The sequence below is a fragment of the Mytilus edulis genome, chromosome 4 (genome assembly GCF_963676685.1).
Source record: "Mytilus edulis chromosome 4, xbMytEdul2.2, whole genome shotgun sequence".
NCBI classification, from domain to species: Eukaryota; Metazoa; Mollusca; class Bivalvia; order Mytilida; family Mytilidae; genus Mytilus; species Mytilus edulis.
The window spans coordinates 52,077,191-52,365,548 of record NC_092347.1 but is presented as its reverse complement, the minus strand read 5'-3'; the positions used below and the strand labels follow the sequence as shown (position 1 = coordinate 52,365,548).

Below are 288,358 nucleotides of genomic sequence, written 5' to 3'. Positions count from 1 at the left end.
TTGCACTGTCCCTACAGAAAGGACCTATACTTTTTAAACTGCCATTCCAATTTTTGTTTTGTTTTAAATATGATAACTTTAGAAGACTTAAAGGCAGGGGTCATAAAAATATCAAAATAATCCCACCCTCAATGTTTATTATCTAGAACTCTGTTTTCTATTTTGCTTTCATATTATTTTTTGGTATTTTCTTTTTTATATATATATTTTTTTTTTTTTTTACAGAGCTCTAGATAATAAAAATTTCAGATGTTAAAGTTTGGAGGTATAAACAAGTCATTCTAAATCAGAATATTGCACAATTTTAATGTTAGTAGATTTTCTCATTGTTGAAGCCCATACAGCAACCTATTTTACATTAACATCATTTGGTCTCTGTAGGATAGTTGTCTCACATCTCTTGATATCACAACAAATCAATTTGTAGGTTCTATAAAGTGGTCCAATCCTATGGTGAAGGGAGGGGTAATTTTGACTGCCAACCGAGGAGGATATTTTTGGACAGAAATTTAGCCTATTAATGCAACAAGCCACTTCCTACTGACACCTCAAAAGAGTTGTGACAAGGGTTCTTTAACGTGCAGAGTGGCACTGTCTGTCCATACAAATAGGACCTATACTTTCCCGCTACCTCTATGTGTAGACAACATCACTGTTGTGACATTCTTATTTCTAAGCCTTAATTTATGTCCGTTACAACCCCCTTAGGGAGGAAATAGTAGCAGATATTACTACACCCTCAAATGGATTGTAGAAGTCCAGTTTACAATAATGGTACTTTCAGCACCATAACCCGCTTTGGTTGTCTTGTCCAGCTATTAATGGTCTAAAATGCTGTACAATGAATTATGATTTAAAAATTGAAGATAAAAGATTAAGTTTTGAATATCTACTTTTTTTCTTTGAAGATGGCAAATCAAATTATTAATTCATTAAAAATTCAGAATAACTCAAATCTTTACACCACACAAACGCGCCAACAAAGAATGTGCAATGAAAAGAATTGAGTTATTGTTTGAAACATCAAAAATGTTAAAGTTTCACGCATTGTTTTTTATTTGAACAGCAATTTTCAGATCTCAGGACAAGTTTTCTTTGGAAGACATTATAAATTTCTGTTTTGCAAAAGATTAAAAGTTTTGGATACTTTCTTTTTTTCTTTGAAGATAACAAATCTAATTATTAATTCATTAAAAATTCAGACTAACCCACACAAACTTTCCGCAGTAACATATTTATTTTTTGTCCATTCTTTTTTCTTTCTTTTTTTCTTTTTTTTTAAATATACCCCAGTGCCAACAAAGAATGTGCAATGACAAGAAATGAGTTATTGTTTGAAAATCAAAAATGTTAAATGTTCACATTGTTTTTATTTGAACAGCAATTTTCAGATCTCAGGACAAGTTTTCTTTGGAACACATTATAAATTTTTGTTTTTCAAATGATTTCAACCGACATAAACAAGACTGGAAAGGTCGAAATTACCAAAATGCTAATTTCACTATTATTGGTTCTTTTGTCGTGCCCAGCTCTTAATGATGGAAAACCCTGTATCACAGTAACATTCCTTTAAGTGAACTGGAGAAGTCTTGATTACAATAATCATATTGCTTTTTACTTTTCAACACTATTGATTCTTGTGTCATACCAGCTTTAGATGGTGGATGGAGTATATGGAGGTGTTAAGAATTGCACAAGAGGCGTTCCTGCTACCTCTCTATATGTAGATGTCACTGTTGTTGTGACGTTCTTATTTCTAAGCCTTAATTTATGTCCGTTACAACGCCCTTAGGGAGAAAAACTACACCCTCAAATGGACTGTAGAAGTCCAGTTTACAATAATGGTACTTTCAGCACCATTGCACGGTTTGGTTGTCTTGCCCAGCTCTTAATGGTCCAAAATGCTGTACAATGGATTATGTTTTAAAAATTGTAGATAAAAGATTAAGTTTTGAATATCTTCTTTTTTTCTCTGAAGATGGCAAATCAAATTATTAATTCACGAGCTCTAGATAATAAAAATATCAGGTGTTAAAGTTTGGAGGTATAAACAAGTCAATTCTCAATCAAAATATTGCAAAATTGTAATGTTAGTGGATTTTCTCATTGTTGAAGCCCATACAGTTATGACACCTCAAAAGATTTGTGGCAAGGGTTCTTTAACATGCAGAGTTGCACTGTCCCTACAGAAAGGACCTATACTTTTTAAACTGCCATTCCAATTTTTGTTTTGTTTTAAATATGATAACTTTAGAAGACTTAAAGGCAGGGGTCATAAAAATATCAAAATAATCCCACCCTCAATGTTTATTATCTAGAACTCTGTTTTCTATTTTGCTTTCATATTATTTTTTGGTATTTTCTTTTTTATATATTTTTTTTTTTTTTTTTTTTACAGAGCTCTAGATAATAAAAATTTCAGATGTTAAAGTTTGGAGGTATAAACAAGTCATTCTAAATCAGAATATTGCACAATTTTAATGTTAGTAGATTTTCTCATTGTTGAAGCCCATACAGCAACCTATTTTACATTAACATCATTTGGTCTCTGTAGGATAGTTGTCTCACATCTCTTGATATCACAACAAATCAATTTGTAGGTTCTATAAAGTGGTCCAATCCTATGGTGAAGGGAGGGGTAATTTTGACTGCCAACCGAGGAGGATATTTTTGGACAGAAATTTAGCCTATTAATGCAACAAGCCACTTCCTACTGACACCTCAAAAGAGTTGTGACAAGGGTTCTTTAACGTGCAGAGTGGCACTGTCTGTCCATACAAATAGGACCTATACTTTCCCGCTACCTCTATGTGTAGACAACATCACTGTTGTGACATTCTTATTTCTAAGCCTTAATTTATGTCCGTTACAACGCCCTTAGGGAGGAAATAGTAGCAGATATTACTACACCCTCAAATGGATTGTAGAAGTCCAGTTTACAATAATGGTACTTTCAGCACCATAACCCGCTTTGGTTGTCTTGTCCAGCTATTAATGGTCTAAAATGCTGTACAATGAATTATGATTTAAAAATTGAAGATAAAAGATTAAGTTTTGAATATCTACTTTTTTTCTTTGAAGATGGCAAATCAAATTATTAATTCATTAAAAATTCAGAATAACTCAAATCTTTACACCACACAAACGCGCCAACAAAGAATGTGCAATGAAAAGAATTGAGTTATTGTTTGAAACATCAAAAATGTTAAAGTTTCACGCATTGTTTTTTATTTGAACAGCAATTTTCAGATCTCAGGACAAGTTTTCTTTGGAAGACATTATAAATTTCTGTTTTGCAAAAGATTAAAAGTTTTGGATACTTTCTTTTTTTCTTTGAAGATAACAAATCTAATTATTAATTCATTAAAAATTCAGACTAACCCAATTGTTTACACCACACAAACTTTCCGCAGTAACATATTTATTTTTTGTCCATTCTTTTTTCTTTCTTTTTTTCTTTTTTTTTAAATATACCCCAGTGCCAACAAAGAATGTGCAATGACAAGAAATGAGTTATTGTTTGAAAATCAAAAATGTTAAATGTTCACATTGTTTTTATTTGAACAGCAATTTTCAGATCTCAGGACAAGTTTTCTTTGGAACACATTATAAATTTTTGTTTTTCAAATGATTTCAACAGACATAAACAAGACTGGAAAGGTCGAAATTACCAAAATGCTAATTTCACTATTATTGGTTCTTTTGTCGTGCCCAGCTCTTAATGATGGAAAACCCTGTATCACAGTAACATTCCTTTAAGTGAACTGGAGAAGTCTTGATTACAATAATCATATTGCTTTTTACTTTTCAACACTATTGATTCTTGTGTCATACCAGCTTTAGATGGTGGATGGAGTATATGGAGGTGTTAAGAATTGCACAAGAGGCGTTCCTGCTACCTCTCTATATGTAGATGTCACTGTTGTTGTGACGTTCTTATTTCTAAGCCTTAATTTATGTCCGTTACAACGCCCTTAGGGAGAAAAACTACACCCTCAAATGGACTGTAGAAGTCCAGTTTACAATAATGGTACTTTCAGCACCATTGCACGGTTTGGTTGTCTTGCCCAGCTCTTAATGGTCCAAAATGCTGTACAATGGATTATGTTTTAAAAATTGTAGATAAAAGATTAAGTTTTGAATATCTTCTTTTTTTCTCTGAAGATGGCAAATCAAATTATTAATTCACGAGCTCTAGATAATAAAAATATCAGGTGTTAAAGTTTGGAGGTATAAACAAGTCAATTCTCAATCAAAATATTGCAAAATTGTAATGTTAGTGGATTTTCTCATTGTTGAAGCCCATACAGTTATGACACCTCAAAAGATTTGTGGCAAGGGTTCTTTAACATGCAGAGTTGCACTGTCCCTACAGAAAGGACCTATACTTTTTAAACTGCCATTCCAATTTTTGTTTTGTTTTAAATATGATAACTTTAGAAGACTTAAAGGCAGGGGTCATAAAAATATCAAAATAATCCCACCCTCAATGTTTATTATCTAGAACTCTGTTTTCTATTTTGCTTTCATATTATTTTTTGGTATTTTCTTTTTTATATATTTTTTTTTTTTTTTTTTACAGAGCTCTAGATAATAAAAATTTCAGATGTTAAAGTTTGGAGGTATAAACAAGTCATTCTAAATCAGAATATTGCACAATTTTAATGTTAGTAGATTTTCTCATTGTTGAAGCCCATACAGCAACCTATTTTACATTAACATCATTTGGTCTCTGTAGGATAGTTGTCTCACATCTCTTGATATCACAACAAATCAATTTGTAGGTTCTATAAAGTGGTCCAATCCTATGGTGAAGGGAGGGGTAATTTTGACTGCCAACCGAGGAGGATATTTTTGGACAGAAATTTAGCCTATTAATGCAACAAGCCACTTCCTACTGACACCTCAAAAGAGTTGTGACAAGGGTTCTTTAACGTGCAGAGTGGCACTGTCTGTCCATACAAATAGGACCTATACTTTCCCGCTACCTCTATGTGTAGACAACATCACTGTTGTGACATTCTTATTTCTAAGCCTTAATTTATGTCCGTTACAACGCCCTTAGGGAGGAAATAGTAGCAGATATTACTACACCCTCAAATGGATTGTAGAAGTCCAGTTTACAATAATGGTACTTTCAGCACCATAACCCGCTTTGGTTGTCTTGTCCAGCTATTAATGGTCTAAAATGCTGTACAATGAATTATGATTTAAAAATTGAAGATAAAAGATTAAGTTTTGAATATCTACTTTTTTTCTTTGAAGATGGCAAATCAAATTATTAATTCATTAAAAATTCAGAATAACTCAAATCTTTACACCACACAAACGCGCCAACAAAGAATGTGCAATGAAAAGAATTGAGTTATTGTTTGAAACATCAAAAATGTTAAAGTTTCACGCATTGTTTTTTATTTGAACAGCAATTTTCAGATCTCAGGACAAGTTTTCTTTGGAAGACATTATAAATTTCTGTTTTGCAAAAGATTAAAAGTTTTGGATACTTTCTTTTTTTCTTTGAAGATAACAAATCTAATTATTAATTCATTAAAAATTCAGACTAACCCACACAAACTTTCCGCAGTAACATATTTATTTTTTGTCCATTCTTTTTTCTTTCTTTTTTAAATATACCCCAGTGCCAACAAAGAATGTGCAATGACAAGAAATGAGTTATTGTTTGAAAATCAAAAATGTTAAATGTTCACATTGTTTTTATTTGAACAGCAATTTTCAGATCTCAGGACAAGTTTTCTTTGGAACACATTATAAATTTTTGTTTTTCAAATGATTTCAACCGACATAAACAAGACTGGAAAGGTCGAAATTACCAAAATGCTAATTTCACTATTATTGGTTCTTTTGTCTTGCCCAGCTCTTAATGATGGAAAACCCTGTATCACAGTAACATTCCTTTAAGTGAACTGGAGAAGTCTTGATTACAATAATCATATTGCTTTTTACTTTTCAACACTATTGATTCTTGTGTCATACCAGCTTTAGATGGTGGATGGAGTATATGGAGGTGTTAAGAATTGCACAAGAGGCGTTCCTGCTACCTCTCTATATGTAGATGTCACTGTTGTTGTGACGTTCTTATTTCTAAGCCTTAATTTATGTCCGTTACAACGCCCTTAGGGAGAAAAACTACACCCTCAAATGGACTGTAGAAGTCCAGTTTACAATAATGGTACTTTCAGAACCATTGCACGGTTTGGTTGTCTTGCCCAGCTCTTAATGGTCCAAAATGCTGTACAATGGATTATGTTTTAAAAATTGTAGATAAAAGATTAAGTTTTGAATATCTTCTTTTTTTCTCTGAAGATGGCAAATCAAATTATTAATTCACGAGCTCTAGATAATAAAAATATCAGGTGTTAAAGTTTGGAGGTATAAACAAGTCATTCTCAATCAAAATATTGCAAAATTGTAATGTTAGTGGATTTTCTCATTGTTGAAGCCCATACAGTTATGACACCTCAAAAGATTTGTGGCAAGGGTTCTTTAACATGCAGAGTTGCACTGTCCCTACAGAAAGGACCTATACTTTTTAAACTGCCATTCCAATTTTTGTTTTGTTTTAAATATGATAACTTTAGAAGACTTAAAGGCAGGGGTCATAAAAATATCAAAATAATCCCACCCTCAATGTTTATTATCTAGAACTCTGTTTTCTATTTTGCTTTCATATTATTTTTTGGTATTTTCTTTTTTATATATATATTTTTTTTTTTTTTACAGAGCTCTAGATAATAAAAATTTCAGATGTTAAAGTTTGGAGGTATAAACAAGTCATTCTAAATCAGAATATTGCACAATTTTAATGTTAGTAGATTTTCTCATTGTTGAAGCCCATACAGCAACCTATTTTACATTAACATCATTTGGTCTCTGTAGGATAGTTGTCTCACATCTCTTGATATCACAACAAATCAATTTGTAGGTTCTATAAAGTGGTCCAATCCTATGGTGAAGGGAGGGGTAATTTTGACTGCCAACCGAGGAGGATATTTTTGGACAGAAATTTAGCCTATTAATGCAACAAGCCACTTCCTACTGACACCTCAAAAGAGTTGTGACAAGGGTTCTTTAACGTGCAGAGTGGCACTGTCTGTCCATACAAATAGGACCTATACTTTCCCGCTACCTCTATGTGTAGACAACATCACTGTTGTGACATTCTTATTTCTAAGCCTTAATTTATGTCCGTTACAACCCCCTTAGGGAGGAAATAGTAGCAGATATTACTACACCCTCAAATGGATTGTAGAAGTCCAGTTTACAATAATGGTACTTTCAGCACCATAACCCGCTTTGGTTGTCTTGTCCAGCTATTAATGGTCTAAAATGCTGTACAATGAATTATGATTTAAAAATTGAAGATAAAAGATTAAGTTTTGAATATCTACTTTTTTTCTTTGAAGATGGCAAATCAAATTATTAATTCATTAAAAATTCAGAATAACTCAAATCTTTACACCACACAAACGCGCCAACAAAGAATGTGCAATGAAAAGAATTGAGTTATTGTTTGAAACATCAAAAATGTTAAAGTTTCACGCATTGTTTTTTATTTGAACAGCAATTTTCAGATCTCAGGACAAGTTTTCTTTGGAAGACATTATAAATTTCTGTTTTGCAAAAGATTAAAAGTTTTGGATACTTTCTTTTTTTCTTTGAAGATAACAAATCTAATTATTAATTCATTAAAAATTCAGACTAACCCACACAAACTTTCCGCAGTAACATATTTATTTTTTGTCCATTCTTTTTTCTTTCTTTTTTTCTTTTTTTTTAAATATACCCCAGTGCCAACAAAGAATGTGCAATGACAAGAAATGAGTTATTGTTTGAAAATCAAAAATGTTAAATGTTCACATTGTTTTTATTTGAACAGCAATTTTCAGATCTCAGGACAAGTTTTCTTTGGAACACATTATAAATTTTTGTTTTTCAAATGATTTCAACCGACATAAACAAGACTGGAAAGGTCGAAATTACCAAAATGCTAATTTCACTATTATTGGTTCTTTTGTCGTGCCCAGCTCTTAATGATGGAAAACCCTGTATCACAGTAACATTCCTTTAAGTGAACTGGAGAAGTCTTGATTACAATAATCATATTGCTTTTTACTTTTCAACACTATTGATTCTTGTGTCATACCAGCTTTAGATGGTGGATGGAGTATATGGAGGTGTTAAGAATTGCACAAGAGGCGTTCCTGCTACCTCTCTATATGTAGATGTCACTGTTGTTGTGACGTTCTTATTTCTAAGCCTTAATTTATGTCCGTTACAACGCCCTTAGGGAGAAAAACTACACCCTCAAATGGACTGTAGAAGTCCAGTTTACAATAATGGTACTTTCAGCACCATTGCACGGTTTGGTTGTCTTGCCCAGCTCTTAATGGTCCAAAATGCTGTACAATGGATTATGTTTTAAAAATTGTAGATAAAAGATTAAGTTTTGAATATCTTCTTTTTTTCTCTGAAGATGGCAAATCAAATTATTAATTCACGAGCTCTAGATAATAAAAATATCAGGTGTTAAAGTTTGGAGGTATAAACAAGTCAATTCTCAATCAAAATATTGCAAAATTGTAATGTTAGTGGATTTTCTCATTGTTGAAGCCCATACAGTTATGACACCTCAAAAGATTTGTGGCAAGGGTTCTTTAACATGCAGAGTTGCACTGTCCCTACAGAAAGGACCTATACTTTTTAAACTGCCATTCCAATTTTTGTTTTGTTTTAAATATGATAACTTTAGAAGACTTAAAGGCAGGGGTCATAAAAATATCAAAATAATCCCACCCTCAATGTTTATTATCTAGAACTCTGTTTTCTATTTTGCTTTCATATTATTTTTTGGTATTTTCTTTTTTATATATTTTTTTTTTTTTTTTTTTTACAGAGCTCTAGATAATAAAAATTTCAGATGTTAAAGTTTGGAGGTATAAACAAGTCATTCTAAATCAGAATATTGCACAATTTTAATGTTAGTAGATTTTCTCATTGTTGAAGCCCATACAGCAACCTATTTTACATTAACATCATTTGGTCTCTGTAGGATAGTTGTCTCACATCTCTTGATATCACAACAAATCAATTTGTAGGTTCTATAAAGTGGTCCAATCCTATGGTGAAGGGAGGGGTAATTTTGACTGCCAACCGAGGAGGATATTTTTGGACAGAAATTTAGCCTATTAATGCAACAAGCCACTTCCTACTGACACCTCAAAAGAGTTGTGACAAGGGTTCTTTAACGTGCAGAGTGGCACTGTCTGTCCATACAAATAGGACCTATACTTTCCCGCTACCTCTATGTGTAGACAACATCACTGTTGTGACATTCTTATTTCTAAGCCTTAATTTATGTCCGTTACAACGCCCTTAGGGAGGAAATAGTAGCAGATATTACTACACCCTCAAATGGATTGTAGAAGTCCAGTTTACAATAATGGTACTTTCAGCACCATAACCCGCTTTGGTTGTCTTGTCCAGCTATTAATGGTCTAAAATGCTGTACAATGAATTATGATTTAAAAATTGAAGATAAAAGATTAAGTTTTGAATATCTACTTTTTTTCTTTGAAGATGGCAAATCAAATTATTAATTCATTAAAAATTCAGAATAACTCAAATCTTTACACCACACAAACGCGCCAACAAAGAATGTGCAATGAAAAGAATTGAGTTATTGTTTGAAACATCAAAAATGTTAAAGTTTCACGCATTGTTTTTTATTTGAACAGCAATTTTCAGATCTCAGGACAAGTTTTCTTTGGAAGACATTATAAATTTCTGTTTTGCAAAAGATTAAAAGTTTTGGATACTTTCTTTTTTTCTTTGAAGATAACAAATCTAATTATTAATTCATTAAAAATTCAGACTAACCCAATTGTTTACACCACACAAACTTTCCGCAGTAACATATTTATTTTTTGTCCATTCTTTTTTCTTTCTTTTTTTCTTTTTTTTTAAATATACCCCAGTGCCAACAAAGAATGTGCAATGACAAGAAATGAGTTATTGTTTGAAAATCAAAAATGTTAAATGTTCACATTGTTTTTATTTGAACAGCAATTTTCAGATCTCAGGACAAGTTTTCTTTGGAACACATTATAAATTTTTGTTTTTCAAATGATTTCAACAGACATAAACAAGACTGGAAAGGTCGAAATTACCAAAATGCTAATTTCACTATTATTGGTTCTTTTGTCGTGCCCAGCTCTTAATGATGGAAAACCCTGTATCACAGTAACATTCCTTTAAGTGAACTGGAGAAGTCTTGATTACAATAATCATATTGCTTTTTACTTTTCAACACTATTGATTCTTGTGTCATACCAGCTTTAGATGGTGGATGGAGTATATGGAGGTGTTAAGAATTGCACAAGAGGCGTTCCTGCTACCTCTCTATATGTAGATGTCACTGTTGTTGTGACGTTCTTATTTCTAAGCCTTAATTTATGTCCGTTACAACGCCCTTAGGGAGAAAAACTACACCCTCAAATGGACTGTAGAAGTCCAGTTTACAATAATGGTACTTTCAGCACCATTGCACGGTTTGGTTGTCTTGCCCAGCTCTTAATGGTCCAAAATGCTGTACAATGGATTATGTTTTAAAAATTGTAGATAAAAGATTAAGTTTTGAATATCTTCTTTTTTTCTCTGAAGATGGCAAATCAAATTATTAATTCACGAGCTCTAGATAATAAAAATATCAGGTGTTAAAGTTTGGAGGTATAAACAAGTCAATTCTCAATCAAAATATTGCAAAATTGTAATGTTAGTGGATTTTCTCATTGTTGAAGCCCATACAGTTATGACACCTCAAAAGATTTGTGGCAAGGGTTCTTTAACATGCAGAGTTGCACTGTCCCTACAGAAAGGACCTATACTTTTTAAACTGCCATTCCAATTTTTGTTTTGTTTTAAATATGATAACTTTAGAAGACTTAAAGGCAGGGGTCATAAAAATATCAAAATAATCCCACCCTCAATGTTTATTATCTAGAACTCTGTTTTCTATTTTGCTTTCATATTATTTTTTGGTATTTTCTTTTTTATATATTTTTTTTTTTTTTTTTACAGAGCTCTAGATAATAAAAATTTCAGATGTTAAAGTTTGGAGGTATAAACAAGTCATTCTAAATCAGAATATTGCACAATTTTAATGTTAGTAGATTTTCTCATTGTTGAAGCCCATACAGCAACCTATTTTACATTAACATCATTTGGTCTCTGTAGGATAGTTGTCTCACATCTCTTGATATCACAACAAATCAATTTGTAGGTTCTATAAAGTGGTCCAATCCTATGGTGAAGGGAGGGGTAATTTTGACTGCCAACCGAGGAGGATATTTTTGGACAGAAATTTAGCCTATTAATGCAACAAGCCACTTCCTACTGACACCTCAAAAGAGTTGTGACAAGGGTTCTTTAACGTGCAGAGTGGCACTGTCTGTCCATACAAATAGGACCTATACTTTCCCGCTACCTCTATGTGTAGACAACATCACTGTTGTGACATTCTTATTTCTAAGCCTTAATTTATGTCCGTTACAACGCCCTTAGGGAGGAAATAGTAGCAGATATTACTACACCCTCAAATGGATTGTAGAAGTCCAGTTTACAATAATGGTACTTTCAGCACCATAACCCGCTTTGGTTGTCTTGTCCAGCTATTAATGGTCTAAAATGCTGTACAATGAATTATGATTTAAAAATTGAAGATAAAAGATTAAGTTTTGAATATCTACTTTTTTTCTTTGAAGATGGCAAATCAAATTATTAATTCATTAAAAATTCAGAATAACTCAAATCTTTACACCACACAAACGCGCCAACAAAGAATGTGCAATGAAAAGAATTGAGTTATTGTTTGAAACATCAAAAATGTTAAAGTTTCACGCATTGTTTTTTATTTGAACAGCAATTTTCAGATCTCAGGACAAGTTTTCTTTGGAAGACATTATAAATTTCTGTTTTGCAAAAGATTAAAAGTTTTGGATACTTTCTTTTTTTCTTTGAAGATAACAAATCTAATTATTAATTCATTAAAAATTCAGACTAACCCACACAAACTTTCCGCAGTAACATATTTATTTTTTGTCCATTCTTTTTTCTTTCTTTTTTAAATATACCCCAGTGCCAACAAAGAATGTGCAATGACAAGAAATGAGTTATTGTTTGAAAATCAAAAATGTTAAATGTTCACATTGTTTTTATTTGAACAGCAATTTTCAGATCTCAGGACAAGTTTTCTTTGGAACACATTATAAATTTTTGTTTTTCAAATGATTTCAACCGACATAAACAAGACTGGAAAGGTCGAAATTACCAAAATGCTAATTTCACTATTATTGGTTCTTTTGTCTTGCCCAGCTCTTAATGATGGAAAAACCCTGTATCACAGTAACATTCCTTTAAGTGAACTGGAGAAGTCTTGATTACAATAATCATATTGCTTTTTACTTTTCAACACTATTGATTCTTATGTCATACCAGCTTTAGATGGTGGATGGAGTATATGGAGGTGTTAAGAATTGCACAAGAGGCGTTCCTGCTACCTCTCTATATGTAGATGTCACTGTTGTTGTGACGTTCTTATTTCTAAGCCTTAATTTATGTCCGTTACAACGCCCTTAGGGAGAAAAACTACACCCTCAAATGGACTGTAGAAGTCCAGTTTACAATAATGGTACTTTCAGCACCATTGCACGGTTTGGTTGTCTTGCCCAGCTCTTAAAGGTCCAAAATGCTGTACAATGGATTATGTTTTAAAAATTGTAGATAAAAGATTAAGTTTTGAATATCTTCTTTTTTTCTCTGAAGATGGCAAATCAAATTATTAATTCACGAGCTCTAGATAATAAAAATATCAGGTGTTAAAGTTTGGAGGTATAAACAAGTCATTCTCAATCAAAATATTGCAAAATTGTAATGTTAGTGGATTTTCTCATTGTTGAAGCCCATACAGTTATGACACCTCAAAAGATTTGTGGCAAGGGTTCTTTAACATGCAGAGTTGCACTGTCCCTACAGAAAGGACCTATACTTTTTAAACTGCCATTCCAATTTTTGTTTTGTTTTAAATATGATAACTTTAGAAGACTTAAAGGCAGGGGTCATAAAAATATCAAAATAATCCCACCCTCAATGTTTATTATCTAGAACTCTGTTTTCTATTTTGCTTTCATATTATTTTTTGGTATTTTCTTTTTTATATATTTTTTTTTTTTTACAGAGCTCTAGATAATAAAAATTTCAGATGTTAAAGTTTGGAGGTATAAACAAGTCATTCTAAATCAGAATATTGCACAATTTTAATGTTAGTAGATTTTCTCATTGTTGAAGCCCATACAGCAACCTATTTTACATTAACATCATTTGGTCTCTGTAGGATAGTTGTCTCACATCTCTTGATATCACAACAAATCAATTTGTAGGTTCTATAAAGTGGTCCAATCCTATGGTGAAGGGAGGGGTAATTTTGACTGCCAACCGAGGAGGATATTTTTGGACAGAAATTTAGCCTATTAATGCAACAAGCCACTTCCTACTGACACCTCAAAAGAGTTGTGACAAGGGTTCTTTAACGTGCAGAGTGGCACTGTCTGTCCATACAAATAGGACCTATACTTTCCCGCTACCTCTATGTGTAGACAACATCACTGTTGTGACATTCTTATTTCTAAGCCTTAATTTATGTCCGTTACAACGCCCTTAGGGAGGAAATAGTAGCAGATATTACTACACCCTCAAATGGATTGTAGAAGTCCAGTTTACAATAATGGTACTTTCAGCACCATAACCCGCTTTGGTTGTCTTGTCCAGCTATTAATGGTCTAAAATGCTGTACAATGAATTATGATTTAAAAATTGAAGATAAAAGATTAAGTTTTGAATATCTACTTTTTTTCTTTGAAGATGGCAAATCAAATTATTAATTCATTAAAAATTCAGAATAACTCAAATCTTTACACCACACAAACGCGCCAACAAAGAATGTGCAATGAAAAGAATTGAGTTATTGTTTGAAACATCAAAAATGTTAAAGTTTCACGCATTGTTTTTTATTTGAACAGCAATTTTCAGATCTCAGGACAAGTTTTCTTTGGAAGACATTATAAATTTCTGTTTTGCAAAAGATTAAAAGTTTTGGATACTTTCTTTTTTTCTTTGAAGATAACAAATCTAATTATTAATTCATTAAAAATTCAGACTAACCCAATTGTTTACACCACACAAACTTTCCGCAGTAACATATTTATTTTTTGTCCATTCTTTTTTCTTTCTTTTTTTCTTTTTTTTTAAATATACCCCAGTGCCAACAAAGAATGTGCAATGACAAGAAATGAGTTATTGTTTGAAAATCAAAAATGTTAAATGTTCACATTGTTTTTATTTGAACAGCAATTTTCAGATCTCAGGACAAGTTTTCTTTGGAACACATTATAAATTTTTGTTTTTCAAATGATTTCAACAGACATAAACAAGACTGGAAAGGTCGAAATTACCAAAATGCTAATTTCACTATTATTGGTTCTTTTGTCGTGCCCAGCTCTTAATGATGGAAAACCCTGTATCACAGTAACATTCCTTTAAGTGAACTGGAGAAGTCTTGATTACAATAATCATATTGCTTTTTACTTTTCAACACTATTGATTCTTGTGTCATACCAGCTTTAGATGGTGGATGGAGTATATGGAGGTGTTAAGAATTGCACAAGAGGCCTTCCGCTGCTACCTCTCTATATGTAGATGTCACTGTTGTTGTGACGTTCTTATTTCTAAGCCTTAATTTATGTCCGTTACAACGCCCTTAGGGAGAAAAACTACACCCTCAAATGGACTGTAGAAGTCCAGTTTACAATAATGGTACTTTCAGCACCATTGCACGGTTTGGTTGTCTTGCCCAGCTCTTAATGGTCCAAAATGCTGTACAATGGATTATGTTTTAAAAATTGTAGATAAAAGATTAAGTTTTGAATATCTTCTTTTTTTCTCTGAAGATGGCAAATCAAATTATTAATTCACGAGCTCTAGATAATAAAAATATCAGGTGTTAAAGTTTGGAGGTATAAACAAGTCATTCTCAATCAAAATATTGCAAAATTGTAATGTTAGTGGATTTTCTCATTGTTGAAGCCCATACAGTTATGACACCTCAAAAGATTTGTGGCAAGGGTTCTTTAACATGCAGAGTTGCACTGTCCCTACAGAAAGGACCTATACTTTTTAAACTGCCATTCCAATTTTTGTTTTGTTTTAAATATGATAACTTTAGAAGACTTAAAGGCAGGGGTCATAAAAATATCAAAATAATCCCACCCTCAATGTTTATTATCTAGAACTCTGTTTTCTATTTTGCTTTCATATTATTTTTTGGTATTTTCTTTTTTATATATTTTTTTTTTTTTTTTTTAGAGCTCTAGATAATAAAAATTTCAGATGTTAAAGTTTGGAGGTATAAACAAGTCATTCTAAATCAGAATATTGCACAATTTTAATGTTAGTAGATTTTCTCATTGTTGAAGCCCATACAGCAACCTATTTTACATTAACATCATTTGGTCTCTGTAGGATAGTTGTCTCACATCTCTTGATATCACAACAAATCAATTTGTAGGTTCTATAAAGTGGTCCAATCCTATGGTGAAGGGAGGGGTAATTTTGACTGCCAACCGAGGAGGATATTTTTGGACAGAAATTTAGCCTATTAATGCAACAAGCCACTTCCTACTGACACCTCAAAAGAGTTGTGACAAGGGTTCTTTAACGTGCAGAGTGGCACTGTCTGTCCATACAAATAGGACCTATACTTTCCCGCTACCTCTATGTGTAGACAACATCACTGTTGTGACATTCTTATTTCTAAGCCTTAATTTATGTCCGTTACAACGCCCTTAGGGAGGAAATAGTAGCAGATATTACTACACCCTCAAATGGATTGTAGAAGTCCAGTTTACAATAATGGTACTTTCAGCACCATAACCCGCTTTGGTTGTCTTGTCCAGCTATTAATGGTCTAAAATGCTGTACAATGAATTATGATTTAAAAATTGAAGATAAAAGATTAAGTTTTGAATATCTACTTTTTTTCTTTGAAGATGGCAAATCAAATTATTAATTCATTAAAAATTCAGAATAACTCAAATCTTTACACCACACAAACGCGCCAACAAAGAATGTGCAATGAAAAGAATTGAGTTATTGTTTGAAACATCAAAAATGTTAAAGTTTCACGCATTGTTTTTTATTTGAACAGCAATTTTCAGATCTCAGGACAAGTTTTCTTTGGAAGACATTATAAATTTCTGTTTTGCAAAAGATTAAAAGTTTTGGATACTTTCTTTTTTTCTTTGAAGATAACAAATCTAATTATTAATTCATTAAAAATTCAGACTAACCCAATTGTTTACACCACACAAACTTTCCGCAGTAACATATTTATTTTTTGTCCATTCTTTTTTCTTTCTTTTTTTCTTTTTTTTTAAATATACCCCAGTGCCAACAAAGAATGTGCAATGACAAGAAATGAGTTATTGTTTGAAAATCAAAAATGTTAAATGTTCACATTGTTTTTATTTGAACAGCAATTTTCAGATCTCAGGACAAGTTTTCTTTGGAACACATTATAAATTTTTGATTTTCAAATGATTTCAACCGACATAAACAAGACTGGAAAGGTCGAAATTACCAAAATGCTAATTTCACTATTATTGGTTCTTTTGTCGTGCCCAGCTCTTAATGATGGAAAACCCTGTATCACAGTAACATTCCTTTAAGTGAACTGGAGAAGTCTTGATTACAATAATCATATTGCTTTTTACTTTTCAACACTATTGATTCTTGTGTCATACCAGCTTTAGATGGTGGATGGAGTATATGGAGGTGTTAAGAATTGCACAAGAGGCGTTCCTGCTACCTCTCTATATGTAGATGTCACTGTTGTTGTGACGTTCTTATTTCTAAGCCTTAATTTATGTCCGTTACAACGCCCTTAGGGAGAAAAACTACACCCTCAAATGGACTGTAGAAGTCCAGTTTACAATAATGGTACTTTCAGCACCATTGCACGGTTTGGTTGTCTTGCCCAGCTCTTAATGGTCCAAAATGCTGTACAATGGATTATGTTTTAAAAATTGTAGATAAAAGATTAAGTTTTGAATATCTTCTTTTTTTCTCTGAAGATGGCAAATCAAATTATTAATTCACGAGCTCTAGATAATAAAAATATCAGGTGTTAAAGTTTGGAGGTATAAACAAGTCAATTCTCAATCAAAATATTGCAAAATTGTAATGTTAGTGGATTTTCTCATTGTTGAAGCCCATACAGTTATGACACCTCAAAAGATTTGTGGCAAGGGTTCTTTAACATGCAGAGTTGCACTGTCCCTACAGAAAGGACCTATACTTTTTAAACTGCCATTCCAATTTTTGTTTTGTTTTAAATATGATAACTTTAGAAGACTTAAAGGCAGGGGTCATAAAAATATCAAAATAATCCCACCCTCAATGTTTATTATCTAGAACTCTGTTTTCTATTTTGCTTTCATATTATTTTTTGGTATTTTCTTTTTTATATATTTTTTTTTTTTTTTTACAGAGCTCTAGATAATAAAAATTTCAGATGTTAAAGTTTGGAGGTATAAACAAGTCATTCTAAATCAGAATATTGCACAATTTTAATGTTAGTAGATTTTCTCATTGTTGAAGCCCATACAACAACCTATTTTACATTAACATCATTTGGTCTCTGTAGGATAGTTGTCTCACATCTCTTGATATCACAACAAATCAATTTGTAGGTTCTATAAAGTGGTCCAATCCTATGGTGAAGGGAGGGGTAATTTTGACTGCCAACCGAGGAGGATATTTTTGGACAGAAATTTAGCCTATTAATGCAACAAGCCACTTCCTACTGACACCTCAAAAGAGTTGTGACAAGGGTTCTTTAACGTGCAGAGTGGCACTGTCTGTCCATACAAATAGGACCTATACTTTCCCGCTACCTCTATGTGTAGACAACATCACTGTTGTGACATTCTTATTTCTAAGCCTTAATTTATGTCCGTTACAACGCCCTTAGGGAGGAAATAGTAGCAGATATTACTACACCCTCAAATGGATTGTAGAAGTCCAGTTTACAATAATGGTACTTTCAGCACCATAACCCGCTTTGGTTGTCTTGTCCAGCTATTAATGGTCTAAAATGCTGTACAATGAATTATGATTTAAAAATTGAAGATAAAAGATTAAGTTTTGAATATCTACTTTTTTTCTTTGAAGATGGCAAATCAAATTATTAATTCATTAAAAATTCAGAATAACTCAAATCTTTACACCACACAAACGCGCCAACAAAGAATGTGCAATGAAAAGAATTGAGTTATTGTTTGAAACATCAAAAATGTTAAAGTTTCACGCATTGTTTTTTATTTGAACAGCAATTTTCAGATCTCAGGACAAGTTTTCTTTGGAAGACATTATAAATTTCTGTTTTGCAAAAGATTAAAAGTTTTGGATACTTTCTTTTTTTCTTTGAAGATAACAAATCTAATTATTAATTCATTAAAAATTCAGACTAACCCAATTGTTTACACCACACAAACTTTCCGCAGTAACATATTTATTTTTTGTCCATTCTTTTTTCTTTCTTTTTTTCTTTTTTTTTAAATATACCCCAGTGCCAACAAAGAATGTGCAATGACAAGAAATGAGTTATTGTTTGAAAATCAAAAATGTTAAATGTTCACATTGTTTTTATTTGAACAGCAATTTTCAGATCTCAGGACAAGTTTTCTTTGGAACACATTATAAATTTTTGTTTTTCAAATGATTTCAACCGACATAAACAAGACTGGAAAGGTCGAAATTACCAAAATGCTAATTTCACTATTATTGGTTCTTTTGTCGTGCCCAGCTCTTAATGATGGAAAACCCTGTATCACAGTAACATTCCTTTAAGTGAACTGGAGAAGTCTTGATTACAATAATCATATTGCTTTTTACTTTTCAACACTATTGATTCTTGTGTCATACCAGCTTTAGATGGTGGATGGAGTATATGGAGGTGTTAAGAATTGCACAAGAGGCGTTCCTGCTACCTCTCTATATGTAGATGTCACTGTTGTTGTGACGTTCTTATTTCTAAGCCTTAATTTATGTCCGTTACAACGCCCTTAGGGAGAAAAACTACACCCTCAAATGGACTGTAGAAGTCCAGTTTACAATAATGGTACTTTCAGCACCATTGCACGGTTTGGTTGTCTTGCCCAGCTCTTAATGGTCCAAAATGCTGTACAATGGATTATGTTTTAAAAATTGTAGATAAAAGATTAAGTTTTGAATATCTTCTTTTTTTCTCTGAAGATGGCAAATCAAATTATTAATTCACGAGCTCTAGATAATAAAAATATCAGGTGTTAAAGTTTGGAGGTATAAACAAGTCAATTCTCAATCAAAATATTGCAAAATTGTAATGTTAGTGGATTTTCTCATTGTTGAAGCCCATACAGTTATGACACCTCAAAAGATTTGTGGCAAGGGTTCTTTAACATGCAGAGTTGCACTGTCCCTACAGAAAGGACCTATACTTTTTAAACTGCCATTCCAATTTTTGTTTTGTTTTAAATATGATAACTTTAGAAGACTTAAAGGCAGGGGTCATAAAAATATCAAAATAATCCCACCCTCAATGTTTATTATCTAGAACTCTGTTTTCTATTTTGCTTTCATATTATTTTTTGGTATTTTCTTTTTTATATATTTTTTTTTTTTTTTTACAGAGCTCTAGATAATAAAAATTTCAGATGTTAAAGTTTGGAGGTATAAACAAGTCATTCTAAATCAGAATATTGCACAATTTTAATGTTAGTAGATTTTCTCATTGTTGAAGCCCATACAACAACCTATTTTACATTAACATCATTTGGTCTCTGTAGGATAGTTGTCTCACATCTCTTGATATCACAACAAATCAATTTGTAGGTTCTATAAAGTGGTCCAATCCTATGGTGAAGGGAGGGGTAATTTTGACTGCCAACCGAGGAGGATATTTTTGGACAGAAATTTAGCCTATTAATGCAACAAGCCACTTCCTACTGACACCTCAAAAGAGTTGTGACAAGGGTTCTTTAACGTGCAGAGTGGCACTGTCTGTCCATACAAATAGGACCTATACTTTCCCGCTACCTCTATGTGTAGACAACATCACTGTTGTGACATTCTTATTTCTAAGCCTTAATTTATGTCCGTTACAACGCCCTTAGGGAGGAAATAGTAGCAGATATTACTACACCCTCAAATGGATTGTAGAAGTCCAGTTTACAATAATGGTACTTTCAGCACCATAACCCGCTTTGGTTGTCTTGTCCAGCTATTAATGGTCTAAAATGCTGTACAATGAATTATGATTTAAAAATTGAAGATAAAAGATTAAGTTTTGAATATCTACTTTTTTTCTTTGAAGATGGCAAATCAAATTATTAATTCATTAAAAATTCAGAATAACTCAAATCTTTACACCACACAAACGCGCCAACAAAGAATGTGCAATGAAAAGAATTGAGTTATTGTTTGAAACATCAAAAATGTTAAAGTTTCACGCATTGTTTTTTATTTGAACAGCAATTTTCAGATCTCAGGACAAGTTTTCTTTGGAAGACATTATAAATTTCTGTTTTGCAAAAGATTAAAAGTTTTGGATACTTTCTTTTTTTCTTTGAAGATAACAAATCTAATTATTAATTCATTAAAAATTCAGACTAACCCAATTGTTTACACCACACAAACTTTCCGCAGTAACATATTTATTTTTTGTCCATTCTTTTTTCTTTCTTTTTTTCTTTTTTTTTAAATATACCCCAGTGCCAACAAAGAATGTGCAATGACAAGAAATGAGTTATTGTTTGAAAATCAAAAATGTTAAATGTTCACATTGTTTTTATTTGAACAGCAATTTTCAGATCTCAGGACAAGTTTTCTTTGGAACACATTATAAATTTTTGTTTTTCAAATGATTTCAACCGACATAAACAAGACTGGAAAGGTCGAAATTACCAAAATGCTAATTTCACTATTATTGGTTCTTTTGTCGTGCCCAGCTCTTAATGATGGAAAACCCTGTATCACAGTAACATTCCTTTAAGTGAACTGGAGAAGTCTTGATTACAATAATCATATTGCTTTTTACTTTTCAACACTATTGATTCTTGTGTCATACCAGCTTTAGATGGTGGATGGAGTATATAGAGGTGTTAAGAATTGCACAAGAGGCGTTCCTGCTACCTCTCTATATGTAGGTTCTATAAAGTGGTCCAATCCTATGGTGAAGGGAGGGGTAATTTTGACTGCCAACCGAGGAGGATATTTTTGGACAGAAATTTAGCCTATTAATGCAACAAGCCACTTCCTACTGACACCTCAAAAGAGTTGTGACAAGGGTTCTTTAACGTGCAGAGTGGCACTGTCTGTCCATACAAATAGGACCTATACTTTCCCGCTACCTCTATGTGTAGACAACATCACTGTTGTGACATTCTTATTTCTAAGCCTTAATTTATGTCCGTTACAACGCCCTTAGGGAGGAAATAGTAGCAGATATTACTACACCCTCAAATGGATTGTAGAAGTCCAGTTTACAATAATGGTACTTTCAGCACCATAACCCGCTTTGGTTGTCTTGTCCAGCTATTAATGGTCTAAAATGCTGTACAATGAATTATGATTTAAAAATTGAAGATAAAAGATTAAGTTTTGAATATCTACTTTTTTTCTTTGAAGATGGCAAATCAAATTATTAATTCATTAAAAATTCAGAATAACTCAAATCTTTACACCACACAAACGTGCCAACAAAGAATGTGCAATGAAAAGAATTGAGTTATTGTTTGAAACATCAAAAATGTTAAAGTTTCACGCATTGTTTTTTATTTGAACAGCAATTTTCAGATCTCAGGACAAGTTTTCTTTGGAAGACATTATAAATTTCTGTTTTGCAAAAGATTAAAAGTTTTGGATACTTTCTTTTTTTCTTTGAAGATAACAAATCTAATTATTAATTCATTAAAAATTCAGACTAACCCAATTGTTTACACCACACAAACTTTCCGCAGTAACATATTTATTTTTTGTCCATTCTTTTTTCTTTCTTTTTTTCTTTTTTTTTAAATATACCCCAGTGCCAACAAAGAATGTGCAATGACAAGAAATGAGTTATTGTTTGAAAATCAAAAATGTTAAATGTTCACATTGTTTTTATTTGAACAGCAATTTTCAGATCTCAGGACAAGTTTTCTTTGGAACACATTATAAATTTTTGTTTTTCAAATGATTTCAACCGACATAAACAAGACTGGAAAGGTCGAAATTACCAAAATGCTAATTTCACTATTATTGGTTCTTTTGTCGTGCCCAGCTCTTAATGATGGAAAACCCTGTATCACAGTAACATTCCTTTAAGTGAACTGGAGAAGTCTTGATTACAATAATCATATTGCTTTTTACTTTTCAACACTATTGATTCTTGTGTCATACCAGCTTTAGATGGTGGATGGAGTATATGGAGGTGTTAAGAATTGCACAAGAGGCCTTCCGCTGCTACCTCTCTATATGTAGATGTCACTGTTGTTGTGACGTTCTTATTTCTAAGCCTTAATTTATGTCCGTTACAACGCCCTTAGGGAGAAAAACTACACCCTCAAATGGACTGTAGAAGTCCAGTTTACAATAATGGTACTTTCAGCACCATTGCACGGTTTGGTTGTCTTGCCCAGCTCTTAATGGTCCAAAATGCTGTACAATGGATTATGTTTTAAAAATTGTAGATAAAAGATTAAGTTTTGAATATCTTCTTTTTTTCTCTGAAGATGGCAAATCAAATTATTAATTCACGAGCTCTAGATAATAAAAATATCAGGTGTTAAAGTTTGGAGGTATAAACAAGTCATTCTCAATCAAAATATTGCAAAATTGTAATGTTAGTGGATTTTCTCATTGTTGAAGCCCATACAGTAACTTATGACACCTCAAAAGATTTGTGGCAAGGGTTCTTTAACATGCAGAGTTGCACTGTCCCTACAGAAAGGACCTATACTTTTTAAACTGCCATTCCAATTTTTGTTTTGTTTTAAATATGATAACTTTAGAAGACTTAAAGGCAGGGGTCATAAAAATATCAAAATAATCCCACCCTCAATGTTTATTATCTAGAACTCTGTTTTCTATTTTGCTTTCATATTATTTTTTGGTATTTTCTTTTTTATATATTTTTTTTTTTTACAGAGCTCTAGATAATAAAAATTTCAGATGTTAAAGTTTGGAGGTATAAACAAGTCATTCTAAATCAGAATATTGCACAATTTTAATGTTAGTAGATTTTCTCATTGTTGAAGCCCATACAGCAACCTATTTTACATTAACATCATTTGGTCTCTGTAGGATAGTTGTCTCACATCTCTTGATATCACAACAAATCAATTTGTAGGTTCTATAAAGTGGTCCAATCCTATGGTGAAGGGAGGGGTAATTTTGACTGCCAACCGAGGAGGATATTTTTGGACAGAAATTTAGCCTATTAATGCAACAAGCCACTTCCTACTGACACCTCAAAAGAGTTGTGACAAGGGTTCTTTAACGTGCAGAGTGGCACTGTCTGTCCATACAAATAGGACCTATACTTTCCCGCTACCTCTATGTGTAGACAACATCACTGTTGTGACATTCTTATTTCTAAGCCTTAATTTATGTCCGTTACAACGCCCTTAGGGAGGAAATAGTAGCAGATATTACTACACCCTCAAATGGATTGTAGAAGTCCAGTTTACAATAATGGTACTTTCAGCCCCATAACCCGCTTTGGTTGTCTTGTCCAGCTATTAATGGTCTAAAATGCTGTACAATGATTTATGATTTAAAAATTGAAGATAAAAGATTAAGTTTTGAATATCTACTTTTTTTCTTTGAAGATGGCAAATCAAATTATTAATTCATTAAAAATTCAGAATAACTCAAATCTTTACACCACACAAACGCGCCAACAAAGAATGTGCAATGAAAAGAATTGAGTTATTGTTTGAAACATCAAAAATGTTAAAGTTTCACGCATTGTTTTTTATTTGAACAGCAATTTTCAGATCTCAGGACAAGTTTTCTTTGGAAGACATTATAAATTTCTGTTTTGCAAAAGATTAAAAGTTTTGGATACTTTCTTTTTTTCTTTGAAGATAACAAATCTAATTATTAATTCATTAAAAATTCAGACTAACCCAATTGTTTACACCACACAAACTTTCCGCAGTAACATATTTATTTTTTGTCCATTCTTTTTTCTTTCTTTTTTTCTTTTTTTTTAAATATACCCCAGTGCCAACAAAGAATGTGCAATGACAAGAAATGAGTTATTGTTTGAAAATCAAAAATGTTAAATGTTCACATTGTTTTTATTTGAACAGCAATTTTCAGATCTCAGAAATGATTTCAACCGACATAAACAAGACTGGAAAGGTCGAAATTACCAAAATGCTAATTTCACTATTATTGGTTCTTTTGTCGTGCCCAGCTCTTAATGATGGAAAACCCTGTATCACAGTAACATTCCTTTAAGTGAACTGGAGAAGTCTTGATTACAATAATCATATTGCTTTTTACTTTTCAACACTATTGATTCTTGTGTCATACCAGCTTTAGATGGTGGATGGAGTATATGGAGGTGTTAAGAATTGCACAAGAGGCCTTCCGCTGCTACCTCTCTATATGTAGATGTCACTGTTGTTGTGACGTTCTTATTTCTAAGCCTTAATTTATGTCCGTTACAACGCCCTTAGGGAGAAAAACTACACCCTCAAATGGACTGTAGAAGTCCAGTTTACAATAATGGTACTTTCAGCACCATTGCACGGTTTGGTTGTCTTGCCCAGCTCTTAATGGTCCAAAATGCTGTACAATGGATTATGTTTTAAAAATTGTAGATAAAAGATTAAGTTTTGAATATCTTCTTTTTTTCTCTGAAGATGGCAAATCAAATTATTAATTCACGAGCTCTAGATAATAAAAATATCAGGTGTTAAAGTTTGGAGGTATAAACAAGTCATTCTCAATCAAAATATTGCAAAATTGTAATGTTAGTGGATTTTCTCATTGTTGAAGCCCATACAGTAACTTATGACACCTCAAAAGATTTGTGGCAAGGGTTCTTTAACATGCAGAGTTGCACTGTCCCTACAGAAAGGACCTATACTTTTTAAACTGCCATTCCAATTTTTGTTTTGTTTTAAATATGATAACTTTAGAAGACTTAAAGGCAGGGGTCATAAAAATATCAAAATAATCCCACCCTCAATGTTTATTATCTAGAACTCTGTTTTCTATTTTGCTTTCATATTATTTTTTGGTATTTTCTTTTTTATATATTTTTTTTTTTTTACAGAGCTCTAGATAATAAAAATTTCAGATGTTAAAGTTTGGAGGTATAAACAAGTCATTCTAAATCAGAATATTGCACAATTTTAATGTTAGTAGATTTTCTCATTGTTGAAGCCCATACAGCAACCTATTTTACATTAACATCATTTGGTCTCTGTAGGATAGTTGTCTCACATCTCTTGATATCACAACAAATCAATTTGTAGGTTCTATAAAGTGGTCCAATCCTATGGTGAAGGGAGGGGTAATTTTGACTGCCAACCGAGGAGGATATTTTTGGACAGAAATTTAGCCTATTAATGCAACAAGCCACTTCCTACTGACACCTCAAAAGAGTTGTGACAAGGGTTCTTTAACGTGCAGAGTGGCACTGTCTGTCCATACAAATAGGACCTATACTTTCCCGCTACCTCTATGTGTAGACAACATCACTGTTGTGACATTCTTATTTCTAAGCCTTAATTTATGTCCGTTACAACGCCCTTAGGGAGGAAATAGTAGCAGATATTACTACACCCTCAAATGGATTGTAGAAGTCCAGTTTACAATAATGGTACTTTCAGCACCATAACCCGCTTTGGTTGTCTTGTCCAGCTATTAATGGTCTAAAATGCTGTACAATGAATTATGATTTAAAAATTGAAGATAAAAGATTAAGTTTTGAATATCTACTTTTTTTCTTTGAAGATGGCAAATCAAATTATTAATTCATTTAAATTCAGAATAACTCAAATCTTTACACCACACAAACGCGCCAACAAAGAATGTGCAATGAAAAGAATTGAGTTATTGTTTGAAACATCAAAAATGTTAAAGTTTCACGCATTGTTTTTTATTTGAACAGCAATTTTCAGATCTCAGGACAAGTTTTCTTTGGAAGACATTATAAATTTCTGTTTTGCAAAAGATTAAAAGTTTTGGATACTTTCTTTTTTTCTTTGAAGATAACAAATCAAATTATTAATTCATTAAAAATTCAGACTAACCCAATTGTTTACACCACACAAACTTTCCGCAGTAACATATTTATTTTTTGTCCATTCTTTTTTCTTTCTTTTTTTCTTTTTTTTTAAATATACCCCAGTGCCAACAAAGAATGTGCAATGACAAGAAATGAGTTATTGTTTGAAAATCAAAAATGTTAAATGTTCACATTGTTTTTATTTGAACAGCAATTTTCAGATCTCAGGACAAGTTTTCTTTGGAACACATTATAAATTTTTGTTTTTCAAATGATTTCAACCGACATAAACAAGACTGGAAAGGTCGAAATTACCAAAATGCTAATTTCACTATTATTGGTTCTTTTGTCGTGCCCAGCTCTTAATGATGGAAAACCCTGTATCACAGTAACATTCCTTTAAGTGAACTGGAGAAGTCTTGATTACAATAATCATATTGCTTTTTACTTTTCAACACTATTGATTCTTGTGTCATACCAGCTTTAGATGGTGGATGGAGTATATGGAGGTGTTAAGAATTGCACAAGAGGCGTTCCTGCTACCTCTCTATATGTAGATGTCACTGTTGTTGTGACGTTCTTATTTCTAAACCTTAATTTATGTCCGTTACAACGCCCTTAGGGAGAAAAACTACACCCTCAAATGGACTGTAGAAGTCCAGTTTACAATAATGGTACTTTCAGCACCATTGCACGGTTTGGTTGTCTTGCCCAGCTCTTAATGGTCCAAAATGCTGTACAATGGATTATGTTTTAAAAATTGTAGATAAAAGATTAAGTTTTGAATATCTTCTTTTTTTCTCTGAAGATGGCAAATCAAATTATTAATTCACGAGCTCTAGATAATAAAAATATCAGGTGTTAAAGTTTGGAGGTATAAACAAGTCATTCTCAATCAAAATATTGCAAAATTGTAATGTTAGTGGATTTTCTCATTGTTGAAGCCCATACAGTAACTTATGACACCTCAAAAGATTTGTGGAAAGGGTTCTTTAACATGCAGAGTTGCACTGTCCCTACAGAAAGGACCTATACTTTTTAAACTGCCATTCCAATTTTTGTTTTGTTTTATATATGATAACTTTAGAAGACTTAAAGGCAGGGGTCATAAAAATATCAAAATAATCCCACCCTCAATGTTTATTATCTAGAACTCTGTTTTCTAAGCCTTAATTAATGTCCGTTACAACGCCCTTAGGGAGGAAATAGTAGCAGATATTACTACACCCTCAAATGGATTGTAGAAGTCCAGTTTACAATAATGGTACTTTCAGCACCATAACACGCTTTGGTTGTCTTGTCCAGCTCTTAACAGTCCAAAATGCTGTACAATGGATTATGATTTAAAAATTGAAGATAAAAGATTAAGTTTTGAATATATCTACTTTTTTTCTTTGAAGATGGCAAATCAAATTATTAATTCATTAAAAATTCAGAATAACTCAAATCTTTACACCACACAAACGCGCCAACAAATAATGTGCAATGAAAAGAATTGAGTTATTGTTTGAAACATCAAAAATGTTTAAAGTTTCACGCATTGTTTTTTATTTGAACAGCAATTTTCAGATCTCAGGAGTTTTCTTTGGAACACACTCAGGACAAGTTATCTTTGGAAGACATTATAAATTTCTGTTTTGCAAATAATTAAAGATTAATAGTTTTGGATACTTTCTTTTCTTCTTTGAAGATAACAAATCTAATTATTAAAAATCTAGTTACTAATTCATTAAAAATTTAGACTAACTCAATTGTCAGATGTCAGATTTGCTCTAAATGCTTTGGTTTTTGAGTTATAAGCCAAAAACTGCATTTTACCACTATGTTCTATTTTTAGCCATGGTGGCCATCTTGGTTGGTTGGCCGGGTGAAGCCACACATTTCTTAAACTATATACCCCAAAGATGATTGTGGCCAAGTTTTAGAGGAGAAGATTTTTGTAAAAGATTACCAAGATTTACGAAAAATGGTTAAAAATTGACTATAAAGGGCAATAACTCCTAAAGGGGTCAACTGACCATTTCGGTCATTCTGACTTATTTGTAAATCTTACTTTGCTGAACATTATTGAAGTTTACAGTTGATCTTTATCTTTAATAATATTCAAGATAACCAAAAACAGTAAAATTTCCTAAAAATTGCTAATTCAGGGGCAGCAACCCAACAACAAGTTGTCCGATTCATCTGAAAATTTCAGGGCAGATAAGTCTTGACCTGATAATCAATTTTACCCCACGTCAGATTTGCTTTAAATGCTTTGGTTTTTTAATTGTAAGCCAAAATCTGCATTTTACCCCTATGTTCTATTGTTAGCCATGGTGACCATCTTGGTTGGTTGGCCGGGTCACCGGACACATATTTTAAACTCAATACCCCAATAATGATTGTGGCCAAGTTTGGTTTAATTTGGCCCAGTAGTTTCAGAGGAGAAGATTTTGGTAAAAATTAAACGACGACAATGACGGATGATATATGTTTTCATATTATTTTTTCATATTTTTTTACAATTATGTTTTCATATTAAATCCCAATTGAATTGTTTTGTATTTGTCATTTTTTAAGCCTTAAAAAGCTGACTATACCATATGGCTTTTTCTCAATGTTGAAGGTCATACAGAAAATTATAGTTGTTAATTGTTATATCATTTTTGTCGTTTCTATGTATGTTCCATTACCATTTATTTTTGTTGTACTTCAATGCTTCTGTTGTTCTGTTGTTTTCCTCTTATAGTTAATGACTGTTTCCCTCCATTTCGGTTGTTACCAAGATTTGTTTATTTTTCTCTCAATCGATTTACGACTTTTGAACAGCGGTATACTAACTGTTGCCTTTATTCATTTTGGTTTCTTTTGGAGAGTTGTCTTATTGACAATCATACCACATTGTTTTGTAATTATTCTGTTTACAACTTTTATCATTAAGAACCAACCCTTGGTTCAGTCATATCCTTTAAAAACAGAAAACATTTTATTGGGGAAACAAATACAGCACATTCAAAGAGTGGAATAATCAACATGGAGATACAAAATCCATATATACAAGTGTACCTGGATTATTGCTACATAATAATAGAAGGTTCACAATCAGAAAAAAAAGTCTCCTTTGTTGTAATTTTTTATAGTTCCCAACTGACCTCACCAACAACCCCCAGGCTAAGGTCAAGATATTGGCCAGTCTTCCTATATCGGATGCTCCTTACAACTAGCTATATATGAATTACAGAAGGAATCAATAATGTCATCCAACTTTGAATTATCTTTATATAAATGAAAACCAATAATAAAAAAAAATAAAAAAGTAATTTTGAATTTTGAAATAAAAAATGCCTAAATTGGGGATTGTGAAGTAAAAGTACAATGCAAGATCCTTGGTTTTCCCTAAGAAGCACCTAAATCAAGTCTACTTCATATGTAAAGATGGACAATAGGATGGATATCTAACACCAGCAACATACTTGTACCAATGGCAATCATACCACATCTGATGTTTATATGTAAATGTGATTTGAATATGATATGTTAGGTCATTGCTCCATTATTAAAGACCCTGCATCAATCTCTGACATGTGGATTTGATGAAGAGTTTGTCTTATTGGCAATCATATCAGATCTCCATATTTGTATTGTTGAAGACAGTATGTTAACTTAGTTACTATGTGTCTTGGCCAAATTTGGTAAGTTGCTGTCTCATTGACGTTAATTACCCCACACATATCATTTAAAACATATGCTGAGTCATTTTTGGAACAGTTACTAGATAGGATGAAGATTCATCTAGTCTTTTTCAAAGCCAACTTGTCTTTGCTCTTTCTCTTTAGGTTTCTTTGGGTAGTAAACGAATAGCAATACCAATTTTGAAGTCTGTAACTTTGACTAAGCAGGGGCGGGGAATAAAGGATTATTGAGACTGCTACAGGGGGATGACCAAGACTAGAAGAGGAGCATACTGTGAACCAACTCATTTTTTGGACAATTTATTAAGAAGACTAGTAAGCCGAATATAAATCATGAGTATTTCAAAATAGAATTGCGAAATAATCCGAAAAATTAGATAATCACGATATTTATCCAAAAATGCTAAAAATGGCTAAAAGGTCCTTAAGTGTGTTCGTTTGAATTGTTTTACATTTGTGATTTCTGGGCCTATCAAAGCTGATTATGCACTTTGGTTTTTGCTCATCATTGAGGGCCGTACAGTTACATATAGCTGTTAATTTCTGTGTCATTGAGTTTCTTGTGGAGAGTTGTCTCATTGGCAATCATACCACATCTTCTTTTTTTTTAATATAAAAGCAGAAAAAGTCTCGTGAAATATGATAGAAATGGCAATATGTGAAAAAAATATCAGCTGAGAAATATGATAGAAATGTCTGTATGGTCGTAAGTTTTGTGGTTTGAATTGTTTTACATGTGATTTCTGTGCCTAAATAGCTATGCAGTTTGGGCTTTGTTCATCATTGAGGGCCATACAGTTACCTATAGTAATTAATTTCTGTGTTATTTAGTCACTTGTGGAGAGTTGTCTCATTGGCAATCATACCATATCTTTTATATATATATATATATATATATATATATGGCAAAAAAAATTTCTAAGTGACATATGATAGAAATGGAGATACACAAAAAAATATCAGTTTTTTCGTTTGAATTGTTTTGCATATGTGATTTTGTGGCCTTTTATGGATGACAATGCGGTTTGGGGTTTGCTCATCGTTGACGGTCGTACAGTTACCTTAAGCTGTTAATTTTTTGAGTCATTAAGTCTCTTTAGAAGAGTAAAGTCTTATTGGCAATCATACCTCATCGTCTTTCTTATATTTACATGAAAAAAAATCTTAAGTGAAATATAATAGAATTGGCGATACACGAAAAAAAAATATCAGCTGCGAAATATGATAGAAATGACAACACAATTCAAAGGTCCACAAAATAAGTTGGTTAACAGTAGTTGGTTCCTATAGAAATGTCAACTGCATGTGTTACAAAAATAAGAAATTAAATTGGTGATAAATTGATTTTAAAAGGAAGATGGCCATTTATCTGTTCCCCATCAAATTAAAATTGGAATATAAAAATAATGGTCAATCGAAATGAAAAGAACAAATGTAAACAAAATTCTAAACGTGAATAGATCTGAATAGAGAACATTTTTCCAATTTTACATTTCATCACGGCCCAAAGAGATTCCTTATTATAAGTTAATATAAAGGACTTGGTTATTGTGGTTTTTTTTATAATTTGTCCTTGGCCATTAGTAATAGAAAATGACTTTAGGGATTATGTTATAGAGACAGGAACTAAACAACACAAAAAACCGGGACCCAAGAGGTCAATATAGTCTCCAACAAAAACAAGTTTCTATACTTTAGGTTAAGTACTTAATTGTATGTTTTTGTGGGTTTCTTTACAACACAAAATTGTTTTAATAGAGTGAATTTTTTTTACTCAATTTTAATGAAAGGAATTCCGAAACACGCATAAATGTTAAAACCAAAGGTTTCTTATTAAATGTTCAATTGATATTCTAAAGTTTAAAAGGTACACTTTGGTTCTTGTTTGACGACTTTAAGAAAGACCACTCTAATGGTTAATTTGAACACTGGAATATTTTATTAAAAACTGAAAGTTTAAACCGGAATATTTTTTCATTATTATTTTTATCCAAAAGTACTGGGGTATTTGTGCTCCACAAACTTCAAAGCAACAATAAACTCATCACAACAATGTGATTACAACATTAACACATAACTTACTTCATTCAATGGACAGCAACTCTTTCCCCATTCATTCTTTTATCTCCCCTGTTCACCAGCCCGTGGATGTAACCTTCTCCATCTTTTATCTCCTCAAATACACCAGGCCCTGGATTTCCCCATTCCTTTGATCTCCCCACTTCACAAGAGTCACTGAGTTTCCCCTCCCCTTTCTTTAAGCCATAAAATCCCAGGCCAAGGTATTTCCCTTATTCCTCCCTACCTGCCCAAAATCCCAGTCCCAGGTCAATTTTAAATAGATGTTGCTATATTGGGCTAGGGGTTAATTGAATAGAACAATGAAAGAAAACATCAGCAAGCCAGCATAAGCTTTACATGTTAATTTATATATGCAATGCTAATTATCCTATGCAGGTATGCAGGTTTATGCAGTGTTAGATACATTGTTATACTCGACTTGCCAGTGTTAACTTTGGATATACTTTATATTTTTGTAAAAAAAAAGAAATTTGAAGCCAGCAAGTTATGTAATAATGCAATATCATTCACATCAAGTTGGTGAAAGCCCAAATCTTTTGCTGAATTAAAAATTTTAAACTTATTTAATTGCAAGAATTTTAATTATTTTTTTAGATATTTAGTAAATTTTGTAGACTCTTTTCTTTTAATATAGGTATTTACTGTAGTCATTTTTGTAGACTTTTTTCTTTACAGACATTTAGTAAATTTTGTAGACTTTTTTCTTTAGAGATATTTAGTAAATTTTGTGGATTTCTTTCATTACAGATATTTAGTAATTTTGTCAACTTTTTTCTTTTAAAAGATATTTTTATATTTAGTAAATTTTGTGACTTTTTTCTTTATAGATATTAAGTAAATTTTGTCGACTTATTTTAATCTATAAACACTTAACATATTGTATAGATGCCTATCTTTGTTGAAGACTATGTTGACCTGAAGAGAGAACATTTTTCCAATTTTACATTTCATCACCCCAAAGAGATTCCTTATTTAAAAGAGGGAAGAAAGATACCAAAGGGACAGTCAAACTCATATATCTAAAATAAACTGACAACGCCATGGTGAAAATGAAAAAGACAAAGAGACAAACAATAGTACACATGACACAACATAGAAAACTAAAGAATAAACATGAGCCCTGCCAAAAACTAGGGGTGATCTCAAGTGCTCCAGAAGGATCCCATTCTGAATTGTAGGTATTAGGTATTTATCTGAAGTTAAAATCATGTAAGACTAAATTTATGGCACGTTCTGTCTTATGAAAGTTATTTACTAATGACAGTCAGTCTCAACCCAATACATGCTATTCTGCACACATACTTAATGAATAAAAAGCAACCATATCCCTCCATCTGGTTAGTACCCCAAACCCTTACTAGAATGTCATACACCAATCTCTTTCTCTCCCTTGTGCCATCTATCACGCCACTTGAATACCTAACAACCTATTTAGGAAGTATCATGTTAGTAAACCCCCAGGTTAGTGTTGATACTTCATAGAATGAAAAGATTTTTAAATGAAGTACTAGATATGGAGGGACATAAGTACAATTTTTTAAAGAAATTTTTATTTTATAAACTTAAATGAATTGATGCAAAACAATTTTCAGTGTAGCTAACTGATTAGTGGAATAACCTTCATTAAGATTGCAAGAGACCAAAACTTTGTGCAGCCAAAATCAAAGTTTTTCATGATCATTAAAAAGTCAAAAGAGATATAATATTTCAAAATTAATAAACTGGAAATTTAAAGGAATAAAAATAATAATTTAAATTTTTAAAGGCATTACTGCAGACCTAAATACTAATTCAGAATGAGAACTAGATGTGTCAAAGCGACACCAATGGCCCCGTCCCAAAAAGTAGAAAAATCTGCAATTTCAATATAAACACATGTGGACACAAACGTGATGGTAGCCTCACATATCAAAAATCAGCTCAAAAATGGAGGGGAAAAGAGAAAATCTGTATAACTAATTTTCAATAATTTATCAAAGTCCATAGACCGTAATTTCACATATAAAAAATCAGCTCAAAATCTGGAGGGGAAAAGAGAGAAAATCTGTATAACTGATTTTCAATAATTTATCAAAATCCATAGACCGTAATTTCAGCGAAACTTATCGGAACGGAGCAAAACTTAAGCTTGACCTATAACTCATCATGGTTAACTAACATACCAAATATCATCAGCCCAATATCTGAAGGTGTTTAGAAAAAAAGTGATTTTCAACAATTTCTCAAAAGTCCAAAGCCTGTAATTTCGGCAAAAACTAGTGGAGCAGAACGAAACTTAAACTTGATCTGTAACTCATCATGGTTAACTGATCACATACCAAAAATCAGTCTAATATCTGAAGGCATTGCAGAACGACGGAATTACGAACAAGGGTAAAACTATATGACTAAAAAGTCTGTTTAACTGTAATCTCAAAGAGCAGAACAAAAACCTAAGTTTGACCTATAACTCATCATGGTTAACTCACATACCAAAAATCAGCCCAATATCTAAAGGTGTTCAGAAAAAAGTCTGTATAACTGATTTTCAACAATTTCTCAAAGCCCGTAATTTTGGCAAAAATTAATAGAGCGGAACAAAACTTAAACTTGATCTGTAACTCATCATGGTTAACTCACATACCAAAAATCAGTCTAATATCTGAAGGCATTGCAGAACGACGGAATTACGAACAAGGGTAAAACTATATGGCACCGACAACTTCGTTGCAGGGCCATAAAAAAGGTTATAACTAATTAAATAATGAAATAATGTTGAAGAGTGAGATTTTTTTTTAAATCTGAAAAAAGGAAAAAAATGGCATAGAAGAACCATTAAAAAATTTAAAAGAGAACTAAAATAAAAAATGTTGACATTGCTATGGGAACCATGCCCCTTTTAAGACAGACTTCATACAGGCACTTATCAAGGATAAAAAGAATCCAGCATTATCCCTTAATTTCACATTCCACAATGTAGGCAATCTCTTTAAATAGATAACTCAAAAGGTGACCACACCTAACAAACAATCACACCTAACAAACTGAACCAGAAGAAGGATACAACACTGATATGGCGCTGTGCTTCAATACTTGCCATCACCTAGAAACCGTCAGCAAGGACCAGCTGAGAGCTATAATTTGACAAAAGAGACTTCAATTTTTACCATTGTGAACTTTTCTTGTGTAGCATCAATCCAATTATACCTGTTAATGAATTTCATGTCTCCTTGCTAATTATTCCACTCAATGCATCTCATGCATGCATGTAGATATTTCCTTTAAAAAAACAGTTGCTGCTTAAAAAGAAACTTCTGCAACAAGGATTGTTAATGATCGTGTTGATTGAAAGTCATTCTTTACATGTTTTATTGTTAACAAAAATTCTAGATGTGAAAAAAAATAATCATATACAGTCAAACCTGCCTTAAGGTCACCACCCTTATTTAAGAGGTCAACTATCTCTAACGGTCTCTTGGATACCATATCAAGAATTTTCTCTAACGTGACGGTACCCAAATTGCACCTATTTTGACAGTTTTTTCACCTACGTTTTTTTATGATCAAGAAAAAAATGTCCATACTGTGTTTATTTTGTAGCCCTACCCTTCTTTATTGTATAGGTACACCAATTTAATTTTGAATCCATATTGAGTCATACAAAAGTGGGTTTAAATCAACCTCCAAACTATCCATGATTCTGTAATGAGGAGTACCCAAATTGCATCCATGCTTAAATTCACATCGTCAAAAGCCTAATAACCTTCAATTAATACCACTGAAAAGCAATTCACCAACTTATTTAGCCAAAAGTATCAACACCTTTAAATGTCTTCAAATTTACAGAGCAAGAATCCACCATTTAATATTTGTCTGCTAACATGAACAATAAATCTTCCAACTGTAACACTTAACCACGTTTCAATCCCAGCCACGTTTTGTTTTTTTTGGACTGGGAATATTTCAGAACCTCTTTTGACACTTCCCATCAGTGACATGCTTAAAACAGGCTCGACTGTTCATGATCCTTAATACTTAGATCTTTATATTCAAATTTAATATAGGGGGCCTCGGTGGCCAAGTGGTCTAATTAGTTACTACTGTAATCACTAGCCAGTCAACACTGAGGTTGTGAGTTCGAACCCGCTCGTGTGGGTGCATTCGACTCCAATCCAATATTTCATATTTTTTTCAAAATTTTTACCTTAATTTCAATGGCTGCTTAAAAGGAATCTACGGAACAATTAGGGTTTAAAAAGATAAAAGTTTAAAGTCAATTCTTTCCATGATTCATAAACTAAAATTCAGGGTGAAGTTTAACTGCAATAAATCATCTGCAGACTTCATTACTGAGAACATGTGTATTAATAAAATAAAGGAAATGGATCTTTGGCTCTATATAACAGTTTAAAAAATAAATGTCTTATATTTATAACAAATCAATTTCTTTCAACTCAAATTTAGAGAAACTCAAAACCTCTACATCCCTTATGAAAAGAGAAACATTGCTGCATGTTACCTTGCGGTAAGGTTGCAGCAATCTTTTTAGTTCGCCAGAAGACCTGAAAGTTGTTCACCCGTGTTTGCCGATAGCAGCAAACTGTCCACAAACATATGTTAAAAGTTGCCGCAAGGTTGTCACATTTTAACTCTTAACATTCTTAAATTTAAAGGAACTTTGTAAACAAACTTTAAAGCAGTCCTTATGTTTGCTGGAACTTCTACAAACTTTATAGCATACTGAGCATGCTCCAAGTACTAACTTCCCTCCTGTTCCTTTGATAACAGGAGGGAAGTTAGTTTAATGTTCGTGTTTTCATATTAAAAATAAATGGAAGTTATATATGAAATATGTCTGAGTTATATATGATTCAATTAGTTCTTGAAACAGGCCATGCATCATTGATCATCTCTTTGGAAGTTAATTTAGGCAGTTTTTGCATGTAAGTTTGCTATTATTAGTACAAAAATAACCATAGTCACTTGATTTGCCGGTAGTTCACTGCAAACTATATAAAGCTTTGGAAGTTTGTCAGAAGTTCACCCCAAAAATTGCCAGAAGTTCGCCACAAACTATATAAGGCTATCAAAGTTTGCCAGAGATTCACCACAAATAGTCGCCAGAAGTTCACCACAAACTATATAAGGCTATAAAACTTTGCAGCAAGTCTGCTGCAACCTTCATTTGCATGGTAAAAAGTCGAAGTGTTGTTGCGGCAAATTATTTGCAGCAACCTTACCGCAGTGTTTGCGGCAGAACAGTTCGCAAAAAGGTCGATTTTTCAATAAGGGATAACATAAGTTTTCAGCAGTATCATTTTTTTCTAACAGTTCTCCACAATTTTTTTTCATTTTCCTGAACCACCAAAAGATGTGTAATATAAAGGCTGTTTTTCATTTAGAGTTACGACAACTGAAATGCATTATTGAGCTTATAAGAAAATCAATTCCCTTCCCCCCCCCCTTTTGTCCCCTTTCTTCTCTCTCTCTGCTTTTGTTACATTTTTAGCCTGGGAACTAAACCATAACAGATTTTCATTAAATACATGAAATATATTCACTGAAAATTCTTTCTTAAAAGTTCGATCATTCTGTAAGCAGTAGTGAACACCACATCTTTTACATAAACTTGGGCCATTTATTTGACTTTGCCGACCAAAATTCTTTAAAAATCCACCATTTTTCGGTGTTTCAAGCATAGATATTTCTACCTATCTGGCAAGTTTTTACATCTTTCTGTATAAAGTTTTCACCTAGTACGTTTCCAAAAGTTTTCACCTAGTACGTTTCCAAAAGTCTTCATGCATTACATTTACACTAAAACTATGTTCTATTTTTCTAACTTTATGTCTGTACAACATTTTTTCCGCTTAAACTAAACATTTTTTTTGCACTTTAATTCAGCATGTCGTACGACTTTTTGAGAGATACCATGTGACTTACGAAAGAGTTATTATTCCTTTAATCAAATTTTCTGGAAATTGGCCTCAACGAAATGTACAATTGATTGAAATTATACAGCCTTTTATCAGGTAGAAAAGGTAAAAAGATATTATCCGGAAACCATCTGTCTTCTGAAGATGCTGGCATCAATAAAACATGATACCAATATACGACCAAATATTTTAAATTTTTTGCAGATGTATAAAAATAAAACTAGTTACATGTAAATGTTGACTAAAAAAATCTATACATCAGTGAAATAAGTTTAACAAGAATGTGTCAATAGTACACGAATGCCTCACTCGCACTATCATTTTCTATGGTCAGTGGACCGTGAAATTGGGGTCAAAACTTTAATTTGGAATTAAAATTAGAAAGATCATATCAAAGGGAACATGTGTACTAAGTTTCAAGTTGATGTAACTTTAACTTCATCAAAAACTACCTTGACCAAAAACTTTAACCTGCACTTCGCACTATCATTTTCTATGTTCAGTGGACCATGAAATTGGGGTGAAAACTATAATTTGGCATTAAAATTAGAAAGATCATATCATGGGGAACAAGTGTATTAAGTTTCAAGTTGATTGGACTTCAACTTCTTCAAAAACTACCTTGACCAAAAACTTTAACCTGTACGGACGGACGAACGGAGGCACAGACCAGAAAACATAATGCCCCTCTACTATCGTAGGTGGGGCATAAACATTGTAGGGGATACTGGTTTTTTTTTTATTATGAAATGAAAAAGCTTCAGCTGTTTGACAATATTCCAAGAAAAAATAAAGTAAGTGGTGCCTAAATAATAAAAGATTAAGAGGAACGTGTCTGAGGACACTCAAGCTTCGCAATAAAAATTTACCAAGTAAAAAAGGGACATAACTCTAGAACAATAAATGATTCACTGCCCGAAATTGATCTCTGTGCATTGTGGTTCTGTTCATTGTGTATGAGTTTTATAAAATTTAAGGCAACTTAAGCAAGAGCGGGGAGTGGAAAATGGGACAGAAGAATACAGAAAGACAAACCTCAAAAGTGACACTTAATGCCCCAATTAGCTATATTGGGTGCATAAATATTAACTATATATAGTAAACAAAATTTTGCATCCTACTGTAGGATGCTGCAGGCAAAACCAAAATAGTAGGCACTTTTTTCATAAATGCATTTTTTAAATTGCACTGAAATTGAGGACAAGACTTTACATGTATGATTAATATTAAATTGACATTAATGACCGAGGTGTCCAAATAGTCAACTACTGTATACTGTCAATACTCACAGAGGTTGTGAGTTTGAATCCAACTTGTGGCAGATACACTACAAAAATATTGGATCAACAGGATAGTAATTTTTTCAACTTAGTGTTGTAGATGAATCACTCTAGGCACTTTAGCTGGCATTTAATCAATAAATTGACATTTAAGGAATAGACTTTTTTGTTTTTAACTTTATCCCCCGATTAAAATGAGGTTGAGAGACAATGAGAGAATTAATTACAAAAGATGCTTACCATTATCTTTTCTAGTGTTGCCTGCCACAATGTTTTGGCTAGTGTTGCCTGCCAGCGTGTTATCTAGTGTTGCCTTCCTTAATAGTTTGTAAATTGCTGGACTGGAAGCCTGAAAATAAATTATCAAAACAGTCAAAAGATATTGACACAAATAGTGAAATTATTCTAATATTAGTATACAATTGGAGACAATTCTTTACAAATTCCAATACTCTGTACATAACAGGTTGAGACCAAACCCCATGTATATGGTGGAAATACTTGTATAGATTGATTTCCATACACTATTTGTAAGTTAAAATGTGGAAAGGCAGTCAATTTAGATGGCCTCCCAAATGAAATACTGAAGAGTGGTGCTAGTATTTTGGCTCCATTATTTCAAAAACTTTTTAATCTTGTATTTTCTTCAGTAATATATCCAAAAAAAATGGTCATCAGCATATATTTGTCCAATTTTTAAAGCTGAGGATCCATCTAAACCTGAAAACTACAGTGGTATTACAATAAATATGTGTATAGGAAAACTATTCAACTCAATACTAAACAAAAGGCTTGAAAAATATTTAGAAACAAATAATATCATAAATCCATGTCAGATTTTTCAAGTGAAAGTAGGACATCCGATCACATGTTTGTATTAAAATCTATTGGACAAGTACACCAGTATGAAAGGTGGGAAACTTTATGCTTGCTTTGTTGATTTCGAAAAAGCGTTTGACAAAGTCATTCATTCTGGTTTAAAATATAAGTTATTAAAACATAAGGCTAGGATTTTTTAATTAAATGTTGGTTTACGGATCCGCCAACCCGATTTTCCCGATTTGCAGAATAAAAAATAAAATTGACTTTTCATGCTTTTTTTTATTCCCGCCGACCCTAACAAAAACACAAGCATTAGCCTTTCAAAAAGGGCTAGTCGACTCATTGCTGATGAAAATGGAAAGTGCTTTCGCTTTGTAGATTAATTCATAAATTACTAGAATAGCCACGTGCATCAATCAACAAATTTTACCACACATGTGAGGTCACACGTTATGAAGTAGTATATATCGTTTAACGTTGTTGTTTACGAAACTCCAGAAGATTCGACTATTTATAGATAAAAGTTACCTGTGTACCAATATCATGAATATGCATGATTAAGGGAGCTACCATTTGATTTTTATGGGGGGGGGCTAGGATGAAATTTGAAAAAAATAGGCAGGACAGGAGTTTTGAGTAAAAAAAAAGGCAGGATGAGACGCTTGCAAAAAAAAAAAGTCAGGACGACAATTTAGGTAAAAAAAAAGGCAGGATAAACTAAAAAAAAAAGGCAGGACCGAACAGAGTGAAAAATAAATAGGCAGGACAGAGATTACAGCTAAAAAAAAAATGCAGGACAAAATTTTTCATCCTAGCCCCCCCATAAAAATAAAATGGTAGCTCCCTAATGACCAGGCAAAATCTAATTGCTAAAATAGAGAGCACAAATCCAATACTCTACGGGATTGAAGGACATTTACTAGGTTTGGATTGTCCTAACCAATCAATAAACTTTGATTTAATCAAGTCTCGTAATATCTTCCAATCAGGAAGCAAGAAAAATTCACACACTAACTGTCCATCGTTTAATTCTTAATATCGACTCCTAGGAGTCGATAATTATCTCTAAAAAATAAATAAAAATCCTTTTTTTTATGAAATGAAATGCATTAGGCCAAAATAAAAAGATTGTATGTTTGCCCAAACGCGACCGACCTAAAACAAACCCGCCGACTCAAATTCTTTTTTTTGACGTTTTTTAGAAGAATTTTTTTTTGGCGGATTTTTTTCGTGTCCAATCCGTCATTGTATAAAACTTAATGTTTGTCGTCTTTGCGTTTGAAAGTAACTGTGAATAAGATTAAAAGAAAGCGCATAAGAGACACAGTTAATCGATCTTCGATGTTCTGTTTTTATCTTCTGATTTTACGAACATAAAGAAGTGAAACATGTGAAGTGGCACAGTTTTTTTACGCTGTAGTTGTCTGTACTACCAAAACCTTACCTATATGCTCAATGTTAATTTCATCATGTAATCGAATATCTGATAAGAATATTCAGGTAGATTTGTTCATAACCATGTGCAATCGAATATTTTCAATGTTACTCTGACAGGAAATGGATCTGGAAGTTGCGAATTTACAATCTTGCAAGAAGATTTTGTTTTTACTGAATAAAATAAATTATTTCTTGATAAATTGTTGTCTTTAATTATAATCTTCCTTTATCATGTGAATTAGATGCCCTTTTATTCAAATAGTTCAAATTTACAAGTCTCAGTTGACAAGATCAGTTCGTTGCTGTTCGGGAGAATTTGATAAAACTATAATTGCTCACAGAATCAGAAATATAATCTTAACTGAATACAACTCTTTCTGAATAATTTAGTGCAATATAAATATAAATCCCCTTTGACAAGAGAAATCTGTCTTTTGTCAGAAATTTTTTTCACATGTGCAAAAGTAAACACATGTTATGGTTGAATTTTTATATAAATTTGTGAGGAAGCCTCTAGAACCATGACCTAAAAATAAATAGTCTTCAGAAAACGTTAACTTTATGCAATTATATTTTATCAGAGACATATACACATTACTTTTCAACCCTGTAGTAAAAATATTTAGTACATTCAGCCTTTATTTTCAGTGATATTGTTTGCCTTAAGGTCCCACTAAAGTCAAAATATAGGACACTTCATAAACATATAAACTTTGCCTGTATTTTTCAACCTATAATGAATAAAGTCCTAAACTATGGGAACATATGTTCATTTAAACATACTTAACATATACATTGAAAATTGTAAATAAACTTGAAATTTTTACGTTGTGGTCAAACCAGTTTTGGGGGTAAACACTAAATTTTCCAAAAAATCTGGAGGCTTGCGAGATGACTTAATTTGTTTAAAATTGGTATGAATGAATACTGTAACATATAATGCAGTACAAGCTAATGTTGATTTTTAAAAAAATGTATTGATATACGAGTTTCAGTTAAATTCAAGTATCTAAGTGAACGCATATCAAAGGTACAATACAGAAATTGGACAAAAATGTCATTGAAACATATTTATTTGACAAATAAACACTAGCTTGTACTGCATTACATGTAACAGTATTCGTCTATACCAATTTTAAACAAATTATGTCATCTCATAGGCCTCCAGATTTTTTGGAAAATTTAGTGTTCACCCCCAAAACCGGTTTGACCACAACATAAAAATTTCAAGTTTATTTACTATTTTTACAGTGTGTATATGTAGAGTATGTTTAAATGAACATATGTTCACATAGTTTAGGACTTTATTCAATATAGGTTGAAAAATACAGGCAAAGTTTAGATATGTTTGTAGTGTCCTATATTTTGACTTTAGTGGAACCTTAAATTAGTGGAGAATACAGGCTTTTTCCCCTGGAGAAATTCCCAATTTGAAAAAAAATGGTTTAAAATTATTCCCAAAAAGACAACTTTTTGCCATGTCTAATTAATAAACATCTACTGTTGCCTGTTCCAGGGTTTCCCCTGGGTCAATTATTTTTTTCGCCACCTCTTTCGCCAAAACAATATATTTTTCGCCACTTTATTATTTTTTTCGCCAAGTAACATAAAGATATTTTTCCTGTTGTGCCCTTTTGTACTAAGAAGTAATTTTTACAACAAAACAAAAGCTTTTATCACATGAAATTGATCCCTCATTTCATGTGTAGTCATTACATTGAAGGGTTACTCTCATTCGAGATGTTGTTCACAGCCTTTTGGATAGATTTTTTCATAACGACAGTTTTCTTTTCTTGACCATCGTAAATGAAAAAGTTGAGATGTACAACTATGCTTGAAACACGTGCATGTGTCACTCAAACGACTTTATTAAAGTCAAAGGATAAAAGAATTAAAGTTTTAAATCGGAGATTTTTCTTGCTTTTGAACAATTTTCGTCACAACAACAGCTTTCTTTTCAAAACTATCTTTAAAGGGAGAGATGTCAAAAGTTTGCTTCAAACACGTGCTTCGCAAAGATGTAAATAAATTCTGTATGTGACATTTATAGCGGAAGCCATTTGACCATATCATTTTGTGAAACAATTCAATCAACACCTTTATTAATTAGTCCTTTGTTGTCGATAGCTATAAAATGCAATCAGCTGATTATTGATTTTCTGTCTAAATCTTAATGAGGTCAAGATGAATTCCGAGTATTGTCTGATCAGGTAAAGTCCGAGAAACTCGAAAAAAAGTAAATAAACAAGATGGAGGAAAATAAATCGGTTTATATATTTCTTTCGCCAAATTCTTTCGCAAATGACGAATTTTTATCGCCACAATTATTATTTTTTCGCAAATTGCGAAAATGGCGACCGCCAGCGGAAACCCTGCTGTTCTATGGTTGGGTTGTTCAACTTGTTGCCTCTTCGACACATTCCCCATTTCCATTCTCAATTTCATTATTGTCCCAACAATTCAATTTGGATGTTGCCACAGTAAATGTTCCTTTTTATCTTATAAACTCACTGTAAATATGTAGTTGTCACTGAATCTTCGTAATAAGTCTTTTAGCTAGGAGCAATATAACTATGGCGTCTTTCTCGTACATCATGAAATACAATCAATGAAAGCGCGCGAAACAGGAAATCCCGTTGCGAGATTTGACAAAAAAAAGTATTGATTGTCATGCCTTGTTTCAAGAAATGATAATAAAAAAGAATCAATTTTGCTCAAACCTATTTTTTCAAAAAAATGTTTAATCATTTTCTTTCTTTTTTCATCTTTAAAAGAGATAATTTAGATTTGACCTTGAACTGTACACCGCTCACCTGCAGGGGCGTGTTTTTTTGTTCATCGGGAGAGAGCCAGAAGAGGTCCATTACTGGTTTTTTTTAAACTCGGACATCTTCCGGTCCTCTTTTTCATTTTCTTTGTAAAAAAAGTGGTTTAGACAGCAGAGCACATAAAACATGTAAAAAACATGGCGTCGTTGAGTTTAAGAGAAATGCAGATATTATACAGTGTAAGCTTTGCGATAATTAAGCGCTTTTATGGCACGACAGCCTTTGATGGACACTCCCGCAGGAATGATAAGCTTGCTGAAGTAAATATTTGCTTGCAATAGTGTTTTAATTACGAGACACGAGTTAAAGCGGTATATAAAAAATATAACCACGCTTTTATTGTCTTTTTTTTTTTACTTTTCCGACGGATATTTACCCAGACAAAAATCTACGGTGCACTCGACTCCGGTGACTTAGCACGTTTTTATCTATTCTAAATGTTGTTTAGTATTTTTCGTGAACTTCGCGCCATGGACAAGCAACTGGGTACTGTATGTCTAAAACTTTTTAACGAAAATTTCTGTAGTAAAGTCTGGATTTTTTTGTAAAATTTTTGACTCATTGCATCAAAATCCCGGCATTTTTTTAAAAATGCAATATAAAACACACATTTTGACTGTGGACGACGTTTTCTTTTGGTATATACAATTATTAAAATGCGACGTTTGTTCTATTCGGACTTGAGTACTAGTATACCGTATTTTTACAGTTTTGATATTAGTATATTTAAAAAATTTCGTAATACAAATACATACAGATTGGACTCGTAATAAACCTTAAATTTGATTGATATATTGTGGCCATAATTATATTTGTCTTCCCACAACTAGTATCAACTTATTCTTTTGAGACTACCCTTAGAGATTTGTTTGTCATTTTTTGTTTCGCGTGAAGCTAGAAAGTTTCCCCTTCAGAATTCATACAGAAAATTGTGTATTGCCTCAAGACGGTTGGACATGGGGTTCCTGATTCAAATGTCAATATCCCTTCTCAATTTTCAATTCAGTCCTTTTCCCTCAATCTCACTCCTATAGACTTAAATCGGTGAAAACAGTGGCGGATCCAGAAATTTTCATAAGTGGGGGCCCACTGACTGACCAAACCCTAAAAATTGGAGACCTTTCATGGAGATGTACTGTTAAAAATTGTAATGCAAGAATTAAAACGGACGATGAACAGCCATCTTACAGTAAGCGTACAACAAATGGACCAGAATCCTTCCATGATCACTACAATGCACAGTTTTACATGACTCATCCTGCCATTTTTATATTATTGAAGAACATTATTGAACAACAGTCAGTAAATTATATTAAGATTCGGTACATTGATGAACAGGCTCCCCAATCAAGAATTGAGAAGGAGAAACTCGGTCCTTTCTTTGAGATGTGGGCTAAGTACCAATCAGGACAGATAACAAGAGCAAAATTTGTTCACTCATTGGGCTTCAAATATCAATCTACACTGACCTGAAATTGTGATGACAGTACTTGATTTTATTTCATAAGAATGTTTACTTTTAGCTGTACATAAACTTTTAAACATATATCAACAATGTGCTATGACATGAATGTGCTATGAAATGATTTTTAAACTTTTAACAATAAAGAATGACTTTAACTCTGCCAGGTCAAACCTGCCGGTCCCAAGCCCGGATAAAAGAGGAGGGAAGTCATAGATATATATAAAAAAAAAAAGCGCAAATGTCCTATGTAAAAAGCGCAAATGTCCTATGTTTTGAAGCGCAAACGTCCCGTGCCGAGATATTAAGTCATTCTCCTCATTAGTAAGTTCTTTATATTTACCATGTTTAGACAAAAATGCTACCAGTTTTGCAATATCGGTCTCGGTCATATTAGGTTTATGACATTTAACATTACCCTCTACTACGGAACCCGATGCATTTCCTTCAGCCCTAGTCAAAACAGAGTACAATATATAAAACGGGACACAATACAAAACGCAAACAGACACATATGAAAGACAACACAAATAATGAAAATGATGATGATGATGATGATGAAAATGTCAACTTACCGTCAAATGATCTAATGTGCATGTGAAATCTGACAGTGCAAGGACCAGGTGTTCATGCAACAATGCACACAAAAATTCAAACTGAAAAATATAAGTAATAAGATAAACTATGGCATCTTAAATATATATAATTATAAGTAATACTAAACAATATAAAGAATATCTAATACTTATAATCAAATATTTCTAATAAATAATGTTAATTGTTATAATTGCTATTCTTAAATCATTTAAATTTCAGCTCTAATCTAATAAAATGCTGTCATGGTTCAATACACTATTGTTTACTTCATTGATATCAATACCAGTCGAATCCACCGCGGAATGTATAATGAATTGACATGTGGGATGATTGTAAACACACAACGAAAATGTGTACTATGGAGCTAATCAACTGGAACGTTATCGACAGTCATACCAACACAATATTATGAATATATAAATGAATGAAACAATTTCCCTTTGTTATCGGTGTAAAATTAAACATCCACCAAACTAATTTAATTCGTAGGTTTGCGCAAAATATGAATATTTTCTAAACATTCATTACCAACAGGGGCGGATGCAGGAATTTTCGAAAGGGGGGGGGGTGCTAACCCAGGGCACCCAGGGCAAAGGGGGGGGGGGGGTGCAAAACATATGTCCCGATACAAATGCATTGATCGGCAAAAATAAAGGGGGGCGTATACTAGACAGTGACTTTAGTACCACTTTTATTAACTGTAAATCTACATTTGTTTCAACATATACAAATCTTTCAACAAATTCGGAAACAATTACATCCATTCAAAATATAAATATAAAACCACAAACTACAATGAGACAAGAACTGACGGACTAATGAATTCGACAAAGCACTTTAAAATTACGCCAGGAATTAATATCGCCAATAAAACAATTTCTAGCTGTAATTCAGTAATTTTGAACTATACTATTAAACTATGTAAAAGGTACGGAAAAGCCGTATTGCAGATTATGATAAAACTATCATAATATTTCCATATCACTTTTAATGAATGAAACTCTATCGAGAAACTAAATAATATTTTTCAAATAACAAAATTAACTAACCTGTAAATATTGCTTAAGCATTTAAGCGTCAGCATTGAAAGGCGGCTATTCAGTTAATGAAATACTAAATTTCTATATATAAATAAAGCGTACATATATTTTCCCGCGCTCGTGCAATAATATTTTATTCTATTTAAATCGTTCAGGTGTGTAGTGACGTGTATATGAAATTGTGCAGTGACGTATATTAGAAATGTCGTCAGTCTCAGTCAATCGTCATAATGAGTATGATGAAACAGAAAATGGAATAAATGAATGAAAGAATGAAATAAATAAACTGATGAATAACCAATTAACCATTTATGCACATAAATACGACGGTGACATAAGGAATGAGTGTAACATTTTTTCTGTCTATGAAGATATATATGTTATTTCGAATAGACAGACAAAATATTACAGTCATTTCTTATAATCTAATTCTAAATTCCATTTTTAACCGTATAGAACACCATGAAAAAACGTTAATGATGTCACGGTCACATGACTAAGTTATGTCTATGGGCTAATAACCAAATAACGTCAGCCAATCAGAAGACGCGTAAGCCGTTACATCCAAAATTAAACTATATATTGATATTGTACATGTTGTCATGATAATATAACAATACCACAACGTCGCATTGCGCATCAGTGTATAGTGTACCATTTGGTTCAAAAGTGTGGGTTTTTTTTGTATTCAAATACCAAAACTTAGTGGAAAAACATGAAAATGCTCATTTATCAAACAGAGGTATATTTCACCCCTACAAAACTTTATAAATGACAATTCGATTGGTCATAACGTGTATAATGAAGACGATAAATGTGATCTCTTTAAGGGACGACATCAAAAAATCAATGAAGGATAAAAAAACTTAATTCAAATAGTTTGGGGGTGGGGGTCAAAATTGCTACAAGTTTTGTTTAATTGACATGAATTTTATATATATATCCTTATAGGTCAATCATTTTTTCCCAAATTAAGTTAAGAGGAGGGTAGGGGGTCAGTGAAAAAAAACACTATATGAATTTTAAAAGTTTTAAATCCTTCGTTGAACTTTTGATGTCGTCCCTTACATTATATGATATTTGTCTTATTTCAAATTAAAAAAGGAAAACTGTCCTCTTCCATATTTCCCCAACAGACATATGTCAGACATCTATGATACATTTCCTATATAATTGAATTAAATTGTTTATGTTATTCAAATACTCAATGCTTTAATTCATTCAATATCTTTTAATAAATCACTTGAAGAAAGTACCTTTCCTTATAACTGTTTTATTGCAAATGTTCACGGTGTGTTAGCTTGGAAGTGCATCTATTTTACTTGAAACATAAGCATTTTACTTCTCTAACGTCGAAGAATTGCACTCCGTCTGTTTGTTCATTCATCAGTCCGGCAAATCAGTTTTCCACACTTTTTTGCTTGTGCTTGAAGATAGAGATTTGAAAATTAGTACTGAATAGTTATAATTTTTATCATGACAAGTTACAGATAAAATTTGAATTTTCTGTCGGTCAGTTTTTTGGAGAGATATTGTCCTTGGACTTATATAGTTAACACCATGACAGTTATGGATAAAGTTAGAATTTTTATCAGAGATCCTGACAGGAGATATCATTACTTTATCAGAGACCTATATAGGAGATATCATTACTTTATCAGAGATCTAGACAGGGGATATCATTACTTTATCAAAGATCTAGATAGGAGATATCATTACTTTATCAGTGATCTAGACAGGAAATACCATTACTTTATCAGAGATCTAGACAAGATATATCATTACTTTATCAGAGATCTACACAGGAGATATCATTACTTTATCAGAGATCTAGACAGAAGATATCATTATTTTATCAGAGATTAAACAGTGCAATAAAATGAAAGTTTGGATTATTGAAACAATGCATGCTTGGTAATTTACAATCTAGGTATCCTAAAATACGCAAATCTTGTATTCTGTCTACATAGAAGAGAATGAAATTGAATTTTTCATTCTTCTAGAAATTACTGTCAATGGTTATCTATATGAAATGTGTATATTAAGCTATAATACTACGAAACTACAACAAGTCTTTACTATTTTGTGTTAAAATAAGCTTAAACAATCATATTGCCCAGTACTGCCCAGCATTACCCATTTCAGGGAGTATTGTCCATCCCGGGAATTCCCGGGCGGCTAATACTTTGCCAACCCTGAGACAGGAGATATCATTACTTTATTAGAGATCTAGACGGAATATATCATTACTTTATTTGAGATCTAGACAAGTGATATCATTACTATATCAAAGATATATACAGATGATACCATTACTTTCTCAGAGATCTAGACAGGAGATATCATTACTTTATCAGGGATCTAGACAGGAAATACCTTACATCAGGGCCGTAACTACATTGAGGCAAATGAGGCAAATGCCTCATGTTTTAAATTTAAAAAAAAATAATAAAACAAAAGATTGTCTTCATATGATTGTCTTCATATCAAATTGTTTTCACTGAAAGTGTCTTGCAAGAAGCAAGTTCACTTCACTCTCTGATGTCGCCCCTGCATATGTTTCGTAATCCATGTTTCTATTTTACTATTGCTTCTCAGAGTTGGTGGTATATTGTTTGTACTTCTGTGTCCCGGGTTTGTCTTTTGTTCATTTATTGTCCTACATAATGACTAGTCTTTTGTAAACGTGTCACACTGTGTAATGTTGCCTGTCCATCGATGTCCAGGCATTATGCGAGAATATTTTAAGAATATACGATGCTACTGGACACAGAAAAAAGTGGTCGTTTCTGCATGCACTGTAAATCTAAGTGTTAACAAATAGAACACTGCTTGAACGCTTTTTTGTAACACTTTTTGAACGTGTAATGAATGGTGTTCCAAATGTTTACACTAGTGTTAATCAATTGAATGTGTGGTGTTCAGTTTTTAATGCCTTTGTGTTTCATTTTTGAACACTTGATGTTAGAGACCTTAACATTAGTGTTCAACGATTTAACGTGTCCGAATGTTCAAAATCTTAATACGTCGACGCGTTCAACAGCCATGTAACACTTTTTGAACGCACTGAACATGTTCAAAACCAGAAATGTTAAGATCCAGAACACCAGATGTTAACATTCAGAACAGTTGACATAGGTGTTCAAAGTGATGGTGTTCAAATGTAGAACATGTTCTATTTTCAAGCGTACATAATGTTCCATAAATACTAAACTTAATTAAACTGTTATAAAAACTATATTGAATCAGGCAAAATATAACAATAAAACATATTTTAACAAGTAATTCTTTATATAATCAAATGAGCATATATGTAAGACATGTAAAAAAAAGTACACAAGAATAACTTATGATATCACAAGTAACAGTCAGTGAAAGCACATACATAATGTTTTTAAATTGACTTCACATCACAAATAAGTATTTACCCCTACATGAAAAGATAGTTGCTACATCATGTGTATCCTAACCGAAAAAGCATGTAAAAATGATAAGTAGATAGTTTATGATATAGATATTTGTCACAATGAAAGTTTAAAAGTTTGCAAATTCCAAGAGTTCTTGTACGATCACATACAATGAACGCTCCACTTTTCAGTGCATCTTCACTTAAAGCTATCAACTAAGTGGCATTTTATGTGTTGTTATCAACTTCCAAATGTCAAAGTCATCCACAACAAGTAATGTCTATGAGCCTATATATCCTGCAAAATAAAATTTAGAATTAATAGAAGAGATATTTTTTTTATAAAACATCAAATTATGCAATGATTGTTATGCTTTAATTTCGATATATACTACGTCTAGAGTACAAATTGATATTCTATGGCACTGAAATGCAAGTTTTGACATTATAAATTACAAAAGTCGATTTCTTGACCTAAGGTATACAGATATAGAAATGATACACCCACATAAGCTATTAATAAACATATATTGTCATACCTTTTTTTATATCTTTTTTTTTCCAACACTTTATAGCATGCAAAAATGACCTTCGTGGGATTATTGGCTACCGGTTCCTAATTCAAACATTTCAATCTAACGATTCCTGCAAATAAAAAAAAAACGAGTGCATTTTCTAAGTCAACTGAAATGGTGTTCCAAATGTTTACACTAGTGTTCATCAATTGAATGTGTGGTGTTCAGTTTTTAATGCCTTTGTGTTTCATTTTTGAACACTTGATGTTAGAGTTCTTAACACTTAGTGTTCAGCGATCTTCAGCTAATATACGTGGATAACTTGGCAACAATCATCATTTATTCTGTATAACAGACAGACGATCACAGACTGGTTATTCATCAGTTTAGGAAATCATTTGTTATGAACGTTTAATCTAAATCCTGTTCTTTAATTCGTCTTTTATTTTGTTGAATATTTGGATATAACAGTTATGAATATTTGACAAATATATATCTGACATGAGAAAATAACAAGGAAGCCATCGAACTACCTATTGAGATTATCCTAATTTGTTACTCACTTCTTTCATGTTCATGTGGGATAGAAGTCCCTTCTCCAGTTCTCTTCCTTATGTGTATCCATTTTTCGTTAAACCGCCTAAATCACCAGCCGATATCTGTTTCCGGTATTTGGTACCCTGGTATATTTTTTTTTAACGCGAGGTGTTCAAAATTTCGAGCGATTTGAACACTGATTGAACATGTAATGTTAATAAACTGAACGGATCATGAAATAAGATAAACATCGACATATTTTTATTACGATATCATCATAACAGGCCTAATTGATATGCATTATTTTGTCACTTGTAAGTAAAACTAGTAATAATAATAAAACAAGTTCATAAACTATACATATATCCTGTATATGCCAGCTTGGAAGTTTAATATTTCCCAATTACTAAAATATTAGTAAAAAATTCACAGATCATCATCCTGCGTATACATTCATATGTTTTAAAGAATTTCTTTTTGAATTTGCCAATTAGAAGGATAGAAAATCGGACAAACGACTGTCTTCTTTTTTTACATCAGAATTTGAACACTGGTGTTCACTGTGTCTGAACACACATGTTAGTAGTTTTAACACAAACGTTAAATCTTTGAACACGTCTCTAAGCATTAACATATGACGTTAAAATATTGAACATTCGGTGTACAAATTTTGAACGCGTCCGGACGCGTCAGGCGTCAGGTATATTTACAGTGTGGAGAATTGAACTTAATATCAAAGAATACAAAACTGCCTTTCTTGTATATAAAACCATACCCAATTTTTCTTATATAAAAAAGAAGATGTGGTATGATTGCCAATGAGACAACTATCCACAAAAGACCAAAATGACTCAGACATTAACAACTATAGGTCACCGTACGGTCTTCAACAATGACCAAAGCCCATATCGCATAGTGAGCTATAAAAGGCCCCGATTAGACAATGTAAAACAATTCAAACGAGAAAACTAACAGCCTTATTTATGTAAAAAAAAATGAACGAAAAACAAATATGTAACACATACACAAACGACAACCACTGAATTACAGGCTCCTGACTTGGGACAGGCACATACATAAATAATGTGGCGGGGTTAAACATGTTAGCGGGATCCCAACCCTCCCCCTAACCTGGGGCAGTGGTATAACAGTACAACATAAGAACGAACTATAAAAATCAGTTGAAAAAGGCTTAACTCATCAGATGGACAAAAATACAAGTGGACGTGGCCCGGTACTTATACATCCCGACACAAAAAGACACAATGAACAGATCTGAGAGTACTCGCAGTTATCTGACAGCTAGTTCAAAGCCACTAACAACTAATAAAAAAATCATGCAACTAAGACTAAACTATCAATCCGTACACATCCAACATCCAATGGATTTAGTATGGATTGCAAAATTAGGTATTTTCTGTAGGTGAGATATGCACAGAAATGATAGATATGTATTATAAATATAGAAAATTGAATATCTTAATCAACAAAATTTTTTTTTTAAAAAGTAACTGTATCATAATTTTGAAACCCAAGCGTCTGTGGATAAAACTAGATAGCTGACATGGTTTAAATTAAAGTAAGACCACCAATTTCCCGGTATCAAATCATTTCAATTTTGCTAATCGCACACAATGTCAAGGTATAGAAAAAAATACAAATGGTCAATGGTCAAAGTTTTTATTCTTGTTCTTCATCTTGATAGTTGCTGGAGGGTCTTCAATAATGAAAGAATCATAAAAACCGTAAAACAAGGTCATGCATGATATGGTCCCTATAGTGTCGACTAGAGAAGTTCTAGTATTTAACGTATATTACTACACCAATGACTGTCACTATATTTAAATATAGTCATAAAAAGCCAGCACAATACAAGACAAGAACAGACAGACAGATCCGGTATTAATGATTATGAGAATTACGATTTTTGCTTTATCCTACATATCAGTCTTTTAATGTTTTGAATTTCCCTAAAACTTTAAAGTATTAAATAACAATGAATCTATGTTTTTGCTTTAAGAGCAGAATATTGTCGAAAAAATGATTTGCGTTTCTATGTAAGAAAGAGTCCGGAAAACGATCAGAATGCACGATTTTTCGGTTTTTTTTCTCAGAGCTTCTGGGGGCCTTAAGCGGCCCCCAGACCCCTCGCCAAAATTTTTTCGCCTCGCTACGCTCGGCGAGTATATTTTGCCTCAGTATTACAAGGGGCTAGTTACGGCCCTGTTTATAGCTCTTCATCTTTTATATAAGCTTTGGATTTCAAATATTTTGGCCACGAGTATCACTGAAGAGACATGTATTGTCGAAATGCGCAAAAGGTGCAGTAAAATTGGTACCGTTAATGTCATTGTTGTCCATTTGTTTTTGATGTGTTTTGTCATTTGTTTTTATCATGTGATTAGGGACTTTCCGATTGAATTTTCCTCGGAGTATTTTTGTGATTTTACTTTTTACATAATTTGAAATCTGTTTACATATAAGTGGCATATTATAAGTCCTTAGTGCACTAAGGAGTACTTATCAGTGTTTAGATGCACCCTAATCAAAAAGTCCAAAAAAGATAGTTAATCATTGGTGATTTCTCAGTAAAATAAAAAAAAAAGGTTATTACACAGATGAAATAATAGTATCACTACTACGTGACAATAAAACAACGAGTTTTGCCAAGAAGTTGACCTTGCATCACAAGAATTGACAATGCAAAGGAGACGTTACAGTTCCTTAAATTGTCTACTTGTTTTTATTTAATGGTCCATTACCAATGTCATAAAAAACAAAAGCAGTTAACTAAAATATTGAAAAGGTTCAATTCGTTAATCATTATATTGTTAGGTCACTTGCATAATATTTTCTTTTTTTTCTGCTTTAGTTATTTTTATAAATTGTGAATGAATTTTAAGAATGTTCCCTTATGTTTCGCATGTTGGAATTTCTCAAAATATACATAATTTCAATCTAATTAAAGTTTAATCATTGAATTGCTCCCGATCTGATATGTCGCGCACCAAAGATCAGACAGAGATGTCAAATCTTGTGACCATTTGTCTCCCAATATCTTTGGTATTTTTAGATCCTTCGAAAGTTTTCGTTTGTATAAGCAAGGTTTGTAAAGTAAGACTTAGTATACAAAAGGAGAAGCCAGCAAAAACTCGCATCGATTATAGAATTAATTAAATTGATGGTAACTGAAAGTGTTTTATCACATCGACGTATCTATGAACAAAATGAAATTTAAAAAAAATACAACACTGCAGGGAAAATTCAAAACGGAGGGTTTCAAATCAAAGGGCAAAATCAAAAGTTCAAACGAATGGATAACACCTGATTTTAAAATTAGGCAATTGAAATAAATACAATTTTTATAATTTTTGTATGAGAAGAAGATGCTAAATATTCATTAAAATGAATGTTCATTGTTTTATTATGCACAAATGCGAGACCCGTATTTGGGGATTTCCCAAACCAGGTTATTTCTAGGGGAATAATTTGATATTTGTTTGCTTTAAGATTTTTATATTTTTTGTCAAACAAAGTTGGGGAAGGGATATAGTGTTTCATCTGTCCATCACAAATTTAAAGTCCATCTATATAGTTTAAACATATTTATTTATAGTGGATAGGGGAACAAGTTATTTTAACTTATATTAATCTCTTTCCACTTTGCGGATACAAGTGCTGCCTTGTAGCGGCATTAGTCTTCTCTTTTTTCAAAGGGTATCTTTTACCAGACCGTCTTTTGCGTGCAAGAGATATGGCTCTCTCTCTAATCATGGGTAAGCCGTTTATCGTCCCATTCCGACGGACTACCATCGTTTCTGAATACCACACTCGCAAATGGTGTCAAGGGAGAGCCGAAAGTTCAGTCCTTGAAATGTTCTCACCTGAACGGGGATCGAACCAGGAACCTTTGTGTAAGCAGTCCGGTGCACTGACTACTACATCACGGCTCTCCATCTATCTGTGGAAGTATAAGGCATAGTTCATGAAATTTTGTTCATTGATGAGTCTTGAAAAAAACAAAGTCCTGAAACTCGTGGAGAATAATATTAGTAGATGCGTCTGTAATAGTCAGAATCAAGGGTCCAAAGAATATGCCATCTTGACATCAAATTCATTGATGAGTATTGAGGTGAAAGCCTGCGTTTTAGTCCATATCTAAGATGAGGAATACAGATATTTTGTCGGTAAATGGAACTTACTTTGGTAGTCACGAGTTTCAAAATCAATTTCCGAAAATTAATTATGAGATATTCCATATCATCAACTGCACTTTTAAGTTATATTTTATAGCATTATCATAATTTATTGGATTGAGCCAGTTCTTGCAAGAGGATACAATTCAGCTCAACATACAGATTGTTTAAATAATATTTTGCACTTTTTTATAACAAAAACCTCCATATTTCCGGCCCAAAAATTTGGTGCGTGCACCAATTAACTCTCTTGTATCAACTGTTTCTGGTTCATATCAACTGCTTCCGGTTATTTTCGCATGCCTTCCTGTAATATTATCGCATGGCATTTCGACGTCATTTATACAAAATTCTCAGAAATGATCCTGAATATGTTTAATTGTCATTTGTTCCATGTTTGCATTGTGTTCTGATTCTTTGTAAATATTTTTTAGGGTAAATTTATTTCTGTTTGATGTGATGCTGTTCTAATCTTATTTTGTCTTTTGTTTATACTGTCTCTTTTCTGTGGTAATCTGTTATGTAATAGGGAAATGTGTGTTAACACCTGAGCAAACATCCAACCTCATATCTTCTTGCAAATTCTTTGACCTGATAATTAAACCATCCTGATCTAACTTTCGGCCCTATATTTTAATTTTGCTAATAAATGTGTCAGTGAACAAAATCCTCAAAGTCACACATAATGAGTTCATATTAATTTCATAGTAATTTAAATAATTTAATTACCCCTGATTTCTTTCAGAACACACTGTTTGAACTCATGATATGTAAAATTAAGGATTTAGTGCTCACATTATTATCAACCTAATTTTTCCTGCTATCACCTATCTTGTAAATAAACTCCTGGGAAATACTGTGTAGCAATGCCATTGGTATCCATGTTTGAATTAAACATAAATCATAATTTAATTGCAACTTTTATTTTATATATATACATCACAATTATAATTTGGCCCTTGGGGAAACTACTCAGCTAAAAAATTTAATTTTTTGCTCCATGCCTAAACCAAGAGCCTAGCTATGTGCATACTGAAAAGTAGCAAAGTATAGACCCCTGGCTTGACATCACACCAATCCAATTGGAACGATGGTTCAAAATAAATGCATGAGGCTATCAGGAAGCCTATGAGGCTATCATTCCTAGAGGCTATCATGCCTATGAGGCTATGAGGAAGCCTATAATGAGACAATGAGGAAGCCTGTAAGGAGGCTATGAGGAAGCCTAGTAGTGTTGATGTTGAATTGGTGTTGGAATGAATTTGTATGAAATTTGACAGTTTATCCCCAGAAATTCTTGGGGGATGAGTGAAATTTTTGAAACAACCAGTGATAAAATTTCATAAATGAAATCAATAAACATAATGCTGAGATTGCTTCCCCTGTCATGGCAATATTGAAGGTGAAAGGAGGGGTCGGTGGGAGGCAAGTTTTTAGCTAAAACACTATTAGCACTATTAGCCAAGATTATTCTATAACTGCTTAATCTGCATTCAGATAAATGAATACTCAAGGCAGCATACACAGGTTTTTAATACACAACTTCTTAATGGGATACTCCTAAGTGGGAGGAGTTAAAACTGCACCCAGATTAATGTATCAAGAAACAAAGGACAAAGGAAGCCAAATGCCACAAGTGGTCACTAATTAACAAGACATGTATATTTGTATTGGAACTGATGAAATTAGACCTCCTGCTAAGAACATGTGATAAACTTCATATCTAACTGATTGACATATGATAATAAATCTGTTTCATCTCAACAGCAAAGAAAATACACATCCTGGGAAAATCCTAAAATAATAACTACTGAGTAATGAAAATCAAATTATGTATAAACATAACTTATATAACATATAAGTACCTATTTATACAAAATTCTCAGAAATGATCCTGAATATGTTTAATTGTCATTTGTTCCATGTTTGCATTGTGTTCTGATTCTTTGTAAATATTTTTTAGGGTAAATTTATTTCTGTTTGATGTGATGCTGTTCTAATCTTATTTTGTCTTTTGTTTATACTGTCTCTTTTCTGTGGTAATCTGTTATGTAATAGGGAAATGTGTGTTAACACCTGAGCAAACATCCAACCTCATATCTTCTTGCAAATTCTTTGACCTGATAATTAAACCATCCTGATCTAACTTTCGGCCCTATATTTTAATTTTGCTAATAAATGTGTCAGTGAACAAAATCCTCAAAGTCACACATAATGAGTTCATATTAATTTCATAGTAATTTAAATAATTTAATTACCCCTGATTTCTTTCAGAACACACTGTTTGAACTCATGATATGTAAAATTAAGGATTTAGTGCTCACATTATTATCAACCTAATTTTTCCTGCTATCACCTATCTTGTAAATAAACTCCTGGGAAATACTGTGTAGCAATGCCATTGGTATCCATGTTTGAATTAAACATAAATCATAATTTAATTGCAACTTTTATTTTATATATATACATCACAATTATAATTTGGCCCTTGGGGAAACTACTCAGCTAAAAAATTTAATTTTTTGCTCCATGCCTAAACCAAGAGCCTAGCTATGTGCATACTGAAAAGTAGCAAAGTATAGACCCCTGGCTTGACATCACACCAATCCAATTGGAACGATGGTTCAAAATAAATGCATGAGGCTATCAGGAAGCCTATGAGGCTATCATTCCTAGAGGCTATCATGCCTATGAGGCTATGAGGAAGCCTATAATGAGACAATGAGGAAGCCTGTAAGGAGGCTATGAGGAAGCCTAGTAGTGTTGATGTTGAATTGGTGTTGGAATGAATTTGTATGAAATTTGACAGTTTATCCCCAGAAATTCTTGGGGGATGAGTGAAATTTTTGAAACAACCAGTGATAAAATTTCATAAATGGCCATAACACAGATGGTAACAGCTGAGTGTCCCCAAGGATTTGTGAGGTTAGGGAGGGGGTACCTTCAATAAAGCCATGAAATAAAAAAAAAAAAATAAAATAATAATAAAAATAATAAATGTTATCACATAATAATACACAATATCAAAATCAATTGTCAAACAAAAACAATATCATCTAGAATCTCTGTAAAAAACATGCGTATGGAATATTTGAAAATGAGCATGCCCTTAAATTCTACCTAACCTACTTTGAGCTGTTTTAATAGATGCTGGCGTTACCCTAATGTATCTGATGTAACTATCTGAAGTCCAGCGCCCTAATGTTTTTATCAAGTGATCTTCTATTTTTGCCTTACCAGCACTTGTAGCTGCCCCAATTCTAAAACTATGACCATTATAATGACTTGAGTTGAAACCACATATATCCAGTACTTTTTTGATACAAGTGATGAAATATTGTCTCTCCAAAGGTTTCTTATCAATGGTTATGAAAAGTGGATCAGTTTGCTTAGTAGGAGAAAATTCTTTCCTTATTTGTATATATTCTAACAAAATTGTGTAAGGGCAGATAAGCTGACCTAATTATGTAGCTGTATATTTATGCCTTTTCTAAAAGGATCTGTTTTTGATTGTTTTAATTTCAAAACTACTAAGTCTGAGTGAAATACAACATCTTCAATACATAAATTAATATGTGGATCAAACTGTGAGGCCTTTGACACTGTAAACTCGCCACATCTCAAAAATCCATAAAATGCGACAATGCATGCAGTTCTTAAAATACACATCAATGGCACTTTTTTTTTTAGTAAAAAAAAACATATTTAAGTTGGATAGAAAAAATAAAACAAATACTAGTATATAGAATCAGGAAAATACAATTTAAAAATGCCAAAAAAATTAATAGGCAGTGGCTATTTTGCCGGCAGTATTTCAAAAAAGCGTAATTCAAGCCGGCAAAATAGCATTTTCGTATATAACTACCTATTTGACTGACACAGGAATATAATGAATTTGTAACCTGTGCTGGAAAATAGAAAATATGTCATTTTTTTGGCATAAGGTAAGCGGGAGCCAAGTTAAGGTAGCACTACAGTCAGAATGTTCTGACTCCAACCAACAGTCTTTAAATATTAATTTCTACAAAACTACTTAATGGATATTTTAAATTTTTAGCCCATTTTATAAAGCTGAAAAATTACTCCTTCTTAATTTGTAGATAAATATAGCTTTGGTATGATCAATCTCAAAATATAGCTCATTAATTGTCAAAAAAAGTCATTTTTTAGTAGCAATCACCAAAAGAACTATGTCAATTTGACATGCTTTGATACTATGTTTGGCCTTGAATTTTTACTAGATAACATTTTTGCTTTAGAGATTCCGTCAGTAATTCCAATGGGGACTAACTGTGCACCACTTATTGCGGACCTGTTTTGTATTGCTATGAGTTACAAGTTATGACTAAAATCAACCAAGACCTATCGAAGCAACAGCTGATACAAACATTTAATAATACTTTTAGATATTTGAATGATATATTGGCTCTCAATAATTACGACTTCAGTATGTATACTAAAGAAATTTATCCTGTTGAACTTACATTAAATAAAGCTTATACTAACAATGACCACTGCCTTTTCCTCGATCTTGATATATGTATCATTAACGGAAAGCTTAATACAAAAATTTATGATAAAAGAGATGATTTTTCATTTCCTATCGTTAAATATCCATTTTTAGATGGCCCTTGCGACCATTTTACGGTGTTTATATCTCAACTTGTACGATTCACTCGTATAGGTCCGAGACCACAATTATTTCGTAGTGCATTTCTTTTAGAACATAAATGAAAATAAAAAAAATCCCACCTGCGCTTTCTCAAAGAAACTTTTACAGTGTGTTGTACTACTTTTGGGACAAATTATTACAAAAATTATAGAAAACTTCATCGGCTCTAACTCAAAATATGGACAATTTTATGTTTAGGGCGTCTTGAAATATTTTGACAGCTTCCGAAGTGCTAATTTTCAACCTTTTTCACCTGGACCAAATCACTACTTTCCTTTAAAATTCTGGACCCAAATTTTTTTACAGTGTAATTTCAGCCCCCTACTTGCAATTTGAGGCATTAAACATGGAGAAATAAATTTGGAAGGGGTATAAAAATTAATGGCAAGTAACCCACTGTCATCACTAGGGACTATATTCGTGAACAATGAAAATCAAGTGACGACAATTGTGGTCTCGGACCAATATGTAACAACGTTTTAGATTTTAACGAGAGAAATTTATGTATTGCTGAACAAATATTACACCAGGGTTTTCGATATCACAAACTAGTCAAAACATTTACTAACTTTTATCATTTGTACAAGGAAATCATTCGTAAATATAGCTCAACATGCAGACTTCTTATACGTTCAGGTATTTCACATCCAATCTTTTATGATAATATTCTTTACAAAACACAAAAATGTCAGTATTCACCTCAGGAGCTAACAAAACCTTTAAATAGACTTTTTAAGAAGGAATATAGTTACGATACTGTTGTCAGGTCATTGAAGATATTGCATATTTTGGTTTAAATATTGTTTCACTTATAGTGTCTTTGCATCGGAACTAAACACATTTATTTAAAAACCAGTTGTTGGCAAGACACGGGTTATGTTCTTCTCATATATTTTATGATGGTATAATACTGAACCTCTATCGGGAGTGACTGTGCCTGATATTCCTATGATGAAGACCAATCAGTTAAATTGAGGTCTGGAGCTCGCATGTCAGTAACTGCTAGTAGTCGGTTGTTATTTATGTATTATTGTCATTTTGTTTATTTTCTTTTGTTACCTCTTCTGACATCAGATTTCTCTTGAACTGAATTTTACTCTGTGATTTTTATAGCGTTTACTTTTCTTCATTTGCTAGAGGTATAGGGGGAGGATTAAGATCTCAAAAAACATGTTTAACCCCGCCACATTTTTGCGCCTGTCAGGAGCCTCTGGCCTTTGTTAGTCTTGTATGATTTTTAATTTTAGTTTCCTGTGTATAATTTGGAGTTTAGTATGACGTCCATTATCACTGAACTAGTTTTTGTTTAGGGAGCAGCTGAAGGACGCCTCTGGGTTTGGGAGTTTTTCGCTGCAATGAAGACCCATTGGTGACCTTCTGCTGTTGTCTGTTCTATAGTCAGGTTGTTGTCTCTTTGACACATTCCCCATACCCATTCTCAATTTTATTTTAACTATTGCGAACTCAATGAAAGTTTACAACAGATTCACCTGATAGTTACCTGTCCATTTAAACTTTTGGCAGTTCATTTGTCCCATCGAACAAATACAATAGCTATTGTTTTATGCGTAGTTTATTCACTGGGATTTTTGAAGGAGTCAGTCCGGTTAGGGCCGATTTTGGCCTCAAATTTCAGGTTCATCTGGTGAAAGATTTTGGACACTTTTTAAACACTTAAGGTGGTACCTAACACTACAGGGAGATAACTCTGTAACATCAGCTAAACGTTTTAATTACGTTGCGTTGTGAAGGCAATATAAAGCTTCTCAATGATCAAAATTAGTGTTTGTCAAACTGCTATATAACCAGTGTAGTTTTTCTGATAAAACGATTGGTTCAAATTTTTTGAAATTTTTATATTTTTGTCAAAGGGTCAAAGTAAATACTTTGTAAAAAATTTTATGAAAATTAAACGAGCCAAATTAATTTTAGTGAAAGTGTTGGGTACCACCTTAAGTGTCTACTTCAATCGATTCAATTAGCTTATGTGTAAAAATTTGAACTATTTTAGTCATTAAAAACGCTCAATTCAATATGAAAAATCTATCAAATATGCCAACATATGTCACTTTCCAGATGGTTTTTGTCAGAAATGAAAGTGGCCGCATCCTGGTTCATTCTAAAACTTTATATATGTTATGTAGTATCATCAAATATTAAGAATGACCACAAATGCGGCAACGGAAACCGTCTAAAATTTAGCTCAAATGTTAAAATTGTGATGATTTCAGTAATTCAGCAGGTTAATGATGCTAGTATTCGATATATGTGCATTGTGTTGTCAAAAACAGCCCATGTTCATATAGAAGAAGTGTTCTACTTTCCAATAAATAGCAAAACGTTTACATTTTAACAATTTATATATATTTATGCTATATTTTGGGACCAAAAAGGGATCTTACTGGACCTACTCCTTTCTTGAAAGAGAAATCTATCACTCATTAATTAATCTAATTGAGTAAAAATGTATCTGCTAAATAGGTTGAAATAACATGTTTAACATAAAAAAAAATGCATATGTTTATTCAATATGAATAATATGGTTTTTTTTTCAATCTGTCCAAAATAAACACTAATTTAATCATAAAAAGTTAATTTAAAAAAAATTTGTTTGGTTATAGAACACTTTTAAGAAGGCCTTAATAAACTGAGTGCTGATGAAAACGCAACAATTTTGTTTTTAAAAAAAAATCTAATAATTTGTATTTTATTTATATTGACGTTACGCTCGGTGTTGGTGACGTTTTCTAATTTCATGTACCTCTGACCAATTATCGGCTTAAAATAAGAAAAATACCGAGAAGATCAAATGGTTTTTTGTGTTTAAATCTTCGGAGCACTTAAAACATTATTTTACGGTGGCTTATTAGTTTTTATTCACTTTTGTCAATAAGCTTTTCAAAAACAAACAAGACAAATCATATGTTTTTGCGTGTAGACGGGTAACATACTAATATTGTTTTTGAGGGTTCCTCCAAATTTCGGATACCCATAAGTAAATAAAATATAAAAATTGTATACCATTTGGAAGAGGAACGTTAGGGCTTTGTGATGTCATATTTGTATGACGTAATCAACACCATTTTCGAATCGAGTAGACCTTGGAAGAATCCATTTCAGCTTGTAGACACTAAAGGAAAAATATAAGCCCTTTGCGGCATAACAGATGAGAATCCATCGATAGCGAGATTGTTTGTCCTTAAAGTCTTTATATCAATTATCATATATCAAAGTAAAACATAAAATATAAAATTGAGAATTGAAACGGGGAATATGTCAAAGAGACAACAGCCCGACCAAATTAAAGAGCAGACATCAGCCGAAGGCCACCAATTCAGCGAAAATATCCAACACCCGGAGGCGCGCCCTTCATAACCATCCAATTCCCCAAAAAATCAAACTTGACAATCAAATATTGTTATCGTAGAATTTTGACAGACTTTAAAATCTTACAATCATTGAAAATACGCAAAAGTCAATTTGTTAAAGGTTGATATAAAAAGATTATACTCCCTACAGCCATATTTAAAGTTAAAAACAAAAAGAACAAGTATAAAAAAAATATCTAAAAATTGTAAGGGTTTCTCCTCTTCAGTGCGATTTTCATAATAAAAAAAATCTTGTTTTTTCCACCGATAAACATTATTTTAAACAAATTGTGCATGAATGCATACGCGTGGACTTGCATGTAGCGTAAATCCCACATTTCTGTTTTCACAAAACCCCATACGTATTCCTTATATATATTTCCATTTGTCTAGAGGTCCCCTGGCATACACCCGTATCTCCTTTTATTAACAGAAAACCAAGTGTTAACTTAAGTTGTTAAATATAATGGACGTCAATATTACAAAACGTCAATCATATAACATGATTTTGACGTTACGACGTTACCAAAAGTGACACCAACATCGAGCGTAACGTTTGTGTAGTTGGTTCTCTTCCACCCAATAATGAAATACCCGAGCTGTTGAATTACGTACTAACAAATAATGAATTTGAATTTAATAACATAATATTCAAACAGAGATGTGGGATTCCTATGGGAAACCCAATGAGTCCTAGTTTAGCTGATATCAGAATGTTTGAAATAATTTCAAAAATACTGGATCTATTCCCGTTTAAAAACAATATCACTCATTTATCAATTTATCGGGACGACGGCTTTGTCGTATTTGATTCCAGTGAATATAATCTTATGACTTTTTTCGACATCGCTAATACTATACACCCATTAATTAAATTTACACATGAGATATTTTCAGAAAGTACAGTTTCTAGACATAACTGTCTTCAAATGTGACCGATGGGAAAAAAATGCAAATTTTAGACGTCAAACTATGTAGAAAACCAACTGATAATTTCCAATACCTGGAACGAACATCAACCCACCCTACATCCGTATTTAAAGGATTCATTACTGCAGAAATTATTTGTTTTAGAAGATCTTGCAATAACCTAAAAGACTTCAATAAAGAAGTCCAACTTTTTAAGTCTAAACTTATTAAAAGAGAACATTACGAAAATGAGATTGACAACATTATAACTAATACAACAAAACGAGAAAGGAAACAAACTTTGAAATACAATTATAAAAATAAGAAAGCGGCTCCACCACTCGTTTTTGCAACAAGATTTAACCCAGCATTTAAAGGAATCGGAAGAGCTTTAAGGAAACATTGGCAACTTATCGAACAAAACAGAAATACTAAAACTATGTTTCCAAAATCACCGATTATTGCGTACAAAAGACATAAAAATCTAAAAGAATATTTAACGAAATAAAGAGAGAAATAAATAACAAAACAGAGATAAAAACAAGAATGTGTCCTCAGTACACGAATGCCCCACTCGCACTATCATTTTCCATGTTCAGTGGACCGTTAAATTGGGGTAAAAACTCTAATTTGGCATTAAAATTAGAAAGATCATATCATAGGGAACATGTGTACAAAGTTTGAAGTCGATTGGACTTCAACTTCATCAAAAACTACCTTGACCAAAAACTTTAACCTGGAGCGGGACAGACGGACGCACAGACCAGAAAACATAATGCCCCTCTACTATCGTAGGTGGGGCATAACAAAAAAGAAAGAAACGAACTAAAACATATGAACAGTGTCGTGTCCCCATAAGAGAAAAGAGGTAAAACAGTATACCCCCCCTTTTTTAAAGCGGGGGTATAATTAAATTGGAACTATTCTACATATTACAAAGGAGAAAACAAATAGGCTAAGGATACCTGATGAGGATAAGCCTAGGTCAACATGACCATAACCGAAACACCTTTTTTTTTAGTACACACACAATAATTATACTGCAAACATGCAGTTGTGAATTTCTAGAAAAAAATGGAAATAAATGCAGAAGGAGTTTTCGCTGTATTGAAGACCCATCGGCTGTTGTCTGCTGTATGGTCGGGTAGTTGTCTCTTTGACACATTCCCATTTCCATTTTCAAATTTACACAATATTATCATTCCATACAACAACTATAGTTTACCTGTTGTTCATGATAGTTTAAAAAACAACAACACAAAAGCCAAACACTGAGCAATGAACCGTGAAAATACGGTCAAGATCAAATAAAACTTGCCAGTTGGACATGTACACCGTACAATCATTCCACAGTCCATACACCAAATAAAGTTGGCCTGTTCCTTTAGTATCTGATATATGGACTAAACCTTGTTCACTATTCCATTAAATGAGGTCGAGGTCAAGTGAAAACTGTCTGACGGGCATGATGACCTTGCAAGGTACGCACATACTAAATACTAAATATAGGTAAAAAATTACTCATAAAAAGAAAGAAATTAACATTATGAAAAATATTTACTTTTTTCAAGTAGTCACTGAACCATGAAAATGAGATCAATGACAATATGTAAGCCAAAAAAGTGTCCAATGAAATTTTGTTCACGAGACAGAATATCACATTTGTAAACTATAGAATAGTTTCTTCTTTTAGACATATGACAGACGGACACTTCATAATATATATGGCATTTATATATGAAGTATGAAGTATCAATGTCGTCCACCTTTTAAAATATAAAGCTATTAAAAAGTTAGCTAACCCCCTCCCCTGTCAGATCACTATCCCCATGTCAAGCTTTCTGAGACATAAGTCACAGGCTCCACAAAATAACCAAACATGTTCCATAAAATTTCAATAGATTTTTTTGGTGTTTTAACCCCTTTTTAGCACCGTATTTGAGCTATTTAGTGGCGGTCTTTTTTTCTTGGTGGAGGGAGCCGGAATGTCCAGAGAAAACCACCCATGTTCATCAAATACAGTTGACCTGAAATTGTTTAACTTCTCACCCCTTATTTTATTGATTTTGTATTTACATTGTCTCATAGATCAAATATATTAATTCTGTGTATATTCACTTGTATGTGTTAATATTTCTTTTGATTAAGTTAAGCCATTTCAATTTATATTTTATAGTGTGTCTCTCTATGTTGTGATGTTACACTATTGTTCCAGGTAAGGGTGAAGGTTGGTACATATTAAAACCCCACATCATTTGTTTGCACATGTTCTAAGTCAGGAACCTGGTGTTCAGTGGTTGTCTTTTGTTGATGTGTTTAATAAGTGTCTTGTTTATCTTGTCATAATGTTCTATTGTATTGTTTATTTGTGCATTTCTCTGTCCTGTATTTACATCCATTTATTTGTATTGTAGTCCTGACATGTAATGTTGCCATTTCAGTTTTATATTTAACATTGCCATTTAAGCAGGAGGTTTGGTTAGCCACAAAATCCGGTACAACCCACTATTTTTTCTTATAATGTCAAGAAAATGGCTATTGTTATCTTATAGTTCGTTTCTCTGTGTGTAGCATTTTAGTGTTTCTGTTGTGTCGTTTTTCTTCTTATATTTGATGTTTCCCTCAGTTTTAGTTTGTAACCCCGATTTGGTTCCTCAATAAATTATGAATTTCAAACAGCAGTATACAACTATTGTTTTTATTTACCGTTTTTTTATAGATTTTCCCTTTTGATGTTTTTATACTAGTAATTTTTTAGGCACTTAATAGCTTCCTGTTGGGTATGAGCCATGGCTCCATGTTGAAAACTGTACTTTGACCTACAATGATTTACTTTAACTAATTGTGACTTGGATGGCGAGTTGTCTCATTGACACTCATACCACATCTTCTTATATCTATTGACCATAATTCATTGAACAATTAACCCCAACTTGAAAATCTTACAGCTATTTAAATTCAACAAATGAGGATAAAGTAAAATGAAGCTTAAAATGATGACTGACGAACACATCTAACAATCCATATACAGTATCTGTAAAACAGACCTAATCATTTAACTTTAAATAACCTTGATCACTGATCAATGAAATGAGATCAAGGTCAGATTAATCCAGTATGAAAGATAAAAAGAGATTGCAAGGAACACATATATACTAAATATGGTTATTATGGTACTTGCAATAAGTCAGAAATTCACATGACAAAAAAAATTAAAAAAAAATTTTCAAACAGTTGCAAACTATTACTGGAGGCTCTAAGGGGCCTGTGTGATATTTTTGTTTACAAATGATACATGAAATAAAGCCACCATTATACTTTGGCTTTATTTTCAGAGATATAAGCCAGAAACTGCATTTTAGTCCTATGTTCTATTTTTAGCCAAGTTCACCATGTTGGTTGTCAGACAGGTCATGGGACACATTTCTTGAACTAGATACTCTATAAGGATTGTGACCAAGTTTGGTTGAAATTGTTTATGTAGTTTCAGGAGATTTTTGTAAAAGATCACAAAAATAAAAAAAAATGTGCAAAAAGTGACTATAAAAGGCATTAACACCTTCAGGACAATCTTGGTCATGTTGACTTATTAGTAGATCTTACTTTGTTGAACATTATTGCTGCTTACAGTTTATCTCAATCTATAACAATATTCAAAATAATAACCATAAACTGAAAAATTTCCCTAAAATTACTAATTCAGTGGCAGCAACCCAACAAACGGTTGTCTGGTTTGTCTGAAAATTTCTTGTCATATATCTTAACCAGAATAACAGTTTCATAGATATAAGCCAAACACTGTATTTTACTACCTATGTTCTATTTTTAGCCATGATGCCCATGTTGGCTGGCAGACAAGGTCCTCAGACACATTTTTAAAACTAGATACCCCGATGATAATTGTGGCAAAGTTTTGTTAAATTTGGCACAATTGTTTCAGAGAAAAGATTTTGTAAAAGTTAAGGACGACACTTGCCAAGTGATGAGAAAAGCTTACTTGGCCCATTAGATCAGGTGAGCTAAAAATGAGGTCAAGGACAACAGACATGTGACATACCAAAATTTCATTCAAAAAACATATGTATACAAGTGATAAAGCTATCTACCATTTGAAAAATAAACTTTATTCAAATAATTTATGCGGACGGATTGTCATCCTTATGTCTTGCATTCTGCAACTTATTGCAGGCCAGACAAAGTACATCTAGGATTCATAAAAATAAAAAATAAAAATTATAATAATGAAATAATAAAAACAATACAAATTTAAACAAAAATAAAAAACATATTATATGTTATATAATGCACTGGAATTTTGCTCTAGATACTCTTTTGATAAAAAAAACCCCATCCTGGTTAACTAAAGTCCATAAAAGTTTGACAAAGTATTGATGAATGAAAAAACTGTGAACTTAGGACTTTATCTAAATGCTAACTTTAGAGTCCTCTATTAGTAAATTGCAGAAAAATAAAATACTTTTCTCTGTATAAAACTGTCTTTAGGTGGTGAAAAAGGCTCTTGTCAAATTTCATGAAAGGTTTGAAAAAGCTATTGATGCCTTCAAAAACTTAAACAATAGACTAAAGATGCAAAATCTTTTATTTGTATTTACCAGCAAGATTTTATTTTATTTAATTTTTTTGTTCCTACCAAAAATCTTATATTTGTATAAGGTCTAGTCTGTTTGGTATCACGTGAGAGTTTGACACGAACACTTGCATTTAGAGTTTCAAAGCATTTGTTTGAAATCGATGTTGAAAGCTATGAAATAATGATAGGACAAACATTACTATGCATCTTTTACTTGAAGAGCATGGTTCATTAAAAAAAAAGTTTGTCCAATATAAAATTATCAACGTGTGTACAAAATATTTCGTAAACAGACGCTGTATCCTATGTAGGGATGGCCTTTGGTGATCCGTAGATCAGGATGATTATGTTAACGATGCCTTCAACCAGCATTGATATATCATTTATATCTGACATGAACCAAAGGTCTGTAAAGTGGAGAATATTGGCAGTAAAATCGCCAAGTTTTTCCGTACAGATCATTTATAAATGCGATGTAAAATACGTGACAATTGAGTTTCAAGTCTTGTAGCATTTTTATTGGAAACACAGGCACACACAAAAATTTAAACACTCTAGGGACTTTTTCTAATAGTCAGTTATGTATATCTCCCCCCGGACATATTTTACCAGGACAAAATTATCTCTTCCAAAAACCTTTAGGTTGAGGTAAGCGTACAAGGTACGTAGTACAGAATATTAGTGTAAGTTAAAAGTTCCAGGCATATTAACGAAAATATGCCGCACAGCCCTATATTTTGATATTTAAATACAAAATAGTAGTGCTTCACATTCTACATGATAATTTTTTTTCAAACTTCCTGGGACTCCAGAAACTTAATAACAAAGGCATACTTAAACAAAAGCAATACAAACAAAAATGACAATACAGATTTTGTATCTATAAAATAAAATATCATACCTACCTGCCTACCCATGACATAAAATGTACTGAGCTAAGTTATTTTGGGAAAGAAAAAGAAAATATTTTACCTACCTACCTACCCTGTTTCAAAACATAGGGTCAGAAAGGGCAAACAAACAATATTTTAGTTTAGGCCTAGGTCGTGTGAAGACTTCATTGATACCTTGGTGTTTACTCCTAATTTTGTGTTATTTCAGGGGATACTTAAATTTTCTTCAGTTCTAAAATTTTTCAAGTTAGACATCAAATACATGTATCAGGCCATATAAAAAATACAGTAAAGTTAACATCATTAAATTAAAAGTCCAACATAATATAGTGCCTTTACAAACACAAATCCAACTAAAAACTATTGTTTTGTTCTCCTGAAAAAAATGCAGCCTGTTAATATGTAGAACTCTGAGAAATTATAATTTATAAATAAAATTTGAACTTCAGCATAAAGGATCATTTAATTTCCTCTATCTGTGACAGGATAATTCCATCAACAGTTCTTCACCAATCTGTAAGACTTCCTTTACCATCAGAATGGCCAACTTTATTTCTGAAACAAGGAAATGACCAAGTATGATAACTTAAATTTATATTTGTGCACATACTGATAAAAGATATTCAATATCATATATAATAAGACTTATTAGGTATCAGACCACCTTGAAATGACAATGATACAAAACAGGAGAGAGCTAATACATGTCTAGAATAGTGTGCAACGTTACAGAAATTTTCCTCAGATGCTATTATACTTGAACTTTTAAACATATACCTTGAATTTGACATTGGTGGTCATCTTATTACCAGAATCTATGACAAATGAGACGATTTTTATCATCTTATATACCAATTTCATCTGCATTTCCCTACTCATGTCTTCAAGAGCTTGCAGATGATAATCTGACTTTGTAGAACTTCACTGGTCAGTGTCTGAACAGAAAGTTAATTAACCAAGATACCAACACCTTGTTTATGAAAAGTCTGTATCAACTTCGCAAATAATACAGGATAGTCTTGAAGTATAGATTCTAGGTACTGACTTTGTGTATCATCTTAATTATGTGTTATAGTGTTCTTTTATTTGTCTTCATTAATTATTAATTTTAACTGTTTCATCTACTTTTGGTAATATCCATTTGCCTACTGGCTCGGAACTTATACATCCCATCCTTGTGTTTTAATATTGTGATTTTGTTAGTTTCGTATTCTTGTCTTTCTATTTGGCCTATGTGCCCTGTTTATATGCTTTTTTGTTTTTCTTCGTTGACACATTTGTTTGTTTTATGGTGAGTAAGATTTTAACAAAATGTTGACTACTGTACCCCTATTTTTGACATTTTTACCTATTATATATATAAAAGATGTGAATGATTGCAAATGAGACAACTCTTATATTATATGTTTGTTTTATTCACACATTATTGTCAATATAATGGAATTCTATGCAACTGTCATATAAGTGAGGACTTTTAAAGGATTTTCTGTTTTGAAATTCCCTTAAAATTTTGTTATTTTTTAGTTTAAATTTTAAGAAGATTCTTCCAAAGTTAAAAACTTTGATTGAAGGTTTAATAAAGTTATTGATGTCTAAAAAAGTCAATTCCTGACTAAATAAAGGGTAAATGCCAAAAGATAGGTTCATCTAACGGTAAAAGCCGACATTTTCTTTATAAGGAAATGCATGTGTTTCACAGAAGGAATGTTGAGTGGTGAGAGAAAGTGTGAAAATTGACAACTTAATATAATATTTGGCCTTTTAAACATTTTTTGATTCGAGCATCACTGACGAGTCTTTTGTAGACGAAAAGTGCATCTGTCGTAGATATAAAATTTTGATCCTGGTATCTGTGCTGAGTTTATTTGAACTATTTACAGATAGAAAATTACAACTCACTTTTTCAATCCAGGACTGTGTCTGAAATTAAAAAAAAATTAATCATATCATAAGCAAACCCATCTATAATAAAAACACAATTTATTTAATTTAGTGAAGATGAATGTACACCTGGTCTCAATTTCAGATTTGTTTCTGTCAAAATTATCCATGTTTGGTTAAAAGACCCCATTCTAGCATTTGTAGCAAATTGTTCCTCTTATTAACCAGTAAAAGTATTCTTTTACAGTGCTTATCCAGTAACCTTTCGTGGTATCACAACAGCAATGGGAAAAACTTTTTTACCAAATTGCAGTTAGATTTCTGCTGCAACTAACTGATCAACTGGTAAAATATTTTAGCACATTGCTCAAGAGAAACGTTGTAAGTATGAAGTTTGTTGATGACTCTGTCATGAATACCATACAAAATGATGACTTACCTTAATATGAGTCACTGATTTAGAAGGTCTAACTTTGAAATGAAAACATTTATCATAAATAGAGCTATTAAATAATTAGTTCAAAACATCGTTTTGTAAGTATTTAATTTTAGTTCTGCTTTCCAACAGCAAGTTGTGTGTAATTTGAATTTTTTTTTAAAAACATTTCTTTTTAATCTGCTACTATTAAAGGGAAATAATCTAAATTACCATAAATTCAGCAAATTTTTTTCCGACTAATAAATATCAACTTCCTTCATTTTATAAGTAGTTTGTATGAACATTATTTCCATTATTATTAAACTATTATCTCTTGTTCAGGATCACTAAAATTTATTTCTAAGATGAATAAAATTTTGAAAAAAACTGTTTATATTTTTTTATGGAACACATTCAAAGTTCTATAAATCATACAAATTCCTGTGTAAATTAAGAAGGTATCACCTGCCCAGTAGTCAGTAATTCTAAATTGACATGAATTTTATTTATATGGTAAAATTATAGATTAACTGTTTTGCAAAATTTTGAATTATTCAAATGACTAATGATTTTCTTCCAACCAGGTTTGATAACAAGTAGAAACATTATTCGACAAAACCTTTTGTAATTTATTGTCCTAAATGCTTTAAAACTTCGTATTTATTTGGCATTTCGTTTTTTTTTTTATTCAAGTCGTATTGATGAATATTTTGTAAGCAAAATCAAACGCCTGATATTATTCATTAATCATCAATAAGAATTATTTCCCCTTAATGCCAGCAGATCAGTAATTCTTATAGAAAATATTATCCAAATCACAATTACACAATAACTTCCTCTTAGAAAACAAAGCTATAAAATATTGACCTACAAAACAATATTTTGAACTATTATTTTATAAAATCTATTTATCATGAATGTTTTCATGTCAAAGTTACCCCTTTTAAATCAGTGACTCATATTATTGGAAGTCATTATTTTGTTTAGAATTCAAGACATGATAAAGATATCATCTAACTGGAACTGGATGGTAATTATTAATTCATATTTCACAGCACACACTTCTTACTAACAATAAAAATCTAACTGCAATGGTAAACTGTTTTAGCTATTGTGATACCACAAAGGTTACTGGATAAGCACAGTGATAGTCTTTTAGAAAATTACTTTTACTATTTAGTCCATTTGTTGATGATATCCATTTGGCTCAATACTTACACATCCTGTACTTGTATTATTGTGCTATGATAAATTTTTCATATTCTTTTCTTTAATTTTTGTTTGTGTGCTTTGTCTTTATGCTTTTTGTGTTTCTTTTTTACATATTTTGTGTTTTTTTAAATGATTAAGATTATAACACATTATTGAATGTTACAATGTACCCCTATTTTGACAATTTTACCTATTATGTATGTTTGCCTCATTCACAAATTGTTCAATGTTGTCAATCTAATGGAATTTTAAGCAACTATCATACAAGTGAGCCGTTTTGCTTGCTATAAATCCAGGTTTAATCCACCATTTCTACATAAGAAAATGTCTGTACCAAACGAGGAATATAACAGTTGTTATCCATTTGTTTGCGGTCTTTGAGCTTTTGATTATGCCATTTGATTAGGGATTTTCCGTTTTGAATTTTCCTCTGAGTTCAGTATTTTTGTACTTTTTCTCTTACATGTCTTCTAAGAAACATCTTTTTTCTAGGATGTATATATGAAATTCGCTTAACACTGATATATAATGAGAATGCATCTTGAATTAATTGTTGGTTTCAAAATGTGTTACTTTATGTCAAATATGGTGATGTGTAAAACTTTCAACACAAGAGAACTCATGTCTGCTTTACTTCTGATTTAATTCATGTTGATAGTCTATAATATGAAGGTTTTAATATAAGTATGACATCAACTTAACATTATCAAATAGACATCATTCCACACACCAACAAATATAGTTTATCTATTGCTTTTAGTATGTGATCAAATGTCAAAACTGCCAAATCTCATCACTGATCAATGATCAGATTTTCTCTATTCAAAGCGTTTTTAAAAGACAATGGACACAACTTGCATTTTGTCTTATTTATTGTATTCTATTTTTAGTCATGTTGTTTGGCAAACTTGTATGGTCATAAGACACATTTTTTTTAGGACTCAATACCTGGCACCGGTGAAGCTTTGGCAAAGTTGTGTTAATTTAGCCCAGAAGTTTCAGAGGAGTAGAGTTTTGTAAAAGTTAATTAACAATAACAACAGAACCAAAGAAACCAAGTAATGAAAAAAATTGTTTGATATGATATGTTTACATGAAGCCTGCTTTGAACTAGATGAACATGCTGAGTCAAATATTTATAGTGTTAGTTATGAAGGAAACCATTTGCAGAAAAGACATGTCTCAATAGCTGTACCCATTATTCTGACTGGGTCGACCACTCTTAGCTCTTACTCCTAAAAACAGTTGGCTTAGCAGGTGAAGCAAATACCATTTTCATGTCTTTTATCATGCCAGGGATTGACCTAGAATCTCCTGCATATGAGGTGGAGCACACAATCATATACCACTGTGACCTGAGGAACTTTAAACACTTAGAAGGTTGATACTCATTGGCAATTATTATTTTGTCAGTTAAGGCATTAAAGTAGTCATATGGTTTACAGATAAAATGGAAGAAAACATATGTTCATGACATTTTATACTTGTAGATATTCAAACTTAATAAATTAGAAAAAAGTTAAGTGTCTACAATCATTACCTTCTAACAACCTCAGGAGAAGGCAATCTGAAAAAGACCATTGGAAATATAAACAAAATAATAAATCAACTAGATTATTATTGAATGAAATATTATCTACTGAAGAGTCAGCACTTAATTTTTTTGAATAGCTTTGTGATTGGACATATATATCATTTTAAACAAAAGGTATGCCTTTTTAAGTTAACACATGTCTCAATTTGAATATTTTACTGATGGGATTACCTCTTTAATATCATTGCTAAATTGCTCTATGAAAACAATAAGGAAAATATCAATTTTGCAGTTCTGGATTTTTAAAATACTTTTGATTACTTGATTACGAAATTGTGTGCAATAAGCTATTTCCTATTTTCTTTGCTTTGGACACAAATGTCCTTTAATCATTTTTTTCAAAACTGCTATAAATACAGAGTTAATTATAATGCAATTAAAAGTACAAGATGGTCTTCAAATCAGTGCTGCAACTAACCTTTTTTTTTTACAATTATGCAAAGACTGTTTACTTATTGTTTGAGGAATTCCTTTTTTACTTGTATTTCAAATTGTTAAAAGATAAACATAGATGAGAATAAAGGACTCCAATAAATGCATTATAAAAGTATAGAAAAATTTGCTTCTGGTATCTTTTGTCCCTCTTTTAGTGTTGTCTATTTTAGATAATGATATTCAGATTTAGAATTTTTAGTAAAAAGTATTCTTACATATATATGTTTAAGGCTGTAAAGTGCAATGGGGACACTAAGATGTGATGGTCACGCTAAAGTGTGATGGTCTTTGCCATTCATTTGAACATGATAAAGTGTGATTTCAAAAGTATCTGTTAGCAATGCAATTTTCCGCAGAAGTATCCATTAGCAATGTTAAACAGCATTATGACGAGAATGTTTGTCCACAGTAAAAAAAAATTTAAAAGAGAAACAAATAATCACAATCTGCAATATTTTTGGTTTTTGCGGGAAGAGGTTAACTTAATTTGTAAAATTGTAAAGAGAAATTTAACCAAAACAGTTCAAAAAATATGATATGGTTCGTTATTTCTGTTAAATAACAGAAATATGTCGTCTAGACAGCATCCTAACAAACAAATGTGTAGTATCATCACATATAAATGTGATTACCAATAAGATAATTAGCTCAAGACCAAATATCACCATTGTTAGCAACTATAGGTAAGTATACTGCATGACATTTAACATGGAGCATTGGCTTACATTGCATAGTATTCTATAAACAAGACCAAAGGGCCTAAAAACAATCAGTGTAAAACAATTCAAACGAGAAAAATAAACTTATTTAAAAATAAACAAAAAACAATGCCAAAAATATGTTTGTTTCCCCTCCCATCCCCCGGATCAAAACTAAGCCCCCGGTTCCAAAAATATTTTCCACCAAAAAATCTAAATTATTTTTATTCCCAAGAATAATTTGTTTCCATTTTTTAAAAGTGCTTGAAAGCAAAAGGATTGATAATCTAAATAAATACACTCAAATTGAGCACAAACAACTGATAAGTGGCATTGACTAGACATGTCAAACCATTCATGTGACCATGCTATGACATCCTGCATAAAAAAAATAACCTTCCTTCCTGGTCTGTTTACAAAGGGTAGACCCAGGGGAGGGGAAACATACATTATTTCAAATGTGGCCCAAACAGCAAATATGAATATACAAAAAAACTACTACCACTAAAGTAAATAATCGGATATACTTACTACTGCAATGTAGCCATTACACTTTTTGGACAACTTTCCTACTTTGAATATAAATAAGATGTAGGATATAAACTATCCATCTAACCACAAAAAAGAGAGGCTTCGGTGGTAGAGTAGTCTAAGTTGTTACTACTGTAAATCACTGGCCAGTCAACACTCAGGTTGTCATTTTGAACCTCGCTCTTGCAGGTGCACTCAACTCCAATCTTAATTAAATAGAATTGTCAACTTTCCTATCAAAGGTCAATGTTTTCTCTGGGCACTCCAGCTTCCTCCACCAATAATAACTGGCCGCCAAGAAGTAGCCCAAAAGCAGTGCTTATTATAATATAGGGGGCATTTAAACACCAGAAATCAAAATCAATCTAACCCCAAATTTTGTTAATGTATGCATCAAATAATCTTACAGCCACCAATGTAAAGCATAAGCCCATATCGCATAACATGCTATATAGGATCATACAATGACCAGAGTAAGGAAATTCAAAAGAGAAACTCTAAGGCTTCATATATAAATAAAACAATGAAGTTAAATGTAAAAGTAATAGAAACTCAACAAGTGGAAACCATAATTGACAACCACATTACAGTTACACCATCACACTTTAGCATGTCATATTATCACACTCTAGTTATCTGACCACACTTAAAACAAACAACCATTGAACTATAGTATCTGACACAATCACACTTTAGCGTTGGCCATCACACATTAGTGTAAACAGAGTCTTAAGTATTGTGTATAAACTCCTGAGTTTAAGGAGGCTTGTGGGTACAAAAATTTCAGCAAAAAAATAAACATTTGTTTTTTTCATTACAAATTTTATTTATTACACTATTAGTTATTACTTTATGATATGGTACAAAAATCAACCAAAAAATTCGATTCCGTTTGGCCCCAGATAACTCTTAAAATATTAATATCATTGAAAAAGCTCCAAATTATCTCCCTTCGGAGCAAAAATGTCATTTGTTTGCATTAAATTGAAATATCTTTTTTAACTCATCGGTGACCTATATTTATCATTATTGTTATCAAATAAGCTGTACATAAAGTAAATAATTGTAAAATTTAAGCGATTTCTGTAATTTAGTTTTTTATTTCGATACTACCTCTATTTCTCCTATTAGTTCTTAAAAGGACGCTAACAAAAATGTATGCTTCTTTCAAAGGCAGATTGTGAGCTTAAATGAACGGTGACCCCATTTTTAAAATTTCATTTTTCTATTAAGTATATTATAAAGTCTATTTATAAAAAAATATAGCGAAATTCTATATTATAAAAAAAAAATTGATTTATACCCGCGTGCCCCCTTAAATTACTAATAAGTAAGAATAATAAACAACTTACCGTTTATCTTCAACATCTTTACCATTATGATGCTTCATCTTTCTGTAATGTTTGGCTAGTTTTGTTGCAAATATAATACTTGGAATAAAAAAGAAAATACACCATCCAACTCCAAACCAAAATCCATTCTAAAATAGATTAAAGTCATGTCTTGTCACAACTGTAGATTTGAAATTAAGGTGGAGTTTGGCCCTTTAAACTGTAGATTTTTCATAAACACAATAATCAAAAAAATTAAATGCAATGACAGTAGACTTTAGCTTGCACAAGAATACAATACTTTAAAAAGTGTTTCTCAACAACATTTCTCATTAAAGAACCGTTGAGAGAAAGCTCACATATTCCACGCCCCCACATAGTCACTGGGCAAACAAAATCTCACCGTATTCCAAAGTTCAAAGACTCATAACTCTTCAAAAGTCAAATGATAATAATTTTCTTGTGGATATGCACATTAACATATCATGTCCTCATTAACTACAAAGTTTATCAAAGTTCTAAGTTCTAAGGGACAAAAATCCTAGAAAAAAATTCAATAGTAATTTCTTGTAGATATGCACTTCTACATAGTATGTCATTATTATATACAAAGTTTCATTAAATTCTGTATTTTGGTTTCAGAGAAGTTGTGATTACAAACTGTTGCAGTAGTATAATATCAATAAGGCCAAAATTCTAAGTTCAAAGGGGTATAACTCCTAAAAAAAAAATCCAATGTAATTTTCTGCTAATAGGCACATCTACGTAGTATGTCCTTATTATCTACTAAGTTTCATGAAATCTGTTGTGTGGTTTCAGAGTAGTTGCAATGACAAACTGTTGCATTAGTATATTTTGGCCAACTCCTAAGAAAAAATGAATCACAATTTCCTGTTGATATGCACATCTAAATATTTTGTCCATTTATCTACAAATTTCATGAATTTCTGTGTGTGGTTTCAGGAGTTGTGATGACAAGTACAGGACTGCATAAAAATTGCTGCAAGTTTTGTTTATCACACATCAATTTTCAGAATTGAAAAATATGATTTAAGTTCGGCCCTAATATATGCTTGGACTTTTAAACCAAATGAAAGACATCAATCTAACTGGAAAGCAATTTAACATAGTATCTTAGTAACTTCATTCAAACGCTTTATCTATCATGAATTTTAAATGATATATGAAAAAAATACAGAGATTGATTTGAACCATACAGCATGGTGTCATTCTAAATCAAAATATAAAAACTTTCTTTGAATTGACCAAAATACTACCTATTCATAATTCTAATGGGTTTGTTATTTTAAAAAAAAGCATGATTATCAAAAATAATTTGCAATTATCCTTTTTTGGTATGTTCAAAGAAAGCTTTGGCCCTTAAGATCATGATTTTTGTTAATACCTTTTAAGGATACTGCAACACATTATTTTCACTTTTTTTAAATTTAATCAATACAGTAACTGTATTTGTCATAAACAGTGACGTACATATAAATTAGGCAAACGTCCAACTGTGAAGTTTACTTACAGTTATACACACTTTGGTAAAACAATTGAAATATATTTTAGACACAAGGTGAAAAAAGCTTGTGTGTCTCGACAGAAAATAGAATGATATTAAGACTCTTAATATCATTCTGTGATCATTCCTTTTGATAGTGAGTAAATGAAGCAAAAATGTAATCAATCAGCCTATTTTTTTGTCATAAAATTTTTATTTTATCATTATAGTTTGCATTTTTTAAATACAGCTGTTTCCCAAAATGCACCTCTATTTTTGAGATATGAACTTTCCATTCTTGGAGAGATATATATTTTTCATAATAAAAGTGGTTAAATTTTAGAGATAAAAGGAGTTCCTATGGGAGGTTGCATTATCCTTATCTATAAAAGTGCAACTACCTCATACATTCATGTCAGGCACTTTAAAGAATAATATATATCATTCGTCTAAAAATATATAAATATATATACTTACCAAAGTATCAACAAGGTATTTACAGAAGGAAATAACAAAAATATCGTTGTAGAGGTTCCAAACAGGAGTGCACAATCCAATCTCATTCTCAAGCTGAAATAATAAAAACTACTGATTAACATTTAGACTAAACACCAACATATAATAAATAATTGAAGAACAATGTTGAGCAATCTTACGTATTTATATGCATTTACAAAATGTACTGAAAATTGCTGAATTTCTCGCTACATTGAAGACCTGTTGGTGACCTTCTGCTGTTGTTTTTTTCTATGGTCGGGTTGTTGTCTCTTTGGCACATTCCCCATTTCCATTCTCAATTTTATCATAACGAAGATTTTACAAAACCACAATGCCCAGTATCACTCTTGAGTTTTCCCAGTATTTCCCACTGGGCTGGGCAATACTCAATAACATAGAGCACTGGAAACCAAACAAAATACCCAAAAGTTGTACAAACTTGGGCAATTCATTCCTGGGATAAGAAGAACCTCAATATTTCAAACCATATTTGTATTTAATGAACAGCAAATTTACAGTAAGTGAATAAATTATGGATATTGTTTTTAGTAGTAGCAGTAATGCTGACTTCTGAGATGGTGATAGCCTATGGGACAAAATGTCCACCACATATAATAATGATCACAATACAGATTACTGAATGAACAAAAACAGTGTGTAAAAATTTCTTAAAAGTTTTATAAAATCATACAAGATATACTAGACAATGAAAGCCTAGCTTAGAACTACTGAAATCACATAAATCAATACAATAATAAGTGAAGATGTCTAAAAGACACAAATACTATTAGACTTAACCTAATGGACAATTCCTTTGTAGAAAGTGCAGATAAGAGGGGGATGTTGGTACCATTGTTTGTCAAAATTTGGAGACACTTAGGTATCCAATAAACACAAGGTAAGTCCTTACATTTGCTGAGCAATGTAATGTTTATTGAAACTGTGAAGGACTTATCATTAACAAAATTTCAGCCTTGTCCAATGATATGTTTTTGTATGTGGGATAATATGACTGCTTATTTGTTTCTTTCACAAGATACACTTTTACAATTTACATACAAAGAAGATTTTGTTTGAAGCTTTGTCTGCAAGAACAACAACATATTTATTGCAAAGAGATGTTCATTTTACAGCTTCTTTGTCTCTGAAAACAGATATTGGTGATCATTCTAACATGAAAACAGATATTGGTGATCATTCTAACATGAAAACAGATATTGGTGATCATTCTAACATGAAAACAGATATTGGTGATCATTCTATCATGAAAACAGATATTGGTGATCATTCTAACATGAAAACAGATATTGGTGATCATTCTAACATGAAAACAGATATTGGTGATCATTCTATCATGAAAACAGATATTGGTGATCATTCTATCATGAAAACAGATATTGGTAATCATTCTATCATGAAAACAGATATTGGTGATCATTCTATCATGAAAACAGATATTGGTGATCATTCTAACATGAAAACAGATATTGGTTATCATTTTAACATGTCTAACATGAAAACAGATATTGGTGATCATTCTATCATGAAAACAGATATTGGTGATCATTCTATCATGAAAACAGATATTGGTGATCATTCTAACATGAAAACAGATATTGGTTATCATTCTAACATGTCTAACATGAAAACAGATATTGGTGATCATTCTAACATGTCTAACATGAAAACAGATATTGGTGATCATTCTAACATTTTTTAAACTTATAATTTGACATTTTATCAGAGACCTGATTGTTTAACCAATTCTGACAAAGTGTTGAGTTTAACTTCTTCTCATTAGGCCATGCTTTGGTGTAGTACTTAATTGGAATCAATAATTATTTTGAAGTTATAATTCCGATTGATGTGTTGAGGTTCTCTGAACTTAAGACTATGAGATATCACCTTTCGGAGATGTTTATAAGTTGAATTATGTTTAAATCTTCAGTATTAACATGACCAGAGGGGCTGTAAATATAAGAGCAGGAATAGTTGTATGTCAGAGGTTTTTTTTGTTATAGGTATAACATGTATAATGCCATATAATAAAAATTAAATGAACAAGACACTGAAATATTTCCTGCTTTACTGACCATTGATTTTATGTTGAAAGTCCTGAAAGAAAGGATTCAAAATTTTACAAAAACTTATACTATATTTTATAGCTGATCAATTTCTATTAGTATTTGAAAAATAAAATTATAATATTTCCCCTTGTCAGGTGTACTTTAATGATTATGATACTTACAGCATCTAGTGTATCATTGACCATAGAATCAACAACTTTAAGCAATCTATTAGCATAATTCTTGGCCTCCTGCAATTAGAAAATACAACATATTAATTTGATATCCCTAGGATATTGTCTCTGTAATGTATTGTAGTCAAGTTAACAACAAACATAAGAACTAAAAATTCCAAGGTTTCAAATGATCACCCATCTGACTGCAATGCATAAACCATGAATAATATAAAAAGAATGTAACAAGTAAATCATTGGGGTATCATAATTCTGTGAAAAGATAGATGTAAGGCTTGGATTGAAGACCGGGTTTAACCCAAACCATGCATTCTATATTTTTTGATAATTTTTTTTTCAAATTCATTAATTTTTTTAAAGATTGGTGGCAATATCTTAAGATAGATAGAACCATTTTAGCAGCATTTGAAGCTTTAGCAGTTTGTGTTTGACTTCAAGCATATTTTTATGGGAACCATTTAGTAAAAGAAGGTAGCAATCATGGTTGCAGTATTTTAGGAAAAAGGGAAGGGGATGGGGTAGTTCATCAATAATAATTCTGACAGATGGTAAAAAATGATTAATTTCTAAAAGAAGAAAACAGGCAGATGATATCAAGGGCCATTTTAAATCTCATGATGGCAAATCATGGGCTGCACAATGAGTACATGCTACGTCTGTCGCCTTTTTGATTGTTTTTATGTTTTAAATGAATTCATATGATCTACTAAAATACTGTGAGCACATAGATAGCAGCCATATGCAATTCTGTGGAAAAAAGAGAACATATACAATTTCACCAAAGCTAGTTTATCTTATCGTCTGGAAACCAAATGTCCATGGACAACAAAAACAACATCATTCCATTATACAAACTAAACAAATTTCAAGTTGTATATAATGCAAATTTGCATGACGTCATTCACCTATATAATTATGCCATAGATGTGTTTGTAAAATAACTCTTAGCTTATGTAAGCTTTTTTTATCTGTCTGACTTTTTCCGGCAGTGAATATTATTTTTAACCAAAAGAAGATTTCCTATGCTTTAGCCAATGACAAAACAAACAAATTATATTATATAAAATTGTTTTATTGACGCTTACTGCTATAAAATTATGGAAATTATCTTAAATAAAGAAATGTTTATCATTTTAAATTTAAGAAATGTGTATCTCTCATGAATAGCTCTGTATCCTTTTTCAGGATTTGGCTTTACTTTCGGTCCTGTTGGTGTATCACTTCTTAAAAAGTTTGAATCAGGTTTTTGAATTTCAAATGTTTTGGCCTCTAAGTGACCATCACAGAAGAAAAACTGTTTGTCAAAATGTGCATCTGCCATCTGATGCATGGTACCACCAATGTTATGACAGTACACTAATTTCTACTAAATAGAGTTTAACTTACATCTTTGACTGTCTGTGAACCATTATTCTGAAGATAGGTTTGAGTGTCGTTAAAGGCAACTAATGTATTGTCAACAGTATCCTGCAATAGAAAATTACAATGGAAACAGTAAATGGTACTTTCCCCTCAAGCCATGTAAAAAGACATCTAAGTATATGTAAGCAAATGTAAATGATTGAAATTTGATGAAAAAGGGGTAATGTATATTTCAAAATAAATAAAGCAAAATTAAAGGAAGGTCTGCATTTGATTGCACCTGTCCTTAGTCAGGAACCTGTTGTTCAGTGGTTGTTGTTTGTTGGTGTGGTTCTAATTTCTCGTTTTTTTTATATGGATTAGAATATTTGTTTTCCTGTTTGACTGGTTTTACTGTTTAAGCGGTTAAACACAAGTCTTTTTCTTGGGCCCTTTATAGCTTGCTGTTTGGTGTGAGCCAAAGCTCTGTGTTGAAGGCTGTACTTTGACCTATAATGGTTTATTTTTCATAAATTGTGACTTGGATCAATAGTTGTCTCATTGTTAATGGATTTAGTGTTAAGTTGATATTAACAGTCAGAGATAAACAGATAACCTTGTGTAACAGGTATCAACAGATTGTAGAGCCATTGATGTGCATATGTAAATACAAATAATATTCAGTCTTATTTTAATTAACTGGTCAAAATCAATATTAATTCCAATAAAAACAATATTTAAAGACCTAATTATAGTGTTGAATTGAAAAAACTTTTATTAGGCATTCATCATACAGATGCTTTGTGTCAAGGCAGTACATGTTAAGTAATCAATATTCCACCTATCTGTATTTCTAAAACAAACTTTATGCTGTCAATGATATATTGGTGCTTTCAATTATTATGTAATATTTAAAGAATACTTACACTGGTGCCATTGACCGCTGCTTCTAAGGCATCAATCTTGCTTTTTAAAGTAGCCTACAATAAATCTATAATATTTGAAGACAAAAAAATCTCAGTGTATGAAAGGGATATGGAGTAGCATTTAGAGACGTAGATAAACATTAGTATGTTATACATTTATTCTTCTCAACATAATTCCCTTTTATGCAATTTACACAATTTTATTACAAAAAACACATTTCCTGATTGAACCGACATTCTTTCTATTTGATTCAAAACTTAAAAATTAACCATTCAAAGTTATCATCCCTTCGGTAGAAATGGGGGTGAACAAATTTGTCATATCAGTATATATAAATATACCTAGAGGCTTTAAAGAGACTGTGTCAGTTACAAAGGATTATGTATGATTTCAACAAAGGACACTCTCCAATATTGTAGACTAGAATAAAATTCATGACAGAATTCTTTTTTTGTCTATCTTATTTTGCTGATAATACATTGTTTGGTTTCTCTCTATTTTCTTTAATTTTTGTTAGTTTTTATTTGAAACACAAAAGAGGGTAAATTAATAAAATCCTGATTTTACAAGAGTTACAGCCTACTAACTATATCAGCCACTTTTGACTTTTTGAAGCTTGCTTATGATAATTTTTGTGGGATATAAAGTATCTATTTATCTGTTATAACTTTTATCATACAAGTCCAAACTAAAAATAATAAATATCGTTACTATAGGGCAACAACTTCAATAGGGAGACAATTTCCCCCTTATGAGTATCTTAATATCGTAGGTGGGGCATAATGAAAATAACTTAAATTACATACCATCGCTTTGATGAAGTCAGCAAGTTCATTGTCATTTATACTGTCGGTAGTATTTGCATGAGCATAAAAATTTGCCTGCAAGAAATACAATTCACTTAGAAAACATATTCACAAAACAAAACTATGAAGTAACTGCTTTTATGTAGTTGTCTGAATAAGACTTAATACAGTGCTTGTATTAACATGAGCAACCAGACAGTTGGTGCATGCAGGATCTGCTTACCATTCCAAAGAACCTGAGAACACCCCAAGTTTTTTGGACGGGTTTGTTTTGTATAATCTATAGTCTTTAGTTTTCTTTGTTTTGTTTTAATAATTGTTGTTTTTTTGGTCTTTTTCATTTTAGCCATGTCTTTGTAAGTTTATTTTTTACTTCAGAGTTTCAATGTCTCTTTGGTATCTCTTTCGCATCTCATTTGAAGGATCAAATGACTTTAAAAGTATCAAAATAAATCAAATTATTTATTGTTCAAATATGGACTCATCCTTGTTCATCAGAAGTAAACTCTCCTTTTTAAGTTGACCTATTAATTTTCTTTTTTACATTTAACAACACTTACTTCTGTTTTAAGTTTAATTTTAAAATTTCAAGTTTTAGATTTTTGTTGTTGACTATCAAATGATACTTGATAAAATGCCAAAATGAACCACCTTACATAGAGAAAGAAGATTTAATCAATATCATAATAATTTCCAGTAGTTTAAACTAGAGGCTCTAAGGAGCCTGTGTCATTCACTTAATATTTATGTTTACAATTGATGCATGAAAAAATGCAACCATTATACTTTTGCTTTAGTTTCAGAGATATAATCCAAAAACTGCATTTTACTGCTATGTTCTCTTTTTAGCCATGGCGACCACATTGTTCGACAGACAGGGTCACCAGGACATTTTTACAAAGAATGTGTCCATAGTACATGGATGCCACACGAGCACTATCATTTTCTGTGTTCAGTGGACCGTGAAATTTGGGTAAAAAATCTAATGTGGCATTGAAATTAGGAAAGATCATATCATAGGGAACATGTGAACTAAGTTTCAAGTTGATTGGACTTCACCTTCATCAAAAACTACCTTGATAAAAAAAATTAACGAAAACTTTCTCCTGTAGTGAGGCAATTGGAAAGACAAACAGACAGACAAACTGACACAAAGACCAGAAAACATGGGGCATAAAAATAAATACCCTAAAGATTAATGTTGCCAAGTATGGTTGAATTCGTCTAAGTAGTTTAAGTAGTTCAAAAATTTATGAAAAATTGTTAATATCGACTATAAATTGCAATAATTCCTTAAGGGGTCATGTTGTCTTATTTGTAGATGTTATTTTGCCGAACATTATTGCTGCTTTCAGTTTATCTCTTCCTATAATAATATTCAGGATAATAACCAAAACCTAGAAAATTTCCTTAAAATTAACAGTTCAGGGGCAGTTATCCAACAATGGGTTGTCTGATATTACAGGGCAGATAGATCTTGACCTGATGAACAATTCTCCTCCCCCCTTACTTAGATTTTCTCTACATGTTTTGGTTTCAGAGATTAAAGCCAAAATCTACATTTCACCCCTATGTTTTATTTTTATTCATGAAGGCTATCTTGGTCCGTGGGCTGGGTCTTAAGACACATTTTTGGAACAAGATACCCAAATGATGATTTGGTTATATTTGGCCAAGTAGTTTCAGAGGAGAAGATTTTCGTAAAAGTTAATGACAACTGACAGCAAGTGATGAGAAATGCTCACCTGGCCCTAGTAAAAATGCATGATCTCACAAACTGACCTTAATTTAATAATAATATATGGTATATGCACCAATGGAAGAAATAATTGATAAACATGTAATCATACTTACACTATCTGGTGGTGATACTGATGAAATGTTTGCTGCAAAGTCTCGTAACTCTGATGCAAGCGAGCTCAAATTCATATCCACGGAAACTTGTGCAAGCTGTAACATGTGTAAGGATAAATGTAATTGCATATGTATGGTAATTTTGCTTTGATTCTAATACCAGTAAAAAAGATATTTTAAATATTACTTGGTTAAAGATATGATATAATATATATATATATTATACATTAAATTGCATTGGCATAGCTTGCATGTATGCTCAGATGCTCAAGCATCAACATCATTTTGACAAATAAAAATATTAATAAAGATATGTTCGAAGCAGTTAATCTCGGAGGTAACCAAATGTAACAAGGGTGATGATATGAGGATAATGTCCAATCATTTCTGAAGCAGTATGCATGGTCTTTCATTTAGGATAATTAAGTTTATGTTAGAAAACAAGATGGATAAATTGCAGAAAAGTATTTGATTTTTTTCGTAAAAGTCTACGTTGTCGGCTACGGCAAGCACAGAGCACATGATACACAGACCAGCGGACATGTTTATCTGAAATTGAACCTAGCTAAGCAACGGCTTCTACAAATGAATCGCAAAGTTACTACCCCATCCCTTATCCTGATATAGTTTCATGTTCATTATCATTACCATCGTCAAGATGTTTATTTAAGAAAAAGAAAAAAAATCTTTTCCACTCAAGATTTCTTTAAGCAGGAATCTAATTTGCAGCACAAGAAATAGTTAACCAAATATAGTTTCAGAATCTTAGATAGTTTTTGTAAATTGATAATATAACATGTTACATCAATGCAATGAGTAACAAAATTTTCAAAGTGATATAAAACCTATTTGAAATAAATTTGATGATTTCACTCCTCTGACCTCATACAACAATATTAATAGTTGTTGTCAAGACATTGCCCATGGCATTGCATCAAAGTAAATTCCGATGCATCAACATTACAAAAAGATCTTGACAAACTGGCATCGTGGGAAACTACGTGGAAAATGGCATTCCACCCAGATAAGTGTAATGTAACTTCAGTCACCAAAAATAGAAAAACTATCACATTTAACTACACATTACACAATCATTCATTAGAACATGTAACAACAGCAAAATATCTGGGGGTCACCATCAGTTCCAACCTTAAATGTGATGTGCAAATCAACAACATATGCAAGAAAGCTAATAGCACACTAGGCTTTCTAAGGAGGAACCTGAACATAAGTTCAACATTCATTAAAGAGCAAGCATATAAGTCCCTATATATATATAGCTAGTATTAGACCATCACTAGAGTATGCTTGCTCTGTTTGGGATCCATACTTACAACAAGACATAGATAGCATTGAAAAAGTTCAAAGAAGGGCTGCACGTTTTGTTACCAACAAATACAGAAACACCTCAAGCATCTTGAATGACGCAGTCTCTCTGACAGAAGAAAAGACTCCAGATTGGTAATGCTTTACAAAATTGAACACTAAAAGGTTGCAATACCCTAAAAATAATAAATTCATTCCACAAACAAGACAAACAAGACATTCTAATCCGAACAGCTTCCAAATTCCATCCTGCAAAACACAATACAGAAAAGAATCCTATTTGCCAAGAACCATTACCGATTGGAACAAACTACCGGACAACATTGTAAATTGCACTTCAGTAGACTCTTTCAAATCTTCAATTTCAAAGCATCAGTATTAACTCAAAACATCTTACTTAATTATACAAAACATGTTATTTTTTTAAACTTTTCCATATTTTTAAAAAAATTGTACACTTTTCAATCTATGTCTTGTTGTAAGTTTCCTCCTGTGACATAATCTTCAATTTGTTGAAGGCGGTCACTAAATGGTAAAAAAAAAAGAAAAAAATTAATAAATTCTGGATGGGACTAGAAACAGATATAGTTCATTGCATTTTCTACTTTATCTCCCCTGAAAAATAAGATTTTCATAGCTTTTGTCATGAAAGTCATATTTTTAATAGATTTTTGTTTAACTGTCTATTCTCACCTGTTCCCTAAACTCAGTAAAGTTTATATCTGAAGAGGATTTCAAGTCCGTAAGCTGTGCAGTTAAATCAGGTGTCAAAATTTCAAGGGTTGATAGGTCAACATTTATATTATCCAACTGACTGTTAACATCTAATGTCTGAAAAAGTAAATAATATAAAAAATAAAATTGATGGGTATTACTTCAAGCTGTTACATTTCCAAATGTAACAGTGAGTAAAGAGCAGTTCCTTATTCATCATGTTTATCCCTTAAAGAAATGAAAATTTGCTGCAATAGTACTGCAGTATTGCAGCAATATTGAAGCATTTAAACAGTTTTGTTTAAGAGGAAGTTGCAGGTACCTGCAACATTCTCACAATTTTATCACAGATGTGTACTCCAAGCCTTTAATGAAAGTCTTCTTAGAATTGCAATTTAGCAATTAGAAATAATTATAGATTATTGTTGGCCATCTCAACAAGATTGATTTTTCACGCTTAATCTGGTATAAAGCAGAAAGTGAGATTTGTCATAGGGGATGTATTTTCAAAGAAAACGAAGAAATAAATTACATGTATGCAGAAGAAATGCAGACAGACTGATGATCAATTGTAGTAGACTAATGTAGAATTGATTTTTTTTATTTGTTAGAAACATGATTTGATTACTTTTATGAACTATAAATTAATTAATTATCAAATTCATGGTAAAATATCTCAACTTCTTACGAGAAATCACCTTTTATACTGCAATTATAGCTATGTTTATTTCCTAAACATAGTAACAGAGCTATATTACGTATAATGTCAATTTTCATCATGGAACACTTTCTCAACAACCAGGGGTCCATTAAGGGATTAAGATAAGTTTGACATTTGTGTTACGATTTAAAAAAGCTATCAATGTATTAATTTAAGTTGCAGTATAAAAACAATATTAGATCAATGTCATAAAAATATAAACTTTTTTGTAGAACCTCACCCTTCCCCAGTTTCTCAGCCTCACACAAAAAGGTTCATATTTTCCTGATATTGACCAGCCCAGTAGTCAACACTTTGGTGTAGACATGAATGTCAATTATACGGTCATTTGTATAAATTTCCTGTTACAAAACATTGAATTTTTCGAAAAAACTAAGGATTTTCTTTAATATCCCAGGAATAGATAAGCCGTATTTGGCACAACACTTTTGGAATTTTGGGTCCTCAATGCTCTTCAACTTTGTACTGGTTTGGCTTTATAACTATTTAGATCTGAGTGTCACTGATGAGTCTTATGTAGACGAAGGGCGTGTCTGGCATATTAAACAAGTGAAACTGCGAGCTGCTGCTCACTGATGATACCCCCGCCGCAAGTGGATAATATTAATAGTGTAAAAATATGCAAGTGTTCGGTAAACAGGAAGTTGTCGAGTGATGAATCTGAAAACGCATCAAACGGTATAGCTGACTTATAAAAATCCTGAAACCAAATTTCAGAAATCCTTGTATTGTAGTTCCTGAGAAAAATGTGACGAAAATTTTCAATTTGGTTATCATGTGTAAAATCATACAAGTGTTCGGTAAACAGGAAGTTGTCGAGTGATGAATCTGAAAACGCATCACACGGTATAGCTGACTTATATAAATCCTGAAACCAAATTTCAGAAATCCTTGTATTGTAGTTCCTGAGAAAAATGTGACGAAAATTTTCAACTTGGCTATCATGTGTAAAATCAGACAAGTGTTCGGTAAACAGGAAGTTGTCAAGTGATGAATCTGAAAACGCATCACACGGTATGGCTGACATATATAAATGTTGATACCAAATTACAGAAAGGGTGGATGTGTAGTTCCTGAGAAAAATGTGACGAAAGTTTCATGGGACGGACTGACTGACGGACGGACGGACGGACTGACGGACTGGCGGACGGACGGACTGATGGACGGACAGACAGAGGTAAAACAGTATACCCCCCCTTTTTTAAAGCGGGAGTATAATTATAATCCTGGTACCATTGATAACTATTGACCTAATATTTTATATTTCTGTTTACATTTCAGCGAAGTCATCCAATAATGTTTTTTCTATAGTTCTGGCTAAACTTTTCTGATTGGTGGACACTCCCGCGCATGGATATGGATTAATACACTGCTGCTAAGGACCTTAGAAACTAGCGATAATTTTCATTCTCACTCTACTCGAGTGATGAAAATTATCACAAAAAAGTATAAAAGGAAATATACAGATAAAAGCGATATTTGTCATTGCCTTCTTTGTTATATTCCAATGGATTTGAAGGTTATATAGTCAATTAAAACCTTAGTCCACCTGGTCACATCAAGATTGAGCATTATAAATGCAATACATACCCCAGAATAATTTGTCAGAGCTGATATGTCTATCATGCTTGACAATTCAAATGCTGAATATGCTGACTTTCCACCTTCACAGTCACTGTAAAGTAGAAGTAAAATGGATTTTTAATTAATAGCTTGCAGTTCAATAATCCCTTTTTCTGTCATTCCCTAATTTTTGATTTATTTAGTTATGAAGAAAGTTTCAAACTAAACACACCAAAAGGATCTAATATTCTGAACACAATATTTCAACGGCTTTCAAAAACATGTTTGAACTTAACTGACACAACCTCACTCTGAAACTCTTTACTCAAGGTTTTCTTCTTATAATTTGACCCACTGATGTAGAAGCATAAACAGATGAATTTACTAACTAGTTATAAAGACCTCCATCATCCCATGATGTACCAGCTGCTGCAAAAAAGCATGATACAGTACTTAAAACATGGCAGTCAAAGGTTGTTGGTAAGGCCCACCTAAAAAAGCTGAGCAATTGCATACAGCTGTTGATAAAATGTCTGATTGGTTTGATCCTTAGTACAAAAGATTTTTTTCATGGTACTGTAAATTCAGAAACTATGCATGCATTTATGATTGCAATTTTGTTGTTTTAGACTAAAATCGATTTTAATTCATGTGATATAGAGAAAAATCCTGATTAGTTCATAATTTTTTTTAGAAAAATGTGAGTTTTAATCATTGCAATTATAATTAACACACGAAGTGATATTTTTCCATCATTAGGAAATATGGAAGGTTGCATTCAAATTTTAGTTTAGGCCACACATAAAAATATTTTGGCTTGCCTAAACCCTATACCAAAAGGAATAGACAGTGTGTAGGTAGGTAGGCATTTTTCTTCAATTTTTTTTTGGCAAAGAGAAATTGAGGTGTTGGATGCTCTTTAGTTCATGCCTATCCGATTTAAAAATAAACAAGAATGTGTCCTCAGTACACGAATGCCCCCCTCGCACTATCATTTTCCATGTTCAGTGGACCGTGAATTTGGGGTAAAAACTCTAATTTGGCATTAAAATTAGAAAGATCATATCATAGGGGACATGTGTACTAAGTTTGAAGTCGATTGGACTTAAACTTCATCAAAAACTACCTTGACCAAAAACTTTAACCTGAAGCGGGACAGACAGACGGACGGACGCACAGACCAGAAAACATAATGCCCCTCTACTATCGTAGGTGGGGCATAAAAACTTTCACAATAACAGATTTTTTTCTTATGGTCTTATGGTAAGCAACATAATTCATCACTGAGATAGCAACCACCGTCAGTCTTTTTTTCCCTTATCTCTGTTTTCAAGATGCTTTACCGGTTATAAAAATTATAAGATTCTTCTTAAACAAGACCCCAATGTAGGCAATACCGGGAAAAAATAGAATGTATATCAGCGATGCAACTTATTTATATCGGATCTGTCGGACCTAGGAGTCAAAATTTATGCAGGTCCTTGGGTCCACAAAACTTAATTCCCCATCAGTCCCAGCCGAGTATTTTGTTTATAAAATTGTGATCAACAATAATAATAGTAAATTTCCTGTTCCCTAGCTTTTTCTTACTTCTGGAACCAGTATTTCTACCCAGTGACAGTTTTTTCCTACCATGTCCACATCGCCCTAAAACATTCCACGTATTTCCATTATGTTTCTGGTTTTAGAAATTCCCTCATCAGGAAGGAGGTCTTTTAAGCATAGTTGATAAGTTCAGGAAATATGTCATATGGCAAACAAAATTTGTAAGTGGGTCTGGTTCTAGAAATTCCCTCTTAAGCTTAGTTGATAAGTTCAGGAAATATGTCATATGGCAAACAAAATTTGTAAGTGGGTCAAAACCCAGAAAAAGACCTAACCAGTCACCTAATCTAGTTGATAAAGCTGTTAAAATCAAAATTAAGGTTTGTTCAATAGCATCTCATTTGATTTTTGAGTGAAATATCAGTCTGGCAGAAATGTAATGGGTCTGGGAAAACTTGGTACCCTGTAGGCCCCAATGTCTGACAGGGAAAAAAACTGTTTGCATCTCTGAGTACATACATACTATTTTGAATTTGCTCAATTTCATGGTGGTTGGCACTTCTGGTTAGATAGCATTGAACTTCAGTGTATGAAGCACAACACCCATTGGCATTCAACTTTTTATTTAATATGGCCTTCTACCTGTTTTGTTTTGATTGTCACTGACAAGTAGACAAAACACAATCTGGCTAACTGAATAAATAAAGCTTTTGACAAAGTAATCTGATGCCATGAAAGAAGCTTACCTCAAAATTTTCTTCAACGAAAATGAATGGGAGCTGTTCTGAAGAAGAAGCTTTCCAAGCAAGGAACCAGTACCTCCATACATTGATTGATATATGTAAGTGTCCAAAATCTAAGGAAGAAAACAAATTTTTAATATTTTTTTAGCATGCCCTTTTTTTTACTCTAAAATATAGTACTTGAGCAATCACAGGCCAGGTAATAAAACTCAAGGCAAATTTATAAAATTCAATTTCACATATGCTAAACAATAAAACATGTGGCTTTTACATGATACTGAAGTGTGATTGCTGATAATAGTTGTAGACTTTCAATGATGATCTTATCTTTTTCTTTGCATTTTTGCAGAACTATTAGTCATAATAGTAGACAGAGCGAAAATGTTCAGAAGGATTTACTCTGGAATGACCATTTTTATCCCTTTTATAAATGTTTGCAGAAGAATTTGATAGGGAGCAACAATATATAGCAAACAAAGATTAACTAAGATCTACAAAATCAAAAGTTCACATGCACTAAATTATTTCATACAAGATCATAACTATGTTTTGCAGTATTTTTCAACATTCATATGCATTTAACTACTTAATATTTATATATAATCAGTGTTTTTAAAATTAGACATATCCAATTGCTTTAGTCAAAGCTCTGATTCCTTGTGCAGGTTTGGCTTCACTTTAGGTCATTTTTGGTTTCACCAGCTGTACAGAATTTGTATATACATGTATAAGATTCAACTCCACATTATCAAGAGCCAGACGAAAAATTAGTAAAATCATTCCCTTTATAGAAGCTATTAGTAAGACTTGACCAAAGTTTCTACCCATGGTGCTGTGGATAGACAACTGACCTATGGATAAAGATAGTAGAGCGGAACACTAGACAATGCCTTTAAAATTGGTGAGGATGGCAAAAGGTAAAATATCTAATATAGATACACATATAGGAAAATCACATAGTGAGTCATAAGCTATGTTACCTGAAATGAAAACACAGATGTATCTTCAGAGAAATATCTTTTTCACGGAAACAATATTCAAAATGTTTTTCTACCAAAACTACATCTATATATTAACATATATTTACTGTTTGGAAATCTGTCAAATCTGGATCTGTTATTGGCTCACAGACAAATCTATGCATTGGCGTACCAAGTATGAATACTAGTGTTGTCAACAGCATCAAGAAAGAGGAAAATATAAAAACAAATCCAACTGCCCTACAATTAAAAAAGTAAATGATGTTAAATATCTTTCAAATAATTGTCTTCAAATTACTGTAATGCATTAAATATATGTCTCATTCACATTCAAAGCAGTGGGCTTGTAATTTAAGGCCAGCAAAACTCATTTTTTTTAATCAATACTGCACACACTTAAGTGTTTCACCCATTTGAGAAATTTCTGTTGAAGGTCACAGCATTACATTAATTTAATAGCATTATCAATGATTCATTTCAATGAGAAAAAGGTGAGATCTGTCAGAAGGATAGATAAGCCTTAAAATTATAAATCCACATACCAAATATAGTTCACCCATTTCTTATAGTATCAAAGAAAAAAAAACTTAACAAGAAAACTAATCTTTAAACCAATGAAGCACAAAAAAGTTCAAGGTCAGATGAACTCTGCCAGGTATTCATTCTTCCATACAGACTTAAAACATAGCACTGACTTTCAAACAATGAAAATGAGGTTATGGTCAGATGAACCTGCTGATTATACATGTTTGTACACTATCATTTCATACACCAAAAATGTCATCTATGCAGAACTTTTTTTTTAGTTCTTATTTGTTCAATCATTGTTGATCTTTTTTATTTTCTAAAGTTTCTATCAACCTATTATTGTTTCAAGATTAAAGACAGACCATTACGTCAAAAAAATGGTAAAATTGTCAAGAATCAACTGACAATTTATGCCAATTGACTTATTTGTAGATCTTGTATTGTTGATCATTTTTGTTTTTTAAAAGTAGATCTCAAATTTATTTGACATCAAATTTCTCTGTCTTTAGCAGACTTCAACAGAAAAAAAATGAACAATTATATAATAACCCCCTTACTTTATTTTTAACTAAAAGCAGAGGTCTAGTCAGGATCCTAAACTATCAAAAAATACACACCAGATGTTTTTGTTGGTATACTTTGGTTATCATTTGATTAGGGCTGGAACACAATGAATTAGTCCAAGATTAGGGTTGACAATTTATTTTTTAAGAGCTGCTGAAGCATTGGAGCTCCCCCCGAAAAAAGGATCTAGAAATAGTCTGCATCTGCAAGATGATCAACTTGACCATCCCGATTTGCTTCATAACTGATAACAATAATTAAATTGAATTAAAATTTACAAACAAAAAAATAAAACGTTTATAAAATTGGACATATCTTAATGACTTACGCCATGAACATATTTCCACCACATGAAGAAAGACATGAACGTTCTGTAGGATCTACATCTGGGCTGTGTCCACATACAGCAAACATGAGTCCAATAAGGAGCAACAATACTATTAGCAATATGACAGAGGCTAGACCAATACCACCATACCATCTGTAAAACAATTAAATATTTGATGAATGTGTTCCCTTATCAATTTCAACAACAACATAGGCAGCTACTAAGAAATAAATTTTAACCAAACGGTCGATTGTAGGTGCGAATTACATCTAGATCTTTATTGACAAAAAGAAATGAAACTCTACTGTAGGAATCATATGCAGATACCTGAAGAAAAACAGTTATCTTCTCTAAGATGAAAATATATGTATTAACTCACACAAATGGGAATGATATTGTATATTTATTCAATATGAATAATATATTTTTAATCTGTTCAATGTAAATCCTGATCAATCATAAAAAGGCTGTGTTTTATAATCTTTATTTGTCATATAAGTAACATTATACTTGTGACATAAACAAAAGTAACAACAACAATAAAATAACTGAGTTGAACACACACATATCTATATATATACAAGTAAAACTAACTAAGAGTCCCCTGTCCTCAGCTCTAAAGACTGTTTTATAAAGGAACCTGTTTTTTTTCACTTGGTTTATATTAGAAGGATTTAGTAGGACTACTAGTTTTTCAGTATCAGATAGATTTGGAAACATAGGATTATCTATTGCCATGTCATTAAAAAGTTTTATACGTAAAACATTATTAATTTGACAGTGGAGGAGAAAGTGATTTTCATCTTTTATATAAAAACATTTGGCATTGTTTCTATTGAAATTGTAAGTAATGCTTTTTGTTGTTGTTTACTCATAGAATAAAATTAAAAAGACCTTAATTCATACAGTCTCATTTTTCAGTTTTTAGCTAAAAAAACCAAACTATTTTCAAATAGGAAAATAACTATGCAGAAAATTTTGTCAGAAATTAACATTTCATGTATGAATCAGTGTTTATATTGAACAGATTGAAAGTAGAATATTGATATTGAATAAAGACCACATCAACTGCAGTTTTGAGAGTTGATACATGTATTCTCTACTCAGATAATTTTTTCTAGGTAAATCAATCATTGAGTGATCTCTTAGAAGAAATTAAAGGTCCCACTTAATAATTAACTATACAGAGAACAATTATAGTTACTTTATCTCTTCAAAGGTACAAGAAAACTGACAAAAATTTTAAGTTGATGATTAACTGCAAATATTTCTGTACTCCTTTAAAAGGAGTTTCATTTCTTTTGCAATAAAGAAATATATATGTATTATCATAAATTCCACAGAAAGATTAAAGACTGATTTTCAAAAGCAATAATTTGCATCTCTGTCCCTGGAAACAGTTTTGAGAAAGAATTCGCAAATAACAATTTCACCACATATGTGGTATGTATGACTCATTGGTATAGCCTTCATTGTGTGTGTTATGTGAAACATTTCTTCTTGAATTTACTCTTATTCATGGAATAGAAAAACGGCTACAATCATAAGAGAATTTCCGTTACAATATATTATTGCTGAAGTATAGCTATTTGCAATGATGTTACAATTTTAGAAGCAAACTAATCTTACCTATATTGATCATAGTCTACTGCATATTTTGTAAAGTTTGTTAGCATATCTTTGTATGTGTTGATGCTGAAACTTCCAGTTGTCTGAAAATTAGAAAATGAATGGAGTTATTGTGATATGAACTTTGAAAACATCTATTATAATTTTCGAGATAATTAATAGGCAAAAATAAAAAAAAATTAGGAACAATCTTCATTAACAGACAATAATTTCAAAAAGATCTCATCTGAAGATTTTAATGTTCGACTTATTTGAAGATTCTGTCTTGCTCATCCTTTTTGCCTTATATAAGTTTCTGTGTATTATAATTTTGCAGCTTAAAGACGAAAAAGAAAATTTTTGAGTTATAGTAAGAAAATTGGAAAATCCTCCCCCCTCCTTACCTTTAATGGGCATATAAAAAAAAATAAAAAATAGATGTGTCAAAGCGACACAAATGGCCCCATCTCAAAAAGTTGAAAAATCTGCAATTTCAATAACACTTGTGGACACAAACATGATGGAAGTCTCACATATAAAAAATCAGCTCAAAATCTGGAGGCGTATAGGAAAAAAGTGCGTATAACTGTGATTTTCAACAATTTTCAAAGTTTTAAACCCTCAATTTTGGCAAAAATAAGCGGAGTGGAAAGACAATTAAACTTGATCTGAAACTCATCATGGGTAGGTAACTCATAAACCAAAAATCAGCTCAATATCCGAAAGCATTTAGAAAAAAAGTCTGTATAACTGTGATTTTCAACAATTTATCAAAGTTAAAACCCAGTAATTTCGGCAAAAATTAGCCGAGCGGAATGAAACTTTAACTTGATCTGTAACTCATCATGGTGAACACACATATCAAAAATCAGCCCAATATCTGAAAACGTTTAGAAAAAACTATGTATAACTGTGATTTTCAACAATTTATCAGTCCATAGCCCTTAATTTTGGCAAAAAATTAGCAGAGCAAAACAAAACTTAAAACTTGATCTGTGATTCATATTGATTAACTCACATGCCAAAAATCATTCCAATATCTGAAAGTGTTTGGAAAAAAAGTCTGTAAAACTGTGATTTTCAACAATTTATCAGTCCAGCAAAAATTAGCAGAGCAGAACATAACTTAAACTTGATCTGTAACTCATCATGGTTAACTCACATACCAAAAATCAGTACAATATCTGAAGGCATTTAGAAAAAAACTCTGTATAATGCAGTGTTCTCCCCAGATATTTCATTTTAAGCATCCTGGTCAACAGGTGAAATTGAAATACTATCTTGTTTCTAAAAATTATAGCATCACATCCATAACATAATCTTTAAAGAAAACCAATTCAGATAGCATCACATTTAAGATTATAGCATCACATTACCATGATGCTAAAAGGCCCTGGGGAGAACACTGTAATGGTTTGTTGCGGAATAACAGAATTACAGAATTACAGAATGACGGAATTATGGACAAGGGTTAAACTATTTGGCACCGACAACTTCGTTGAGGGGCCATAAAAAAACAAATAGTAGATATCTGACAGATTCTAAAAAATGTTTTTACAATTTACCAGCACCAAGCAGCTTACCATTATAAATTAATTCTGATCAGTAGTGCTAAGTAAAGTGTGACTGAAATCTTTTTTTGGGATGAACAGACGGACTAGGGGAAATATATACAATATAAAAGCAATCGAGGGGGTGTAATATTAGCATCAGTCTTCAGTAATAACATACCATGACAAAAGAGGAACAATAAACCATTGATTTTTTTAAGTTGTCTGATCTTTAAATTGAGTTTTATAAAGTTGTATTATTTTTTATTAATGAAAGCTACATCTTTTCAGTGAGTAATTTCCATGTTAAAAAATATAGCTATAGTCCACTCAAACTAATTGCAACAGAAAATGTTTTAATTCTAATCTATAGCATTAAGCTCCAAATATACACAGAAAAAAGTCCCATAAAATCTAACTTGAAGAAAACTCAAAATCAGCATTTATAATTCCCTATGGAAATTAACATTGGAAGGGGAGATAACTCTGCAAAAATGAATCTTTTTTTATCAGTTTTTGGTTGATTGTCTTTAAATTTAGGTAAAGTATGATGTTTGGATGGGGTTATAAGTTCATATTTGAATATATTATGTAATCCTCTGTTCATGAAATGTACAAAACCAAACTGTTGTGGGTATTTTTATTTTTTATGGTGCATTTTATTTAAGAAATGAAATTTCAAATATGTGGCTTTGTGAACATTTTGAAAAAATAATGTGAAAATTTGGTATTGTTTATATCTGTATATTATATTTTTTCAGCATCTTACTTGCTTAAAGAAAGTTTAAACCACAAAAAGAAGAATATACGCTTAATTATTTTTACTAAATTTGAGATTCTTTACCTTGACATGTTGAAAAAATTTAATAAATGGTCAACTAATGAATTAGGAAATCTAGATTGTAGCTTGATAAAAGATATGAAAACACCAATAGGTTGCATTTCTGTAAATATTGACAATGCAATTTCCCATAGGAACTCCTTTTACGGCTAAAACTGTACCACTTTTACTATGAAGTTTTGAAAAAAATCTTATCCTAGAATTGAAAGTTCATATGCACCACAATTTTTTTCAACCGTCAAAATATAGGGCTGTGCGGCATATTTTCAACGTTTATATGCCCTGAACTTCTCAGAGTTAAACTAACACTAATTTTCTTAACTACCCCTACCTTGAATGAAAGGTTACCACAGATTTCAATGTAAACAATATGCACATGTAAATTTACTGGTTACATACCCAAGCTATGTCTCTGTGAGATGGAACACAGAGAGCATAACTGTGAACCAGTATGTAAACAAAATTAATTTTCTATGAATATTTAAGATCTCCCCAAAAGAGGCGTGTTTTGAGAAACAGCTGTATTTACAAAGTGCAACCTATAGAGTTGTTTGTTATACTCTATAGACGGCTAAAATATCAAGAATCAATGCATTCTGTTGAATAAAAGCTGTAAAGTTATAATTTTATATCAATTTTTATTGATATTTCTGCCTTTTTTGCAGAGTTATCTCCCTTTTCAACGCAAATCGCCATAGGGAATTTTAAATCGTGATTTTTTTTAGTCTTCCTCAAGTAAGATTTATGGGACTTCTGTGTATATTTGGGATATAATGCTTAAGATTAAAATTTAAAATCTTCTGTTGCAATTACTTTAAGGTTAGGGTCAAATGTATGCTAGATTGACTGGACTACTGGGAACTATATCCTTAGGGCTATTCCAGAAAAAAATGTATGGAGGGGTTGGAAGGCAGTTTTAGTCAGCACTCGCCACCCGGACAATTGTAATTGAGAATATAGTGCATTATAGTGTGAAAAGTTGCTTTGATACCCATCACCCATGTATTATTGATATATTGTGCCTTCCAACCCCCCCACACATTTTTTTCTGGAATAGCCCTTACATCTTAGTTCACTAGCGACTACAGAGAGTTTTGAAACATAATTAACTTTTCAAAACGTTTCTCTGTGACATCATTTTTCTCTTTGAGTTTGTTGATTAGCTTAAACTTTTATTTATTTACATTAAAAAATTACTTTAAACTTTTAAAATTATCTAACATTGAGGTCATCAGCTAACACTACACTCAAGTTCCTACAGCTGAAGTTTAACAAATGAAATCAGTTCTTGAATTACTCACATCGTTTTTAAAACTGTCTGCCTGATCAATAATTGGTTGAATTTGGTCTGATAGATCATTTACAGTTTTCTTTATATCTGAAAGGAAAACTATGACTAAAACAAAAATTCAAAATACATAAAGTCTTTTAAACAGGAGATTGTCCGGTGAGAGACAATAATGGCATAAAATTTGAAGTACATCTATTATAAAACCTTTGACAATTTTTAAACACTTAAGCATCTTCTTTAGTTTATTTAATTAGTTTTTGTAAAAGATTTAAACTTATTTGGTTATCACAGATGCCTAAATTAAGGCTTATATATGTATATGAAAATTTAATCAAATTTGCCACAAAACATCCATTTTCAGATAATTTGTGTCTGAAATGAAAGTAGCCACATTCGTGTTCAGTCTCAACCTTCATATATGTTATATATCATCATCAAATCACCGTCTAAAATCTAGTGCAAATGCAGAAATTGTGAAGAATTCAGTAATTTTCAAAAAAGATTTTACTTAGAATAATCCACAAAATGTAAATTTGTGTACTGATGTCAAGTTAATTTAAGATCTGCTTACCCTTCCGGAGCAATTGAGATCACCCCTAGTTTTTGGTGGGGTTCGTGTTGTTTATTCTTTAGTTTTCAATGTTGTGTCATGTGTACTATCGTTTTTCTGTTTGTCTTTTTCATTTTTAGCCATGGCAATGTCAGTTTGTTTTAGATTTATGAGTTTGACTGTCCCTTTGGTATCTTTTGTCCCTCTTTTAATTTAACACATGTTTATAAGTAATTCTATTCTTTAATATTGGCAGCAGAAATATAACTTATGTAAGAAAACAAACCTGCTACCACTGTTGCTGTCTCATTTTCAACAGTCCATGGAATGTCTTCAAATCCTTGCTTAGCCTTATGTAAAATATATAACATGACATTGATTTCAGATAAAAGACTAAAAATGTGGGACTAATGCTTGTTGATCTAGGAAAAGGGTGTGATACTCAATAAATCAAATTCAACCAAAGCAAGATAGCACTAGAAAAAGCATTTTCCAAAATGTATATGCTTCTTGTAAAATAAGTACAAAATTAATTTGGTTTATATCACAAGTCACAAATTAACTTTATATCAAATATAAGCAGTAAAACAATAATCAATTGTGTTAATTCTATTTAACCTGTAAACATTATAAAATATGATAAAACTACTGACACTTGATAACCAAAGGAAACTTGGAAACATAAATCTGATTTCATTTATCATATTGAAATTTCTAGCATCTATTTATTGTCTCAGACTGGAATACCTTCATTTTTAAATACCAAAGGAATGTCCTGTTTGTGTCATAAAAATCATTATAATTTAAATATGATGTATTCAACAAATCCCCCCCTTTTTTTATGCCAAAAAAATCATGAAATAGATATTAGAAGATGTGGTATGAGTGCCAATGAGACAACTCTCTATCCAAGTCACAATTTGTAAAAGTAACCCATTATAATGTCAAAGTATGGCCTTCAACACAGAAACTTACTGACTTTAATAAAATACTTTAATACTGACTGGATATCCATGGAATAGTAAGTTTATTGTTCCTTGAGGTGCATGTGCAACTATTGCCCTGAGGCAAAGCCAAGGACAAAGTTGTACATGTATTTCGGGGGGACAATAAACTTACTATTCCATGAATATCCAGTCAGTAAGTGTTTTATTATATTGAAAACTTCAACAGACAATAAATGGCAGGGATAAATCAACTATCAACTGAATTGCAAATTTCTGTTATTTCACTTTTTGATATCATCAACTCAGAAAATATTCCAAGGTTTTTATTAATGTCAATAATGAGACTGGGTGAGTAGTGCAATAATAAAAACTTTCATTTTGATGACTAAAATAGATCTGTATGCAGATTTTATTCAAAATCACAACAATTTAACACAGTTTTGGGTATTCTTGTAAAATCACATTGTAAATACATGACATAATTTACAGTATATTGATGATGTTCTGTCACTCAATAACAAACATTTCTATGAGTGCTGACACCAGGTATAAGTCAGTGAACTTGAAATTAAAGACACTACAAAATAAGCAGGTATGGCATAATGCTTCTATATTGACACAGATGAATGACTTCAAACTAGAATATGGTATACCTTATGATTTTGACTTTCCAATGATCTTTTCATTTCCCAGGAATAACACACCTTTTGCTAACCTAGTTGACAGATCCTTTTGAGGTTTGTTGGATTCCCTAAATTCCTGTTTGTTTCCTTGATTTGATTCTTTCATAAATTGATAATGAGTTTTATAGAGTAGAATATGTGTAAGACATTAGCAAGCTTACCACATATGCATTGTTTTTATAATTATCTATACATATAGATATACTTACATCAACAACAATTCCTGTCAAATTCTGTGACTGCACTGAAGAGATTTTATTTATCTGGTCAGAAATATCTGGAAACTAAAGAAATAAGGTGAAAGTACATTAACAAGGGATATCCAAATATATATATAGTTTATCCTGTATTGCTGATCCTGTTTTGTCTTGCACAAAATTTAAAAATACAATTTTTTTTAAATTATCATTTAAGGGCAATCCCTCAGTTTAAACAGAGTCTACAAGTAATTTCTGAACAAATTTCCTTTATTGTAGATCTTATCTTATCTTGCAGATCACTTTTGCTTTTATAGTGTCGAGATATTTATCTTTTATATGTTTCAAGATAATAGCCAAAACATATTGTTAACAAGAGTGCACATGTTGAAATCTCTCGCTTTCTTTACTTATCATTGATGTTGATATGTCTGTATGATTTTGGTCTTTTGTGGATAGTTGTCTCATTGGCAATCATACCACATCTTCTTTTTTATATATCAAGGTCAGATGAACCATGCGGGGCAGACATATAATGCTTAAAAATCTACCATACAACAAGTTTAAGCAAAACAGACCAAAACACAAAACTTAACACTGAGCAATGAACTGTGAAAATGAGGTCAAGGTAAAATAAAACCTGAGCCTAACATGAACATCATATAAGGTGCATATAAAGCTTTTAAGAATTTAGCTAACAGCACAGCTGTAGCAGCTAGCTGTCGCAGCTAGCTGTCGCTGGATCATTATCCCTAAGTCAAGCTTTCAAATTTCCAAACTATGAGGAAATCATGTATCTGGCATAAAGTCATAGCCCAGGTATTTTTGATCACTTTTTTAAAGCTAGTTTGAAGCATATTTACATTGAACTTCAAAAGAAAATACCTACAGCATTAGCATCTATTGTAACATTTAACTCTGATACATCTGGTGCTCCAGTACAAACTCCGCATGCAGTTATATCAGTTCTGATATCCGTCCCCAGTTGATTTACAGCAGATTCCAATGTTGTTGCATTACTTTGTAGATGTGATATACTTGTATTCAGATCGATTAGTGCTAATGCAATGGTATCCACTTCTACAAAAATATGAAAAGAAATAACTATATATTTAAAATAACTATATATTTTTTCAAAGTAGCAGTTTTCTATACCTGATTTCAAACATATCTTAAAAGTCAGGAGGAATTCATTTTAATGGCAAATACAGTCATCACTCATAATTTCTTAAGAATATCATACATCACCATTGTCATCCGTCAATTAACCAATGGTCAACTAGACCTTTTGCAGAATCAGGGAGACAAAGTATGTAAATTTTCATATCTTTTTTTAAATATGCCATATGGCAGCTAATTGATAGAAACTCATTAACAGTTATTCTTAAAGGTATGCATTCATCATTTATCAGGTAACACTATGCCCTTTCAAGATTTACCTTGTGATGCCAAATTTCTATTGATACTTTTTTTTTTATAAATGAAGTATAATCAAAGTGATGGAAATCACTCATGGAAAGATTGGAAGAGTAGTTTGAATTATTTCATATTAAGGTATGGTGGGGACAAAAGAATATTAATAAAGCACTATTGCTGAAAATTCTTCTAGTAAATGTTACCAACTACCCTTGAAAGACATAAGATCTAGACCAACAGCTAAGAACTTTAAAGTGTCAATAAAAATTAATCTAAAAATGTTGTTGGGGCATTTTGTAAGTTGAAACAAAGGTTATATGACATTGAAAATTAAAAGTTGTAGAGTGCCTTTTGATCAATTTTAAAACTATTTTTCAGTGCAGGGCATTGAACATGTACTTTTTCAATGTAAACAAATTAAAAAAAACTTATTTTATTGAAATGTGTTTTTTTTCTTGTTTGCAAACATATATATTCTCTTCTTATAAAAATTAAAATTAAAATGACTAAAATAGACATAATATGATTGATGGGGAATAAACTAATAAAAATAGTTTGCTATAATTTAAATTTTTAAAATTTTAAAACTGTTACAAGCCAATTACTGATAAAAAAAAAAGTGAACTGACCTTAATTATTGATTAATTGCACATGATCATTGAGAATTTATCAAGTAAATTATAGGTAAGGCCTTCCTTGAATACCTTTTATATATTCATATTTATATAATTTATATTTCATTTTTTTTAAAAGTCTTGTGAATCCTTAATTAATCATTTATCTTTCAGACATAATTTACAAAATCACTTTATGTAATGTAGATCAAAAGAAATAAATCAATCATCCTTATATATCACACATCTAATATTCTTTTGACTATGCTGTATTTTAATGATATTCATAAGCAAATATATATTATAAATAATAATATGTACAATATTTTATTGTTTTTTTAATAATATTGATTATACAGTCTCTCATAAATCTTTTAAGATTGGCACATACAATGTGAATTTAAAGTTTGTTGTTATACATGTATGTTTTATGTACCTGTATGAATATTTTATTGTGTAAATATATGTAATTGTATGTGGTGAGACTTTAATAAAATATTGAATCTGAATCACATTTGTGTATTCAGTTATGAGGTCAAATATTCATTGTTATTTGTGTATTGGGATGTATATTTAAAGTTCTATATAATTATGTAAGACTGAGGTTGATAAGTAATGTGGTCAATTTGATTGACAGTTTAGAAGGTGGGGCATTGTAATTAATGGTTCACCTTGTCCCTTTGGTATCTTTCGTCCCTCTTTGTCCCTGAATGGTTGATGATAATGACAGTTGTCAATCATCTAGTATTGTATCAATACTCAACTTGAACTACCTGATCAAAATGTTTTAAAAAAGTCTTTCCATCAACACACCTTAATGACATACATTCTTGAATGATCTGCCCCAAAAATATAACCATTTTTTTTTAACAGTTTATATGTATATTGTGTGCACATACATGAGAACTATAGGGAACTATATTTCAGTGTGAATACATATGTAGTAATAGTAGCTAACCTGTGATTTTGTTAGGGAGTTCAGTGCCTAAGGAAAGATTTAGAAATAGTTCCAATCTTTCCAAAAAAAAGAGTGTTTTTATTAGAACAAACACACATACTCCCTAGCTATCCAAAGAGATCACTGGTCAGTATTATAGCTTCCCATATTTCTGAGGGATAAAAATTACTTGATGATAAGCTTGTCAAAACATTTGTAAGTGTTCTTCCTGTTGTCTATGTTTTCATTGTGATAAGGTTTGGTTGATAGATTATGGTGGAATGTAGGATCGCTATGTATTGGTATTGCAACAAAGTCACAGGCTCAACAAAAATGAGGAAATATTTTTCCTCTAGAATTATCTTTTCATTGTAAGAAGATTCTGTCCTACTTTGTTAAAAATCCAGGAAAGTTTATGAATCTAATAAATGTTTTTAAAACTTCAACTGCAGACTGTATGTAATGTTAACTGGAAGAAAAAGTAAGTCCATTTATAAGTAATATACAGAAAAACAAGAAATATATTTTTACAAAATTTCCTTCTAGACATGTACACTAGCTTTTGATCATAAACAAGAACCTGTCCATACTTGGTACAATTACAGGGTAGTTTAAGGAAGTTATTAGAATTTTCAAAACTTTAACCACAAACACCATGAACACAGAGTGAATGTAATGTTAACTGGCAAAAAACTAATAAAATTGAGAAAGGAAATAAGTCCATTTATAAGTAAAATACAGATAAAACAGGATTTTTTTTACAAAATTTACCTCTTGACACGCTCTTATGATCATATACAAGATTCTGTACAAGTTTGGTAGAAATCCAGGACAGCTTAAGAAGGTTATTTAAATTTTAACCATAGAGTGAATATTTGTGGACGCTGCAGCATTGAGCAGACGACAATGACAAAATGTAGGATTTGCTATGTATCTTTTGTGACAAAAGTTGCAGGCTCAACAAGGAATGCATAGTAAAACCCCTAAAACCCTTAATAAAGTGTGATTTTTCTAAAATGGAACTGTAATCATCTCCAAGCAAATTGCTCATCCTGCTATCTAATCATGATTATCTAGTATTGAAAAGCAATCATCCTGCAATCAAATAGGATTGCATTTTTGCATGCACAACCATTCTGCTTGGTTCTAATTACTACAATATCACTAATGCCGTGCAATGAATGGTAAAAGTAAAAATCCTTAAATTCAAACTTGGCCTCCATTTGATCATCAGAAACAACATATCAAATCTTAAAACAAAACATTGTTTTGTGTCTGTCATACTGTAGATTTTTTTACTTCAATAGGTACCAATTTCCATGGTATAAGGAAAACTTACATGTTTGTTGTTATATTACTTAATTTCATGGTTTTGCCAAGGTCTGCATACAAGCCTATAGAAAACTTGTTATTCATTGAACATTTAATTTTGTTGTTCACCTGTCTCCATGAAATCCATGAAAAATTGGTATCCAACAAATAACATTAAATCCACAGATATTGTTTTTCTTAAAATGTTATGTCATAAATTAGGCTATTAGTTTTCTAAATTGTATTGTTGCACATTTTTCATGTTGGGGACTTAGATAACCAACTTTATTGTACATCAAACAATTCTTATTAATTTACCATTGCATTATGTACATATGAAAACATATTATAAAGATAAAGTTGCAGAGGAAATAAAAATTAAAACAACAAAATCCTCCCACCTGTCAAATTTTTTTCCACAAGTTGGATACAAATCTACTATAATTAATTTTAGTTGCCTTAATTCATTTCTGAGCTTTGTAACTCTAAACAAATGAATGATTAATCACAACTACAAGAAAGTACTGCATAAAATTTTTAATTGTTTTATATTAATCCCAAATGAGTACTGTACATGTATTTAAAAGTGAAAACTGAACAGTGTTAAATCTTACTCTTTAAAAGGCAACAAATATCGTATGGATCCGTTTACCTTTATCTTCATTTTAATGTAGCAAATAAAATACCTACTTGAAGCAAGACCAAAAGCACTATCAAGGGCTGTATCAACTCCACCACTGGTTTTCAAAGTTGATCTCACAGGTATCCCAACTATATAACCAATACCTGATCAAATATGAGAAACAATTGTTAACCTTTGTTAGGCTATACATCACTATCAAACATAAATGATATTTGTTATCGTTTTATTTTACTTTTATAGTGAAAGACAACTGTGAATACCTTAAGGTATCCACCCGCTATTACCCAACCGCACGATAACCACTTCAGGTGTTGGTTCACCTTGTTCAAAATAAATGATATTTGTTTAAACTAAAATACATTGCAATTCTTAAAAGTCATATGAAATGAGTTCCTTGTATTTATCTTTTAGAATTATTGAACAAATACATGAATGTAAGATGAAGGGATTAGATTAAGGAGGTTATATGTTCCTAGTCACATCATGTTCATTTGGAAAAATATGTGAAAAAGAGGGACGAAAGATACCAAAGGGACAGTCAAACTCATAAATCTAAAACAAACTGACAACGCCATGGCTAAAAATGAAAAAGACAAACAGAAAAACAATAGTACACATGACACAACATAGAAAACTAAAGAATAAACAACATGAACCCCACCAAAAACTAGGGGTGATCTCAGGTGCTCCAGAAGGGTAAGCAGATCCTGCTCCACATGTGGCACCCGTTGTGTTGCTTATGTGATTACAAATCCGGTAAATAGTCTAATTCAGTAGGTCACATTCATGAAAGGGAAGGGGATTGTAGTTACGACGTAAGAAACATATCTGATATCATTTGTGAAACGGTTATTCCATAACGGTCAACCAACTCGTGATGGCGTCCGTAAAATTTAGGAAGGGATGATTTCAACTTCACCATTTGGAACTCTTGGTTTAATAGCTTCCTTGTGAGCAGTAACCCTCTATCAAGAAAATCATGATAGGAAATGCAAGCACGGGAATATCGTATCAATTGGGAGATATATACCCCGTATGCAGGTGCTGCTGGAATGTTGCTACTTAGAAATGGAAAGTTCACAATTGGAAAGCTGAAATTATCTCTTTTGTCGTAAAGTTTTGTTTTCAACCGACCCTCATTGTCAATTTCTAGATGTAAGTCAAGATATGAAGCCGACTTAACTGTATCTGTAGTATCCTTTATCTCCAATTCGAGCGGATAGATGCGTTCCACATAGTCACCAAATTTTGAATTGTTTAGTGAAAGAACGTCATCTATATAGAGGAAAGTAGAGTTAAAGGATATTGCTAACTTCTTATGATGTTACGTTTGAAGGTTATTATTATGTTCATTTGAAAAACATGTGAAAATTACATTAATTATTCTTAATGACCTGGACTACCAATGAGGGCCTTGATCGGTAGGCCCTGGATTGCATCTTTTTGATGTTTTTTCCCAATGGTAATTATTGAAATATTAAAAAAAAAAAAAAATAGAGATACTTATTTTCTAATTGTCCTGATAGGTATTTGCATTCAAATTGCTTAAAATTAAATCTTTTTACAAAAAATAAACCATAAATCTTAGGAGTATATTGTGAAGGAAGACAAAAAAGGGGAATTAATTCAAATTTTTTGTCAAACAACTTTGAAATAGACAAATTACCTATGACCTTAAGCTCAGGTAATTGGTTTTCATTAACAGTGTTTTGACACTAGTTTTAAAGCTGTCAAATGAAATTGCCAATAATAAAATAAAATTACTTAAGAAAACAGTTTAAAGTCTCAAGAATCTGGGTGAATATAAATATTTTTTTTCAGAATATCTGGGATAATTCACCACCAGGCAGTTATTTGAAAACTCCTGGGTGGGGTAAAATTGAGTTTCACCAGCAAGATATGGGTCAGTTGACAGGTACATACGTCCACTGAAGATAGAATCTTGACCTGCTGCATTTTAGCCCTTCTATTTATGTTTATCAATAACAGTTGTGCTTGTTCATGAATCAAATCAACTGTCTACATTCCAAACCAAACATTCAGGTATAAAGTTTAGTCAAATTTAGCCCAGTAGTTTCAGGTGATTTTCAAAGTTTACAATGAATGCCAAGTCAGATAACAGAAGCTCAAAATTCCTTTTAAGGACAGGGTGAGCTAAAAAAAAAAAAAGAAATTGACTACAAATATATAAGGCGCAGACTGCAACAAGATATTGTTCTGTAGTTTTCGTAGTTTATAAGTAAAATAAAAAAAGGTACTTACTATCTAAATCTCTATAAATAACATCTTTGGTAAAGTTGAAATTAGCAAGCGCAACATGCTTTATTTGCTACAAAAGGAATGACAGAACATAAGTCAGTCTGACAGCTGAGTCATGTAGGTTACCTCAAGCCTCCTTATCAAGGTTTTTTAATCTTCTAGTAATTATATGCATTTATTAAAGTAAAACTGCTGTGGATACAATTATTTTCATTGCTACCAATTTCTGTGGATTGTGACTGAAATGGAGAGCTGTCTCAATGTCACTCATACCACATCTTCTATTTATAAAAAAAAAAAAAAAATGTTTCTTTAGACCATTGAAACATGAAAATCCTGTTAAACTAATAAAGTAAAATTAATTACAGGAGGTCTGATGATGTCCAACTTACAATCATTTTAAACTGAAAATCACTTACTTACTCAGTAGATGACCTTTGAATTTTAAAACAATAAGATGACATATGAATCTGAAAACGTATTACATAGGTATATTCTTTATGGCATGTTCACATGAAACGCGATTTAAAATTTCAGAAAGCTCTTTTTTGTAGTTCCTAAAAAAAAAATCCACATGGCCATTTTAAGTTAAAATATTAGGTTCATAGGAAGTTGATAAGTGTCAAACTTCATAGCATACTACATGACTAGAAGCTCTGATTTGTAGTTCTTGAGAAAATTAGAAGGTAATTCTGTTTTTATTGGAGGGACAAACAAATAGGGCAAATAATTATGACTTCTTGCAAGGCTATTTCAAATTTTTGCTTTCACGCCTTCCTGCAATGTCGCGTAAGGCGTAAACAAAATTATAATATAATACATGTAGCTTTTCAAGATGTAATAGTTATTTGGACTAGGGGTCAAACAGTATATTCCTCCTTCAGAGAGGGAGTATAATAATATTGTTGTCAGTAGTTCAGTACATAACTCAATACTACATATTTAAAACTAGTACATAACTATACTATATATCAAAAACTTACATAAACAAAAATGTCGATAAATGTTACAAGGTCATCCAATGCATTTGAAGCTGTACTGTCAAAGGTTGTAACTGTATCTGTCATCTGGTCATTTGAAATATACACACATATCATTCCAGCTCTGTCAATATAAATTTATATTCATACAATATTTTCAAGATATAACTAATGATAAGGTTTGAAAGATATAATTAAACTATATCCTTTCTAGGATGAAAATCATACTTGACTAACAATTGTACATCTATAATACTAAATAACGAGGTCAAACTTGTTAGCGGTCATGCATTAAAAACGACTTTAACCATATGTATAACTAATATAGAACAATGGTGTTGATTAAAATTTACATCATTCCAGGCCCTTTTGTTTTCCAAATAATTAACATTACCAGAATTTAACAAGTTCCAGGTGAAATCCAATACAATACCAATAGAATAGATCACATGCAATTTTGGTTGAAGTTTACTTTATATTCTTCCCTCCACAATATGGAGTACCACTGCTATATATATTGGTTCAAACAGGAAGATTTTGAAAGCAAAGAAAGCTGCACATCTTATAAACCAGCACAACTTCATCAAATGACAAAGCGAATACTTAAAATCCAGACTAAAAATAAGGCAAAGGTACTTTGATTCAGTCAGGAGCCCCCATTGGATGCATGATGCTGGTGTGGTCTAGTATATGTCATATCACAGATCTTAGCTTTCTTTAAGCACCATTACATGTGTTAAAGAGACACCAATAAATAATCAATAAATTTGATTTTTTTTTACACAAATAAAAATTTGTATTTGTATATTTCTTTTACATTTCATATGTAATGTATGTTAAAGACACTGGATAACTTACACTATAAATGTAATTAAGACAAACAAAATAACAGCAAAGGTTCTTCTTTTGCAATGGTTGTCTGCATCTTCAGGTTTCTGCTTCATAGCACCACCACAATTATTACAGCAACATCGGCAGCAACAGAAACACATTCCAATTAAAGGAAATAGAAATATAAACAGGAAACCAATCACTATTAGGGCACCATAGCCAGCAAATTCCTTCACATACTGAAATAGAATAAATTGATCTATGACAAGAGCATAAATCATTCCTGGCATAATTTATGTTATACTTTTTCAGAAACAATCTACTTATTTCTTTTACTGCTATCAGAAAATTAAATGCAAAATTATTTAGGTGTAAAACAATAACTAGAGACCCTAAAGAGCCAGTGTTGCTCACCTAAGAATAAGTGCATACATTCAACAGAGGGCACACTCCAACATTGTTCAGTCAGATTTTCTCTATTCATAACTGTTTTCAAAATTAGGAAGAAATTGTGCATTTAACACTATGTTCTATCAGTGATATTGTTTGCCTTAAATTACCGGAGAATAAAGGCTTTTTCCCCTGGAGAAGAATCCCAATTTGAAAAAAAAATGGCTTAAAATTATTCCCAAAAAGACAACTTTTTTCCCAAACAGTGCAGTCTCAGTAGTAATTGTGTATGAATACAAACTGAAAACAATCATTTAAACATTTTTTATGCCTAAAATGACTACATGTGTAGATTTGAGGGTCTATTTATGTATCATCACTAATAATAAGGGGTCTTATTTAAAATGAGGGTTTACCTCTAGAAAGGGGTTCTGCAAATTGAAGTTCCAGTCAAATTCATGGTTTATTATAAATTTCCCAATATGGTCAAAATGACGCACATTTTCCCAATAAAAAAGGGTAGAGGTAGTTTTGAAAAAAGCCAACAATATCACTGTCTATTTTTAGCCATGTTGGCCATCTTGATTGGTAATCAGGGGCAGACACATTTTTTTAAACAAGATACTCATATGATGATTGTGGCAAAGTCACTCATTTAAGTGTGGTTAGATTAGGACGAGTAGTTTCAGAGAAATTTTTCATAAAGTTAAGAAATTGAAAAATTAATATATAAAGGGCAATGTAGCCAATAATTAAAGGATTTGTTGGGACGATTTTCTCCATTCATCTTAAATATAGATCTTCTTTTGCCTATCATTTTTGCTGAAGATGCCAATCTTATTGGTGTAGCATGTCACTTAATAAAAGATGCAGCTTTACTAAAGTGTTATTGTCACTTAAGTTATAATAAGTATTTTTTTTCTAGCAGTCATTGAATAAATAAAAATATAGTCAAGGACAATAGACACATGACAGACAGAAACTTCCTAACATAATTTAAGGCATCTGCACATTTTTGAAAGTTAAAGCTTGAAGCAAATAGTTAACACTGTTGCAACTGAATTGTTATACCAATATGTCTCGCTATCTGCGACTTATGGCACTGGCAAGACAAAAAAAATATAGCTGTTTCTACTTACATCAAGGTAATTTTCTGTGACATCATTAATCAATGTCCCATTTATTATTTTATCAATAACTCCTGTAAAAAATAAATTAGACCAACTTCATCACTTAAAACAAGGGACTCAATTGCTCACCTGTAATTTTTCATAAATGATTATCTTTGCTATTCATTGAATTTCAATAATATTAATGACTGGCTTAAGAAATCCATTGAAATGTTCCTTATATCTGTCATATATATTTCTTCATACCACATATTTGTTATTCACTCTTCATTTTATCAATCACTGTTCACAATAAAATGTGAAATATTGTTTCCATTCAAAATGTTTAGGACCCAGTTCTTAAATGGATCTATTTCAGAAGATAAATTGCTCAGAAAAACAATTTATTTCACAATTAGTAAATTATAGGCTCAAAACTAAGTAAGCCATGTCAGCACGTGGTACCTTGTTAAAATACAAAATTTGTGTGCACTTTTCTGACTAAAAAGGTTACAGATAACCTTGGCTTACCAATAAGTACCAATTGTATTCAATCATGTATATTGCTGGAAACTCACATTTCTGGATCGGGAGTTGTAGCCAAAGTTAATTAAGCTATAACTGTGATAAATGTTGGTGAAATTGGACCAAAATTGTCATTGATGCCACAATACCATTTAACCAAACATGCATAATTTAGGGGTTAATACTTTGAAAATATTCTGCTTTAAAAGTACATGTAATATTGATCACAAACAATTCTATGAGAAATTGTAGTTTTTATACAAAAAATATTGAAATCTTTGTGCCAATTTTAATCCTTTCTGAAACTACTCTTTTGAGTAATCCTACAACATGTTGATGGATGGACAGATGGACGTTGGTACCATATTAGTATGTCCTGTATTCCAAGGATGTGTTATCAATTACATACAAAAATCTGGGTAATTGGCTATTAATACATTAGACTTTAAATGTTTAAAAGATATGTGAACCTTAAGGACATTCTTTTAAAGTATCAAGGCTATTGAAATCACTAATACATATGTCTGTAATGTCCTTTCCCCATTAAATCACCAACTAAATCAACATACTTTCAAAAGGAATGAACATTTTTATTAGTTTTACAACTGAAGGGGTAACATAATTTCTCCTATCATACAAGTTGTATGAAAATATTGTTTGTTTTTCCTATCCAGAGGACCCTGCAATAACTGTGCTACTCATAAAATTTTATTGTCAAATCTAAGACTAATATAATTTATTTCATTTTTGATTTTCAGGCTTGCTGGATCGACTGATAATGTTCCAGCTTTGTGGAAAAAACAAAATATTTTCCCTACCTACCTACCCACACCTAGCTTGGCAAGGTCAGGATTGGGGAAACAAACAATATATTGATTTAAGCTCTACTTTTTTACAACTTTTCCATAGATTCTGTGCAATTGACATCATGTGTGACTGTCCATAGCATTGCATAACATTTTCTGTTTTTCTAGTTTTATTGCATTGGTTAAAATCTTTTTGAGGTGTATGTTGAAATGATACATGAAAAATATACTGTAATGCTTACCCCAGCTTACTCCATATGGAAATACAGCCCCATTTATAAATGCTTTAGCAAAATTATACAGTGGCTCGAGACCTCTGCTGTCATACTCAATGGCTCCTAGTTTATAAGAAGTATTATCAGGAAGAGGGATTGGTGCCCACACTACATCACTATTTTCATTGGCAGTATTTCCAACAGAATCAGTCCATGCAGTCCAAGATAGTACTGGATCTGTAGCATTTCCAAAATGAAAGCAGCAAAACAAAATAAATATGGCTATACTTATATATCCAGTTCCCATGTTTGTCTTCTCAAACTCAAAACTTCAACTTTGTATCAGAAGTACTCTTACTTAACTGTCATTGTCACTGTCTGAAAAGCAAAATATGATAATAGTTTATTGCTTTTAAAGTAAACACACCAAATATGTATGCACTTGTAAACAAATGCCTCTACAATTATTTATTACATGTATTATGCAGCAGGTTATCAGGTTATGTTTTCATCAAAACCCCAGGTAAACAATTAAATAACTTTACTCATATCTCCAATATAATCAAATATTAGACAATGTAACCATGGTGTGTCCGTAAATATAATAAATGACCTATAATAATAGATAAAACAATGAATATAATAAACTATTCACAATATTAGCTTGTTTAGAACAAATCTTGATCAGTCATTTGAAATAAATCTGCTTATAATAATTTATGTTATGTGAAAAATAGTTCAGGTCCATAACATCTATATATTAGAGATAATTGGCAAATTTTTTTTACTAATGAGAAAAATTTTCATTTAAGGGCAAAGACTCTATTAAGTCATCTGATACATAGTTTGGACAAAAATAGACAATAGGAAGAGATCACCATCTGAACATCTTTTTCCATCAGATATTCTCTATCTATATGTTATAGAATCTTTAATTATGATAGACTCCTCCTAAAAGATGTCACTGATCATTTCTGTCCAAATCAAATCAGATGTTAACAGCAGTTTAACCATTTCAGATTAGACAGATTGGTAATTTGATAAATATATAGGAAAATTTACAGGAAAATTATATCCCCATCCTATTTTGAAAATTACTCTGTAGGAAAAGTATAGTCCTCTAAAGATAAAAACAAATGAAGATTTGAGAGGCTTTTTGATGACAGTTTCTCTATATCACAATTAAAACATATAACAACTCTTGTCATATCATTCATAAATTGGCTTCTTGTGCATGTTGTGAAAAGTTGTCTGGTAATTATACCACATCTTCTGTTTTATTATATATATATATTATGTAGTTATTTTGTAGTGCATTTCTTTTTAGACAAAAAACATAATTTAAAAAAAAATGTACCAGAGTCCTCTATCCCAAAAAGATTTTCATAGTGTCATGTACTTCATCTGGGAAAAATTAATCCAAAAAGTATATTGGCTCTAACTCAAAATATGGACAATGTTATGTTAAAGGAGTCTGTAAATGAGTTTGACAGCTTTTATGTATACATAATAATATTTATCTGTTCTTGACCAAATCAATACTTCATTCCCCAATTTCTTTTACATGTAGATTCGTCCCCCTACTTACAATGTACTTATTCATGCCTAAAATATAAAGAAATAAATTTGGAAGATGTATGAAAAATAATATTACACTATCAACACTAAGGTCTCTATATGTAGACTATGAAAATCAAAGGATACGACCTTAATTTAAATGGAACACAATAGGTACTGGATTTTTTTTATCCATATTTTTACAATAAATGAATTTACCCCTATTGCTATCTTGCTGTACAGGCATGACATGAGATCCATTCCCATTTGGTATGAAAATGTCTGATATTTAATACTAATACTAAGTGCAGCTTAAAAGCAATTGCATTTGCTCTTAGTTAAAGTAGTCACTGGACATGCTGGAGCTATCGATTTAATGAGGCAGTTTCACTATTAAATTTAGATCCTATCAACTGAAATTAATTATGCTAAAAGTGAATATCATAGTACAAAAAAGAATTGAATTAATAAAATTTATAGAGAGATATATTTGTTTTAGACTATATTTTAAGCAGGTACATGTGTGAGCCAAAATTTGTTCCTGTGAAAAAAGTTCCAGTGGAACTAATGTCACAGGAAATATGTTCTGGGAGAACTTTTTTCACAGACAATTTCTATATAATTTGTTCCATCTATATGAAATAAGTTCCACACTTTACCCGGTGAAATAAGTTCTGGGTTGGTGAAATTTGTTCCTTACCTGGTGAAATAAGTTCTGGATTTGTGAGATTTGTTCCTCATCTGGTGAAATAAGTTCCTTGTCTATGAAATTTGTTCCGCTGGTCAAACAAGTTATGTTACATACTGAGCACTTGTCATCAGTGAGTTTAAAGTCATTATATAAAACATGTTTTATAATTGATAAGGTAATAAATAAAAAGTGTAAACATCAAATTTGGATCATGTGGAGTAAAGCAAAATTTAATAACATTATTCTCAATAAATAATACTAAAAATGACACTTATGAACCAGGAAAGAGTAGAATAAGAAATAATAATAAAAGTCATTCCGAAAAAAAGAATTATAATAATAGTTAAAGATGAATATTTGTACTTTTTCAAAATGGACAAAGTGACTGATCAATTATATTTCAAGACATAGAGAAACAAAAGACACTCTCTTTAAAAACTGTGAAATGACAATAGCTAAGTACATGTATGATTAGAACACCCATAACAGATCAACAGGAAATAAGGAGGTGGAATACCACTTAAATGATAAAATAGATACAAATTATGAAACATTATGATTCTCATCGCTTTTATTTCTTATCTTCATCCTAAAGTCATGCCTTTAATTGCAAATGTACCCCATGCAAGCACAGTACTTATTTCCTGTGAACATTTTCATTGATTTCTATAAAATACCTTCTTTCAAAACTAATATCACACAAACTTAATTCACTTTTTTTTTAATTTTAATATTGGAACAAAACTCATACATTGTCATAGTGCTGTGATTTTTGTTCCGGAACTTATTTCACACTTGGTAAGAAAATTAGTTCCGGAACAAATTTTATAGTGCTGGAACATATTTTCTGTGACATTAGTTCAGCTGGAACATATTTCCTACGAAATTTGTTCCGGAGGAACAAATGTCACGCCGGAACAAATTTTTTGTTACACATGCACATGGCAAATTTCCCTTTTCTATGATTATTTTGGCAACAATCAAAAAGATGTGGTATGATTGCCAATGACACAACTCTCCACAAGACACCAAAACAACTTAGAAATTAACAATTATAGGTAACCATACGGCCTTCAACAATGAGCAAAGCCCGTACTGGGTAGTCAGTTATGTAAGGCCCCGAAATTACAATGTAAAACTATTCAATCGAGAAAACTAGGCCTTATTTATGTAAAAAAAAATGAACGAAAAACAAATATATGCAACACATAAACAAATGACAACCACTAAATTACAGGCTCCTGACTTGGGACAGGCACATACATACATAATGTGGCGGGTTAAACATGTTAGCGGGATGCCAACCCTCCCCTTACCTGGTACAGTGGTATAAAAGTACAACATAAGAACGAACTATAAAAATCACTTGAAAAAGGATTAACTCATCAGATGGACAAAAATACAAGTGGACGTGGCCGGGTACTTGTACATACCAACAACAAAAAGACACTAGGAACAGATCTTAGAGTACTGGCAGTTAACTGACAGCTAGTTCAAAGCAACTAACAACTAATAAAAAAATCTTGCATCTAAGACTAAATTATCAATCTGTACACATCCAACATCCAATGGATTTAGTGTAAAGACGTCATAAACAGTCAGAGAAAATACTTGACCTATACTATTAAAGGAATAACTTATTGCATGTCATTAAAATTGGAATGCCCATTTCTGTTAAAGTGACAGAACTTGTAATCTACAGTGCACTATCCAAACACTTGACCAACAACAATAGGGACAGGTGACCTTTATATTTTATGTTATATCTTTAACAATAGAAATCTATTCATAGCATTCATTTCATCTGGTCAGCATTAATTAATGAGAGGATGTCATTCAACAGCTATCCAATTATAGGGAAGAATATAATAGCAGTAAACAATCCATATCAAATTCAAATTAATAACAACCCCCCCTTTTTTTTGGCCGATCAATGCATTTGAATGGGAGCATATAGTTGGAACCCCCCCCCTTTTTACTCTGGGTTGGGAAACCCCCCCCCCTTTTTAAAATGGCTGGATCCACGCCTGATCTTCCTGCTTTAAGTTTTCATCATAACAAATGGAAAAAATGGCTGTATATAGACATAATTAATCTAATCTGTGTACAGACTAGCCTGTATAGCTGGAAAAAATAAGGCCCGACATCCACTAGATATATATATAAAAGTGAAATACATTTATGTTTCAGAAATATTTTTGATGGTCATTTTTTTGGTTCCTGCTGTTGGTGTAAACTAAACAAACACCTGCATTGCATTTATAACTCACCTGTAGTTGTGTAGATAAATATTTTCTGTCTATTATTTATGCCAATCATGGACAATCATTGAATCAATACAATACAATACAGAACTTTGCATGTTACCTGAGGGGGAGCATCTCAAAGTTGTATACCAGCTTAGTTTAATTCTACAACATTTGGAGGAATAAAAAGAAATGCCAATCAAAATTCAAAAAAGATTTTTCTCAAACACAAAATGATTAGTTTAAAAAAAAAGGTTATATCTTCATAATCTTGTGGATGCAAGGCCTTGTAAGTTGTATACATGTATCTGAAACAATTTAGTGATTACAGGCATAGGGACTTGAGTCACAGTAGTTTGAAATCCTATCAATGACAATAACGGGGTAAACATATAGATATACCAAACTCGACTATCACAGTAGAGCTTCAAAGAGAAAAAAGTGAAAATAATTTTGCAAATATAATTAAAAAAATCGCATTTGAGAGAGCAAGGATTTGCATAGGAAGTCCTTGAAGAAAGAATCCAAAAATGTTTTACAAGTTATGATCTCCATCAGTAACGTACCAGTCGTGTTCTGGCGCCTTCTGCATCAGGGGCTGTATAAAGATGACCTTTCGTCCCGTAAGAAGAAGAAGAGGATGTTGCAAAAAACAATTTCACAACACTTAGATTGAAATGAATAATATTATACCAGAATTATTCATATCTGATAACTTGTAATGCTTTTGGGGATTCGAGACATCTAGCTGCCACATATTCGATTTGTGTATAAATAATTTCAATAAAATTGTATTTCAATATTTTTTCAAGTTATTTCAACTTGATAGTCTGATTAACCTGAAATCTAAAATAAAACCAGCAAAATAGCAAAAATATATTATAGATCGCCATTAGATGAAAACAGATTCTACTATATAATCTTTATCGCAAAATTACACCCATTTTAAAAGGATCAGTCAAGCAATACAAACAAACAACTTGATAAGCCCAATAAAACTATCATAGTTACAAGTCATTTTTTAAAATTATTTTTATGTGAACGGCGCAAATGAAAACTAGTATATCCTTTGCATTATTTTAAATAATTATTTAATAAATTTGAATATTATCAAGACAGACTTGTGAACAATTTCCTAAACTTAAGAATAAATATACGTAATAAAAGAAAATATTTCGAGATCATGGCTTTCCCTCGTATCATTTTTTTGTCACCCAAATCATTTATGATGTTATTAATGACACAAATCATAAACATGAATTTAGCAATGCCCCACTAAAATTTCGAGACCGATTATTTTTTTTATACATTATCCTGTGACTTTTTGTCTTGTGACTTTCTGTCCCGTTTTACCTATTTTTACGGAACCTTTGTGATTTATCTATAAATGTATGATCATGTATGATTTTGCATATATCCGTCTCTACCATTTAGAAGATGTGCACTTATTCTGATCTTGCTATTCTTGAACAGTGGTCAGTATTTGTTTATCTTTGACTTATTTTTATGCAGATATATTTCTTCCCAAACAATGTTTTACGTTGAAAAATAAGTCAAGAGTCAAATTACCTTTATCTGATTAATTAAAAGCATTTTCTATAAGATATCTCTAATATTTCATGTAAATTTAGCTATTTCATTAAAAAAATGATACCAGAAAACCATGTAGTGATATGTTCACATGTAACTTTTTGTCACAAATATATGCATCATATAATCAAACATCCTTTAAAGTGTTCTCTAACCTATGAGCATAGCTTAGCATTGCCAATAAAAAATATATAGGAAATTTTCTTAGACATAACAGTTTACACTGAGCAAAACACTTGTTGATACTTATATTCTACATGAAGATCTTTACAAACTTGCAGACGGGAAAAACATTAGGCATGGACTTTCACCCACATAGCACTCAGTCAAGGGACAAGACCTGAAAAGCCACAATCAAGGAATATGAAAAACCTCGGAGTTAACAGATTCTTAACATCGAATCTGACCTTCCCTCGAAACAAACTGACATCGATATATACTAACCAAAAAGGAAACAGCATGCTAGGATTTCTAATAGTAACCGGTTAAGAACACATAATAGTGAATTAAAACTAAAAGTCTACATTGCAATGGTCATATCCAACTTAGATTACTATGCAACAGTATGGTCCTCTACAAAAAGATCAGGTGAAAATAGTTGAGATGGTCCAGCGTAGTGCAGCTTGTTCGTTGTACTGTATGCTATTGGAACACAAGTAGCGTAATTAGTATGTTATATATCGAATGAAAATCATTGGAAGATAGAAGAAAGAAACTATACGACTAACCATATTTTACAAAGTTGTTTACGATCTTGTTGATATATATATTGCGACACTTTTCTGACACCAATATAAACAAGAACAAGAAGTTATCGTTGGCGTTATCTATACTATTTAACCCCGGGTATTTCACGAGAAGACCTCAGTTTGTGTGCCACGATAAATTAATCATCATGCCTCTGTGTTCTATAAGTAACATGCATGTTGCATTTGTCATCCATTCTTATGCTTATTCAGATTGAGTTATTTTTGGAGAAATATATTAAATATTAAAATAAGTAAAACATGTGGAAACAAAAATGTGTCCATAGTTCACGGATGCCATATCGGCACTATATTTACTAAGTTTCGAGTTGATTGGATTTCAACTTCATCAAAAATTACCTCGACCAAAAACTTGAACCTGAAGCGGGACAGACGGGTGGACGGACGAACGAACGAGCGAACACACGGATGCACAGACTATAGATAACATAATGCCCATAAATGAGGGGGGGGGGGGCAAGGGGTTTAACTGTTATGCTGTTATGGGGCAATTTAATTCTTTGTTGTCTGTTATTTTGAAAATATATTTGCTGTTAGCTGTTATTGTCTTATTCGTTGTTAGCTGTTATTGGGCTATTAGTTTTTTTGTTATCTGTTATTGTGATAATGTATTTTCTGTTAACTGTTATTGAATTGGAATGTTAGCATTTTTTTTTTGACAGTCAATATTCGGTATAAACTGAAGATCATTGGACATTGGGGTCTACCACTACTAATATGTTTGTACCGTATTCAGAGAAGGATTCCATTAATATTTACCTATCACAGAAGTGAGGTCCAGGACAATTCAAGTATATCTTATGATTATCCTTTGTAATAAATTCCATTTTTGTATGAATGTGTATTTAGAATTATCTTAATTTTTTGTATGAGAATAATGTTCCTGGTTTCCCGTACGAACATATTAAATTAAAACAATTCTTAATATGACAAAAAGGAAAACATATGGCCAGGAATATCTGACAAGGATCTCAATTAAGGACTAGGTCCTAACAACCAGTTAACCTTTTATATAATATGGCACATAGACTCAGCTGTGTGATTCTTTTCAAAGCAGAACCAAATGCATTGTACAATGAAAGTTCCAACGATGTACTTGGGTCCGAAGCTGCACATAACTCATTACAAACAAAGATTTCTTTCGTTTCAAGCCATTGTTTCCCTACTAAACTATGTATTCTACTTACTAGTACACTTGGTACAATCAAAAACCTCAGCTGATAAAAAAATGTTCAAATAAGGCCTTTGAAAATAGTGGAATAAATTGCTTTTGGAGTGTCAAAATTCGTTCGAAGTACTTGATAAAGTGCATGCTTATAATTGGTGCTTTTGATTTTGCTACCCTATATACCACTTTGCCTCTTAGTCTTATTAAGAAAAATTCACACACCTCATTAAATGGTCATTTAGAAAAAGTCAGAATATTCAAACTCTTTTATGTAATTTTTTTATTAGCAACAAAAGGAGCTTCAATCAATATATATAAACAATACACCAACGTTTCATGAGAACTGCTGAAAGCATTTTTGAGTTATTTTTGAAAACAAGAAAATTCCACCTTTTTCTAATGAATAAAATCCCTTAACTCAATAACATAAAATCTAAATAAATAAAAATCGAAAGGGATCGAGTTTACAACAATAGTTATAAACATTTCAGCAAAGTTTCGTGAGAACTGCTGAAAACATTGTTGTGTTAATGTCTGAAAACTGGAAAATCCCCCCTTTTTAATTAATAAAACCCGCTAACTCGGAAACGTGAAATCTAAAATTTATAAAAATTGAAAGTGACCTCATGTTAATAGATATAAACAAGAGTGCACACAATGAAATGTCTCGCCTTCTTTACTAATCGTTGATATTATGTTGATAGTCCTAAGTATGAAGCTTGATTAAAACTGTCACATAAACTTTACATTAACCAAGATAGCTAAACAAAGACCAATGAACCATGAAAATGAGGTCAAGGTCAGATGAACCATGCCAGGCAGACATGTACAGCTAACAAAGCTTCCATACAACAAATATAGATGACCCATTACTTATAGTTTAAGAAAAATAGACCAAAACACAAAAACTTAACACTGTGCAATGAACCGTCTAATTGAGGTCATGGTCAAATAAAACCTGCAGGACTGACATATAGATCATAATATATTTCCATACACCAAATATAGTTGACCTTTGGCATATAATATTAGATAAAAAGACCAAAACTTAAAAACTTAACTTTGACCACTGAACCATGAAAATGAGGTCAATGTCAGATGACATCTGCACGCTAGACATGTACACCTTACAACCATTCCATACAACAAATATAGTAGACCTATTGCATAAAGTATGAGAAAAACAGACCAAAACACAAAAACTTAACTATAACCACTGAACCATGAAAATGAGGTCAATGTAAGATGACACCTGCCAGTTGGACATGTACACCTTCCAGTCTTTCCATACACCAAATATACTAGCCCTATTACTTATAGTAGCTGAGATATGGACTTGACCACCAAAACTTAACCTTGTTCACTGATCCATGAAATGAGGTCGAGGTCAAGTGAAAACTGTCTGACGGGCATGAGGACCTTGCAAGGTACGCACATACCAAATATAGTTATCCTATTACTTATAATAAGAGAGAATTTAACATTACAAAAATTTTGAACTTTTTGTTCAAGTGGTCACTGAACCATGAAAATGAAATCAAGGACATTGGACATGTGACTGACGGAAACTTCGTAACATGAGGCATCTATATACAAAGTATGAAGCATCCAGGTCTTTCACCTTCTAAAATATAAACCTTTTCAGAAGTTAGCTAACGCCGCCGCCGCCGCCGCCGCCGCCGCCGGATCACTATCCCTATGTCGAGCTTTCTGCAACAAAAGTTGCAGGCTCGACAACAATTCACCAAAATTCCTTGCTTTGTGAAAGCATTTTTGAGATATTCTCAGAAAACTGAAAAAAAAACCCACCAATTTTATTGAATAAAAACCCATTATCCAGAAACTTAAAATCTAAAATTTATAAAAAAAAACAACAAAAAGGGAGCTCACGTCAATAGATATAAACAATTTCCCAAAGTTTAATGCAAATTGGTTAAAGAGTTTTTGAGTTAATGTCCGACATGTCGACAACAGACGGACAACAGTATACCATAATACGTTCCGTAAACGAGCGTGTAAAAAATATTATAATATATTGAGTAGTAATTTAAACACATTCTAGATACATAAATTAATACTAAAAACATAGTCATAGAAAATGGAATGCATTACAAAGGATTATATCCGTAATAAGAAATACTGATTTGTCAAAGACCGAATTATTTTAATATTTCATTTACTGTTATCTGTTTTTGTACATTTTAATTCCTTGTTATCTGTTATGAGCCAAATCAACTTGCTGTTTTGCTGTTATTGGGACCCCCCTTGTCTCCCTCATAAATTGGGCATACAAATTTATTGTTGAAAGTGAAAGTAGTGATTTGGCAAAAATGAAAGTATGATAGAGATTAGAGGGAGGCAGGACCTTTTTCGGGACGTCGGGATTTGGGGATTGATCCTTACGGGATCCGGGAATATATTTTTCGATTTCGGGTTATGAATTTCTTTAAATGCTGCATCTAGGAATTTCATGTTTTAAAGCCCGGGATTTCGGGATCAGGACCCCTCCCTCCGACCACCCCTCAAATTAGCCTTAGACGGTCTTAGTCATTTATACAAGATCCATATCCTACCATTGGCATGTTAATAAGGCTTTCAAAAGAAAAAGCACCGATGGATTGTCCTAGAAGCATATTTTATTAGACTAATAATGGTCTATATATGTATAAGCAGTTACATTTATTGCATGTTTGAAGCGGTGCACATTTTTGATTTAATTCCACTTTTACCAAAGATAAATTGTAGCAAAGGAGAAGAATAATTGTGGTCCGAGGCCAGAAACACGAAAATAATTGAATTTAACAGAAAGGAAACAAATATCGGACTTTGGAAAAAGGGAGAGGGCTTTTGATACTTTTTATGAAATTCTCCATACATAATATTTTTTACAAAAAATCACCCTACAACTGTTCACAAGCTGTATATGCCCGCGATTTCGCCGGTGTGTTCTAGTAACTAACTATTAATCTGAGCGTCAATGGTGAGTTTCATGTAGACGAAACTCGCGTCTGGCTTATCAAATTACAATCCAAGTTGTACCTTTGATAACAATTTCAATTGATTTTTTTTATAGTTCGTACTTATGTTGTACTGTTACACTACTGTCCAAGGTTAGGGTTGGGTTGGGATCCCGCTAACATGTTTAACTCCGCCACATTCTGTATGTATTTGCTTATATCCAAAGTCAGGAGCCTGAATGTAATTCAGTGGTTATCGTTTGTTTATGTGTTACGTCATTTTTTTTAAATACATAAATTAGGCCGTTGTTTTTCTCGTTTGAATGGTTTAACATTTTCATGTCGGGGCCTTTTATAGCTGACTATGAGGTATGGGTTTAATTCATTGTTGAAGGCCGCATGGTGACCTATAGTAATCTGTTGTTAATTTCTATGTCATTTGGTCTCTTGTGGAGATAGAGTTGTCTCATTTACAGTCATACCCATATCTTCTTTATTATATGATAGTCCTAGATATATATATAACAATTGTTTTATAGGACTAAAATAAATATTTTTGTTTTGAAAAATTCATACATAACTGTCTGTGTTGCTGTAATAAACACATCCCTCACAAATTAGTGAAAGTCTGAAATGGCCTATATCTTTACTCGACTGTACTGAGCTCTACTGATAATTACTCAGCCAGTCTAACTTGGTCTGAAATTTACTTGATAAAAAAATATTAAAACTTTCGACCATTATACAAATATCTTAATTGTTATTCCAAACTTTTTGAATGTTCAAATATATTTTGTGATCACTGGAAATTGTTCAATCATATCATAATCCTGGTAGAAATAAGGGTAAACGGACAGAAAGTCACAATTCACTTTGAGAGGAAATAAGTCACAGGACAAAAATTCACAAATAACTTGTTTTAATGGTTCGGATGTATGAAAAAGATCTTGACATGATAGTTTATTTATTAGACTTCTTCGTGTTACAGTTAAGAAGACGTTCAAAAGCCTTGATAATTAAACTATTATCGAATTTTAATCATGCTATGGATATATTTCTTGGCACCACGAAGCTATTTAAGTACCAAGCCACCTTCAAGTTGACTTATTGTTTTCTAAACAATTATTAGATGATCATTAATTGTTTTAGAAGACAATTTTGTTTTCAATGACGTTTGTTGATGTGGTTCTTAAGTGTTATTAGTTTCTCGTTTTTTTTCACTAGTCATTTATGGGGCCCTTTATAGCTTGTTCAGTGTTGTTGTTCGGTGTGAGCCAAGGCTCCGTGTTGAAGACCTATAATGGTTTACTTTTACAACTTGTGACTTGGATGGAGAGTTGTCTCATTGGCACTCATGTCACATCTTCTTGTATCTATTCATATATATTATATAGATCAAAGAAAAATACAAAACACTTTTGTCCTGTGACTTCTGTCCTACATTCTAAATGTATGGATCGAGTTGAATGAATAACGCAATGATTTTTTTTTTAAATTGCATATAAGGCAACTCTTTTTATATTCAAAACGACATCCTATTTATTTTGTAACATCAAGAATTTGATATTTAAAAACTTCCATAGCAATCCTTGATATAGGTAAAAAGAAATCCCATTCTTCTGTAAACTTGTGTAGTTCTGGTCCGTTGGATTTTAAAATCCTTGCGATTTAATTTCTACAAAGGATGTCAATTGATTTTTATTATTTTTTATTGCTATTTTAAATGTATTTTCGCATGGCCAAGCAGGGGGTATTACTTTATAGTTTACCTCTGATCACTTAAATTTGGTTACCACTTTTAGATACAATAAGTTTGTATTTTTTGTACCCAGACTCAGGCTTATCATTTTGGTAATTTAACTACGTTTTTGTATCTTGGTTAATTAAATTAAAGGATGTAAAAATCTGTAAATATCAGTCTTAACTTTATTGAAGCTGTTGTCATATCAGTTAAACAGATAGTTATATAATCAGTTAAAATTATCAAAATAAAAAGAGGTTGTTAGTCAAGTATGGTTCAGACTGGTGGGAGTATTGTTAAGAATTTTGGTCTAGTAATGTTAAGACTGATTTTTTTTTAAATTAAGTCGAGAACAGATCGAATACAGGTCGATAATGTGTTACGACTGTTTCAGACTGGTCGAGTAATAGTTCAGACATTTTTCAATGGTGAAGATAAGGTTCAAGTATACAAATCAATAGAGTAAGGGATAGTTAAGATTGGGTTCAAGTAAAATTCAGCATAGTCGAGTAAAACTCAGTACAGTCGAGTACAGATAAAGGTCATGTCTGACATTTACTGGTTTTTATGTACAGTTATAATTACTGATGATTCTACATACTACATACACTGTTTACATATATTTTGGCATTGCACACGGTTGTGTGTTTCTCGGACTATTTCGAGTTATGACGTCTCTACACTAAATGCGTTGGATGTGAACAAGTTGATTGTAGACACTGTTTATACTTAAGATTTATTATTGAGTGCTTTGTGCATCTTACCGATCTTTTGAGTTGCAAATTGCAACTGAATTTCAATGTTTGTTGGTATGTTGTACTGTAACACAACTGTCCTAGGTAAAGGGACGATTGAGCGATCGTTACATGTTTAAAACTTCCATATTGTTTTTAAAATATGTTTGTTCAAAGTCAGCTAGAACCTGTAGTAGTTGTCGTTGGTCTGTCATACATGTATATGTTTTTCGTAAATTGTTTTGTTGGAAATTATGCCGTTAGTTAATTTTTCGTTTGATTCGTTACTTTTTGTTTAAGTCGACCCTTTTACATCTGACAGTTTTGGCATTGTTGAGACCGTACTGTAGCCTATAACTGCTTCTTCCACTTTACTTCAACTCTTTTGCCGGAGAGCTGTATCAATGGTAGTAATACTTAATTTGCTCATTTGATCCAAATACATTTCCTTGAAGTGACAATAAACTCTTCATATATACAATGTTCAAGGGTTGGTACGCCAGACGCACGTTTTGTCTTTATATATATATGTGTAATTTTCAGACTTATATATATATAAAGACAAAACGTGCGTCTGGCGTATATATATATAAATAAGGTACGAGGATGAAGAGCATTGAGGACCCCAAGTTAATTAAGTCTGGGCAAATACAGCCGGTAACAACTTATCCAGCTTTAAGCTCTGGATCTACTATAGAAACAATATTTTATTGAATGATAAGAAAAAATGTATGCACGTACTTTTGTAATGAGGAATAAAAGTATCAAGATTTGATTTTGAAGGGTGGGGGTTAAAATTTCAATGAAATTGAATTAATTTCTTTCTTCAAGGTGGGGACATGAATAAAATCATAGATATTCCACTGTCTCTCTCCCCTCCCCAAAAAAAACCACCCCAATGAAAGAAAATGACTAGTTCCTTAATTAGGAAAAGGAAAAATCAATCGCATGATTTAATTTAAGTTAGAGACGTTGGTTTAAACATATAATGTCAAAAGATATTTTAACGGAGTATGCGTATGTTGTAGGTCCATTTAACAAAATGCAATGGAAATTGAACGATTTTTATTGAAATTCAAAGAAGCTGTTTGTGACATCATGATAATTTTGATCATCAATTTTCAACAAAGAGATATATTTCCTATCTAGCTATTGTCTTAGCTATAGGATTTGTTATGATCCTTGTTTCGAGTTATAGAAAACTAGAATAGCGAGATTCAGAGTAAATCTTTTGAAATTGATTATTTCATAAACATCATTGAAGCCTAACAAATTAGAAAGTCGATACAAACGGTATATAAAATTTAGAATGGAAATGGGGAATGTGTCAAAGAGACAACAACTCGACTAAAGAGCAAAATGGCACCAATGGGTCTTCCCGAGAAAATAATAAGTACATGGATTTAACGAGAGTATGCAAAACAGCAAATTTGACATTTGTAAAATCTATTCACTTGTCAAAGTAGTCAGGAGTTTCATGTAAAACAAATCTAAAATAATCATGGTTTGATATTGTCAATGAATAAGCTATCCGTTCTTTTTCATTTGATAATTAATGTTGACAAATATAGGGTAAGCATCGGGTGAAAGAATTATAAGTTATACACCTCGGGATACGGCGTGCCCGGCCATCGGGTTTCTTATCCAGACAATCCTATCCTTCGCTGTAGAACTATTACAAAGTAACATATCTCCTTCCTTATATATATATACTGAATGAGAAATATGAGTGTGGTATCAAAAATTAAAAAGACTATAATCTTGAAGAAAAATTGTAATATCTCATTCACTATAAAATTAACCTTGGTGATATAATAGAGAGTTAAAATAAACATTAAATATATGTTTAATAACCTACCTTTTGCATGCATATGTATCCTAAATTCAATAAGGAACTACGACGAAAATCGGTGACACGGATGTAAAAATATTTATTGTTAATCAATTTGTTTTCTGACACGTTGAAACAAGAATATTATCTCCTAATAAACAAAATTGATGTGATTTAATAATAAGCTAGTTTAAAGGCAAACAGGGTAATTATCTGCTCTATAGAACAAATAAGCATATCCCATACAAAGCAATCGTACAATTAAACACGGAAGGTATGGTGTCTCATAATAGCATGGTTTTTAAACAAATGTAAATTTTTATTTTCTAAAAATGTGCACGTTTATAAAATTGTGTGCATTTTTAACACTAAGTTGCACTACCCTCGTTGTATACTGAAGCATGCAACTTTAAACGTATGTGCAAAACTTTTCTTGTCACGACTTTAGGTACTCTGTACGGGGCGCCGAATGGGACTCTTGTGGTTTTGTACAAAATTCAATTCTGTCATAACAAAATCATTTTTGTCTTACAAAACTATGTGCTACAGACTTGTTTTGAGAGAACTTCAATTTTGTGATGACAAAATTCATTTGTGTAGACAAAATTCATTTTTGTAGACAAAATTCATATTTGTCATGACAAAAGTCAATTTTGTCTAAAAGGTATGCAAATATAAACTTATTTGCATACAAAATTGAATTTTGTTACCTGATATGGAAATTAAATCACAAAAGTCAATTGTGTGAGGTAAGATTCAATTTTGTGAGACAAAATTGACTTTTGTGAGACAAAATTAACTTTTGTGAGACAAAATTGACTTTTGTGAGACAAAATTGACTTTTGTGTGACAAAATTCAATTTTGTGAGACAAAATTCAATTTTGTCAATTTTGTTGAGACAAAAGTCAATTTTGTTAATTTTGTTGAGACAAAAGTCAATTCTGTCAATTTTGTTGAGACAAAAATCAATTTTGTTGAGACAAAAGTCAATTTTGTTAATTTTGTTGAGACAAAAGTCAATTTTGTTAATTTTGTTGAGACAAAAGTCAATTTTGTTAATTTTGTTGAGACAAAATTCAATTTTGTCAATTTTGTTGAGACAAAAGTCAATTTTGTGACGACAAAATTCATTTTTGTGACGACAAAATTCAATTTTGTAACAACAAAATTGACTTTTATGAGACAAAATTGACTTTCGTGAGACAAAATTGAATTTCGTGAGACAAAAATCAATTTTGTTGAGACAAAAGTCAATTTTGTCAATTTTGTTGAGACAAAAGTCAATTTTGTCAATTTTGTTGAGACAAAAGTCAATTTTGTCTCACAAAAGTCAATTTTGTCAATTTTGTTGAGACAAAAGTCAATTTTGTCAATTTTGTTGAGACAAAAGTCAATTTTGTCAATTTTGTTGAGACAAAAGTCAATTTTGTCAATTTTGTCAATTTTGTTGAGACAAAAGTCAATTTTGTCAATTTTGTTGAGACAAAATTCATTTTTGTCAATTTTGTGTAACAAAAGTCGATTTTGTATGCAAATTAGTTCACAGAAACCAAACTAAACTAATTTGAATACAAAATTGACTTTTGTCGCCCAATTTTCAAATTAGGTAACAAAATTCAAGTCTGTGTAACAAAAATGAATTTTGTCATGACAAAAGTGACTTTTGTCCGCTGATAGATAATTTTGTATGACAAAATTTTAAATTTGTAGTATGATACAAATTTTGTTAAACTGAACTTATTTTTGTTGAACAAAAGTCACTTTTGTCCGTACAAAATTGAATTTTGAGTACAAAACCACAAGAGTCCCATTCGGCGCCCCGTACTCTGGTATAAGGTAAAATTGGTTCAGTAAAATCAAACTGTGGAACGCATTTGGGGAATTCATATTTAATATCAATGGTAATATTATTAAAGTATTGTCGGGAAATGAAATTTCTGGCTTATTATAAAAATAAGAAAATATTCGTTAATTATAACGTTCCTTTTATGACGACACAAGTAGCACACATTATGATTTTCCACGAAAATCAAGGTAAATGCAGGCAATTTTTTTGTTGGAATTTTGGGACTTGAGACATATAACGCATATGTTGACAAAAGAGATTTATTAACATAATGTATTGGTTAGAAGATTTTACATATCTGACTTTAAAATATATTTTTTTCGAAACCTGCGATCTATGTTTCCCTGGCCTAAATTTTGTCGTATTTCAACAAAATCTTTTCTTTGATCTGGACTATTTGGTCTGTAAATCTAAACGCTTTGTCAAAGCAGTTGTGCTTGATCTTTTAAAAAGCTTTAAACAACGGACTTAAATTTCGGGGCTTAAATGTGACCCTTACCAACACAAACCAATCCGCTAGTGTGTAGCGCGTCATTAAGGAATTAGTTGCTTAGTCATTTTTATGTCCCTGCAGCTGAAAGTTGGGGAAAACTGTTTTACCGTCCCCTGTCCGCCAGTCAGTCTGAATATCCATCAGTTTGTATATAGTTATTTCAGATAACTCCTCCTTCAGAAAGTTTTCACTTTGCTTGCTGTTTGTACATATATTGAAAGTGTGCATGTGGTTAGGGTTTTTAATTTTATCAATATTTGCTCTTTTTGGGAGATATTTGAACTTTGTCATTTTTTGTAGTATAAACTTGCATAAGACGTGCATTTCTTGATGTTTCCTCTTACAGTAAACCATAGACCGATATTCTCCAACTGTTTGTATTTTAAGATAACGCTTTGCTTCTGCGGCATTATTTGTGTCTTCCAGATCCATATATACTATCTCAAAGAAAGTCCTACATCGAATTTGTTATAATACAGTCTTTAGTTTCTTATCAGTCTTTATTTGACTAGGATGTGTTTTCATATTTTTCTTCTAGTCGTGTTTGCTTGTTTTACCCATTGTATCTTCTCTGGGTTTTTTTTATTAAATTTTCTATGACCTATATCATGATTTTTTTCAGAAGTTTTGTGTCAATCAATATCTGTATATTTATAAATCTCATTCTTCCTTTATTTGTATTTTGATAGTCTTCTGAGTCATTTCATACCTTTTTTTACGATGTAGAGCATAAACCATTTTTTTTTATGCGAGAGACTAAAGGGTTATTCCATTAATTATGTACGAATAACTGAGAAAAATGCATTCAAGTTGGCATATGTCAATTTAGAATTAATAAGATTAATAACACAAGGATAAGTAGCATTATGTTTATTTTTATGATATCCTTTAAAGTCCTAACGACCAGCTCCGAATCTCACGTACAGAGGATGAGAGTTCTTGTTATTTTCTCTCCCATACATTGTCATCAGTCTTAAAAGTAATGAATCCAAATTTGCCTTTTTTACTGGTGCTGAAAAAAAGATATCATTAAAGTTAATCGAAAGCATGAATAAAAAAAACAACAGAGCTTCTTCTTAAAATATTTAAAACTTATTTCAGTATTTATATACTGTTACACTCGTTGACTGCTTTAAGAATTGTTGCAGATATTGCATGATAATAAACACGAATTAGAAAGATCGGATAAGAAACAATACATACATTCAGAGATCATCCCCAGTTTTCGGTGGGGTTCGTGTTGCTTAATCTCTAGTTTTCTATGTTGTGTCATGTGTACTAATATTTGTCTGTTTGTCTTTTTCGTTTTTAGCCATGGCGTTGTCGGTTTGATTTCGATCTATGGGTTTGAGTCTGGTATCTTTCATCTCTCTTTTCCAATGAACAACATTTATATAAGAGAAAGAAACAAAAAATGAAAACAATCAAACGCAGATAACAAACAATGAACGAAAAACAAATCATGATGAAACACATCAACAAACGAAAACCACTAAATTACAGGCTTCTGACTTAGGACAGGCACATACAGATTATAGCGATGGAAGAATTTAGTAAAGGTAATTTGGTTACGAAATCTGTGGCTTATGATTTATCAGTTATACATAGATTACGTTCGTTAAAATCCGAAAACGTCACATCAGACACGGGCATATATAGCAAACTAGTCGTGAAATAAAATCCAAATAGGAAAAATTAACAATAGGGAACGAAATATCGTCCCTTTTATAGTTAATTTTAGTGTGGAGTTTCCCGTGTGAAACCGAAATATCTAAATCTAGGAAAGGCCAGTTACTATACCGTTTAAATTTGAATTATTTAAGTAAGTTCCTCCGGGTAAATTTCAGCAGTATTTTTAGAAAATTCTTGATTGCTCAAAGAAAAGATAACGGTAAATGTTGTAGAATTTATCAATTAAATGCAATTTATATAAAAAAAAAAGAAGATGTGGTATGATTGCCAATGAGACAACTCTCCACAAGAGACCAAAATGACACAGAAATTAACAAATATACGTTCTCCAGAACTCAGACTTGAACAGATTTTGATAAGAAAATTCTAAACGTTGGAACCTATTAGGATCAATGAAGAGACGCAGTTCTTATAGACGGGTCTTTACTGAATTTGGTTATAAACTAATTCATAACAGTACAAAAAGTCTGCTATTTAAGGGGCACAATCAGTGCCCATTGGAAAACCTACAACCTGTCGATTAACTTTGTTACTGAAACGCACATAAATTTTATCAAGGAGAAAAGTAAAAGCTTCAATCATCTCATCACACCTCCAAGGATATCTAGCATATTAACCTTTCTCATTAGAGAAGAAGTATGTAGTTATTTGCATTATATTAATTATAGTTGTTTTCAGTGGTCTTCCTGTGAAATGTTGATTAGTGATGCATCTATGTGTAGCATTTGCTACGTTTTCAGAACACGTACGACATTCTCGAGAAGTACTTCTCAGCTCAGACTTGAACAGACTTTTTTAGAGAAAAAATCTAAACGTTGGAAAAGAGGGACGAAAGATACCAAAGGGACAGTCAAACTCATAATCTAAAATTAACTGACAACGCCATGGCTAAAAATGAAAAAAGACAAACAGACAAACAATAGTACACATGACACAACATAGAAAACTAAAGAATAAACAACACGAACCCCACCAAAAACTAGGGGTGATCTCAGGTGATCCGGAAGGATAAGCAGATCCTGCTCCACATGTGGCACCCGTCGTGTTGCTTATGTAATAACAAATCCGGTAAATAGTCTAATTCGGTAGGTCACATTCATGAAAGGGAAGGGGACTCAGACTTGAACAGATTTTGAAAAGAAAATTCTAAACGTTTGAACCTATTAGAACCAATGAAGAGACGCAGTTCTAATAGCGCAGCATATATTTTGGGTTGTTATTAGGGATATCAAAATATCTGATATCTAATACTCGAGTACTTGGCCATGATACTCGCGAGTTTTCAAATATTAGAACATTTCTTTAACGTGTGGTGTAAAGTATTGATTTTGTTATGCTTTAATTGTATAACAGGTACCTTTTCAAAACCAAATAATAAAATGATGAAATCGATTCACATTTTTACGAAAGACACGCATTATTGATAAAAACTCAAATTGCATGACTACAAAATATATGTTGATCCTTGTTAATGTGTATCGCTTTCCTTTTGTGTCAATTGAGCAATGCATAACTGCCCACTGTTTGAAAATAACATAACATTTATTGTTTTTGTGTTCATGTACCAAAGCAAAAAATCTGTCAATAAAGTCATCACTATGTTAATAATGTCCGACTAAATAACCAATCTGTATCATCTGTTCATAAATAGTTGAAGCATGAACTTGTGTATTACTTTTGAAATATGTGCTAATACTTATAATATATATATACAGTAATGCTTCTATCTATATATTCTTTGTATATGTTCTAATAACTTGAAATCTCATGTTCAATATCATTGGGGTAAAGCTGATGACCGTAACTGCATTCACGGTCATCCCAAGATGTTGGATGAAAACATAGGTCAGTTTCTGTATTGTCTGTTAAAGTGTTTCTATATCATTTTCTTCACAAATCATACATTGAAACGATGTAAATTTATAAAAGAATCACTCGAAAATCACTAATTACTTCCGAGAAATGTGCATGAAACGGGAAATTCGATTTGAAAAAATCGGTAAGATGACCGTAAATCATTATCAAAATATTTTCAAGATGACCGTAACATAAAACAAGGATGACCGTGATTGGTAAAAAGATGACCGTAACTTGTAAAGGATGACCGTAATTTGTAAAGACTGACTGTAATTTGTATTGGACGATCGTAACTTTTATAGGATGACCATCAATTCTAAGAAATATCCGTATTGTATTCAAAGCTTTTTTGTTGAGTTAGTCGATCTCAATAGGGGCTCGGTTAGCGGATATAAATATGTTTCATAAATTTCTTTTTTAAACTATTATAATATAATTGACCATGTTTAGGATTTATAACAATGATAGTAAATTGCATATTTCTCGTAAACAATGAAATATTTATTGATATCGACGTTAAAATTTTAACACAAATTGACAGCGATATGACGAAAATTTGAAGAAACATGAATGTGTCCCTAGTACACGGATGCCTCATCTACACTATCATTTTCTATGTTTAGTGGACTATGAAATGGGATAAAACTGTAATTTGGCATTAGAATTAAAAAGATCCTACCATATATATATATGGGGGAAATGTGTACTAAGTTTCAATTTTATTTAACTTGAAGCTGGACAAACGGACAAACAAACAGACGAACGGACGAACGTTTTCACAGACCAGAAAAACATAATGCCAATAAATGGAGCATTAAAAACATTAATAATACATACGAATATTTGGTAATCGAGCCCATGTGTATCTTTCCAGAGGAAGCAGATTAAAATTTTAATTTGTCTTGATATATGCAGGCGGAAACACTTTTGAAATAGAACAAAGGAATCGAAGCTCTGTGTTTATCGAGAAAGCGATAAATGTTAACTGTAATGTTTGAAATAGTAACAAAATTTTAAAAAGTTAATAGAAACAAATAAAACGACAATTTTCTTATTTTAAAAACACCATTTGCATAAGTTTTCAATATATCTATTAGATAGTAATGAAAAACAATAAGATATCAAGTCGACGACATGGTTCTTATCGGGGCCCTTTATAGCTGACTACGCGGTATGGGCTTTGCTCATTGTTGAAGTCCTTACGGTTACCTATAGTTGTTAATGTTTGTGTCATTTTGGTCTTTTCTGGATAGTTGTCTCATTGGCAATAATACCACATTTTCTTTTTTATATATAGTATCTATAAGTTTGATGTAGAAAATGCATAACCTCCGATTTTGTTTTTATCACGGACGGAGAACATATCAATCTTTTAGTTCAGAAATTTTCGTGTCTGCCCTTCCATTATGTGAATCAAGAAAAAATTCCCCAAAACAGGTAACGATTGTATCGAAAAGAGAAAAATCGAGTGCACCTTTTTATGTTAGGGCATGTTTGGGGTGTATATTTTGTCTTTAAAACGTACAAAGCAAGAGTATTTTATATAGCATCTCGCTTCAGATTCTATCATTATTATATATCAAAGCTACAGGTTGACTTTATAACGTAAAAAATGACAGTACGTAAAGATGAAATATATGGGTCAAGTGAGATACCTATCTAATGAATCACAAAAACAGAGTAGGTGTGTTCGAATAGCTATTTTTTCTAAAAGTACTTGACGACAGTCTTTTAATTTGGATGATGAAAATGGATATCTTCGAAAAAATATGATTTTCTTGTGTGTGATAACTAGGGTTTATAATCTTCAACCACTGAAAATGTTTAGTCTGCCCTTCCACGAAATATTTAATTAGAAATTTGTTAAATGCTTAAGAATTTTCAAAAATTCCATCTGACATCCGAACAGACAATATTTTTAAGTTGAATCAATGCAGACAAGATCATTAACTAATGCTCATTAGCTAGAAGATACATTTGTCTTTTAAAATATAACTGACATATAACGATCGATCGTAATGGTGCTATGTGGATAAATTTATCAGTTTTCAAGAGAAAAATTGGCAGAGCGTCAGCCCTACAATGGCTTCCATTTCTACGATTGTGAGCATGAACTGGCGTAATGGGGAGATAATTTTGAAGAAGTAGAATCCTGACTGTATGAATAACATTTCTGTATATATACAAATTGACAACGTTCCGCCTTGTGATACGCTTTTCGTACAATACTATTTTAAGGATCTACTTTGCTGGAGCTCACCTTCACTAGTTTATTCGAATGATATTTTCAAAATATTTCTGTTATTTTATTTGCACGACAAAATAAAAGACGATATAATATCAATGGGTGTACATGCAATTTTTTGGCATTTTTAAAAATGTGTATTTATTATATGTCATTAAAAGGAATCCCAGAAACAAAAAAAAATCTTTTGTCGAGCAGTTGAAGGCTGTGCACCGCGTTTTTTTTTCATTATGCTTGTTAGGTGTCATTTTATCGCGCTTTTGTAGCATGTTTTCCCTTCCTGTTCATTTGCATGTCTTTTGGCAAATTCATTTTAAAAATTAAACCCTCGACTGTTAAAAAGATACATATGGTAATCTTTGCATTTGAAGCACGTCTTATTTTCTTCTACCTATAGGATAAAACTCTCATATTAATATGTGTTTACCAACACGATTAATCATTTGATACAAAAAGATAGTTATATAAATACGGATATTTCTTAGAATTGAGGGTCATCCTTTAAAAGTTACGGTCATCATTTACAAATTACGGTCATCTTAAAAGCAGTTACGGTCACCCTTGTTATGAATCGCTGATTCTGTTACGGTCATCTCGATTGTGATTTACGGTCATCTTGGCGATTTTTTCAAATCGAATTTCCCGTTTCATGCATATTTCTCAGAAGTAATTAGTGATTTCCGAGTGATTCTTTTATAAATTTACATCGTTTCAATGTATGATTTGTAAAGAAAATGATATAGAAACACTTTAACAGACAATACAGAAACTGACCTAATTTTTCATCCGACATCTTGGGATGACCGTGAATGCAGTTACGGTCATCAGCTTTACCCCAGTGAATATATAAGTTAATTTCTATACTCATTCTGTCATCTGTAATTATAATGTATATGTATAACTGATGCTCCTGCAACGCAGTTACTGCGTCTGCGTTTGTTAATAAAGTTTAAAGTTCCCGTGGAGTAATTAGTAATTTTGATATGACTACTTGTCTATTAATTTGCCAACAAATTTACTTTAAATTACTTTAAAAACGATATTTAATCATAAATTAATAAACAAAAAAGTATCAAATGAACATTTAAATCATTAAATATACATCTCAACCAATATTTTTTTTAAACAAAGTACTCTTGATAACTGTTTACGGCTTGTGAATTATTGTTGATCCGTGTATTCCGCTATACATGTCTTTAATAGATAAGGGGATACAGAAAAGTCTCAAAATTTTTAAAAGACAAACGAGTACTTGAATTGCGAGTGCTGCAGTACTCGTTGCCACCTTAGTTGTAAAACTACGCCAGTACGCAGTCTCTATTTTACTTCCCTAACTAAAAAAATAATCCAGTTTAAATCGTACGATGGTATTTATTTAGAATGTATAAGAACACATTCATGCACGTTGAAATGACTCAACCTTCGCCAAATTTTGACATTTGATAATTATACCAGTTTAAATTTGACAGCCTATTCATTTACGATCTTTAAACACGCAGCCTTCGTTTTAAATAACCTAACCTTAGTCAAATTTAAAACTGTATACCATTTTAAATCGGCCAGTACTGTTCATTGGAAATGTGTTTCTTTGCAGTTCATCTTATATAACTAAACTTCGGTCACCTTTGAACTATTAGAATTGCACCTATTCATATAATTTATCTATTGAATGTCAACTAGATCTCTTTGATAAGGCTGTTGTACCAATTTTGTTATATGGATCAGAGATTTGGGGGTTTGAAAACTTTGGCTTGTTAGAGCGAGTACACCTAAAATTTTGTAAACTCATTTTACATTTGAAGCAATCAACCCCAGACTGCATAGTTTATGCAGAACTAGGCAGATTCCCATTATTTCTTCATGCAAAAGTTCGTATGATAAATTTTTAGGGCAGAATTATAAACGGTAAAGAGTGTAAAATTGCTCATGGTTTTGAAAGTAAATGGTTGATTTATACTAAAAATATTTTTAATAATTGCGGAATGTCTTTTATTTGGAACCTTCATTTTGCTGACAAATGGGTATCAAAAAGTGTGAAACAAAAGCTTAAAGATCAGTTCACACAATTATGTTTGTCACAGATAGAAACCTTACCTAAATGTCTATGTTATAGGATTTTTACAAATAATCTGAAATTTGAGAATTATCTCAACATATTGCCTAATAATTTATTATTTGTATACTGCAAATTTAGATGCGGTAGTCAGCGTTTACCAATTGAGACGGGAAGATGGCGAGGCTTGTCACGAAACGACAGACTTTGTCATCTATGCAATTCAAATGAAATCAGTGACGAATATCATTATATAATGACTTGTAAATCTTTAGATTTAGAGAGAAAGAAATTTTTACCTGAATATTGCTGTAAAAATCCAAATACATACAAATTTGATAGTTTATTTAATTCAGACAATATTATCATTTTAGAAAAATTATGTAAGTTTATAAAAACAGTACAGGTGAAAGTCAGTCCTCCAAGTTAAGTTACGTTTTGTTTTGTTCACACATGTGCATGCTTATATAATCATATATGTAATTGTAAATATATATTTTCTCTGAAACTATGACATGTAGTTTTGTGAGAATAAAGTTCATTCATTCATTCATATCAGGCCTTGAAGTCATAAAACTTTGGAGTCAGATTTTGTACTCATTATCCAAACTCAATCAATCAAAATGCTGAATTTTATGTTTCGAGCATGATTTTTATACTTAACCTATGTAATTTTTTAAAACACAAGAACACACCCGTGATATCGCGGGTCCGTGACTGAATTAAAGTATATAAATGTAAGCCTTATTTTACTGGTGGAGATTTATTTCCCCGAGGATACCACAAGCCCAGTAGTGGAGTAATCATGAATTATCATTGATATTGTTATATTTATAAATTAACTGTTTACAAAATTTATAAATTTTAGAAATAATAAGGCTTTTCTACCTCAGGCATAGATTACCTTAGCTGTATTTGGCAACACTTTTAGGAATGTTGGATCTCAATGCTCTTCAACTTTGTACTTTATTTGGCTTTTTTAAACTTTTTTTGGATTCGAGCGTCACTGATGAGTCTTTTGTAGACGTAACGCGCGTCTGGCGTATATACAAAATTTAGTCCTGGTATCTTTGATGAGTTTATTTACAACCACTGGGTCGATGCCACTGCTGGTGGAGATTTATTTCTCCGAGGGTATCACAAGCCCAGTAGTCAGCACTTTTTGTGCTAACATGAATTATCATTGATATTTTTGTATTTATAAATTAACTGTTTACAAAATATTGAATTTTAAGAAATAATAAGGCTTTTCTACCTCAGGCATAGATTACCTTAGCTGTATTTGGCAACACTTTTAGGAATTTTGGATCTCAATGCTCTTCAACTTTGTACTTTATTTGGCTTTTTTTTAAAACTTTTTTTGGATTCGAGCGTCACTGATGAGTCTTTTGTAGATGTAACGCGCGTCTGGCGTATATACAAAATTTAGTCCTGGTATCTTTGATGAGTTTATTTACAACCACTGGGTCGATGCCACTGCTGGTGGAGATTTATTTCTCCGAGGGTATCACAAGCCCAGTAGTCAGCACTTTTTGTGCTAACATGAATTATCATTGATATTTTTATATTTATAAATTAACTGTTTACAAAATATTGAATTTTAAGAAATAATAAGGCTTTTCTACCTCAGGCATAGATTACCTTAGCTGTATTTGGCAACACTTTTAGGAATTTTGGATCTCAATGCTCTTCAACTTTGTACTTTATTTGGCTTTTTTTTTTTTTTTTTTTTTTTTAACTTTTTTGGATTCGAGCGTCACTGATGAGTCTTTTGTAGACGTAACGCGCGTCTGGGGTATATACAAAATTTAGTCCTGGTATCTTTGATGAGTTTACTTAGTATTGGTATTGTCATCAGATAAAGTCATACCGATTATAAGATACACAATTTTCTCTCCTTTTAAATCTTTCTGTTCAAGTTGAGCCCGTCGACCTGGAACTTACCAATTATTGGTAATATTAATTATTTGGAAAAGATAAGGTCCTCGAAAGGAGTATTTTTTAATCAACAGCATTGTCCTATATTAGTTATAAATAAAGTTGAATTCTTTGATTCGCTGTTTTACGTCATGCCCGCTAACAAATTGAAAACTGTACCTATACACCTTTATTTTAAGTCCAGATTTTTAGAATTCTTATTGTTATCTTAGAAAGTCTTAGTGATTAAAAAACTACAACAGGGAACAATTTGACAATGGTTGAATTTAGTAGTGTCAACCCTGTGATAATGACCCGTGTATATAGCAAAATCCTAAATACACCGTTTTGTGGTGCGCCTTTCAGATGCGGAACGTACAGATAAGGTAATAGGTAACAGGTGAATATACTATTGGTATCGGTATCGGATTCGACCCGGAACTTGTTAAGTATTGGCACTATTAATTATGTGGAAAACAAAAGGGTCTGGAGTGGTGTAATTTTTAATCTACACCATTGTCCTATATTATCTATATATAAAGTTGAATTTGATTGGTCGTTTTTACCCCATGACGGCTGACAAATTGGACCTCGTTATTTTAGTATTATAGATATTATAATTGAATAAGCGTTGGTCGGTTTTTAATTGTATAACTGTTTTATGACGGTTTCAGGTAAAGCAGAATAGATTATGATTCATTTTGTATTATTTCTGAATCAGTTATTGGCTTGCAAGATATGTTAGACACATTATTATTATATACTTGTAAATGGGGTTTGACTGTAAATATTGCCAAAACAAAAATTATGGTATTTAGAAACGGAGGTTTTGTAAAAGACGAAGAAATTTAGTATTATTATGGCAATGCTATTGACATAGTGGATGAATTTTGTTACCCTGGTGTACTGTTAAATTTTAACGGTAAATTTGTTAAAGCTCAAAAACATTTAGCTGAGCAAAGTAGAAAAGCTGTTTTTGGTTTAAAGTCGAAGGTTTCGTCATTGTATTTGAATGTTTTTACATATTTGAATTTATTTGATACTTATATTAGCAGTATTTTATGTTATGGTTGTGAAATATGGGGCTTCCATAAAGCTCCAAATATTGAAAAAATACAACTTGATTTTTGCAAAAACATATTAGGTGTCAAACAATGTACAACAAATGTTATGGTTTATTTTGAATTGGGTAGATATCCTTTGATATATTTTAGAATGTAAAAAATAGTGAAGTACTGGTTAAAATTGTTATCCACAAGCAACTGTATTTTTAAAAACTGCTACAGGGAACAACTGTTTAATTTCTGTAATATTAGAAGCAGTTGGATTTATCAACTACAACAATTATTTTTTAACTTAGATTTAAATGAGATCTGGTATAACCAAGACAATTTGATTATTGATACAAATTTATTATTATTTGTAAAAACAAGGATATATGATCAAGCAAAACAGACTTTGAATGATCAACTAAACGTTTCATCCAAGTGTTATTTATATAAATATATTGTCAATAATGTATGTTTACAGAATTATCTAACTAAACATATGAATTTTAAAGTGTATTTAACTCGCCTTAGATTGTCATCTCATAATTTGTTTGTTGAAGTAGGCCGTTATCATGGGGTAAATAGGTTAGATAGAAAGTGTACTCTTTGTACTTTGAATATCACTGAAGATGAATTCCATTTTGTTTTACAATGTGAAAGCTATAGAGAATTGAGGAGACAGTTTATTAAACCTTATTATTATAGACGTCCATCGTCGTTCAAATTAGTGCAACTTCTCAGCACTGAAAATGTAAAAGATTTGCGTAATTTGTGTAAATTCTTGTTTAATGCACTTAATCATAGGACCAAACTGTTATTGGTCAATACTTGATATTTATTTGCTTCTCTGATGTATTATGTCATGTTGTGTTATAGAAATGTATTTGTATTTATTGCACTGATAAGCATAATGTGCTTAAAGTAATAAAGAATTGAATTGAATTGTATTAGCTTATCATGCAGTGTTGAATTGATTTCCATTTGCAGTAAGTTTATTTTAAGGATTGATAAGTTTTTCCGAATCGTATTTTAACAACATCATCGTAAACTTAGGATGTGCTATTCCCTTTGACCAGTTTTATACAGGTAAAGGTACGTCAAACGGGTAAACTCAATCTCCTTATCTGTGGACAGATTTAGTAAAAGTTTTAAGCAGTTTATGTGAAAGAAATCCCTGACTTAATAATTTGATAGTATTGCAAATTTTGCTTACATAGAAATCTTCACTACAGACACGGGCAAAAAAACTGAACTATCTAAATGCAGTAAAAGATTGTTATTGCTGTTAATGTTTGATTTATCTAAAGTCAGTTCTTTTAGGTAAATTGCGTCAGTATGTTTAGGGAATTCTTTATTATCAAACAGACTAAAACATTATGAAGGCAATTATAAGTGTTGTTAAATTTATCAATCAAATGAAATCAAAGTGGGTCTTTATGAGTTTGGCCATTCTGTGATTCAGAACAGTACAGAAACAAGCTATTGAAGGAGCCGCATTGGTGCTCATAGGAATGCCTACATCCTTTTGATAAAATGTATTGCAGAAACGAGCACAAATGTTGTCAAGGAGATAAATTACAGCTTTAATATTCTCATCACAACTTAAGTATATCTAAGAAGTATTATTGTATATTACCATTCTAAAACCCTAAAAGGAGGGATTATGTCTGATATTCATATGATGAAGACATAATCTTTCAATCAGTGTAATTGAAGTCTGGAGCTGGCATGTCAGTTAACTGCTAGTAGTCTGTTGTTATTTATGTATTATTGTCATTTTGTTTAGTTTCTTTTGTTACATCTTCTGACACCAGACTCGTACTTCCCTTGAACTAAATTTTAATGTGCGTTTTGTTATGCGTTTACTTTTCTACATTGGCTAGAGGTATAGGGGAGGGTTGAGAGCTCATAAAAATGTTTAACCACGCCGCATTTTTGCGCCTGTCCCAAGTCAGGAGCCTCTTGCCTTTGTTAGTCTTGTATTATTTTTAACTTTAGTTTCTTGTGTATAACTTTGAGTTTAGTATGGCGTTCATTATCACCGAACAAGTATATATATTTATTTGGTGCCAGCTGAAGGACACCTCCCGGTACGGGAATTTCTCGCTGCATTGCAGACCTGTTGGTGACCAAGTCAAGAATATGGCAGTTGTTATCTAATAGTTCGTTTCAATGTATGTTGCATAGTCGCTTGTTTTTTTGCACTTCAATGTTTCTGTAGTTTCGTTGTTTTCCTCTTATAGTTGATGTGTTTCCTCTCGGTTCTACATAAGAAAATGCCTGCATCAAGTTAGGAATATGACAATTGTTATACATTCGTTTTATGTGTTTGAGCGTTTGATTTGCCATTTGATTAGGGTCTTTCCGTTTTGAATTTTCCTTCTTAGTTTGTAACCCAGATTTGTTTTCTCTCAACCGATATATGACTCATCAACTCAACTGTGGTATACTACTGCTGCCTTTATTTAGTTGTGTTTAGTTCTTACATTTAGAATAAATAGAAAAGAAATGATGTTGTATGTCCATGCACGACGCAAAATCAGTTGATACACAGTAAAAAAAACACAGTAAAAAAAAACACAGAAAGCACTTTTATAGATGTATTTTTTCGCATACGAACATAGTTTACCCTATTATTTGTGTCTTTGTCAAAATCATTGGTTGCCGTTTGTTGTTGAGTAATATATTTGTTAACGTTGATAATTGACTTGTTGTTAAATCAGTGAATTGCCGTTGTGTTTGTCATCTGAATTGTTTACATTTCCCATGTCGGACCCTTTTTTAGTTTGCAATGCGGTTTAAGTTTTTCACTTTGATAAATGCCTTAGGGTAGGGTCAATCTATGTTTTTCCAGAACTATTCACATGTATCGAACAAAGAAAGTTCAACCAATTATTTATCAGAACTAATGAAATGAAATGATACTTTTAGACATGTTCACCATAAGCCGATACCGAAATCGAAACCGAAACCGATACCGAAACCAAACATAGTAGTGAGGTAAATGGTAAGAAAATATAATGTTTAATTAACTCAACCCTTTTTACTCCATTATCTTGATTGACATTTGAATACACTAGATGGAGTATAACTTCAATTCAACAATTGACTTTAATCTAGCAAAACATAGTTAAATTCAACGAGTATTAGATACACTAATGCAAGTTATGTACAATTAAAATACGGGTTACATTTTTTAATGTTGTATATTAATCATGAAGCAAGTTTCGTCGAATTGAAACGAAAATTCTTAACATTCCAGTTGCTTCCTCGGTATATTTAGATATAAGAAGATGTGGTGTGAGTGCCAATGCGTTATTGATAAGACCTAGGAGACCAGAATTGATATATTGCGATCGGTCCACACGAGATATTACCGTTTTCCCGCGATTGTTACTTAATTGGCAATACCCTATACTTATCAAAGCATATATTGCAACACCATATACTGTAAGGCATCTACGCAATCAAAATGCAATAATCCGCGAGCAACGCAAAATTGTCAATGAAAAGATTCGTGCAAGAAGAGTTCAGGTAGAACATTCCATAAGCCGAATGAAAATTTAAATGATACTAGGTTCTCTTTACAGACATAGTCGGAACGATGTTGCAGCTATTGTAGAACTATGTGCAGTTCTTTACCTACGACGACACCTGCTTAATGATAAATATACATGACGAATAAATTGTCTATAACTTGAATTAGTGATTAATAGATTCATGTGAATTGATGAATTGAAGTAATATAATTATCATCTAGTGTATTCAAATTTCAAACAATATAATGGAGTGAAAGGTTTGAGTTAATTGACATACCATTAACATTTAACATTTACCTCACTACTATTTTTGGTTTCGGAATCGGTTTCGGTATCGGCTTATGGTGAACATGTCTAATAGATACCAGCTGATATTTCAGATTCGAAAACAGAAATATCAATCTTCATGCTTAATAAAATGAACGTTTTTTTTTACTTAATGATAAGCTACTTTTAGTTACAAGACTGTCATGATTTATCATATATATATGTATGTAATATTATATTAGTTAGTAATTATGCAAAATAAAACATGAGTCATGTTATATCTATATTTGTAAATAATATTATATTATTAAGTATTTATGTAGAACAAAACATAATTAAAGAAGGAGTGTATAGAAATAATATACAATGTAGTATAATTGTATTTATAAATTTTTATCATATATTTAGTACAAAATACAGCTATTTTGTATATGTAATAAAGGTTCGTTTTTCTAGTCTGTATCACCTACCCTGTATCGCATACCCCGTATCGCATAGCTAAACCCGTATCGCATACCCCGTATCGCATGGTAAAACCCGTATCGCATACCTTTTTTTTTTTTTTACATGAAGTCAGTTTTTTTGTTGTTTTTTTTGGCTTAAGAAAAAATTTCCTCAAAATATTTTTTTTTAATGACGTCATTGTTTGGTATGTGACGTCACGAACGTGCAAAGTGCAACTATAAAAAATACAAAACACTCAAATAAATACAATAATAAACAAAATATTTTTAAAACAACAGATTGTTAGGTAACCCAGGTGCTTCGTATAATTAACTGAGCAGTTATTTTAAGGCTTTGAAACAAGACAAAAGCTGGACTGATGGTAACCCAGTGCTATGGATCAGAAAACAGTTCATAAAATATAATACTCTTCTGTTGAAATATATGATAAAGCGTATAATACATGGCAAAATCCGTATCACATGCCGTATCACCCTCGACCAATATCATCCCTCGGGCCTAAAGGCCCTTGGGCTGATATTGATGTCTCGGGATGATACGACATATGATACGGATTTTGCCATGTATTATTCTCTATATAATTTACGTTTTGTTCGGTGTCTTGTACCATTTCAACATTTTGATTTTTTCCTATTCTGTCTATTCGAAAATCATAAAAATAATTAAAAAAAAACATTTCCTCAGAATTGTTACAGTAGTTGTCAACAATTTTTTTTATATATATAAAAACGATATCAAAAGTGATTTCAGGATAACCAAAGGCGTTATTTATTTAATCTGGTTTTATACATACCATTTTTTTTATTGGCGTGAATAAAATGAACAAAGGCTTTCCTAAGTTTTCGCTACTTAGGTATTTTATGCGTATGAACACATGTTTTAGATTCATCGAAGGTAAAAGTTCGTTATTTACTTTGATCGGTTCATTTTGGGGATATCAATTTAATGAAGCAAATGCACGGTTAGTTATGATAAATGATAACTTTATAACTCTATTTTGTATTCTAAACTTTATTTCAAAATCGGTTTCAGATAGTGTGTAATTATTACTAAAAATACCTTTGCTTTCCTTATTCTACTAAACATGCACGGTTTGTTGCCTTGTAAAATCTGTAAATAATGTATAGTTTCTGTTAAAAAAAATGCGGCGGAAATTTCATGGGACAGACAAATAGACGGAATGACGGACGGACATACGGACAGACAGTCGTTTAGAGTATATATAGAATAACCATACATTGTCTCTAAATATCAATGTTATTTGTACAAGCATAGATGTAATACCCATAGATATGGGTATTACATCTATGGTACAAGGCTTAGAAACAGGTAGAAAGCGAGGCTGTGCCGAGCATTTCTACCTGTTTCGAGCCGAGTACAAATAACATTAATATTTCGAGACAATGTATGGTTATTCTTTATATACTGCAACTCTTATAGCTGTTCTAAATGAAGTATTTAGGGTAAAAACCATCATTTCTTAATTTTGAGCTGAAGACGTAAAATTTCCGCGAACCTGTATGTTTTATTGACGTCATAATAAAACTCTACGGAAACACATCGTTAAAGTCATAAACAAGGTGATATACGGTCAGTGACTGTATATCACATATATATATACGTCAATGCAATTTGACTGCTCCAATAGCAGCTGCACAGCTGCAGTATATATATTCCTATGTAGCGGGAGGGGGGGGTATATATACGACTTGACGGTAATTGTATCGTAATGGATCATTTAGTAAGTTAAACCAAGAAAGGAAAGTGTTTATCATTAAGAAAAAATCTCGGAGGAAAAAATAAAATATGAAAACAAGTTATCAAACGTGAACTTAAAATTAAAACAAGCATACCTTCATAACCGTCAACATCATACATCGGAACAGCTTCTGACAAACACATAGCCGCAACAATTGTACAAACTAAAAAGAGACGAATGTGGAACATGTTCAATGCTTCAAGTTACACAGGTAAAGTGTATATAATGAAATAAAATAGATCTTTATAGTTGGTTTTTTTTCATAATGACCGCTTCTGAAAATAAATTACAGCTGTCGTTCCTGTAATCTACCGATACTGTAATTACTCATTAGGAGAGTTACTTGATATATTGTTTTCCGTTAAATGAACATTAGAAAAGCATATGCGGATTCCACTTCATAAATAGAGTTTAATTATCGGTAATAAAAGGAAACAATCCTTTGTAAATCATATAGGACCATAGCAATTTGTCACATTAATGAGTTAACTATCTTCAATATAAAATAGAATTCCGATGTTTCAGTAAATATAATTCGAAATGAACAGAAAATGTCAACTAAAATAATAAATTATGTATATACTATTACGTCAACTGAAAGGAAGTTTATTTACCTATCATAATAACTATAATTAATCATAACAAAATATAGTGAATCTTTGACTTTTGTTTTTTAAATAAAATATAGATAGTGTAAGAAAGATAGCCAATAAGCTCATAACGACATGGCTATCAGAATTGCCATTTTACCCTTCGAATAAAAGAAAGAAGAAAATAAAAACCATGAAAATTACAGTTGGAAAGGAACAATGCGCAGAAACTATAGCATGTAGAACAACTTTTAACAGGTCGGGAACTCTACCTTATATAGCTATGCATGAATTAGCATACTTATGTCCAGACTCCTCACACATGTAATTATTTATATTCGTGTGACGCAATTTTTTTAACCTTGGTTTTTGATCAATCCACTAAATGAGTAACAATGCATGATGGACTACTATGTGTTTACAATCAATCGGGTTCAAGTGTTAATCACTGAAAAACAACGCATTTTTTCTGTTCGTGTATTGTGGAATTAACAATTTCGCTTAGTTTTTTTTTGTATGTACATTTATAGTTTGTGATATAAAGTAATCGTTCCATGCTCAGATTAACCAATAGTTGTTTTTATATGAAGAAACGTGTGTTTTAATTATTCGAAATACAGTTATTAATATGATTTAGAATGACACGGAGATTTCAGGTATTCGCCCACAAAACATGTTTATGAGATATCAACTCCCCTATACCTCTAGCCAATGTAGAAAAGTAACCGCATAACAATACGCACATAAAAATTCAGTTCAAGAGAAGTCCGAGTCCGATGTCAAAAGATGTAACAAAAGAAAATAAATAAAATGACAATAATACATAAATAACAACAGACTACTAGCAGTTAACTGATATGCCAGCTCCAGACATCAATTAAACTTATTGAAAAATTATGTCTTCATCATATGAATATCAGGCACAATCCCTCCCGTTAGGGGTTTAGTATCATACTATCATAAAATGTATGAGAAGAACATAACCCGTGTCATGCCAATAATTGTTTTAAAAAAATGTGTTTAGTTCCGATGCAAAGACCCTATAAGTGAATCAATATTAAAGCCAAAATATGCAATCTTTAATGACCCGACAACAGTATCGTAACTATATCCCTTCTTAATAAGTCTGTTTAAAGGTTTTGTAAGCTTTTGAGGTAGTCTTATCCTTTTCGTAATCTTCGGCAACAACTTATAAAGGGTCAGAAAAATATGTCATGATCATACTATTATTACATTGTTGAACTTCAGCATTTGTTGCAAAAATGTGTAAAATGCGATCTGGTGCCTCTTTCATGCAGTGTTTTAACAATAAGATATCATCAGGTTCAATCATTTCATGTTTCTTCTTTATTCGCAGTCTATTCAACATTTCGGCAAATGTTTAATCGTCTTTTTGTCGCAATATTTACATCTACCATAAACAATTCATTCCACAGGTAATACAAATGATAAGAAGGATCGTTTACATACAGTTTATCACTTTTATTTTATTTTACAGGGGGTAACTGGTAGAAATCACCAACTGCTATAATAGAAACACCTCCAAATAAACAACTTTCAAGGTTTTTTCTTGATTTGCCTTAATCTTTCATGAACAAAATACAAAAGACGTTTATTAACCATAAATATCTCATCAATGATAAGTATTTGTAAGTTGTCCAAATAAACTCATCATAGATGGGCTAAACGGGAACAAAATTTAATATTTACGCCAGACGCGCGTTTCGTCTACAAAAGACTCATCAGTGACGCTCGAATCAAACATGTTATAAAAGGCCAAATAAAGTACGAAGTTGAAGAGCATTGAGGACAAAAATTCCTAAAAGTGTTGCCAATTACAGCTAAGGTAATCTCTTCCTGAGGTAGAAAAGCCTTAGTTTTTCAAAAATTCAAAGTTTTGTTAACAGTTAATTTATAATTATGAACATATCAATGATAAATCAAGTCAACACAGAAGTACTGACAACTGGACTGGTGATACCCTCGGGGAAATTTTAGTTCGTGATGTGTTTAATTTATCCTCACTTAATGTAGCCTGATCCTTTGATAATGACTTGAATATTGACAGACATTTATGAATAGGCTACCATTAATATTAAATGAAGCGTACCTAAAGGTGCTGCCAGAAGTACACTCACGTCATGTGGGTTGTACAAGGTTGGAGCAAGAATTCTGGATATCTCAAAATACACACACTTAATTAACTGGCTCTTGTCTGTTCCAGCGCCACCAGTAATGAAAGAGTAAAATGGATAATCATGTTTTCCATTTGCCTTTTCAAGACACCAATGTATAATGTCAAAGAAGATGTGATTTTGATTTTATCCTGCAATCAGCTTTATATTGTACAAATAACAGGTGTCAAAGAAATTTTTGCTTTATTTGTACATGTACAAATAAAGTCTTATGTTACCCGTTTTGACGTTGAGCAAGCGGTAAGACGGATATTTCTTTCTGATTTGGGGTCCTGATCGCGGTCCATGTTTCAACTATGTCATTTTTTTTTTGAAATAACGAAAGCAATGATTTCGATTTGAACAGCTAACCCCAAGTACCGGGTGTAAATTGCAGGATAAAAACAATATATGTACATTGTCGGAAAATATAAAATTTATTTGAACTCGCTACGAAACAGGAAAAAATCTCGGCATAGCCTCACTTTTCATCATGTTTCTAAAGCTCGTACAAATAAATTCTATATTTTCCGACAATGTACATATATTCTAAATTTCGTTTATACTTCTTAACATCAGTATAATTTCCTTATTAGTAAACACCGTAGACCTAATCGGTAGGCTTAAACTATTTCTCAATTTCACGGTTTAAATCTGGAAGTTTGTTTTCAATGATTTCATCATCAATATTGTCATTTTCGTTTGCAGACTCTTCAATACCACACATAACCCTTTCACTTTCTGATTCGGAACATATTTGAGCCAATGCATCTTCATGTGATCCATTTTCCTCTTACTCTTCAAAAGCTTCATCTATAGAACTTGATGTTTTCACATATGAAGACATATTATGACCTACAATACCTTTCAAAGCTGACTAGCTATTACTATTAGAGAATTTTACATGCCCACGCTCGAAAATCTTCATAAGTTTCAAACATGGACGGTTTCAATTGGTCGTCACTTCTAAAGGGTAAAAACAATTGTAGAATACTTTGATAGTATTTTTCTGGCACCTTGTCGACTGAAAAACGAGGATATCTGATAAATCCTGGAGATGTTCTTGTTAATTTCCTAATATAACCCAATTCTTCTTTCAGTTTAAAAGTCGTGCCTTTATTTATCTTTTTAAGAACTTGTGATTCAGTTAAAACATGAAACTTTGAACAGAAATCTGCCAAACTTTTAAATCTGCTAAACTATTTAATTTCATTATGTCATTTTTATTTCTCATCAATACATTTTCTTCATCCGAATGATTTTCAGTCTCATCCCCGTCATTCTTTTGTTGTCTGTTTTTTTATTCGACTTTTTTTTTTAGTTGTTGGGGAGGAATCGATAACCTAAAAGGATTTTCACCCACGGGGATAAATTCAACTTTTCGATAACATTCTTTGATTCTCAACCCAGTTACACGAAACAGATCTTCTTGTGCAATCTATGTTGAAGATAGGCAGATCCTACTTTTTTCATGTTTTGTTGCGCACTTAAATTTCCGTCAGCTGCTTCTCATTTTGTTTGTTGAAGTAACATTCTTAATTCACTTTCAGATTTGCTTATATAACTGATAATGTACACAACGCATGAAAACGCATCTAAAACAAGCTGAATATCCATATTGGCATCCCACGCTCTAAGTAAATGTGCATTATATTGATTTGTAAAACAAATTTGTCTTCTTTCTTTTTAATACAATATGGTTTCTGGAAGTTACATATTGAAAGCATTTTATAAATTCCTCTTGTGATATTCTTGCTTTTCAAATAGTTTGTCTGTAGAGATATCATCTAATTCTGAATCCTTTATTTCTTACCATACAGTTTCCAACTTGTCTTTGCTAATTTTAATGTCGGATTCGGTCAAGTCTTTTTCAGTGACAGGCCGAGATATGAACGAATGCACTGAATGTGTCTTGGAAAATTGAATCTACAATTCGTACCTTTCTTCTTGCAACTTTTTGAAAGATGTTTACTATGCTGTTGTACAGCAATTTTATGAAGTTCTGGGTCCTCATCAGGAGACGGTATGGATCAAGTAATATATTTATCTACAAAATCGATAACTTGTTGATCGTCATCCACTTCAAATGTAGGTGCATATTCAATCCAAAATAAACAGTGTGTATGAGGAGAACCCCTTTGCTGAAACTCAACCCTGTAGAAATAGTCTTTCACTTTTCCAATGGGATGAGCATCTGACATTATAACTGTTTTTAAAAGAGACAAAATCTATGATCGAACATTCTGGCCGCTGTTACAGGATTACTTCGGAGGATCTTACATTTTTCATCCCAACTCAATTCTTCTGCATTGACAGCAATTCCTTGCCTTTTAACAAAATTGCCATTTTTTTGGCATCAAAATTGAAATATCTTTTTTAACTCGTCGGTGACCTATATTTTGTATTATTGTTTTCAAATAAGCTGTACATAAACCAAATAACAGTAAAATTTAAGCGATTTCTGTAATTTAGCTCTTTTTTTATTTCGATATTAACTAGTTAAACAGAAAAAAAATGGACATTAACAAATTTGTATGCGTCTTTCGGAAGTTGATTGTGAGCCTAAATGAACGGTGACCCCATTATTTATTATTAGGCGTGCTTCAGCTGGCCAATAAACAAAGATATGTACTAGTTCAGTGATAATGGACGTCATACAAAACTTCATGAGTGTTTCTTTATATAGATGAGACCGTTGGTTTTCCCGTTCGAATGGTTTTAAACTAGTAATTTTTGGGGTCCTTTATAGTTTGCTGTTCATTGTGAGCCTAAGTTCTGTGTTGTAGACCGTATCTTGACCTATAATGGTTTACTTTTATAAACTGTGACTTGGATGGAGACTACTTGTCTCATCGGCACTCATACCACATCTTCCTTTATCTATCCATCAAGACCAACAAAGGCTAGAGGCTCCGGCACAAAAATGAGGCGGAGTTAATCATGTTTTGTGAGATCTCAACCCTCCTTTTATACATATAGCCAACTCATATTAAACCAGATGCTCCGCATGGCGCAGCTTTATACGACCGTAGAGGTTGAACCCTGAACGGTTGGGGCAAGTATGGACACAACATTCAAGCTGGATTCAGCTCTAAATTTGGGTTGTGATTAAATAGTTGACACAGCATAGGTTTCTGACACAGAATGAATGTGGTCTAATGAACTAAAAATATTTTTTTTGCCTTTGAGCAATTCACTATGCTGTTGAATATTAATCCTCTCAAAAAAACGTTTGAAGAAATTTTCTTTTTATTTATGAAAAATAAAATTTGAGAAAAATTTACCCCCCCCCCCCCCCCCATTTTTTTCACACCCCCCTTTCCCTTTTTCCAAAACTGATCTCAATTTAAATTTCTAATGGAGTTTGCAACAATAACTACTCATTTAAATACATCATAAAATATTAAAATGTAAAATAAAGTGCTTGTTATCACTGAATGGTAAAGATTGTTTTAATTTATCAGTTGGTAGTAAAAGTGAATATACATTATATATTGTATAAAACAATGATTTAAGTTGATTCAACTACTATTCTGGACAAAGAAAGATAACTCCAATTGAAAATTTCTTGCTATTGCACAATATTGTGCAATTAGATATTTCTTGCTATTGCACCATTCTGTGCAATTGAAAATATTTGCTATTGCACAATACTCACTGTGCAATTGAAGATTTCTTGCTATTGCGCAATACTGTGCAATTAAAAATTTCTTGCTATTGCACAATACTGTGCAATTGAAGATTTCTTGCTTTTGCTGAATACTGTGCAATTGAAAATTTCTTGCTATTGCACAATACTTAATATAATAATTTTGGATCCTGATTTGAAAACTGGGCCAAAAATCAAAAATCTAAGAACATTTTTAGATTCAGCATATCAAAGAACCCCAAGGATTCATTTTTTGTTATAATCAAACTAAGTTTAATTTTGGACCCTTTGGACCTTAATGTAGACCAATTTGAAAACGGGACCAAAAATTAAGAATCTACATACACAGTTAGATTCGGCATATCAAAGAACCCCAATTATTCATTTTTTGATGAAATCAAACAAAGTTCAATTTTGGACCCTTTGGGCCCCTTATTCCTAAACTGTTGGGACCAAAACTCCCAAAATCACACCCAACCTTCTTTTATGGTCATTAACCTTGTGTTTAAATTTCATAGATTTCTATTTACTTATACTAAAGTTATGGTGCGAAAACCAAGAAAAATGCTTATTTGGGCCCCTTTTTGGCCCTTAATTCCTACACTGTTGGGACCTCAACTCCCAAAATAAATCCCAACCTTCCTTTTGTGGTCATATACCTTGTGTTTAAATTTCATAGATATTTATTTACTTATACTAAAGTTTTTGTGCGAAAACCAAGAATAATGCTTATTTGGGCCCTTTTTTGGCCCCTATTTCCTAAACTGTTGAAACCAAAACTCCCAAAATCAATCCCAACCTTCCTTTTGTGGTCATAAACCTTGTGTTAAAATTTCATAGATTTCTCTTCACTTTATAAAGTTAGAGTGCTAAAACTAAAAGTATTTGGACGACGACGACGACGACAAAGACGCCAACCTGATACCAATATACGACCAAAAATTTTCAATTTTTGCGGTCGTATAAAAACAAACACACATCATTACCGACAGTAAAACTGAGTTTAAAAGAAGTCTGTGTCCAATGTCAGAATAGGTAACAAATGAAACTTAACAAAATGACAATGATACATAAATTAACAAAGGACTACTAGCAGTTACTGACATGCCAGCTCCAAACCTCAATTAAACTGATTGAAAGATTATGTCTTAATCATATGAATATCAAGCACAATCCCTCCCGTTAGGGGTTGAGAATCATACCATCATAAAATATATGAAAAGAATATAACCTGTATTTGTATGAGCTATGGTGTATATGTATATAGTTGTCTCATTGGCAATAGCCTCTATCGCGATCAATTGCACCACAAGTTTTTGAATAAATGATGCCCCAAAATGGACAATATTTGGGAAAAATAAATCATAATTGTTTCGTTTGTTTTCAAAAAATTGCACTGAGGAACACATTTTCATTGACTATTCCTAAATTGCTTGGTAACATTTCAGTTTCATAATGTATACTAACAACATTTTGTAAAATTGTATAATAAAATCGATAAAAAATAGATACTATAAATAAACTCATCATAGATAGATAAGTGACCTCTTGTCCTCTCTTCTATTAATCAGAATGAAACTATAACTTGAACTGAAACATTTGTACATTTGTACCAACTCTTATAATTTAAATCATAATAAGCATACTATTCTATGTCGTGAGCTTGTTGTTTAGTAATTGTCGTTTATTGCTGTGGTTCATATCTATTTATCATTTTGGGCCTTTTATAGTTTGCTGTTTGGTGTGAGTCAAAGGTCCATGTTGAAGAATGTACTATAACCAATAACTGTTGACTTTTAATCAAGTAAGACTTGGATGGAGAGCTGTCTCATTGGCACTCATATTGCATCTTCTGATTTATATATGTACTCAGTTTTATCTTTATTTGATCACAACTTCATGGTGAATTTCGACTGAACACACCTTGACAATTCTGGCAGCTTTGTAAATAACTGGTCTGTGTTGAGTGTGTTCGTGTGTATACAGCTTAATTTGAGTAAAACTGTAAAATTATTTACACTTTTAAAAGCATAGATTACCTTAGCCGTATTTGGCACAACTTTTTGGAATTTTGGATCCTTAATGCTCATCAACTTTGTACTTGTTTGGCTTTATAAATATTTTGATATGAGCGTCACTGATGAGTCTTATGTAGACGAAACGCACGTCTGGCGTTCTAAATTATAATCCTGGTACCTTGATAACCAATTAAAAACCTTTTTAAATTAAAATTATTTACATTCTCATTTCCTGTTTTCTGTTTAAAAGTCTGGCTTCTGTAGTTTGAAATATTTCTTGCCCAAGGAGGGATCCTTACTTTGTAGTGATAGTCCCCTGAAACCTCTTCTTCTGCTTGAGTAAGGTTGTTACTCACTCCAACTTTGCTATGTGATTTAAATTTATATTCATTTTTTTTTTTCTTTTGTGCAATACACTATGCTGTTTCAAATAGGCCCCTCTGCCCCCCCCAATTTTTTTTGTTTGAAATCTTCCCCCTTCCCCCGATTTTTTTAACCTCTATTGGGGCTATTGTGTGAAAACCAAATGTCTTCAAATAACAACAACGATAATGGCGTGAAACCAATATTCAACTGCAAAATAGTTTGTAGTTGTATAAAAAGTGCAGCTAAAAGATGGTCAAGGACATAGACCATAAAGTGCCGCTGCAAGAATAATGCCTTTTTCCCAAATGATGATTGCACTTTCTGTTACATGGTGCATCTAAATATGTATATACCGGTAAATGTAAATGAACTTAAATCATGTAATAAACTGTTATATTTTAATCAAAGTGCTTGAAAGTACTGAATGGTAAAGATTGCTTCAATTTATCAGTGAAAGTAAATTTAAATATTGCATTGATTGTTGTTGATTTAACAGCTATTCTAGACAAAGGAAGATAACTCCAATGTTTAAAGGTAAGGTTAACAATGACACATTTATCATTTTGGAACAGATATTAGATTCTTGCACCTTGCAAAAGTTATGTATTGAAGAGAAACATTATTTTGTGCCTTGAATATCTGAGCATATATTACATCGACAAATTTCTGGAAATGTTCATGTATAGTATGTATAGAATGTAATTATCAATGCACTCTATTTTATGTATCAAAAAAGTAGTGATCAGCCTTGGAACATTTAGATATCAAGTCAGTCCCATAGGGTTTTGATTACATTTCATTCAATCTTTACCTTAAAATGTGTATGTATTCTAATGTGTTGGTAAAAAAATATAGAAGTTTTTTACTATTTTCATATCTTTATATAAAAAAACTAATAGTATAATAGTCTCAGTATAAAATTTACTAGAGAAAAATAAAAAATGATCTAAACAAACAAGCAAACAAAACAAAAAAGAACAAAAACAAAGTAGAAATACACAATCACATAAAAGTTTAAAAAAAAAAAAATTATAACAGACAGAAATACAAAATATATAAATATGGCAGTAACAAACAAACAAAAAAATTGAACCATTTAAAATACCACATACTAATACATGTTTAAACAGTATACAAGCAGATTCTAGACAAGTCAAGATTGAACAAACATAAATTTCTATCAATACATACATTTGTAAGTGACAATCAACTGAGTTTGGTGAATGTTAATAAAACATTCAATCACTTTCTAATTACTAAAGATATGATTATACAGTTTGAAATTATGTATTATTACAAAGTCTACTTCTATATGGTATGTCCTTTGTGACAATCGTATCATTCCATCAGGTCCCTTATACTAATTCAGGTCTAAGTGCACTAAGTAGGTCCTTTGTGGTATTTCTCGTACCCTCTGTACCCCAGAATTAAAATCTCTTTCGACCCAAAATGAGGGATACATTTAGCAAACACTAGCAAAAAAAAAAAAAGTTTTACCTTGAAATCCCTCAGATTTTACAATATTGCCTCAAAGAATGTAAGAACAAGAGGCTGTCACAACGACAGCAAACCGGATTTATTAATATTTATTTGTGTCCTGGCAATATCACAAGAACCATTACTGATGAATGGTGAAAGTGAAAATCGTCAATATCAAATTAAAATCTTAAAATTTGAAAAGCTTAGATTGAATGGTCCATGAGTAAATGCAACAACGTGAATGGAAACGCATTTTCACAATATTTCAAGAACCATAACTCCTGAAAGGTAAAAGTCAAAATCGTCATTATTGAACTTGACCTCTAATTTGCCATCAGTAACAACATATAAAAATTTCAAAAGCTTTGGTTGAATGGTTCATGAGAAAATGCACGGACACGACTGGAAACACCATTTTTCAATCTTTCAAGAACCATAACTCCTGAACGGTAAAAGTCAAAATCATCATTATTGTACTTGACCTCCATTTTGTCATCAGTAACAACATATTAAAATTTGGGAAGCTTAGATAGAACAGTTCATGCGTAAATGCATGGACACGACTGGAAACTCCATTTTTCAATCTTTCAAGAACCATAACTCCTGAACGGTAAAAGTCAAAATCGCCATTATTGAACTTGACCTCCATTTTGTCATCAGTAACAACATATAAAAATTTGGGAAGCTTAGGTAGAACAGTTCATGCGTAAATGCACGGACACGACTGGAAACTCCATTTTTCAATCTTTCAAGAACCATAACTCCTGAACGGTAAAAGTCAAAATCGACATTATTGAACTTGACCTTCATTTAGTTGTCAGTAACAACATATTAAAATTTTAAAAGCTTTGGTTGAACAGTTCATGAGTTAATGCACGGACAACATTTGATTGCCGCCCGCCTGCCGTACATCCCCAAATCAATAACCGACATTTTTGTCACAAAAATCCGGTTAAAAATGCATAAATATGGAGCCATTATATGGAAACCATATGTATACAAGGAAAGGAAAAGACCAACTAGAAAGGATACATAGAAGGGTGGTGCATTTTATAAATAATGACTACAAATCAAGAGATGATGGATGCATCACAAATATGATGCAAGATCTAGAGCTATCACCACTTAAAGACCGACAAAAGCAAAAGAGATTATTATTTTTCTATAGGTTGGTTGAGGGTCAGGTGCCACCTTCTGATTACATTATCCTTAATCTAGGAAGAAGCCAAATCAAATCAATAAAATTCTAAGACTGTATTTCATCCAACATTATGAAAGCATATATACTAAATTTATGTAACGTCCTCTTTGCACAATTTTTTTTTACATTTATGATAAATCCATTACATAAATCAACAAAAAAAATTTATTCAGTAAAAACTTCCCTTCTAATTAACCCACATGTTTTCATGCTGAAGTTTATCAATTGTAGCCTTAATAAATAGTCAACACAGGAAAGTTGAGCATGATGGGGATATGTTATGTTTTTACTTCGTATTAATTTTCCATGCTTATATTTGTTAATTAAAAAATAAGAATTGCTACATGATTTGGTTCTTCCAAAACCAATTAACTCTAACTCTACCATGTTTGTTGACCCAATTAATCATAGTTTTCCAATCAAATTTTCACTGTGCGTTCGCCAAAGTTCAAACAAGAGGAATCATGGTTACAAAAAAGCTATTGTTGAATTATAAGAAGTACATTTCTTCAGATTTGATTAGATATATGATTTTCTCTTAAATAAAGTTCATGTACATATATTTAAAAAAAAAACATATCAAACTTATTTTTTTACATTTGAAGAATCATATATGACTTTAATTGAAAATGAAGTTGTGATTTGAACATAACCATGATAACCTAAAATTGAGATTCATCAATTCAAAATTTTTGTTCACCCTTTGTATTGATGCAGATCAACGGTAATATACCATAATGTCCATAATATGTATATATAAAGTATTGCAATTAAAAACAAGTAAAACTTAATAGTGCCTCCCCTGCTATAGAGGGGTATAAATACTAAATAACAAAAATAAAATTATACAATGATATTGAGTTAAGTTCAAATCATCACTGATGAGATAAGTGCACTTTCATCTACAACTTCCACTAATGCACATTACAACTAATAGTATAAACCACTTATGCAAAGTAACTTTTTAAAATAGTATACATGTTTAATTCCATACCACTAATGCACACTACAACTAATAGTATATATGTGTATCTCCATACCACTAATGCACAGTAACTTCAATAGTTATATGTTAAACTCCATTCCAGTAACACTCATCATGATCATAGACACTTTCATGTTCTATTCAACTTTTAATTCTTTATTGTGTTGATTTTTCTTATCACATTCTCAATAATTTCATCTTGGTCAACAAACTCTAAAATATGAGGGGCTTGCATTAAAATTCCCAGAGTTCCACCAATGGTTACAATCAGGAAGACATAAAACAAAAGTCGGTCTATAACCAAGGCTACATACCGCCAATCATCTAAAACCTGAAATGAAATCAAATTAAGAAAAGATAACTTTGTAGTATATACATATCAACAAACATCAGATTAGGAGAGATAATACAAAGATTAAATTGGAGATTTTAGTTTGCAATTGAAAAATATACTGCCTTTTCTTTCAAATGACTTATAATGTTAATAATATGTGTATACAAATTTTAGGCATTATTTTCATAGACGACATGAAGTCAAATTAAAGTCTTGAAGAATTTAAACAGGTCAAGACATTAAAGGGTGATAATGCCATGCAAATTAACAGCTATGCCAAGCAGGCATGGGGTAATCGTAATCATTAATCGTAATCAGCTGTAATCGATTACAATTTGCAGAGTATTCCTATGTAATCAGTAATCATGCCATTTCTGATTAGAAGTAATTATAATACTATCAATTACATTGCATAAAACAGGTGTAATCATGATTACTAATAGATTTGTTGGAAATTTACACATGGCCTTGGCCATGATATTCGAATTTTATCCTGAGTAGAGAGGGATAAAATTAACGAATATCACGGCCCAGGCCATGTGTAAATTTCCAACCAATCTATGGCTTCCATGAATTATTTCAATTCTAATAGCACAAATACGGGCATTAAAAAACTGAAGTGAGGGTAAGTATGCCGTGTGTGTGGCTGTTATCTTTTACCCCCTATTAGATAAAGCTAAAAAATTCTAATAAATCTGTAGTTTTCATGGATCATTTTGTGAATAACTGATAGAAAAAAAATCTGTTCAATTCTTTTAATGCTCAAACACAACATTTGCCATTTTCAATTTACATGTTTTTCTCGTAAGCTATTGTCAAATCCAAAATTGACATTTCATAACTTAGTTAGGAGTGGCAACGTTGACTTGCTGAAATCAGTAAATATGTGAATAATACAATAGAATAGAGAATGATTCAAAACCTACCTCTTTGGCACATTCCCCATTTCCATTCTCAATTTTAATGTATATTAAAATTGTTGCAAGAATAATATGGAATATTTCGAAGGCATTTAATTGTTAGCAAATACAATGGCTCTGTAGAAAATCATGCCCTAGGATACCTGTTTTTAAATCAAAGTGTTATGTTCAACAATTCCAACAGTTACGTAAAGTTTCAACTAAATCAAAGTAGGAAAACTTCATTTATGGTATAATATATGTGAAATATTTAAAATCTGTGAAAAATGTGTCAACCAGAAGTAAAAGCCAACTCATGTACAAGTTCTTCAATCTATATACTTACTGTTTCAAACTCATTCTCAGTTTCCAGATGACATGTTATAAAACTTAGAGCTTCTGTAGCTTTATGTAATTCAGCTGTAACTCTCTTTGGGAACTGTTCACCATTTTCATCACTCATTTCACAATTGATTTGGTTTGGACTTAGTCTGCAACTTGGATGATGGATCTCAGTCAACTCCAACAAACTGGATTGTCTACTACTTGAGACTTGATGATGCTCTGGAGAAAAATAGCTTGTTTGATGAACTTGCTGTTGTTGTTTCACTTGATTTGCTTGATTAGTCTGTTCATTAACGTGACGCCATCTGATATCATGATTTGGACGTTCAAGAAAAAGTAGTTTTGGAAGCATGTATAAAAATACAAATCGCACCCAGTAAGGCATTTTGTGCGTTCTAGGAGTTCTATAGTTCCTATTAATCACAACTACAGTCAAACAAATAGCAAATATGTTCATTATAAACGTAAATAGTAGATATTTTGCTATCAATGGTATCTTTAATGAAGGAGGTAGAATTTTTGAAATCAGCAATAAAAACACAACCAATGCAAGTAAAATAGAAATACAAAGAGTTATCTTTTCTCCTGCATCAGCTGGTAAAGCAAACACACAAATGCTAACAAAGGATATAAGAACACATGGTATGATCAAATTCACTGTATAAAACAATGTTTTCCTTCTTAGAATGAATTTGAAAACAATAAGATATTTGTAATCATGAGATTCTGTATCATTGATTCTTTGAATTTTGCCAGGAAATTCAATAATATCCCAGGTACCACTCTTTAGATAGTCAGTTGGATCAACAAAATCCATATTCATATAAAACTTAAATTGTAATTGGTCTCCCTTGAATGTCCATGATCCAAATTTCATTTCACATATTTGTTGGTCAAAAGGAAAATATTGCACATCAATTGTACAAGAACTTTTATATATTGCTGGTGGTACCCAGTAATGATCACCACTAAAATTCAGCACTACATTGGATTTGTAAGATACTTCATAATTTCCATCAGCACTACAACAGAAAAAGTTAATAACGTATAAAGGATTTTTTAAATGAGCAATTAAGAGTATCAATAAGCTTAACAACCCTCTTGGACCACTAAATCCAGGACTGTGGACAGGAATGTGTTTTCATTATGATTGTTAGCTATAGGTTATAAAATGAAACAAAAAGAAGTCTAAAATGTCTCTGTGTTATTTGAAATTTGTTAAAATTTATTTGTATTTTAAAAAATGTGCATGACCTTAGATCAGAATTACTGTACATTTTGAGACAAAGGTGATCAAGAATGCAATTTAAACTTATTAAATCTTTGTAAAATAATAACATGTGTTTCCTTGAAAATATTCTCAGTTGGTCAGAAAATTAAATGTGAATGTGGTACACAGAACATGCAGAATTGTGAGTGTTAAGGGCCATAAACCCCAAAAATACATACATGTATATCTTTTAGGGGTGAGAGTGAAGCTAAGCTCGAACCCCATATTATATTTACTGACACTATACATATTGTAGTCACTAGCACACTGTGTAACAAATTTATCTTACTGACTATTATAACATGTGGCATTTAGACTAGTGATCAAGTCTTCAATATAAATGATCTAGCTATCATTACTTCCAATGGTCTATACAAAATCAGATGCTAACAATAACTTGTAAGTTTTTAATGTGTTATCTGCATTTATTTGATTATCAACTTCTTTATCTGTTGTCACGGCAAAACTTTTCAGACATTTCTTCAACACTGTTTTGTTTTTTATAATTAAGGAATGACTGTAATATTTTTTCTGTCTATGAAGAAATAACATAAAAATTTGGTGCACACTGAATAACGCGCGTAGCGGGTTATTTAACAGTGTGCACCACATTTTTTATGTTATTTCGAATAGACAGAAAAAATATTACAGTCATTTCTTATAATTTAATTCTAAATTCTATTTTAAACCGTAGAAAACCATTGAAAAACGTTGATGACGTCACGGTCACATGACTAAATTATGTCTATGGGCTCATAACAAAAAAACGTCAGCCAATCAGAAGTCGAGTTACATCCAAAATTAAATTATTAGGTTGTAACACCACTACTAACCATGTATTACAATAAACCACACCCACTAACCCCATATGAAATAAACACTCTCCACGAGGTCACTTTTAACCAATGATATTACTGGAAATGTTAATGAGGTAAGATAACTAAGAAACATATACTTGCTTGTTGAATAAGACAATATCGGGTCTCCATATCTTCTCATGATCAATGCGTATATTTTTAATGCCACCATAAAGTGAAGGGTCCCATCTAATTTGGTAGTCATGCCAATACTGAAAAATAAAAATAAAAATCTTAACACTACCTGAAACCTTGTATAACTAAGTAAATAGTTATCAAAGGTACCAGGATTATAATTAAGTACGCCAGACGCGCGTTTCGTCTACACAAGACTCATCAGTGACGCTCTTGTCAAAATATTTATAAAGCCAAACAAGTAAAAAGTTGAAGGGCATGGAGGATCAAAAATTCCAAAAAATTGTGCCAAACACGGCTAAGGTAATCTATGCCTGGGATAAGAAAATCCTTAGTTTTTCGAAAATTCAAAGTTTTGTAAACAGGAAATTTATAAAAATGACCACATTATTGATATTCATGTCAGCACCGAAGTGTTGACTACTGGGCTGGTGATACCCTCGGGGACGAAACGTCCACCAGCAGTGGCATAGAGAGAACACTACCTGAAACCTTGTATAACTTAGTGATAGAGAGAAACACTGAGGTCTCTGAACACAACTACTCCAATAGAGCTTTAGTTTGATTCTGTTCATCACAAATTATTTATGACAAATAATAAGAAATATAGGAATACAACTCTGAAAACACAGACAGATGGAGTGCAAACCTATTAGTCCCCTTTGACCTCATTTATAAGAACTTGTACAACTCTTTATATAGTCAATGGATAAAAAATTCTTATGGACATCAACATCTACATATAATGGATTCATTAACTAGAAAGCTTCATGAAATTCTTTGTTTTGTGTTTTAGGAGGAGTAGCCATGACAGACTGTTGCAGCTGTATATTTATGTTAAAACAAGTGAAACTGCGAGCTACTGCTCACTGATGATACCCCTGCCGCAAGTGGATAATATTAATTGTGTAAAAATATGCAAGTGTTCGGTAAACAGGAAGTTGTCGAGTGATGAATCTGAAAACGCATCACACGGTATAGCTGACTTTTATTAACCCTTAAACCAAATTTCAGAAATCCTTGTATTGTAGTTCCTGAGAAAAATGTGACAAAAAATTTTCAACTTGGCTATCATGTGTAAAATCAAACAAGTGTTCCGTAAACAGGAAGTTGTTGAGTGATGAATCTGAAAACGCATCACACGGTATAGCTGACTTATATCAAGCCTGAAACCAAATTTCAGAAATCCTGGTAGTGTAATTCCTGAGAAAAATGTGACGAAAAATATTCATGGGACGGAAGGACTGTGACTGACAGACTGACGGAAGGACAGACAGAGGTAAAACAGTATACCCCCCTTTTTTTCAAAGCAGGGGTATAATTATAAGTTCAAAGAAGCATAGAAAAAACCAGATGCTCCGCAGGGCATAGCTTCATACGACCGCAGAGGTTGAACCCTGAACGGTTGGGGCAAGTATGGACACAACATTCAAGCTGGATTCAGCTCTAAATTTGGGTTGTGATTAAATAGTTGACACAGCATAGGTTTCTGACACAGAATGAATGTGGTCTAATGAATTTAAAATTTTTGTTTTGCCTTTGAGCAATTCACAATGCTGTTGAATATTAATCCTCCCAAAAAAATGTTTGAAGAAATTTTCTTTTAATTTATGAAATTTCAAATTGTGCAATTGAAGATTTCTTGCTATTGCACAATACTGTGCAATGGAAAATACTTGCTATTGCACAATATTGTGCAATTGAAGATTTCTAGCTATTGCCCAATACTGTGCAATTGAAAATTTCTTGCTATTGCACAATACTTAATATAATAATTTTGGATCCTGATTTAGACCAACTTGAAAAATCAAAAATCTAAGTACATGTTCTGATTCGGCATATCAAAGAACCCCAAGAATTCAATTTTTGTTAAAATCAAACTAAGTTAAATTTTGGACCCTTTGGACTTTAATGTAGACCAATTTGAAAACAGGACCAAAATTTAAGAATCTACATACACAGTTAGACTTGGCATATCAAAGAACCCCATTTATTCAATTTTTGTTGAAATCAAACAAAGTTTAATTTTGGACCCCGATTTGGACCAACTTGAAAACTGGACCAATAATCAAAAATCTAAATACATTTTTAGATTCAGCATATCAAAGAACCCCAAGGATTCTATTTTTGTCAAACTAAGTTTAATTTTGGACCCTTTGGACCTTAATGTAAACCAATTTGAAAACAGGACCAAAAATTAAGAATCTACATACACAGTTAGTATCGGCATATCAAAGAACCCCAATTATTCAATTTTTGATGAAATCAAACAAAGTTTAATTTTGGACCCTTTGGGCCCCTTATTCCTAAACTGTTGGGACCAAAACTCCCAAAATCAAACCCAACCTTCCTTTTATGGTCATAAACCTTGTGTTTAAATTTCATAGATTTCTATTTACTTATACTAAAGTTATGGTGCGAAAACAAAGAAAAATGCTTATTTGGGCCCCTTTTTGGCCCCTAATTCCTAAACTGTTAGGACCTAAACTCCCAAAATCAATACCAACCTTCCTTTTGTGGTCATAAACCTTGTGTTTAAATTTCATTGATTTCTATTTACTAAAACTAAAGTTATTGTGCCAAAACCAAGAATAATGCTTATTTGGGCCCTTTTTTGGCCCTTATTTCCTAAACTGTTGGAACCAAAACTACCAAAATCAATCCCAACCTTCCTTTTGTGGTCATAAACCTTGTGTCAAAATTTCATAGATTTCTATTCACTTAAACTAAAGTTTTTGTGCGAAAACCAAGAAAATGCTTATTTGGGCCAGTTTTGGCCCCTAATTCCTAAAATATTGGGATAAAAACTCCCAACCTTCCTTTTGTGGTCATAAACCTTGTGTTAAAATTTCATAGATTTCTATTTACTTTTACTAAAGTTAGAGTGCGAAAACTAAAAGTATTTGGACGACGACGACGCCAACGTGATAGCAATATACGACGAAATTTTTTTCAATTTTTGCGGTCGTATAAAAAATTAATATCATACTTTGTCCTTATTACCTACAGTTTAGAAATTCTCTAGTTTGGTTTCAGATGAGTTGTGAAGACAAACAGTTGTAGTATATATAATAGGCCAAATTGCAATAATGAATTGTTTTATATCTATACTGCTATATTCATGATAAATAAGAAATATTTTGACTTGAATTCCTATGATGAATTATTTGAACATGGGCTTTAGTTTTTATTTCTTATCATCATGGCACAGTCAGTTTTAAAAAACTGCTTATCAGTTTATTTTGTACCATGCTGACGCTGATATATTTTAAAGCTCATCTACAGTTTGGAGTCTGAAAATGTCAAACTTAATACTATAGAAAATTAAAGTCATCTGAAATGATTATAAACTTACCATCTGAAGCCAGACATTTGTCTTCATTATCTGATTCTTTTCATCCTGCAATACATATATTAATTACTGAATTTAATCCATAATTTTGCATATATTTTATCTGTTCAGATTAGATGATAAAAGTTTTAATAATTTTATTATTTTTTTATCTGTTGAAAGTGACATGAATTTGTTTCCCATTTAAAATTTTTTTTTAAATCCAATTTCATGATTTATTATTTATTGCACTCCAAAGTGAAATGTTCCTGGTTTTCAAGAACATTGTAAAGTTTGCAAAGTCTATTAAGGGAATTTTAAACATTTACTCTTTTCAATTTCTAGATTTTGGTCACTTATACCATGGAAGTAAATATAACTTCTATGCTTATACAGAATTTGGTAACATATTTCATTACAATAAAATCATTGTACCATATCAAAATTAAAAGCTTTTATCTTGACAAAGTTTTTTTGTGTCTGTATGTAAATAACTTTTAAAAGTTTCTTATTATATCTATTTAATATGTCTTCAATGTAAAATATTTTTGTATTCATATCATATTTGTTGTCTATTTCTTCTTCATAAAAAAGTTTAGAGGTTTAATTTCTTTCAAATTTTTACATTATTCTATTTTATGCGTGATATCACAACAAGGTACACAATATTACTGACATGTGTAAAGCATGAATGTCAAGAGATTTTGACAACACAAAAGCCTCCGTTGAAAGGGTGTTTATGTTTTCGTGGTGAAGTCTGAATTAAAGACTTCATTGAAATGAAAATGTTTTACTGGTTAACTTTTTTTATTCACAATATACATTTGTATCACAAGCACTTATAACACATTTTATATTATAGTCATAAGAAACCTCAAATTAAAAAATAAAAATGCATATATTTTTATAACAAAATGGATAGTTTTCATTATACAACTTATGTACATATACTTTTTTCTGAGGAAAATTCTTAAATTCGTCCACATTTAGAAGAAGTTTACTTATTTTTAATTGCTTCCTTCCAGGAATTCGCAGACATATTTTCCGTGTGCATAGTGACCTGAGCGTAACCCTCCTTGTAAAAATCTAGTGATCGCAATACGCATGTATCTGTCATTAAAATAAACAATTATCTGATTGTACATGTTAAACACGTGCTCAATACCCATGCTTTATGTTATTTGTTTACTATAAGGTGACTATCGGTAAACTTCGGCTTCAAAACACGACATTTAAGTAGCTTCCATATTTTCACTTCATAACAAACCGAGAGAAAAAAAATTGACAATTATACGATATGGTTGCGTAAAAAATGATAAAATCATGCACAGAAGAGGTTTATGATATATGCATGCATTGGTGCAAGAATTGGATAAACACTCGTTTCTTATGACTTTAAGATATATAGGGGAAAAAATTCTGAGACAAGTGCCTGTGATTTGTATATGAATTATATAAATTTACAAAAGATTAAAATGAACATATATATTTTCAGAGTGAGTTTTGTTTATTAAATAGAATGAATCTAAACTTTTCCCATTTTTTAGCCCTATGAAAGGTCATATAACTATAAATATTTATATATCCATTTCTGAAATTTCTAAGTTGGAAATCCACACTGGCCTACTAATTTGCTAAAATTGACTAAGTCAGGTGCAGTAAGAGGACTGATAAGCAATTGTTAGACGTCTATTGCATAAGATAAGATAAGATATTTTTATTCCAATTAAAGGGCCCATGAAGAGCAAAGTAATTTATTACAATGATTTTTATAATTGTTACAATAATGTTGACATACATGTAAATCATAAATATGAATTTAACTATTTCAATTCTGAGATGTTAAACCACAGCCAGACCAGAGCTGGCCATACACATAAAAAAGGAATAACAATATATCTATTATTAACAGGCAAATATTGCATAAGTTCGAAGTACTTCGAAATGAGAAGGTATATACTTGGTGAACATTTTAACTTTTTATGCAGCATAAACATTTTTATCTGGCTCTAGCGTGTCTGTAACATATTCATGGCATAGTTTCAGCACTCTGTGAACTTTAAAAAATACACACCTGTGGCATATCAAAAATGTTTTCTGACATTCATCAAAACTTGCTTGACATTAAAATAGTGTCATATGTCCATGAATTTACAAGATCATGGGTATCCAGAAGTAGTACAAACAATAAAATGGAGAATGGAAATGGGGAATATGTCAAAGAGAAAATGGAACCAAAGAGTAGATAACAGTGGAAGGCCACCTCTGAGTCTTCAATGCAGCAATAAAATGCTACACCGGGAGGGAGCGATTCAGGTAACCAACCATTACCTTTTTTAAAGTGATGTAAGTTGTGAATCTAAAAACTTGTATTCAGTAACATTTTGCATTTCTATAATTAATAAATGATTCCACATTAATATTACTGTACAGTGTACTGTCTGAGGTTGTGTGATCTTTCTGAATTCAAAATGAGTGTTTGAATATATGTTTATATTAAAATATTTATAAGCCTCTCATTTCATGCATTTAGGAAAGCACTAATTATAAACATTTTTTTAAATATGTAATTTACAAGTGATATTCCTCCATCATAAGATAGGTCAGATTCACTCCAAGTCCAAGATTTATCAGATATTATTGTGGAATGTTTATCAAAGCCCTAAATTTTATAAATTAAAAATGTAAATAGTGTGTCTAACTTTTGCATATATCAGTAAATTACTTACAATATTGATCAACTGGCTCAATGCAACATTGAATGCAACTGTTAGGGTGTCATTGACATTTTCAACTGGTCTGATTAAGGGATTATATCCACTTTTTTCTCCAAACAAGTCATTAACAAGTCTAACTTCATCATCACTCCCTAGTCCTATAATAAATATTTAATATACACATGGTTAAGTATATATGTTACAGTGAATTTGTAAAATCAGTGATTATGTAAAATCACTGGTTAGTTTAGGGATTATATATAATCACTAAATTTTTAGGGATCATGTATAATCACTAGAAACCAGATGCTCTGCAGGGTGCAACTTTATACGACAGCAGAGGTTGAACCCTGAACAGTTGGGGCAAGAATGGACACAACATTCCTCTGAATTTGGATTGTGATCAAATTTTTGACATATGGGTTTCTCCCAAAACAAATGTGAAGATCTTACAAATCTATTGCACAATATTGTGCAATTAAAGATTTCTTCTGCAAACTTTTCAAAAATTTGAAATTTGGAGAAAAAAAAAATTGAAAACTACTTCTACCCCCCTTTTTTGAAATTAGTCTAAAACCTGACATTACTTTATACATAATTTACCAGTAATGTAAGGGACAACATCAAAAGTTCAATGTAGGATAAAAACTAAATTCACATAGTTTTTTCACTGACCCCCCCTACCCCCCTCTTAACTTAATTTGGGAAAAATTGATTTACCAATAGGGATATATGTAAAAATCGATTTTAGATATACATGTACAAAACTTGCAGAATTTTAACCCCCCACCCCCAAACTATTTGATTTAAGTTTTTTATCCTACATTGATCTTTTGATGTCGTCCCTAAGGGAGGTTAATCCGAACATACCCAACATTGTATGTTAAATGTTTTTGAATGATCTCCCTTACACTGCTTTTAAATTGTCTATGGTATGGAAAATTGTGGTATAGTTTCAGAGAGATTCATACTCTTAAACACAAGTTATTGTTTAAAAACTACAAAAATGCTTATTTTAGGCCCCCTTTTTGGCCCTTTATTCCAAAACAGTTGGGACCATAACCCCCAAAATCAATCCCAACTTTCCTTTAGTCGTATTGAACATTCCGGTAAAATTTATAAAGATCCATTCACTAAAACTAAAGTTATTGTCCGGAAACTAAATGCGCCTTCAGACAACTACCATGACGAAATGATAGCATTATACGACATGGTTGTATAAAAATAATTGATACACAAATGTGTATCTTATGGTTGTTTCCAGTGTTGTAACTAGCCTCTTTTAATAGCGAGGCAAAATGATGGTTTTTTTAAAGGGGTCTAGGGTCCACTCAAGGCCCCCAGAAGATTTGAGAAAAAAAAGTTTTAAATATAGTGACAGTGCAGTATAATACTTTAAGTACTAGTACTGCTTAAGTCAACACTAAGGACCATCTTGACCTTGTTTTACGATATTAATTATTCTTTTATTGTTGAAGACCCTCCAGCAACTATCAAGATGAAGAACAGGAATAAACACTTTGACCATTGATCATGTTGATCCTCGTTCTTCTATGCATTGACATTGTGTGAGATTAGATACCCTGCACGTTTACTCCATATTTCTTTAATTTCTGTTAAAGGGCCTGAACACGACTTAATGCATGTTTAACCCTTTAATGTAAAAGGTCTAATGGCAATACATTGATGTTTTTTTTATAGATGATTTGATACCAAGAAATTGGTGGTCTTACTTTAATTTAAACCATGTCAGCTATCTAGTTTTATCTAAAAAAAAAAAAAAAGAGCCAGTTTTGTATTCTTTGATATCAAGTTCAATTCTCCATGTAGAAACGACAATTTTTTTATGTAGTCAGTAGCATCATTTATTCTTAAAACATTTTATCGCACAATGTCTTGACATCGATGGATATGCAACATTGCAAAACCACAGGTTTACCAATGAAAATCAACAATCAGACTCTAGTCATAAAGTAGGACAATAAATGAACAAAAGACAAACCCGGGATACAGAAGTACAAACAATAGACCATCAACTCTGAAAACTAAAAATAAAATAGAAACATGGATCACAAAAACATGCAGGGGCGACATCAGAGAGTGAGGAGAACTTGCTTCTTGCAAGAAACTTTCTGTGAAAACAATTTGATTTGAAGAATATAGACAATCTTTTGTTTCAGTTTTTTTCCCAACATTTGCCTCATTTGCCTCAATATATTTACGGCCCTGGTTTCTTATAACTTTTAAAGCTATTTTGTTTTTGTAAAACAACCCCAAGGGTGACTGGGGAATAGAAATATGGTCACTTGGTCTTCTCCTAACCCTGGCAGTAAAACGCTTGCCGAAGTGTGGCGTCCGTTTGGCTGTGCTGGATGTATTAAGTTCGCAGTCACGTCCGGTCAGAATGGGGACGTTAAATCTGATGTCTCATGTAAAGAGAGTGCCACACTGTTTGCACGTTAAGCATGTTAAGAACCCTTGCAACAACTCTTTGAGGGCCTGTAGGTGGCCTGTTGCAAGGCAAAATTTCTGTCCCTATCCAATATACCCTCATTTTATAGTGGCAGTTCTTATTTCCCTGACCATCATCCCAAATGGCCTCTTTTAAGACAAGACCTACCTGTTGTATTTATTGTGAACTTGTTCTTGTCCTGAATATGCATGAAATATTTGCCACTGGACGTTTAGCAACCAACAATCAATCAATCAATGTTTTTGTAAGGGACAACATCAAAAGTTCAATGTAGGATAAAAAACTTAATTCACATAGTTTTTTCACTGACCCCCCCTACCCCCCTCTTAACTTAATTTGGGAAAAATTGATTTACCAATAGGGATATATGTAAAAATCGATTTTAGATATACATGTACAAAACTTGCAGAATTTTAACCCCCCACCCCCAAACTATTTGATTTAAGTTTTTTATCCTACATTGATCTTTTGATGTCGTCCCTAATGAATCAGAAAATGAACAATTCTTATTTCGCAGATATCATACAAGATATTTTTCATTAAACTAATATTATTCAAAAATAATTAACTATACTGAAAATGACTGAACTGTATTTTTTCTTTAAAACAATTAGATTAAACATTTCTTTTCAACATTGATGCAAAATTTTACATCCCTCCAATTAAAAATCTATACTTTAATATCTTAATAACAAAAACAGAAATTAATAAAGAAAAAAAAAAAAAAAAAAAACACAAACAAACACAATAAATAAATGAAAATAAAACAACAAAAATACCTGTTTTTTGCTATATATTTATCAATTGTTTAAAATCATTTAGCTTTTTTCAATTAGTTCAAAACAAAGAACTATGTGTTTTTCATTTCTTTTAACATACATCCTATACATTCTATAAGTGATAACATATTATATCCCTGTTGTTAGTTTGTGTTGTGTGATCAAGTCAAGGGTCTAACTTAAATAAGTTATTAGAGAAAAACTAGATATCATTGAGATGGCTCCCATCTCTGTGGGCCCCGCTGTGAATAATGTGCATTAAAAAATTGTATCTTTACCATAGGACATGGGTTTGTCAACTGAAATAAAAGTTTTTGACCTTGACCTTTGACCTAGGAAGTTGTAAATAAATTATGACACACCCTTTGGTGTTGGTTTATAATCATGTCAAGTATAAACTTTGAAATGATAACGGTTCTCAAGATATAGAGCGGATACAATCTTTACAATAGGACATGGGGTTGTCAACTGAAACCAAAGTTTTTGACCTTGACCTTTGACCTAGAAAGTTGAACATAAATTATGACATACCCTCTGATATTGGTTTATATACATTTCAGGTATAAACTTTAAAATGATAACGGTTCTCAAGATATAGAGCGGACACAATCTTTACCATAGGACACAGGGTTGTCAACTGAAACCAAAGTTTTTTTACCTTGACCTTTGACCTCTGAAGTTGTACATACATGTACAACATGACACGCCCTCTGGTGGTGGTTAATAAACATGTAAAGTATAAAGTATGAAATCATAATGGTTCTCTAGATATGGAGCGGACACAAAGTTTAAGTGTTACGGACAGACGGACAGAAGACTGATCACTATAGGGCGACCCGCCTAAAGGCGGGGCCCTAATAACATGCATGTTGTTATTGTGGGCTAAAATATCAAAAAACTGTGATAACATATGTATGTTACATGTTTCAAAGGGAAAATATACAACCTTTATTTTGTTAAATTTTTCTCAAGTTCTATTGATATTAAAATTTTCTTTAGGGACGACATCAAAAGTTCAATGTAGGATAAAAAACTTAATTCACATACTTTTTCCACTGACCCCCACCCCCCTCTTAACTTAATTTGGGAAAAATTGATTTACCAATAGGGATATATGTAAAAATCGATTTTAGATATACAAAACTTGCAGAATTTTAACCCCCCCCCCCCCCCCCCCCCAAACTATTTGATTTAAGTTTTTTATCCTACATCGATCTTTTGATGTCGTCCCTTAAGTATACTAATCTTTGCAAAGATATAACAGCTCATAGTTTACCAATCATGCATAGTACACCTATGTCATTACAGAAAATATATTCCTGCAATAACTAAAGGGTGTTATTACAGATTCTTTATATCTCTTTAAAGGCTTTGCTCTGACATGCATAACAATGTATTTCAATTCATTGTAAGAAATGATATCAGAGCTTGTAATGAGGCACTGCGCAAGATTCCAAGTGTCTCATTTACTCTCATATCTGCATATAGTAAGTTACATGCTTGTAATAACTTGAGCCTTGTTATTACAGCTTAGTTTTCCCTTAAAAGCCTTGTCTCATTGATTTACCATGGTTGATCAAAATAGTATTAATGAAATTAGAAAATTAGTTATCAAGGTAATTTAATATATTAAGCTACTGCCCAAAGTTTTAAGAATTCCCAAGTGCTCATTAAAGATAAAATATTTATGATATATTAAACTGATAACAAACATATGTTATTACAGATTAAGGAAAAAAGACACTCATGAAAGTGTCTGTAATAACACATGCATGTTATTTTTCTCTGATAACTTATTTAAGTTAGGCCCTTGACTGGTGATTGTTGTATCTATAATTGTTATTCACGTTTTGAGATGTCTCATTGTTGTAGCTATAATGATTACCCTGCCACGACAGCTGTGTGTCTGACATCATTGTATGGATATCTTTGATATCTTAAATCTTGAGTTTTATCTTTATATTGTCTCCTATCTTTATACCTGTTTTTAATACCATAAAATTTACCCCTGTGATTGTCATTCTCTGAAACTTCAACTTCAAGTTTTTAAACTTTTTTCAAAACTTCATGTTTGATACAATAATTTTAACACCAGTCTCACTAGCATGTGGTCTGAGTACACAGTTATCGTTCCTTAATTTTCGTTGTCCGCAATTATAGTCCCTATTGTGGACAGTGTGTTACTTGTCAATTTTTTTTGTACCCCTTCCAAATTTATTTCTTCATGTTTTATGCCTTGAGTAGCAAGAAGGGGGATAAAATTACACTGTAAAAAAATTTGATTCATGAATTATAATCACAGTGTAGATACTATTCTGTACGCTATCCGGAAGTCGCGATTTTCGAAGCGAGAACTTTTTGGATAGTATGTGAAATTTGATGGATATACTGAATTTAACGGTAAGTGGATCATCTGTACATTGCTGAATGATTAATTCAGCTGACATCGATATTCTCAAATGGTTTAGAATTAAATTTAGCACATTCATTATTCGTATCTCTGTCTTAATCAATAGATTTTCAAGTGCATCACTAAGGACAATCAGTCTGTGAACCTAAAAATAATCTTTTTACCCTCTTAGTGTACAAATTAACGTAAATACCAGACTTAATTAACTAAATGAAATATATTTCAAGTGGTGGTAAAAGTTTCAACCAGATCTTTGAAGCCAGAAATAAGAAAATAACACTTGTTTGAATTTCTCACTGTACGATCAGTCTCCCTTGTATATTTTGAAACTGTATGATCAGTCGTTATTTCACTGTATTCTAGTAGTGATTTCAAAGTTATTTACGATACATTTAGAAGATGTCATTTTTCTAAATAACACAAATATATTTCAATAAATTCACATCCTGAAAACTTATATGAAACATGTTTAGCTTAATAGGGTGTACTCGACTTACTACATTCAGTATAAGGATGTTAAATGTTGTTAAAATCTTTATATTTCACTGTATTCTAGTAGTGATTTCAAAGTTATTTACGATACATTTAGAAGGTGTCATTTTTCGAAATAACACAAAAATATTTCAATAAATTAACATCCTGAAAAAAACTTATATGAAACATTGAAGGCCGTACTTTAACCTATAATGGTTTAATTTTTAAATTGTTATTTGGATGGAGAGTTGTCTCATTGGCACTCACACCACATGTTGCTATATCTATTAGCTTAATAGGGTGTACTCGACTTACTACATTCAGTATAAGGATGTTTAAATGTTGTTAAAACAAGAGGAAGGTTTGTTGTATGTATTAGTTTCAGAATTGTCCTCCGTTATACTTAAAATTGTACAAACGCACAGATTTAATTGTTATACAAAAATGCATGTATTTACACACATTCGAGGCCGTACTGTAGCCTATAATTGATCACAGTTACTTCACTTTGTTTTTGGAGTAGAGCTATTTCGGTGACACCCAATTGTACAACACTGCGGGGGTTTATAATGATAATGAAGTCTGTCTTTCCGTTCGTTCGTTGGACAGTTATACTATGTTTGGCCGGTTTTGTAAGTACATCTCCTCATTTACCACTTAATATACAATGGGGTTTCCAGCCATTTTTAAATGGAGAGAGGGTCCAATCCAGGAGAAAAGGGGATTCCAAATATATGTTCCCATACAAATGCATTGATAGTTAAAAAGGGTTTCAATCCGCCGGATCGCCTTTTTTTTTTTTTTGTCACTGATATGACTTAATTAATCTTTCCCGGATTCCTTATCATAAATTATAATGACTGTATTGTGCACTGTCTATTTCGAATTAAAGTAAACATCTTTTATGGGGGTTCTTTGTATAAGATACGGACTATGCATTATATGGGGCACCTATCAGGTTTTTCCAACACCACCTCCTAAACCAATTATAAAAGTTCTGAACTGAATTGCTCCATTTTTAATCAATTAATGCAAATATGCACCTTCTATTTCTATTTTTTGGTGAAAATATTTTTCATGTTTTTATATCTCAAATACGGAGTTTGCCATAGTTTTATATTGGGCGTATCTATTTTATATCCACAAATTCCTTCAGACACTTAACTTTGTGAATCTTTTTTAGATTCTTTATCATTTAATTCAATTGTGCACCTCTTATTTTCATTTTTTTTTAGAAAACTCACTGTTTTCTCCTTCCGTGATAAGGGCTTTTCCACTACCTTATTGGGTGGTACCCATTCACTATACGCAACTTTCCTAAACTTACCGTATATTAATAAAACTTTCTCAGATTCTTTATCAAATGATGCCACTCTGCACCTATATTTTAGTTGGGTTTTTTTTTGGGGGGGGGGGGGGGGTATTTTTTCCAAAACATGGACTTCAGAAGCGGCGGGAGAATACTTTCGTTAATTCTTTTCTCAATACCTCAAGTTTTTAAACAAATCACTGCATGTTGTATTGAGTTGTAAATACTTAAATTTACATATATTACTTCAAAAAGAAGATGAAATATTATTGCCAATTGATTGCCAATTTAATTATACAACTTTCCCTCCGCGTCTCAAATGTTCCCTGAATAAAATAATTCACATGAGACAAACCAACGACCATAAATTATATACAGCGAGGTAATACGTATTTGTTAGATCTAACCCACACACACACACACCAACACAAACACCGATACACACCAACAACCCTTTTAACCCTGCACAATTGAAATATGAAAAAAAACAAAAACGTTTAAATCCTTTTTAAATAAGCTGTACTCGCCAGACCGATAAAATGCCAAACTTAAAGCAAACAACATCGAACAAAAATGAGGACAAAATCACAAATATTCAAAACGACAACGCAGTGAAGCAGTGATATAACTTAGGAAGCTACCATTTGATTTTTAGGGGGGGCTAGGATGAAAAATTGTTTCCTGCTTTTTTTTTATTTGTAATCTCTATCCTGCCTTTTTATTTTTCAGTCTATTCGGTCCTGCCTTTTTTTCTTAGCTTATCCTGACTTTTTTACAACAAATGTCATCCTGCCTTTTTTTTCCAAATTACTCATCCTGCCTTTTTTTTTACGACCATTGGTTGACGACCTAAATTATCCCATTGACTGGGACAGATTAGGTGAACGTTTGTTGGTAACAATCACTGCTCACTATGTACTTGTTACAGACACTGAATCTGTGGGGTCACATAAGGTTCTCAACACCTAAATAAAGTAATTCGAAAAACTAATCCGGAATAATACGATGTGTTGATTTATATCAATAATATAAATCAAAACATAAAGGTTATTCCTGAAAAATTTTTCGAATTATTTTATTATTAAAGGCGTTAACCAGATGCTCCGCAGGGCGTAGCTTTATACGACCGCAGAGGTTGAACCCTGAACGGTTAGGGCAAGTATGGACACAACATTCAAGCTGGATTCAGCTCTAAATTTGGATTGTGATTAAATAGTTGACACAGCATAGGTTTCTGACACAGAATGAATGTGTTCTAATTCACTATGCTGTTGAATATTAATCCTCTCAAAAAAATGTTTGAAGAAATTTTCTTTTTTATTTATGAAATTTCAAATGAGAAAAATTGAACCCAATTTTTTTAATCACATCCCCCTTTCCCTTATTCCAAAACTAATCTCAATTAAAATTTCTAATGGAGTTTGCAACAATAACTACTCATTTAAATACATCATAAAATATTAAGATGTAAAAAAACTGCTTGTTATCACTGAATGGTAAAGATTATTTTAATTTATCAGTTGGTAGTAAAAAGTGAATATACATTGTATATTGTATATAACAAAGATTTAAGTTGATTCTGGACAAAGAAAGATAACTCCAATTAAAAAAAAATCTTGCTATTGCACAATATTTTGCAATTAGATATTTCTTGCTTACTATTCTGGACAAAGAAAGATAACTCTAATTAATTTTTTTTTTGATATTTCACAATATTGTGCAATTAGATATTTCTTGCCATTGCGCAATACTGTGCAATTGAAAAGACTTGCTATTACACAATACTTAATATAATAATTTTAGATCCTGATTTGGACCAACTTGAAAACTGGGCCCATAATAAAAAATCTAAGTACATTTTTGGATTCAGCATATCAAAGAACTTCAAGATTTCAATTTTTGTTAAAATCAGACTAAGTTTAATTTTGGACCCTTTGGACTTTAGTGTAGACCAATTTGAAAACAGGACCAAAAATGAAGAATCTACATACACAGTTAGATTTGGAATATCAAAGAACCCCATTTATTCAATTTTTGATGAAATCAAACAAAGTTTAATTTTGGACCCCGATTTGGACCAACTTGAAAACTGGGCCAATAATCAAGAATCTAAGTACATTTTTAGATTCAGCATATCAAAGAACCTAACTGATTCATTTTTTGTCAAAATCAAACTAAGTTTAATTTTGGACCCTTTGGACCTTAATGTAGACCAATTTGAAAACGGGACCAAAAGTTAAGAATCTACATACACAGTCATGACAGTTAGATTCAGCATATCAAAGAACCCCAATTATTCAATTTTGATGAAATCAAACAAAAGTTTAATTTTGGACCCTTTGGGCCCCTTAAGGTGGCTCGGCCCTTTACCAATGCGCATATTTTAACGCATGTTTCTTACGACGAGTGCCTTGGAAACGGTCGCTTTAAGGGGTCTTCTCAAAAATAGCTCTGACGACCTTGGAACGCGGGCGTGTATGAAAGCACCCTTGACGATGTAAACAAGTGACGCTAAACGTTCTTCAAAACAGGAAATACGAACGGTCAGAAATTCACAGTGCTTTCTTCATTTTTCGCATAAAAGTTTAAAAGGAGAAAAATATACATGATTTAAGCATAACATTAAAAAAAAAGAATATATAAATACTGACAAAGTCACATGTATGACGTCGACGGTATTTGGTGCCGCTTCGATCCCAAAACGCATTCTCATCTTACACGGTCGCCTCTTGGGTCCGTTCGTACCATATTTTGAATTCACTTAAATACCAGTTAAATTAAATGATGTCGTGGATATTTATTTTTGAAAATGTTTTGCCAATGACGCAATGATTAACTGTAAACAAATGATAGCGATGTAAACAACTTCATGTCATCGTACAGCTTTCAAAAACAGGTAAACTTGTGACCCGTATCAGAGACATGTATGTGTATATATGTCTCTGCCCGTATATTATGGTTTAAAACATCGGGGCGGGTTTGTTATCATGATATAATCCGTTTGGCGTTTTATAACAGTTTGTTTCTGTCATAAATATATTTAAAACTTGGACGAAAATCATCTGATAATTTTTCTCGTATCACAATTCCATGATTTCCGGAACACTAGACTAAGTCCTATAATCTAAGAAACCGCCCCCTTTCGAAAATTCCTGCATCCGCCACTGCTCCCGTCTTACTTTGCATAACTTTCATAATTGATACTTATCTGCATGTTCTCATCCGTATTATGCTTGAAATACTTGCCAGTGATCATTCAGTATGCACAACTTTAATTTTCATTATGTGCAGTCATATAAAAAAACGTAATTTCTGGGACTTTTATTTGTTTGACTATGTGGTATATCAGTTTATAGTAATTGTTGAAGTCCGTACGGGGACATAATTGTTATCTTCTATGTTAATTGGTCTCTGGTGAAGAGTTGCCTCATAAACAATGATACCCCATCTTCCTATTTTATACCCTACGCAAGGAAGTGGCGCAGGGTATAACATTTTTGACCCATCCGTCCGTCCATCAGCCAGTCTATCAGTCCTGTTTCTTGTCATCACAACTCCTCTCAAACCACCCAACAAAATTTCATGAAACCTTTTTAGATAATAAGGCCATACTATGCAGATGTGCATATCGACAGGAAATTACGATTCAAACTTTTTCTAGGAGTAACAAAATGTATGCCCCTTTGAACTTATTTGCTTCAATATACTACTACAAGTTTGTCATCGCATCTCCTCTCAAACCGCACAATAGAATTTTATGAAACCTTTTTAGATAAGGACATACTATTTAGATATACATATTTTTTTCCTAGGAGTAAGGCCCCTTTGAACTTATTTGCTTCAATATACTACTGCAACAGTTTGTCATTGCATCTCCTCTCAAACCGCACAACAGAATTTCATAAAACCTTTTTAGATAATAAGGACATACTATGTAGATGTGCATATCGACAGGAAATTACAAATTATTTTTCTAGGAGTTACGCCTCTTTGAACTTATTTGCTGCAGTATACTACTGCAAACAGCTTGTCATCGAAACTCCTCTGAAACCACACAACAGAATTTCATGAAACTTTGTAGATAATAAGGACATACTATGTAGATGTGCATATCGACAGGAAATTATCGTGATTTAATTTTTTTCTGATACCATTTTTTTTTTCTTAGTTATTTTATTTCTCTAGTGGCAATGTGGGGACTGACTGCCAAAGCGGGGCTGGATTCATAATCCACTAATGAGCCCCCACCCTATGTCGGACTCTGTAACAATCATCCCATCAATCAAATATTTTGAAACATATTTAGAATTCAAGAAAAGACAAGTCCATGAAAATGAGGTTAAGTTCAGATAAACCCTGCAAGACAGACATATTTGTTATTCATTTATTATTTTGTACATAAATCACCCATTAGTTTTCTCATTTGAAATGTTTTAAATTGTTCATTTGTCATTTCGAGACCTTTAAAACCAACTATGCAGAATATGTTTTACTCATTGTTGAAGTCCATATGGTGACCTACAGGTATAGTTATTTCTGTGTTATTTGGTCTCTTGTGTCTCATTTACAATCATATCACATCCTCTTATTTGATATTTTAATTTGTGATAAGACATTCAATAATCATTTCATACACCAAATATACATGAAGATGACCTATTGATTACACAATATTGACTACTACATGTACCTATTAGTATTTATTATTTTTGAGTATATGTCCGACATGCTGACGACGGACAGTCAATGGTATACCATAATATGTCCTGAAAACTGGTGTTAAAAAAAAGGCTCAACTAAATCAAATTTTTTCAAATTTGATTTTATTCCTCTAATATCTATGAGATCAAATTTATAAAACATCTATTAATATAGTTAATTTCAATGTACTAGTATACATGTAAGAATTGTTGCCATTTATACATCATGTACATGTACAATAATTAGCTGATCAGCTCTATATTTTCATTATTTTTATTCTCCTTCACTGTTTTTTTTATAAGAGTAGACTCATATATATGATCTGTATTCATCATTGGGACAGGTAGCTATATATATAGGTGAAGTAGGTCCTATTGATTTGATTTTTTAAAGGATTTTGACAGCACTAAAGCATATACATGTAGTTCCAATTTATAGTTGATCTTAGCTCCTTAAGTGGATTGTGGCAACACATATTGCATATATACATGTAGAATGTTGTTCTTAAGTTTCAGCACTTTTCGCATAGTTTCCAGTTGCAAGACTAGAATATGATACTGGCTTCTCATGAAATTCTGTCAGTACTTTGCCAATAGTTTCCAAGTAAAGTTGAACAGTCCAAGCTCACTCCTTCCATTTGCAATGTACATGTACAAATGTACTTGCAGCCTGAAATTAAATATCAGAGTAATTCTGTCAGAAAATCAACAATTATTGACATTCAAAAGCATATATAGATGTAGATAAGTTCATAATGGTAATGTGTCCATGGGACACAGATGAGCAGCCGCTTCCATATAAATAATGAAAAGAGTGACACCACCCAAATTTGTACTTGATCTGAGTGTTGCTGTAGAAAGCATTACATATAAGTTTCAGAACATTTGGATGAAGCAAACTGTTCATTATCACTGGACTAGTATATATTTGTTTAGGGGCCAGCTGAAGGACGCCTCCGGGTGCGGGAATTTCTCGCTACATTGAAGACCTGTTGGTGACCCTCTGCTGTTGTTTTTTATTTGGTCGGGTTGTTGTCTCTTTGACATATTCCCCATTTCCATTCTCAATTTTATTGTGTTAAAGAAAGGAACAAAATTTCAGCATTTTTTTTTAATTTGTAAAGGGGCATAACTCTAGAAAAGTAAAAGCGACCCCACCAAAATTCAAACTTCATTTGTGTTTGATGGTACAATGTAGTAAGCTTAAAGCATATATATATATGCATTAATTGTGTATTAGTTTCATAACATTGGTAGAGGCAAACTGAAGTTGGAGAACAGAAACCAAATTTGGGAGGTACATGCAAGTTTGATAAGACTGACCATGCAAGGGTAACCTTAAAAGAACTGAAATGGTCTAAATTAACATGTGTTTATTTGATAATAGGTTCGTTTTCATATATTTTTGTTTTCCCTTAAGAACACATAAAATATTTTTTTATAATTTAATTTGGTTGAATATTATACAATTACTGTCTTTTGATGAGGTAAATATGCGGTTTTATTGACTTTTGAAAAAATGATATTCACTGAGGCCGAAGAAAATGTATCTAATGACAAACATATACCAATTTTTTTTTTTTACATGAAACATTTTACCATAACGTTGCATGTAAAAGCGTGTGACGTTAAGCGCAGTGAATAACACTTTCTCAGGTGAATATGCTTTTTTTATTCAAAATCCAATTCATATAGAGAAACCTACTAAAATAATACCAATATGGATAAACATGTATATCGAATTTCTGAACAGAAAATAATGAAAATGAGACACAAAAAAATATAACCAAAAAATAAACCTGTGATAATACTGCTTCTATTGGTACCAGGATGCTTAAAATCAATCCAAAATTTTTTTTTTTTAAAAATGTATACACCTATAGTTGTTAATGTCTGTGTCATTTTGGTCTTTTGTGGATAGTTGTCTCATTGGCAATCGTACCACATCTTCTTTTTTACATTATATACAATATATATGAACAGCTAATAATCTCAAGTGACAAATACTTATGGCCACATTCTGTACATGTTTAACCCTGATACTTCTATCATGTTTGTATACCTAACAGAATTAGGGGGGGGGGGGGTTAATGGTAAACAAATTGTGATTGATAAAGATGAATCCCTCGATATTAGATGTACTGCCTCCTACTGTAGGGTTTATCATTTACAAATTAGGCCAATTATATCATATTCTCAAGAAAATAAACATGTCAATCAAACCCTAGACCTTAATAGAGGGGTGGACAGGGGTAAGGAGACAGGGGAATGAGGGATCAGAGAAAAGGGGTATCTTTGAAATATATTTCGTCTTGGGGCAAGGAGATGGAAGAATTGAAGTAAAAGGGGGGGGGGGGTTTAGAGTAAAATGGGAAGGGAAATATAGTTGGGGTCAAGGAGTAAATACTGTCCCGATGGATTTATGGGGTACCCCACACACATATGACCCTAGTCCGAGATTTCTCTGACGTCCAACGGCTGTTTTGCCAGACAAGCTGGGGCTAATCTCGGACTAATATGAAACTAACTTGGCTACGAAATTAGATATTAAAAATGATGATTAAACAAGACTAATTCATTGACACTAACGGTCAACGGTAGCGTAAAAATGACAGTAGGCTAGATGTCATTCCTTCCTCTTCGGCCGTTTGCACACGGATATTTTGCAAAACTGGCCAGACATGTTTACAACTTGTCTGTAAAAGGTAAAATAAACACATAAATAACATACCAGCTGTAACGATCTATAATATTAAACATGGACCAGAAATTGAGCCCGTGCAAGGTTTCAGCCGCAGTGATTTTCAACAGTAGCGAGTATTTTGAGACAACCCCCAAGTGTGTATTTTTCGTTATACTGATAACATTTGGCTGCCTAATATATCGAAATCTATGTTTTCTTATGTAATAACCCTACCTTCATCGTCGTATATTCGCCACAATGTCTGTTATGCATGAATATGGTCGTATTCATCAATATAGTATGCTGCTCGGTAATGGCGACCTTGAAATTCCTCTGGTCCGATAATGGCGCCAAATTAGAGGGAAGCAACTCGCGCCAGACAAAATTACCAAAATAATCAAAATTTCACTTTTTGATAACAAACAGTAATACGATAACCACATTTATATTCAGCCATCGTTTATTGATATAATTACAAACATTATTTTATTAAAGCCATCAATAAAGAATTCACAATTAAGTAATTAATGGAGTGCAATGAAATCAGACCTTATGGGGTAGAGGGGTTAAACAAAAGCTCGTAACTTTTTTAAAAGCCTGGTGACCCCCATTTTATTTTACCTTAAAGTGTTCGAAAAGTTCATAGCTTTGACATATCTGTTTTTAAAAAAAATCTACCGGGGAAATTTTACGAAAAATCGATTAAACCAATATTTTTTGCCTTAAACTAAAATTAGAAAATGCAAAATTTAGACATAAATCTGAAAATAAAAGGATTTTTAAGTCAAAAACAACCAAGGAAAAGGTTTACATTTGAAATTCTAATGTTTTTTCACATAAAAATCATACTGACTTGGTTTTAAAAGTCTTTGAATTTGATGTAACGGTTATTGTTGGAAGGGTGGGCATGTTTGGAAATAGTGTCAAAATCTTACATTTCGGTTCAATTTGAGGAGAAAACGAGCCTGGTGACCCCCTTTTTTCTTTGCATTTTTGGATTCAGCATAAAAAAATCTACAGAATATGTGAAAATAAAAAAATTCTACCGGGGGTCACTATTGGGGTGAGCCACCTTAATATGTTGGGACCAAAACTCCCAAAATCAAACCCAACCTTTCTTTTATGGTCATAAACCTTGTGTTTAAATTTCATAGATTTCTATTTACTTATACTAACGTTATGGTGCGAAAACCAAGAAAAATGCTTATTTGGGTCCCTTTTTGGCCCCTAATTCCTAAACTGTTGGGACCTAAACTCCCAAAATCAATACCAACCTTCCTTTTGTAGTCATTAACATTGTATTTAAATTTCATTGATTTCTATTTACTTAAACTAATGTTATTGTGCGAAAACCAAGAATAATGCTTATTTGGGCCCTTTTTTGGCCCCTAATTCCTAAACTGTTGAGACCAAAACTCCCAAAATCAATCCCAACCGTTCTTTTGTGGTCATAAACCTTGTGTCAAAATTTCATAGATTTCTATTAACTTAAACTAAAGTTATAGTGCGAAAACCAAGAAAATGCTTATTTGGGCCCTTTTTGGCCCCTAATTCCTAAAATGTTGGGACCAAAACTCCCAAAATCAATACCAACCTTCCTTTTGTGGTCATAAACCTTGTGTTAAAATTTCATAGATTTCCATTCACTTTTACTAAAGTTAGAGTGCGAAAACTAAAAGTATTCGGACGCCGGACGACGACGACGACGACGACGACGACGACGACGACGACGCAGACGCCAACGTGATAGCAATATACGACGAAAATTTTTTCAAAATTTGCGGTCGTATAAAAACCTATGGTGACCCCACAGTTTAAATTATATAATAAGTAAGAAGTGAGCAATGGTCGTTACCGACAAACGTTCACTTGATCTGTCCCAGTCAATGGGATAATTTAGGTCGTCAATCAATGGCCAGGACCACACTGTTTTGAATATGATTCTATATTGATTTGAATTTAACATGTTCATTTCATTAACAATTTTCAAATAACAAAGTCAGTAGATATTAACAATGTGCCTCCTTTTCACCCCATCCCAAAGTTTTTCTCAGGGTCGACTTATATCATCTTTTAACCTGAATGTTTCGGCGGACGGTGTAAAGTCTTTTAAAATGTTATAGCTAAAAAGATAACTGCAACTATACACTATTACAAAGTCCACAAGCAAATCAAGTATTGCTTTTTAGGCGTTTGATTTTAAACAAGACTGACGGAACAAAAATACAATTATTTTGCAGTCTACAAAAATCATCATATCTATATTTATATTGTCTGATGAACGATATTACACTTTAAAGTTCCCTGGACAGTTCATAATATCATATAAATACGTAGATACCTTCAAATTGCCTTTGTTTTTTCTTCAAAATCACGACTGGTCATACAGTAAAAAAATTTGAAATCGCTACTAGAATACAGTCAGTTATGGACTGATCGTACAGTAATTTATTTTGGTATCCTCAAGGAAAACATATTTTTTATGGGAAATACGAATGTTCTACTTAAATACGAAACGAATATTGAAACAGTATATATTGAACTTTAAACTGATGCAAATATTTGCAATAAAAGGTTATTTGTTTTGTACTACGAGAGCAAAATTGTCCATCGATTTCACTTTTTTCTATGAAGTTGGTATGATGCACACGTATATTTTATATTCTACTGCATGTTTTTGTTAAAGTTACACATATTTATGATGCTTTACATACCTTGAAGATGTTCAAAGCACTTTATAGATATAGGTGTAAACAAATGATGAGAAAAGTCACCGTAGGCAAAACCGTCCTGTTAGCCAGTTGGTAGTCATCGCTTCGAAAATCGCGACTTCCGGATAGCGTACAGAATAGTATCTACACTGTGTAATGTAAAGTAGTGATTTGGTCCAGTTGAAATAGGTAAAATATTAGCATTTCGGGAGCTGTTAAAAGATTTCAAGAACCCCTTTACATAAAATTGTCCATATTTTGAGTTAGAGCTGATGAAGTTTTCTATAATTTTGATATAATTTATCCAAAAAGTAGTACAACACACTGTAAAAATATTATTGAAAAGCACAGGTGGGATTTTTTTTATTTTCATTTATTGTCTTAAAGAAATGCACTACATAATAACTGTCAGTGTGTACTCGGACCTAAGAGGTGAAATCATGAAATATACAATGTAGAATCTGTACTTTGGCAACTTCTCTGAATGATTTAATGGTGTCAATTTGTCAAAAAGCATAAAACTAAAGGATTTAAACTTTTATTTGATAGAAATCTGCAAAAATTTACCATTTTGGCATTACATGGTCAAAATGAGCATTTTTAAAGCTTTTTCAATTTTGATGCATAAGTGGCATTCTAACTTGCTATCTGGAACCCCCCTTTTTTGGCTGATTAATGCATTTAAGCATTTGAGTGGGGACATATAGCCTTTTTCTCCCCCTTTTGTCCTGGGTTTGGACCCCCCCCCCTTTTAAAATGGCTGGATCCACCCCTGTCTTATTACTTGTATCTAAGCTTTAGTTTTTTTCATAGCTGTTTTTTCTCATTCTCTTTTCTCGTTTTTTTGTATATACATTTATCAAACTTATCAAACATAAATGCATTTTAATATCTACAGGCATGACAGGATGTCATTAAAAGATATAAAATCTAGCAAAAACATTACCCATATTTTTGGCACATCCCTGTATACCCAATATTTAACAATTAATTTAAATATTTTATCATAGATTATTTTTTTCCATAGGCAGATCCAGGGGGGTGGGGGGCTTGTTGGAAAAATTTGGTTGATTATATCGGGAATCATTGAAGCATGACTGGAGCGGGCCCCCTCTTAGGTCAGTCAGCGAGCCCCTCCCCCCCCCCCCCCCCTTTTAGGAAAAGTTTTGGATCCGCCACTGATTTCCAATTTACACTTACAGTGCCATAAATAATGGTCATATAAATAAAAGTCACAGCATATATATGATATAAATCAATTGAAGTAATTTTAATAGTCAGCAATGATCAGCAATAGAACATTTATATGATTACGTAAAACAGGTCATACGTAAAATCTCTCCTTATCTGTCACAGAGACATGTCTCTGGCTGTCATAGCTGAGGGGGAGATCTCCCTCTTTGAAGGTTTCAGAGGTTGACAGGTTGTTAACCTTGAAAAGCATACATGCAAGCAGCAAGGACGTAAATTATTGTAACACCGTATAATAACAAGAGTACGCTTTAATCAAGCACTGCGAGTAATATTTACAATCGGTTCCACTTTTCTCATTTCAATGTAGAGATAACCAATAGCAATAAGTGTTCCTGTATTGCGAAGTATCTATATAGCATCATAAATGTAGTAATACTAGTATATAAATATATATATATATATATAAATTATATGTACATCACATGGACACAGATTTTCGTTAAATTTCTGGAAAAAAAGAATAGGTGAATTTGAAATCATTACCTCTCTTTATGCGATTTCCATGACATATTGCTGTCATAACTGTTAGACAGGAAAAAATCGCATAGAGCGAACAATGAAACTTTAAAATCATACTGCATAATATTTCTCTTAACACACAAAGTCATAACATAAATGGAGTGTAGGACATGCGCAGTTCTGATTGTTTGTTAAGGGATACCGTATAGATCTGTATCTGTAACAAGTAAAAGCTTTTTCAAAAAGCTAGCTGTCTCATAGCACGTTAGGCCGGTCGACCATAAATTATTTTTTCCATACCGCCAGTGGCGTAGCTAGGTCATTTTTACGTGTACGCCCGAACCTCGGTAAGGGGCCTGAATGCCCAAACGGTTCCAGGCCAAAAAAATAAATACTGGAAGTTGATAAGCAGGGACAAGCCTCCGGAAGTTTTAGCCTGTAATAGAGAATGTCATAAAATTCCTGTCATTGAAAACTCACCAATAACAACATTTTTTAGATTCAATATAATTTATTTTTTATGTTTAATCTATTTTTGTGTTTAAAATCTATTTAGAATGAATCTAATGACGGTCATTGGTTTAATTTGGAGTAAACGTCCAAACCAGTTACCTTAAACTATGATTAAAGGGAGCCGTGGATAACCTTCAATCATTACCGAAGCAGTATGCGTGGTCTTTCATCTAGAATTATTTTACTTTATGAAAACAAGATGGATCAATCGCAGAAAAGTGTTCTCGACTTCTTTCGTAAAATGTTTTCATCTGAAATTGAACCTAGCAAAGCGATGGCTTCTGCATCTGTCGATCTGATGTAACAACGTAACTAGATCTTACAAGTATTTGAAAGCTTGCAATATGTTACTAAACGGTGACCAGATCGTCTAACTTAAATCGCGCTAAAACTAAAATAGAAACGGAAAAAAATGGCTTCTGAAATTAACCATGAGGTAGCAATACACAGTTAGAAGTTTAGTTTCGCATTATGGCCCCTGTGAATTTTTTAAATATGAAAGTTTTTGTACAATAAAATTGATTTTTAGATAATTGAAGAATAATATAGCCTTCTTAGTGGGTTTATATGAACATTAAGATTGTTTTTAACATGTTTTATAGGCCATTTATATGATTGACAGTCCGTATTTTCCTATCCGTGCCGTTCTTCTTCTTCTGGTATTCTTTTTCCGTCCACGTTGGGACAACCTCAATTGAGTACAGTTTTCCTTCTTCACTATCTACAGACAACAGTAATCCGTCATCACAATAATGTCAATAATATCCATCACCACATTTATATACACTATATATATACAACATATATATACACAATATCGATCACGGTAAAATTAGCACTAAATGTTCCCGGCACACTAACAATATACTTATTTCCTGTTAAAAACGCACAATTATCTCTTCTTAATGTCCAACGTTCTATATCTAGCAACGTGAAGAGCATAAATCAACTGCCTTGATAAATCTTCTATCCTTTGAAGTACTGTATTATCATTTGTATACCGAGAAAGTAACACGGTGCAGTCCAAGATAATTTGTAGTTGGTCATCAGTTGGTATGTCCCTCATTCTAAAGTTCAAGAAATCAGAGATAATTTCATCGATTTGGTTAAGATATCTTTCTCTAATGCATTGGAGTATTTTACATGTAAGCAAAAAATGAGAACGATCTTCGATATCTGTATCACATAATTTACAAGTAGGAGTCTCATTTAGATTATATCTTGATCTATGAGATTGTAAAATGTACGTATCAGTAATAACCTTTAGTTTCACAGATATTCGGACAGCTTCTCTCGTTGGGTCACTTGTATTTCCAATGGATAATAATGTATGGCATTTTCCTGGTGAAATGTTCGAGGTCCCAAGATATTTCAGAGATTTATAAGTACAGCTCTTTTGTATTAATGCATTTTTCCAGCAATGGTCAATTGCTAAGCGAACGGATTTCTTCCAAGAATATTTTGTTGGTGGGTCGTTTAGAAGTACGATTGGTGATTGTAGATCGTATTTGAATAGTACCCTCTTGATCGCTATGAACCAGCTATTACTTTCTTGATTTTTTGCTATTAATTGCCTCCTTGCTATTTTCTTTTCTAAATGGTTTTCATTTTGGTTACAGATGTTGTTGAATAAATTTAATGATTTTTGATCAATTTGAGCTTCTATAGGTAAAATGCCAGACATGATGTAAACACTAGGATCAGGAGCTGATATAGGAACGGATAAAATTTGTTTTAATATTTTCTTCTGAAATGTTTCTAATTTAAGTAGGTTTTTTGAAGTTGGTAGTATGACTTCGAGACCATAGGTTAAGATGGGTTGTACGAAGGTTTTGAATAGTTGAATAGCAGTACTAGGATCAAGTCCATTTTCTCCATGCATACCGGCTGACATTAAGCTGTACGCGGCTCTTCTTGATTTGGTGATGTTCTGTTCAACGGTAGCATCTTGTGTTTTTTGACTGGTTGTTGATCTTAAGATGCCCAAATGTGGAGATTTATCTGAAATTGGCATTGCATTGTTGTTTATATATATTCTTACTGGATCCTCAGATTTTTTTCGGTTTGAGGGTTGTACTTGTATAACTACGCTTTTTTGTGGCTGTAAGAGATAGTGATGATCTTCACTGTATTGTGCAGCAATATTCACAAGGTATTGTAGTTCATGTGGGTTTTCGCTAACAATTGCTACGTCGTCAGCACATGCTACTGCATTAATTAGCGTTTCACCTATCTCACATCCAGATGTAGTATTTTCAAATGTACTAAGAAGATCTTCGATATATACCTTATATAGATCTGCGCTCAATAAACCGCCTTGTTTAACTCCTTGTAGAACTGAAAATTTTTCTGAGATTTCGGTTGACCATTTTATTCGAGATTCTGTGTTCTTATGGATTTCATCGATCAGTAGCCAAGATGATGGATCAGTGCCTGATATATATACTTTTCTTAACAACATTTTTAGAACAACAACATCAAAAGCTGACTTTGCATCCAATAGTACTATATAGAAAGGTAATTTTTTGTCCATATATTCCCTATACACTTCTTCTAAAATAATAGCAGCATTCAAAGGTGATGTATTTGCCGTGAAGCCTTTTTGAAGTATGGACTGTAATTTTAGAGAGCCAGATCTTAGGTCTATACGTAAAATAAATTCAATGATCTTCAAAAGCATGGGAAGGACTGTTATTCCACGATAATATTTCATAGGTCCATACATTATTGTAGTGTTTATCAACAAAGATTTTGCGCTCGATCTTTTCAATTCAATTTTATGGAAAAACGAGCAGATAAGCATATGATTTTTTTGGGACCACTTGATAGATATAAACCTATGGATTCAGGAAAGGTATTACTGTAATTGATTGAAATTTTCCTTTAGACCAAATTTTGGAGACTTTTGTGACATGTTCACCCCCCTTTTTTGCTATATTTTGTATCTAAGAAATGCAGATTGTTGCCATGGTTACACCCAAGAGGGATTATATTTCACCCTTATGACTATTAGAAATCAAATCTATGGAAGATTCTCTTTCTATAAGTATATACATGCATAACACACATATAAAGCCTTCTTTGTTAGACAGGAGGGGAAAGAGGGTGTTTAAAAATTATGAGTGTCAATTTTAAGTTTTTTTCCTAACTGTGTATTGCTACCTGAAAAAAAAAATTCAAGGAAGTTTAAGTGAATTCGACGAAGGTTTAACAAAGTAATTGTTATGTAATAATTTTTAACGTCAGACTGTAAAGGCAAAAAAGATAAAAAAAAAAAAAAAAAAAAAAAAACGGGAAAACTCATCATATATATATAATTTCGTCATTATGCTCTGGATACTCGTTTGAGCATCAACAGTTTTTGTCCAGCTACCGTAAAATTTCACAAATGTTTTAGTTTTAAGATATAAATAACTTTGTCAAACATTTGTGAAATTTATATTATTTATATCTTAAAACTAAAACAACGTAATGAACCTGCATGTACATAGTTATAAGATTGGCACTGCCGACGAAATTTACGATCAAAATATAGCTCGCTTTCGCGACATAAATGTCAATGACTCGACAAAAATGAAAGTCACATATCCATAGGCAGATCCAGGGGGGCCTGGGGGACCCGGGCCCCCCTTTCGTGGGAAAAATTTGGTTGATTATATAGGGAATCATTGAAGCATGACTGGAGCGCCCCCCCCCCCTTAGGTCAGTCAGCGCCCCCCCCTCCCCCTTTAGGGAAAGTTCTGGATCCGCCACTGAATCGAATCTTAGCTCATAATGAATTGCTTAAAAAAATTAAGGAGAGAGAGTAAAGAATTAACAGTAGATTTAGAATTTGACAGAAATAATATGAAACTAATTTTCGTCACTTTTATTCGCAATTACAAGCCATTTGAGAATTTTGGTTTAGTGGATTTATTTGTAGATCTTACTTTGCTGAACATTATTGCTGTTTACAGTTTATCTCTATCTATAATAATATTCAAGATAATAACCAAAACCGCAATTTCCTCAAAATTAAAAATTCAGGGGCAGCAATCCAACAACAGGTTGTCCGATTTGTCTGAAAATTTCAGGCCAGATAGATTTCAACCTAATTAGCAATTTTACCTCCCCCCACATCAGATTTGCTCTAAATGCTATGGTTTCAGAGATATAAGCCAAAATCTACATTTCACTCCTATGTTCTATTTTTAGCCATGGTGGCTATCTTGGTTGGTTGGGCAGGTCATCGGACACATTTTTAAAACTAGATACTCCAATAATGATTGTGGCCAAGTTTGGTTAAATTTGGCCCAATGGTTTCAGAGAAAATTTTTTTTTAAAAAGATTACTAAAATTTTAGAACAATGATTAAAAATTGACTATAAAATAAAGGACAATAACTCCTCAAGTGGTCCAAACTCTCCCTCTAACCTGGGACAGTGGTATAAGTTGTAACAGTACAACATAAGAACGAAAAACTTAAATCAGTTGAAGAATACGTAACAAATGTCAGATGGATACACATAAAAATACTACACACAGTGGACCTGGTCCTTCTACCCTTTATCTTCAAACATAAATCATGACAAAAAATTGCATACATAATATCAAATATTCGACACAAAATAGGATGAACAATTTTGTCCTGCATTTTTTTTTAGCTGTAATCTCTGTCCTGCCTTTTTATTTTTCACTCTGTTCGGTCCTGCTTTTTTTTTTTAGTTTATCCTGACTTTTTATTACCTAAATTGTAGTCCTGACTTTTTTTTTTTGCAAGTGTCTCATCCTGACTTTTTTTTTACCCCCCCCCCCCCCCTAAAAATCAAATGGTAGCTCCCTTACAACCATCCAGACACAAATGTTACTGCTTTCCTGATGATAACCAGTCCGGTGTTCAATATTGTCAAATCCTTTCTCTGAAATTTTTCGATTTGATTCTGACTCATTAATCCAATCACGATTCCAACTTTTGTTCCTATTTTGTATCCATTTTCTGCAATATTTAGCACAACACCTTTGATAATTTAACAGTTCACCAGTCTTTGGTCTACTCTTTACACTGGCATTATTACATTGTCTCCAATATCTAAATCTTTAGTCTCTTTTGGTTAAGTTATAAATTATTTGTGAAAAGGGAAACGATTTGTTATGAACTTCGAGTAGGCCAAGGTAAAATAATGATTAGTACAAGTTATTATCTTTTTCTCAGTAAAAATTGTACTAGTAATTAATTGGCATCATACAAGTAACTACTTGTATAAAATGTTTGTACAAGTAATAACCTGTACAAAATAATAACATGTACATGACATATATATATATAATACTAAAATAACCAGGTCCAATTTGTTAGCCGTCATGGGGTAAAAACGACAAATCAAAGAATTCAACTTTATATATAGCTAATATAGGACAATGGTGTAGATTAAAAACTACACTACTCCAGACACTTTTGTTTTCAACATAATTAATAGTGCCAATAATTAACAAGTCCCGGGTCGATTCCGATACCGATACCAATAGTATATTCACCTGTTACCTATTATCTTATCTGTACGTTCCGCATCTGACAGGTGCACCACCAAACGGTGTATTTAGGATTTTGCTATATATACGGGTCATAATTCAGGGGCGGAACCAGCCATTTAAACAAGGGGGTTCCAACTATATGCTTCCATTCAAATGAAATGCATTGATCGTCCAAAACAAGGGGGGTCCACCCCTTTATCAGAGATGACACTTCCAATACTAAAATAAGGCTTAATTTTTACACATAGTTATTTACTTTAATTCAGTCACGGACCCTCGATTGCACGGGTGTGTTTTAGTACTAAATAAAGTTATTCTATTGTTCATAATATATTTTATGTAAGTGAGTGACAACAACAGTCGCTGAATCATGAAAATATGTGCATATGATAGACTGATACTTCGTAATATAAGGTATCTGCATACAAGGTATGAGACACCCAGGGTTTTTACCTACTGAAATATAAAGCTTAAGGCTTAAGGCTGTATCTGCCGTTTATACAACTGTCACCGGATTGCAATCCCAAAGTATTGCAATATATGATTTTTTCGTCACAGGCAAGACAAAATATCAAAAATTTTCTTTAGATGCTATTTCTTGATCTTAAAGATAAGCTGTTGTCCAAGATCGTCCTAGTTTCATTTTAATCCATAAAGTTTTACAAATTTATCATGTCAAAATAATGAGTCAAGAAAATCTGTAAAAGATCTCTGTGCAGGTCTAAGTGGATACATCAGTAAAATACTGAAAAATAATAAAAAGGCTCCGACATGAAAAATATGAAAACAATTCAATTGATAATCAGATTCTCCGCAGGGCTCACATGTTCATGTATAAAATAGATTCTCGCAAAAAATTCGCCAAAAAAAAAAGAAAAAAATCTATTTACATGTATCCATTACCAAATCTTAAAGTTCAATCCATTATGACATAATATCTATACTATTAAACGAGAAGACCTCATTTTTGGTGTCGCTTCTCTCCTTTCCACAATAAATTAATCAACACGCCTCTGTGTCCTATAGGTACAGTGCATAGTCGCATTTGTCATCCATTCATATGATTATTCAGATTGAGTTATTTTGGGAGAAAAACGAGAAAAAAGGCAACCGGATATTGTCCCGTCATTGGACAAAATTTTAAGTCAGATTAGACTTCCGGTCTGCGTTTTTCTGTATACTTTGAACATACATATACCAAGAACAAGTGTATTTTCAGAATTCTATTTGTTATCATTTTCAAGTTTACTATCCACGGCGGTCACAGAGTTTATTAAATAGAGAGGGTCTGTATACTATATCAATGACCACCATGGATCGATTAGTAAACTTAGAATTGAAAGTAAATACACTATATTTATATAGTAATGAATGTTCATAATATACAGATAAGCGCTAAAAATATTCATGTGAACTTTTGATACCTTTTCTGAAATTCTCCAGTCATTAAATCTTTTACAAAATTCATTGATTACAAAAAAAAGAAGATGTGGTATGATTGCCATGTTGAGACAACTCTCCACATGAGACCAATATGACACAGAAATTAACAACTATAGGTCACCGTACGACCTTCAACAACGAGCAAAGCCCATACCGCATACTCAGCTTCAAAAGGCCCCGAACTGACAATGTAAAACAATTCAAACCAGAAAACTAGCGGCCTTATTTATGTACAAAAAGTGAACGAAAAACAAATATGTAACACATAAACAAACGACAACCACTGAATTACAGGCTTCTTACTTAAATGTTCATAACATACTAAATGAAAATTATGTTTATATTGAAATTGATAGAAAACCAAAAATTGGGAATTTTGGAAATAAAGGAGGAGGGATAAAAAAAAAAAGAAGCATTTTCCTGTCCCAAATAACCTATATATGACTTATGATACTTTTGCTGAAATTCTCCAGTCATACAAAATTCTTCCAACAACACTTTACATACTTTAAACTACGCTCTGAATGCCCGCGATTTCGCGGGTGTGTTCTAGTATGATTTAAATAAACAGCATGTTGTCTAATCTATCATAGTATACCTATAACATGTATAAATAGTATTCGTAACTTGCGAAGTTTTGCTTTATATTTTTTAAATATTATTGTGTCATACACCAAAAAATGAAAATAACACTCTATAAATGTCATATGTCTGAGGTGATTTTCTGGATTGACTCGACTGCATTTTTCTACATCAAAGCTGAATTTTTGGAAGTCAATGATGTGCAAAACTGTATAAAAAAACTATAACAGTTGAAGAGCTATTATAATAAAACTAAAGATTCTAAAGAGCATAATGTCACTCACCTTGGTCAATGTGCATATTCCACAAAGGACTTTCTTAAACATTGTAGACGAGAATAAAATTAATGGCAAAAACTTCTGTTTTGTTGATCTTGTATTGTTGATCATTTGTTTTGTTTCGTTTCTCTCTACATTCTCTAGTCATTGCACAAAACACAAGAGGGTAAACAAAAATCCTCATTTGTATATCTTGCCCTGCTGATATTTTTTGTAAATTAATCATTGTATATCTTGCCCTGCTGATATTTTTTGTAAATTATTCATTGTACATCTTGCCCTGCTGATATTTTTTGTAAATTATTTATTGTATATCTTGCCCTGCTGATATTTTTTGTAATCATTAAAAAGTAAAAAATTTGTAAGGGTTCCACGGAACCCAGTGTCTCGCCTACTTTTGCTGTTAATCGCAGACTCAACAAAAATGAGGAAAAACATCAATAAAAATTTCCCTCTCGATACTGTCTTTTGATTGAAAGAAGCTTCCAAGTTTGGTAAAAAATCCAGGATAGTTTATGAATCTAATAAATGTTTTATAAACTTTAACTGCAGACTGTATGTAATGTTAACTGGAAGAAAAACTAAGTCCATTTATAAGTAAAATACGTAAAGTGATTTTTTTTTTACAAAATTTACTTCTGAATAATATCTTATGATCAGAAACAAGCTTTTGTCTAAGTTTGGTAGAAATCCAGGATAGTTTAAGAACATTATAAAAATTTTAAAACTTAAACCACAGAGTGAATGTTTTGTTTCTGGCAAAAAAACTAAGTCCATTTATAAGTAAAATACGAAAAAGTGGAAATTTATTTTTACAAAATTTTCTTCTTGATACTATCTTATGATCATAAACAAGCTTCTGTCCAAGTTTGGTACAAATCAAGAATAGTTTATGAAAGTTATTAAAATTTTAAAAACTTTAACCACAGAGTGAATGTAATGATTCCTCGCAGAAAAACTAAGTCCATTTGTAAGTAAAATACGGAAAAAAAGGAATTTTATTTTTACAAAATTTACTTCTGGATACTTTCTTATGATCATAAACAAGCTTCTGTCCAAGTTTGGTAGAAATTCAGTATAGTATAAGAAAGTTATTAAAATTTCAAAAACTTTAACCACAGAGTGAATATTTGTGGACGCCGCCGCCAACGACTCGGACGGAATGTAGGATCGCTTAGTCTCGCTTTTTCGACTAAAGTCGAAGGCTCGACAAAAATCACAACCAGATGCCCCGCAGGGCTCAGATTTATACAACCGTAGAGGTCAAACCCTGAACAGTTGGGGCAAGTATGGACACAACATTTAAGCTTGATACAGCTCTGAATTTGGATTGTGATTAAATAGTTGACACAACATAGGTTTCTGACACAGAATGAATGTGGTCTAAGAACTTAAACTTAAAAAACTTTAAAATTTTAACATTTACCTATTATGGTCCAATATCCAAAATCTAAATACATGGTTAGATTCAGCATGTCATAGAACCCCAAGAATTCAATTTTTGATGAAATCAAATAATGTTCAATTTTAGACCCTTTAGACCTCAATGTGGACCAATTTGATAACCGGGTCCAAATATTAAAAATCTAAATACATGGTTAGATTCAGCATATTGAAGAACCCCATATATTCAATTTTTGTTGAAATCAAACAAAGTTTAATTTTTGATCCTTTGGTTCTTAGTGTAGACCAATTTGAAAACGGGACAATACTGTGCAATTGAATATTTCTTGCTATTGCGCAAAACTGTGCAATTGAAAATTTCTTGCTTTTGCGCAATACTGTGCAATTGAAAATTTCTTGCTATTGCACAATACTTAATATAATAATTTTGGACCCTGATTTGGACCAACTTGAAAACTAGGCCGATAATCAAAAATCTAAGCACATGTTTAGATTCAGCATATCAAAGAACCCCAAGAAATTCAATTTTTGTAAAAATCAAGCTAAGTTTAATTTTGGACTCTTTGGACCCTAATTCCTAAACTGTTGGGACCAAAAACTTCCAAAATCAATCCAAACCTTTTTTTTTGTGCTCATAAACCTCGTGTTAAAATTTCATTGATTTATATTTACCTATACTAAAGTTATTGTGCAAAAACCAAGAAAAATGCTTATTTGGGACTTTTTTTTGGCCCCTTATTCCTAAACTGCTGGGACCAAAACTCCCAAAATCAATCCCAACCTTCCTTTTGTGGTTATAAACCTTATTTTAAAGTATCATAGATTTCTGTTTACTTATACATGTACTAAAGTTATTGTGCCAAAAACCAAGAAAAATGCTTATTTGGGCCCTTTTTGGCCCCTAATTTCTAAACTGTTGGGACCAAAACTCCCAAAATCAATCCCAACCTTCCTTTTATGGTCATAAATAAAGGCAACAGTAGTATACCGCTGTTCAAAACTCATAAATCCATGGACAAAAAACAAAATCGGGGTAACAAACTAAAACCGAGGGAAACGCATTAAATATAAGAGAACAACGACATAACACCGAAACGTAACACACACAGAAACGGACCAAGCATCAGACAAAACACATAAACCTTGTGTTTAAATTTCATAGATTTCTATTTACTTAAGCTAAAGTTATAGTGCGAAAACCAAACGTCTTCAGACGACGACGCCACAAATGTCATACTAATATACTACCAAAAAATAGTAAATTCAGATTTTTTGTCGCATCTCCTTTTATTCATATGCCTGTGAATGAATTCAAGTAAACTAAAAACAGAAATGCACCCATTGTCATGCCAAGCAGGCCTTCACATGGTATTGGTGTAAAGACTTTGTTCACCTTATATTTCAACTAGACTAAGTATTGTTCAGTAATACTATATCACTTGATTTTATCCAACAAATTCTTTAAGAAAGATACGACCAATCTAAAGATTACTTTAACAATGACATATTGATATTTTTTTAGAACAGATGTAAGATTGAATTCTGCACCTTGAACATGTTATATATTTTTCTTAACAAGTATAACATCATTTTGCACTATATTTTGTGTATCTCAAAAGTAGTAATAAACTTTCGAAGATTTAAATATCAAGTCAGTACCATTGAGGGTTTAAATCTATTTCATAAATCTGTGGCAAATAAACCAGTTCCGAAAACTGGAAAATCCCCCCTTGTCTAGGAGCAAAATCACTTAACTCAGAAAAGGAGCTTACATCAATAGAAATAAACAATTCAACAAAGTTTCATACAAATTGGTGAACAAGTTGTTGTTTGATATGTTGACAATGGACAGAAGGAGAAACGTCACTTGTACCATAATACCTCCTTAAGTGAAAGACCTACATGTATATCAAAAGGTTACCTACTATTAAGTTTGTATATGAAACACATTGCAATCATGATAATAATAAATAAAAACAGTTACAAAAATATTTCTTTAATACAAAATATAACATATCTATTATAAATATATCATCATTGTACCTGTTGTATAAAATGTAATGTATTTCTTTTATATTGCTATTTTCATAAATCTTTGAATTTTTGTTTAATCATTTTTTTGTCACAAGCTACTTGACTGAGAATTTTTCTCTCTTTTGGTGAAATAGATTTGGGAATGTGCCAATAACATTGCTTTGGAAAAAGCTATAAACACATAAATCATGATCTTTTTGAAAAGTTCTGTCTATCAAATTTTTATTCCTAATAATTATAGATTATCGCTATTTTGTGCATTTTTCCTTTGATTTTTTGGGGGGATAATTTTTCATATCATGCTTCTTGCTCGAGATGGAAAATTATCGCTAGAAACTAAGGAGGCACATGTCGTTGCTAATGAAAATGACATCGTTATAGGTAAAATAGCGATGAACAGATTATCATTGGTCATCTCAACTAGATTGCTTTACTCCCTTTCACCGTACTGGCTCAAGCGAAAAAAATCAACGATAATCTATAATTATCTACAGTTTTAGAAACAAGAGTGGTTTTCTAGGCTACAATTCATCTCAGGGGTTGGCGCCTTACAGCCTTCGATGAGATTGCATCCCAGAATTTCACTCTTGTTTCCAAAACCATATAGATAATCAATAATCATAAGGATTAAATTTTCAATAGACAGAAATTTTCAGAGATATTTTAATTACAAACAGTGAAAAGAATAAACGAAACTATTTATAGAATTGAGCAACAATTTGTTATCAAAAACCAAAAATTCACCCAAGATGTGGAATATTTCCACCACGTATTACTTGATAATCAAAATTGGTTTTGTTCCCGCATAACTAAATTAAGTTTTAATGGTCACAGAAACGTAATAAGTAAGCTAATTAAAAATTTATTAATGCAATTTTTAGAAATAACTATTTATTTTACATTCTATAATGAATGATTCATTGATTTATTTTTGGTTTTAATGCCACTTTCAACACTTTTGTTTAGGTAGCAGTCATTTTTTATTGGTGGAGGAAGCTTAAAGATTTTGGATATAACAACAGACCTTCAGTGGGAAAACCAACATTTATAGTCAATTAAGATTGCACTCGCAATCTCATGCATGTTGACAGGCTTTTGATACAGTAGTTGAGTTTTTTAAATGAAGAACTGCAGCGTTTTTCTGTGACAGGAGGATTTTTAAAAATAAATTGTGAGCCTGGCATTGTGACTTTAATATAAACTTAACAAAATGAAAATGAGTATTCTTCAGGGAATAATTGTGCACAAATTTGATAAATATACATTGGTGCCAGTGAATTATAGAATTTATCAAATCAAGATTATGTAACAAGTAGTTGTATGATCAAATTTTTAATTCTGAGCCTTGGCAAGGACTTTAAAAATGGGATAAATCTGACAATCCGCAAATAACTATGCATAAATCTGTTTTTAAAACGATTCTCAAATAAATTTTCTTTTTTGATGAACGAAAAATCCCTTTTTGCACCTTCCAAATTTGATGAAATTGTCAATTTCTCTAACACCTGTTAACACATTTCAATACATCCAGGGAGCTGATAAAGATTACGATCCTTAAACTCCGCCAACCATGTTGAGATCATTGGCAACCACACGTTGATTAAATCGTTTTATACAATGGTTCAAAAAGGGTTTAATTGCCTAAGAATTAGAGAAATAAGTATTCATGTGGCAACCCTGCAAGAAATTTTAATGCTTTACAATTTACTGAAAATGTACAAATATCATTTTTAGCATGCATTTTCACTTTGACCCTTTCACATTCTTTTAAAAATTTCAACTACTAGTCTTATTTTTGTTATAAATTCAAAAGGCATAAAAGAGAAACTACCAAGGCGACTGAACTTGCAATATTTGTAAAATATAGAAGTATAAAATAAGATATTATTGGTATGGTACAATTTAAGTAAATATCTATTTGTATACCTGCAATCTGTACAACAGTTGCAGGTAAAAAGAAAAAAATATAAAATAGTTTAAAAAGTATAATACTAACCCAAATAATTCAGTTGTTATATTCCACTGATCTACGATCACTACATTTAAATGCCTGAACGCATAGACAATGAAAAATCTTCAATCAACCATTCGATCGTAATTAGCTCAGGATTAACCTATCTTGATAAAATTGAGCTGATGTCACCTCTTCTATAGGGAACCAATCAAAATCCAGGATTCATGAAGAGTTTTTATCATGTAGGAATTCAGGCCCTCACAAGTAGGAGAGATCAATTACGAGGAGGGACTGAATTATTCGGGTTAATAGGTCCGAGACCACAATTATTTCGTACTAGTGCATTTCTTTTAGAACATAAATGAAAATAAAAAAAATCCCACCTGCGCTTTCTCCAAGAAATTTTTACAGTGTGTTTTACTACTTTTGGGACAATTTATATCAAAATTATAAAAAATTTCATCAGCTCTAACTCAAAATATGGACAATTTTATGTTTAGGGCGTCTTGAAATCTTTTGACAGCTTTCGAAGTGCTAATTTTTAACCTTTTTCAGCTGGACCAAACCACTACTTTCCTTTAAAATTCTGGACCCAAATTTTTTAACAGTGTAATTTCACCCCACTACTTGCAATTTGAGGCATTAAACATGGAGAAATAAATTAGGAAGGGGTATAAAAATTAATGGCAAGTAACCCACTGTGAACACTAGGGACTATATTCGTGAAAAACGAAAATCAAGGGACGACAATTGTGGTCTCGGACCAATATAAAACAAAAAATATTTATAAACAAGTTTAATAAATAAACACTATAATACACCAAAAAATATATACAATATAATATAAAAAAATATATACAAAAAATATATATAAAAAAAAATATGTACATAACAAAAGCCAGAATGTAAAAGCATATATAAAGCCTCAACCAAATGTTTTTAAACTTATACACAATGCTAAGTACCATAAAAGAAAGATCAAGTTTGATTTGTGCCCTCATCCAATATATGGTTTTCTAGAGTTAGGCCAGGATTCAATGTCCTTCAGACACATTCTTATTTTATTTGTTGTCTTTAACTTTGGTTTCATGCATCATAACAAAAACTACGATTCACATCAATTGAGAGGTCATTCAATGCATCATTGAGAACACGCTGGTGTATAACACCTTGCGATCAGACGCCAACTTGGATGTGTGAAACACTCGATGTGACAAGCCCAGTGCTGTATAAAGATACTATTTTGAGTACATTTGTATTGACAATCCTGGTAACAAGCACTAATGCAGATAGATCGTTCAGTGTAGTATGTCGGTTAAAAACATATGTACAATTAACAATGAATAATGATAGGTCATCATCATTGCTAGCATTGATGCATATTCATCAGAATTTCAGTGTGAATATCATTGGACAAAGTTATGGAGAAGTTTGTTTCTGCCAAGACCCGAAGAGCAGATTTTTGACAATTTTGAGTCAATTCAGTCTCACAAATATGTGTGTTGCTTATGTATTCAATGAACCATAATTTACCCTATTCAAATGAATTCAAATGAATTCTGAATAGGTTTGCATAAATGAATGTCTATAAGTCCTATGAGCACCAACTTCCTATGACCGAAATAAAAAAAAAAAAAATTCTGCATAAAATGGTCTTGGAAAATTTTCATTTTATAATAGCTATGCCCCTGTAAGTGATTTGTTATTCTATTATTTTTTTACCTAGTTTTTGAAGACTTATTTGAAAAAGAATTTGCAGATTGTCTTATCCCAATTTTACCTGATGTTGATCTGAATGTCATAATGCACAAATGGCTGTCATACACTAAATTCTCATTTATTATAATTTAAATGAAAAATTAAAGATGTCTAAAATTATTATTTTAAGATTGATGAAACATTTTGAAGAGACAAATGGTTTTTGTAATAGCTTTAAATCTCCAAATACTGATTATACGATAACATACTTTAATATAAAATAAATAATACTGCACAATAGATGTGCAAGAACATATCTGAGTATATCACAAACCCAAAATGGAGTGTTTCTAAGCTGACAATATAATGTTTCTCATTTAATGTCAGCTCTTTACATTGATATACATGTAATTATCAAAATAAGCATTTTTTTTTATATTATGATTGTTATACTTATTAAGTTATAAAGTTGTTTACATTCTTATTCTGGGACAATTTAAATTAAGATATAATGAAAGCTTTGGCTAATCTAGTTTTCAAATTCTAAAAATCAAATTTGAAAAGTTGAGGCCAATTTTCCCCAAATGAATATTATTTTTTCTAAAGTAAATTACTTGTGGTGCATTCAGTTGATTTAATGTCCTATGGTAACTTAATACTTTGAGATATGGTGGAATATGTAAATGTTATATATCTAGATATATATGTTTTACGGAATTTTACAAGTGATGTCCGAATACACCTTTTTGTTTTACTCTCTCTCTTTTATTAAAAGTCGTTAACGTAAGACATGTTTTTATTTCTGAGTTAGTCGCAACCCAAAAACTAATATATATAGACGAGGCCCATATCGTTACAAAAAACTAAATCAAATGATTTTTCCCCCTTTATTACTTGGATCTGCAAATAAGACTTAAAAGTTATGTTGTACTTCTTCATTTTTTTGTTGAACTTCTTTATAAAAAAAAAAATCATACCCTTGCATGTCTGAAAATTTAATAAATCAGAATGTAGCTGTACAAAATGTTAGAATCTAAAAAATTGCCATAATATGATATTAACACCTGTCTACTGTAAACCAACTTATTTTTCGTGGATACTTTATTTCGTGTAAAGCCCTTTCTAGTCTATTTCGCAGCAAATTAATTTTTTGACTCTCAAATTTACTTGATGTAGGTAAGTAAGAAATAATCAAAGTTTTACATATTTGCTACGATTTATATTCGTGAATATGCAGGTCCTTCGAAGAAACATTTTCAACCCCAAGTTTACTGAATAAGGGTCTAGTTCTTTTCTACAGACATTTAACAACCTATATTTGGTGAATAAGAGTTTTGTTCTTTCATTACGTAATTTTCAACATAAATTTGGTGAACATGTAACTTTTCGTTCATGTAGACATTTTCAATCCAACTTTGGTGTACACAAAAAAGAGTCTTTTTGAAACTATTGAGCATCATCGATTATAACGATCTTCACTCTTAAGAGAATTTTCAGCCTTTGATGAATAAGACCATTCTTTCAAGGGGGTCTCATTGGGGGGTTCCGATCCAGGATCCCGCTTACACTATGTACGTAAGCAATTCTCATTTTTTTGTCATTTCTCGGGTCCCGCTAGACCTCATTTCCCGTTTTCACGACACAATAATTTGACTTTCCCGTGTCACGCTTACCAAAAATCGGCAATCCCGCGTCACGCTTAGACCCCAATGAGACCCACTTTCAAGTAGATGTTTTCAATTGTTCTCTCCATATACAAGGCCTCAGATTCAAAGTACCCCCCTGACTGGACACCTCAATGATGAGAGGGTTTTCATTTGCAGAAAGCATGGTATTGTTTTCTCCATATACAACCAATTTCTATTAAAGTTAATAAAATAAAACTTAAATATTCTTTTCATGTACTAATAAAGCCTTTTTATGTAATCCTATATGTTATGTTTGAGTCTATAAAAGATAATGTATGATAACTTCATAATATTTAAATCATTGCCGTCAGAAATATATCATAAGATTTGACAGTACTGATTTTTGAAGATTTCCTGCCAAAATGGTCTCCCTTCAATTAGAACTTCCTGTTGACAATAGGGCTGTTTCGATAAATAATTAAATGTTATTTCAAATCCAAGCCATCCTCTAATAAGTGTTGATCAAAAATACTATTCAATTACTTTTCATCGAAGATTGGTTCCCATACTAGATATAATGATATTTTTCATTGAAGAACAAGTTGTCTTTGCAAGATTTTGTCAAAAACAGACTTGTAATAACTCCTTAAACAACTGGGACGTTTTTTTTTTTAGAACAATTCAGATTCAAAAGCGTAACGAAAACACTTTAAAAATAATTAGTTAATTGTAGAAGCTTTAAAAAATTATGTTTAGAGAAGGTGATTACATGTGTCAAATTGTGACTTCGCATCAAAAACTTAGTTGTCCGACTGGATTTTGGTTATGAGAATGACCTAACAGGTTACCAGAAATCTGCCGTTCTATTTTCCCTCTTTAACAAAACAATCCAGTTTACATATTGGAACAGTTTTTATACGCCAGTGTTTTGTTTATTATATCTTGTAACTTATGCAAAGTGTAAGTGTTCTTTATTCAGACGGGATGGTTTCTTCCATAAGATGGGACAGTCGATTTCATTATAAGGTCAAAGGTCATGCCTAATTTGGTCTGATATCAGGGATTAGGTTCTCAGATTAAAATTGCAGGCTGCCAGTTTCTTACTTTTGCTTTGGCTGTTGAATACAAAGGACGTTTACTCTGTTTTCAATTCCATTTTACAGTTTCACTAATTACACTGATTTTCTGCTGTTAAACTTAAAGACTTTATTGTGGAAGATTGTCAGGATTTATATAACTTTATTTTCATTCTCCTGCCTTGGAGACACAAGGTATTTACATCCCCAAATCAATAACCGACATTTTTGTCACAAAAATCCGGTTAAAAATGCAACACAAAGCTCACAATGGGATATGGAAAATCCAAAAAATTGGACAGGTTCAAGATTTCAGGACAAATTACGGAAGTTAGGAATTAACATTCCAAAAAGCTGGTCTAAAACTACTTAAACAACTGTATCTAGATAACAAGGAGTGCCTATTTACTGATGAAATTCGAGAAGGTGCAACCGTCACAGCAAACGACCATATTAGGCAACCAAGAGAAGTACTTCAAGCCACAGATCAAAGAAGTTCTGCCATATCAACGTGCATGGATAGTGTAACCGGAAATGACGTACGTGTGCACTTCAATGTTAACAATATGGCCGCTTTGTTTACATCAACAATGGTTAACACGTTTACACAGTGCATCATCATGGGAAGCATGCAACCATCCGTTTCCAACATTAGACCAACACCGGATTCCTTCACCAAGTCCTATGATCTAGCTTAATGGTATGAACAACGAAACGCTTCTGATGTCCCACTTATCCCATTTTCTGGTATAACCCAAAGTCCTGCCCCACATCTCAACTTCATTTAAAGTTCGTCATATCCGGAAAGACGTGAAGAGCTGGATGCATATGAAGCAGATTTGATTCAAATCCATAAATTTTATGGAGATCAATTTTATACCTACCATAAGCTGTTCTCAGCAAAGGCAGTTACACTTCTAAGAGAGAAACACATCAAGGTTGATTGGAGTAAAAGAATCCTAGGCATAACTGTAGACCCAGATCTGATTAGCAGGGACCCTAGGTGTAGTGTGAGGCCCCTTGCCTGTGGACATGGCCTAGCACTCATTAACCTTACTCCAGTTATAGGTTAGTAGCTAACCAGATGAAAATCATCAGCCTTTGGAGGTAATGTATCTAGGAAAAGACAACTCTTTATAAAATCTGATAAGGTTTGATCAAGTCAGCCTTTAATTGATCTGTAGAAAATTCTCTGGCTCTCTAATTTGTGTATTGAGCAATAAAAAATAAAACTAAAACATTGCGACATGAGTCATCTTATGACAAGTCATTTTATCAGTCAAAAAAGTCTTCCTTATCATGGGTTTTGCATCCATATACCAAATGTCATGGTAAAATCTTTGTGGTTTTCAAAAAAAAAAAAGATTAGTAAAATAGAACACTAATTCTGTCAAATGATATCATGATGTGATGTTTAACATGTACCCAATTTTCTATAAGGCCAGGCAGTGAAGGATGTACAATTATTTAGCCAAGTCTTATCAGAATTGGTACCTTAAATCTGAAGCTGTTTGCAAGTATATTTGAAAATCAGGACATTAAAGAAGTATTGCCATATCTAGTTTACAAGTTGAAAATCAGCACCATAAAATTTTGGGTTCTGAACTTTGTTTTAGTTTAGTGCATATTGACGCTTATAGATGCTGAATTTTGTTAATCCTTGAGAACCAGATAATCACTTTGGGGTTTAAGATACCTAGGCAGAATTTTTCTGATTGTGTTGGCGGTCAAACAGAAAAACCCTCTCTGCGGTACCCAATTCCCTGAAGGGATTATCCAATTCTCGAGGATTGTCAAAATTCAGCTTCTATAAACATTCATATGCACTCAACCAAAACAAAGCTCAGAAACCAAAATTTCATGTCTCTGATATTCTACTTGTAAACTAAATATGCCAATACTTCTTGAATTTTCTGATTTTCAAATATATTTACTACAGATCAAAGCATCAAATTTCAGGTCCCCCTTCTGATCAGACTTGGCTGAGTTCTTGTACATCCTGCACAGCCTGGCCTGGTCAGGGTTTTACTGCCGGTCAGATGACCAAGTGACCATATTTCTATTCCCCAGTCACCCTTGGGGTAAAATTGATAACTTAAAAGTACCTGTAGGCTGGTCTTTAGTTTAAATAAATGAGTCACCCTTTTTTACCAATTTGAACTACTTGAAAGTAACCAATAACAAGAATGTGTCCTCAGTACACGAATGCCCCACTCGTACTATCATTTTCCATGTTCAGTGGACCGTGAAATTGGGGTAAAAACTCTAATTTGGCATTAAAATTAGAAAGATCATATCATAGGGGACATGTGTACTAAGTTTGAAGTCGATTGGACTTAAACTTCATCAAAAACTACCTTGACCAAAAACTTTAACCTGAGGCGGGACAGACGGACGGACGGACGCACAGACCAGAAAACATAATGCCCCTCTACTATCGTAGGTGGGGCATAAAAACATTTATTTAGTATTTGACCAAAGAAGCTTTTCAATTCATTACCACTGAATACAGTTCAATTTCATGGTTGCCTATAGTATTTGTGTGGACTCAATGTGGCCTGATGGCAAGTGTAATTCTTTGATGAATATTCTAGTCTGGCCGATTGGTGAAAAAATTGCTCAAATAATGAGGAATTGAGCACCACATTTTGCATGAAGGTACATTTTTGTGTACTGAGCAATATTAGCTATGGATCCAACCTCAAAATTCAATATGGCAGCTTATTTCAAGATGGCTGTCATACATTTTAAAATATTTTCAAGTATTACACAACCCACAGTGAATTTGATGCTGGAAACACAAAATTCAACATATTTTAATGATTTGGTGTACTTAACAAGATTTTGTTTTGATTTAGCTATCTTTCAAATTCAAAATGGCAGTTGGCATTCATTTTCTCCTATGTGCTTACATGTCACATGTAGGTCTCAAGTCGCCACTTGGCATCCATTTATCAATATTACTTAAGCTGTCATTTTCCTCAAGGACAAAAGTATTAATTGTAACAATTGCAGGCTGCCAGCTTCTCACTTTTGATTTGGCTGTTGAATACAAAGGACGTTTACTCTATGATAGGAATAAGTTTTCAATTTCACCCACCATCCACCCCAATCTACCTGACCTTCAATATTTCACTGAATGTAGGAACATTTCTCAGCAACCCAGTGGTGTTTTATATTAAAATTATATTTATTATAATTGGAGTTTATTATGAACTTGTCATCTCACTCTATTGGGTAGTTAATTATCTTTGCACACGGTCTATGATGTCACAGTGCACATTCCATTCTTATCTATATTGCTACGTCATTACTTCTCACGATGTTGGTGTATGATATCTGATGCAAGGAATACATGAACTTCTATTGTTTTGGTCAGCTTTTTGCCACCACCTCCCCACCACTCTCCTTGCTGTCAGTGCCATGGGGACTTTCATTGATGTTACATAGTGTGATGATTGTGTTATATACTTTTTGTTTATTATTAGAATTTTACAATTGCTTGTCATTATTTTACTTTATTAATTTTTTATTTTCTTTGTATTGTAATAACAAATATTATTTACAATTAATAAATTTTTGATACTAGCAGGGACCCTAGGTGTAGTGTGAGGCTCCTTGCCTGTGGACATAGCCTAGCACTCATTAATCTTGCTCCAGTTATAGGTTAGTCACTAATTAGATGAAAATCATCAGCCTTTGGAGGTATGCATCTAGGAAAAGACAACTCTTTATAATATCTGATAAGGTTTGATCAAGTCCAGGCCTCTACAATAACTTTTTTTTCAACTTGTCCTGTAGGACAAGTACATACCAAAATTTACTTGTCCGAATGAAATTGTTACTTGTCCAAAAAAATTCCATTAAAAATAACCTTTTTACATTTTTAGTTGATTAAAGGAGCAGAACGTATTTAAACAATATAACAGAATTTGAGGTATTTCTTTTGAAATACTTTTCAAAAATATGAGTCAAGTACAACTGCGAAACTAGTCATGTCACAGGAATTAGGTTCTAGTTTTTATCAATGCTAGCTAGTCCCATCAGACTCTAAACATGAGGCACCATCTGATAGGCCTGTACACTCATTGGATTTGTATTCTGTTTTGTTTTTTAAGTTGAAAAAGTTTATTCACATGCAATCAATAAAAAGAAGAAGATAATCAATCATAGGTCTAATTGCTAATAAGACAACTCTCTGCAAGAGACCAAATGACACAGAAATTAACAACTATAGGTCACCATATTGCAAGTATTGTTTTTTTCCTACTTATGATCAAATATGATTTTGTGAAATTTTTGGTAAATAAAAATAAAAAAATTTTGAAAAAATTAGGCATGGGATTTATTATAAGGAACAGAATAAGGTAGCAATATAAGGTACTGATTTGTCTTGGTCCCGAAATGTCTCCTGCCTTGTCAAACTGTCTATCAATCATGTCTACTAAATATGTCTCCTACGGTGCCAAACTGTCTATTAAACTTGGAGCTGAATCATTGAGGTGTCGAACTGTCCTACAAAGGGCATCATTGATTCGGATCATAACTGGTTTCCGAGAATAGTATACCTTTTACCTGTTAAAAAGTACCTGACAAAGAACCAGTAAAAAATTATCGATTGCAAGTAAACATGTTGAAGAACAAGAATGTGTCCTCAGTACACGAATGCCCCACTCGCAACACGAATGCCCCACTCGCACTATCATTTTCCATGGTCAGTGGACCGTGAAATTGGGGTAAAAACTCTTATTTGGCATTAAAATTAGAAAGATCATATCATAGGGGACATGTGTACTAAGTTTGAAGTCGATTGGACTTAAACTTCTTCAAAAACTACCTTGACCAAAAACTTTAACCTGAGGCGGGACAGACGGACGGACGGACGAACGAACGGACGGACGGACAGACCAGAAAACATAATGCCCCTCTACTATCGTAGGTGGGGCATAAAAAGGTTTTGCATTTGAAAAAACAGAATACAGAAACGTGTCAAATTAATATTTGTTTTCTTGTTTTTGTTTATAATAAATTACTTTGTTCAAAGTTGGATTAAATTTATTTTCTGCAGAATAATTGCACTTGTCCCTACGGACAAGCTTGATACAGCTTTTACTTGTCCGACCTTTTTTCCTTCTGGTACCGGACAATCGGACAAGCGTTATTGTCGAGGCCTGAAGTCAGCCTTCAATTGAGCAATAAAAAATAAAACTAAAACATTGCAACATGAGTCATCTTATGACAAGTCATTTTATCAGTCAAAAAAGTCTTCCTTATCATGGGTTTTGTATCCATATACCAAATGTCATGGTAAAAATCTTTGTGGTTTTCCAAAAAAATAAAATATTAGTTAGAACACTAATTCTGTCAAATGATATCATGATGTGATGTTTAACATGTACCCAATTTTCTATAAGGCCAGGCAGTGAAGGATGTACAATTATTTAGCCAAGTCTTATCAGAATGGGTACCTTAAATCTGAAGCTGTTTGCAAGTATATTTGAAAATCAGGACATTAAAGAAGTATTGCCATATCTAGTTTACAAGTTGAAAATCAGCACCATAAAATTTTGGGTTCTGCACTTTGTTTTAGTTGAGTGCATATTGACGCTTATAGAAGCTGAATTTTGTTAATCCTTGAGAACCAGATAATCACTTTGGGGTTTAAGATACCTAGGCAGAATTTTTCTGATTGTGTTGGCGGTCAAACAGAAAAACCCTCTCTGCGGTACCCAATTCCCTGAAGGGATTATCCAATTCTCGAGGATTGTCAAAATTCAGCTTCTATAAACATTCATATGCACTCAACCAAAACAAAGCTCAGAAACCAAAATTTCATGTCTCTGATATTCTACTTGTAAACTAAATATGCCAATACTTCTTGAATGTTCTGATTTTCAAATATATTTACTACAGATCAAAGCATCAAATTTCAGGTCCCCCTCCTGATCAGACTTGGCCGAGTTCTTGTACATCCTGCACAGCCTGGCCTGGTCAGGGTTTTACTGCCGGTCAGATGACCAAGTGACTATATTTCTATTCCCCAGTCACCCTTGGGGTAAAATTGATAACTTAAAAGTAACTGTAGGCTGGTCTTTAGTTTAAATAAATGAGTCACCCTTTTTTAGCAGTTTGAACTACTTGAAAGTCATACATGTGATGGACTGTGAAACTCAGTTAGGAGATTAGGACTCAGATCAGGAGGTTTTTTATTGACATAAATTTTGTCGTAAATGTAACTGTATGAAGTAGAAATTGTGTTTTTCTTCAAATATCCATCAAATTGTAATATGTTTATAGTACCCTTATTGCCTTTCTATTTGAATGAAAATAAAATATTAAGAAGAATCTGTTTCTTGTTTTGTTTTGATTTTGATAATGTTTTTGATAATTGAGCATTCTGATTGCTTGCAAATAAATCATTATATTTATTTATCTTATCTGTATAGATTTGAATTCATGTCTCCATCTCCTTATCATTGGTAACTGTATAGACAAATAAGAAAGAAATATGCTATACATGTATATTTGCAACATGATAAATTAATTAGAAAAATAACAAACACGAACAATAGTATTGCATGGTTTTTAAGCATTATGAAAGTCATATTTCCAGAAAACTTAAAGGACTCAAACAGTGTCAAATGTTTTGCTATCTTTAGCTAAATCAATTAAATCTTATATACTGACATAAACAATTCTAAATCTCAAGGTTTTACTAGGAATTTAAATTGGTCAGGGGAGGGGTAGGGTTTGGAGGGGGGGGGGGGGGGTTGAAATTTAAAAAAAATAATTATTTCCTTCAAAAATTAAGGTAAAAACACAAATTCAACATTGAGCGGAAAATGTATTGCACTCACAAACTCCCACTTCCTGAAAACACACAACAATGATTAGAAGGGGCTATTGTATAAGGAACAAATATGAAAGATAACTTGGTTGAAAATGTATTTTCTTTAGAAAATTGTAAAAAAAAAAATGAAAATTTGTAGACATTGTACTAGATACATATTGTAAAGTACATTTTTATTAAATTCTGGCGATATGGTTTCTATAATTTGCAAAAAATATTTTCCAGAAGTGATTGATACATACAAAATACTAGTATGGTTCTGGCATGCTATATTGAAGTTACTTTCATTATGAAAAGTATTTAATGATACCTGTATCTGCAAATTAAACTATCAAACCAAAAACTGTCTAAATGTTTAAACAAACCAGGTTTTCCTAACAATCACTGATATCATTATTTAGACTTGAATTTGACCTATAAGATGTTTTTCAAGAAAACATTAGTTATCATTTGAAAGCCAATGACTGCATGAGCTTTTCACAAAAATTGCATGAAATCAACATGGAGTACAATTACCAAATCCATCAATTGATTAATTTAGTTTAAAAAGAAATATTTTTCTAATTATTTGAAATGTCTGTATGTTTGAGTAAAAAAACCAGAAAAACAAATTAATTAACTTTTGATATACCTCACAAAACGACATGCATACAAGTCTTATTTTTAATGAAATGTTCCCTCCTCCCCACCCTCACATAAAAAAACATGCATGATTTAATTTGCAGCAGGCCAAGTTTACGAGCATTTTCCATCTACGCCAGGGACTTACAACCTTACGACTTTTCAAGGTGCGCCAGAGGGTTGCATCCTGTTCTGCAAATTATTTTCTGCTAATTTAAGATAAATGTATTTATAAAGCCATAATGAAATAGTAAATGTTGAAACTCCCATATACACATGTCGTTTGAAGGCATTCATTTATTTATTTTTCAAATAAAAACAGGTATAGAATAAAGCATTAAATCACAATAACATACAGAATTAGAATTGAGAAAGAAAAACAAATGAATTTAATATTGATATACCTCACAAAACGACATGCATACAAGTCTAATTTTTAATGAAATATTCCCTCCTCCCCACCCTCACATAAAAAAACCAACATTTGCATGATTTGATTTGCAGCAGGCCAAGTTTACGAGCATTTTCCATCTACGCCAGGGACTTACAACCTTACGACTTTTCAAGGTGCGCCAGAGGGTTGCATCCTGTTCTACAAACCATTTTCTGCTAAATTAAGATAAATGTATTTATAAAGCCATAAATGAAATAGTAAATGTTGAAATTCCCATATAAACATGTCGTTTGAAGGCATTTATTTATTTATTTTTCAAATAAAAACAGGTATAGAATAAAGCATTAAATCACAATAACATACAGAATAGAATTGAGAAAGAAAAACAAATGAATTTACTATTGATATACCTCACAAAACCACATGCATACCAAGTCTAATTTTTAATGAAATGTTCCCTCCTCCCCACTACCTTGACCAAAATGTTTTACCTGAAACTCCCACAGCCACTTACATTTTCTATGTTCATTGGACCGTGAAATTGGGGCCAAAAGTCTTAATTTGGCTTTAAAATTGGAAAGATCATATCATAAGCAACAAGTGTACTTAAAGTTTCAAGTTGATTTGACTTCAATTCATCAAAAACTACCTTGACCAAAAACTTTAACCTATAACTCCCACTTTCATTTTCTATGTTCAATGGACCATAGAACTAGGGTCAAAAGTCTAATTTGGCTTTAAAATTAGAAAGATCATATCATAAGCAACAAGTGTACTAAGTTTCAAGTTGATTGGACTTCAGCTTCATCAAAAACTACCTTGACCAAAAACTTTAACCTGAAACTCCCACTTTCATTTTCTATGTTCAATGGACCATAAAACTGGAGTCAAAAGTCTAGTTTGGCTTTAAAATTAGAAAGATCATATCATAAACAACAAGTGTACTAAGTTTCAAGTTGATTGGACTTCAGCTTCATTAAAATCTACCTTGACCAAAAACTTCAACCTGAAGCAGGACGGTTGAACGGACGGACAAACAGAGCCTCAGACCAGAAAACATAATGCCTCTCCACTATCGTAGGTGAAACAAGTTGTTTAACAGTCTGTGATTGCAGATTATAAATCTTTATCAATACAGCAAATTCAATTAAACTTTAAAAATGGCACAGTTGCAGTATAAAAAAAGTCTAAAATATGTAAGTTTTAGTTAATGAAATATTGACTTCAGCACAAAGCGAGATCAAATTTACTCAAGAACGGAATGTAGGTCAACATAACCTTGTGTATCCTGTTTTTATTTTGAAATCCTGGGTTTTTTTTTGAAATTCTATCAAATAAAAATGTATCTTTACCAATTTCATTGAATTAACATTTGAATTTAATATTTCAAAATTTCCAAAATATAATCAAGCATTTGATTAAAGGCTAAGTATGCCCCTTTTACATTTTCTGCAGGTACATAGAAATGGTACTGTATATAAGTTAATAAATTATGCATTAACTCATTCCTTGCTGAGTACATTGTATTAAATTACCAGCAACAACACAAAAATGTGTTCAAAAGGAGCACACTGTTCAAAAGCAAATTATATAGGTACAGTTTGATTAGAATACAGATTCTGTATCCATGCTTTGCTTATAACAGGATATGACAGTCAATTGTGGATTTGACGGTAAATTTTAGCCAGTGAAAAAAGTTGTTACATAAAAATTGCATTAGTATAAATTTGCTGTTTAAACTCTCATTATTTTCATTGTTACTATACTATATATAAAAATATTAATTTTCGCGAACCATTTAGGTCACGGAAATTCCAAAATATGGCATCAGTAAGGAGAGTTGTGCAAATAATGTGAATACACAGAACCCCCATCCAAATTATCTTTAGCTAAAAGTATTCATCATTTTCTATTTTATATGTACTAACAACATTCCATTTTTCTATAATTTCGATTAAAATATTCCAAAATCTGAGTTAAAAAAAGTCAAATGCCCAAAATAAACATTGTCTGATTGGTTGAAGTACTGTGGCGTCAATGATACGCATAGCAAGCCTCGATGTAAAGCACACGCTTCACATGAATAAGGAGAGTTTTACAGATAATGTGAATACACAGATCCTCCATCCTATTTATATTTTGCTGAAAATGTTGCAATGTTCATCATTTCTGTTTTGATTCTGCTAACAACATTCCATTTTTTCTTTAATTCCGATTTAAATATGTGGAACCCGCAATAAAAATAGATGGCCTCAATGATTTAAACGCAACGCAAAAAATTCCGTTGACCCTGAATTCAACGGATCGATAATAGCATCATCACCATCAACAAAATGTTTACCGTTATCTTTGTGAAATTTCAGTTATATAGTTCTTTAAATAGAGAAATTTTGGTAAGTATTACTTATTAATGTTAAGGTTCTACTGATGTGCTTCTCTAGACCTTTTTGACGGTCCGTTTTATCCCATTTATCTCAATATTATCTCCGATGACAGTAATGTCAACCCGACCTATTCGTGTCAAAAGTGAAAATCGCATCGATTTATTGAACTAATTTCTTCTTAAACTGTGCATGCTTTATTTCTGTATTATATGATAACCAATCACATTCACGTTGCATGTTTGCATGAAAATGGTCATGTATTAGTGAATTGTAAGGGCGATGCAACTTGAGGTCAGTGCGCGATCACGTGACATTATTATTTGTAAACAAATTTAAAACATGCTCCCCGCGTAACACGTGTCTGAATTATCCTTTCAAAGTGTTATGAATCTTTCAATCACTATTTTATGATATATTTCTAGGTTTGCATATCAGTAGTCAAAGTGAATTAAACGTAGTTCTTAGTTGTGTTTTTTTTTTTATATAGAATTAGAAAGTAAATCTACATAAGGGGGTCTCATTGGGGGGGGGGGGGGGGGGGGTTCTGATCCCAGATCCCACTTACTGTTTTGTCAGATTCCCATATCCCGCTTACACTATGTACATGAGCAATTTTCATTTTTTTGTCATTTCCGGGGTCCTGCAGAACCCCATTTCCCGTTTTCACGACAGACCTCATTTCCCGTTTTCATGACACAATAATTTGACTTTCACGTTTCACGCTTACGAAAAATTGTCAATATTGGTCACGCTTAGACCCAATGAGACCCACACACTAGTCAGTATTTAACTTCACCCAAAAAGATGACTCAACTTCCCTCTATATTTAAAACCTGCATACTAATTTAAACAGCATTTGCTCCCCTTGAACACTATTTGGCCCCTTCCGTGTCATTTCCCTTTAAATTTGCTGAAAAGTCATACTTTAAGTCCATTTAAAGTAACGGCTAATATTTGATTTTACCATCTTAATTTCAATTTTCATATTGAACACATTTGACCATTCAATATGAGTTCCCATGTATTTTTGTCATATATGAAGGAGGTTCCTAAACACCTTATTGCTATTTGTCTGTCTGGATTGTTAAAACCACAAAATCATATATTGATGAATATGCAAGTTTTCAACAATCCCGGAACATTAACAAAGATGTGAGAATCTAACTCAGGACTTTCAGCACTGTAGCCATCGGTCTTAACCACAAGATCACGAACTCACATTTGATGAACTAATTTCTTCTATATTAACTGTACGTGCATAAATTCTGTATTATTTGATAACCAATCACATTCACGTTGCATGTTTGCATGATAATGGGTTCTGTATGAGTGAACTGTAGTGTATTGCAAAATTAATGCAAATTGTGACGTCAGTGCGCCTTCACGTGACATAATTATTTGTAACCAAACCGGCTTCTCATGTAATGTAACGGTTTATTTCTTCCTCTGTGATATTTTATCCTGAGGATAATTTGTCCCGGTAATTTTTTTCCAGGCATGGTATTTCATTTCACAGGTTGATTTTCCCCAGAGGAGTGAAAATCTATCAGATTTCTGTGTTATGCGGATAGTATGTACGGGTATATATTTGCCGTATTATATTTCACAGAACCGTGTGAAATAGAGTCCCATTGACTACTATGTAAGTTACTCTCAATCAATATATACCTGACTATAATTATAAAATGTTTACAAAGGTAAGCAACTGTCTAGGGCCAAGTAAGGGAGGGGAAAAAACAGTATTAGTACTATTTCGCAGAACAATAAACAGATGCATAGACAGACCAAGGGGGTGGGGGAAATTTAGCTGATGACATATATGTAAGAAATCATTGAAGCTTGATGGGAGTGGGCAACCCTCTAGTCCATCAGAGCCCCCACACCTTTTTGAAAAGTTCTGGATCTGCCACTGAGATTTGCAGGTTTTCTTAGTAAAGATACCTTAAAATATCACAAACTGTGTGCTTTCCAGACCATAGTTTACATTTTTTTTCATATTTTGCCGTGTCAAAATGACCTAAATTTAAAGGACAGTATATAGACCCAAAAATGGTATATCACATTCTACACATCAAGATTTTAGCAGGAAAGACTGCCATTGGAGTTTTTAACCATTGTGACTTTTTAATTTGATCTACTCCACTAATTAAAGTCGTTGAAGTAGAATATTTAATGTAGGTTTGTCCACATTTTGGTATATATTAATACATGTTTAGAAATAATGTTGAGCCTGTTCCTAGATGCCTGTTATAGACTTCAATATTTATTGTTTATTGAAAATAAATGGAATCAATTCTTTCAGAAAAGTTTAATTCTATGGAAATGTATCCCCCCTTTTATAAGTTGAAAAGGCTACATAGAGGTCAATATACAGTCTCCAACAGAAAACCAAAAAAGGAAAAATAAAGTGAATTTTGGAGAATTATTAAATGTACATGCATTTGAAATATTTAAGATATATTGTTTCAATTTTTTTAGTTCTAGGTTCCACATAACTACCATTTTAGAAAACGATTTCAATGCTAAGTCTATTAGAGGGATATTTGATTTTCATTGGTTGTAAATATGAAATCTTATTCAGTGGCAAAGGAAATAGACACTGACAAGTCTTAGATAACATTTTAAATAGTTTTGAATTTTTCTTCGTCAGTTGACTAAAATTAGATGGAGGTGTGTTCCAACAGAGGAGCAATCAACCTATCATGTATATCAATATGTGCATGAATCAAATTGATAGTTGCTAGATACTGAATGATTATATCCACAATTAAGGTTTAACCTGTGCATATATACTTAAAACAAGATTAAAAAAGTCATATATTTTTCAGGACTTCTGAATCCAATCATGTAGTATGGAATGTTATTGAGATATGGTTTGGGTGGATGGATGGTCATGAAGGACCTGTAGTACAAAGTATATCACTGGATTTAGCTCTTTGTCTAAGTGTATTATTAAAGTACTTTGCTTTGAGCTCAGTTCATTGTTATGCAATTCATTCTTTGTGAAATTAAGATTTGACAGACAACTCTAATGGACAAGGATTTGTCAAAGTAGTATCATCTCTATGTACAATGTAAGTATTCAGGAGATAAAAGCATTCTATTTTGATTTGAACCATACATTTTATAAAAAAAAAGTGGGAACAAATTTACCGGACAATGCTACTCCCACTACTAGCAATATGATGCTAGGTTGTTTTAATACATCTGTATTGCCTGCTGATGACTCGGCCCTGAGTGTAAAAGGAGGGGGAAAAATTATAAGGCCTATCCAGTCTAATCGATTTCTAAAACTATACTTCATTGCACATGTTCAACATTTTTATACAACCACAAAAAATTTGGGGTCGTAAATTGGTATCCTGTCCGAAAGATGGATGGTTTCTGGATAATAACTTTATTATAAGTAAATAGAAATCAACAAAATTATAACACAACGTTTATAACCACAAAAGGAAGCTTGGGATTGATTTTGGGGGTTATGGTCCCTTAGGTTTAGAAATAAGGGGTACAAAGGTGCCCAAAACAAGCCTTAATCTAGTGTCGGTTTAAAAAGTTGTGTACATGTATAAGTATAAAATTTCAATTGTTCTGAAATTGTACCACAATGTTTAATACCATAAGTAGAAGGTTCGGATATATTGTGTGGGTTATGGGACAAACAGTCTAATAATTATGGACCAAAAACAAACATTTTTGTAAATTCAAGACCCTTAATTGGAGTTTGTCCAGAATGGTTGTTGAATTACCTAATACCAATGCTTTATGAAATCTTCTTTGAAAATTGGAGTTATCTTTCTTTGTTCAGTCAACTTAAATCAATTATACAATATACAATGCAATATTCACTTTATTACCAACTGATAAATTAAAGCAGTCATTAATAACCACTACAGTGATTGCAAGCACTTTCTAGGGTATGCCCTTTTAAAAATGGAAAAATTATACATTTTTTTAGTTTCTGATCTCTTAACTGAAGTTTGTCTCCTCTAAATGTTTCTCATTTCAGAAATTAAAAAGAAAATTTCTTCAGATATTTTTGTTTGAAAGGATTAATATTCAACAGCATAGTGAATTGCTCCTAACCCAAAAGCAAAACAAATATTTTAAGTTCATAAGACCACATTCATTCTGTGTCAGAAACCTAAGCTGTGTCATCTATTTAATCACAATCCAAACTCAGAGCTGTTTCCAGCTTGAATGTTGTGTCAATACTAGCCCCAACTGTTCAGGCTTCGACCTCTGCAGTCGTATAAAGCTGGGCTCTGCAGAGCATCTGGTCCATTCATTTGTTTATATTTCAATTTGTGTGAATTAACATAGTTACAGTAAATGCTAATTACTGCACTTTCATACCACAACAAATATTGTATTGGTACATGTATCACTCAAATGTGTATCCATATAACAAAAAAAAATGAAAAGGAATAATTTTGCATTACCTTTTGAATACTATGACTTTTAGATATGTAGACATATTAAGACTCATTAGTAGATGTTGATAATATTGGCTTAAAATGCTTGAAATTCTATCAGATTACTTTTGGAGCAGTTATGAGTTTTGAAATTAGAAAGATCATATCATATGCAACAAGTGTACTAAGTTTCAAGTTGATTGGACTTCAGCTTCATCAAAAACTACTTTGACCAAAAACTTTAACCTGAAACTCCCACTTTCGTTTTCTATGTTCAATGGACCGTGAAATTGGGGTCAAAAGTCTAATTTGGCTTTAAAATTAGAAAGATCATATCATAATGAACATGTGTACTAAGTTTCGAGTTGATTGGACTTCAGCTTCATCAAAAACTACCTTGACCAAAAACTTTAACCTAAAGCGGGACAAACGAACGAACGGACCCACAGACCAGAAACATAATGCCCATCTACTATTGTAGGTGGGGGCATAAAAAATTTAATAAATAACACTCATAATGCTCAGATTGGTTGTCATCGTGCAACATAGTTAATAACACCATATAGAAAAAACATAGAACTCATTTTGTCATAAGACACTGTCAAACATCCATACATACTATCCACACTCATCTGTGTCCACACTTGTTATTCTAATAAAATATCTATATTTAGCATCAAACGACATATATTTACCCTGCCTTTTGTTTTTAAACTTAAAAATATGAAAATGTAATGTACAGAGTCCATGGGGAGGAATCAAGAACAACCAAACATTTTTAAGGTAATTTGTGCGCTATGACCTATAAAAATACTGTATTTGTCCTATTTGAATCGTAATAATACCTTCATGTCATGCTCTATGCTCAATTTAATTAACGTGGGTAAGTATTATGTTTGAACAAATTTTACCCCTTGCTGACGCTCAGTGTAAAGTATTAACAAATATAATGCCTACTACCCATGAAGGAATTATTTCTTGAATAAACCATAGGATCATAAAAGTTCTCTCAAACAGAAATTAGAATGGAGGGTTGTCACATCAAAGTAACCTGAATATTTAAAAATTAAACATCATTATTGATAATTACAATTGCTTCCATAGAGTTTAAGTGAGCAACTACTGATTCAAGGTCTGCATCATCAACAGTTTGTCTTCTTTTCTGTTGATGATCACCTAAAAACTACTAAAACAGCGTCTTTAATCTTGTTATATTTTCTTTTTATTTCTCATTATGTTTAACATGTACCCAATTTTCTATGAGGCCAGGCAGTGAAGGATGTGCAATTACTTAGCCAAGTCTTATCAGAACGGGTACCTTAAATCAGAAGCCTCCTGCAAATATATTTAAAAATCAGGACATTAAAGAAGCATTGCCATATCTAGTTTACAAGTAGAAATCAGCACCATAAAATTTTAGGTTCTGAACTTTGTTTTAGTCTAGTGCATATAGACACTTATAGAAGCTGAATTTTGTTAATCCTTGAGAACCAGATAATCACTTTGGGGTTAAAGAAAACTAGGCAGAATTTTTCTGATTGTGTTGGCGGTCAAACAGAAAAACCCTCTCTGGTACCCAATTCCCTGAAGAGATTATCCAATTCTCGAGGATTGACAAAATTCAGCTTCTATAAACATTCATATGCACTCAACCAAAACAATGCCCACAAACCAAAATTTCATGTCTCTGATATTCTACTTGTAAACTAAATATGCCAATACTTCTTGAATGTTCTGATTTTCAAATATATTTACTACAGATCAAAGCATCAAATTTCAGGTCCCCCTTCTAATCAGACTTGGCTGAGTTCTTGTACATCCTGCACAGCCTGGCCTGGTCAGGGTTTTACTGCCGGTCAGATGACCAAGTGACCATATTTCTATTCCCCAGTCACCCTTGGGGTAAAATTGATAACTTAAAAGTACCTGTAGGCTGGTCTTTAGTTTAAATAAATTTGAACTACTTGAAAGTAACCAATGAAAACATTTATTTAGTATTTGACCAAAGAAGCTTTTCAATTCATTACCACTGAATACAGTTCAATTTCATGGTTGCCTATAGTATTTGTGTGGACTCAATGTGGCCTGATGGCAAGTGTAATTCTTTGATGAATATTCTAGTCGATCGGTGAAAAAATTGCTCAAATAATGAGGAATTGAGCACCAAATTTTGCATGAAGGTACATTTTTGTGTACTGAGCAATATTAGCTATGGATCCAACCTCAAAATTCAATATGGCGGCTTATTTCAAGATGGCCGTCATATACATTCTAAAATATTTTCAAGTATTACACAACCCACAGTGGGTTTGATGCTGGAAACACAAAATTCAACATATTTGAATGATTTGGTGTACTTAACAAGATTTTGTTTTGATCTGTCTTTCAAATTCAAAATGGCGGCTGCCTTGAAAAAAACGAAATATTCATTATTGAGAGTTGAACTGAATTTAATCATTTTATTTAAGTATAGTGTCATTTAGTCTCTGTGTTCCAGTTCTGTCCTTTTGATTTTACCTGACTTGTCATTTCATATACAAAGTACTAGCTTTCATTAAAAGCTGCAATATTTTTTGTCTTGGGTCACGCTTTGAGATTTAACTGCCGTAAGATATTATTCATTGTCTATCTTATGTCTTGGTTTACAATATAAGCTGAACACAAAGATGCAATGAATACTGATAGTGAACTGGTGGGAGCAATTTTTAAGTAACCTTCAGCAGTCTGAACACAGGATAGACCACAAGGTGGTAAGTGCTTGGAGGAATTAATTCAGAACAATGAGAAATTCAATGTTGTGGCGAGATGGATTGACGAGGTGACAGCAACTGAGGAAGGAGACACAGTTCAATTCAAAAGTGCATATGAACAGCAGGGCACTTTCCAACAAATGGCATCTGTTGTAAGTGAATTAGCGTAGAAGAAAAATAAAGAAGTAACAAGTGAAACTGCGAGCTACTGCTCACTGATGATACCCCCGCCGCAAGTGGATAATATTAATAGTGTAAAAATATGCAAGTGTTCGGTAAACAGGAAGTTGTCAAGTGATAAATCTGAAAACGCATCACACGGTATAGCTGACTTATATAAATCCTGAAACCAAATTTCAGAAATCCTTGTATTGTAGTTCCTGAGAAAAATGTGACGAAAATTTTCAACTTGGCTATCATGTGTAAAATCATACAAGTGTTCGGTAAACAGGAAGTTGTCAAGTGATGAATCTGAAAACGCTTCACACGGTATAGCTGACTTATATAAATCCTGAAACCAAATTTCAGAAATCCTTGTATTGTAGTTGCTGAGAAAAATGTGACGAAAATTTTCAACTTGGCTATCATGTGTAAAATCATACAAGTGTTCGGTAAACAGGAAGTTGTCAAGTGATGAATCTGAAAACGCATCACACGGTATGGCTACCATATATAAATGTTGATACCAAATTACAGAAAGAGTGGATGTGTAGTTCCTGAGAAAAATGTGACGAAAGTTTCATGGGACGGACTGACTGACGGACGGACTGAGAGACAGAGGTAAAACAGTATACCCCCCCCTTTTTTAAAGCGGGGGTATAAATATAACGTTTTGGATCAAGTAGAAATCCTTGTATTGTAGTTCCTGAGAAAAATGTGATGAAAATTTTCAACTTGGCTATCATGTGTAAAATCATACAAGTGTTCGGTAAACAGGAAGTTGTTGAGTGATGAATCTGAAAACGCATCACACGGTATAGCTGACTTATATAAATCCTGTAACCAAATTTCAGAAATCCTTGTATTGTAGTTGCTGAGAAAAATGTGACGAAAATTTTCAACTTGGCTATCATGTGTAAAATCATACAAGTGTTCGGTAAACAGGAAGTTGTCAAGTGATGAATCTGAAAACGCATCACACAGTATGGCTAACATATATAAATGTTGATACCAAATTACAGAAAGGGTGGATGTGTAGTTCCTGAGAAAAATGTGACGAAAGTTTCATGGGACGGACTGACTGACGGACGGACTGACAGACAGAGGTAAAACAGTATAACCCCCCTTTTTTAAAGCGGGGGTATAAATATAACGTTTTGGATCAAGTATCAAACTGGTAATGAACCTATTCTAAAAAAGAAAAAGACACGATTACCCTGTGTACACATTACAAAATTTGTTAAATTAATTACTGATATTTGTTTTTTGTTGGCTACAGTTTAAACTGACAATAGGTTTGAAAACAAAGTAAAAATTACTATTTGACACAAGTAAGGCCAATGTGTTCTAAGCAAGGATCTTGAAAATTTTCAGTCATTTAGAGATTTTGAAAGTTGGTGCCCCTTTCCAAATTGTTGATGTCAAACTAGATTCATGGCATCAACAAACTTGAATTGCTGTTTCATCGCATTTCCTACATAATTTTCTTACCATTTTAAAAAAAAATCGACTTCAGGAATAGAAAATTTTCAACTTGGCTATCATGTGTAAAATCATACAAGTGTTCGGTAAACAGGAAGTTGTCAAGTGATGAATCTGAAAACACATCACACGGTATGGCTAACATATATAAATGTTGATACCAAATTACAGAAAGGGTGGATGTGTAGTTCCTGAGAAAAATGTGACGAAAGTTTCATGGGACGGACTGACTGACGGACGGACTGACAGACAGAGGTAAAACAGTATACCCCCACTTTTTTAAAGCGGGGGTATAAAAAATCCTGCAATGGACACATCATCTAAGCCAACATTTGGTCTTAGCCAGTACCACGCAAGTACAAAAAACGTACATAACAAACTCCCTGCCTTGGGTCTTTCCCCAATAAGTTCACATGAACTATCAACCACACCAACTCTGTTGAAGGCAAATATGGTTGTTCACCTAAAGTTGGAAGTCCTATCTCAGTACCATTCGCCCTTCATGAGACAGATTAATTTATTCAACAACAACAACCTCCATTTAAGAACAGAAACATCTAGTACTGATCAAGGATACCAGCAAATGGCTTACGTGTCTTCTTACGCACACTTACAACCTACTACAAGTCAATCACATTTGATTCAGAGCAGCACACCATTACAGAAACAATTTGCTGCAAGTGGATCTACCAAGTCTCTCCAATGCTAACTGCAGTGCCTACTAACAGTACCATTCCTTTGAGTCAATGACAAGTCCTCCTCCTTCATCATTTTTAACTCCAATTAAGACAACATTATCAGCTTCTGAAGCTCTAACAGGCTTGCCGCAACAGCAAGCGGACTTCACTGACCGATCCAGGAAAGGGCAAAGGAAACCAAAAGAGCGTGGCAACAGCTCTTCTTTAGACTCCTCTGTGGAGAGAGAATATACACAATGGCAAGAATATTCTGGTGCAAGGGACAGGAGCCGAAGTCCACAGCTCCCAAAAATGCAAATATTCAATAGATGAGGATCCATGACTTGGGAGGCGTTCATTTACAAATTTGAACTGATTACCAGAAGACGACAATTGGAAAACACAAACTGGGTTGTGTGTAGTCTACTAGATTGCCTAGCCGATGTTGCTTTGGGGTACTCTTGCAAGGTAAACAAAGATGATGATTCCAAGGCCTTAAGAAAATCGTTGAAGCAGCACTTTAGGAAGAAAGACATTCAGACAAGATTGGAACCAAGGCCATAATAAATAATAGGTTTGTTTGCCCAAACGCTACCTACCCAGAAAAAAGCTGCCTACTCAAATTCTTTTATTGTCCTGATTTGAAGAAGTTTTTTTTTAATCAAATAGGCATGAAGACTAATAAAGATCTGATACTTCAATTTCTTTTTTTGAAGAAAAAAAAAGAAAATGCCTACCTCAACCTTTGGGTAGGGTTTGGACAAACCAAAATATTTTTAAGTGTGGCCCAAAGCATTTCTCAGAGGATGTAAAGATGTAGATTCTGCAAGGCATAAAATAGAGAGGAACCCAGAAACGATCAGCAAGGCGTTAAAACAATTGAAAACCTCAATAGCCAATTAGATGCTGATATATGAATCAAAAAGTTCCAATGATGCCCATTGGCAATTAAGTCTTCTTTGCTGATGGCGCAGTTTCACGGAACAATAAAGGGATTATGAGCAGTCCTTTGGAAAATAATATATAGTAGATTTTTCTCGTAGCTAGTGCCCCTTTAAGAAAAACAAACTAAAACACAAATACTTAACACTTAGCAATGAACAGTGAAAATGAGGTCAAGATCAATAAATCCTGTGCAACTGTGCAACTGACATAGATCACATAATATTTCCATACACCAAAACTCAAAAACTTAAATTTTGACCACTGAACCTTGAAAATGAGGTCAATGTCAGATGACACAAAAACTTAACTATAACATGTATAACCATTGAATCATGAAAATGAGGTCAAGGTCAGATGAAACCTGCCAGTTGGACGTGTACAACTTACAGTCCTTCTATACACCAAATATACTAAACCTATTGTTTATAGTATCCGAGATATGGACGACCACCAAACTTAACCTTGTTCACTGATCCATGAAATGAGGTTGAGGCCAAGTGAAAACTGTCTGACAGGCACAAGGACCTTGCAGGGTACACACATACCAAATACAGTTATCCTATTGCTCATCGTAGACAGTCGTACAGTTACCTTAAGCTGTTAATTTTTTGAGTCATTAAGTCTCTTTAGGAGAGTAATGTCTTATTGGCAATCATACCACATCGTCTTTCTTATATTTACACGGAAAAAAATCCTTATGTGAAATATGATGGAATTGGCGATACACGAAAAAAAATATCAGCTGCGAAATATTATAGAAATGACAACACAATTCAAAGGTCCATAAAATAGGTTGGTTAACAGTAGTTGGTTCCTATAGGAATGTTAACTGCATGTGTTACAAAAATAGGAAATTAAATTGGTGATAAATTGATTTTAAAAAGAAGATGGCCATTTATCTGTTCCCCATTAAATTGAAATTTGAATATAAAAATAATAATGGTCAATCGAAATGAAAAAGAACCAATGTAAACAAAATTCTAAATGTGAATACGTAGTAGGTCTGAAGAGAGAACATTTTTCCAATTTTACATTTCATAATCCCAAAGAGATTCCTTATTCTGATCAACTGTCCCATTCTGAATTTTGGGTATTAGGTATTTATCTTAAGTTATAATCATGCAAGACTAAATTTTTGGCACTTTGTCTTTTGAAAGTTTTTTTACTAATGAGTCAGTCTCAACCCAATAAATTCAATTCTGCACACATACTTAATGAATAAAAAGCAACCATATCCCTCCATCTGGTTAGTACCCCAAACCCTTACTAGAATGTCATGCATCAATCTCTCTCTCCCTTGTGCCACTCTATCATGCCACTAATACCTAACAACCTATTTAGGAAGTATCATGTTAGTAAACCCCAAGGTTAGTGTTGATACTTCATAGAATGAAAAGATTTTTAAATGAAGTACTAGATATGGAGGGATATAAGTACAATTTTTTAAAGAAATTAAAATATTTCATAAACTTAAATGAATTGATGTTACAATTTTCAGTGTAGCTAACTGATTAGTGGACTAACCTTCATTAAGATTGCCAGAGACCAAAACTTTTTGGAGCCAAAATCAAAGTTTTTCATGATCATTAAAAAGCCAAAAGAGATACAATATTTCAAAATTAAAAAAACTGGAAATTTAGAGGAATAAAAATAATAATTTAAATTTTTAAAGGCATTACTGCAGACCTTAATACTAATTCAGAAAGAGAAAAAAGGTTATAACTAATTAAATGATGAAATAATGTTGAAGGAGTTTTTTTTTTAAATCTGAAAAAAGGATAAAATGGCATAGAAGAACTAGAAAAAAAATAATTTAAAAGAGAACTAAAACAAAAAATGTTGACATTGCTATGGGAACCCTGCCCCTTTTAAGACAGACTTCATACAGGCATAAAAAGAATCAAGCATTATCCCTTAACTTCACATTCCACAATGTAGGCAATCTCTTTAAATAGATAACTCAAAAGTTGACCACACCTAACAAACTGAACCGGAAGAAGGATACAACACTGATACGGCGCTGTGCTTCAATACTTGACGCCACCTAGAAACCATCAGCAAGGACCAGCTGAGAGCTAATAATTTGACAAAAGAGACTTCAATTTCCCCATTGTGAACTTTTCTTGTGTAGCAGCAATCCAATTATACCTGTTAATGAATTTCATGTCTCCTTGCTAATTATTCCACTCAATGCATCTCATGCATGCAGGTAGATTTTTCTTTAAAAAAAAGTTGCTGCTTCAAAAGAAACTTCTGAAACAAGGATTGTTAATGATCGTGTTGATTGAAAGTTATTCTTTACATGATTTATTGTTAACAAATTCTAAATGTGAAAAAAATAATCATATACAGTCAAACCTGCCTTAAGGTCATCACTTGTTTAAGAAGTCAACTATCTCTAATGGTCTCTTGGATACCATATCAAGAATTTTCTCTATATATTTCAGTGGTGACCTTATTTATGGATCTAGAAATATGAAGTAAATTTGTGACTCCTAGTTACTCCTCTCCCTTCAATTAATACCACTGAAAAGCATTTCACCAACTTATTTAGCCAATTGTATCAACACCTTTAAATGTCTTCTTCAAATTTACAAGAATCCATCATTTAATATTCGTCTGTGCACATGTCAGAACAATAAATCTTCCAACTGTAACACTTAACCAAGTTTCCATCCCAGCATTATTTTTTTTTTGGACTGGGAATATTTCAGAACCTCTTTTAAAAAGTCACTTTTGACACTTCCCATGAGTGACATGCTTAAAACAGGCATCTGTGTCATTTTGGTCTCTTGTGGACAGTTGTCTCATTGGCAATCATAACACATCTTCTTTTTTATATTGACTGTACATGATCCTTAATACTTAAATCTTTAAATTCAAATTTTATAGGGGGCCTCGGTGGCCTAGTGGTCTAAGTGGTTACTACTGTAATAACTAGCCAGTCAACACTGAGGTTGCGAGTTGGGGCATTTGACTCCAATCCAATATTTCATATTTTTTCAAAATTTTTACCTTAATTTCAATGGCTGCTTAAAAAGATTCTACTGAACAATTAGGGTTGAAAAAGATAAAGTTTAAAGTCAATTCTTTCCATGATTCATAAACTAAAATTCAGGGTGTAGTTTAACTGCATTAAATCATCTGCAGACTTCATTTCCGAGAAAATGTGTATTATAATTAAGAAAATGGATCTTCGGCCTTATAAAACACTTCAAACAAGAATGTGTCCACAGTACACGAATGCCCCACTCGCACTATCATTTTCTATGTTTAGTGGACCGTGAAATTGGAATAAATTCTCTAATTTAAAATTAGAATGATCTAATCAAAGGGAACATGTATACTAAGTTTCAAGTTGATTGGACTTCTACTTTATCAAAAACTACCTTGACCAAAAACTTTAACCTGAAATTTGCACTATCATTTTCTATGTTCAGTGAACCATAAAATTGGGGTCAAAACTATAATTTGGCATTTAAATTAGAAAGATCATATCATAGGGCACATGTATACTAAGTTTCAAGTTGATTGGACTTCAACTTCATCAAAAACTACCTTGACCAAAAACTTTAACCTGAAATTTGCACTATCATTTTCTATGTTCAGTGAACCCTAAAATTGGGGTCAAAACTATAATTTGGCATTTAAATTAGAAAGATCATATCATAGGGCACATGTATACTAAGTTTCAAGTTGATTGGACTTCAACTTCATCAAAAACTACCTTGATCAAAAACTTTAACCTGAAGCGGGACAGACGGACGGACGAACGAACAGACAGACGGACGGACGAACAGACGCACAGACCAGAAAACATAATGCCCCTCTACTATCATAGGTGGGGCATAAAGATAAATGTCTTGTATAACAAATCAATTTCTTTTAACTCAAATTTAGAGAAACTCAAAACCTCTACATCCCTTATGAAAAGAGAAACATTGCTGCAACCATGCAGTAAGGTTGCAGCAATCTTTTTAGTTCGCCAGAAGACCTGAAAGTTGTTCACCAGTGTTTGACGCTAGCAGCAAACTGTCTGCAAACATATGTTCAAAGTTGCTGCAAGATTGTCACAAACTCTTACCGTTCTTAAATTTAAAGAAACTTTGTAAACAAACTTTAAAGCAGTCCTAAAGTTTGCTGGAACTTCTACACAAACTTTATAGCATACTGAGCATGCTCCCTGTACTAAAATCAGACTTCCTGTTTCTTTGATAATAGGAGGGAAGTTTTAATGTTGGGTGTTTTCATATAAAAAGTAAATGGATGTTATATATGATAGATGTCTGAATTATATTATGAGTGAATTAGTTCTTGGAACAGGCCATGCATCATTGATCATCTCGATGCAAGTTAATTTAGTCAGTTTTTGCATGTAAATTTGCTATTATTGGTACAAAAATTATCAGTCACTTGATTTGCCAGTAGTTCACTGCAAACTATATAAGGCTTTGGAAGTTTGTCAGAAGTTCACCACAAAAATTGCCAGAAGTTCGCCACAAACTGTATAAGGCAATCAAAGTTTGCCAGAGGTTCATCACAAATAGTTGCCAGAAGTGCACCACAAACTATATAAGTCTATAAAACTTTGCAGCAAGTCTGCCCCAACCTTCATTTGCATGGTAAAAAGTCGCAGTGTAGTTGCGGCAAACTATTTGCAGCAACCTTACCGCAAGTGTTTGCTGCAGATCTGGCGTAACAATTCACCAGAAGGCAGATTTTTCAGTAAGGGATAACATAAGTTTTCAGCAGTATCATATTTTTTCCAACAGTTCTCCACAATTTTTTTTTCATTTTCCTGAAATATACTAGCTGCCGCACCACCAAAAGATGTGTAATATAAAGGCTATTTTTCAATTAGAGTTATGACAACTGAAATGCATGATTAACCTTATAAGAAAATTAATTCTCTCCCCCCTTTTTTCTCTCACTTTGCTTTTGTTACATTTTTAGCCTTGAAACTAAACCATAACAGATTTTCATTAAATATATTCACTGAAAATTCTTTCTTAAAGGTTCGATCATTCTGTAAGCAGTCGTGAATACCACATCTTTTACATAAACTTGGGCCATTTATTTAACTTTGACAAAAATTCCACTATTTTTCGGTGTTTCAAGCATAGATATTTCTACCCATCTGGCAGGTTTTACATCTTTCTGTATAAAGTTTTAACCTAGTACGTTTCCCAGTCTTCATGCATTACTTTATACTAAAACTATGTTCTGTTTTTCTAACTAAATGTCTGTACAACATCTTTTCCGCTTAACTGTACATTTTTTTTCACTTTAATTCAGCATGTCACATGACTTTTTGAGAGATACCACGTGACTTACGAAAGACTTATTGTCCTTTAATCAAATTTTGGGGAAATTGGCCTCAACGAAATGTACAAATGATTGAAATTAATTTTCAAATTGAGTGAGGACAATGGAAATTATTATTTTTTTCTGTTTATATTGTTGGGCTATTTAATGGAATGGTTTGTCAAAAAGTAAATAACAAGAATGTGTCCTCAGTACACGGATGCCCAATCCCCACTATCATTTTCTATGTTCAGTGGACTGTGAAAATGGGAGAAAATCTAATTTGGCATTAGAATAAGAAAGATCATATCATAGGGAACATGTGTACTAAATTTCAAGTTGATTGGACTTCAACTCCATCAAACTACCTCGACCAAAAACTTTAACCTGTGGGACAGACGAACGGACAGAAAGAAAAAACAGACCAGAAAACATAATGCCCATAAATGGGACATATAAATTACTTGAGTGAGGTTGTTATACTATAACCACTGTTACCAGTCTATTGATCAATCTTTTACATCCAGCAGCAAGTGTTACTAACCCATAAGCCTATATATTAATTAATGTGGTAAGGAGATATCTGCTTACATGTATTAGTCCAATCAACAGTGTAAATTTAAGAAGCTGACTTACAAGGTAACAGTCACAAGTCCCTAATCTGGTCCCATTATTCCAACTCCAATTTGATCAGTCTTTTCTCTTACTCCTTAGTCCTATATGCTTTGCTTCTGAGAGAAGCAGCAATTTAAATACCATTTGAAGTCTCTTTTTGTACACACAAGAGATGTTTCCTAGTGTCAAAAATGGTTGTTTATATTAGCAATGCAAATTGTGATATAAATTAAGGCACTGACGCATTGATCATTCATCTTTTGTGTTTGTGCGCAACATGAGGGGGAATAAATATATTATGTTCCTTATAATTTTCAAAACCAAAAAACTAAACCCCTATTCTTTTCAAAAACATACAGGAAAAGTATTATTTAACAATAATAAATGATGCCACCTTCAGTAGCAGAAGAAACAAACAAACACCTTATAATGTTTTACTTTGGAAAAAAAATCACTTCCCTTCTAAATCACATTTTTTTCCCACTTCCCTTCTTTGACAATGTTTTCTTTAAAAAAAAAAAAAAAAGAGAAAAACAATTTGTTAAATAAAAAAAATCATCTTGGCATTTCATTTTTTTTCTGTCAACAGACACGATCGACAGAATTTGTTTTTCATAAGAACTTTCAAAATTTTTGTATGCTGAACCTTTAAAATACTCTTTTACAAGACCAGATACATGATGGATAATAATTTATACTCGATTAAAATATGAATAAGATTGCAGAATATTGTCTCATCTTTCAAAACCACTTTATTTTTTCTGTTAAATAAATAAAGCTCTGAAATGTTACAACACGTGTTTTTATGAACCTCACTATTTATAGACTCAGCTGTAAAAATTGTCAATATCCGGTTCTATTTCAAATGAAAGTGAACTCCACCTTCATACTTCAATAGTTTTTCAATGAAAAGAAATATAACCTGTAGCACCACAGACCCCCCCAAGAGTGTATAAAACAATAGTAATAGACTCTTGATTCAATCGGTAATGAAAGGTTGACTGTCAGAGAGAAATAATAAATTTACAGTCGTGCACCTAATGACGACAATCAGTCTCCATTTCAGGTTGTTTAACAAATATCCATCTCACAAGACCCAATAATAAAATATTGAATGCATTTGAGGTTTGTAATCAGGGGCGTAGCTAGAAAGAAATAATCTGCAAGCAACTTCTGCCGAGCGGAAGTATACTAGTTCAGTGATAATGAACGCCATACTAAACTCCAAATTGTACACAAGAAACTAAAAGTTAAAATAATACAAGACTAACAAAGGTCAGAGGCTCCTGACTTGGGACAGGCTCAAAAATGCGGCGGGGTTAAACATGTTTGTGAGATCTCAACCCTCCCCCTATACCTCTAGCCAATGCAGAAAAGTAAACGCATAATAATACGCACAATAAAATTCACATATTTGTGATACAGAATTTACTCAAAATTGTCCAAAATCTGCTCTTCGGGTGTAGGCAGAAACAAACTTCTCTATTACTTTAATTGTCAATATTCACACTGAAATGCCGATGAATATGCAGTAATGCTAGTAACTGTCGTCGTTCATTGTTGATCGTACATTGTTTTCAACATACGCAAAAAATAATGAGACTTTCCAATACTGTTTTGGCGTGTTTGCAGGGTGATTGGCTCTGGTAGTCTGTCGACCACATGGCCTCGGCATATTTCACATGGCCTCGGCATATTTTCAACGATATCGAAGGGTTCTGATAATTCTAATGCCGATTGGTACATCTCATTCCAAACTGATGAACCGAAAACTGTAAAATGTGCTCCAAAAACTACATAGACAGAGTATTACAAATTCAAATCTTGTAAAAGATACAAATTACTGTCCAATTTTGTCATAATCTCCAATAACACTTTTATTTTGAAACCAAATGCCGTTATTTAATGATATTTCATCAATTTAAAAAGTGACAACATAGGTGTTTCCTTTAACATTCAATCTATAAATTTTCATTTTGCCATTATTTTTTTTGCATGCCGAATCGATGTGCACGCAACTGCGTGTTAGCGTATAGGGAGCTACGCGCCTGGTAATAACATCTATGAAGCAACTGGGCTAAGAAACAGTTCTAAACGTTATTTTTACTGTTTGCACTGTGACCATCTAAAGATAGAAATCAATGTATCCTTAAGGGTACATTTGGCATGCGCACGAGGATACATTCCGAATGTTCAAGGGCCATAACTCGATTATTAAAGTGACGCCACCAAATTCATCTTGATCTGTATTTTGTGGTACATAAAAAACATTGTGTATAAGTTTCATAACATTTGGTTGAGGCATCTTAAGTCATAAAATTTACAAACCTTTCTCAAAGAGAGATTTACAGATGTTACAGTACAAAGAATATGTAAAATGGTCGTAGAGATGTTTCAGACGAACTTCCAAATTGTCTGATTTTTCAGCATTGTCAATTGACAGCACAAAGAGATTTATAAACCATGTTAAAGAATATTGGTACATAGGTTCAATATTGGCCAAGTCTGCAATGGAGAAGAACAGAATCGTAGAGTGCACTGCAAACGGTGTGTAACCCATACAGGCCTGGTCAATTTTCTTTTCAGTCTCTTTTGCAATAGCCTACAAAATAAAACATACATAAAATAATTTTTCTGATAATTGACACTTTTAGCTAACATTTTCTGCCTTTCTTCCTAATCAAAATTTTATGGGAATATGCTATAGATGTAAAAAAAAAAAATCTTTTAGTCACTTGGAGATTTGACAGTATCAAACAAGTATTAAAAGCATATGAAAATATATTACAACTCTCTCATTTCTTATGTAATTGTGAACCCTACTGGTTCCTAATGAATGATGAATGACCAAAGCTAATGCTTTATGTACAATACAGCTTAATAAGAATTACTTTTTCAACCTCAGGAATAAGCATTTGATTTTGAAACTTCAGGTTAATCAACTTGATACACATTCAACGTGTTCTCTAAAAAAACATCATTTCAATTTCACTGTTTTGGAAGAATGAAAATAGAAGTTTTAAATTATTTTTTAAGTTCGGCAAGATCCAGATGTTCTCTTTGAAATTTTTAAATAATGAATGAAGTGTTAGGTACATACCTGTTTCTCTGAAATTTCATTGGACAGAACTTTGGAGGATGACAGTACTTTAATGGCTGTTTCATCTTCTAAAATGTTTCCTTCTGACGATGACAATACTTCAAGAATTTTATCTTCAATCTCCTTCAGTTGTCTGTAATGAGGAATAATACAGTTAAGTTGAACGATTTCATAATTAATAATCACAATGTTGATTACAGTTTTAATAATCGTAATGGCTATTACAGTATATGTAACAATGGAGACACTGGCGTGCCAGGGATCAAAAGACTTAATTGAGATCTATGTTTTTCCTATAGTAGTTCAAATAACCAGAATACACTGTTAACACAGATATTTCTGTGAGCACCAATCACAAACTTTAACAATGGTTGATGTTGTCAATGCCAAGCCAGTGCCAGACACTGCATACCTATGTCATTCTTTCTGAAACTTGCATTGAAGGAGAGACAAACACTACAAGCAGAGTTTATAAATTTATACCCTGCTCCTTTACATAATTTGTACAGATATGGCAATGGCTATGGTTTGCTATGCAAACCCCCAAAAAACATTTAAGATTCTCCAATTTCCTTTGAAATTCAGGATCTCTTTCATATTAACTTTAGTTACCACATTTGATTTACATTTTGATACCATTTAATTATAGAGAACCTCTTACCGTTTATTTTCAGCTCCCTGCAGAATAAGTGTATTTTTCTCTTCCTCCAGTTCTGGTCTTTTGACTCTGGCTACAACAATACCCATTAACTGATCCTGTAAACCTTCAGGTGTAATCATGAAATTCAACAGGGTCACCTGAAATAATAATCAGATCAAATCACTATTAGTCTATATGTATCCTTGTATCTCATTAAGATTTATTGTGACACTTAGAATAGGTGATGTTTAATATAACTATAAATTGTTGACAAAGATAAATGCTAAAAAAAATTATTCTTAGATGGTAGGCAAAGTTGAATTAACGTCTTCTTCCATCAAATTCTCCTTACCTAAGTTTCAACATACAGTAGACTCCGGCCAATCGGATACCCAAAATGTCAGCTAAAAATATCCGATTGTCCGATATATTCAATTAGCCGATGAACGTATATTCCTCCAAGTTTTTTTTCAAAATTGACAGACACAACCCTAAGTTACCAATAGCTATTATAGCTGCTTTATTAATGGAAATTTGTAACTAATCTCATTGTTTTTTCAGGTACAAGTTCGGATAATTCGGTTGATTGAGTAACAGATCAATCAGTTGATAATAATGTATTTTGTTTATCTGTCAGTCTATTGATTATTAATTATTAATTATGTGTTGATTATCTGAATAAAATATGTACCATTTAAATAATGTGACTTGTTGTTTTTGCGTGATTTGTTTCATTTGTGTGTTAAAACAGGTAAAAGCTAAAAATAGCTATGAATTCTCGGAAGTAGGCCACAGGTAAATTCTATTAATAGCTACGAATTCATGCCGACTATAAACTTCTACCTGTAATCGTACTCGGATCTAATTTTCTACATTTTTTTATTTATGAAATCCATTTCCAATTTCAAGTAATACAACTATGTTTATGATTATAAAATTGTAAAATTAATTTTGCTTTTCTATCTTATCTGTCGTGGTTCAAAATAAAAGGCTGAATATTATGTAAATTAGGAAAATGGCGTACGTGTGTACAAGTTACATAATTCTATTTCACCTGGGACATGCTATTGACACACAATTCCTTGTTTTTACACGGGACTTCTATATATATTTTAATAAATTGTTGAGAAAGAGGTACATTTCATTCATATTTGATAAACATTGATGAACATCACGCACAGTTTATCATTTTGTCGTGTCATTGTTTGTGAAGTAAATGACAACGATCACATTTGGATAAACACATAACAAACACATCTTGGGCAGAATATAATATCAAATTCATAAAATAAACAAGACAATAAGAAAAAATATGTTTTATTTTGACTATGAAAGATCGTTTTTATTAATAAAATGAAACATTTCTGTACTGAAGTTTTCTTAAACTTCGTAATGGCGTAACTTCCGGCTTCATTTCCTGTCAAAAAAAATATGAAATTATTTCAAAATATTCGATTGTACATGGTTTTCACACATTTTCCATGAATATTCCTATCCAATTAGCCGATATATTCTAATAACCGATATTCGATTATCCGATGTATTTTGACTGAAATGTATAGGGAATGGTTCGGTGTTTTGAAATAATATTACAATAGCCGATATATTCGATTAACCGATATCCGATTAGGTGGAGTCTACTGTATCTAATTATAGCGGATGGGAAAAAACTTGTGGCAACTAATATTAATCCCTCTCCACTTTGCAGCACGCCTTGTAGCATTAGCCTGCTCTTTTTCTGTTAAGTAGTGTGGATTCCCGAGTTTAGTTGTCATGTAGAACTTATTCTTACCTTGACTGAAGTTTCTGGTAAGTAGTGTGGATTCCTGAGTTTAGTTGTCATGTAGAACTTGAAGTCTTGTGAGTACTCAATGGTGCTATCACCAAGCCTTATACACATACTTCCACCCTGTTTAAATGTCTGTTTCGACAGCAAAGGTTCCAACAATGGATCCAATTCTTCACCTAAATTCTCCATTAAAACCTACAAGAGAATAAATAAATGATTTTAAGTTTTCAGTTGCAATGTGTGTATGATAAATGATATCGTTACTGCAAACATTTAATATATAGCTTCTTGAACATTTTTCCAATTAAAACAATTTCTGAAATCACATTTTTCAAATTTATATATTTTTGGTTGCCTTTTTTTTATATTAATCTTTAAAAAATAGACCTTTCTTCAACTTTTCTATGAAATTGATGTGTTAAACAGAAAATACTTACTGGAGTTCCAAACTGTATACAATTTTCTAATGTTCTGACGAAATCAGCATCAGACAATTTGAAAACATGCAGATTGTTAGCCTTTTCCATGTTCTTTATCCATTTATTGGCCTGACCCTGGGGATCTATCATCAAAGGCCATCTTCTGGCATTCCTATTATAAAAAAAATGTATGAGTGTTAATATCTGTCCAGGTTTTATACTATAAAACATCCAATTCAATTACATTTAAATCTATTTCTAAGAATTTCCATAATGGTAAAAAAATCTTCAGTCATGGCTTACAAAACAATTGTACTTTCCTGTCATTATATTTTTGACTGGCAGGTGTATAGCTCAAGTTGACTTCAAATGTGGGTTAAATATAATTTAAAACAAGAATGTGTCCCCAGTACACTAATGCCCCATCCGCACTACCATTTTCTATGTTCAGTGGACCGTGAAAATGGAGTAAAATCTCTTATTTGACATTAAAGTTAAAAAGACCATAACATAAAGAACATGTGTACTAAGTTTCAACTTCATCAAAAACTACCTCGATCAAAAACTTTAACCTGAAGCAGGACAGACGGACAAACAGAGGGAAGGATGGAAAGACTGAAGGACGAACAAACGAACGGACCCATCGACCAGAAAACATAATGCGAAAACGAAGAATAATGCTTATTTGGGCCCTTTTTTGGCCCCTAATTCCTAAACTGTTGGAACCAAAACTCCCAAAATCAATACCAACCTTCCTTTTGTGGTCAAAAACCTTGTGTTAAAATTTCATAGATTTCTATTCACTTTTACTCAAGTTAGAGTGCGAAAACTAAAAGTATTCGGACGACGACGACGCCAACGTGATAGCAATATACGACGAAAAATTTGAATCGTATAAAAACTAAACGAGCCAAATCTATTTAAGTCAAGGTGTTTGGTTCCACCTCAAGTGATTTATAACTTATTGGCTTACCCGTCTAGTTGTCTCATTTTTTCACAGATTTCTTGTTTTTCATCCAATCGGAACAAATTAGGAACTTCACCAGCATTTAACAAATTATTGATATCTTCCAAGAAGGATTCTTGTTTGATCTTTAAAGAAAAGTTGAAAATAGTGGTTGTAGTAACAAAATACAAATCTATGAAAAATCTTGTGAGCTCACACCTGAATCCTTCTTTCTGTTTATACTTTCTCTTTTATATAAATTAATTAAGAAATAATTGATGCCAGCTATACTTTATTGTTACGTTTTAACATGGGTAGGCATTATATTTGTGATTATTTTTGCCAGAGCGATAGGGAATAAAATTAATTTTTCTGCCGTAGTCAATATACGCATGTGTAAACTAATTTTATTGGATAATAAAGTATGGTTTCTTTACAAAGCTAAAGAAGCACGTCATATTAGAATGAAATACAATGTTCAAAAGTATCAAGGAGTTTATGTTATGGATTTTCCTTTTTAAGATATTTTTACCGGTGTGTATTAGAAAGTAGGAAGTTATTTTGTCCTATCTGTGTATAAAGGAATAGAAATTTGTTTCAACCACTTGATTATAAGAGAACAGGAAGTTATTTTTACCCACCTGTGTATCAGAGAATAGGAAAACAACATGATTATCAGTTTCTGTTGATTTACGTAATATTCTTTTAATATCTTCTCTCCATTCAACACTAGTGTAACTCTTAGAAATTTCAACCTGTTAAAAAGTGAAAGAAACACTGTAGATAACAATAAAATGTGACATTTTGAACAATGAAATGTATTGTAAACAATGATTAATTTGAAATGTCTGAGTCATTTAGTAGTATGACTCTTTTTGTGTTACAGTGTACAATTCTTTATCATCAGTTGGTTTTTCTTCTGCTGTTGTATTGAATGGCTTGTGTTATGAAAGTAGCCATCTTAAACTTTCTTAGTTACTGTGGATTCATTTATTTTTGTTGGTTCCAATTTTCGTGGATTCAGGAAAACTTGCATATTCGTGGATATTTAATTTCGTGGTTTTGCCTAAGTCTGAATACAAGACTGGGTAAATTATGTCATTCATTGAACATTAAATTTCGTGGTTCGCCTGTACAAACGAAATCCACAAAAATTGGTTACCCACACATAATAATGAATCCACAGTATCATATTTTCTCAACATCGCAGAAATGTGGAATAGCATTGTATTGGCATCCCCTTTAATTCTACCTCTAATCTTATCTGATAACATCTCATTAATGGCATCTTCCCAATAGGACATATTTTATCTGACCCATTTCAAAAAGATCATATCTTTTATATCTTACCTGGAAGAGGTCATAACCTGACATGTGTGCAGCCAAGCCTGTCAATGACTGACGACCAGAACCTCCAACACCTACTAACAAGGCATGACTTCTTGGTTGTTTGATAATACGGGAAATTCTTGATACATGTTCAATAGCAAATCTAAAATGTTAAATACACACATCATTATACATCTTTTTAAAACCTCTCCTACATGTACAAAATAGAAGATCAAATTTATTGATAAATCACTACTGGTATAAAAGGTACACAGGCACAATTAAGCTACTTCTTTCTCTCTTAATTTTTATGCTCATATTTTTTATATAAAGAAGTATACTTCTTGAATGAGATTTTTGTTCCGTTCAATAATGTTATTAACCTAAAGTATTGCAGGAAATTTTTTAATTTTTGCATAAAAATATATTTGAGCTTCTAATGCTGTAAGGATAAAGTTACATTAATTCAGCCAAAAAATTACAATTATAAATAATATATGATATAAAATTACCTGAATAATACAAGATTCATTGGTTTTTTGCTCATATTATTGAATTCCTCAAGGTATCCCTCTACAACATGACATAATTGTTCCAAGTCTCTTACTTCAACATAATGTTTAGAATCTGACTTAGGATCTGCAAAATCACAGTACACCAAACTATGGAGATTGTCCTCTGTAACTTTACAGTCATTATCAAAATCCAAGTGAATAAATAACTGATCAAAGTCTTCACGTAACTGATTCTTGCATACATCTCTTGCATAATTAAATAGCCAGTTTCTATCAGAGTCATCAACAAGACAATCATAGTATACTCTGAACACCTAAAGATAGAGAATAAAAAGAACTTTATTAACATTTAAAAAATTTGTAAGGGTTCCGTGGAACCCAGTGTATCGCCTACTTTTGCTGTTAATCACACACCCATCAAAAATGATGAAAAAAATCAATAAAATTATTCCTCTCGATACTATCTTTTGATTGTCAGAAGCTTCTGTCAACGTTTGGTAAAAATCCAGGCTATTTTAAAAATCTTAAAAATGTTTTAAATACTTTAAACTGCAGACTGTATGTAATGTTAACTGGAAGAAAAACTAAGTCCATTTATAAGTAAAATACGGGAAAAATGGAATTTTATTTTTACAAAATTTACTCCTGGATACTATCTTCTGATCATAAACAAGCTTCTGGCCAAGTTTCTTACAATTCCAGGATAGTTTAAGAAAGTTATTAAAATTTTAAAAACTTTAACCACAGAGTGAATGTAATGTTTCCTGGCAGAAAAAACTAAGTCCATTTATAAGTAAAATACGGAAAAAATGGAATTTTATTTTTACAAAATTTACTTTTGGATACTATCTTCTGATCATAAACAAGCTTCTGGCCAAGTTTTGTACATTTCCAGGATAGTTTAAGAAAGTTATTAAAATTTCAAAAACTTTAACCACAGAGTAAATATTTGTGGACGCCGCCGCCGACGGAATGTAGGATCGCTATGTCTCGCTTTTTTCGACTAAAGTCGAAGGCTCGACAAAAATACACTTTAATGAGGATTAAAATTTTTTATAAACATTAAAAAAAACATACTTATATGTTATTCAAAGAATACATTGACATAAAATTCAAAGAGTACACGAGAATATAATTTTTCTAACATTCAAAAATACACTTTTACAAACATTCAACATTAATATGTCATTAAATTAACAATTACTAAAGACTTAAAAATAATCACTTTAAAGGCTGATTTTCAATATTTTTAAATGTAGATTTTGAATCTTTATAGAAGATTTTCACCTAAATGATGATTGGGGTTAAAGTAAGACATTAAACAAGAATGTGTCCAAAGTACACGGATGCCATGCACTTGCACTATCCTTTTCCATGTTCCATGGACTGTAAAAATTGGGTAATAATCTAATTTGGCATTAAAATTAGAAAGATTATACTATAGGGAACATCTGTACTAAGTTTCAAGTTGATTGGACTTCAATTTCATCAAAAACTACCTTGACCAAAAACTTTAACCTGAAACTCCCACTTTCATTTTCTATGTTTAGTGAACCGTGAAATTGGGGTCAAAAGTCTAATTTATCGTAGGTGGGGCATAAAAAGGAAAAACAAGAATGTGTCCCAAGTACACGGATGCCCCACTCGCACTAACATTTTCTATGTTCAGTGGACTGTGAAATTAGGGTAAAAACTCTAATTTGGCATTAAAATTAGAAAGATCATATCATAGGGAACATGTGTACCAAGTTTCAAGTTGATTCATTAAAAACTACCTCGACTAAAAACTTTAACCTGAAGAGGGACAATGGACAGACGAATGAACGGACCCACAGACCAGAAAACATAATGCCCCTTCTACTATCGTAGGTGGGGCATAAAAACCAACTAACCTCATGACCCCAGAGACGTTTCATTGAGGCTGGTTCTTCCATAGTTTCTGGTGTAGATAGTAAGACACCCTGTATAACTCTGCTAAAGTCTCTCAAGTTAAATAGATAGTGAGATTTGGCTGGTGTTGGTAATAAATTCTTCATAGCTTCTTTATAGATAGTTAATGTACCCTGTACCAGTTGGTCAACACATGGTTTAAATTCATTACTGAATCCTCTGTAAAAATATAAAAAAATATATGTCAGATTACATTTATCATGTTTAGGCCATACCAAATTTAATGCACACCACACATACATTGAAACATATATCTTTCGTATATGAAATTTTTCACATCAATATAAATTTTTAATGATACAAAATGTATTTTAACATTGGAGAAAAGTTACAATTAACAGCAAATTGCTCGTTTTATTCCAATTTGATGTTAAATAAAGTATATTTGCTGCATTTACTTAGTAGTTGTGTAATGCATGGGTAACTTTTCTCATTATAACATATCCTAAATCTCAGCAGTTAATTAACATTGTAAAATATTCAAACAAACTGAAACAGTTCAATCAAATAACAAAAACATAAACAATAAACGTCATATTTCTCATGCCTCTAAATACTGAAGAAGGGGTACCAACTTTTGTGGATTAAGGAAAAACAAGTGAAACTGCGAGTTACTGCTCACTGATGATACCCCTGACGCAAGTGGATATTAATTGTGTAAAAATAAGTGTTCGGTAAACAGGAAGTTGTCAAGTGATGAATCTGAAAACGCATCACACGGTATAGCTGACTTATATTAACCCTTAAACCAAATTTCAGAAATCCTTGTATTGTAGTTCCTGAGAAAAATGTGATGAAAAATTTTCAACTTGGCTATCATGTGTAAAATCAAACGTGTTCGGTAAACAGGAAGTTGTTGAGTGATGAATCTGAAAACAGTATAGCTGACTTATATCAAGCCTGAAACCAAATTTCAGAAATCCTGGTAGTGAAGTTCCTGAGAAAAATGTGACGAAAAATATTCATGAGACGGACGGACTGACTGACAGACTGACGGACTGACGCAAGGACAAAGTAAAACAGTATACCAAGCTTTTTTTCAAAGTGGGGATATAAAGTGTTTTCTTGGATATTTGATTTTGTAGTTTTGACAAAGCATACAGAAAATGTGTTCTTCTTTAACATTTATCCACAAAACTGGTATTCCATAAATATTAATGAATCTAAAGTAGGTATATATAAGGTCTTTGAAATGAATATATACCAGATTTCTCAAAGGACACCTGCAGTCACAACAATCACTTTTGAGAACAGCACTGATATTATAACTGATATAAATTGAAGTATCTTACCAATTTTAATTCTTTTTGTAAATGATTTGCTTATCAAATAAAACACTTAAAACTTAATTTTGGATAATGGTCATCCATTATTTATGGTCATGTATGCTGAATCGCCAAACGGGGGATTTTGGAAATTAATTCCTCTCCTCTAACATTTACTTCATAGAAAAGTCCAAACAAGAGCCTGAATCGCTCACCTTAATTTTTTTGGTTAAATCTCTTATCAATGATTATTTTGGCTTTTCAATTTATTTAAATGTTCTTTGAATCGTCCTATTTTCTTCAAAAGCAAAAAAAAAAATCATTTTCTCCTATGTTCTATTTTAGCCATAGGAGCTATGTTTCTGACATACAAGGAAATGAAATATAAAATTTATACTAGATACTCTGAAACTCATTTAGCCTAAGTTTGGCTGAAATTGATACAGCAGTTTCAAAGGAGAAGATTTTTTAAAGTAAGTCAACATGATGAACAAATTGTGAAAAAAGTCTTTAAAGGGCAATAACTCCGGGGTCAATTGACAATTTTCGTCAAATTGACTTATTTGTAGATCTTACTTTGCTTAACATTTTTGCTATTAACAGTTTATCTGTATCTATAATAATATTCAAGATAATAACCAAAAACTGCAAAATTTCTTTAAAATCATCAATTCAGGGGCATTGTTCTATTTTAAGTAACGGCGGCCATGTTTTTTGATGGATCAAAAATCGAAGCACACACTTTGTGCAGGATAATCTAAGGAACAATCATGCTAAGTTTCATCCAAATCCATTCAGTAGTTTCAGAGGAGAAGATTTTTCAAAGTTAGCAAATGTGATGAACAAATTGTGAAAAATTGTCATTAAAGGACAATAACCCCTTAAGGGGTCAATTGACAATTTTGGTCATATTAACTTATTTGTAGATCTTACTTTGCTGATCATTTTTGCTGTTAACAGTTTATCTTTATCTATAATAATATTCAAGATAATGACCAAAAACTGCAAAATTTCCTTAAAATTACCAATTAAGTGGCAGCAACCCAACAATGGTTTGTTTGATTCATCTGAAAATTTCAGGGCTGATAGATCTTGACCTAATGAACATTTTTACTCCTGTCAGATTTGCTCTAAATTCTTTCGTTTTTGAGATATAAGCCAAAAACTGCATTTGACCCCTATGTTCTATTTTAAGTAACGGCGGCCATGTTTTTTTACGGATCAAAAATCGAAGCACACACTTTGTGCAGGATAATCTAAGGAACAATCACGCTAAGTTTCATTCAAATCCATTCAGTAGTTTCAGAGGAGAAGATGTTTGAAAAATTGTTAACGACGACAGACGCCGACGACGACGGACGCCAAGTGATGAGAAAAGCTCACATGGCCTTTTAGGCCAGGTGAGCTAAAAAAGGCATTAATTTACATCCATCATTAACAGTACAATTGACTTTACAAACCTTGATGAAATATGCCAATCCAATATCTTTCTGAAGATAGTTATCATACTGTCATCATCAAATTCATTAATAGTTATAGTATTGAAATGTCCCAGGAAGCGAGGAGTTACTACATTTCTACCACCACCAGGTGGCCCCATAGCAGTCATCAGTTGGATGTCAATCAATTTAATGGGCGTGACCTCTTTAAGGTCATACCATGTCCAATGATCCAGACACTGTCTCAGTAATTCAACTGGAGGCTGGGCTCCATAGGTTTCCTTCATTGGCATGTTAAGATCATCAACAAACACAATCTGCAACAATATTATAGTAATGCTTGATCCATTTATTACATTACATAGTTAAAACAAGTCCATAGCACAAAAAATAAGGCGTTGGTTCAGCAGCTCTTTATTTGTAGTTAAAATAAGCGCATAGCATATCTGATGTATAATTGTACTTCAAGCTTATGAGTTTATTTGAAATTATTTCAGTTCACTTGTTTGTCAGTTACTGAATAAAGCATTATTTACAAGCTCTTCTTAATAAAAAAACACGTCGGGATTTATTTTTGTTGCCTACTCTTGATACTTAATAAGTTCAATGATTTGATTAGCTACTGATGACTACTGTTACTCTTTTAATAGGTAGTAAATAAAGGCAACATTGATGTGCAGTCCACCTACTTTGTACACACTCATATACATATGATGTTATGATCATTAACAGTTACACTTACAGATTTCTTTCCCATTGGAGGTCCATAAACCCCTTTTCTCCTCGTATCTAGTTTGGACATGATAATATTCTGTGTCTGGTTGGCTGATGTCTGAGCAGAGAAGTTGACACCATTGGGCTTGTATCTATCTTTGTCAAGTTTATTCAGCAAGAAATCCTACAATGAGAATGAGACATATATTAGAACTTCAACCTATAATAATATCCAAATATAAATTGCATTGAATCTTATAAATTAAGCTTAATTCCCTGTTATATAAAGACATAACATTTTAATAAATAAATAACAATATTATTTTCCCCTTCTTTTTCTGTAGCTGACACTAGCAATATAGATATAAAATTAAAATTCCTGTCACAACTTTCCCATCAGCTTTTGGGCCTTACCACAACTCCAAACCAAACATGAATTAATGGGGACAAACCAGGGAACCAGTCTTGTTTAATCTGCATTACTTACTGTGATGTAAACACTCTTCCCAGTACCAGTTGGCCCAACAAACAGACATGGTTTCTGATGGTGCACCAACATACTCATAAGTACTTCATATCGTACTGTGTCCACTGTTGGTACGATAATCTCATTGAAGGTCATGTCCTTTGGAATTGGTGGACTGTCCTTAATTGTTTCACTCCATGCAACCCATTTTCCAGCTCCCTGTAAAATGTTTAAAATGGAACTTTAAAGCACTTATAAATGCAAAAATGTTCAAGACTAGTTTTTAATTGTTTTGCAAGTGTATGCAATAAGTTTCACCGTTCAAGTTAAATAACGAGTGATTTCAATTTTGTCTTTTTACTTGACACTATTGTAGTGAAACTGTCATCTGGGGCCTACAAAATTAAAAAAATTGGATACTAATTTTTTACACGTTCTAATCAATATTACACTCCTCTATTATTCAAGATACAAAATAACAAGATAAAATATATTCTCTAAAGTTTGCTTCAGATGTCATCTCTTCACTGTAAAAAATCTTTTACTTCAAGTTTCATAAAATTCTGTGAAAAATTGACAACATGGCTGTGGCTGCTGTCTCAAAAATCTTCAATCTACATGTGTGATTAAATCTTAAATGGTAATTTAAAACTAGAGGCTCTAACGAGCCTGTGTCGCTCACCTTGGTCTACATGAATATTAAACAAAGGAAGCAGATGGATTCATAACAAAATTGTGTTTTGGTGATGGTGATGTGTTTGTACATCTTACTTTACTAAACAGTCTTGCTGCTTTCAATTGTCTCTATCTATAATGAACTTGGCCCAGTAGTTTCAGTGGAAAATGTTAATAAAAAATTACAAATTTTATGAAAATTGTTCAAAATTTACTATAAAGGACAATAACTCCTTAGGGGGTCAATTGACCATTTCGGTCATGTTGACTTATTTGTAAATCTTAGTTGGTTGGCCGGGTCAACAGACACATTTTTTAAACAAGATACCCCAATGATGATTGTGGCCAAGTTTGATTTACACGATTGTAAATAGTAACAGAAAGATTGAACTACCAAGAGAAAATTAATCCCTATTAACTAAGTAAATCAGCTGTTTTTCATAAACAATATATTACCTCTTGCTGTAGTTTATTTTTGGATTTTTCCAATCTATCATTTATTGCCCGAGCTTCTTCAAATTTGGCATTCATTGCTTCCATTACTTTGGTTTCATCTTCAGCCTTTTTCTTATATTCTGTTACCTAGCGATAATTTTGATAACATTAGTTCATATTTTTCAACATTACTGTAGAAAATATAGACGTTTACTTTTATTGAAAAAGACAAGCATATTCATCTATTGATTGCTGTAATAAACAAGAATGTGTCCAAAGAACATGGATGCCTCATCCGCACTTTCATTTTCTAAGTTCAATGGACCGTGAAAATGGGATAAAATCTCTTATTTGGCATTAAAATTAGAAAGATGAATATCATATGGAACATGTTTATTAAGTTTCAGTTTGATTGGATTTCAACTTCATCAATAAACAGCTGCGCCATGAGCACATGATATGCCCGACGTCTTATGTGGAAGTACTATTTATAATCATAAATAGTTTATGAGAAAGTTTTAAGCAATAACCATATATTGTTTTAGAGACACGGCGGGACATGTGAAACCCCCCACCCTGTTTTTTTTTTACAAAAACTAAATATTACCAAAATAAAATTTTGAATCAAAACCAAAAAGTATACATCTTTAGATTAATATATCAAAGAAGTGTGTAAAGTTTTAAGCAATAATCATAACTTATTTTTGAGATACGCTGCGACATGTAAAAAACCCTCCCCTGTTTTACAAAATACTCAAGAACTCAAAAATAAAATTTTGAATAATCACCAAAAAGTATACAGATCTTTAGATTAATAGAACAAAGAAGTGTGTAAAGTTTTAAGCAATAATCATAAATCGTTTTTGAGATACGGCACAACATGTAAAAAAAACCATCCCCCTTTTTTACAAAATACTAATAACTCAAAAATGAAATTTTGAATCATCACCAAAAAGTATACAGATATTGAGATTAATATAACAAAGACATGTGTAAAGTTTTAAGCAATAATCATAAATAGTTTTTGAGATATGGCGCGACATGTAAAAAAAACCTCCCCCTTTTTTACAAAATACTCAATAACTCAAAAATGAAATTTTGAATCATCACCAAAAAGTATACAGATATTGAGATTAATATAACTAAGAAGTGTTTAAAGTTTTAAGTCATAATCAAGAATCGTATTTGAGATACAGTGCGACATGTGAAAAAAAAAACACCCCTGTTTTAGTTATAAAGTGCCGTAACTCAAAAAGTTTAAATCTTATTTTCACCAAAAAGTATACAGATCATTTGACCATCATAAGAAACAACTATATTAAGTTTCATGAAATTTGGATTAGTCGTTCTCAAGTTACGGTGCAACATGTTTACGCCGGACAGACGGACGGACACCGGACATTTGTATACCATAATACGTCCCGTCAAAATTTTGACGGGCGTATAAAAATTTCATCCACCAAAAACTTTAACCTGACTCAGGACGAACGGAATAACTGATGAACGGACACACAGACCAGAAAACATAATGCCTATAAATGGGGCCTAAAAAGCAGAAACCGGATTATTTGAGTGAATTTTCTAAGTCAAAAGACCATAACTCTGCTCAAAATCATCAGACAGGAACAAAATGCGATCTTGATCTGTAACTTGTCATGAAAAGACAATTTACCAAATATCAAATCAATATCTTCAAGCATGAAGAAAAAATGTGTGAAAATTAATTTTCCGGACTGACGGATGGACAGACACAGAAGGATGGAGTGCAAACATAGTCCCCTTGGACTTTGTTGGTAGGGGACTAATAAACTTCACATAATTTAAAAGTTTGGGCCTTATAAAGTTGACTATACATAGTATATGTTCATATCATTAATGAAGGCCATACTGTGACCTAAATTTTTTTATCATGGTCATTTGAACTCTAGTAGATTATATAAGTTGCCTCATTAGCACAAATTCTTATATCTTTACCTCACTCATAGCCCTTTTTTGTTTTCCCACACTGTTCCGACTTAACCGCTCTGCCTCCAAGTCCCAGAATTATGACAAAAAGAGTGGGGAGAAGCATTTGAACAAAAATTTCCTAGTAAAATATACATTATAAAATATTTTTTGTTTAAACTTAAGAAAGCAACAACATTCTAACAGGAAATCGATAAGTCGAGTATAATTTTGGTAATCAATAATTGGTGCTACAGAGTGATACTCCAGTACTGGAGTTCTCGTTGACATCCCTAATTTTTAACAATATTCCTTTTTCAAGATGGAAACTTCCAAATAGCCCAACTATGGACTCTTGATGCTAAAAACAAGCATGAGCAGTAAAACACAAAACACCATGACATATTATAGATTTATAATTTCAACAGATACAAAGGGGTTGTAGGTTATTTATTTATACAACATGAGTACCACATACAATGATCTTTAACTAGTAAGAATATAGAATAAGAAGTATACCTGTTGTTCTTTCCCAAGTTTTTCTTCCAATTCTTTAATAGTTTGTTCATAATCATTTTTCAATTTCATCATTTGTTTTGATCTTTCCCTTTCCTCCTGAAGTTGTACTTGTACTTCGTGTTCCCCTTCTCCTAACCTGAATAAGAAATCAATATACATTGTAAGTCATAATGACATTAAAACATATTGCTGGAAAAAAAAAACCACTATCCATAACATTTCCGAAAACATATTCTGCAGTAATATTTTGGCTCAGACAATTAATAATCACTCTTGAAGACATGTTTAATTTTTGTTTGTTGAAATGTAGCTCTTGATTTGTGTCAAATGCAAAACTGAATTAAAAATTTTGAAATAAAAGTTTAGGACACTTTGGACTCATGTTGAATGCAGGTTTAAAGATTTTTTTCAACAAGCAGGGAATCCCACACACGATTTTGATTTGGCATGGTCTTAACGTCTTTTTATTTTCTTCTGGAACCAAATTATTATTTAGTTTTGAAAATACTGCTTTTCCAGTGTGTTCAGAATTGCAATTTGTGAATTTAAATTTGCTTGTTTATCAATTACATTTTTAAACAGTTTCCCTCTTTTCCATTTATTTTCAATATTAGGCCACACCAATTTGATTCCTTGTTCGACGGACCAGCCCGCACCTATTTTTTTCAAAACAGAGTTTTTTGGTTTTTTTTTATGTTCCCGCTTCCCGCATCCGGAAATGTAATCATGACCATTTCCTGCACCGTTTTTTTTGTAAATATTATAAAAAGATATCAACATCTGTTTTTAAAATCACAGTGTAACCTGTATATATAACAATTTTAAACATTAAAGCACCCCACCACACTGTAAATATCTGTGAGAATATTTGTTTTAGCATGAAACCTATTTATCCAAAGCAGGAGTGCTCCGATATAAATTTATGACAGCAGAAATACCTTTTCAGAACAAAAAATTGGTTTCTTTCCCCCTTACTTATATTCCCTATCAAAAATGTTCGTTGTTAGAATAAAGTACAAAGAACTTCTGACGGATTTGCCTTCAACTGCAATTATATTGTATGCTGGCTACACAAAACTATCCATAGCCGCTGCATGTTAATGCACCTGTCCTGATTGATTCAGGGGCCTGTCGTTCAGCATCATTTGTTGATGTTGTTCATTGGTATTTTCCCGTTCGGATATATAAATTAGATCGTTGGTTTTCCTGTTTGAATTGTGTACGCTAATAATTTTGGGGTCCTTTTTAGCTTGCTGTTTGGTCTGTATCAAAGCCCTGTGTAAAAGGCCATACTTTGACCTGTGTTTGCTATTATCAGGTTGAGAACAACCCTCCCTCAGACAAGGGGTCATGCATTTTTACTGATGTAGAAAAGAAAATAGAAATACCAAGGATTGGTTTAGTTCTTCTATACAAAACCTTTGAAAACTTAGAAATTTGTACTCAAAAAGAGGAGAATTACATCATATTTTAAACAACTTTAAAATAGGGGTCCACTTATTTTGAATAATATTAAACTGTTAAAGTAAATGTGTTAACATGTTTAAAGTACAGGGGCCGTGTCAATGAAAGTATCCTAGGATATGTCCTAAGATAGGTCTTAGGACATTGTTTAGGATGGTCTTAGGACGTGTCTGAGACATGTCTTAGGATGTAAAACAAAGCTGTCTTAGGACAGTCCTAACTACGATGGTCCTAGGACCATCCTAACACATATATATTTAATTGAAAAAAATATATAGAGATTTCTAGGACACAGATTTTATTGTATTTTAATATTTATATGACTTTTGTATGGAAAACAATTAACGCAAAATGAAAGTTAAAGATTTAACGTAATACTATTAAATACGTTATTTAAAAGTATGATGGAAGATATAAATGATTTTAATAGGAAAACAAAATGAAATAGTCACAAAACTTTGTTAAATGCGATATTCGTGCTGCAATTTTAGTACGTAAACTAGTTTTGTCCTTAGGTCCACTCGATTTCATTACATGTATCGAATGAGGATTAGTTAAAAAAAAAAAGTATTTTTTTCCCCATATTTAAATTTTTATTGCACCGTTTTGGTAAGTCCCAAAAATATTGCTTTACTGATAGTATTTTTTAGGCTTCAAAAAAGGCAGAACGAAATAATTTAATCATTTATTTAATGTAATACAATTGAATCTTTAACAAACATTGAAAAAAAAAATTGTGTGTTTATTAATTTAATTCTTATAACAGTTTGATAGTTTAATATTGTATAAGTATTTTTAGTATTGAGTTTATGCCATATTTGCTGTTTTTATTATGTTTTAGGACATTGTAACCTTTAGGACTATCCTAAGACACCTATTTGTATGTCTTAACTTTAGGACCAAATTTAGGACATATCTTATTTTAGGAGACTTTCGTTAACCTGACTTAGGACTAAGACATGTCCTAAGACCATCCTAAGACATGTCCTAGTCCTAGGACAGCTTCGTTGACACGGCCCCAGGAATATTACAAAAATTCTTGGACATGTTTTGGCCATTTTTAAAATACCAGATAGATATATAGTTGTTTGAGAAAATATGAGCCCTTTTGTACAAACAAATATATTATAACTTATATTGATCCCTCATAAAACATGTACATGTAAAAGGGATAAATTTATAACATTAAGGAGTTGCTCCCAAACTGAATATGACTTGGATGGAGAATTATCTCATTGTTAGTCACACATACATAGACCAGATTTAATTATTTCTTGGTGAACAGGGAAACAATACTTCAGAAATTAAAGAAATGTCAAAGTACAAGTGATAAATCAAGTTTTAATACTGTCAAAACCTACTATTTTATGTTTACCAAAAAAAATTATAATCGCTCGCCTCTACTTTTCAAGCTTCGCCTCAAAAATTTGCAAATTAAATATCTTTTTATTAAAATTTTCAAATCGCTCGCTCGCCCCAAATTTTGGAGTCGAAAAATCTGTAGAACAAGAATTTAAATTGGTGTGGCCTTATACAGTAATATCAAACAAAACACTATTTGTTAACTATAAACCTACAGTTCTTCCAATTCTTTGATACTTTTCATAAATGTCATCCATTCTTCTTCTCCTTCCTCCTCTTCATGGTATATCTCTATCTAGTTTCAGAGACAAAGATTTTTTAAAGTTAAAAAACATGATAAACAAATTGTGTAAAATTGTCCTTAGAGGGCAATAGCTCCTTAAGGGGTCAATTTTGGTCATATGAACTTATTTGTAGATCTCACCTTGCTGAACATTTTTACTGTTCACAGTTTATCTTTATCATTAATAAATTTCTTTGGAACAGTGAGCTAAAAAGCAACTTGTAAAAAAAAAGAAATATTTCGCTACTATGGTCACAGAGCAAGAAAAACTTAGTACAAAGTCAACACATTAGTCAGTATATAAAACTGAATTCTACTGTCAAAAGCTGACAATAAATCATAGGTTTAAATCTTGATATACTGATAATAACAACTTACTTCTTCTTGGTGTAGATCTGTTAATATAAATTCTTCCATTTTGACTATCTATGCTTTCACAAGTTCCTAAAAAAATAGTTTTTATATCAACATCTTTTCTATTTATTTTAGCATTAAACAATATTTGTCACTTGAAAATGTTGTTTCAGGATCTAATGCATTATAGGTAATATTTTCCAAAGCCTACACCAAAACGTTATTTTTTACTAAAATGTATCCTAAACAATAGAAACTCAACCAAATCATGGGTTTTTTTTTCATTTGGCATTGAATTAGAAACAGCCAATATTCAAACAGCATTCTTTCATATCAAATACTTAGGGACAGGACAATAGTTATTTTTTGTCCTCCTCCTTTTTTTCCAAAATTCTATTTTTTTTTCTTCTATTAAACTCGATATGAACATAGAACATTTAGAATATATGCAGGGATCTCCATGGCCTGTTTAACGATGGCGCCCCGCCATCGTTCAAATGTCTTGCGCCATCGTCAAATGACATGCGCCATTGTTCAAATGTCTTGCGCCATCGTCAAATGACCTGCGCCATCGTTAAATTGTCTTCCGCCATCGTTCAAAACTGTTATCGTTTTAGTAGCCCGACGCCATTTTTTTTAGCAATTATAATCAAATGCATGTAATTGCATAACCCTCGGGCTTTTTTATATTATAATCCAAAACAGTTTTAACACCTGAGGGATATCCGGATTAAGATCGCTAATCACTTGTACCTGAGCTTGTACAGGTAAATCAACAAACCAGACAGGAGAATACAATCTGAAGATAAACGATTCATTTGTCGAATTATTCAACTAAGTTTCCGCAAATTCTATGATAATTTAGATTGAATAAATAAATTAATAATCCCAGTTACAAAGAAAACAGTTTAAAAAGTCGAACACGTGCTTTTATTTTGACTTACGCAATCGACATCCCCTTTTTTGAGATGTACAAAATAAGACGTAAAACAGTTATTATTATTTCATCGCAAATAACTCGAGTACTGCTGTATTGGAACGATAATATAGAATAACTTTAAAAGTTAAAAAATAAAAACTTTTTTTTTCCTGTAAAGAAATGTCGTATCGTAATTCCGAATTCATTTCGTAGTTTACAATCAAATTGATACATCCGCATTTCCGGTTTCTATTCAGACTCGAAAGATGCATGTTGCATAGCATCAATTTGCTAGATAACATGGATAAAATCATTAAAAACCTTTTCATTTGTCAACGTTTGCTTTACAAATCTCTTTAACATTTTACATAACCTGTACGAATCGTTTTGTTGTTGCTGCAAATCAGCCATACCGGTAATGGGTTCATGACTTCTGAATAAGTGTCCGTGAAAAATAAGCTCTACATGATTTTTAACCCCCATAACAATTACCAAAATAGCAAGAAAACTACATGTGGACCTTCATGACAGCTTTTGGTCATTCTCGACTAAAGTGGGGGGCATGAAGGCTTGCTTGGCCTTTGAAGTTATACTTTTATTTACAATGAAAATTCAAATAAATATAATTTAAATAAGCAATGAGTTAGCATGTTCACCAATCCTTATGTGGAGGGATGGTATACTTTCGATCACGCTTCACTGTACGGCGTACGCACGGTTTGTGATGGTGAAATTTCCTCCATGGTTCAATTTTCATCCATGGGGCCATAAAAAAGAATAGGTTTGTTTGCCCAAACCCTACCTACTCAGAAAAAAGCTGCCTACTCAAATTCTTTTATTGTCCTGATTTGAAGAAGTTTTTTTTTAATCAGAAAGGCATGAAGACTAATAAACACCCGATACTTCAATTTTGTTTTTTTGAAGAAAAAAAAGAAAATGCCTACCTACCTACCCACTGTCTCAACATTTGGGTAGGGTTTGGGCAAACCAAAATATTTTTAATTGTGGCCTGGAGATCCCTGATATGAACATTCATTACTATAAATAAAGGGTATTTGCTCTTCACTGTCAATTTTCATTATGTCAATCAATGATTTTTTGTAAAAGATTGTATGACTGGAGAATTTCAGAAAAGGTATCAAAAGTCATAGGTACTTTGGGACAGGACAATTGTTTTTCTAGTCCCTTTTTTCCGATATTCACATTTTTTTTTTTGGTTTTCTTTTAATTTTGATAACACAGGAATAATTTTAGTGCCTATCTGTATATTATGTTCATTCAGTCCTATAAATATAATTTTAGTGCCAATCTATATTATGTTCAGGGGTGTGGAAATGCTATGCCCGACTCGCCTGACTAGTACATTTGAACAACCGGACAAGTAATTGTTTTTGACTTGGTTGCCCGTGGACAAGTAAAAAAATATACAAGACAAAGTTCAAATCCAACAAAAACATAAAATTAATTTCAACATATAAAGATGTTTAATTTACGTAAATGAAACCAATGTTCAGCAAGTAAAAACATCAATGTTCATGACGATAAATATTACATGATACCGGATATAGATCGATTACCAAAATAAATAAAAATAAGTATGCGAACCCAAGTCGCGTAACATTGCATTGACCCGGGATCGTCGATTAGGTTTTAGCCATCATTTACCGGAAGTGTCATTTCTTTAAATTTTGTTTGAAATTCAGATTGATAAATAAAAAGGTGGGCAAGCAAGACAAAAAGAGTCATGAGTCGAGTAGAAATGGAGGACAGAGTATTAAAAAAAAAAAGGAAGCCAAAATTTCAGACATCGTGGATATTAGATTGCCCCTGGCTATCTATGGAAATTCGGAAAAATATATTAAGTTTTTGTCTTATTTATAGATGAATTTAGGTCAACATCATTTGTTGTCAAAGTGGAAAATAAAAGGGATGCTTTAATTGCCCATCAAGACAATAATAAATAATCAAGGAAAAAACAAATGTGTCAGTTGAGAGAAACACCACAAAATCTATTATTTAGTTTACATTTCTTCAATCACTGTCCTCAAATTTAGTATATGTACCTAATGGCTACAATTTTTATTCAAAAACTGCTGCAAAATTGTCCCTTACATGTCATTTCATTGGTTGGTTTGCTGTTAGGTTTCTGTCCCATTGATGTCAACCCATTTCCTACTTTCCTAATTTTTTACAAATCTATTTGTTTATAGATTTTATTTGTTTGTGATGCACAACAGTGCTAAGTAAGAATCATATATTAGCTTACAAGAAATACTTCAATATTTATTGGGATCATCAGGGCAAGTAAAAAATTTCCAGAACAATAAAATTTTAGGTTTCACTTGCCCGGGGACAAGTGCTCACAACAAATATTTCCACACCCCTGATGTTCATTCAGTCCTATGAATATTTCTGGGGAAATCGTGGTACCGTAAATAAACTGTATTTGCTTCTTACTATTAATTCTCAGTGAGTTTACTAATCGATTCACGGCGGTCATTTATGTTATACAGACCCCCTCTATTTAAAAAACTCTGTAACCGCCGTGGATAGTAAAATTTGAAAATGATAGCAGATAGCTTTATCCATACACTCTGTATTCATAGTAAATGTATGTTCAATAACACATGTGACACAAACATGATGGTAGTCTCACAAATCAAAAAAACAGCTCAAAATCTGGAGGTGTATAGAAAAATGTCCATATAACTGATTTTCAACAATTTTCAAAGTCGTAAACCCTTAATTTTGGCAAAAATTAGCGGAGTGGAACGAAACTTTAAATTTGATCTGTAACTCATCATGGTAATCTCACAAAAATATACAAAATATTAATAAAAATCTTAATTTCAATTTTATTAAATTGCAGTCCACTATAACACTAAATCATTTGACTGTACTTTTAAATAGCAGTCTACCAGTCATTATAAAAATCACCATAAAGTATATTAATGATTGTCTTTTATTAAGAACATCTGTATAACTTTTTTTAATATGCATCTGTATAATTTTTTTTCTAATATGCAACCGAATTTTTGTTTGTGTTCTTTTTTTAATTGTTCATGAACATTAACAATGTGTTAACTGTTGATATTTATAGCCTTTTTCTTCTTCGCTGTAAATACCACTGTCACTCTAATATAATTATAATCAATTTAACTATTGTCAGTTTATTGTCTTAATTTTGTATGCCATAACCATTTAATGTAAATGTGTTTGTGCGAATAAAATATTGTCTATTGTCTATTGTCTCACATAAAAAAATTTAGCCCAATACCTGAGTATCTGAAAGCATTTAGAATAAAGGTCTGTATAACTGATTTTCAAAAATTTATCAAAGTCCAAAGCCTGAAATTACAGCAAAGATTAGCCCAGCCTAATGAAACTTAAGCTTGATCTTTAACTAATCATGCTTAAGAGGGATGCTTCATTTTATATTACAACTAAATTTTCCCCCACAAAAGGTTGGCAGGGCCTGGCCTCTTGGGCTTAACCCTAAATCCACCTCTGCCAAGGGGAGTTGACTCTTGAAATATCAGCTGAAAGTTTTTAGTGCATACTAATAGTACTTATATAGAGGAATGATTGTGTGGATTAATAATGAATATTCTTGAATAATTCTTATATTTGTCAACAGGTCAGAGTAAACATTTTTGATTTTTTTTATGGAGCCAAATCCATTCAGTTAAAATTGTGTACACTGCAAGAAAAAAATACTCAAGCACACCCAAATCATCCGTCTTGGTACTGTTTGTTTTATTTGACTGATTTTCACACACATTGAAATTGGCTGTGAATCGAGGCAGTAAAGTTCCACCTTTGGTGCCTTAAACACGTGTTATTCGTATTTAACAATGCATTATTCATGTTATGATATCTTTGTAATAGAGTCGGCCATTTTATTTTTTCCGACATGAGCATGTTCACGTTTATTCAATCATTTTTTCATGTCGTGATAATTTCCTATATTATTTACAGAGACAGACATCGACAGCAGTATAAAATTCACAGGAAAAGTTGTATTACATTATTATACTCTTACAATCAGATGGAGTAAAGTTGTACTATACATATGCGTCTCCTAGATTGTGATATTTTTACCCACTCATAATTGTACTAAATTTAATTGGTTAGTTTCAGTTTTTATAAACTGCATAACTATTTCATTGTCAATTAAAAGTCAGTATTTGCCATCATCTAAATTCTTAATTTTTTCTTCAAAATTTAAAAACACGTCTACTTACTCTGTAATTATTGAATTAAGAGAAAGTGTTAAGTTTGGACATGCGTGACAAAATCATTTCATCAACCAATCAAATTAGCGAAAAATATGGGGCGTGTTTTATTGGTCTTCTGTAGATTTTCAGAATGTCTATAAATTTGGTGAAGAGCAAACAAGATGAATCTGGACCTTTTCTGGAAAAGCAAACCAAAAACAACATTATTTTTGTTTAGATATCCTAAATGACAATTCATTAGCACAAGTTGTAAACATATCAATTCGAAATGATAAAATTATAGATCTTGTGTTAACAAAATTTATCCAGCCATCATTGAAAAAAATGAAACCATGCCACCATTAGGGAAGGCAGACCATGATATTGTATATATATAGAATGTTTACTTTCATTAAAAAGATGCCAAACCAAGCCACGTAAATTAATAAAAATGCAAAATGGCAAAAGATATAAGTGCAACATTCTCAGTGTAACTCAAAAACACAAATCTTTAGACTTCTGAGTTCATTTATAAATTACAAAATCACGCTCTACAAAAAGTCGATTCTACAAAATATTTAGGCCCAACTCTTTAATCAATTTAAAATGGGACAAACATATCGATAACATGACATCAAAAGCAAACCAGTCCCTTGGATTTATTCGTAGAAACCAAAAATAAGCTCATGCATATAAAGCTCTTGTCCGACCAAAATTAGAGAGCTGCTCAACAATTTGGGAACCACATCAAACACAGCAAATTTCACAAATCGAACAAATTCAGAGAAGAGCAGCACGCTTCTCATGCAACCGCTTCCATAACACCAGCGCAGTACTGATATGATGACAGACCAAAACCGGTACCCACTCCAGAAATAAGGCTTTTAGGGGACGGCCATTTGATATTCTGGGGGTGGGCAGGAGGAATTTGAAAATAAATAACTCAGCCTTGATAATCACAAAAATAAATGGTTTGTTAGATAGATAGATAGATAATTTTATCAACCAATCATGGTGCCCAAAATTTGAGCTATACAATCAAATGAATTACAAAATAAAACACTGAAAATGATTAGAATGATTAAAGTACATTTAAACAAAAAAACCACATGAATACACATTTACACTAATTAACCTGATATAAACCAAGTTATTGACAAAACATAGTTGTTATGGGTGCCACTGTGACCTGGAGAAATTACATAAATCTTTATATTTCTAGGTCTATGGGAGACAACTCCTGATCAATTTTATTTCCTATATATATATATATATCTATACTGTACAAGTACACACCCGTGATATCGCGGGTCCGTGACTGAATTAAAGTATATAACTATGCCTAAGCCTTATTTTAGTAATTGGTATTGTCATCTGATAAAGTCATGTCGATTATAAGATACACAGTTTTCTCTGCTTTCAAATCTTTCTGTTTGAACCCGTCGACCTGGAACTTATCAATTATTGGAAATATTAATTATTTGGAATACAAAAGGTCCAGGCTATCCAGGAATGGGGTATTTTTTAATCAACAGCATTGTCCTTTATTAGTTATCTTAGAAAGTCTTGCTGATAGCTGAATAAAGCTACAATAGGGAACAATTTGCAATGATTGAATTTAGTCGTGTCAGCCCTTTGATTATGACCCGTGTATATGTCGTGTACAGGTTGCGATTTTGTACAGGTTATAACATGTACAAAAATATTGTACATGTTATAACTTGTATAATGCAAAAATACAAGTTATAACATGTACAAAAGTACCTCATACATGTTATAACCTGTACAAAATATTGCTTTAAAATGGTTTTAACTTGTACAAAATTTAAAATAAATCTTAATAATTACATTAGATGTATGTTTCATTATAACATTTTATTCTGATTGGCTAACTGCACATCACGTGTTATTCCGTAAGCAATTGCAATGCTCAATACAACTTTTCATTCATGATAACACGTGCTCCAACAATAAAGTGCACAGGTGAATTAAATAATAAAATATATAAAATTCGTGTTTTCATAATCATAGCTAAAAAATGTAATTATAAGTATTGCATGCTTCTTTTTGTAACTTTATATGGTTGTAAAAGCGTTGACCGTGCGTACATTTTACAAATTTATAAATTTACAAAAAGAAGCATTCAACTAAAATGAAAGTATTTTGCTATTGCCTCAAAGTGGACACTCACAATTATAATTCATCAAATAAAGATATGTCCATAGATAGTCATAAGAGGATCATAAGATATATCTTATGACAGGTCTTAGGAATGTTTCGTAATACCGACCCCTGGACATTAACTGTATCAAACAAGGACAAAACACACTAACATGAAGGAATAATAAAAAAGTTATAAAAATGTTATTGAGGTCATCTGTTGCAATAATGGAAAAATATCCTTATTAGTTTAGTTTGTACAAGTTAAAACCATTTTTAAGCAATATTTTGTACAGGTTATAACATGTATGAGATACTTTTGTACATGTTATAACATGTATTTTTGCATTATACAAGTTATAACATGTACAATATTTTTGTACATGTTATAACCTGTACAAAATCGCAACTTGTACACGACATATATAGCAAAATCCTAAATACACCGTTTGGTGGTGCGCCTGTCAAATGCGGAACGTACAGTTAAGGTAATAGCTAACAGGTGAATATACTATTGGTATCGGTATCGGATTAGACCCGGAACTTGTTAATTATTGGCAATATTAATAATGTGGAAAACAAAAGGGTCTGGAGTGGTGTAATTTTTAATCTACACCATTGTCCTATATTAGTTATATATAGAGTTGATTTCTTTGATTTGTCGTTTTTACCCGATGACGGCTGACAAATTGGACCTCGTAATTTTAGTATTATAGATATATATTTTTCTTATATTTTTCTTATATTTTTTTTTCAAACAACAATATTTTCTATAATTTTCTTTCGTTCTTCAAAAAGGGAGTGCAATAAATTAGATAAGTTTGAAGTAACAAACAAATCTTCAGATGAAAGAATCCAAACAAATTTCATTTCATCAGATAATCTTGAAAAATTTTTGAATTTTGAATTTAAATTAGATAGATGTTGAGATCGAGTATCTTTTAGAACAGGACATTTTAAAAGAAAATGTAGTTCGTCTTCAACTGCGTTCTTACATAGCTTACACTTTCTGTCTTCAGCTTTAATTCCAATATACCTCCCTCTTTCGATTTCAAGGTTCTAAATCTTGTGATTATTTGCCTGTCTTTTTTTTAATTCATTTTTAAATATGGTTCAAACATAAAAATATTCTAAAATTTTCTGTAAGTTCTTAATTTATTGCCAGATTGTAAATTAGTACACTTCCCAGAATTGCTTTCTAAACTAGCTAACCAGCCTTCTTTAAATTTAATAGTTAAAGATGTTTTTACTTTTTTTAGAATATGGTTTTGTTTAAAGTTTGACTGGTTAACAAATAGATATTCTAAGTCTAGAAATTTAAATATATGTTTAATGCTTCCTATCCAAGATTCCTGGTTATGTTTGTCCATAGAATGAGATAGATTTATGGCTTCCCTTAGAATAATATTTGAAGATTCAAATTCTTTCATAAGATGGATCCAGTATTTTATCATATTCATTATTACATAATACAGTGTAGGGAGTGAACCTAGTTCTCCTCTACATGCCATATTTGATGTTTTTATATTAACTCCAAGTGAAAATTTACAAAGCTTAGTATGAATTTTTCTCTAGTACAAGATAATCAGTTTCTTTTGATATAAAGTTATCCAAATGTATTTGTTTTTTATGTGGTATATAACCCCAAATTTCAGATCCATACAACAAGATTGGTCGGATTGTATGGTTATAGATGTGTAATAAAGTACTAGGTTTTGGGCTTTCCACTGAAAAGGTCTTCCTTAATTTGAAATATGCTTTCATTCCTATATTCATTGTTATAAAGTTCTTTCTTAGGTCATATTGCAATGCATTGATGTTTTTATATAGATGGCTTGATACGGGAAAATTAGAGGTCTTACTTTAATTTAAACCATGTCAGCTATCAAGTTGTTTTTTTTTTAACAAAAAAGAGCCAGTTTTCTTTGATATGAAGTCCAATTCTCCATGCAGAAACGACAATTTATTTGCTGTGTCCAGTATAGCGTCGTATATTCTTCAATACTTTCTCACACAATGTCTGGACATCGGTGGATATGCAACACAAAAAAGAAAAACCCGGGACACAGAAGTAAAAACAATAGACCATCTACTCTGAAAACTAAAAGTAAAATAGAAACATGGATCACGAAAACATGCAGGGGCGACAACAGATAGTAAAGAAAACGTGCTTCTTGCAAGAGACTTTCAGTGAAAACAATTTGATATGAAGACAATATTTTGTTTCAGTTTTTTTTTTTTTTTTTGAAATTTCCAACATGAGGCATTTGCCTCATTTGCCTCAATGTAGTTACGGCCCTGTTAATACTGTCTCATAGGCATCTCGGAACATGTATTCCTCTTCTTTTCAGCATGATTCTTAAAAAGGTTTCCCCACACCGGGGACACTGTCACAGTCACGAATTATTTCAATCAGATTTCGGTCAAGACCGCCCATCTTCCATTTCAGAGAAAGATGTTTTACTTAAATCATATATGGCCATCCTTCTGTAAACTGTTCTCTCAGACACGGACAGTATTTTAGAAATATCTGATATCTTTAATCCAATCTCCAGCAAATTTTCTAAAATTAACTTAAAATTGAATGTTAAATTCTTGCACACCTCCATTTGAAAGTATCTTAATTGGCTTTGAATTAGTGCCATATATTTAGAGCAATCTAACCTTAAATTCATCATGTCTGACCTGTTTTGGACGCCAAGTTCCTCCATTTCATGCGATGACAACTGACAGAGAATTTATGGAGATATTTTCTCAAGCTTAAATCTTTGCAGCAAGTGCTTCAATCCATGATTGATAAGAATTTCTTCCGTTACTCGTCCTTCAGTCATATTCAAGTCGAATTATACGTAAACAAAAAACTTTTTTTGTTCATTGGTCATATTTTTTAAATAAATATCGATATGTCTTCAAAGTATACAGATGTAACATTATGATATAGTAATTTGTTAGAATAGCACAGTGTGGTAATATGATAGTATTGAAAGATGGGATTGCATTATGATAAGTTGTTTCTTGCCATATCATATGAATATGGATAGTAAACTGCACATTGCCAGAAAACAAAGAAATAGTGATGGCAACGTTAAATACGTTAATATAGTAATGCAAATAGACAGGAAATAATAAAAAATAAATTAAAAACATTGATTTACAAAATTTTTATCTGCTAACCGAGTCCCTGTGTACCGTAGCGGTTTCCACTTCGTTTGTTGTCACAGACGCTGATTACAAGATGTTGCGCATGCGTGTCTATTTTTGTTGAAGGGAAAAATCCAAAGTGGGGTAATTCTTTTTCACGTGTGAACCGGTGTAATTAATTCGGATTAACTAACCCGGGTTCGACCCGGTTTAGATTTCATAGTGTGAACACGGTATAACATACATGTATATTTATTGTTAATAAATAAATATGATTTAGAACAAATATGGAAATGTACATGATTGGAGAGAGAGCCCATACAAAGAGGAATAACTCTATTTTTTTTATCTTAACTTTTGTCTCTTTTTTTTCCTGTCTGATCTGGAAATGTTTATTTAGGTAGTACCGTACGTACAAACTAAAATCTGTATTAAAAACTAAATCTTTATTTGCCATTATCCAAACTTATGTTTCTCAAATTTGGAAACTTTTGAAATAAATTTTGTAGGTTATCTTAGTGAGCTATACTGAACGACCTTAGAAACGCAACACTCATTTTGTTGATTTTTTTTACCAAATCTTTTTTGATTCTCTTACAACTACTTTTCATGCTTATCATGCTTCTTTCTCTCTATAAAAAATCAAAATCTGACTTACCTGTGGTTATTGAACATACCGAATTTTTGAAGTCGCACGAATTTCTTAAAGCGAAATTTTGGTCACATGAAAGATTGTTTCAGTTTTTTTATCTTGTGAAACAGTTCTGTCAATCCTTTGCCTTACTTACTTTTTATTTAAATGTTGCATCTCCATTTTGCCAAGTCTGAGAAATAAAAAAAAACAACAACAAAGAACTGAATTAGCCCTTAAGAATACTGCAAACATGAAAACATAAATGTGCTGCAACCATACCGTATGACTTCAGAAACTCGTTCTACTGTCCTTCCGACAACGATACAAGTAGCCAAGATTTGTTGCTGGCCATCAATGAACAGATCAACGTGTAGTGACAATGAAACATCAACAGAATTTGATTATGCAACGTCATTTGCCAATCATGTTTACGGCCGCAACGTCATCTGCTAACCAAATTGCCGAGTGCCATTGAGTACAGATTCATGCCATAAATGTTTCCCATGAACTGAATTGCCAAAGAATTGACTGAAGGAAAACCTGTAAAGCCCTCAAGTTCCAATCGCATAATTGCCAAAACCAATTAATGGGTTGAACAAATGCAAAATCAGAAGGTGTAAAACAGAACCCAAAAAATGTCAGACAGAATTTGTTGACCTTTCTGACATGGACGTCAAGTTGGTTACTTATTCCCTATTCCCTATTCGTTACCTATTCGTTACCTATTCCCTATTCCCTATTCGTTACCTATTCCCTATTCCCTATTCGTTACCTATTCCCTATTCCCTATTCGTTACCTATTCCCTATTCCCTATTCCCTATTCGTTACTTATTCCCTATTCCCTATTCGTTACCTATTCGTTACTTATTCCCTATTCCCTATCGTTACCTATTCGTTACTTATTCCCTATTCCTTATTCGTTACTTATTCGATTTTTAATATTCTTCTCCCTTTTTAATTGTTTATACTCTTATATCTGGTAATAGTTCTAAATTTGTTGAGGTAAAATGATCTTTTTATGACCTATTTATATGTGTTTGTGCTCAACCGATCCTTTTACTTTATGTTCGATACTCATTTGTTCCTTATTTAAATTTTTATACATTCTACCTTTTAACTGCTTTATGTCCGTATGTTTGAAGATGGATCTGGGTTCGAAGCGATGAAATCACCGTGTTAGCGCTTGTATAAAAAAAAAAGAAGATGTGGTATGATTGCCAATGAGACAACACCCCACAATAGACTAAAATGACACAGAAATTATCAACTATAGGTCACTGTACTGCCTTCAACAATGAGCATAGCCCAAACCGTGTAGTCCTTTAAAAGGTCCAGACATGACAATCTCAAACAATTCAAACAACAAAACTAACGGCCGTATTTCATATACAAAAAATTAAACGGAAAACAAATATGTAACACAAAACCAAACGATAACTACTTAATTTCAGGCTTTTGTCTAGGGACAGGTACATACTAACATAATGTGGTGGGGTTAAACATGTTAGCAGGGTGTACATCGTTTCGGAGCATGCTATTACCTTGTTTAATTCGTTCCATCACTCGCTTATAATTCGCTTATAATACGTGTATCATACGTTGCACCTTTTAAAACATGATTTTCAATTGTTTTGTTGTCTCTGGTGGTAGATTTGGGTTCTTAGAAGTGATATAACTCTATAAGCGCATATGTACCCGTTCCAGCGCTCGGATAATACCCTGTTAAATATTCGTTACTTATTCGCTTTTAATACGTTTGTTTTACGTTGCACCTTTTAGAAAAGGATTTTCAATTGTGTCCATGTCTCTGGTGGTAACAATGTGTTCTTAGAGATGAAATGACCCTATTATCGCGCATGTACCCGTTCCAGCGCTCGGTTAATACCCTGTTACCTATTCGTTACATATTAGCTTTTAATACGTTTGTTGTACGTTGCACCTTTTAGCAAAGGATTTTCAATTGTGTCCATGTCTCTGGTGGTAACAATGTGTTCTTATAGATGAAATACCCCTATTAGCGCGTATACATGTACCCGTTCCAGCGCTCGGTTAGTAACCTGTTACCTATTCGTTACCTATTCACTTATGATACGTTTGTTGTACGTTGCACCTTTTAGAAAAGGATTTTTAATTGTGTCCATGTCTCTGGTGGTAACAATGTGTTCTTAGAGATGAAATGACCCTATTATCGCGCATGTACCCGTTCCAGCGCTCGGTTAATACCCTGTTACCTATTCGTTACTTATTAGCTTTTAATACGTTTGTTGTACGTTGCACCTTTTAGCAAAGGATTTTCAATTGTGTCCATGTCTCTGGTGGTAACAATGTGTTCTTAGAGATGAAATGACCCTATTAGCGCGCATGTACCCGTTCCAGCGCTAGGTTAATACCCTGTTACCTATTCGTTACCTATTCACTTATAATACGTTTGTTGTACGTTGCACCTTTTAGAAAAGGATTTTCAATTGTGTCCATGTCTCTGGTGGTAACAATGTGTTCTTAAAGATGAAATGATCCTATTAGCGCGCATGTACCTGTTCCAGCGCTCGGTTAATACCCTGTTACCTATTCACTTATAATACGTTTGTTGTATGTTGTACCTTTTAGGAAAGGATTTTGAATTATGTTCATGTGTTTGGTGGTAACAATGTTCTTAAAGATGAAATGACCCTAATAGCGCGTATGTACCCGTTCCAGCGCTCGGATAATACCCTGTTACTTATTCGTTCCTTATTCGCTTTTAATGCGCGGGGTATACGTTGCACCTTGAAATAAATCGTTTTTTAATTGTGTTCATGTCTCTGGTGGTAACAATGTGTTCTTAGAGATGTAATGATCCTATTAGCGCGCATGTACCCGTTCCAGCGCTACACTGATACGATGTTACTTATTCGTTCCTTATTCGCTTTTAAAACGTGTGTTATGCGTTGCACTTTAAAAAAGAAATATTTGTGTGTTGTTGGTGGTAACTGTCGGTTCTTAGAGGTGAAATAACCCTAATAAAACATATGTACCCGTTTCAGCGCTCGACTGATACCCTGTTACTTATTCGTTCCTTATTCGATTTTAATACGCGTGGTATCATATTAGCTCATATGTACTGGTTTCAGCGCAACACTGATACCCTGTTACTTATTCGTTTCTTATTCGCTTATAAAACGTGTGTTATGCGTTACACTTTAAAAAAAAAAATATGTTTGTGTCTCTGGTGGTAACTGTCGGTTCTTAGAGGTGAAATAACCCTTATAGAACATATCTTTCCGTTTCAGCGCTCGACTCAGTGATACCCTGTTACTTATTCGTTCCTTGTTCTCTTTTAAACGTGTGTTATGCGTTGCACTTTAAAAAAGAAATATTTTTGTGTCTCTGGTGGTAGCTGTCGGTTCTTTGAGGTGAAATAACCCTAATAGAACATATGTACCCGTTTCAGCGCTCGACTGATACCCTGTTACTTATTCGTTCCTTATTCGCTTTTAATACGCGTGGTATACGCTGCACCTTGGAATAAATCGATTATCTATTGCTTTCATGTCTCTGGCGGTATTATGTGTTCTCTGAAGTGAAAAAAAACCCTATTAGCGCATATGTACTCGTTTCAGCGCAACACTGATACCCTGTTACTTATTCGTTTCTTATTCGCTTGTAAAACGTGTGTTATGCGTTGCACTTTAAAAAAAAAGAAATATGTTTGTGTCTCTGGTGGTAACTGTCGGTTCTTAGAGGTGAAATAACCCTAATCGAACATATGTACCCGTTTTAGCGCTCGACTGATACCCTTTTACTTATTCGTTCCTTATTCGCTTTAAATACGCGTGCTATGCGTTGCACCTTGAAATAAGAATAAGTAACAAGGTATTAGTCGAGCGCTGGAACGGGTACATACGCGTTAAAACGGTTATTTCATCTCCAAGAACACATTGTTACCACTAGAGACATGCACACAATTGAAAAACGATTTATTTTAAGGTGCAACGTATACCCCGCGCATTAAAAGCGAATAAGGAACGAATAAGTAACAGGGTATTATCCGAGCGCTTGAACGGGTACATACGCGCTAATAGGGTCATTTCATCTCTAAGATTACATTGTTACCACCAGAGACATGGACACAATTGAAAATCCTTTTCTAAAAGGTGCAACGTACAACAAACGTATTAAAAGCGAATAAGTAACGAATAGGTAACGAACAGGTAACAGGGTATTAACCGAGCGCTGGAACGGGTACATGCACACTAAAAGGGTAATTTCATCTCTAAGAACACATTGTTACCACTAGAGCATGGGCACAATTGAAAATCCTTTTCTAAAAGGTGCAACGTACAACGAACGTATTTTAAGTGAATAGGTAACGAATAGGTAACGAATAGGTAACGAATAGGTAACGAATAGGTAACAGGGTATTAACCGAGCGCTGGAACGGGTACATGCACGCTAATAGGGTCATTTCATCTCTAAGAACATATTGTTACCACCAGAGACATGGGCACAATTGAAAATCCGTTTCTAAAAGGTGCAACGTACAATAAACGTATTATAAGTGAATAGGTAACGAATAGGTAACAGGGTATTAACCGAGCGCTGGAACGGGTACCTATGCGCTAATAGGGTCATTTCATCTCCAAGAACACATTGTTACCACCAGAGACATGGACACAATTAAAAAACGATTTATTTCAAGGTGCAACGTATACCCTGCGCATTAAAAGCGAATAAGGAACGAATAAGTAACAGGGTATTATCCGAGCGCTGGAACGGGTACATACACGCTAATAGGGGTATTTCATCTATAAGAACACATTATTAAAAACCAGAGATATGAACTTAAGTGAAAATCCTTTTCTAAAAGGTCCAACGTACAACAAACGTATTAAAAGCGAATAAGTAACGAATAGGTAACGAATAGGTAACAGGGTATTAACCGAGCGCTGGAACGGGTACATGCGCGCTAATAGGGTTATTTCATCTTTAAGAACACATTGTTACCACCAGAGACATGGGTACAATTGAAAATCCGTTTCTAAAAGGTGCAACGTACAACAAACGTATTATAAGTGAATAGGTAACGAATAGGTAACGAATATGTAACAGGGTATTAACCGAGCGCTGGAACGGGTACATGCACGCTAATAGGGTCATTTCATCTCCAAGAACATATTGTTACCACCAGAGACATGAACACAATTAAAAAACGATTTATTTCAAGGTGCAACGTATACCCTGCGCATTAAACGCGAATAAGGAACGAATAAGTAACCGGGTTTTATCCGAGCGCTGGAACGGGTACATACGTGCTAATAGGGGTATTTCATCTATAAGAACACATTATAACCACCAGAGATATGAACTTAAGTGAAAATTCTTTTCTAAAAGGTCCAACGTACAACAAACGTATTAAAAGCGAATAAGCAACGAATAGATAACAGGGTATTAACCGAGCGCTGGAACGGGTACATGCGCGCTAATAGGGTTATTTCATCTCTAAGAACACATTGTTACCACCAGAGACATGGGTACAATTGAAAATCCTTTTCTAAAAGGTGCAACGTACAACAAACGTATTATAAGTGAATAGGTAACGAATAGGTAACGAATATGTAACAGGGTATTAACCGAGCGCTGGAACGGGTACATGCACGCTAGTAGGGTCATTTCATTTCTAAGAACACATTGTTAGTGTCAAGTATTAGCCGCTGTACATTTACTAAGTAACTAACGTCACTAACGTTACCTATTGTTTACGTTGCCTATTGTTTACGTAACGTTGCCTTGAACATAACTTGAATACAATTTGATATGAACACAACGCCTTTCATTACTAACCCTAAAGCGAAGTACTAACCACAAGAAACACGATACACGATATTGGTGCCGTGACCCATGGAGAAATTAAAAGCAATTCGTGGTGGTCACCGTAGTGCAGTTACAAGATTAATTAATAGAACGAAGGAAAGAATTTCGCAAGAAGATATTGGACATGAAGAACTTTCGGCTGCCGCAGACAACCTTACAAAGAAGAGGAACCTGCTTGAATCTTTAGACTCACAGATCTTAGATGGAACCGAATTAGAAGACATGGAACAAGAAATTCTTGACGCGGACGATTATGCAATGAATATGGAAGTCGCCATTCGCCGATTCAAGGACATAGTTTCTGGAAACAAAACAACCCCATTTCAGCAAACGGTGAGTGAAACAACGTATGTTCCAATAGCCAATACACTTGATTCATCAAATTTTCCGTCAACAAGTATTGCAAATCATAATTCAAACCATTCAGAAAATGTATTTTCCGTAGATAACAACTCCGTTTATACGAATGCAAACCCAACAACAGCAACAAACTTCTATCACAAGCTACCGAAGCTTGATCTACCAAACTTTACGGGAGACATATTAACATGGCAGACATTTTGGGAATCGTTTGAGACAACCATTCATCACAATCCCTCTTTGACAAATATACAAAAGTTCAGCTATCTCAAATCTCAGGTACACAGTGAAGCCGCACAATGCATATCCGGTTTATCTCTATCAAACGCCAACTATAAACACGCAATCATATTGTTAAAGGAGAGGTATTGACAGACACAAACCATTATAAACGCATACATGCAGAATCTACTTGAACTTACGCATCCGTCACTTACGCCGCACAGCATAAGAGTATTTTACGATAAAATGGAATCGTGCATAAGGGGATTAGAGTCGCTCGGACAATCGCAAGACACATTCGGATCACTTTTAGTACCAATCATATTTGGAAAGTTGCCCGACGAAATGAAAAAACTCATGACCAGAGAACACGGAAAACGGAATTGGGATATAAGGTCCCTTAGAGAAGCAATCGGCAAAGAGATGTACGTACAGGAAACTGGTAATTCAGATAAATTAGACAGTTTCACACCCACAGCGTCATTTCACACAACAGTTGAACCCAAAATCACTGCAAGACCTCAATATGTAATAAATCAGTTCAAACCCAAAACCTGTATTTATTGCAAACAATCGCATTCGTCAGTCGAATGTACCAGTGTTGTAGACAGAGAGAGCCGCTTAGCTATCATTGAACAGAAAAAAGTATGTTACAGTTGCTTTGGAAGTCATAAAGTTTCAGAATGCCGCTCGCGTTTTAGATGCAGAAAATGTGATAACAAGCACCACACTAGTCTTTGTGACAGTAATAAGAATCAAGAAAAGAAAAGCGTAAGCGTAAGTACAGCAAAATCTTTACCGCAAAACACCATAGTAAGTACAGTAGAGAGCGAAAATGATGCATTAACATGTTACACGTCGACATTGAACATTAAACCAAGGACAGACATTTTATTAAAGACAGCCATTTCACCAGTTTGGGTAGATGACAGGTCAGCTACCGCTAATATTCTTTTAGATGAAGGATCTCAGAAGTCGTTCATTAGCGAGGAATTAGCCGCTGAATTGCAATTAAAACCGAATGGAACCTCGACAGTTAGCCTAGCAGCATTTGGAGATGAAAACAGAAATATACGCAATTTGGACATTGCCGTAATAGATTTACAAACTCAGAATGGGAAGAAAATACCAATGGAAGTATTTATTGTCCCTACTATCGCAGCCCCGTTACACAATCGCATGCCATACAATGCTGCTAAACTGCCTTACCTCAGTGGACTTACATTAGCGCACCCTGTGAGCGACATGGATAAATTCAGGATTTCATTTTTAATAGGTTCGGATTACTACTGGGATATCGTAGAAGACACAGTTATCCGAGGACCAGGCCCGACCGCAGTAGAATCAAAACTCGGATACCTACTTTCTGGACCAATGAAAGACTCAGCTGGACCCACATCCTCATCTTTCATGTTACAACACAAGACAGAAGAAGTCGATTTGAAACGTTTTGGGAAAATCGAATCAATGGGAGAAGTATCTGACAATTCAATGAAATTTAACAAAGACTATTTTGAGATGTATCATTCAAAAAGCAACACAATGAAGAACAATGGTAGGATTCACACATTTAGCAGGGAACCAGGAATAATGAAAATCCACGGAGACAGAGCACCGAGTAAAACTGAAGCCAAGCTAAAGATTCATACATGGACTTAATACTTTCATGACAATATACTTACTGGTATCAAGTGCGCCGTAATTTTGATAATGATCATAGTGAATAGACAGTTTAACAATTTCTATTTATTTACATGGACTTTAAATAGTTAATTATCATTTCACACTTTGTATGTTAATTTCTTTTTTCATAATTTTAGATTAATTTTCACTTTTCGGCGCCCCCAGTGTCAAGTATTAGCCGCTGTACATTTACTAAGTAACTAACGTCACTAACGTTACCTATTGTTTACGTTGCCTATTGTTTACGTAACGTTGCCTTGAACATAACTTGAATACAATTTGATATGAACACAGAGACATGGACACAATTGAAAATCCTTTTCTAAAAGGTGCAACATACAACAAACGTATTATAAGTGAATAGGTAACGAATAGGTAACGAATAGGTAACGAATAGGTAACAGGGTATTAACCGAGCGCTGGAACGGGTACATGCGCTCTAATAGGGTCATTTCATCTCTAAGAACACAATGTTACCACCAGAGACATGAACACAATTAAAAAACGATTTATTTCAAGGTGCAACGTATACCCCGCGCATTAAAAGCGAATAAGGAACGAATAAGTAACAGGGTATTATCCGAGCGCTGGAACGGGTACATACGCGATAATAGGGGTATTTCATCTATAAGAACACATTATTACCAACAGAGATATGAACACAATTGAAAATCCTTTCAAGTCTAAAAGGTGCAACGTACAACAAACGTATTAAAAGCGAATAAGTAACGAATATTTAACAGGGTTCTATCCGAGCGCTGGAACGGGTATATATGCGCTTATAGAGTTATATCACCTCTAAGAACCCAAATCTACCACCAGAGACAACAAAACAATTGAAAATAATGTTTTAAAAGGTGCAACGTATGATACACGTATTATAAGCGAATTATAAGCGAGTGATGGAACGAATTAAACAAGGTAATAGCATGCTCCGAAACGATGTACACCCTGCTAACATGTTTAACCCCACCACTTTATGTTAGTATGTGCCTGTCCCTAGACAAGAGCCTGAAATTAAGTAGTTATCGTTTGTTTTTGTGTTACATATTTGTTTTCCGCTTATTTTTTTGTATATGAAATACGGCCGTCAGTTTTGTTGTTTGAATTGTTTGAGATTGTCATGTCTGGACCTTTTATAGGTGACTACACGGTTTGAGCTATGCTCATTGTTGAAGGCCGTACAGTGACCTATAGTTGATAATTTCTGTGTCATTTTGGTCTATTGTGGGGTGATGTCTCATTGGCAATCATACCACATCTTCTTTTTTATACAAGCGCTAACACGGTGATTTCATCGCTTCGAACCAAGATCCATCTTCAAACATACGGACATAAAGCAGTTAAAAGGTAGAACGTATAAAAATCAAATAAGGAACAAATGAGTATCGAACATAAAGTAAAAGGATCGGTTGAGCACAAACACATATAAATGGGTCATAAAAAGATCAGTTTACCTCAACAAATTTAGAACTATTACCAGATATAAGAGTATAAACAATTAAAAAGGGGGAAGAATATTAAAAATCGAATAAGTAACGAATAAGGAATAGGGAATAAGTAACGAATAGGTAACGATAGGGAATAGGGAATAAGTAACGAATAGGGAATAGGGAATAGGTAACGAATAGGTAACGCATAGGGAATAGGTAACGAATAGGGAATAGGGAATATGTAACGAATAGGGAATAGGGAATAGGTAACGAATAGGGAATAGGGAATAAGTAACCAACTTGACGTCCATCTTTCTGACAATCATTTTGGCGTTAGTAGCAGGCAGTCATCGCTTTTGACGTTGACACATTCATTCAAAAATAACACAAACATAATCTAGTGTTGCGTTTCTAAAGTCGTTCAGTATATATAGAGGGCACTCTAAAACAAAATGCAGCTCGTTTTCTATAGTTTTGAAATCAGAAAATTATTATGTAAAATGCAAGTAAGTGACCATTTCTTGGAAATAGAGAGGGGTAGATATAAAAGAATTCAAAGAGAAAGTAGAATATGTAAACATTGTAATATAAATGAGGTTGAAGATGAAACCCACTTTTCTTAAAATGTAAAATTAATAAATCTGTACGTAATCAGCTTCAAAAAGATATAAATTATACTAGTATATGTCCAGAATACTTTAAATTGTCTGAAGCAGATAGATTACAATCAATTCTATCTTCATTTAATATTATGCAGCTTACTGTTCCGTTCATTGAAATCCAAACTAAAGTTAAAAAAAAACCACTTTAATTTTCGTTTATTATTTATTTTAAATTAGATGCACTATATCGACTAGAAATGCGTTACGTTGATCCCCAATTTCTGTAGTTCCTCATAACCTTGTTCTGTTCTATCATAAAATTCTGTGTCCTTTGTAGCTCCTCCAACTGAAAGGATAATTCGCGAGTGAAAGATAATATTTTTAAAACTTGTTAATTCGGAGAGCATGAAACAGAAGTTCTATGTAGCCTTTGACCGAATACACAAAACAAACAGTTTACATTAAAACAAAAGCACGTGCAAACAACAGATTCAAAGTACATAAAATAGCTATTAAAAGATAGTTTGATTTCCCTTTATTCGGTATGGGTTCACTGGGTGTTTCTTCGGAAAATAATTTTTGACTGAAACTGACTATATATTTAAGAGGTTGGCTTTATCGGATGAATTATCAGTTAGTTTGAATCTAAATTACACACAAAAATACGATAAACACTTAAGCTGCTTTACTATGTTCTGGCATTACAAAGAAATATTCATTTGTTTATCTTTTTATTTTTACTGTTTCATTCAATTAGGGCCCCGCCGAATGGTTGACGCCCTACAATGATCAGTTTGTCCGTCCGTCCGTCTCGACTCTGTAACAATTTGTGTCCGCTCTAGAGAACCGTTATGATTTCAAAGTTTATAGATATAAGAAGATGTGGTGTGAGTGCCAATGAGACAACTCTCCATACAAATAACAATTTAAAAAGTAAACCATTATAGGTTAAAGTACGGCCTTCAACACGGAGCCTTGGCTCACACCGAACAACAAGCTATAAAGGGCCCCAAAATTACTAGTGTAAAACCATTCAAACGGGAAAACCAACGGTCTAATCTATATAAACAAAACGAGAAACGAGAAACACGTATATATTACATAAACAAACGACAACTACTGTACATCAGATTCCTGACTTAGGACAGGTGCAAACATTTGCAGCGGGATTAAACGTTTTAATGGATCCAAACCTTCTCCCTTTTTCTGAAACAATAGCATAACATCACAACAAAGAAAAACATACGATAAAATATCAATTGGCAGACTTAACTCAATCAAAAAACGTATAATTAAACAATGAACGAGTAAATTTGATCTGCGATATCTGAATACAAATGCAATACTTGACATGCATATAAATCAACATCAGATGGTGTGTCATAATTTATTTACATCTTCCTAGGTCAAATGTCTAGGTCAAAAACTTTGGTTTCAGTTGACAACCCTTTGTTCTATGATAAAGATACTTTTTTTTATCGCACGTTATTCAGAGAGGGGCCTACAGAGATTGTTTCCATCTCAATAATATCTAGTTTGTTCAGCTTTTAAAAAATCTAACCAACACTGAAACTCTTAATAAAAAGTAATGATACATTTAAAATACAGAAATACCATTTAAACGAATACTCTTAATTAGAAGCGGAATATTTAACCATACATTTTGATAAACATAATTGTATATGCCAGACTGAAACAAAAACAAAATAGGCATTTGTACGACGCCTGATGGGTAAAAGAGGCTACGTGTTACCAGTCCCTATTGGTAATGTATCCTTACTTTGTTGGTATTTGTTGTTTGTTCATTGGATGATGTATATTCTGCTGTTATGTAACCGCTCGAGCTTCCATCAGAAGGGAATCCCGTTTTGTCGGTCTTGCTAGAACCATGACCCTTAGCAAGCAAGGTTTTCAGTTTATCTTCGACAGAATCATCAAGTTGAAGCAGACTGTTTTCTGGGTCACAAAATGGTGTTCTCTTTCTCTTCGTTTCACACGCGAACATGTCCGAGCTAACGGCGTTTTCCTCCATACTGATATTCCCGGCGGTAAATTCCATGCTTGTGGTTGGTATTTCTTCATCAGGAGTACATGTAAGTAGATACTTCAACATAGAAGGACTTTGACGGTAAGTCATTCCGTTACAGCTGTCTTCGGGGATTACATCATTTACGCTGGTCTCCATTACCTGAAGCCATTCTTTTGATTTTGTATCTCTTCGAAAACGCTTGCCATTCGGCAACACTGAATATTGGAAACTGCCGCCATTTGTTGACATGTTTCCCTTTGAAGTCTCCCTCCCTTGTAGTAACAAGCTAAGCGTTGCCAAGTAATACGATAACGTCATAAAGTCGCTGAAACAGACTTCCAGTACTCTAACATCGGCCGAAATACATTTGACATAATTCTCTCACTTAATAGATTGTATCTTAAAAAAGTAACAGTTGTGAACAATGACAATGTAAAATAAATAAAATAATGCGGTTAATTATATTAAATAATAACGCAAAATCCAATGAACAGAATGAAATAAAAATCCCAAACTTGTTCGTTGCGTCACGCAACTGAAACTACTAAAATACTAAAGTAGTCTTTGACCACAATAATTTTTCAACTTGCGTTCTGCAGTCTTCTTTCTAAGCCAGTTATCAAATATTTTTAAGAATGCCCAGGTTTATGCCGATAAAGAGATCAGACAAGGTTTGTTGTCTGCTCTTTGTTCGGGTTGTTGTCATCTTGACATATTCTTAATTTCCATTCTCAATTTTATTGTCAAGTTTTTTGTAAGATAAATATAAATTATGATACAACAGAAGACAGATAGAACAAATAGTAAAGGTTTCCATATACCCAAAATATATACGAAAAAAGCAAAGCTGTAAACCATACAATGCCATTTTCTTTTTGCAGATACATCTTTGTTTTCAGATTTAATTTTCCACCTTCAATATCGAAATCAGACCGGAGTACTATTCAACTATAGGAAAGATAAATATCTAAATAAGTATGGGACATTGGCTATCAACAATTATAAGGCTATTGTCTTATATTTATCTTAGGCGGATCCAGCATTTTGGAAATGGGGGCGAAGTATATATGTACATTTTGATGAGCGGAGCGAGGCGAATTTTTTTTTTGGACCCTTTTTTGGTTAAAAAACCATAATATAAGTGTAAACGATGCACTTTTTTTTAATGTTTCCTGACGTGGGGCATGTATATTTTATAGTTAAAGTGTAAGTGTTGGACTTTTTGATACCGTATTCTCCCCATTAATTGTCGATTATAAAATTACTGGATGGATCCAAAGCTATGTACTAATATGTGGGATTTGTAAGTAAAAAATGGACATGGAAAATTCTCGTCTGTTTTAGGTTTAGTTAGCGTAACCTCACAGATTTCTTGTAAACAAGATACGCCGGGCTATTATACGAAATTTACAATACGACCGACACGAGTAAGAAAGACAAACAACAATTTTTATCCAAATGTATGGTTGAAATGTTTCACCCAACAAGGGAAGTGACAAACAAAAGGCTACAAACTAGTCAGATATGGCAACGAATTTATGAATGACATCAACAAATGGAGACAGTCAGAGTCATAAAGGCCACACCCAGCGGGCCTTAATTGAACAAAAATATTCAATATATCAATTTCGGCGAAACAGACATTCCGGTCAGATATGAGATTAGCATGTACCCCGGCCCCAAATAAATTACGTCCGTTTTTTATTCATCATGTTCATTTAATACTAAATAATTTTGTTGGAAGTTTTTGTTTCTAAAAGCAAAAAAGTGGACAAGATTATTGTTTTTAATCCAGATACCGCCAGCAATTTTGTTTAATATTGATATATACTTTTTTCCTGTGAGTTTAATATTTAAGGACAATGATTAAATTCGAATGAATGATATGCTTTATATATAGAGTATTACAATATTACTGAATATGAGTTCCTGTAACGACCAACGCTATATTTTGGCAAAAACAAGTAGTGTTCATTATGGTCAGATTTAGGAAAATGTTAAGCTATCGAAATTTATATGTTTTAAAATATAAGATCATATGATATTTCGTTTGTGTAAATTATGCTCATAAAAGTGGATAGATAGACCAAATCAAAATCGAATTTTTGTAGCACTTTCACCTCATATAAAAATGCAACGGCTTATGGCAAATGTCTTGCAAGATGTCCAATGTCGGAATTCGCCGCTTTTTACAAATAAACTGTCATTTGAGACGTTATTTATTGAAATTTCAGATTTGTTACATGCTAAATTGTGCTTTTCCTTAATCATTGTACTTTAACTCTACATAACAGCTACATACTTTTTGATAATTTAAGTAGTCAAAATGACTTCGTTTTCAAAGAAATGAAATGTCTTGCAAGTTTGTCCACTGGACGATTTTCATACGTTTTCAACGTTGTCGAGTCCGGACGCTATTTACATATGGTGAATCATCTGCATATATTTCCTCAGATAGAATTTTTTTGATAGTCAGATAATATAAACAAGACCACAAAGTATTAAAAAAAAATCCGATGACTGAGGTTGTTCGTTTAGATGAGGTTCTTAAGTTGTGAAAAGGTTGTGTATTACGATAGGATAAAAAATCGTCTTTTTTCAAATTTTCAAATTTGGGAAGCGTAAAACTGCGATTTTTTTTATTTCTCTACAACAAGATTCATATGAATAGAAAACTTTAAAGTGAAAATAAAATTGGGCCTGACGCGTGGCTTTATGTATACCTCTCCTTATCATACAGAGCTTATAAACATAACTATGAGATGAATATAACTAACCTTTTTTCTGACAATTCTTTTATTTCTTAATTTAATCGTTCCGTTTTTAAAGAAAGTGAAGTGAATTTTATGACAAGACCCGTCGAACTTGTAATTCCCGTCAAACTTTTTTTAATTAAAGCAAAATATATATCTTCTTTCTTTTCGGATCTATTTTTTTACGTTTTATGTCAATTGGTGTCTAGTAGAGAGTTGTCTCATTGGTACTCATCATACCGTATATATCTTCTCATTTCATATAGACTTTTGTTAGCATTACGCAAATACGATATATTTTGTTGTTTGTTGCTTACGTTACTTTCAGTGGAAAATATTTCATGAATATTCAGTACAACCAAATATTAAGAAGTAGCTATATTGATGTGCAAAACAAAAAATTGCAAGCGAAATAAAAACATATCCCAAATAATCATTAATCGCCGTAAAACGTTAAAAAAATACGAGAGAAACGTCGCACGATACTGGTGTATGGAACGCCGACACTGTCTTATTATGACATTTCTCGTTATATGATGTTCATTTGCCTGTATATGATGTTATTCTTTCCTTATATGATGTGCAAATGACATTATATGATGTGCACTTGTCCTTATATGATGTACACTTGTCATTATGTGATATGAACTTGTTCTTATATGATGTACACTAGTCATTATATGATGTGAAGTTGTCCTTATATGCTGTCCAAACACATTTATATGAGGTACAAACATCTTTATATCATGTCCACAATTCATTATATAATGTGCTTTCTCCATTATGTCATGTGATTGCGTCCTTATATTATGTGATGCTTTCCTTATACGATGTAGAAACGGCATTATGTGATGTGCAATCACCTTTATATGATGACAATTTGACATTATCTGATGTGCAAATTATATTATATGATGTGCAAATTATCTTATATGATGTGCAAATGGTCTTATATCATGTACAGATGTCTTTATAACTATGTGTAAACTTCTTTATATGATGTGAACGTATCCTTATGTTATGTGCTAACATCGTTATATGATGTGGTAATGTCATTACATTATGACAATGTAACATCATGGTGTGTGGTTCGGTTTACATCTTTATAGGGTGTCAGAACAGCATTATGATGATGTCGAAACATCATTATGATGATGTGCATTCATCGTCCTGATGGTCAATGAACATGATTACGATTAAAGCGATTACTCACTACGTCAGAACTGATTCCGATCTGCTTCTGCAGAATTAATATAAACCCGGATCAAATCTTTAGCTATCGTTTGGAAAATGGTTGAGATGTAAAAAGAAAAAAACCTTGAAATGTTTGTTCCTTGATTGAAGATGAAAAAATCACACCAGATATTATTGATGGAAAATTGTCAAATTATGATTGTTTATCGATGGGTCTACAATAATGAATATATGGGATTTACAATAATGAGCATATGTAGTTAACTTATTACGTTTTAGAAATAGATCTTTAATCTTTTAAGCGAAAGTGCATTTTTAAGATAAAGTGAGACATTTGCATTTTAACAAAAATTAACGTTTCAAACATTTCAGCGGAAGATTAAGATCAATTGATACAGGAACTAGTTGAAGAATTTCCCTGCAGCGGCGAAAATATGATAAAACAAATTTTGTGGCTCTTATTTATAGCTTGCTGTTCGGTTTGAGTAAAAGCTCCGTGTTGAAGGCCGTAATTTAACCTATAATTGTTTCCTTTTACACATTATGACTTAGATGTAGAGTAGTCTCATTGGCACTCATATCATATCTTCTTATTTCTATTCATTGCAAAAGACACCAATGAACTCAGAGTCAATTTTAAAAATATTTGATAACGATAGCTACAAAATTATCCTCTCTTGCATTTATAATTGTACCGGTATGAATGATTGGTTGATTAATTTGTTGATTGATTGCTTTTTAACGCCACTTTCAACACTATCATGCTATATCGTGGCGGTGAGTTTATATTGATGGAAGAAGCCGAAGTCCCCGGAAAGAACCACCGACTTTCGGTAGGAAAAACTAATAATTTTATTAAATTAAGATTGGAGTCGAGCTTACCTGCCACGTGTGGGATTCGAACTCACAACCTACATGTAAGTGTTGACAGGCTAGATACTTCGACTACTCGCCAACCGAGCCCCCCCCCCCCCCCCCCCCCAACCCCCCCAAAAAAAAGGAATTAAAGGAGATATGGGATGACCTTCAACTTTTTATTATGTTTTCATGCATTTATTGCACACTTACATGATTATGAATGTATGCTTGACGTCCAGCGGGAAATTGAAATATATATATATATATATATACAACTCGTCTAAACATCAACCCAACAATGTTAGATCTGTAAATTAGATCTGTAAATTTACAGATCTAACATTGTTGGGTTGATGTTTAGACGAGTTGTATATACATTATGTACACAGCCATGTATCACCATCATTGATGGCGATCCGATGGATACATCTGTTGTAGGGTTGTCACTGACTCAGACGTACTTATAATATATATAAGACTATGTGTTATGATTGCCAATGAGACAACTCTCCACAAAACACCAAATGACACAGAAATTAACAACTATAGGTCACCGTACGGCATTCAACAATGAGCGCATAATCAGCTATAAAAGGCCCCTTAATGACAAATGTAAAACAATTCAAATGAGAAAACTAACGACATAATGTATGTACAAAAATTGAACGAAAAACAAAAACCGGTATGTAACACATCAACAGACGATAACCCACTGAATTACAGGCTGCAGACTTGGGACAGGTGCATATTCGTACGGGAACATATTAATTTGAAATGAATATTAACCCTGTTTTGTAATAGACCAACACCCTGAGTCGGATTTTTAACATGCTACTTCACAGAAATCCATTTCACCTTACCCGGACAGATTATTCTGATAAATATGAGAAAATGAGAAAATGAGAGAAAAAATAAAACAATAGTGTTTGTCCTGGAACAAGGAAGCACACGTCCTCCTGCCCACACTTCATGTTTACATCACGATGACCGTGAGGGCATTCCGATGTATTGTCGCAACAGAGATTTGACTTTCGACTTTGACTGGTACATGTTACCGATCGTATAAAAACGCAGACATAACCGATTGCAAAATAGCATTCCTTGTCGCTTCAAGTAATTTTTTTAAAGAACATATTAAATAAATTATATGATGCGTCGTTAGAAATATATTTTTAAGTTATAAGTAAGTTATATCTATGCACACATACAGGACAATTGTGTTAACGCATTCGAAAGAACATCTCAAGAACATTTATACGGGGAAAATGAATGCCTACATAAATCCA

At 32.4% G+C, this 288,358-nt stretch overlaps 5 protein-coding genes and 3 long non-coding RNA genes across 17 annotated transcripts; 1 reads left to right on the top strand and 7 right to left on the bottom strand.

Annotated features, from left to right (window-relative positions):
• Nucleotides 1-35,438: 35,438 nt before the first annotated feature.
• LOC139521906 (uncharacterized) lies at nt 35,439-47,793 on the bottom strand. Of its 2 annotated transcripts, XR_011664092.1 has the most exons (3): nt 47,542-47,793; nt 46,471-46,551; nt 35,439-39,695 (listed from the first exon to the last, which is right to left on the bottom strand). It is a non-coding gene; the product is annotated as an uncharacterized lncRNA (long non-coding RNA). The 2 variants fall into 2 exon arrangements; XR_011664091.1 differs by lacking the exons at nt 46,471-46,551; nt 47,542-47,793 and adding an exon at nt 44,117-44,296.
• Nucleotides 40,004-43,119, bottom strand: LOC139521905 (uncharacterized). The gene is made up of 2 exons (XR_011664090.1): nt 42,987-43,119; nt 40,004-42,266 (listed from the first exon to the last, which is right to left on the bottom strand). It is a non-coding gene; the product is annotated as an uncharacterized lncRNA (long non-coding RNA).
• A 21,445-nt stretch (nt 47,794-69,238) lies between the features above and the next one.
• LOC139521903 (prominin-1-like) lies at nt 69,239-132,256 on the bottom strand. 8 transcript variants are annotated; one of them, XR_011664088.1, is made up of 28 exons: nt 131,934-132,165; nt 116,652-117,002; nt 115,109-115,170; nt 113,607-113,818; nt 112,752-112,872; nt 111,772-111,838; nt 109,557-109,652; nt 105,478-105,668; nt 104,601-104,675; nt 103,048-103,111; nt 102,222-102,298; nt 98,551-98,633; nt 96,922-97,074; nt 95,609-95,741; nt 94,525-94,634; nt 92,261-92,345; nt 89,929-90,066; nt 87,910-88,005; nt 86,056-86,130; nt 85,249-85,302; nt 84,368-84,448; nt 82,970-83,038; nt 80,701-80,793; nt 78,741-78,868; nt 77,389-77,426; nt 75,671-75,697; nt 72,519-72,539; nt 69,239-71,174 (listed from the first exon to the last, which is right to left on the bottom strand). XR_011664088.1 is itself a non-coding variant. In XM_071315615.1 (27 exons), the coding sequence occupies exons 2-27, from the start codon at nt 116,929-116,931 to the stop codon at nt 71,126-71,128; spliced, it is 2,640 nt and encodes an 879-aa protein (XP_071171716.1). In that variant the 5' UTR covers nt 116,932-117,002; nt 131,934-132,256; the 3' UTR covers nt 69,239-71,125. The 8 variants fall into 8 exon arrangements, 5 of the variants coding, with proteins under 5 accessions (XP_071171716.1, XP_071171717.1, XP_071171720.1 ...); XR_011664089.1 differs by lacking the exon at nt 131,934-132,165 and adding an exon at nt 121,685-121,755; XR_011664087.1 differs by having other exon boundaries at nt 70,801-71,174; nt 77,389-77,429.
• Nucleotides 132,257-135,101: 2,845 nt separating this feature from the next.
• Nucleotides 135,102-151,399, bottom strand: LOC139518465 (uncharacterized). Its single transcript, XR_011663359.1, has 2 exons — nt 151,184-151,399; nt 135,102-135,258 (listed from the first exon to the last, which is right to left on the bottom strand). It is a non-coding gene; the product is annotated as an uncharacterized lncRNA (long non-coding RNA).
• A 9,388-nt stretch (nt 151,400-160,787) lies between these two features.
• Nucleotides 160,788-192,888, bottom strand: LOC139519938 (acetylcholine receptor subunit beta-like 1). 2 transcript variants are annotated; one of them, XR_011663765.1, is made up of 7 exons: nt 192,716-192,877; nt 173,452-173,597; nt 170,747-170,791; nt 167,359-167,468; nt 165,131-166,151; nt 162,680-163,882; nt 160,788-161,968 (listed from the first exon to the last, which is right to left on the bottom strand). XR_011663765.1 is itself a non-coding variant. In XM_071312255.1 (6 exons), the coding sequence occupies exons 1-6, from the start codon at nt 192,804-192,806 to the stop codon at nt 163,700-163,702; spliced, it is 1,596 nt and encodes a 531-aa protein (XP_071168356.1). In that variant the 5' UTR covers nt 192,807-192,888; the 3' UTR covers nt 160,788-163,699. The 2 variants fall into 2 exon arrangements, 1 of the variants encoding a protein (XP_071168356.1); XM_071312255.1 differs by having other exon boundaries at nt 160,788-163,882; nt 192,716-192,888.
• Nucleotides 192,889-236,930: 44,042 nt separating this feature from the next.
• LOC139521902 (dynein axonemal heavy chain 7-like) lies at nt 236,931-259,126 on the bottom strand. Its single transcript, XM_071315614.1, has 17 exons — nt 259,041-259,126; nt 258,595-258,674; nt 255,554-255,689; nt 253,112-253,237; nt 252,002-252,199; nt 251,543-251,698; nt 250,822-251,117; nt 248,039-248,255; nt 246,144-246,460; nt 245,653-245,794; nt 244,944-245,057; nt 244,330-244,448; nt 243,375-243,528; nt 242,941-243,132; nt 241,170-241,306; nt 240,509-240,641; nt 236,931-240,010 (listed from the first exon to the last, which is right to left on the bottom strand). Exons 1-17 carry the CDS (start codon nt 259,077-259,079, stop codon nt 239,729-239,731), a joined length of 2,838 nt encoding a protein of 945 aa, XP_071171715.1. The 5' UTR covers nt 259,080-259,126; the 3' UTR covers nt 236,931-239,728.
• Nucleotides 259,127-276,766: 17,640 nt separating this feature from the next.
• Nucleotides 276,767-278,179, top strand: LOC139521435 (uncharacterized). The gene has a single exon (XM_071314907.1). The coding sequence runs from the start codon at nt 276,767-276,769 to the stop codon at nt 278,177-278,179; it is 1,413 nt and encodes a 470-aa protein (XP_071171008.1).
• A 2,263-nt stretch (nt 278,180-280,442) lies between these two features.
• LOC139519937 (uncharacterized) lies at nt 280,443-282,570 on the bottom strand. Its single transcript, XM_071312254.1, has 2 exons — nt 282,019-282,570; nt 280,443-280,584 (listed from the first exon to the last, which is right to left on the bottom strand). Exons 1-2 carry the CDS (start codon nt 282,514-282,516, stop codon nt 280,501-280,503), a joined length of 582 nt encoding a protein of 193 aa, XP_071168355.1. The 5' UTR covers nt 282,517-282,570; the 3' UTR covers nt 280,443-280,500.
• Between the last annotated feature and the right edge of the window lie 5,788 nt (nt 282,571-288,358).

Coding starts and splice junctions, on each gene's coding strand:
- LOC139521903 (XM_071315615.1), bottom strand. CDS start 116,931: ATGGGAACTGGATATATAAGTATAGCCATATTTATTTTGTTTTGCTGC. Junction 112,873..113,606: donor GTCTTAATTACATTTATAGT/GTAAGTTATCCA, acceptor TTATATTGACAG/AGCTGGAATGATATGTGTGT. Junction 71,175..72,518: donor CACAGTCCTGGATTGAAAAA/GTGAGTTGTAAT, acceptor TCCTTGTTTCAG/AAATAAAGTTGGCCATTCTG.
- LOC139519938 (XM_071312255.1), bottom strand. CDS start 192,806: ATGATTTTAAAGTTTCATTGTTCGCTCTATGCGATTTTTTCCTGTCTA. Junction 167,469..170,746: donor CAAATGTCTGGCTTCAGATG/GTAAGTTTATAA, acceptor TTTATTTTTCAG/TATTGGCATGACTACCAAAT. Junction 163,883..165,130: donor CTGAGAATGAGTTTGAAACA/GTAAGTATATAG, acceptor ATTTCATTTCAG/GTTTTAGATGATTGGCGGTA.
- LOC139521902 (XM_071315614.1), bottom strand. CDS start 259,079: ATGGAAGAATTTATATTAACAGATCTACACCAAGAAGAA. Junction 251,118..251,542: donor CTCCAATGGGAAAGAAATCT/GTAAGTGTAACT, acceptor ATATTGTTGCAG/ATTGTGTTTGTTGATGATCT. Junction 243,133..243,374: donor GTATACAGTTTGGAACTCCA/GTAAGTATTTTC, acceptor ATTCTCTTGTAG/GTTTTAATGGAGAATTTAGG.
- LOC139521435 (XM_071314907.1), top strand. CDS start 276,767: ATGGAATCGTGCATAAGGGGATTAGAGTCGCTCGGACAATCGCAAGAC.
- LOC139519937 (XM_071312254.1), bottom strand. CDS start 282,516: ATGTCAACAAATGGCGGCAGTTTCCAATATTCAGTGTTGCCGAATGGC. Junction 280,585..282,018: donor AAACAACAAATACCAACAAA/GTAAGGATACAT, acceptor TTATCCTTTCAG/TTGGAGGAGCTACAAAGGAC.